This window comes from Canis lupus, chromosome 35 (genome assembly GCF_048164855.1).
Source record: "Canis lupus baileyi chromosome 35, mCanLup2.hap1, whole genome shotgun sequence".
NCBI lineage: Eukaryota > Metazoa > Chordata > Mammalia > Carnivora > Canidae > Canis > Canis lupus.
In genome coordinates this window covers 11,892,209-12,180,566 of record NC_132872.1, presented here as the reverse complement: position 1 = coordinate 12,180,566, position 288,358 = coordinate 11,892,209, and the positions used below count along the sequence as shown (strand labels likewise).

At 36.8% G+C, this 288,358-nt stretch overlaps 2 long non-coding RNA genes across 4 annotated transcripts; one reads left to right on the top strand and one right to left on the bottom strand.

Moving 5' to 3' along the window:
• The first annotated feature begins 78,245 nt into the window (after positions 1-78,245).
• On the top strand, positions 78,246-287,037 carry LOC140625168 (uncharacterized). Of its 3 annotated transcripts, none has more exons than XR_012024543.1 (4): positions 78,246-78,511; positions 78,642-78,666; positions 201,675-201,835; positions 286,917-287,037. It is a non-coding gene; the product is annotated as an uncharacterized lncRNA (long non-coding RNA). The 3 variants fall into 3 exon arrangements; XR_012024545.1 differs by lacking the exons at positions 201,675-201,835; positions 286,917-287,037 and adding exons at positions 110,180-110,314; positions 121,440-121,885; XR_012024544.1 differs by lacking the exons at positions 201,675-201,835; positions 286,917-287,037 and adding exons at positions 110,180-110,314; positions 116,215-119,610.
• LOC140624915 (uncharacterized) lies at positions 138,246-170,711 on the bottom strand. The gene is made up of 3 exons (XR_012024349.1): positions 170,462-170,711; positions 168,881-168,928; positions 138,246-138,377 (listed from the first exon to the last, which is right to left on the bottom strand). It is a non-coding gene; the product is annotated as an uncharacterized lncRNA (long non-coding RNA).
• Positions 287,038-288,358: the final 1,321 nt, after the last annotated feature.

Here is a 288,358-nt window from a genome sequence, read left to right as displayed (position 1 = left end):
TAACCCTTAGTAATACTGGCTGTCTTTTATTTGGGACACACACTTAAGTTCTGAGAATTGTAACAACAACTTTAAGATTTCTCACCATTACTTTCACCATGCAAACAATATGTGCACCTTGAAGGGATAAAAGGAAACCCTTCCCAATAATAGTTATTCTCAAGAAACAGAATGGACAAATGTCAGCAATGCCAGGGTATAATCTATTTAGCTCCTCCAGATAAGTAAAATATATATACTTCATCAAGAGTTACTCTTCTATATGAAAAAGCAAAACCGAATATACTTCTATTCCTCTTCTTCTCAATTTTAAAATTATAAATTCTCAGTTTCCAAAGTAGTACATCTATACAGTTTGCTAGTTAAATAGTACCAAAAGATTTCAAAAGAGAAATGGCAGCCCATATCCCAACTTTGAGATTTGTCAAAATATCTAGTGTTTAGCTCTTTATTTCCAAATAATACACTTATATTCTTAATTTTTATTTATAAGCTTAGATGATCTATTTCTTTCCTATCATGAAAGAAAAGACTGGGGCCCTTGGGTGGCTCAGAAGTTGAGCATTTGCCTTTAGCTCAAGTCATGATCCCGGGTCGTGGGATTGACTCCCGCATCAGGCTCCCCACAGGAAGCCTGTTTCCCCCTCTCCCTGTTTCTGTCTCTGTCTCTCATGAATAAATAAAAACAAATCTTTAAAAAAAAGAATTAGTTCTCTTTATAACACCCACCTTCCTTTCTTTCATCCTCCCAATATTCAGCCAGCTAGCATATTTTTCATACATTTCCTTCCTTGAGTAACAATGTATCCTTCCTACTGTTAATATTGCCACTTTGACCCCATTCCAAGCCTCTACAACAAAAATGTAAAGCCTGTCTGAATATATTTCACGGTCTTAAAATGAAGCATCCTGACAATTCTAATTCTACCTTCTGATCATATCCATTTCTGGAGTTATTCATCTTCCTGGCCAACTGAGGACTGGTCATTCTTAAGACCAACACACAGCTATTGTCCAGGAAATTCCCTTCACCTTTCTCACCTTGTTATCATCACCTATTTCCTGAATCCTCTGTCTTCCTCTTTCCTCCTCAGTTTCTCCTCATTTGGATATAGCACATCCTCCAAAAGATTCCTGAGAAAGCAACAATGGAAGGTAGTTTGAGGATCGGTTCTCTAAAAATGTCTTTTTCCTGCCCTCACACTGATTAATAGTTTGGCTAGGTATAGAATTACAAGTTACAAGCTATTTTCCCTCAGAATTTTAAAGCCACATCCACTAGCTTTGAATGTAGCCATTAAAAAAAAAAATGAGATACTAGTCTCATTTTTAAGCAAACGTGTAAGGTCTATATTTTCTAACTACAAGCTTCTATTATGTATATATTGCTGGTAGTCTAAAATTTTCCAGTTATGGACCTCGGTATAGATCTGCTTTACATTTCTTATGGGCGCTCAGTTGACTCTCTCAAACTAGAAACTAATGTCCTTCAATTCTGAAAATTTTTATAATATAATTTTATGACCATTCTTTCCCTATCTTTTTCTGCACTCTCCTCTGTTTTCTGAAACTATAAATTAGATGTGTGGTTATGTTATTTGCCTGATTTTATCTTTTCTCCCTATTTTCCATTTATCTCACTTTTTGCTCTATTTTCAGGAAAATTTCATGGAAGTACTATCTTTCCTGTCTCTTTGAGTACATTAAATTATAATTTATTTTTACCTCAGCTATTGCCTTCCAATTTTTGTCAGTTCTGGAGCATGAACTGGCTTATTTTCTCCTTGGCCTCACACTCTTCAGGCACCTGTATTTAGCCTTCTCAGTTCTACTAATTCCTCTATCCTCTATTCCTTTACATCTTCTAAAAACTGTATCTCTTTCATAAGTTGCCTTCTCTTCCTTATGCTGGTCAATTCATTACTATTAGTCTTTTATTTTTTAGTCTATTATTTATGATTTTAGTTCCCTAGTAGGAGGGAACTAGGAAAAACAGGTTCAATCACTAGGCTTCACTAGAAGTCAGTTGTTAAGGTTTCCAAAGATGGTAATTCTATAGGTGTAGTCATTCATAGGGTCATAAAATCATATGATTTTTACTGTTAAAAAAGCTTTTCTGAGATCATCTGATTCAATCACCTATTAGAGGTAATAAGAAAATGGTTTTGTCTGGTCCCACAGACTCCAATTTCTTCTCTCTACCTGAAGTTTTGCTCTGTTTTGTTTTTTCTCAACAGAACTAAGCTTTCATTTCCTCACTTAAAACCCTTTAGGATACTACCTCATTTCTAGCTCCTTAGCATGGCATATATAAGATAAAGATACTTCATGGTAGTCATCTGCATATCTCTCCATCTTCATTTCCTTTGGCTCTTAATCTTGTATTTTATAGAACTAGAAACCAAGTAGAAACCAAAAGGTTTCTGCTGGGTTTTCTATTCACAGTGGATTTTCACTACTAAATGTCAATCATCCTTTCCCATCCCTTCTCCCAAATAAAGGAGGAATTAGATGAAAGGAAAGAGGGTGATATGACTAAAATCAGTATTAAATCTATAAAAAGTATTTGATAAATTTCTGTTTACCATAATATTTTATAATATTTTATGTTATCTTTCAGGGATTATAATCTGTCTAAAGGTATTGGCATTATGTTAAATTCAGTATACAGAACATTAAAGATACAAACTAAAAATCTGATCATAACAAAAGTAATTAGACCTCTTGGATGTAGAATAGTCAAGGGACCAACACATTATTATAGTAAAGGCCAATCTAAGAATGTTTTATACAAGAGCTACTAGACTACAAATTTTAGTAGGCAGGGACCATGTCTTACTCATCTTTGCCTTCCCTCCTGTGCCACATACAATCCCCAACATAATAGGTGCCCAGTGAAAAAATGAATGAATGAATGAATGATTAAATAAAATTACAGATAACATCAGGCCAACAAACTCAGGTAGCAATAACTTATCTGCTTTTTGATAAGCCAAATAATTCAATGGAACTTAAAGCTGATCAACCTAGTCAAATCTTATGAATATGCATTTTCTAAGAGTGTGCATATCTATATGAAACATCAATCTGATCTTTATTTGAACATCTGTTAAATCATTCAATAGATAACAAAACAATAAATTTCAACACAGAAAAAAAAATACTACTTGAAAACCAAGTAAAAGAGAGTCAATCTCATTGCTACTATTCTTACTTTAGATTGTCCTCCCTACATCTCTTCAATAAAGAGAAATGAGAAGTTAGCTAGAACTTTGATCAAGTTACTGCCTTTCATATCATTTGCAATGATACCCAAACTTCCTTCTAAACAAAATAGAAATAGCACCATTGCATATGTGCATAAGCCTAATTTTACATTCTTCCAGTATATCAACTTCATGTTCCACGATATTCTGACCACTATTATTCACTAAAGCCAACTTGCTTACCTACCTCAATTTTAGCATCACAGCAAATCACTGCTGATGAGGTATTAACCCATCACCTGGGGTTTAGCAAAGCATCCCAAGTCACTTACAGAAATACTTTAATCCACAGCCTAAAATTTAAACTATCAAGGGTTGGTCCCCAGGGATAGGAGTCAAGAACAGAGCACTCTGAATATATCCAAACTGAGAGTAACTCTTTTCTCTGCCTAGAAAGGTGCTTGGCAAGGGGTTCTGAATATCATGTTGACTGACAGAAACTGCGTATGATGAAAAATTCTCTTTAATTCTACCTCCTTAAAAATGTCTTGTATAACCAGAGGTCATCATGGGTAGGTCCTCACTGCACAGAACCTGAATACCTAGACTATTGTACTTTGGTATAAACACCGCCTTTTTCTGGGTTACTGCCTAGCTTTTATAAGTTCTACTACTGTCTCCATGTAAAATCACTCTATAGAAATAGTATAGCTAAGGAAAAAAGTGGGTGAAATTTAAATCAACAAACTAAGGAATAAAAGTGTTGGTTAGAAAGTGGGATACAAGTTAACAAATGATTATATACAGAAGAGCAAATATATATATGTATTATTTGACTTCATATATATATGAGTTTATATATATATATGAATACACATCTGAGGGCTAAAGGCTGAGGACAGCTGAAATTGGAAGGACATATAATGACTGAAATGAAGGCACAGGAAAGATAGAGTAGAGGAGAAATTTGAATAACATTCATGGGTAAAAAAAAAATGTATGTTGTATGAGCTGAGGTAATCCCAATGTAATGATGAGCTATGAAGTAGAAAAACAATATTTATCTTAATCAAAAAACATTATGACAGGTAAGGATGAACTACAATATGAAACACAAATAGACCTAATTCCATAATAGCTACAGAAAGTGACCAATGATGATACTTGTACTATTTTAAAAAGACAAAATGGGTACTTGATAACTTTAGATTATACCATTTAAAATTTTTTCAACTTTGGAGAATGTCTTAAATTCCACTTTGCTACCTATTTGCTTTATTTTAAGGATTATGGCAGTGCTACATAAATCATTAATAGAAGGTGAATTATATCACTTATTTCATAAGAATAATAGCAATAATAATAAATGATTGATAGTGTATTTACTCTAATGTCACTAGAATCCCTATAACATATAAACCAAGGGGGAAGTATCAGCAGCGTTGGTGTTTTCTCTGACCTTGAAGCACCGGCTTCTTTCCTATAAGGAGGACATTTGTAGGTTAAAAAAAAAAAAAAAAAAAACCAGGATATAAAATGATATGAGAATGTGTGTGTCAGCATCCAGAAAGAAAGCGAGTAAAAGCTTAATTCTCCTCTAAAAAGCAATTTTTAAATGTGGATTCAATAATGAAAACCTATAATCTATCGCTTACCAGAAGCATTTAGAAATTGTGGGCATTGAGTAGAATACAACTGTTACAGTCGGTATTTGACTACCACACAATTATTTGAGTTTGACTAACAGGTTCTTATCACTCTTTCTTTTTTCTCCTTTTCCTTTGTTTGCTATTTGCAATTGTGAGAGGACTACGATCATGAAAGTTAATGTTCATTTAAGGAAGAAATGCCTGAGCTAGATCTAGACTCCACGTGGGCAGGTACTGCATACACATCCCACACTACTCCACCAATACACGCTAAATTCTCTTTTCGATGGTCTTTAGCAGAGAGTACACCTAGGCCTTTTATTTATGTCTTATAGTTTCAGATCTTAGCATCTCCTGAGAACAGGTGTAGGCAGGCAAGCCTCCTCTTCCCATAAATCCTGAAAGTAAGGGTGTGATGGAAGCAGGAAATGAACAGTTTTGTTACTAACACAAACCAGAATTATTATGTCTTGCAACTAAAATATTCTAATGACTGGCAGGAGTGTCAGGTAAAATTATTTTTATCTTCATTTTATACAGGACACTGAGACATAGAAGCTGGTTAAAACAATTTTAATATATTTAGTTTATTTCAAAGTAAAACATAAAACTTTACACCTGTTGACCATCCTTTTGATTTAGGACCAAGAGTTGCCTGCCATTGACTCCTGGTCTGGTAAGTCACATTATTCTTCTTGCTTATACTGTACCACATCATATCATCTATTTAAAGTCAGTGAGAGTTTAAAGGTTTTGGATTACTTAAAGTCAGTGAGAGATTAAAGGGACTTGCAAAGCAAATTCAGTGCAAGATCCTTCCAGATCTTTTACATTCGGCCCCTACCTCCCAACCTGGGCTATCCTACATAGTTGTTTACACACCTATTTAGGTTGTAATCTGTTTAGTGATTCACCTTTAAAAAGTCTTTCCAAAGCATTTAACTTAAGTTTCATAAAATCAATAATGCTTTATATTTTTTTTACTTGTATTTCATCAGTTTGCATAAATTACAATTGCACATTCAACTGGCATAAACAAATTTGAAGACAAACACAAATGACTTGAAGTAAGCATACCAGCAGGTAAACAGATAAGCAAAATACACCATTTTTCAGAGTGTATCTTATTTGCCTGAAGCAGGGATTGGCCAAGAGGGCTTCTATTATATTCATATCTTCCCTAACTGCAAGAAATAATATTTAATAAGTATATGGCTATATTATGTTTCTGGCAGACTGGGTTTACAATTGAAAAGTATGATTAAATCTGATAGAGGGGTTCACAATAATACCAACATTCTATACTAGAAAGGTAACATATTCCTTTTTATCTTTCTTAATTAGAAATTCTAGGAGACTCCTTCACTGATAAAACTAGGGTGACATATTGTATCCCAAAATCAATTAAGTACAAGGAAGCCTCTTCCCAAAGCATGAAACTTATAATCAATGAAGAAATTTAGGTTTAAAAAGAAATTGTGTCCCTACTAAAGGAAAAATTCGGAGTTTAAAGTTCACATTCAGCCTGTTGCTACTTATTATATATGTGGGTTAAGTCACTTCACCTCCCCGAGCTGCAGTATCTTTATCTGAAAAAGGAGACAACAATACCGTTTTCTACACACACACATACACACACACACACACACACACACACACACACACAGACCTCCCAGAACTATGGTCAGAATTATATAAAATAAAATCTATGAAAACACTCTGCAGACTATCAATCATCATACACATATAAATTATTACTACTGGAAATCCTAGTTTGTATTTTGGACACAGAACTTCAGAGTCAGGGGAGGTCATTTCACAAATGACGAGGCTGAGAGCCAAAAGCCTAAATTACTTTCCTACTTACAGTGGCATGGATGACAGAGCAGAAATAGAGAATTCTTGATTAACCAGGAAAAGAATATCGCAGTCATGGGAGTGGGATCAATTGGAGATTCAAGGAAACCAAAGTGCCCAGAATAAACTAATGCTGCAGTGTAGACTGTGAACAGAGATAAATATTTAAAGGCTGAGTAGTTTCATACAATAAGTCCTGGCAGTGACTTTGGTGAAGATATTAGGAAAGAGGCAGAAAGGTTAACAACGACAACAAAAGTTGCACTCTACCAAAAACATTATTATTTCATCTTACATAACAAAATTTTGATGGCTTGTCAAACTAAAGAAAATAGGGAATTTAAGATAATTCTCTTATTTATGTTATTCTGTAATTAACCATAGGTTAGGAAGTTAAGACAACAATAGGATGGACGTCAGTGAAGTTCAAGTACTTTAATTGGACCGCTTTGGGTACAGTTTGTTTCCCTTTTTCTCTGGCCATTAATCCAGCAGAGGAAAGTGATCTAACACAGCACCATGGCACGAAGGGATGGACCCTAGAGCCTGTCTCTCTATGATGACTGTTCTTGTGCATCCAGACTGCCTATTGAAACTAACAATGCCTGCTGCTGCTACCGAAGAGGATCATCCAAACTCTGAAAATGAAACACATCACACAAAGGGATGAAAGAATTCTTATTCCACAGGGCTTAGCTTGCAGCTGGTCATGCATGCCAGAGGGATGTGCCATGAGGATGAGAAAGAAGCTTCCAAAGAGAATGGCTGGGGCAGCCAGTTGAACATTTTGAAATACTTAGGGAACTATTCTTTTGAAACTTAGGCAAATAACTAGACTTTTTTACAGCTGAACTTGAGAGTCAGGGTTTTTTAATCTCTGCAATTCACTTAGGTGTGAATATTCTTGCAAGTAAATGAAGCTTAGAGAATTTCTAATTGCTTATACATTCGGCGGGGGGGTCCCCACTCACAGTAAGAGATCATATTACATATTGTTTTCCCCCTTCTACGCTATAATTCCATGTTACTTTGGAGTTTAACACTGTTTGCAGGAATAGGTGTTGGGTTTTTCTGCAAGTGACGCAGGTATACTGAATAATATGCTTGTTATACAAAATAGCACAGTGGTTAAGACCACGGACTTTCAGGTCAGATCAGTGGTGAAACTGATGCAGCACTCAATATATGGCACCAGGTCCCATGGGCTCTAACAGTGTGGAATAGCTATGCCCAGTAACTTTTCCCACAAAAGGTGTTTCAAACAAAGTTAAAAGTTATAAGGCCACCATTGCTCCTGGCCTCTCAACTGGCCTCAGCAAGGCATAATGCTGTTTTTCAGGTGCCCTGGCCACTACTGCCTAACAGGGTGCCAAAAGCAGTATCTATGCTTTGGAAAGACAAGCCACCATGAGGCATAAGCTTTCTTATTCTCTAATAAACTTACAGTGTCAAAAACACAAACATTTGCCCTCTCTTCCTGGCCCTTTTCCACTCCAGTTCCAAAAAGCTGACTTCCTCTGTTTACTGGATAAAAGTGAGAAACTCCTTTCATCATACATAACAGTACACAAATCAGACTTCATGATCCATTTTTACCTGTTATACCCTTGATTCCAAAAAATTCCACTATAACTAGATGTGTAGCCTTATGAACGTAGCTTGATCTAAGTTAGCCTTTGATTCTTCATTGATAAAATGCAAATTTACGAGATTTTGTGAAGAATGAGATAATATTTACCTCGTAGTTCAGTTCTCAGCACAAAGGGTGATTCGATAAATAATAGTCATTGTCTGTGCCATTCTCTATAACAGGAGTAAGAAATAGTTCACATCAGAAATTGAAATGAGAAATGGAATAGAATATTAAAAATATTCCCCTACCTTGTCAGGTTGCTGTGGCTGATTTGAATATTGTGCCAATTTTTCTTAGGTTAGATCATCCGAAATGCAAAGAACTCATTGGAAGAAATGTTTCCTTCCACATATTCAGCCCATTAGTTCTAACTAATGTCAGTCAGACCACTGTAAACATGTTCTTGTTACAAGTATCTTAACTTTTCAAAAAGCTACTATTATATTGTATACATAAATGTTGGCACTGGAGGGTGTCTATGATTGTTTTAATGTTTTTTGTTCCCTCCACTTCTATCACTGCTTCCACTCTCTCATGAGCTCTTCAAACTTCTCTCAGAAAGAGAAGACAATTTGGATGAGAAGCAGTACTACAAAATCAAAGTTAAAGTATATTTGAGAAAAACTAACTCTCACTCTAGATCATTCTACAGGTACTATCCCACTCAAGTGAACAAAATGAACTTATAGCACTGAGTTCATTACCAACAACATATTCTGAAGACAAGACAAGCAATCTTTCAGAAGAAGAAAACTAAGATGGAAAAATAGTTCATCCCAAAGAAAAGGGATTTAAAAAAAATGTATATAAAAAGAGACAATGATATTTGTAGTATAACAGAAAATTATCACTACATAAGAAAATAAAATTCACAAACCATTTCCTGTAAGAATTATAGAATGTCTTAAATTCACACTGTATTCTAGTAAAAAAAAAAAAAAAAAAAACCTAAAATGGAATTTAGACAAACCCTTACCATTAATTACTTCTTTACATTGTGAAATTTTGTTTGCAAATTTTACACTAAAGTCCTTTAATTAAGTGCCAAGGAAGGCAAAATAACCTAACATTTCATTCTAAAGGAATTGATCCAACAGTTCATGAAAACAAGTCATCATTTTTCTCACCATTCCTTTTAGCAGCACTCCCATCCAACTAATCCCCAGATTGGGCCAATGCTCTTTCTTTTCCCACTGTTATTGCTTAAAATCCTAAATAATCTACTTACTTTCAACCTCTAACTTTTTTCATCCATCTTTGTGCTTCCAGAGTTATCTTCTTTTAAAAACAAAACAAAACAATAAACACTAATTGGTCAAGGAATTTCCGTCACTTCCTTAAAAATCCTGGGTGGTTTATTATTGAATAAAATCCAAACTCTAGTGTAGAATTCAAAGTCTTTCATGTTAGGGCACAAAACAATAAATTGTTTTTTTAACTACAAATTGAAAGTAAAAGATATCCATTAACTTCCTGCTATGTGCCAGACTCCAAAGAAGAGTGGGTTGGTAGTGGAGATAAAGATGAACCAGACATAGTGCCTGTGTTCAAAGAAGCCAGTGTAATGAGGACACAGATAAGCTAGCTAAAAATTGTAATGCAATGTAGTGAGTACACAACAAGGTAACCAACTATAATGCTAACACATTAGATGATAAGTCCCAAACTCAATGAGGAGAAAAGTGAAAGTAGTATGTTGGTCTTCAGCTTCTGAAAATGAAGTAATAGAAACATGACTTAGTCTCCTACCTCAAACTACTAAAAACTAGACAAAATAATGGTTTATTGGACAACAGGCATCACATGCCAAGGTCAGCCCTCCAACTGCTGTAGCTTACTGCCTACGGAGAGTTAAGAGACTACACCTCAAAAAGAGAGAACAAAAGCGGAGCCTGCTTTGCCCAGGGCCACTCGGTTAACAAGTGGATCTGGGGTTCAGAAATGAGTCTTTCTGATTGCAAAGTCCCAGAAGTTTTATTTTTTACCTTTCCACCACTTTTAAATCTTTGCTTAGACCATTCGCTCAACCTAGAAATCAACTCACTCCTACCCTTCCATTCTTCCTTACCCTACAGAAATCATGCTTCAAGGTTTCAGTTTAAACATTACTTCATCTAATAAAGCTCCTCTAAGTCCATTTCCCCAGCCACAGTGAAAATTACTATTATCATCTTCTACGATACTGCATTAGTTTGTTTTTATGTTTTACAGCATTAATTTTATTCTGTTCTACGTAATAATAATATTAATGTTAACCAACATTTATTGAAAGCTTATGTTATTGCTCTAAATTCTGTGCCTATACTCAATTATTGAAATCCTCAGGACAATCCTAAACAGTAGGTACTATTTTCAGCCTCATTTTGTAGGTAAAAAAAACTTGAAACACAAATAGGCTAAATAGCTCACCTAAAGTTACACAACTAGCATCAAAGCAGGGATTCAAACCAAATAATCTGGCTCCAAAATCTTTGCACATAACCTCATTGTTATCTAACAGTCTTCCAGACTTCTTGAATAGAGACAGCTCACGTAACAAACCTTGCTATTTGTATATCTCAAACTCCCCAGAACAGTGTTTTATACCGAATACATACCCTAGGTTATTTTCCACATGAATAAATGAGCAAAGGAGCTCTCTGGGGCTATGAAGGAATAATTATAATGAGTGCTAAGCCAGAACTTCAGAAAACTCTAACCTATGGACAAAATGTATCTATAATTCTTTGAAAGAAATCATTCTTCATCCTAGCAACTCCTCAGAAATTTCATCCACAAGCAATGAAAGGTTTTGTATCCTCCAATTATGGAGTTCTTACTTCTACCTTAGCTAACTTCAATATTGAAAAATTATATAAAATATATTATTTATGTTTATTCTTTAATGGCCATTATGAGACATGTTTCCTACATATATTCTAAGCATAGAACCATATTCCTAGTAAGAATAAAACTAGTTGGAAAATATGTGTGTGGGGTGAGAGTGAAGAACCAGCCACGGTAATAATAAAAGTAACCAAAAAAACCTACCATATTCAAACACTTACCATGAGCCAGGCACCTGCCTTATCATCATAAATTAACAGCATTATAATGCCAGTGCATTATCTCATTTAACACTCAAAAAACAACCATGAGGTAGGAATAAATGAGCCCTGAAATTCTGGCATTTTCACTTTTTAGCAAAAGATTCTGTCAGATGAATTAAAAGCGTATTTGCAAAGTTAATAACCACTTTATTAAATTGTAATAGATGCTGAAAAGTCATGGAACAATTATACTGAACTACACTTTTATTAATTATTGTTTTTTCATCAATTTCATGACAAGTTTTATATAATGGGCTGGAAAACACTTTTATTCTGCTTACAGCAATAATATATGTTCAATACTTACTCCACAAAAGTTCATTCACAAGTTAGTGCATTATTTACTAAGAAAATGTAGTAATGTTGCCAGATTCTTGAAGTAGAACATAAATGGTTACAGGCCTTTAGATTAGATGTTCACATCTATTTAGATAGTCAGTAAGTGCTAGAATCAATGTACTCCATAAATTGGTTTGAATAATCACTCTAGATGATCAAGAAGTTCCCTCCACTTACTCTCCAGAGCTAAGGAGTCTTGCATGCAATAATCATAATTAGAGTAGAAGTAATGGAAATATACATGTCCAGCTGCAAAATATCCTAACTTCGGAATTAGTCTTTGGTCCCTAAGTGTCTTAAATCACCAAGGTTTATCAGAAAGTTAAAGTGTTTTTTTCATTTCTTTAATTCACCCCATTTTTGTAGTAAAAATTGATATGATAAACCCTTAATAATCCAATAACATATTAACCATACTTGAATAATAATAATGATAATATGTTATATTACATTATGACATATCACATTATATTATGTTATTAATGGATATCAGCAATTGAATAACTACTACATGCTGGGCAAAATATTAGGTGCTTTACTCTATGATCTCGTTTAGTCTCCAGCAGTCTGGGGGTACGGGGTTTTCTTATCTGTGCTGTGTAGATGAGTAAAATGGCTCAGAATAACTTGTCCATAGTCTCACAGACACTGCTGTAGAAGCAGGGCTCAAACCCACCTCAGGCTACTATAAACAATAAGAGAATTTTGCAAAGTGGTAATCTGCAAAATTAACATACAAAGATCAATAACCTTCTTTTACAGAAACAAAAAGTCATTTAGAAAATATTATGGAAGAGAAGACTTTAGGATAGCAAGTTTGTAAAAACAAAACAAAACAAAAACAAAAACAAAGTAATAATGAGTTATATAAAGAAATTAATAGAACACCAAGGAGCAAACTTAGTAACAAATGTTTAAGACCTCTATAAGGAGAAAAAGTAAACTACTTTTGGAAGACAAAAGTTATTGAACAAATGGAAAGAAGCAGGTTCTTGAATAACTTCATAAAGATATTAATTGTCCCTATGTTAATTCATGAATTTATCATAATTATAATAAAAAATACCACCAAGATTTTTTTCACCTCAAGGCCTGCTACTTTTATCTGGAATAACAAGAAAGCAAGAAAAGACAAGAAAGCCTTGAAAAAGAAGCGTGCTGGTGGGGGTGAGGAAGGAGAATAACACTTCAGATACTAAAGCATAATCTAAAACCTCTATAATTAAAATAATGTAATCATGGCACATGACTAGACAGACCAATGGCACGGAATAGAAAATCTAAAAGTATATATGACTGCATAGGAAAATTTCCAATAGGAAGCCATGCAAGTACCAGAACAAAAGCATCAATCAATTCCTTTACAAACTGCAAGTGGGCAAAATTTATAGTAAAATTATGTCCCAATGACTTAAGTCCCAACAAAATCAACTAAATATTATAAATGGCAAATGCCTCTCTTGGTCAGACAATCATCATGCTTGTGGACAGGAAATGGAAAGCTGAATCTACCACACCTCTAAGAATCACAAAAATTGCAGGATGGTTCAGTACAATAAACCCTAATACCTTGTCTTTCTTCATCATCATTTTTAAACTCCAGCAGAAACATTGTATTAACATAACCAAAACCTGGGAGAAAGAACTTAAACCACATCTGTTGGATTTAGTTGGAAATAAAGTGTGCTACCTCACATTCCAATTCAGATCCAAGACTTTCTGGATTTCAGCACTATACTTACTTTTAAAGAGGATTACATCCTGACTATCTTAACCCACTATTTATATGAACAAATGTGCTACAGGGTAAGGGCCCTTAACAGATATCTAGATTTATCCTATAATTAAAAATAATAATAACGCAAATGTATGTCAAAGCTCTGTAAACAATAACTTCAAAAAATTTGTTGTGGAGAAGGACCCCTGGTGTCCAGCTGGATTCAAGCCAGTCTATAGTGTGGCATAGCATTTGAGTCCATAATGAGACAGCATCTTTGCTTACTTTTAGATATTTTGCCTCACTATCAAAGATGTCAAGCCTCTAAAATTTTAAGGATGATGTTTAGGAAGAAATACCTTGGTTGTTTTACATTTTTTCTCAATAAACACTTCAAGAAGCGTAACATAGATTCTTTGGACACCAAATACACCATGACTGACTGGTAGGAATGTGTCCTGACACAGTAGTTACAGTGTCTGATTGGTATCTGATAACACCTACATTAATAAAAGTGAGTTCTATCTCCACAAGTGGCTTCTGAAAAAGCTTTTTAAAAAACAACATAAAAAATGGTACATCGGCAAAAGACACGATCACAGCCCTTGCTGTACACTAACATTGCCTTGCAAATGAAAACCTGCAGTATTCCTTATGATCAGGGTTTCACCCATTTATTTGGTTAATCATTCAAATGGCTAAACAGACCTCTAATTTGAAAATAAAAACCAATTGATGCAATCACAAACAAGTTCTAAAATTGCGGTTTATAAAAATTGAAATCTTGTTCTAAGCCAAAACACACACACAGTTACCTTTTCCTAATCAGAGCATTCATTTCTCCTCATTATGATCTCACAAGCACATTAAAATCTTATTAACATTAATTACTTCTGAGCGCCTATGCATGAGCAGTGACAGTCGTGAGCGTGCGCGTGTCTGGATCATATCTACATTTATATACCTTGCTGCACTTTGCTTATAAAACATGTGAAAATATTTCTGCTAACACCAATTAGCTAATTTCACACACACACACAGATAGTAAACTGCTGTCTCACTGCAGAGCTTACCAGAGACCCATAAACATATGGACAAACGGACAGGAAAGAAACCAGAAACACCTCTTGAATGTGAGAAATAAAACATCCTGTACTTAAGCCTTAATTCTTGAGGTACATATAATCAAATAAATAAGTTGAAAGAACAAAAATAACAAGAAATTAAAAATCATTAAAAATTTAAAAACAAAGCATCCTATTTTCTACTCAGATGGATTCAATGATAAAAATGATAGACACAAAGAAAAACTGGCAAGCAAAAAGCAGCTGACACAGGAGAGACAGAGTCAGATAAACAAAGAGACGGAAGTGAAAGTGTCCTTTACATGTGTACACATGCGTGCACACACACACACACGTTGACACATCTGCTCCACATAATTATACTTAATTTGAACAAAAACAATATAAACTTTACACTGACCATAAGGTAAGAATACTAGCACACCAGACCTCAAAATCAAACAGTTCTATCTACACAAGCAAATAAAATTCCTGCTCAACCCAAATGATTTATGAATTCTTACACCAAGAACGTTATATATAGGAACCACTTGTCCCTACAACAGAAACCCAAAGTGTAGAAAAGTAGGCAATTATAGCCACAAAACTACATATAATCCTTATCTCTTTTTTCCACACTCTTCTCTCAACATGCAACTGTTTAACCATTCACACATACATTCCTCCAAATTGTCCTTCTTCCCTCCATCATCTGTCATTTAGTAGGAATTTTCATCATAGAGAATTAGCCATTGATCATTACAGCCACATTTTCTTGTGGACCCATGTATCTATCTTCCCTTCACAGCCTATAGTTTATATAAATCCAAAGACCTATGAAATACCACTGTATTGCTATCCACACATTCTATCTAGAGTTTTTCTGCCATCTTTAATTACTCTGTTACCATTGACCATTATACCAACACTATATCACTTTCCCAAAGAAAATATTTCAAAATTCCTATGGAAAACAGCAGGCATTGGCGAAAACAAAAGTTCATCTGTAGCACCATAATGACTTTTTCAGTGAGAAAAACACTTAACTTCATTGAGTCACAATACCTTTTTGGAGGAAAAGAGTAATAATATACTTTGATCCTATTAGTATTTTAACAATTGATTATACTCATTAAATAATTTTTAGAATGTTTCGCTAAGAATGAAATATAGAGAGGATATGAGATGTTCAACCATCCAGCACAATTAATGCTCAAGTCAATTTAAGCAGGTATAACTCATTCTAAAATTCCAATGTTCTACCTATTGTCTAGCAGCCTCATTGGTCTATTATAGGGGCCAATGACATATACCAATACAAGTGTGCACTCTACAGGTATGCTATGTAACAAAGGTCTAAGTGCATATTAGAGAAGAAATTTATAGAGTAGATTTTTGAATCTATAAAATAGTTTTTAAAATATATCACATTGGTATGAATATAAAATTTAAATGGTAGCAAAGAATACTAAATTTTAATTTCATGTTTTATTTAATTTATTTTAATTTAATGTTATTCAGCATGCTCATAACTCAGAACAAAATTTAGTGGACATTCTCTGGGAAACTTAAAACATGCTAATATAAACATCATTAGCAAATGAAATGTTAAAAGTTTTTTTTTTAATAAACTAGAGGATAACAAAATAAGGCTGAGTACAGTAAAATATATTTAATGATGAAAAGTTATTTAAAATAATTACCAACTTTCCATAACAATTAAAAATAAAATGAAATTATCATCCCTATAAAGTTTACATAGACTTTATATATGTCAATAACCATTGTTATAGTACTATTTATGACTTGCAAATATCCTAACTTAGCAGATTTATCAAACAGAATCAAGTGTGCTCTTTATAAGAAAATCTAGAGCACTGAGAAAACAAAAATCTGAAACCTGAAAAACTAGTGGCCATCAATCATAACACAAGAGAACTCTATGCTTTTAAAAATATATTCATTTTTAATTAGTAAACACTTAAATATTTGTTTATAGGTCATTGATAGCTTAACAGAATCTAGGAATAAAAAATTAAAGTGTTAGCAATCACTGCCAAATGAAGATCACTTTGATTTCATTTTTAAATCTCTAAATTTACAGATCACTAGAGAAATATGAGATACATCAAAAAATCAATTTACATTGACATTACCAAAAAATATTGTGTTAAGATAGAGCTCTAATGATCAGAAAAGTATGGGAAAAGAAGAGGCAGCAAAGAAATAATTTTGGGTAGACACCAAAAAACCCCACAATGTTATATTAACCGTTTGTATGTTGCAGATAGCCTTCAATGATCAATATGACCATGACAAAATTAGCAAAAAATGCAAAAATAGGTTGAGACTTAGAACCACCTTCCCTCTCATAAATAACACATCACAAACTGCAAAGATTAGGTGGCCAAATTTCAATATCAAAGGTATACTTGGCATTTGAACCAGATCTAAGAATTATGGTCTTTGTTTTCCAGTAAAAGCTAGTAAGCTGATATTTACTTAACTCTTTCCTGTTGTTGTGTTGTTGGTTTTTTTTTTTTTTTGAGCTTCTCAAGGATTATCGAAATTGAAGACTACATATGAAAAAGATAGTTCATCATTTCCAAAAAGATATTCATCCAGATTGCCCTCCAATCCGTGAAATCTGAGATGCCTAAGGAGTCTTCTTTGTGAAAGCCTTACAAATATATCCAAAGATGGTGAGTCCCATATGGCTCTGATAAATGAAACCCGTTATTGTGAATTTCAAGCTCTTCTTTAAAACAAAACACTACTGGGTGAATTTGGTGCTCATGAAATAAAGCACTAATTGCGTGGCCTAACAACACTCTGAATCCTCTCCCTAGCAGACATTTTAAGTTGTGCCAAATTGGTTTTGGGATGTGAACAAATATCCTGGAGCCAGACTCTCACATGCACGCACTACTCCCTGGAAGTAAGTTGGACACTCTTGGAAATTGCATTAACTCTTTCAGGCCACCAGGGAACCTAACTCTTACTAAAAGAAAGGCCTCTTTTAAGAGGAAAACAAGTCATTCGGTCTAAAGTTTAAACCCAAGTAAACGGTGAAATATCAAAAACTGATTTGGGGCCATTTCGACACTAAGGTATCCATAGATATTAGATAGCCCCTACACCCCAATGGATGCTTATTCAAATGTATCCAGAAAATCTTATTCCTCTTTTCCTATGTGTGCATAATTTCCAAGACATTAATAAGAGTTGTGTGCATTCAGGAGAGGAGAATTCATTTTAAGCTTAATATGCCACATTTGCCTCAGGCACAGTGATAAGAAACTTTTGTTTCTTTGGTAACCACTTTCACCTTATTAGAACAGAAAACTTCTTGACTTTGTGTCTCACCACATGAAATATAATTTCCACACTATAATTTTTTCTATGGTCTTTCCATCCTGGTTCAGAAGGATGACTACAAATCTGGAACTGCATATTTAAATGGCAATTAATCTATCCCCATCTCCCTCTCACTCGAATTCAGGAATTAATAAAAATAATTTTTTTAAAAATTAAAAGCACCTACATGTAAAAAAAACTATTTATGAGTACCAGCTTATTTCTTTTCTTCCTTTTTCTCCTACTTTTAATTTCTTCAGAAGCAAAGTAATTTCTTAGTAACAAGTTATTATATTTTTACGGGATTTTAATTAAGCATTTTATTTGCAGTATGCTGAAAACAGCATTTCCCCTTTTTAGCTCACTGATAAATATCCTAAGCTATCTGGGTCCTAAAGATTATCCAAACTCCACTAACTATAATTTTATACTTTTAGGTCACTGTCATTCTGTGGCTGCCACTCTCCTCAAAGGCTAAGTAAAGACAGAGATAAAAGAAAAATTACTTTTGGGGGGTAGAAAATAACTAAATTCCTATGAAGAAGGTTTTTTTAACCACTTCTAGTTTAAGCCTTCTGTGATATATTTCCAAGAGAACCATATTTAATTTCCTGACAATTGGTTAAATTTAAGAATATTACCAAAAGCCTATGTTCCATTTCTAACAAAGCTTTATTTTCTAACAATTAGCCTGTGTATGCCACTGCCAATGACTCAATTACTAAGATATAAAACAACAACAACCTTATCAGACCCTAAAAGGAAATAAGCTGCTATTTACAATTACATAGGACACATGTGGTGAATCAAATGTGTAGCTGCTTCTGATATAGATTACTTCAAACTGCAATTCCTAGAATAGAATCCAAGTCTGTAGGTGTGTCAACATAAGGACATATATCTGACTTACACTGGGGTATTGGTACTCTGAATAACTCTTGATTATTTCCGATTAAAAATTTATAGGATCTTGGGCAGCCCAGGTGGCTCAGCGGTTTAGCGCTGCCTTCAGCCCAGGGCGTGATCCTGGAGACCCAACATCAAGTCCCACATCGGGCTCCCTGCAAGGAGCCTGCTTCTCCCTCTGCCTGTGTCTCTGCCTCTCTCTCTCTCTCTCTCTCTCTGTCTCTGTCTCTCATGAATAAATAATTAAAATCTTTAAAAAAAATTTATAGGATCTGTTAGTACACTGTGGCCCTTTTGTAGCATGTCAGATATCATGACATTACATCTATGCTCTATTGCATATTCGGTTAGTTGCTGAGAACCAAATACAACTAATATTCCAATTGAGTTTGTTTGAAATCTAGAACCAAATTAATGGCATTAAAAGGTAATTGGTAATATTCAATAGGCGCCTCAACATCAACAATGTTTTATCCATTTTCAAAGCAAATATTTATTATATCAGTGAGAAATTGACTCAGTACATACCCACCATGTCACCAAAGTGATACTAGGGCCAAGAAGCAATTTTCTCATGGGGTCCAAACAAAGGGGATACTTGGGGCAGTTATAAACTCTTTATGGAAGACTAAAGTTCTGATTTGTATTTCTACCAAGGTCCCCTTTTTCAGCCTAAATTCATATACTCACATCAATTTAGGAGAAAAGGTATTAAAATGTAGCATATATTCATCTCAAAATTCCGTGATAAACTGTAATTAGGACTTATAAAGAATCATGTCCTTTCTTTAGTAGTATGTGTCTATTTCTTTTTTTATTAAGTATTTTTAAAATTTTAATTCTAGTACAGTTAACATATATTTATAATACACATAGTGTTATATTAGTTTCAGGTGTACACTATAGTGATTCAACAATTCTATACATTAATTACTCAGTCTCATCATGATAAGTGTACTCGTATGCTTATATTTCTTTGTCTTTTGTGTATTTACTATAGGTAAATGTATACCTCATGGTAGTTCACAAAAGGTAAGGAGAAAGGAATATAAGTATACAACTAAAATCAAGGCACAAAAGAACAGAGGAAGAGAAAAAGAAAGAGATACAGAAGAACTACAAAAATACTCAGAAATAATTAACAAAATGGCAATAAGTACATATTTACCAATAATTATTTTAAATGTAAATGGACTAAATTTTTCAATCGAAGGTACAGAGTAGCTGAACGGATTTTAAAAAAACAAGACCCACCTGTCTACAAGAAACTCAGTTTGGGGCAGCCCGGGTAGCTCAGTGGCTTAGCACCACCTTTGCCCCAGGGCATGATCCTGGAGTCTCAGGATAAAGTCCCATGTCAGGCTCCCTAAAGGGAGCCTGCTTCTCCCTCTGCCTGTGTCTCTGCCTCTCTCTCTTTCCCAATCTCTCTCTCTCTCTCTCTCCCTCTCTCTCTTTCTCTCTCTCATAAATAAATAAATAAAATCTTTAAAAAAAAAAAAAGAAACTCACTTTGGATGTAAGGACACATAGAGATGGAAAGTGAAAGGATGGAAAAAGATATTTCATGCAAATAGAAACTAAAAGAAAGCTGGAGTAGCTATACCGATATCAGACAAAATAGACTTTAAAACAAAGACTGTAATAAGAGATAAAGAGAGGAATTACATAATGGGTCACATAATTACATAATGGGAATTACAAAAGGGTCACTCCACCAAGAAAATATAACATTTGTAAATATTTATGTACCCAACATAGCAACACCTACATAAATAAAGCAAATATTAACAGACCTAAAGAGAGAAAGACACAAGACAATAAGAGTAGGGGACTTTAATATCCCACTTAGATTAATGGATATATCATCCAGATAGAAAATTAATAAGGAAACATCAGCCATAAATGACATGTTAGACTTGATGAAGTTAATGGATATTTATTGAACATCCCATCCAGAAGCAACAGAATACACATTCTTCTCCAGTACACATGAAACATTTTCTAAGATCATATGTTAGGACATAAAACAAGTCTTAATAAAATTAAGAGGACTGAAATCCTATTAAGCAACTTTTCTGACCACAAAGGTATGAAACTAGAAAGTAATTACACAAAGAAAACTAGAAATTTCACAAATATCTACGGATTAAACAACATGCTATTGAATACTCAATGGGTCAAAAAAGCAACCAAAAGAGAAATCAAAAAATACCATGAGACAACTGAAAGTAGAAATGTAACATATCAAAATTTATGGGATGCAGTAAGAACAGTTCTAAGAAAGAAGTCATAGAGATAAATGCAGACCTTAAGAAACAAGAAGAGTCTCAAACAACTTAACTTTATACTTCGAGTAATTAGGAAAAGAATAAACAAAATTAGAAGGAAAGAAGTAACAAAGGTCATAGCAGAAATAAATGAAATAGACCCTAAAAAGACAATAAAGGAGATCAATGGAACTCTAAATTGGTTCTTTGAAAAGATAAACAAAATTGACAAATCTTTAGCTACACTCACCAAGAAAGAGAAGATTCAAATAAAATCAGAAATGAAAGCGGAAATGTTACAACTGATCCCACAGAAATACAAAAGATCATAAGAAACTACTGAATAGTTATATGCTAAAATCTACACAACCTATAAGAAATGGATAAATTCCTAAAAATATATAATCTAACGACACTGAATCATGATGAAATACAAAATCTGAACAGAATCATTATTAGCAAGAGGTCAAATCAGTAATCAAAATCTCCCCAGAAACAAAGTCCAAGACCAGAAAGCTTCACTGGTGGATTCTATAAAACACTCAAAGATGAATTAATTCCAATCCTCCTCAAACTCTTGTGGAAATAGAAGAGGAGAGAACTCTTTCAAACTCATATTATAAGGCTAGTATTACCTTGATACGAAAACCAGACAGGAATGGCAAAGAAAATTGTGGGCCAATATCCCTGATTAACATAGTTGCAAAATTCCTCAACAAAATATTAGCAAACAAAATTCAATAATACATTAAAAGGATCATACACCATGGTCATGGGGGATTTAGTCAAGGGATATAAGAATGTTTCAACATCTGCCAATCAGTCGATGTGATATGCAACTGTAACAAAAGATAAAAATCATATGATCATCTCAATAGACACAGAAAGAACATTTGACAAAATTCAGTATTTATGAATGATAAAAACTCTCAACAAAGTGGTTATACAGGGAACATACCTCAACATAGCATATAATATGACAAGCCCACAGCTAACATCATAAAGCATTTCCAGTTAGATCACAAACAAAAGAGAGATGCCTACTCTCACCACTTTTATTCAATATAGTATTGGAAGTCCTAGACAGAGCAACGAGGCAATAAAAAAAATAAAAGGCATCCAATTGGAAAGGAAAATGTAAAACTGTCACTATGTGCAGAATACATAATAGAAAAGTCCTAAAGAAAGCCCTAAAGACTCCATCAAAAAGTTGTCAGAATTAGGGCATCTGGTGGTACAGTTAAGTGGCCAACTCTTGATTTCAGATCAGGTTGCGATCTCAGGGTAATGAGACTGAGCCCCATATCAGGCTCCATGCTCAGTTGAAGTCTGCTTAAGACTTTCTCCCTCTCCCTCTGCCCTTCCATCCTGCACTCACTCACTCTTTCTCTCTCAACTAAATAAATCTTTTTTAAAAATTGTCAGACTTTTGGGGCACCTGGGTGGCTCTGCCTTTGGCTCAGGTTGTGAGCCCAGGGTCCTGAGATGGAGTCTCATACCAGGCTCCCCACGGGAAGCCTGCTTCTCCCTCTGCCTATGTCTCTGTCTCTCTCTATGTGTCTCTCATGAATAAATAAATAAATAAAATATTTTTTAAAAACCCAAACTGTCAGAATTTAGACAAGTTCATTAAAGTTGCAGACAAATTAACACACAAAAATCTGTTGTGTTTCTATACATTAATAATGAACTATCAGAATGGGATATTAAGAAAACAATCTCATTCAAAATTGTACAAAAAGATGGAAATAAATTTTACCAATGAGGTGAAAGACCTATAAATTGAAAACTACAAAACATTAATGAAAGAAACTTACAAAGACACAAATAAATTTCATTTCATGCTTTCTTTCATTTCATGCTTATGGATTGGAAGAATTAGTATTGTTAAAATGCCCATACCATTCAAAGGAATATACAGATTCAGTGTAATCCCTATCAAAATTCCAATGGCGTGTTCCACAGATATAGAACAAATACCTAAAATTTGAATGGAATCATAAAAGACCCTGAAGAGTCTAAGCAATTTTTAGAAAGAGGAACAAAGCTGGAGACATTACCCTTCCTGATTTCAAACTACATAAGAAAGCTATAGTAATTAAAATTATTGTATTGGCATAAAAATCAACACATAGATCAACAGAACAGAACAGGGAGCCCAGAAATAAACCTATATATATGTGATCAATTAATTTATGACAAAGGAGCCAAGAATATAATGGGGAAAGGACAGTCTCTTCAATAAATAGTGCTAGGAAAATTGGACATATGCAAAAGGAGGAAACTGGACCATTATCATACACCATACATAAAAATTAACTCAAAGTGGAATAAGGACTTGAACATAAGATCTGAAGCCATAAAACTCCTAGCAGAAAACATAAGCAGTAAACTTACTGACATTGGTCTTGGTGATGATTTTTTGAATGTGACACCAAAAGCAAAACCAACAAAAGCAAAAATAAAGAAGTGGGACTACGTCAAATTAAAGAATTTCTGCACAGGAAAGGAAACCATCAACAAAATTAAAAGGCAACTTACTGAATGCGAGAAAATATTTGCAAATCATATATCTGATAAGGGGTTAATACCCAAAATATAAAGAACTCAATAGCAAAAAATCTTCAAATAATCCATAAAAAATGGGCAGAAGATCTAAATAGAAGACACACAGATGTCCAGGAGGTACACAAAAAGATGATTTATGTCATTAATCATCAGGAAAATACAAATCAAAACGACAATGAGATATCATCTCACATCTGTTAGAATGGCTATTATCAAAAAGACTAGAAGTAACAATTATGACAAGATGTGGAGAAAAGATGGGATGCCTGGGTGGCTCAGTGGTTGAGCGTTTGCATTTGGCCCAGGGCATGATCCCTGAGCCCCAGGATCGAGTCCCACGTCAGGCTCCCTGCATGGAGCCTGCTTCTCCCTCTGCCTTTGTCTCTGCCTCTCTGTCTCTCTCTGTGTGTCTTTCACAAATAAATAAATAAAATCTTTAAAAAAAAAAAAAAGATGCTGAGAAAGAACCCTGGTGCACTGTTGGTGGGAACATAAATTGGTACATCCATTATGAAAAACGGTATGGTGATTCCTCAAGGAAATGAAAATAGAACTATAATAATATGATCCAGTAATTTCACTTCTGGTATTCTTTCAAAGAAAATAAAAACACTTAATTTGAAAAGATCTATGAACCCCCATGTTCACTACAACGTTATTTATAGTGACTAAGATATGGAAACAGCTTAAGGATCCATCAATGAAAATGAATAAAGAGGATGCAGTATACATATATAATGGAATATTATTTGGACATAAAAAATAATGAAATTGTGCCATTTGAGATAACATGAATGGACCTCCAGGGAATTATACTAAGTGAAATAAGACAAAGACAAATACCATATGATCTTTCTTATATGTGGAATCTAAAACATTTTTTTAATTAAAAAAAGAAACTAAGCTTATATATAAAACAGATTGATGGTTGCCAGAGGTTAGGGGCTGAGGGAGAAATGGTTAAATTGTTTTTGTTTTGTTGTTTTTGTTATTTAAATAAATTGAATAACAATTTTTAAAAATCTATGGATATCTGAATAAACTATGGATATTAGTTAATAATAACATATCAATATCAGTTCATTAATTTTAACAAATGGATTGTATTAATGTAAAATGTTCCTAAAGGTGAATCCACGGTGAGGAGGGGCAGTAATACGCAGACTCAGTGCTATGTGCAAAACTTTTTTTTTTTTTTGGTAAATCTAAAAACAAAAAAACCCAATAGCTTATCTTTTATTAGGTGCCCACCACATTTGTACATGTTTAAAAGTGTGCCATGAGCTCAGAAGCTATTTTTTTTCTATTCCACGTTCACTACCCACATATACCAATAAAATAGAGGCAGAAAGCTTGACATGATACACAGGGCCCTTACAAGTCAGCTAGTTCTCAATGGTCTTAATAGTCAAAATACACTTGTGCAACCAGCTTCTAAACCTGAAATTATAAGCAGAATGATTTTTTAGCTGTTAAAAGATAGTAGCAGCAGAAAAAAAAAAAGGAGGAAAGTAAAAGAGAATAAGAATAATAGACGTTTTGATCTACAGAGAAAGTAGATTGACCAATTATCTTATTGAAGCAATGAGTAACCTAGTTCCCAGGACCAGCTCTGATGCTGGAAACTACCATGTAACTTTAGCCAACTTATTTAACCTCTACTGGCATCTATTTCCTAATCTGCAAAACAGAGGTAAATTTCAGACACCAACTGCTTTCTGTAGCCCTACACTGGCTAGGATCTTTTAAAATTTATTCCCTGAGCCAAAACCTCACCCACATGCCATCCGTTATTTTCCCTCCTTTTTCCTGTCTCCTTTGCCTCTGCAAAGAAATAAAATTAGCAGTCAAAATTAAACAAGCCCAGTGAGCAAGGTTTAAGGAAAGGGATGGAGTAAGTTGTGCAAAATTGCTTATTTGGCCCCAAAAGGTTCATTGTTGGGATATTGCCTCCCACAACTAGCTCTACTGGAATTTTTCTCAGGAAAATGGAGAACTGTTTTAAGATAGACATGCCCTTTAAGCTGGTCTCAAATCAAAATAAATTTAGGATATTCAAAAACACCCTACAGGATTTTCCCTGTGGAGTCTAAATAAATCACTGACCAAATTTTCCAATTTATGCTCTGCTGCTAAATGGGACTTTCTAAAAAATCATGTTTTAATTTCTATATATGAAAATAGAGTACAGGTAAACTTCTTCACTATATATTTTCACTCTTTCTTCATGGTAGCATTCATTTGCTTGATAGAGTTTAAAAGAATGCCATCTGGGAAAAGACCACCCTTAGAGAAGAAAGTTAAAATAGAACCCAAATCTCCAATAAACTCGAAAGTCAGCTAAAGACAACACTATATCCACTGGTTAGTGAGTCTTTTAAAAATAATGTATCTTTTGGGGCACCTGGATGGCTCAGTCAGTTAAGCATCTGTCTTTGGCTCAGGTCATGAGCCCGAGCCCGGCACTGGGCTCCCTGCTCAGTGGGAAGTCTGCTTCTCTCTCTCTGCCTCTGCTTCTACACCCTGCTTGTGCTCACTCTCTCTCTCTCTCTCAATAAATAAAATCATTAAAAAAATGTATCTTCTAAAATATAATTATAGAGTCATTAAGAATATCTCCCAAACATATGCATGTTAAACTTTATAAAATCACGATTAGTTTTACACATAAAAAATGGATTTCAGAGTTCCTTCTAATTTTTAATATATTTAAAATATTATTAAATCTATAAAAAGGTATACATAGCATTTTTAGCAATTCATTTACTTGGTAAATGAGAAATTCTATTTGTACTATGTACAACATAGTTGTACTATGTACTATGCTGTGTACATAGGCTGTCATTTTATACTATGAGGTGCTTTTTTTTTTAAAAATGAGAATATAAAAAGTGCTCAGGAATCAGTTTTCATGCTGGCAAATCGAATTTCAATAAAAAAAAAAAGGAATCAGTTTTCAGATTCTAGGAAGCACTATGACATTGACACTATTAATACTTGCATGGGATCTTAAATATAAATAAATAATTTTAAGACCAACAACAGTGGCTATGCTATCAAATTATTGTTTCATGGCATGTCATTATAGATATAAAATTTTCATTCAAATAATCTGTTCCATCAAAGAGTTGGAATTCTCAAATAAAAATATAAACAAAAAAAGATTATTCAGTGGGTTTTCCCTAAAGTATTATGCATTATTAACACCAAACTTTACAAGACTTAAAAAAAAAAATTACTAGACTGATTAAGTGTGGCAAAATGGTTTGTTCCCTACAAAGGAAATGAATTTTAGTCCCACAAAGTTTAATTAGTATTTAGTGGCTTGTACTTGCCAGAGGAACAGCCTGACTCTGAAGTCAACTGTACAGTCAGAAATGACATACACCGGTGGTTAAGAGCACCAACTGCTCTCGAATTTAGACCTATATAGAGTCCAGTCCTGGTTCTGCCACTTTAGACTACAATCATCAGTAAGTCACTTAACCAATCCAAATCAGGCTTTCCTCATCTGTATACTGGGTTAAGAAACTACTCATAGCAAAGGCATGGGGATTAAAGATCCCATAGACAATGTTCTTTAACAGTTCAATAATTATGATTATTATTACTACTTAGACCCCTTCTGACCATTCAGAATACTTGAATTCTACCTCTGGCTAAAAGTCACTTCTCAATGGCAGAATTAGAAAAAAATATATCGATTTATTTTACACGTGTAAGTAATAATTATTATACCATATCGGTAATACACTTTGTGGCCCTCAAGACTAGACATTATCATTTAACATAATAGGAACCTGGTAAAGAGTTATTGGTTAGGGGTAAAAAATAATATGATATAGTAGAAAGAGCGTAGGCTCTGAATTCAGCTTCGATGTTTAACATCTGTGTGACATTGGCTATCTACTCTATGAGCTTCGTTGGTTTTTTGTTTGTTTGGTTTTGGTTTTGGGGGAGGTTTTTCTCTGTAACAGAGGCAGACAACCAGGGTATACAGCAGAGTTGTTGTAAAAACTAAATGAAGCAATTTATATGAAAGGTTCTCAGTAACTTCTCTTTTCCTTAATTCTAGGGTTATAGGGCAAGAGTGGTAATTGTTTGTCAAGACTGAATTTTTCTTACACAGCTGTATCAACTTTGTCCTTCTTTTTAAAATGAGGTATTTCATTAGGAAATAATGTGAATTATGAGAATGGATTCAGGCGCAACAGTAAATATAGTTTATCAATATACCATAAAAACAAGAGCAAGGATTCCCAAACCTTGTAATTTTATTAGAACCTATGAAGTAGTCTTTGTAAAATATTGATGCCCAAATCTAGATCTAAAGATTCTGATTTAGGATATCTAGGAGTAGAACCTAGAAATCTATTCATTTAAAAAGCCCCCAGCTGATTATGATGTACAACAGCCAAGGAAAGTAGTGTTTTCTAACCTGCGTGAACCAGGTGGAACCTGGGATGCCTGAGTTCCATCCCAGACTTATTAGAGAAGGAGTTCAGAAATCTGAATTGTAACAAATACCCTAGGTAATTTTAGAGTACATTAAAGTTAAATAACCACTAGACTGGAGTCCAATACTACAATATCAAAAACGTATATAAAATTTTTCATCTTATTTGGTTATTTTAAATTTTTTCTTTCTATATTAATAAATTTACTACCATCAAAAATGAACTTATGAATGATAGGTAATAAATTTATCCAAAGAAAACATGAATTTTAGATTCATAAACATTATCAATATTATTATTACATGTTTTTATTTTAAAGATTTTATTCATTTATGAGAGGCACAGAGAGAGGCAGAGACAGAGGCAGAGGGAGAAGCAGGCTCCCTGCGAGGAGCCCGATGCAGGACTAGATTCCAGGACCCCAGGATCACACCCTGAGCCAAAGGCAGACGCTCAAACGCTGAGCCACCCAGGCATGCCTCATTACAGGTTTTTAAACCAAAACATAAGTAATAGGGTGAACACAACACAACTTTTATCTCCAGAGCCTACAACCACCGAGAAACACTCCAACTAAGAGATGCCGTCAGTTTCAGTGTTTTTAAAATTCGTCTGTTTTTGCTTTGACTGAGGTTTCTATTATCCATTCTTCCTTTAATTAGAGCAGTAATAATGGTAAATATTATTAATATTGGCACAGGGCTTTACTATTTATGAAGAATTTCCATATACATGAACCCCTTTAATCGTCACAATTACCTTGTAAGGTGGATAGGAAGTGTAACATTTATTACTAACTTTCTGCAAATAAGCAAAAAAGCTAAAGCAATTTGCCCAAAGTCATAATGGTGTTTGCTGGTGTTTCTGGTAATATGTGGACTGAAATCTCAGATGTAAATTCCAGGCAAAAATTCTGAAATTTAAAAGTTAGCACTCATTTGTAGGGGTTACTAAAAAAAAAATTCAAAATAGCATGAAAGAGGGCAATTGAGTGGCTCAGTGGTTTAGCGCTGCCTTTGGCCCAGGGCATGATCCTGGAGACCCAAGATCAAGTCCCACATTGGGCTCCCTGCATGGAGCCTGCTTCTCCCTCTGCCTGTGTCTCTGCCTCTCTCTCTCTCTCTCTCTTTCCCATGAATAAATAAATCTAATCTTTTTTTAAAAAATAGCATGAAAGAGTCTTTAAATTGCAAATAGTCTGCAGTCCCATACCGAAGCATGGGTTCATCTTATTATTTAAAGTTATTGTAATTTATTTTATGGTTAAGGATAGAAGGAGAGTGGAGCTCAATTAACCAAAATCAAAGAAACAGAAAAGTTAAACAAAAAATTGGAATGCCCACCAATTATAATACAATTTGCCCAATTTGTAGTTTAACCCTCTATAAGAAAATCTTCTGTGCCTCAATTTCCTCTACTAAAACTGGAATATCAAATAGCACTTTCAAAGGCTAGCAATTTAATTTTAAGCTATTGTGGTACTTTAAAATTGTTAAACCAAATGTACAACTAGAGTAATACTAACATGTATCCAACCTGTACGAAAGCCCTGAGTACCTTAGGATCAACTAGTCCAGTCTGCTCATTTTATGCACAGGAAATAGACCTAGAAAGGTTAAGCATCTTACCCAAGATAACATAGCAAATTTGTTATAAAGCTGAAACAAGAAATTCAGTATCTTTACCACAGTCAACTACAATAGAAACTTGCAAATAGGCAATGCAATTCCATAATCAAAAACAGAAAGTCATTTTAATATGAAAGAAAGTAAATTTATAAAGGGAAAGTTGGAAAGGAGGTGGTATCAGAAGTATTTTTCCAAAGAGAAAAGGCCCTAAAATTATTTAAAACCAAAAAAATAAAAATAAAAATAAATAAGAAGTTATAAACCAGCCAGACATAATCATTCATTCAGATCTTAAATGTCTGAGTGCCTCTGGGCTGAATGCCATAGAAAGTTCTGGAGGCAGAAGGATGAATAAGACACAGACTCTATCCTTGAGGAGCTCATGGTTTAGTTGGAAGATATGCTTACAAACAACACAAAACAATACAAAAATGCATTATAAACAATACAATGTGAAAGTGATATTACCAGAGCATATAAAAGTTGCTCTGAGAATGGGCAGGAAGGAACACCTCACTGTCTGGAATGATTGACCAAAAGCCTTCCAAGTGGTAAGATTAGGCAAATGAATATCTCTAACAATCTCTGCCTTCTTCATCCCCAAATCTAAATTGAACACATCTCTGTGCCTATAATTTTTGAAGTATTTTTAATACACAGTGGGATAAAGGAAGGGCTAAAGTACACACATCCTAATTTCTCTTTTTGGTAACAAGAATTGCTAAACACACTAAAACAGATTTTTGTGTAGCTACTGCAAAATCAGAGCTTGAAACAATTTGCCAAATGTCTGTAAATGTCCTATACTTTCCTTTTCACTGGCTCATGCGTCAGAGACACAAGGTGGCACTGTCGTGCTGACATTCATTCAGGGTCCTTTCTAAATGGACAATTTGGAAAGAGGCAAAGGCCCTACTGTGACAACTAAAACCAGAGTGATATTACTGTACTGGCCTTCTCCTAGGTCTACCAGCAATAATGGTGGCTGAGGAAGGAGTAAATCATTTTGCATTTCGTGAATATCACATGATGCCTCTATAGAAGAGAACATATTCTATGATGGTTTCTGCAAAATGTCATGTTGTGTGCTCATGGAAATGTCCAAAGGAATATAGTGCCCCTCTGCCAGTGGAAAGTCAGAAGTGAACTGTTTACCATGGGCTGTGGACATGGACCGCCTCTCCATCTAGTGGCCAGTGGGGAGGAGTGGAACCATAGTGTTTCACTCAGTTAAAAACAGCCCCTTATCAAACCAACAGTAGGCAATTATGTCACTTCATCTGACAAATGGCAATTTTGGGTTTATTGCATTCACTGAATCATTAAGTAGACCCAATAATACATTGTGACATCCACTTATGCTAGCGATAACAATGACCAAAAAAATAAAGTATGTGTGCTCTTTCAGACCAACTAAAATCCCTTTATTCGCCCGTCATTGCCAACCTAAACTTCTCTCCAGATGTTTATGATTTACAGGTAGAAATTACAAGCAGAACCACCTACATATATAGCTGTATAAAATAAAATAATACATTTTTTAAGATAAAAGAAAATCTAAAGGGGAGCTTTTCCCTTCATTTTTATAAACACAAAATCTTATGAACAGAGAGATTATGATTTATTCAAAGTCATTATAGTCAGGACTAGAAACCAGGCCTCCAGATTTAACCACTTTAAATCCTTTTTGGCATTAATTAATGCCTCCTGTTCTCCAAAGCAGTGCTTTTTTTTTTTTTTTTAACCACACCATAGTGTTTCTCTCAACATGCTAGGAAAATAATTAGTTTCTAAAACTTTTATTCACATATTTTCATGCTAAGTTGATAGGATTGAAGATATTGTATGTAAGTCCTAACACATCTTCATGGGTATATTCTGAGCCTTATTATAAGAACATGCTTTTTTCTTTTTTTTTTTTTTTTTTAACTAACAAATTATTTACATTCATTCAACATTTAGAAAGCAAAGTAGCAAGTGGGCAGGGAATAGAGTAGAATGTGCTGGTCAAACCCACTATACAGAAATGGTTTCAGAAAGCCATTTTGTAAAAAGAAATCTAAATCCATTCAGGCTGACAGGAAGTTTGGAGTTGTTTTTTGTTTTGTTTTATATAAAAAGTATTTGACTTCATTTTATTTTAAGAGAGGAAACACACACACAAACTTACACAGTCGATCACTTCATCCATTTTAATTAAACTCATGATGCTGTTTTGCCGCATGCCTTGGGAATGCTTTGTTGGGAAGGCTTCTTATCAAAACAAATGAAATCTGTCCACCAACTACAAAAATCTGCTCACAAATCCAAACCTAAGGCTTCAAAGGCAAAAGGTATGAAGAAATCCTGGCAGTGAATACATTAGAAACGTGAGATGTTATGACTTCCTCTTCTATGATCTTTTGGTGGCACCTTTGGAATCTATCTTGGAGTGGAGGGGGAATGTAACCAACCTACTGTCAATAGGTATAGTGAGAAGGCAGTGAGTGCTTTGTTGGATAGGTCAGATGGCTTCTACTCAGGGTTGGGAAGAAAGTATTCTTCTTTCATTATAAATTTAGAAGCTTCAAAAGCACCTACCCTTCCACCCACAGCTTTACTTTTATTCTTGTTTCCATTTGCTTTTTAATCATGTTTATTCTTCTCCCCTCTCCAGATGAGGTGAGGCCACTGTTGATTTGAGGAACTAGATAAAGTGAGAACTATTCTAGCTCTTTCGACCCAACCTAAAGTGCCGGTAATAGGCGCATTTGGCCAAGAAGACGGAGACATTAGTAAATATGTGCAGACCCAAAGTACTGGGCCAAAAGGAATTGTAGTAAGTTCAGTATTTAAAAACAAAACAAAACAAAAATCCAATGTATAAAGTCACCTTTGCAACTAGATGTCCCTAATTCCTATTTAAACATAAAAGAAAGAATAAACATTTTCACTGTTTAAATGTTTTGGTGTCTAAATAAGGTGTTTTTGTTTGTTTACAATAGTAGCCATACAGTTTTCATATACATACATATCTACCCAAAAATTTACACAGCCTAGAACATTCATAGTTTTCTGCTAGTAAGTTTTTTACTAAGTTTTAATTTGGTACCCGAGCAAACTGACAACATTACTTTAATTTTCTCCCAGTTGCATTTCATTTACTGGAAAGAAGCTCATACTATAAAAGGAATTTGCTAACAACAAATCACAATTTGATTACAACAGTAATTCAGAGAACATTTCTGAAAGGAAAGGTAAAAATAGCAAATTTCCAAGCTCATTTAGTAAAAAACTAAAGGCTTCTAACCATTAGATGGAATCAAAATTTAAATAATTTAAATTCAAATCTTGTTTTTAAAAAGTTCAGATTAAGAATTTTGGTGAGCAAAACAATACTATTATGCATAAAATTCATCATTATTACCATTTTTGTTTCAATTTATTGGAAATCTAATTTCCAAAAACTCCAAATTCCATTAAGTAGTTTCATATGAATTAAATGCAAGTCTTTACATTAGTCTTTTTAATATTGAAAGTTTTCAAAAACTTATTAACATTTTAAATGTATAACATATGATCTGTGCATTAAATTTATCATACCTTGAGATTCAGGGTATTCAGTGCTAAAATATTTCTAATATGAAGAAGGTAAACACATTATGCTAGAATGACCACCCTTTTCATCAGTTTCAAAAATAGGACTGAATATCCAGAAATTAATAATAATATCCTTAGTTTCCATCTAATAACTGGATGGGTCAATGAATTCAGCCTTTGTTCCTTGTCTCAATATTATTACTTGGAAGTCAGTAGTTAACTTTCCCTATGAAAGTTAAAACAATTATGAAAGTGTTGCATTGGTTAACTAAACTACAAAACATGCCAGGCTGGAGTTTCACTGGAGTATCAAAAGACTTCATAAAGGCAAGCACCATGTCCTCAAGTTGATTACTTTCAAGTAAACTGTAGAATCACCCAAGGCTTGACCCTAGAGTAGAGGAGAGGTTACAAAGCCAAAGTTGAGCATAAGTTGCACACTACTTAATTATTATTACAGTTGAGCAACTACAGTGGCATAAAAGCCCTTTTTTCTTATGGGCTCTTGAATGCTGTTCCCAACATCTGTTATAGTGGTTACTACATACATGACAGTAATGATAGATGGCATTACTTCTTCCCACAGCCTCAAAAGCTTGCCTATGTTGAAATCAGAAGTAAAAGAGTTCAAAGAATATATTTTTGATACATTCAGTATAATTGGCAACAATGTACATTTGATGATTAAATGTATAATAACTATGTTACAGGAATATATACAAATTCAGGCATTTTCTAGAATTTCGAGATATAGATATTGCCCTTGGGTTTTTGGTAAAGAATTAAAAGTATTTTAGTAGCTATTTGACATTGGCTATAATCCCTGAGGATTCTGCAAAATGCTAGAAATTACTTAAGCATTGGAAATGCACAAAACAAGTTTGAGAGAAAATTTAAGTTTCAAGTTTGCCAAATATCTAGGAATTCTATACAGAATTTGAAAATTTGGAGCAAAAAATCAAATGGCCAATGATGATTCTAGTATCATTGTAAATAATATCTAATTATTGTATGAGGTAACCAAAACGGCTCATATAATATGAAAAAAAATCATTTAAAATAGTTGATTTCCAATTAATGATAACTCTTATATGTATGCATTTTTTCAACTGCTAGTGTTTATTGTCCTTGATGTAGGTGAACTATTCCTATGTAAATGATATTTGATTCCTGTAATTTGCTTGCAATAGTTACACAGCCATACAAACAAAAATACTTAGATTTTCTTTTCAGCTCTACACAACTTTTCCTGCTAATAAGATTCTCACTGGTTAAAGAACTTGGGATGAATATACTATTTTACTTCTGTCATAGAAGTCCAGTATATTTTTCACTGAAAAATGTAGTTTGTTAAAATAGTTCTAAAGTGGCCTCCAAGGCAAGTCAGCTTTAATATCCTTTATCAACTTTTAGACCTAAAAAGGCCACCCTTAGGACTGAAGAAGACTGGAACTAGCAGCACTCAAAGAATGTCAACATCAGTCCTTCCTTTGCCAGAAAGGATCACTCGTTAGCAATATCAGCAATATGCTACTTCCATACACCTTGCCAGGCCCTGGGACAACACATTTGCTCAGGGTCTGAACATGGTTTCCTGTGTGGCAGCATGGCCAGCCACTATTCAGCCTTGGGCAAGTCCATGAACACATCCACTGATAATTTCTATATTTATAGGAAGCCAGGACATGTGTAGATAATCACACAATTGGATATTTATGAAGTGCCAGATTTTATGAATACAGGAATTTGTTAATTAGCACAAGGACTAATCATTAAAATTCAAAAATAGATAAATAAACAGGAATGCCATTTATTTGTTCACATTTCGGGGAAAGTATGCAGCTGTGATCCTTTTGATGAATGTGGGCTTCTGAAGAAAAATGTGAAGAAGAAAAGTATCTGCAAGTTTTGAAATCTTAATGAGTAAAATCCAGGAAATTACTATATAGTCTTTATATTAAAAACAATCGTGATAATTCGTCCCTTAACTTAAAAAAAAAAAGTTTAAACCAGTGTATGCTTAGCATTTGAATTATGCTGTCTTGCTATTCCAGTTTTGGTCCTTTTCAAGGAGCCAAAGCTGATTTTTTACCGGATAGAAGTTAAAAAGCACACACACGTCACTCAGTACCAAATTGTTTTAGCTACAGGGCATGGCAAAGCATGAAATAACTGCTTTAGAGCACTTCCTCATGTGGGTGTGTTAGATAACTGTCCGTTCCAATATTAAAATGAAACCCACTCTGACCTGACCAAGATTTCGGGCCTCTCAATAGATTTCATGTGCTGATAGGAAAGGCCCACCATAACCTGTAAGGCTAGTTAATGACTTTTTGGCATCCTATAGCCCTCCTGTGACACAAGCCTTTCAGCTTTCCAAAGTCTTATATATCAGAGTACACTGGTTTTAAGTTTACTTATTCACATTTTACAGTGTCCTGTAGTATTTAGATTATGACAATCCCTCCCAAAAGAGGCCAAGATTATTTTTCATACTAAAAATATTTTAAATCTACTGAAGGCTAAGAATTATAATTCTTACAATGTGTATAATTCTACACATTCTAAAAATCAAGCCAACCATAAATATGACTAAATTTTTACTTTCTTTTATTCTTTCTAGAAGGTTAAAAGAAATCTTTACCTTCTCCTAAAACCTCTCCATTTTTGTTTCTCATTAACATAAATATGCTTAACATGAAATTTTTAAAATGTCATATCTGCAAAGAATCTGTGATTTCTTTACCCGTACACATGTGTGAGAACATATAGATACATTCATATATATGCACATAGATATCCCCACATGTACATGTATACAGAAAAAGAGAATTCTTGATCAAGAGATACATGAAAGATTTCTTTTGAAAACAAGGGTAGAATTTCAGATAGTCCTCACAACGTTAACATAGAAAATGACAGGTGCATGAGACATGCACAGTTTTGAGATGTTAGTTTTAAAACAAATTTTTGGGTCAAGAGTTTAAGATGGAGAAAATCACATTTGAAATACCATATACTGCATACCTGCATTAATATACACTTTCAATAGACTCCCCCAAAAGTTTCCCTTTAGATCTTTGGGGGGGAAAAAAATCTCTGACAGGACCTGAGTGTACTTAGTATTTGTTCTGTTCTTGGTCAAAGCTGTCCTTTCCAGCTTAAAAGACACTTTAGGCAATAGAAGCAAATTAAAAGTCTCCAAATAAATTTTTAAAAAGAAAGGGGAAAAAAAGACTTTTAGCAGCAAAAGTTCACCACCCTTTTGGAATAATGGATTTTTAATAAACATTTTACTAGGTCTGAACCTTGAGAATATGTTTGGGAATCTGCTCTAACGTCCCAGGTGGCTTAAGAATATTGCTTTATGGACTTCTTTGTGTTGTCAGAGAGGCCTAATGGAATTAAAAAAAAAAAAAAAAAAGTCTGCCACTTCTATTAAATAAATAATTTATTATGAAAAAGGTGATTGTATTATCAAAGATCTCTATAGATCAGCATCCATTTTTTATCATTCCTCCTGTATATGTTCAAAACATCTGTGTATCTTACTATCTGACTTAATTTTTATCAAATGAATGGCAGTTTTACTTTCAGACAAATCCGAATAAAACTCCATTAAGAGTCCATTTCAAATAGACCTATTTAACTACTCCTTTGAATTTCGAAGAACACTGTTCTGGGAAAACTGTTCAACAATGTCCACTAGTTGTGAAATGCAACTTTTCCCACCATAAAAAAGAAAAAAAAATAAAGGAAAAACAAAGCACCTCAGAACTATGTTTGAAATAACAAATACATTATTTATAGTCCCCGAAATGTTAAATGAATACTTGCAGTTGTTGCATAAGATGGCCTGATACACTTCATAGCTTCCACTTCATAAAAAGATGGCCAGCCCCCACCCCACCCTCCCCAAGCATAAATAAACAGTAACATACTAAAAAGAAACTGTCCTAGGATAAAAACTGTTTGTTAAGAAAGTTTGCATCCTTACTAATCCCAGTGATATCCCTATAAATCCAAAAGTCCCTCTGCAAAATAAAAGTTACAAAACAGAGTACCTTGTTCCTTTCAAAATACACCCCCCACATGTAATATAGAAGAGGGTGTGATAAAAAATAATCACTAGATTCTTACCCAGCCTCAGTGACTACCCCTCACCTTACAGCCAATGCCATCAAATAAATATGCTGGCAAAAAGTATTCAACCTGCTTAAAGGATTTAAACTGTAAATATGGACTTTAAACTTCAATGTAAAACAAAGAACAAGAGTCTCACTTTAGTAATACCCGCACTGGCACTGCAGCTAAAACTCATTGGCACATAACTAACACAACCCAGTTAGCAATAAATAAGGACAACATGATATATAGACAGACAGATGGAATTGCATAAACAGACAAGAAAAGCAAAGAGACTAACAAACATACGGAGGGGTCTGTTATAAAAGAGTGAAAGATACTGATTTATTTGGTACTTTAGTGAGAAAAATAGGTTTGTTTGCAATTATTTTTAAAGTAATTAAACTGAATCACAAGGGCACACCCTTTAAATAAGTAGGAAGAAAAGGAGTAGAGGGTAGGCCTCCTATAAATGTTCCAAATTTTAAGCTAGCAGCAGCTCTGTCAAACTTAAATCTGGAAATTAAAATTCAAGGAAGAAAGAATAAAAGCATTGGGGGCTAAAGGAGATGATAGGTGGGGGGGGGGGGGGGTTGAAGAAGCAGGATTTTTTTTTTATGAAAGTTGTCTGCCCTACCTTCTTCCCCAGCGCTGAGTTTCTCTTCTCATAATCGGTGTCTCCCTGGAAGTACAGTGTGAGTGGTAATGACTGCCTGCCTCCCTAATGAGTCCATTTTCCTGCTCTTGATGTTGTGTATATACACACACTGCAACCTACCTTACAAACCACAGAGACGGGAAGAGAGAGAGAGAGCAAGAGAGAGGGAGGGAGGGGGGGCAAAGAGGGAGAGAGAGACAGAGACAGAGCAAGCGAGTGAGAGAGAGAGAGAGAGAGAGAGAGAAGAGGAGGAGAGAGAAAGAAAAACAGAAAGAAACAGAGAGAGAAAGGCACAGACAAAGCCCTCCTACCAGACAGCAGACAGCCCTCCTTCCCCTATCCAGCAAAATGCAACTCGTCTAATGCAGCAACAGGTTCAGTATTGCCAGACTAACAGAGTGAAAAAGGTATATTCTCTATATCATTACTGCTTGCAAATAAACAGTTTAAGAGCAGCTGGCTCCACCTTCTTTATTTATGCTCCATTATGAGGAATGTATTGTTTCAGTTCTGGCACACAGTACATGTAATTATCATAAATACATTTTTGCATATTAGCAGGAAATAGTGAAATGCATAGCTTATTTGTGCAATCTTTTAAATTTTTTTTTAATGTGAGAAGAGTGTCAACAAATCTGCTCTGACAAAAGCCTAGTAATGATTTTAAAGTCAGAGGCAGTCTTAAAGGAGGCTCTGAAAGAAAGACTCCATACAATAGGAAAACTGATCTCAGACAAAACTGATAACTGCAAAGAAGAAATCATTGCTCAGTAAATAAATCAAGACCATACGCAAAATTGCAGACAAAAACATAATTAAGTTTAATTAAGTAACTAATAGACTAGTACTCCAGAAGAGGCAGATTGGTTTCTTATTTGAAGCATCTATCTGTACAAATATCACAATGCAATGTACTCTGTGTGAACAGGTGCAATGCATATAGTAGATAATGTTACAACAACAGAAATAAATCCCATAAGGAGCTTCCATCATAAGCAGGACAAGATTTCAGAGAATATGGGTCTGAAGCCATAGCAGAAACCCCTTGTTCTTTTATTAGGAGGGAAAAATAAAATTAATCAATGCCTCTAAACAAACCTTTCTTAAAAAGGAAAAAAAAAAAACATGTTTTTCTTTGTCTGATACCTCTAACCATTTTTTTAATATGCTAGAACCAAAATAATGCTGGTATTACACTCCCCACACATCACGTGATCCCCACCCTTTTTTCCCACTCCCTGGTGCCTTTTTCTCCCATAGGTGATATACTTGCAGCTATGGAATTACAAACATCAGAAAACAGAACAAGTTTCAAGCTCCTGTTGTCCCCCAATTTTTTAAAGCTAGACTCTGCTTGTCTACCTAGACAACCACCTTCCTTAAAATATTTCTGTACAATTTGGCTGTGTGTCATTTAGATGGGACTTAGGAACATCATAATAAAGGTTAAATATTCTAAAGAAAATTTACATAAAAATGAAAAATGTGAATTCATCTGACCCATTCAAATCCTGAATCTGGGCACCAGTAATTAATTGTGTATTAAGTATATTAATTTAAAAATCATCCTTTCTGTGTGGCTTAGTGTTTTTATTTTACCATTCTGCAAATATTAGAATGTTCTTTTGCATAAACATAACTACTGTATTATATAAGCATCAATTCCTTCCCTTAAAAGCCAATTTTCAGTTGATAAAATAAATAACTTAATTACTTCAATATATAACTTACAGATCAACTGTATCTTCATCTGATGCTCAAAAATCTTTTAGCATATCAGGTGAATCTTGGATCATGCTCAGAACAGAGATCAGTATTGTTTTAGCTATTTTAAGAGCAGATAACCTATAACACAGAAATTAGAAGACGATGTCTAGCTACACATTGTGCAAACTGTCCTGGGAAAATTCTACTAGAAAATCAAGAGTCCAGCCCTCTACTCTTAGTGTCAACCACTAATTCCAATTCTCAGGTGGTGTAATAGTGCTTTACCTCTCTCAAGGCTGGTTGCTTAATAAAGAGGGGACAGATACACAGGCAAGGGGATGTAATAAAATAAAAGGAATATGCTTTTGGTCACATGTCTTAAGAAAAACCTTTCTAAAATACACTTAGTGTGCCTGAGGTACCAGCATGCATCTCGCCCCTTACTGCTCAGCCTGGCAGTTCTGTTTTTCTACTATTGCCCTATTGTTTCTCTAAAGCTTTATTCAAATGTTTGAAGAAAAATACCACTTAAAAAAGCACACAAGCCTCACAGTTTGACAGACTCATTCAAATTAGATATTACTATGTCCTGATTTTTAAGACAAGGTTCTAGGTATTTTTGTTTTCTTTCGTTTTGTTTTAACCCAAAGAGAATAAGAAGACATTATTTGAGTTCCACCAGCAGGAGTCAAAAGGAATGTAAAGGACCGTGAAAGCTATTCACCTTTTCTAAAGAACAGCTAGCTAGTTGAATTTAAAAAAGAAAAACAAATATTTTGGCTTGGTGAAAAATGCACAACACCTCAATGCTTTCCTCTATATCTGCACACTTTACTAGATTCCAAGCACAGTAAGTGGCACATTCTTAGTATTTTCTGGAGTTCAAGTCACACTCTTCTTGCTGGGATGGGAGACCCAAGTATTGAATTAACCATAGCACCATGTGAAACAATACTCCTAACTGACTATCAGACTCTGGAAGTTATAGTTATTAAATTAAGTGGTTTTGTATGTTGATAAGCCATGTGACAATTTCATCTGGTAGAAAGATCCTAGAGTGGGAGTTAAAAACTGGTTTTGGTTTCAGCACTGCCACAAGTAGTTTGTATACCCTACACAAGCCATCTAACCATCCTCAGTTTCCATTTCTTCATATGAAAAAATAATTAAATTTAAAAGGAAAGAACTGAAGTGGACAACATAATAATGATTATGATAATAGCTAATGCTTAGGTGCTTATACTATTTGCCAGGCCCTCTTCAAAATACTTTTCTCTTATTAACTCATTAAATCCTAGTGACCATATGAGGTAGAGATTATTTTTAGTGGCACTTTCAGGTAAAAAAAACAGAAAGGTTAAGTGATTTGCCTGAGATCACACAGCATAGCAGTAATAGGATTTGAACCCAGACTGTCTGGCTTAGAGCTCATGTGCTTAGTCCCTGTACCCTACTCTGTCCTGGTATCTAATGACAGCTAAGGCTTCATCTATCCATAAGATTCTGTGCTTATAAGTCAAACCCAGCACATCCTGATGATTTCTCATACCTCGCTTACTAATATAGTGTAAATTTGCTCTTCTAATTTACACAGTTCTTAATACATTTGGTTTGAGAGTCTAACGACTCTAAAAGTTTACATACTCCACTCAATCACCTTTATTCCCGAATGTCCGTAAATATGTTTCCATTTGCTTAAACTGAAAAAAAACCTATAGTCAATAAATAAACAATGTATAAAGACTAATTGCATTACATATAGTTTCCTAGATTATCCATTTAAATGCCCTGTGTTTAAAAAAACAAACAAAAAAATTTTTTAAAAAAGCCTACATAATCCTTAAAGGTTCCTTAGCTCAAGTATCGAATATCTACTACTGATGCAAATAATTGCTTAAATAACTAAATAAATAATAAATAAAATACAACAAAACAAATATCCCGTTTCCCAATAGCCTGAGAAAAGCATGGAAAAGCAAGGATTCAATTATAAATGATTTGAAAGAGATGCTGGGTAATACCATCATTTGATTTTATACACTTGGTTTTAACTTTGAATTATTTAAAGATATATTCTGAACACTTTGATACTAATGACTCATTCCGCAAGAAAGAATTTGCCCCTTCTCTGATCTCTGTGCATTAACTAAACATGGATTGTGTGCCCATTATGCGCCATTCATGATACTTGGGGGTGAAAAGTGAAGTTAAAATGTGTGATTTAGTTTCTGCTTTTGAATACTCCACAGGCTGGTGGGAGACGGCATGTAAACAGCATTAGCGTAAGCAAATAATCTTGCCACTCCATAATGTGATATGCCATGTAATGCAGTGCCTTAAACTTTGTGCTTCTCCCTCAGAAAGCTAAAAATGAAATCCAACAAGATAAATATAAATACCTAAATTTAGTATGTGGCTTATGAAAGATGTGTATGTGTATGCGCACATGGAACAGGGGGATGTCCTGAGGTTAGACTGGAGACAAATAATTTATTCTCCAGCAGCGTGGTTTATAGACCCATTGAGTATACTTTATCCATTGCCCCCAAGCTGCCTAGTAAAGTGTCTTCTACAAATGCACAGTACATGAAATTCTTAAGCGTTTGAAGAAATCAGTGGTAACTATTAACCTAGAACATAAAATTTCATTAATTTTAGAGTTATGGAGTCCTTTGATAAATGAATACTTTCAAAACTATGTAGAGGGTGAATTTTCTTTTAATTTGGAAAGAAAAAAAATCAACCAATTTCAAAAGCATTTACCATTATCTCAAATATATTTTTGCAAAGTCCTTTTTCAGGCATCATTAGTGTTTTTATATCATGTGAGGCTAAACAGAAAAAAAGGTTGAAATACTTTAAGACTGTTCATAAGAACATTCCTAAAAACAAAAGGGGGAGTTGGAAAGAATGAAAGAAAGAAAGAAAGAAAGAAAGAAAGAAAGAAAGAAAGAAAGAAAGAAAGAAAGAAAGAAGAGTTCATGCTACAATGAAGGAAAGAATAAGAGTTTTAGTCCTAGTACATGGAGGAAAAGGAAAGACGGGTTAATGGGTCAAAATGAGTAAGCGCTATGACTATACTGTCATTGAGGCCACCATCATAAAGTTAATTCTATGCAGCATAATTAGATAATCCTTAATTTGGGTCATCTGTTTTAAAATTGTATCCCATTAGTCCCAAGAAAAACTAGAAGAGATTGTAGATAAATCGTAGTTTACCAACACTACGTCAGTAGTTTGAACCTTATATGGGAAGAGATGTATTTCAATTCTAGTCAACAAATATTTAAGTTTTAAACAAACAAACAAAAATTACATGAAAACTACATTACTTGGAGTACCTTTACTATGCCCTTTGCAGTGCTATCCATAATCATCTGTCCTTTAATATACCTCCATTGCCACTAGACTGAGGGGCCCACCGGAATAGGGGCTCCACTTATTAAGCATTGACAGCCTACTATCTGGAAGAACACTTGGAATATAGTTAAAGCTCAACAGAGTTTTCTTAAATGAATGAATAAAGGAATGAATCAACAAATGAAAAAAACAAAGCAATAACACATGGAATTTATAAACCTTGGTTAATTAAAAACTTTAATAAATTTGAATTCAAAGGATGATATAAACTTCTAAATAGCATTTAATTTTTTTAATTACATATAAAATATATTATTAAGATCTTGAGAAAACAAAATGGTTTTAATAGAACAAAAAGTAATACTCCTCAACTTTTCTCTATGTATGAAAAATTTCATGGGGCATCTGGGTGGCTCAATGGTTGAGCATCTGCCTTTGGCTCAGGTCATGATCCCAGTGTCCTGGGATCAAGTTCCGCATCAGGCTCTCTGTAGGGGAGCCTCCTTCTCCCTCTGCTTATGTCTTGCCTCATTCTCTGAGTCTCTCATGAATAAATAAAGTCTTTAAATTTTAATTTTCATAAGAAAATGTTGGGAAAAAAGTGTTGCCCCATAGCTAGCACAATTTTAATTCACATCATCTCTGAGAAGAAAATTCAGTTTGCCTTCACATTTCATGTAGTCATTATGTCTTCTATTACACAAGTGTTCAAGTATAAATCAGAAGTTGGCCTTAAAATTCCTTATGGGAGAAGGACTGTCCCCTTTGAAGAAAAATACCTTGGGATAAGCTGGTTAGGGTCAGAAAGTGGGACATGAATAATTCTTCTTGTGGGGTGAAAGTGTGCTGCATAAGATATTAGTAACGATTTGAAAGTAGGGGAACATAAAGAGAAAGGAGGAGGAGGAGAGGAGAATGACAAAAAAGAAAGATGGGCAGTGAGAAATTCCCAATGTGGTGGCCAAAAAATTTAAGAGAGTGATGCTTAATATTAACTTCTAAGACATTTACATTTTTGAGATGCAAATCTTCTCTTCAAACCTTCTGAGAAGCTTGATATATTGTACAGCTTTGTTTAGTAGCGTAACAAGGAGTACAAGGATGGAAAATGAAGGTATGCCATGAATTCACCCATACACTGTAGCCCTTGTAGAGAGAGAAGCTTCTTAATGAGAGAGACAGGAGTTCCAAGGACTGACCAGTGGCACCGTGAATACCAGCCAACAAATAGTGAATGATGAATAGCAAAAAGTCAACAGTATCTTTAACACAGAATGATTCAAATATGGATTTGAGTCAATCACCTCTTTCCACAAAGATACAGGAGAAATATGGTCATATGGAGAAGAAGCATATAGATTAATGTCTGAATTACTGTTTTGTTGTAATTTCATTGTTGTTACTACCTCCATAAACTGATCTTAAATGATATGAATATCTTCAGAAACATAGGGGAAGAGAGTACTTTCATGACATGATAAATTTTGAATCAAAGAATTAAAAAACATAAAAATGTCATTCATAATATCTCCCTGGCTCTAGAAAAATGTATTAGACATGTATACTACATGAACTTTTCTTGCTCCCTGCTCAATCCTCTCTCCTAAACAATCTAGGACAGTGCTGGCAACTGCTTTAAAGTTTCAACACTTACATAATAATTTATTCATATGTGCAGGCTATATTCAATACACAAGGAAAAAGAAACAAACTATGGAGTATATTCTATAGGAAAAATAAAAGTCATATAGAAGATATATAAAAGAGGCACCTTAATTACTATGATGTTACTTGTCCAGCAGATCGGTGAGATCCCCACCGTCCTGTTTAGTGATTCTACATGTAAAACTCAGCCTCCTCATTCTTCCTATCTACAAAAGCTGCTACTATTAGTAAAGATTCGTTCTTAAAAGTTACCACTACTACATGTGTCAAGAACTGTGCCTAGTGCTACTACATATACTACATCATTTAGTTCTTCTGACAGCCTTGTAAGAAAGGTAATATTAATGTTTTCATTTATAGATGAGGATACTGAGGCACACCGTCATGTACGTAATAGGGGGTACAAGTCAGACCTAAAATCAATCCAAATAGAATTTGTGAGAGATAGAGGGAGGGGCTTGACAAAAATACTCCAACAATTTTAGAATAATAACTGATGAGATTAGAAATTTTGAAAAAAGACTAATGATGGGAAACAGGTTTGAGAGCATATGGATTCCCCAGATAATTTCAATACATATTTCACATATATTTGAGAAAAATCATATTAACTGTCTCAAAGTAAAATGTAAAGAAAGGATAATGGAGAAAAGCAGCATATAAACAACTTTCAAAAGTGATGAAAGAAAAAAAAAAACAAAAAAAAAAAAACAAAACAAAAAAAAAAAAGTGATGAAAGAAACATACCATGAACCAGTGTGATTAAAGGGTTGGAAATATTAATAACAATCTGTCCAGTAATATTGAAGCCAGTTATTAATAATAGAGTCAGCATGATAACAGCCTGCTAACTTCTCTGAGGCAACAGGCCATAGGGATGATTCCAAATGGGTAGAAACAGTATCTCTGATTTTAATCTAAGAAAGCTCTTTTAACCCCAATAATTTATAGGTTTACAACCATAACCTTTTAAACATATCACACTTTTGGAAAAGAATCTACATGAAATCTCAATCTTTTTCATTTGTATTAAGAATACAGAAATATCTCATTTTTCATTTGTATTAAGAATACAGAAATATCTCATTAATCAATATACATACAAAAACAATGTGCAATGTTTTATAGGATTCTTATGAAGAAATTTTGAAATGAATTATATTAAATGAATTAAATTAAAATTTAATAACATTAGGTATTTTAAAATTATCAAAAATATTCAATTTCATGTTGAAAATCCATAAACTTAGACTTATCATGAAATTAAATAAGATGTCCTACTTTATTTCAAACTGATGACATTATGCTACTTAAAACGTAATAGTGGGGCTTTTTGCAACACAAATAGTCCCAACATCTGTTAAACCTATGTAGAATATGAACATAAAAGAAGTATCTCACCAGTTGAGGAAATAGTTTTATTAGTAATCAATAAGAGAAGAACCCTGCCCATAATTAAATCTGTATTAATTATGAAAGAAATGAATCATCATTATGGAGCTCATTTTAGAAATTTAATGGTCTGGGACTCCAATACACACTCTTTATGATGTCATATCTAGCAGTCTGCAATTGAAATAAACTGAAAACCACTCTAAGCTAATATTTTAATAAAATTCATGTGGTTGTTGCCTAAAATAAACTTCTCCTAAACTCTGTCCACCAATAAATGCATTAATTCAGTGTGCCATTAAATAATTAATGTGTGCTTTAGCAGTTTCGTCAGATATTAAAACATATTTTACAAAAAATAATAGATATTATGAAATATAATATTAGGTATTATAAATGAGGCAAATTCTGAAGTCGTCCAGGTGCTACATTTTCACTGTTACTATTGTCTTAAAAGTTAAATTAATAAATATATAGAAATAATAAATCAGAGCAGATTTTACGAAATTGTGGGTGATATACAAAATATTTATAGCTGATAAGGCATGGGCAGAGACCAATAGGAAATGTCATTGCAACTAATCAAAACAGATACTGGTTGTAAATAAATGATACAGTGCCAGTGTTTACTTCCTGAATAACAACCCTAGCTTTAGATAACAAACCGGAATCCATCTTCTAAAACAAGTTAATAAAACTTGAAGATGTAGTTTTACTACTGCTATAGTCTAGAGCAATGGATTCTCCAATTTTTAAAAATTATATATTCCATCATTAAAAATATTTTGAAGTCTACAAGGATCACTTATCTATATGTCGGTTCTGAACTCCATTCCCACTCCATCCATACTCCTCTGTGGTGGAACCTGAAAACCACATTTCCCACATTGCTTTGCCAGAATGAGAAGCACTGGCAAAAGGTCAAAGAGAACATTTTTTTTTCTCCTTCTGCTTTTGGCACTAGCAATCTCAGCAATAGTGGTGCTTCAGCAGCCTCTGCAGCTCAGAGCTCTTGGGATCTGACTCCTAGGACTGCTGATGGCAGCAATGGTAGTGTGGTTTCAGAACAGCAGCAGAAGCTCTAAGAGCCCTGGCAAGTACAACAGCATTGGTGGAAATGTGGGCTGCTTGGCTCCTGCCATGGCTGTAGGAGTGTGGGTGCCTGGCTTCCTGCAAAGCGGTGGCAATGGCAATTCCAACAGCTACAGCAGCAGCAGTGCTCCAGCTGCCTCAGCTGCACAGGGCTTGCCAGCTCTGGGAACAAAACTTGCTCTTGCTTTCCGCAGATACTCGTCACTAAGTATTACTGCCACCTTCTTTCCCTCCACCAGATTTCCCAACACATTTGTAACCAATTCTTTGAGTTAAAGTTCCTCTGTCTGGGGACGCCTGGGTGGCTCAATGGTTGGCTCAGGGCATGATATGGGGGTTCTGGGATTGCATCCAACATGGGACTCCCCGCAGGGAGCCTGCTTCTACCTCTGCCTATCTCTACCTCTCTCTGTGTGTCTCTCACGAATAAATAAATAAAATCTTAAAAATAAATAAATAGGGATCCCTGGGTGGCGCAGCGGTTTAGCGCCTGCCTTTGGCCCAGGGCGTGATCCTGGAGACCCGGGATCGAGTCCCACGTCGGGCTCCCGGTGCATGGAGCCTGCTTCTCCCTCTGCCTATGTCTCTGCTTCTCTCTCTCTGTGTGACTATCATAAATAAATAAAAATTTAAAAAAATAAATAAATAAAGTTCTGTTTGGAGTCACTTCTGTTTTTCTGACTGGGCACTGGTTAGTATAAGCTCACACTTCAATATATAATTATTTATAAGTTCTAGACTTATACTACCATGTTACACACATTACAGAACATTATGAATAGCCACTTTAAAGGGTGAGAAAACAAGAAATAAATGATATTTTTAAATAAGTTTTAATTTTGTTGTATTTAGTAGCAATTTTGAAGACATTTTTACCCTCACTAAAAAATAAAATTTTAGGCAGGGTAATTGGGTTAACATTTAGAATTCTTTATATCTTTGCTTGGTTTTACACCTTGTGAAACAGCCATTTGAAAATCTGGTACTACATTCAGGTTACTGTGATACCTGCTGTAATGGCCGTCAGAGTGGGAGAAAAGCCTCACAAAATAGTGGATCCAAGTGGAAGAAGAGCATCATTGGCTGTGCTTATTAAATCACAATTCTCAATTTGCAATCCCAACCACCAATTATGTAAAAGATTTTCTTGAACTTTGTCTTGTAAATTTTCATCTTTCTGTATGTCAATCAGTTCTTATTAAAATAAAGGTATATGTGGTATTTAAAAAAAAATTTTAACAAAATAATTTTAAAGCCTATTTTAGAGATTTCATTTGGAAGATTCTGAAACAAGTTATAAAATTTCTATTCCAAGTTTTCAAAAGTTTTCAGATACTGTTATACAGTTTTCAACTACGCAGAAACTAGAGTTTTATTATCATATTGGTTTGGCAACAAAAAACACATTGTAATGCAAATAAATACAAATATTCAATACGAAAATGTTCTCTCCATGCCCTGAACCTTTCAAAACGCAGTTACCTTCTCACTCATTGTTAGTATCACTACTTTAGATAAAGTGATCAAGTATGTTTCTTTTTTTCCAAAAATTTATGTTAGAGAGCACAGTATTGTCAGCCACATGTCTGACATAAAAGGTCAGCAAAATTAGAACTCTTGTCATTCTGTAAAAGAAAAATGCGTAACTACCATAGATTTCATATTGCTTTTCAATACTCTGCCACTGAATAACCAGTGAAACTCCATTCATGGACACTCTCTGTCTTATTACAAGGTTTGTAAAACTTCTACTAAAATTTTAAGAATCTACCATATTTGATTCTGTGTTTTCTATTAGATCATAAAACATTTGTTTAAAAGAATTTAACTACATCAGTGACATCCTACAGCACTTGTGTATACTTCTGACTTCAACTAATTTGCTAAAATAGCTTTATAAATGATGAGCAAATGAATTTCATGTGTAGAAGAACATCTCTAATCTCACCCAAGAATCTTTTCCATTCTACTCAAGCCAACCACTCCAATGTTCCAAAACTACGTTAACATAGTTTTTTTCAGAATGCATTATTTTACTTAAAAAGTATTTTGATGCTTAGCAGGTATCTCCCCCAGTAACGCTTTGAGTGATTCATAAAAAAGCAATTCTTTGTCTTAGTGAAATAGAGCCTAACAAATGCCATTGGTTGAAATATTAGAAATATCAAATAATTTCATTTAAGTGTATAGTAAGTCACATTGTACCATTTGTTCAAAGATTTCCTTTCTAAAATCTTCAGCAGTGTTTTCTATGTATCTTCTAACAGCATTTGCTGACCAATGTGATATAGTTTGTTGCTACTTATTTCTCATGCATTACTTTAGCCATTTTGGCTCAAAGCACATCATACACTAAGGGTGAGGTTTTTCCTTAATGAGAGTGAATATAAATCCACATTTCAGATAGACTTCTTGATTATTATTTTTGGCTCACATTGTCAAATATGATTAAGTCATCATTGTCTTTACTTTGTAATATAGCCAACATGTTAATAATATGTATTACAGATATTCTTGTTCAGATGTGCTTGAGTATTATTCCATCCTTATTTTGCTATTTTTTGCAGTCAGTTGTTTGTTTTGTAAGAATTAGTTTACTTAAAACTGGATAGTGTAATCTGTGACTCCTCATAACAAGGCAAGAATAAAAGTCAGTACCCTCAAATCTTAGAGCAAATCAACTCCTACTCTCCCTTTCAGGATACTTTGTATAACATACAATGCATGTGAATGATACTTTATATTGCCAACCACAACTTACATACTAAAAATTAGTAAACTAACTTTAGTTTTGTTAAATAAAAAATTACATAAAGGTTTGATATCTTCTCAAACCCTAATATGTCCTCTTGCATATTTCCTAGGGTACATGCCCACAATTTTTGAAAATACTGCTGTACAATATGGGCCTTGGACTCAGTACTGAACAATACTTAGTGGCTATATATTGTTAAATTGCTTATCCATGTCTGTATGGTTCATCTGTAAAATAAAAATAACTACCTCATAGAATTGTTTTGATGATTACATTAGTTTGATTAAGAATAACAGGATTTGTTGACCACCTACAAAGTAGAAGGCATTATTCAAAGCACATGAAATGCATTAATTCCTGAGTAGAGTACCTACACATAATGAACACTTGATAAAAAATTAGTTTCCTTCCCCAGGAAAGAGAAAGATTAATTGTACAAAATCAAGAGTATTTATTACGGCAAGTAGAGTTAGTTGTTTATATGCTTATCTCTTTTATAAAATTTCAAGTTTCCTGGAGGCAAAGTTATGTTGTAGTCATCTTTATATCATAATAGGTACAAAATACAATGCTTTGAATGTATTAAGTGCTCAATAATTAAATAAATGTTGTTGAATAAATGTACAAAGAATGCCCCCATAACTTGCTGTTTATCGTTTGTAAAAACTTGGGCAACTCCATTACTGACAGGAATGATCAATTAACTGCACTTCCATTGCAAAACATGCTATTGTTTTTATACATACCGCATTATACCTTTGCAGTAAGGATAACACTCTGCAGAGCTTTTGAAAATACAATAACCCTTGATGATTTGTATAAACAGATGTAAGGTATTGATAATCCAAAAGTAATTTCTATTTGGATTTTGAAATGTGTTTCTATATTTATATTAGACTATGAATATGCCTAATGTTCTATACAAGAGAATGCACTTGCAACAAAATAAGCTACACTATGAAAAGCTGACTTAGAAAGAAGTTGAATGCAATTCAGTTTCTGTCATCTTACCCCTTCATTTAACTCTTCTGTGTAAGCTACCCCACTTTGATTACTCAACCTACATAGAACTTTCCATTTCTCAAGCCCTCCCTGGAAGATAAGAAATGTTTAAATGCTGATTATCATGGGGATATTTTCTGCATAAAGCAGGCAATTCTCACCAGTGAATTTGAAATCGTGACTGGCTAGGTATTATAAAAAATCAATTAAAAGACATGAAATATACCTTTTGCTTTACTAAAGTTAAGAATTTTCATTTTCTGTAAAATATTTTATTCATTTGTAAAATGCATGATAAACCATTAATGTTCTTCATGACTCTATTTTTTTAGATAAGTGACCTGAGGTAGAGAAAAAACAGCTGTGATACATTTAATCACATATGAAATCTCACAAAGTTTTCTATCCAACTCGTAGTACTGTTGTAAAGAAAAAATAAGCAAATCATTTTGAAATATTTAGAGAAAGTAAAGGAAGGAATAATAAATGTAAGGCATCACTGTATCTTAATGAGAACCTGAAAGATTAGCTTTTCATCTTTCTCTTAATTATTCATGAATGGTACACTCCATCTCTAAGTGTACAGAGGCAGAATGTTTGGGTAGAAAGAACATGAGCTTTAAAGTCAAACAAGCCTGGGTTTGAATCAAGCTTCCACACTCATTCGTTTGACCTGAAATAAGTTACTCATTTTCCTTGAATTTCAGTTTCCTCAGGAAAAACTGAGCAAAAATATTCAATGAAAACAGATAAAAAAAAAGAAAACAGATTAAAAGTGTTTGATCTGTAGTGAAAATTCATTAAATGATAATCCATTCCCTCCTTTTATTCCTAAACCAGAGGTTCTCAATTCTTTTTTTTTTTTTTTTGTACTATGGATCTCTTCTAACTAGCAATGACTCACATCAACAATTTATATTTGTCTTTCACATAACAGCTTAAAACATTTCTCCATATCAACCATTGAGTTTAATTTTCATTGCTACCCTATGAAGTAATTTGACATTATCCTAATTTTTTACAGTAAGAAGTTGAGCTTCAAAGACAGTAAATAACTCCTATAAGACCTTGTACATGGTAAGTTACAAACTGAACCTTCACCTACCATTCCATCAAGCCTGGTTACCCAATTACTGAAAAAAAAAAAAAAAAAAAACAGTCCTAGCCAGATCTAACAGAAAGAATGTTTTATACTATGAAAGTTAAATCTAAGGATAATACATATTATTAAACTATTTACACAGCCCCAAAGTACAGTAGGGATATAATCACATTATTATCACTAGTGGCTCTAGTGGTGCAGCCGAATATTTTTGTAACACTTTTATAACACCTTCCTAAAAATAGCTTTTTATGAAAAAAACAGTGAATTAATGAATACACACCTATATGAAAATTTATAATAGCTAGTCTGGCTGTTAATGGTGGAGAATGACTTTCAAATAAAATTTAGGGTGTAATTTTATATTTTTCAGTAATACACTAAATTTCCTCAATAATCAATGTATTTCTTCCCAAATGATATTGTAAAATGAATATGTTCTGGGGATGGAATGTACAGAATAGTGATTAGCGTTAATAACACTGTATTGTATATTTGTAATTCACTAAGAAAGTAAATCTTAAGTGTTCTCACCACAAAGGAAAAAAAAAGGTAACTATGTGAGGTGATAGACGTATTAATTACCTGGATTGTGGTTATCATTTCACAATGTATACATATATTAAATCATCATATTGTACCTCTTTAAAAACCCATGTGGTACAACCTAAATATACACAATTTTTATCGTCAATCATACCTCATTAAAGCTGAGAAAAAAAATCAAATGTAAAAAGTACAGATTATCTTTTTTAAAAAGCCACTGTCTCTGAGTACTGAAATCATACACCTTTTTCTATATACTTTTCTATATTTTCAACACTTTCTATGTAGTACATGTATCATTTTATAATTCTAAAATATCTTAATAATTACCTAATCATCAAAAACACTCACAAAATAATATTGGAAAAATAGCTATGTGTAAAATGGGTGGGCCATTAAAACCAGATCACCATTTCATCTAACCAACTCTGAAAGAACAGCTGATTAATCACTTGGATGACTTCAGACTCACAAAACTACACTTAAAGACTTAATTCTTTGGGCCCTTACATTCCCTTTTGTTTCTTACTTATTAGGAGGAAATAGAGCATAAAAATTAAAGGTATGTGGGTTCTGGATTCTGACTGCTTAAGTTCAAATCTTGGCCCTAGCACTTTAGCCAAATCCCTTAATTTCATTAAGCCTTTTGTCCTCTTCTTTAAATTGGGGGAAATAAAAGTACCTACAGCACAAGGTTTTTGTGATTATTAAATGAAATCACCCAAATATTGGTAATAAGTAACATTTACCAAGCATTTTACCATATAGTGAGTGCTATGTTAAACATTATATATATCACCACATTTAATAATCACGAAACCCTATAAAGTAAGTACCATTATTATCCCTCTTATAGGTGAAAAAAGTGAGTCTAAGATCCTACAACTAATACACTAACCCAGGATTTAAATCCAGCAGACTAATTTTAAGTACAAACCTTGGAGGCTAAATTCAATAAGCTCAATGTCAGGCACATTGTAAGCATTTAATAAACCTTGGCTTGTGTTTTGTGTTTATTTCTACTTTACCCAAGTGTCGATTTCTTATTTAACAGTTCTAAATTGAATGAAGTAGCTCTCAAATAGTGCAATTTCAGGATTCCTTGCTCTTACCCTACTAAACACCATCATTTTAAAAAAGGATTTTTAGGGCAGTGAAAATACTTTGCATGATATTATGATGAAGAATATATGACACTGTACATTTGTCCAAACTCATAGAACAACACCAAGAGTGAGCCCTAAAGTAAAAAATGGACTTTGCATAATTATGATGATGTGTCACTGTAGGTTCATGCTAGTTAAAAAAAAAAAAAGTGCTATTCTGGTGAGTGATGATAATGGGGGAGGCCATGCCTATGTGGGAGAGGGGTATATGGGAAATCTCTGTACTTTTCTCTCAATTTTATTGTAAACTAAAAATGGTTTTAAATATATATAGTCTTGGGCAGCCCTGGTGGCGCAGCGGTTTGGCGCTGCCTGCAGCCTTGGGTGTGATCCTGGAGACTCGGGATCGAGTCCCACATCGGGCTCCCTGCATGGAGCCTGCTTCCCCCTTTTCCCTGTATCTCTGCCTCTCTGTGTGTGTGTCTATGAATAAATAAATAAAATTTAAAAAAAAAATATATATATATATAGTCTTTAAATGTAATGTGTTATCCTGGATGGGATCCTAGACAAGAAAAAGACATTAAGTAAAAAATAAGGAAATATGAAAAAACCATGGGCTTTAGCTCATAATAATATTAACACTGACTCATTCGTTGCGGCAAATATACCATACAAATACAAAATATTAATAAACTGGATATGGGATATATGAGAACTCTGTACTATGTTCTCATTTTTTCTGTAAATCTAAAACTATTCTAAAAAAAAATATCTATTTGAAAAAATTCAACCAAAAAAGTCAATAGAAGTTGTTTTGGGAACGTAAACATATAAAGTGCAGACTTGAGATGATGTGACTACCAGGATGCATTTAAGTCAGAGGAGGAAATGACAGAGTGTCAGTGCCTTAATCTAGGAAAGGCATTTTTTAAGAAGTAGTTTTGAATGGTTAAAAGTCCCCAAATGACAAATTAAAGAGAATTTCAGATTAGAAGGCTTTAAAGAGTAAAATAATTACCCAGAGTTATCAAGCTTAGTTTCTAGAAAGCTGGGACTGAAAACTCTGGACTCCAGGGACTCCTGGTTGGCTCAGTCAGTTAAGCATCGGCCTCAGCTCAGGGTGTGGTCCCAGGGTCTTGGGATGGACCCTCCTGTCAGCCTCCTGCTGAGCAGAGAACCTACTTCTCCCACTCCCTGTGCCCCTCCACCTCCTACTGCTTGTGCTCTCTCTCTCAAATAAATATAATCTTGAAAAAATAATAATAAATAAAAACTGGACTCCCAATCCAGTGCTTTTTCTATTGTAACAGATTGGCACATTAGAACATGTTTGACTCAAGGAAGTAATTAAACAAACTTAAGGGGGAAAAAGTGGCAAAATGGAAAACCTTTGAATCAGACTCAAGCATTCTTGTTAGTATGGCAAGGAACAGCTACAAATGGCTTTAACAAGAAGAGAAACAAAATAGACTAGACATTTGACAAGGGATGACACATCAGAATTAATGGGAAGTGATGACAGGCTCTCTGGTTGGTGGTTTCAGATCAGAGCTATTGCCTCTTAGGTAATAATTCAAAGTGCTTGAAAGCTTGGGCTGATCATACTAAATAAAATAAACTATAACCTGTTGCAATAAGGTCAACTTTATAGTCTGTACCCTGAAATTCCTGAATTCATATCTAGTTCTAACTGGGCAACAAACCCATTGTTGGTTGGGTTGATTTATTTGATTTTTCTGACTGAATTTTTTAAAAAAATTATTATGAAAATTTTCAAGCATACAAAAATAGCACACAAAGAAATTCTCTTGCACTTATTATCCAGTTTCATTAATTCACAACATTTTACCTTTCACGTTTTGCCTATTTGCCACCACCACCTATTCTCCCCCTTTAAGTGACTGAACAAACTTAAGATGAAGAACAGAACCATCTTTGGGAAAAGAAAAAGAAAGGATGGAAGCAGTATTTTCACTGTGTTACCCACTGAGACTTAAACCTGAAAGGTTCCAGATTGTGAGGAACATAAATACAAGCCAGGGATAATAAAGTGAAAGTCTGATAGTAGAATAGTCTAAATATGTTAGTTGACAATCAATGAAGCTATTGTCTATGTGGAAGGAGAGTATTTTAAAGAATTATTTTCCAACTTTTTTTTTTTTTAGTTTGACACAAAGAAGTGGGGTAAGAATGATTATGAAGCTTCATTGAGATTATAGTTTCTAAAAATGAGTTTAGCTTTGAGGAACACAAAGTTTGATTTCATCATGTTTACATTCATACAACCGCAAACATTCCATATTCCAATAAGCACCTATACAAAGAATGGTTGGCACTACTGACAAAATTTCAATATCACCAGAACTCAGTTAATTGTGAAAGTTCAATTTATTTTTATAGTAAAATATTTTTATTTCCCATGAATTTTCTTTGTGTGTTTGAAAGTTTTCCCATTTTTAGATATTTTTTTAAATTAGAATATAAAGTGACTTTGTCAAGTTCAGTGGGGTTTTTTTTGTAACCTTAATGAAACTATATATTTTTAGGCCCTGGAGGACTCTTCCACACATTTAGAATTTCACTTCAGTTTCTTGTCTAAATGTTGAAGGCAGGGACTATTACCAGCTAGCTCTGCGGCAAATACAAGTACATCTACAACATCTTCACTGAAAAGAAAAGATGAACATTATGCTGAACTGTTTCAATTTTCATCATGAAACAAAAGGCAAAAATTAGCACATATATATGAGAAATGATGAGGAAAAGGAAGTTAAAATGAAATTACTAGCGAGACTCAACTGAAGTTTTAAGGGATTTATCTAAATACCAAGATACAGGTGGGTGTTTTGGCAGGAAGTGTGGGGCAGGCTGGACCATGAAAGTGTCCACTATCTGAACCAATAAAGCTGCACTAGTTTTGAAAAATAAATAAATACATACACAGTAAATATCAAGATATGCATTCTCCTTCTAAAATTTAAACCCTCCCAAATGACTTCAGATTACAAATGCAATGAACAAAAACTAATTCTTTTCTCCATCTTCATTAGCAAAATGTTAGCATATAGTTGTCTCTTGCTTTCCATTCTCCTTTCAACTATAAAAAGGTCCTGAATCAAAAAATTCCATCCTATATTTCATATAAATTAAACTTTATCTCTGTACAGTCCTACATCTCTGAGGATATTCTTAGTTCTCCATAGATTTTACTTCATTCAAAAGTTTCACAACCTCATAATGCTTTTATTTGCCCTGTTTCTCCATAAAGTCTAAGCTCAGGCTTTTCCAAAGAACGTTTATAAAGACCAACCACACATTCTTTCTGACCTATTCTTCATTCTTTCTGACCACACATCCTACGATTACTATACATCCTAATTTATTTCTATCCCTCATTGGTTAATATCCCATTTCAAGCATCTCAAGTGTCCATCCCCTGCTAACAATTACCTTTCCACTCACATAGCCAGATCACCTTCCAACTACTGCTTACCCCTTTACATTCTGCTTTCTACACACTAATTTCTAATACCAAATATCCACTCCTAAGGCAAAAATATATCAGTTAAAGGTCAAGTCCTAATTATTTATCTCAACATTCCAATCACCATGAAAAACATGTATGATTTTTTCCATAAAGTTCTAACTCTCGCTTTTTGCTAAATGATCTATCATAGGCTACCTCTGTGTGCTGTGCTATCCTACATTTCTCCCTGTTGTCTTCACTGAGCCGGTGCTTTCCTCTGCTTTTTAAAATCTACATCCCCAAAGATATCTGGCCAGCACACAGTAAAAATATTAAAACTCTCATATTTTGGCTCTTTGTCACCATCTCTTAATATTTTTGTGAGCACCTATTTTCATTCCATCCTACAGGGAACATTTGCCTTTCACATAATTTTATAAATACCTTGAAAAGATTAATAGTTGAATAGGTTTTCATATGAGTTATTAATTAAACATGACTGTTTACCTATCTGATTGTATATTTTTATTTTAAAAATCCAACTAGAGACAGAGAATAGGAAACAAAAGAAATACACATTCTAGAAACACAAAGGATTAAGAATGGAGACAGATTAAATTGTCAAAGAAGTGTGTCTTTACTAGAAACATTAAGCAGAATACTTGTCAATCCTCTGACAAATGTACCACTGTACAAGCTCTGGACATCTGAGAAGGGAAAAAGGCAAATGAATAAGAGAGGCTCCATCAGCTGAAGCAAATTATTATTTTCATTATTTTTATAGTTAATGCTTTTTTATATCTCTAATGTGGCTTACTCTGGAGTTGATTTTTATACCTCATGTAGAGATTAAAGTGTAAGTTGTCTTCTAAAGGGATAAAAATTTATATTTTCTATTCATTAAAATATCCTGAGAAATGAAAAAACAAGCTGTGAATCAGGAGAAGAAAATAGTATCTAGAATATATAAAGAATTCATGCAAATCAATAAAAAGGCCCAAAAGAAAATTAAATAAAGAAAATGGGCAAAAGACATGAACAATTATTTTACAGAAGAGAAAACACATATATATGTTCACAGCTTCATGGTAAACTAGAAAATGCAAATCAAGACCATAGTGAGATTTTTTTTTATCCATTCAGGTAGCAAGAATTAATAAATCTGACAAAATAACTATGTGAAAAAGAGAATATGGATCAACAGAGATATCTTATACATCACTAGTGACAGTATAAATGGGGAATACAATTTTGGAAAAATAATTTGACAGTCTCTTACAAAGTTGAGCAATTATATAATCCATGATCCAGCAATTCCAATCTCAGTATATACTCAAGAGAATGTCTTCTTGGAAACATCACCAAGAAATATACACAAGAATATTTATACCAGCACTCTTCATAGTAGCAAAAAAAAGAAAAACAACTCAAAGGCCCATTAATTGGAGAAAGGATAAATATACTTTGCCATTGTCATAAATATCACATAAAAGTGAAAACCATATGAATTACAGTTACTTATAAAAACATGCATGTGTAATTTTAATAACTTAATGTTGAGAGACAAATACAGGATGTTAATATATTATTTAGTTGCAGCTTTATAAGTGGTATGGCTGTATATATTATTGTTTGAAAAAACAATGGAAAATAAACACAAAATTCAGTCAGAATGGTGGTTACTTCTGGGTGGGGAGTATTGATGAGAATAGGGGATGAGTATAAAGATTGATGTAAATTGTCAACGTTCTAATTCTTTGGTTGGATATTGGGTTCATAGGCATTTATTGTGATTAAAAATAAGGAATGGATGAATGTAACAAAAGAGGATAAGTGGAACAATGAGTTTGAATCATAATTAACCAATTCTGTGCACCTTAAGTCCAATTGAAAAATGACAACAGTTTAGCAATACTTTTCAAACTTTGATGTACATATGAATAGCTTAAGATCTTATTAAAAATGAAGATGATAATTAATTTTGACTGGGATGGGATTTGAGATTCTGCATTCTAAGCTCCCACATGTGGATGCTGCTGGTTTAACAGACCATAATCTATACTATCTATTGATTTCCAAATATGAAGTACAATGGAAGCTAAAAAGATTGATACACTCAAGGCAACAATAAATGTAAAGCCTGTCATATAATGGTTTAAACAAGTATTTTTATTTGATCAGTTTAAAACTCATTTTAATAATAAAGAAGTAAAAAAGAAAAAACATGCATAACCTTGGTTTTAAGATTGAGCATCAGTGACTCAAATTCAGAGACTGGAAAGGATAAACTAAATAAACTGATCTGACCACTGAATGGAATGATAGGTGTCATATTTTGGGAAGTTGATTATGCCATTAAGAAATAATGATTTAGTTTCACTGCATTCCAAAGTGAAGCAGAAGATCTTAATAAAAGATACTGGGATTCAGAATTCACTTTGACAAGAAAGGAACTTCTTTCCTGAGTTATAAAAAACTGAAAGAATATTAAGAATTAAGCAAAGATCACTTTGGTTTCTTTAGGATGAGAACAAAAGATTACCTAAAGGTTCCCTCACTGTTCTCTATCAAACTACAGCCCACATTGAGGGAGTAATCACTGGTGATTAGAAATTTTCTTGAAAGGAGGTAGAAAAACAATTAAAAGAGGACTTCAATGGCATATACATCCAAGAATGCATACAGCACATTCTAAAAAGTCTTTCTACTGCTCCAGCAACACTAGTATTGCTAAACAAGAGTAGAGAGATATATTCAAATATATCACATTGCTGATAATTTCATATTTAATAAAGTTAATCAACACAGATATAAAATGCAAATATGCCTGATTAGAATGATATCATTAAATGACATACACTGCATCAAAAAGAATCAATTCAGGTATTTTTTACTAGTAGTGTCACAGAAGGTCTATTCAAAGAAATCCAAGTTCGTTCTCTGTTAAGATTTATCTTCTCAGCTTTCTTATAACACTGTTTCCACTATTGGAAGAATAGTAGAGAAACTGAAGGAAATTAGACCAGTGAAATAGCAAGAATATTTACAGAGAAAGTAAAAGCCAAATTTTTGGGACAAGAAGATTTTAAAATAAGGATGTATTCTTGGAAAGAGTCAGGTATAATATATTTCGACCTAGAAAAACACATTCATACATTCCATTTTCTCCAAACCAGAATTTAGATGCCTTTAATAGTATTCTACAGTATAGACTCTAGAAAATTAAGATTTTACTTATGTTTCTATAATAAAAGAATGTGTGTTTTTTGTAGTGTTGTTTCCAACTAATAAATTATAATGTAGGTATTTCCTGATAGTTGCATACCCTCAAAAATTAGCCAATGGCAAATTTTTGTCTGGTGACTAAAAGATAATAAAGATTTTACTATTTAAAGTATTCATGCTATAGTCACTAGTAATTGCCGCTATAAATTACAAGGAGGGAATCTGCAATAAAATATAACAACAGATTACACAGCTGTGCTTAGCTGTTGAAGGCCATTTATTAAGTCAAAACACAATGCAACATTATCATTATGTCCAGATGTGATGAAGGCCCAGACATTCTACAAAACATTAATATTTCTATATTAGAACAATAGGTCATCAGGAGATATACCTGAATAAACAACTTCCCACAATCACTAGGAAAATAAACAAAGAAATTCTGGAGATTCATCTTGGCCTTTAAGCAATTAAATGTATTCACACGTTCCATGGATCCCACGGTTTTGTCTCTTTGAGGGTTTGATAGCTTTATCAGTAATATCTTCTGTTATTGAAATGTTAAAAGTCTTAACATCAAACATGAAACTTGAAATATATGTATATACATATATAAAATACATCTCTTAAATATAAAATATGACTGCCCTCAGATTTTCATTATCATCTTCCTTTTGTACAGTGCATTATGTTTTTCACTTAAACATTTATTACTTCACTTCACCTAAAGACTGTGAAATAAGTGAGGAAAATATACTATTTTAAATATTAAGATTCTGAGATACAGAGGTCATTTGCCTAAAACTCATATATATGCCAACTTATAGTTTTATTTTTAAATATCCTTAAATGCTTTTATTCTCACATTTGTTACCTTGTTAAAATCATTACTGTACCTAAAATATTATGTCAAGTCAGCAGGCATTTAATAAGCAACTTCTATGCAAAAGTCTTCCAATCTTGCATAATTGTTGTTATAATTAATTTGTAACATTGACAGGGGTAATATTAAAAATACTTAAGAACTAACCACAAAAGGTACCAACCAAAGAAAATTAATATTTGAACAAATTGAAACATATCACCTAAGTTTCACCAAAGGATATTGGCGGCATGTCAGCCTTGACATGGATAGGACTCAGACTTTATTTGATCTCAAACTACCAATAATTTGCAGACAAGTTTATTTGGCCTGAAATGCTCGATTATCTAAAGATTTCTTAGAATATGTTGAAAATTCTGGAAGTATGTGGTACAGAATTAAAGAAATTGAAAATGTAAAGAGAAAAAAACACTTCTCAGGTCCAATATCCAGAAATATGAAGTCAATACCACCAAAAGTCGTCACAGTATTTATAAATCTTTTAATTAAATTTATGCATACACACATATTCAAATTTAATTAATTTTATTAAGAAGTATAAGCGGGATTGTGAACATGCTTTTAGTGCAATTTTTCTTTTCTTGTCATTGCTGTACTCTGCTATTCTCCCTCTGCATTTCCTCCCATTCAAAGTAATCCATTTTAACAAGTTAGTATGCACCCTTCCATATTCTTCTCCCTTTGCAAATAACTTTGCTGTAAAGCAGATATATACATATACAAATCTTACATATAAAACACATATTCAGGACTTTTTGTCATTGTACAAATATTTAATATTCTATGCACTTTTCTATACCTTGCTTGCTCATCAATGACTCCTGCAAATTATTCCAGGTCACCTGAGATAACTGTAATTCATATCTTTTAGCAACTGCATTATAATTTCCATTATTTTTTGGCATTACCTTATTAATGGAATTCCTTTTTCTTCCACTCCACTACAAACAAGGTGTAACAACTTTGAAACCAAAAAATATGTATGTCCTTAAATATTGATATCTCTATTTGTATTGGACATATTCCCAAGGATGAGATTGTTAAATCAAAGAATATTATGAAGTGAAATTTTTTTTAAAGATTTTTTTATTTACTCGTGAGAGACACCGAGAGAAAGGCAAAGACACAGGCAGAGGGAGAAGAAGGCTCCATGCAGGGAGCCCGATGTGGGACTCGATCCCAGGACTCCAGGATAACGCCCTGAGCCAAATGCCGATGCTCAACCGCTGAGCCACCCAGGCGTCTCTGAAGTGAAATTTTTAACAGGTGTTACCAGACTGCATTTCAAAACAGTTAACACACACCACATTTCCACCAGTAACAATAAGAGTTCCCTTCCCCACATCTCTACTGGCATTAAATGTTACACCCATCAGACTAACACAAATTTTAAATGCTAAGACACATTACCTGTTACTTAAGTTTGAATTTCTCCAATTCCTTTTTTTTTTTTTTTAAGATTTTATTTTTTCATGAGAGACACACACACACAGAGACAGAGAGAGGTAGAGACACAGGGAGAGGGAGAAGCAGGCTCCATGCCCACCCAACATGGCACTCCATCCCAGGTCCCCAGGATCCCAGGTCCCCAGGATCACCCCCTGGGCTGAAGGCGGCGCTAAACTGCTGAACCACCCGAGATGCCCCAAATTTCTCCAATTCCTAGTGAAATTGAGCATCATCTCAAATGTTAACCAACAGAATTTGCTTTTCTGTGAATTGTCTTTTCTTATTTTTTTTGTCTTTTCTTTTTAAATTGGATTGTTTCATAACTTTTTTCTCAGCAATATCAAAGAGATCTTGGATTTTAACCCTTCATGTTAACATGCATTACAAATACTTTTCCAAATCTCTATTTTCCTAATGATTTCTATTATTTTCATATAAAAGGGTTTTTTTTTTTTTTTATGTAGTTAACTTGTTAACTCTTAAACTTTCTTAGTTTTCACTCTTGTTAAGATTTTAGGGGTGCTCAGTTGGTTAAGCATCTGGCTCTTGATCTCAACTCAAGTCTTGATCTCAGAGTCCTAAGTTCAAGCAATGAAAATGTTCATAACAGCATTATTTACAAAAAAAAAAAAAAAAAAAACCAGCATTATTTACAGTAGTACATGCTGGGTATGAAGCCTACTTAAAAAAAAAAAAAATTATATAGTTTCCAAGATTTTTTGGCAAGTTTTTGTTTCATCTTATTTTAGTTTAATGTGCAAAATGGAAATATACTTCCACTCTTTTCCATAAAGATAACCTGTTATGCCAATCCCATTAATTAAATGATTATCTTCCAACTAAACTGTCATCTGTTTTAGTATTCTCTAATCTGTTCAATGGATCTATTTGTTTATTCCTATGCTGTTTCCATGTTGTTTTGGTTAGCTGGCTTTGTAATATATTCTAGCATGTTCTAGCATCCCATCTTTCTTTTTCAAATTTTCTTGCTTTTTGCCAGCACTTCTCCCTCTGTTCCTCACCCCATTTGTGCTCTCTCTTTCATATAAAATCTTTAAAACACACACACACGCACACACAACTTAACTATAATTTATTTCTGTATAATACTTATCAGTTAGGTTTTAAATAAAATTAGGAGAGGTTTCAGTATTTTTCAATGACCTAGAATAATTTAAATTACATCAAAATTATTTATTCCTTTAAGTGACTATATTTGGTCAACTTTCCAATCTCTTCTGTGCTAATAGGTATGTTTTCTACTTCTTCTTAGGTCAATTCTATAATTTGCATCTGAATAAAATATGTTCCATTTTCTCATAAGTTTCAAATTTATTGCCAGACAGTTGTATTTAGATTTCTTTTAAAATACTTTTCAGATTTTAAGTTAAAAAAAAGTCTTTTCATCTCCTAGTTTTATCTACTTTCTCATTTCTGATTGTGTCTATTTTAGATCATTCTCTTTTCCAGAAACTTTTATTATATTGAGATAAAATTTACATAACACAAACTTCACTATTTTAACTATGTAAACGTTTTGGCTGCTTTCAGTACATTCACAAGGTTGTATAAACATCACCAACTATCTGATTCCAGAACATTTCACCACCACAAAAGGAAATTCAATATCCATTAAGCAGTCATTCCCCAAACTGCCTTACCCCCAGCCCTGGCAACCACTAATCTACTTTCTATTGCTATGGATTTGCCTATTTTGGACATTTCGTGTAAGTGGAATCATGCAATATGTGGCCTTTTGTCTCTGGATTCTTCTACTTAGCATAAAGTTTTCAAAGTTCATTCATGTTGCAGCACGTATCAATACTTCATTCCTTTTTATGGCTAAATCTTACTGTATGGACACATCACATTTTTATTTATCCATACATACATCAATTGATGGACATTTGAGTTGCTTCTACTTTTTGGCTACTGTAAATAATGCTGTTATGAACATTTGCTTTATATGAACACAAGTTTTATGTGAACATATGCTTTCAATTATCTCCCACTTCACAGAATTGCTGGGTCTGTTTTATTTTTTGCTTTTCCATCTTCTTGTATTGGTCTTTCCAAAGAGCCAGCTTTTAGATTTTATTATATTTTGTTTTCCATTTCATTAATTTCATCTTTAAAAATTAATTCCCACTTCCTCTTTTTCTTCTGACTTCTTCTATCTTAAATTTTTTATTCTAATATCTTAAAGTTAGTAGATTGCTCTTTATTTTCTATCATTCTTAATAATGAAGTTATATAAGGCTCTCATCTTTCCTGACAACCCCTTTACTATTCTCCATAGGTTTTTACATAAAAATTCTCCTTTTCATTGTTTTTCAAGTGCTTTCTCTTTATCCAAGGGTTATGTAGGACTATCTTCTTTAATTTCCAAGTAATCATTTTTTTTACCTTTTAAATTAAATTCTACTCACACAAGCTGATAATCAGAACATGTGCTTGTAAAATCTTTCTAAAATTTATGAAGTTTTCTTTATACTTAAACACAGACATGTTCAAAAAAGAACATCAGATTTGACATATATATTATTTTTATGAATTATATTCCATTTCTCTCAGTCATTATTTGTATGTGTTTAACAGCACTGTCTGGAACTTTCCAGTAGTTTTTGCTTTATGTACTTATTTACTATAAACTTCCTGTATAGAGATTTATGTGGTTATTTTCTTCATAAATGTGCCTTTTATCAGTATAGTATCCCTTTTGATATCAATGCTGCCATTCTTTTTTTTTTTTCTATTTTCCTTTTGTTTGCATTGGCCTCCTGTCTTTTATGTCCCCCATTTTACAAACCTTTCTCTTTAACGTTGTCATAGGTGTTATTCCTGTAATTTAATTGGAGTAGTTTATGTTTTTAAACTCAATCTGACATCTGTCTTTTAATGAGAGTATTTTGAGGGCACCTGGGTGGCTCAGTGATTGGGCTTCTGCCTTTGGCTTAAGACATGATCCTGAGGTCATGGGATTAAGTCCCACATTGCACTCCCTGCAAGGAGCCTGCTTCTTCCTCTGCCTAGGTCTCTGCCTCTCTCTGTGTGTCTCTCATGAATAAATAAAAATTTTTTTAAATGGGAGTATTTTGTCCATCTACAATAAACATAGTAATTGATGTGACTATTTTTATCTCTTCTACTTACTTGTATTTTCTTATTTTACATTATTGTTTCCTTGTTACCTTTTTCATTTTTTACATGATCAAGTGGCTCTGCATTCTATTTTCTCCTTGCTAATATTGAAGTTCTACATAGTGCACTACTGTATTCCCTTTTTTCCTCTCTTTTCTGCTCTAACAGAACAGAAACTTTTCCCCCATCATGAGATTCTGTCCTTTTCCTTTCCTCCTAAATAGATATTTAGGATACATTCACTTTCCTCCCTTTTCTCATCCTTCTGTCTCTCATCTACACTACTCAGTTTCCTCTTTTACTTTCTTTTGCCCATCCCCTCCATCAACTAAATTCTCTTTAAGGGTTTTATTTATTAATTTGAGAAAGAGAGACCAGGAGCAGGAGGAGAGACAGTGGAAGACGGAGATACAGGCTCCCCACTGAGCATGGACCCTGGATCATGACCTCATCCAAAGGAAAATGCTTTACTACAAACTGAGCCATCCAGGTGCCCCCAGCTAAGTTTCCTTGAGACAGTGTAGTACTTTAAAAAGTTCCTCTACAGAAATATGATCTTATTTCAAAAATCTGAAATTATATTTTATTACATAATTACTAGTCATATAGCTTTATCTCTTTTTTAATAGTTTTATTTTTAATTTTAGTTAAGTAATCTCTATGCCCAACATGGGGCTTGGACTCAGGACACCAAGATCAAGAGTCACATGTACTATCAACTGACCCAGTAAGGTACCCTATCTTTATGCCTTAAATGAAATTATACACACACACATGCAATAACATTAAAATGCTTATTATTCACCACTATATTCCTTTCTTCTTCATCTTCTTCATCTTTTTCATCTTGAAGTCTTTGTTCTGGTTCATTTGTTGTTTGTTTATAATCTATTCTCAGGCATTTTCTCTGATGGGGTATAGTAATTATATGTTCTGAGTTCTTGATTATCCCTAAATGTATTTCTTTCATGTTCATAGCAAATGATAATTTTCAGAGTGTTGATTCTTACATTGTAGTCATTTTTCTTTTGTAGTCTGTAGATGTCACTTCACTATCTTCTAACTTGCTATGTTGCAGATAAGAAGTTCTATGGTACTTTGATATTTTTCCCTTTTATTTTTTTTTTTATAGGTATTTTTTATTTATTTATTTATTTATGATAGTCACAGAGAGAGAGAGAGAGAGGCAGAGACACAGGCAGAGGGAGAAGCAGGCTCCATGCACCGGGAGCCCGACGTGGGATTCGATCCCGGGTCTCCAGGATCACGCCCTGGGCCAAAGGCAGGCGCTAAACCGCTGCGCCACCCAGGGATCCCATATTTTTCCCTTTTATAGAAAGTTGTTCTTTCTATTGGGGGCTTATAAGATAGTTCAACTTATTATTAGAGTTCAAAACTTTTATCAGGATATGCCTATGTGTGTCTTTTCTTTCAATCAAGACTGTAAAACAGTAAACCCTTTCAATCCATACACTCTGATCTTTCTTAATCTCAGAGAAATTATCTTCTATTATTTACCTCTCCTCCATCTATTCTTACCTCTCCCTCCATAATTCCTATTATTCACGTTTTGATTCTGATCTGACCTCAAAGACTCATCTTTTTATTCAATATTTTCATCATGCTTTACCTTTGTTCTATGCTTTGACATATTTCTTGGACTTGGTCTTTCAGTTCACTGATTCATGTTTCAACAGTGAGCATGTTCTTCAATCTTTCTACTGAATTGTTCAATTGAGATATGTTTTTTTATTGGTATCTGAAATTTTTTTGTTCTGAATTTGAATTTCATTAAATGATCTTTTTTCCTACCTTAAATTCAGGTTGCACTTATTTTTGGCAAAAGCACTAATTGCATGGAGTATGCACTCTGATTTTCCTACCTGATCTTCCTATGGATTGTTATTTTTCACGGATAGCTCACTGAAGCTCTGTTCTGGTTGTTGTAGTATCCTTAATGGCAAAAATATCACTCTTGCAATGCAAAGGTAGAGGGTCATCCATTCCCTGCCAAGGCATGAGGAGGAAGATCTTTGTTGTCCTATTTTTTTCAACCTTAGGGACAGAGAAAACTCAACCAGCACATTTAGGAACTTTGGCTTATTAGTCAGTGGGGGGAGACTTGGATACTTAAATGAAAAATACCCTTATTTTCCCCCCAGTAATTCACACATCTCTGAAGCCCAACCCCTCTTCTCAATGTGTACTGTTTTCTGATCTTTGACTCTCAACTCCAGGACTGTTCTCTAGTTGTTTGCCCAAATGAAAGCAGTTTCAAAGCAGTGTCCCTGCCCGAGATGTCATGGCAATTGTACTGAGAAAGGCAGTGAGGAATTGGAAGTGAAGGGGAAGATAGCCTTACACAGGTCACTTTGTTTTTAGAATCCTTAATTTGAAAAATATTATAGGAAGAGAGGTATGTGGGTAGAGGGTGTGTTTGGAACTACTTTATAATGATTCTTGAGAATCAATACTTTCTTCAAAAAGCATATTCCTAAATACATAAAAATGACAATGTGTTCTCTTTATGCTTTTAGATACAGATCCCAAAATATACTATAGCTATTAATCACTTGAAGTAAGCTTTAATGTAATCCCAGTTTTAATTATTTCAGGACATAATTATCTTTTGTTTTAGAAACATCTTCAAATCCATGTGTTGCAGTTTTCAGTAGTAGAGAGACAAATTATGACTTTGCCCAATCATGTAAGTTTCGCAAAATCCAACTAGCAAGTCTTATAAAAAATCATGTCAGTGTTATATTGGAAAAAAACATGCAACCTGCATGGTGGTTTACATGACATTACACTCCTTATTGTTCACAGCCCAATAACACTTTTTGCTTTCTAGAAGAGCTAAAAGAGCTAACATTAAAGTGTTCCCTGGACTAGACTTCTAAATAACTTAAGATAATAAGGTAAAATAAGCTAACATCCTGCTTTTTAATTGTATGAACTTTTATGAACATTTTTTAAGAATTAAGAAGCTCATATAAAATGTTCAAAATCTCAACTGCAATCTATTAAGTGCAAAAAAATGCTGTGGGTTATTTGTCCTACTACCCAGATAGGAATCATATAGGATATGAAATTTGGGTTTCATCCTTGAATCACTAGGTAATGTAATTCTGTGTACTCTATTCAACACAATATCCTGAATTGATTGTAGTAGATTTGCTTTACCATTGATGGGTGATATCTGATATATTTCTTTTCTGAATCACAGTAAATATAATTTTATATTGAAACTTGTGCCATGACAGAATTTCATTAAGTATCTAAAAGAATGAAAAAACATGAGCGTGTATAAAATGTTTGGGTCTTAGAAAAGTACAGAGAAGGCCTAAAATAGGTAATAATAATTGTAACAATGCTAAATTTAACCAGTCAACAGAAAATAAGGGTGTGGGATAGGCTGGTAAGCAAGGATCCAAGTAATCTTCCTAGGACAGCTACTAAAGAGCCCGATCAACATTGAATCCCTCCAGTGTACCAGGTACTATATTCAGCACTAGGGCTTTAAAGATGCATAAAATATGGTACTTGCCCTTAAAGAAGCGCAGTTCAGTGTAATACAATTCTAAATGCTACCTTTCCTGAGTGATGAATATCAAAGAATTTGAGTCGAGTTAAACTGCATATAAAACAAGAAACTGAAATTTACTTTATGCTGGATGTACCCATTTTTGCATAATAAAACTCATCATTACACAAATAATAGAAACAGAGGTATTACGCATAACATGAAACCATAGAAAAGCAACAACCATTTATTTTTGGCTTTTACACACTTTGGGAATTCACTTTATGACAAATGTTGAGAATATAATGTAGAATATCTGAATCAGAAGAGACTGGAATCCTGTTCATTTTTTTCCATATTCTTTGTCAGCTCAAATCACCCATTTCAGTATAGTATTGCCTGTTCTCAATCCTTTACTAGAACAAGAAAGGTTATTGAGAACACGAGTTTTCAAAGGTAGTTCTCATATATGTATGTATATATATATATACATATATATATATATATACATACATAAAAGAAGGTCAGATGCAAACAACATAGCTGTTGAAAAGACCAAGTACCACAAGATGCCAAAAGAACAAGAACAAGAGTAGCCATAACAATGAATCTGAAGGGGAAAGGTGTCTGAATATTATCTTTCTATCTTCACAGTATATTTTGCTTAGTGATGTATCCATTTAGGACATACAAAATGATTACTGCACTATATTTCCCAGGCACTAAAGAGTCTGAAGAAAAGACCAGAGATATTGTCATACAGAACAGTAAAGACATATAAGTAGTAGTATAGCACTTTCATTATTCTTTCTCTCCGTTCAATGATCCAACTCACATAATATAGCTCAACAACGAATATTATCTCTTAAAAACTTCTGAAGTCTCTAGTAGACAAAGGATATGAGTACATACATGGCATATATAACTGTTTGTAATTGATTGGATGTCTTTAAGATTATTTGAAATAACAAAAAAATCACTTTAAAAGTTGCTATAGTTCCCTTTTCATTAAATCATGCTGACTGTCCTAAATATAATCCAAACTCATGTATGCTGACTTTACCTGAGCTGATCATTTGAGCCTATTACCCTGACATAAATGCTTTTACCCTATCAAATAAAATTAAATCTTTCTTTCAGTATAGTGACAAATTAAGGAAAAGTTACAGTTATATAAGAGAAGTCTAGACTCTCTTCCACCTTAAGCTTTGTGGAGCCTGGTTTAGAACTCCAATACTACAGAAAGGTGGAGATCAATAAATTACATAATGAAATGAAATAAAATTATGGTATGACTTATTTCATCATTCACGTTCTTAGAAAAGCTAACAGGTGTTTTCTTATATTTGAAAACTGTACAGCAAGCAGCAAATAAGTGTCCCCGGAAACAGTGACTTCAGAACTGAGTGTCACATGGTAGACCCTCAATAAATGGCAGCTAGTCTCAGGTTTACCATATAGGTCTCTGTGCTAAGCTACATTTCTTTGTAATGGACAGAAATTTACTGCCTAATTCTTATTATTGATGACCACATTTTTTTGTGTGTGCCAAAAACATAGCAATCTGTATATCCCAAACTCAGGGGCGGGGACGGGGGCGGGGGTGGGGGTGGGGGGAGGCTCTATTTAAGCCAGCTGTTGGTTTCCACAACAAACGTAAGGGACGAACAATATACATAAGGGCATTCCAAAGTCAAGTAGAATTTCACTTTTGAAGATGTTGTTTCTGTTCTTCTTCATCCCTAGCTCTCGGTTACTCAATATCTGCTTAGATTTAATTCTCCTTTTTGAGCTCTACCTTTCCAGGACTCCAGTATCTAATGCTTCCTTTGACCTGCACCTACTCAGGATTTCTTTGGCCTCCTTTAACATGTTACCCAGCTCCACTGTTGTGCACTGAAGCAAATCAAGCAGCAGCCACCCAGTCCATCCACTGTAAAACCCTTAGATAAATTCCCTTTTAGCATTAGTAATTTTAGGCTGGAGAGTTACCTTTTAAAACTAGTTTCTACTGTAGCAACCATTCCTCCTACTTGTAGCTCTTTCACCTTGCGCCCTTCTCTGAACCCTTCTCCAAATCCACTATGCTTTTCTTGAAATAAAGTCACCAGGACTGGGGCACCTGGGTGGCTCAGTCAGTTGAGCATCGGCCTTCAGCTCAGGTCAGGATCCCAGAGTCCTGGGATCGAGTCCTGCGCCAGGGCTCCTTTCTCAGTGGGGAGCCTGCTTCTCCCTCCGCCTGCCTCTCCCCCTGCTTGTGCGCACACACACTCTGTCTCTTTGAAAAATAAAATTAAAAAAAAAAATACCACTACTAATCTGGGTAAGCACTGAGTGAGAATGGTCGCAGAATAGAGAGGCATAGTGAGGTGGTATTTAAGAATTTAGGTTCTTTAGAGTTGAACTTGAGTTTGAATCCCCAGCTGTTATATACTAGCGGTGTGACTTTGAGCAAGTTACTTAATTTTTCTGAGCCTCAGCTTGCTTATCTTCAAAAATGCCATAATAAAAGTATATGTCTCATAGGATTATGGAATTAATGGGGGAAAATGCAAATATAACCAATGCCTGGTGGTACAGAGTAAGCACTCAATCAATGTTGGCTGCTGTTGTTACTGTTACTATTGTTTTAGTACAAGGACAGATAAATTTTATTTCATTTTCACTATGTTTCCCACCAATAATTTAGCTAGTCTTTTTGGCGTAGTGCCTTTAGAATAGAGTTTACATTAATTCACCAATATATGAGCTAGGTTTCAGTTAAGTAATATTGTAAAATCAGCTTCCCTTCTAAATATCCCTTAGAATTTTTTCCCCTGTTTGCATGCATTGAGGCACTCATACCACTTTTTGTGCCCTATGGTGGATCTAATAATTTTCTTGCCATTTCTCCCAACAGGCTAGATATTTGGTTGGCTAGAATAGCTTGGCATTACCTACTATATTGAGTAGTTTACATACATCCTGCCTCTGAAGAGATTTATAAAATGTTTATAATTAGTACCAGAACATCTACAGCTATGGGTGGGTATAGGGAAGAGGAAGGATCCAGGGATTGTATAACTTTCTCCAGATTGCTGTTTCCATTTATGAATAGGTAAAGTATGCGATGTTTTTGAGGCTCTCACTACCAATCATACCAACAAAAGAAATGTGAGTCAATTAAAAAGAAACTGAGAGTGAAATTTTAAATAAAAACTTTGAGGCTATCATTAAATACCTACAAGTGGTATATATGAATTGTGTATGGCTGTTTGTCTCTATATATGACCACAGAGTATTTGCAAGGTCTTCCCTAACACAGATTCTTTCTACTTTTCTTCATCAAATAAGAGTCAACTTTGTCTCCCTTATATCCTTTCTATATAAATCTATCCCTGGATAGGTATAACATATGATCAAATGTTAATGTAGGATCAAAAATTAAGTGCAGTAGTTAAAAATTATAATGGCTCCTGATTACTCAGAGTATATTTTTTGCTTAAAGAAGCATAAAAAAACAGTTTAGTTTACCTTTTTTCTTTGAAGAAATATATTTATTTCTGTATCTACATACTTCATAGAATTAGAAAATGACAGAGTTAATTCATCCTGTTGTTATCCACTTTTTCCAATTAAGCAACCTTATGTGGAATAAAATGTAAAGAATCCCGTTTATAAATTATATTAGCAACATATCTTCATGAGTGAAAATGAGTTGGTAAAAAATTTATAAAAAATAGTAAGTTTATTATAGTTACGAACTACAAAAGTACTTAATTTTTAGATATCTATACTTATAGAGGTATATTATATATATGTTTTTAAAGATTCTATTTATTTATTCATGAGAGACATAGGCAGAGGAAGAAGCAGACTCCCCACAAGGAGCCCCATGCGGGACTAGATCCCAGTCCGTGGGGATTATGCCCTGAGCCAAAGGCAGACACCCAACCACTAAGCCACACAGGTGTCCCAGATATGCTATATTTGAAAGTTTAAGTATCACTAAAATGAAACTTGTATCAAGGACTAAAAGTAAAAAAGTAACATCAAATATTTTACATATGCTCTTTCTCAGCACCTTACCTATCACTTCCAGTCATGTTCCCTAAAGCTAAAATAAGGATCCAAGTGTCAAAAGAAACATACTTGTATTATTAGAGCTGGAAAAGACCCTGAACATGAAGAAGGTAGAAATTCAGGTTATGTGACATGCCCAAAATGATACAACCAGTGGCAGCAATCCCTCCTAATTCTACATCTGAGATTTCTGACAATGTGCAATAAAAGTTAAATTTAACATATGAGGATCTGATTAAAAAATCAGATGTTGTCCTCTCAAGTTGAAAACCTTTGGATTGAATAACTTCTACTTACATGATTTTCTATTACTAGGAAAATAAGTTTTAAATAACATGAAATTGCAAAAACTGACGAGAAGTAATGAAAACTACAAAGAAAATTTATGCTTTTCCTTAAATCAGAACCATGGAAACGGATATTTTTTAATGTCTAAAAAAAGCCAGAGATTTATTGGTTGTGTGTGCATGTATGGTAGTAGTGGGTTTTGTTTTATATTGTTTTGTTTTGTAAATTTTTAGAGGTTCTTCCAATTTCCCTGTGCAATGGTAATCTGTGTTCCAAAAATGGGGATACATATAAAATGAATTTCTGATAATTAATTATAAAGTACTTAACCATGAACAAATAAGCCTCTAGAAACTTACTAATGACAGTAAGAAAATGGTACCAAGAATTTCAAAACTAAAAATCTGAATCTTTTTAATATTGTCTGAACTAGAAATAAAGAACATCTTCTAAAAAATCAAAAGTAATTGCAAAAGAGATTAAATCAGTAAACCAATTGTGTATATTTTTCCTGAAGTGCATATTCATGAGCTGACAGTAGAAACAGGCTGGCTGCTTTGTTTGACTATAGTTCTGTTTACCTCGTACTGTCAAGAATGGATTTTGACACTCGCAGTATTAATATTGCTATTTTTATTGATATAATTAGCACTGCTATAAATAATTCCTCGGTCTGCTATATCTAAGTCTATCATTACAATCAGCAATATTAGAGCTTCTTTTTCCTATAAGATGCTTTGGCAATAGACTCTGGCCCAAAGAACCACAGTGACCTCATGATGTGCAAGGTATGGGGAAAAAAACACTGCCCTGTCAATAGAGACTACTGTTTTGTGTATGACTTCACCAAACAAACTAGTTTATATTTGTTTGAAACTAAAGTTTCTCACCAATCTGCTGTTTCAATTTCACATCACACCATATTGTACCTAAAACAGGCAATCTGGATTCCTGTTGCTACTCCCCCCCCACCCCCACCCCCAAACAGCTCAGGAATGGGTTTGAAATACAAGGCTTGAATATATAAAGCAAAGGAGTTAAGACACCCAAAATTCAGAATAGGTGGGTGAAAACAAGTGTGCTTGAAGTCATTTGTATAACTGCTAGTGGGTGGCCCACTTATGAGTTTTTTGATCATCACATGAAAGCAAAATCAAAACATATTTTATCATGCCTCTGGATCACATCAGCTGCGATGATAACCTTATCTAGACCTTGAAGAGTTTGCTCATAAAACAAAGTGGGGTGACTGACCCAGTGCATATTCCACACAGAGTACGAAGGCCAAAACAAAATGACAATACAATTCAAAACAAGTTTGTAGAAATTTTAGACTAGTGTATTAAACCTTTCTTTGTCTCTATCACTTGACAGATGGTTAGCCTTCACACAGCCTAGTATCTCTGGCAAAGAAATGACTGTGTCTAGCCAATAACACCCCAAATTTTTATTTAAAATGCAGTGTACACATACTTACACTTACCTTAAAAATATGAATATTAATAGATTAGTCATTTTATTTTATTACTATAAAAATTTGACAGATATCAAGGTTTGTCTTTTGCCCTATGAATACCTCTTTTTGAAACTTTCAACTGTCTTATGTGGATCCAGGGTTCTAAGAACACTTACTTTAGATTTCATTCATTACGGGGGCTGCTTGCTAATCATGCTTCAAAAAAAAAAAAAAGAAAGAAACTTCTAGTAACTTTTAATCCAAAATTATTACAAAATTCACAAATATTTAATTAGCTTATGCTTCTGTGTTGCTTGGAGCAAAGTTTTGGTAAGTAACAATGAGTTAAGCAAAATCACCTGGAAACATGTTAAGGACCACAAGGCAGGACTGAAATTATTCATCCAATACAGGAATATGTCTTTATTCAAAAATGTTCATATAAAAATATATACTCACATACACATAAACACATATTAATCAACCATTAGAATTAGGAAAAACTCTTAGTTTTTAACATTCTATCAACCATTCTCCCACTTTGCTGTTTAAAAAAAAAAAAAGATTTCATCTAAGACAGTATATTCCATTGTTATAGTCCCTGCTTTTCCTCCTAGATCTTCCTATTTATAGCTTTCAGATGCTGGCGGGTCTGTATACAAATAGCCAGAAGCAACCTTGACTGTTCTCTGAAGTGCATTATTACGTACCCTTTGTGGAAGAGGTGATTATGCTACAAATTAGCATAAATAGAGATCTAATGTAGGTATAGAAATTCAAGCCCTTCACAGCAGGGGATGGGAGGACTGGAGGTGGGAGAATTGTGTGTCAAAAAATAAAAGTTATCCTACTTAAGAACTGAACACCGATTTGGCTAACAAAATACGACTCACTGTGACAGAGAAAAATAACGAAAATCAGAACTTGTTATTTGAGAACTATGAACTAGGTTTTGGAAAGGTGAGACACCCACTACTTAAAGCAACAAACTCAGCATTAAATCATATACTCTGTTAACCAAGCACCAAGTTTCCTTCTGTTAGAAACCTAAGATTTTTACACCTACAGACTAAATGATTAAAGTAATGCTAAAATCTTCTGTAATGTTCCTCCTGCATTACAAATGGTCTATTAAATCAGAGAAGTGCCAATCAAACGCTTTTGTAGTTTGAAAGAAAGGTTTAAATAACAAAGCATTTTTTTTTTTGCAGGCCTCTCTTTTTCTCTCTTTAATGTCACCTATAAATTAATTACAACAAATTTCCATCTTCTCTTGATAAAACCACAACCGAAAAAGATTTAGGCACTTAATTTTTCAGACATACTCCTAAAACAAATTCTTACTGAAAAATTAAGGTAGTCTAGCTTCTGTTTTGCCACAATTTGCTAACAAGACAAAAGCTCCATCGGAATTTTACAGTAAATTCCAAGACACAGATTTTTTTTTAACATAAAGTAACATTTTATTTATTTCAAAGCACGCTTAAAATTATAGGAAAAAAAAAACTTCTATCTGTTAAAAAGACCTACTGAAATATATTGAGAATGTTTCATGACAACAACAAAGGGTACAAATAAAGTTAGCTCTTCCTTTCTTATCATTGGCACTTAGTAAACACCTCCCTGCCCCTCAAACATCTGTAAATTCTTTCAAATTGTACTCTCTAAATGAAAAAAAAAAAAAAAAATGCTAGGTTTTAAAATTTCATACAAAAATCTTTTCTTCTAGCAATCTGAAGTATGCAAACTATATGTGACATTAGAATGTAAACTCCACAAAGACAGGTTATTTTATCTCTTGTTCACTGTTACATCCCAAGTGTCTAGAACAATTTCATGAATTTAAACATCCATTTCAGAAAAGCATGATTATTTCACAGAATAAAGCAGAGCCCATCAAGTTCCACTTCTGTATTGCAAATGTTTTAAAGAAGTCTCTCTTTGGCACTCAATCTAAAATATTTGAAATAATTTCTAATTCACTTAGAAATTCTAGATCCTTTACAGTAACTTAGTTGTATCTTTTATTGCTCTTCAAAATTGACCTAATTATTCAGTCAAGCCTTTCTTCTGGAAGTCCGATTGGTTAGAAAGCCCTCTTCAGATTTTCACTACTGAGATAAAAATAATTCACTTAAAATGGCTTCTTCTTTAGGTTTTTATTCCTAAAAAAGGAATAAAATTTGCCAAGTAGGCAAATTCATATTAATTTGACAGCAAGATTTGTTGGGTATCTGTGGGTCACAAAAACTTTCTGAACTAGCCATGTAGTAAACTGGCCTCACATCTAGTAGTTCTAAACACCCCCCCCAAAATTATAACTTTCACATAGAAGTTTTTCTTTCCTCTAAACTCAAACTGTCTTTCAGTAGCTACTCTGTGTGCACATAAGCTATCTATCTTCTTGCTGTAGTAGTAACCTTTAAATACTGGGATCTTAATCGAACTAGACAGATCAGCATAAAGATTTCTTCCCAAGAATGGAGAAAATTTGACAACTTTTTAATCATAAACCTTTTTCTTTAGTCTGTTAAAATTGGGACCTCACCATGAAAGGGCGTATTGCTTTGGAGGCTGGTAGACAGTTAACTTGTCACCTGATCTTCATATGCAAAAGGCCTGTATTCCACTGGTCTGTGAGATCTGAAATCACAAAACCAAAAATACCCAACTGCTGGACTCCCCGAGCAGCTACTAGATGTCTAAAAACTTACTTTTCTTCTTCCTCTCACCTGTTTACGTGAGCACCACATGTTCTTAAGCCTAAAGCCCTCCCAAACTGAGCTCCACGTAAGTCACAACCGCAATCTTAGGAATTAAAACCTTGAGCCCTGAACGGGGGGAGTAGTAAAGTCAGAGATTCCTCAAGGGCAATTCCAAAAGCTTTTTTTTTTTTTTTTTTTTTTTTGAGAGAAGACAATTCTCGAGAGGGCACAGTGGTATCAGCATGCACTGCTTGTGCATATCCACTTTGACACATTTCTGATGAAGAATGAGAAGAGCAAACAAAGATCTGAAAAGTCAGTGCAAATTGTTTCTTTCTTCTTCTTCTTTTTTTCCTAGAACTAGAGAAATACCTACGTGGAAAGCTGAAATCTGGGCCGGTCAAACTTACACGAGGGGCAGTGGAGGGCATATGTTAACTATTCCCAGGTCACTGCAGAGGGCATTCGGGATTAGGGCCGACAGGTAAGAAAGTAAAGCGTGTGCACGACCTGACTTTGCAAATGGGACTGCTTATCACTTACCCCTAATGTTTCCAGCTCTGCCGTTTATTTACAGAACCGTCCTTACCATGTATTTGTTTTTGTTTTTTTAGGACTTTCTCGACAGCAACAAGTCAGGTCAGTCCCCCTAGGCCAGAGCTCCACTTGAGAGCCTGCGGTGGGGGGTGGGGGTGGGGGGTGGGGAGGAGCGGCCCCTGCGAGCTGGAGCAGCCGGGGCTTAACCCTGGGCCAGGCAGCGAGACGGTCTCGCCTTTGGCCTCACCTGCATTATTTTCGGGGGCCGGGAGCCGTGAACACCACGCTCCCAAGTCTCCAGGGACTCAGCGCGTCGGCTCCGCTCAGGCCGGGGCTGCCCCGGAGCCTGCCCTTCGGCCGCTGGGGCGCCCCGACTGCTCCCCGCTCCCGGGGGGCGCGGACGGGGGCTCCCCGCGGCTGACCCCGTGCAGCCGGGCTCGGCGGGTGCAGCGCTAGGTGGGGGAGCTGCGCGCCATATTGTGTTGTTCGCTCGTGTTTATAGTTGATGTGTGCGCCTGGCATATGTTTGTGCAAGTGTGTTTATCAATAGAACTTTTAGAGGATCCCTGCCTCCTGCCTCTCGAGCATCCTCACAAAGGGCAGCAGCTGCGGGGAGGGAGCCACACGGCCCGGACCGCGCTCCACAAGGCGGGAGGCTGCACCTCTTTCAAACTTTCCAAAAAAAAAAAAAAACTTCCGACCGTTCAGCTATCGAAAAGCGTCAACATTTTTTTTTTTTTTCCCCATGTTTCCAGAGGGGCCCAAAGGGGCGGGGGGGGGGGGGGAGAAGGAAAGGCGAACGGTCCCTTCCCCGGCCCGCGCCTCCGGGGTCGCACAGCCAGGGCGGGCGGGGGCCGGTAGCTGCGGCGTCTGCAGGGGCGCCCCGCGGCCCCGGGGCCAGGGCACCCCCGCCCCTCCCCGCCCCTCCCCGTCCCCCCCAGTTCTCCGAAGACGCTCCAGAGACCGCGAGAGCCGCGGCCGGCGGGGCGGGGGAGGGGGAGGGGAGGGGGAGCGGTGGGGGTAGGGAGGGGCGCGGGGGAGGGCGAGGAGGGAGGGGGCGGGAGGGCAGCCGGCGCCTCTACAGCTCCGGAGCCCCGGCTAGTCCCCCTCGGCTCCTCTTCTTGGAAGCGGCAGCTCCAGGCGCGGGGAGTAGAGAGAAGAAGGCAGAAGACACGTTTCCAGCTGCGGGACGGCCCCTCCCGCGCCCCCCTTCCCCCCCCGCCCCCCGCCGGGTCGCGCGAGGCCGCAGCCGCCGCCCGGCGCGAGGACGGGCGCCCGGGAGGGGGAGGGGGCGGGGGCGGGGGCGGGGAGGGGCGGGGGCGGGGCGCGGCGCGGGGGCGCGGAGGTGCGCGCGCACTCGGCCGCCGCCGGCCCGCGGACCCGCCGCTCAGACTCGCCCCCCCCAACCCCACCCCAGTCCCCTCCTTGCCCGTCCCGTCGCCCCCCACTCCAGGGCCTCGCGGACGCCTCGGCCCCCTCGCGCGCGCACACCCCTCCCTCCCGCCCGCCCCGCAACAAATTAGAGTTTTGGGGGTTACCTCCTCGCGCTCTTTAATCTTCTTTCCTCAACTCCTAAACTTCCCCCCGCCCCTACTTCTTCGGCAGAAGGCCCACATTGGGCGCCTCACGCCGCGCACCCCCGCTCCTCTGCGCCTATTGGCTCGCTCCTACGCCACTCTTGGCTTCCGCGAGCCAATAAGAGCGGGACGCCCCTCGTGAGGGTGCCGCCCATAAACAAAATGCACTCTTCCTCCTCCTCGCCCAAGTCCCCGCCCCCGTCGGCTTCTTTCCTCATCTCTACCACCTTGGATTGGACTAGGAGAGGCCCAATCCGCTATCTCAAGCACCCATTGGGGGGCGGAAACTTCGCTCAGACGATCGTCGACAGGCGATTGGCCGGCCGTCTTCCCACTCCCCCCAACCCCGCCCGCCCCTTCGCCCACTCCGGAGAGGTCAGTCGCGTCTCGCCGTTCAGTGATCCGAGAGCTGGAAGGCGATTGGCCGAGGCCGCCCGTCAGGCCGGATTGGAGTGAGCCGTGATTGGCCAGCACCGACACGATCAGGTTAGGTTGTCTCCTCCTCCGCCCCGCCCCCCTGTTTCCTCCGCCCCCCCCGCAGCCCCCTCCCGACTGCTTTTACTTTCTACGCATTTCTATTTCCTCCTTTATTTATTTATTTGTGATAAACTTAAATGACCCGGCGACGGAGGCGGGACTGGCGGCCAGGCCGAGGATGACGAGGGCCGGCCCGGGGCCAATAGCCGAGGGGACTGCGGGGTGAGGGGCAGCTTCGGCGGCCAGTGAGAGGCAGGTGTCTGGAGCGCGCTGGGCCGGTGGAGCCGGGATGCCCCAGCGGAGGCGGCGGTTACCCGCTGTCTGGCGCGGCGAGCCGGCGGGGGGGGGGGGGGGGGGGCGCCGCGGGGGTGCAGGGGGGGCGGCGCGGAGGTGACGGGGGGTCGGCAGGGGGGCGCCGGGGGGTGCAGTGGGAGCGGGTGCAGGGGGGCGGCGAGGAGGTGACGGGGGGTCGGCAGGAGGGGCTCCGGGGGGTGCAATGGGAGCGGGTGCAGGGGGGCGGCAGGGAGGTGCAGGGGGGCGCCGGGGGGTGCAGTGGGAGCGGGTGCAGGGGGGCTCCGGGGGGTACAGTGGGAGCGGGTGCAGGGGGGCGGCGAGGAGGTGACGGGGACCGGCAGGGAGGTGCAGGGGGGGTGCAACGGGGGGATGCAGGGGAGCGGGTGCAGGGGGGTCAGGGGGGCGGCGGGGAGGTGACGGGGGGCCGGCAAGGGGGTGCAGGGGGGGCGCTGGAGGGATGCAGTGGGGGCGCCGGGGGGTGCAGGGGGAGCGGGTGCAGGCGGGGCGCCGGGGGGCTGCGGGGGGGGGTGCAGGGGGGGCGGCGGGGGGGTGTGGCCGGTGCAGACCGCTGAGGCCGCGGGACCGGAGCTGGAGCGGGGGTGGGCGAGTCGGCGGCGCGCGGGGTCAGCCCGGGGCGGGCTGCAGGTCGCGGCGCCGCGGGGTCAGCAGAGGCCGCCGCAGAGCCCGGGCTCCTCCGAGGCAAAATCGGCCCATCGAGGAGGTCTAGGAAAACACTGTGTGTGAAACGGTTCGTAGTAAGCCGCCCTTAATAAAAAACGAGGATATTATCCTAACGGGAATCCTAACGGGAAAAACAGATTATGTTTCTTATTACCCAACCCCCCGAAGTACCGACGACACCAGCGGAGCCCGGAAAATTCAATATCCCCAGGGCTTAGAAGGAACAAATAAAGCAACACGGAAAATTAAATGCGGTTCAGATGCTTCAATAAAACCTTCATCCTCATCCATTTGTCACTCAACATAGCGCTCCCCAGAGCCAGATCCTTACCAAGTGTTAGTCCAGTGCTCAGGCCTTGCGGGGGCATGAGGCTCCAGGCCAGCAAGATGCTCAGGAAGGATTCCTAAAAAGGCGTAAGATTGGGGGCGGGAGGAAAGGGGTATTCCCTTTTACTAAACAACAACAAAAAAAATTTTTTTCTGCCAAAAGAAGAAGTTGCACTTTTTAGGGAACTTCGATAACAATGATTTATCACAAATTAAGGGACTTTATGAAAAATACCATGCATACAAAGACTTGACTGTATATGCAGTTTGAAAACTCTCTTTGGTGGAACATGCATTTGATGTGTAGTTTCTAATAAGTGTTCTCTGAATTTTATCTGACTTCGTCGGGACATAGAGTATTCATTAAAGAAAAAGTTATTCATGACACTTTGATAGAGCTGGGCCAGGCCGACTTTATTCAGGACCATTGAGATACAGGTACAGATGGATAGGACCACTGTGATAGAATTTTGCAGCGGGAGCAGAAGACTGGGCCAAAATGCAACTACATCATGGACAAGTGGGAATTTTAACCAAGGAGCAAGGTGAAGGCTGGTGGATGGAGGATTACTACAAGGCAACATCAGGGAATTTTGGCTAAACCCACCTAAAAGCATTCTTGCTGAAGACAGGCCAAGGTGACAAGGCGTCACCTGGAGAATGGTGGAAGATGAGGAACCTGATCATATGTGAAGAGTGATCAGATTGGGGGTGGAGGAGTGATCCTTGCTAAACGGACTGACAAGGGTTCTTAACTGAAACAGAATCGTACAAGGAAGCACACAGATGCCTGCCTTTGATTAGGAGTCTTTGGCAGAACCTAAGCACAAGAAATCGGCCCCGGTTAAAAAAAAAAAAAGGAAAAGCCTTGACCTCATAAGTACAATTAGATCTATCTTTTGAGGAAAATATAAGGGTCTCAGAATCTGTAAAATTATTGCATCAAACGTAAAGTACAAATTGCTATTGAATCTGGAAGTTAAAATATTTTAGAATTCATGTATAAATCTTAGTTGAAAAGTGATATAGTGAGTGTAACAAGTGTCCATACAGAATACTCAGCTTTAGACGAGAAAATTCTGTAAAATGTAACAGGTGTTTAGTTAATCCCTTAGCTTTTTCAAGAGACAGTGGCCACTCCTATGTACTGCTTAAAACTCATCCTTTGCAACAAATTTTTAAAGGTATTATTCAATGTACTAGCATTGAGACTTGTTAGGATTATAATGTAAGTCATTAGGAAAGCAGTGTAAAATATTCTAATTATATTCTAACTTATAAATATTTGTAAAATATTCCAATTTATATATAGTTTTCCTGATGTGAGGATCTGGGGTTAGAATGCTCTAAAAGGTGTACTTCTAAAAGGTATAAAAAAAGGTATAGTTTTCTAAAGGTATACTAAAAGGTATACTTCAGTCTTTATATTTACATTACCTACCCACAGACCTGAACCTCCAACCCCTCCCCACCCATACACACAGATACACCAAGATCCCAAAAGATGCAGCAAGAATTCCATTACTTGTATCAAAGGGTAACAAAGATGTTTTCTTGGTTTAGCAATTAGTAGAATTGAGAAAAGGGATACAACAAGAATGATGTGGTAACAAAGAATGCAAGGGTGATGAAGGAGGCGTGATTGAGAGAAAATGAAAACAAAAGTAATGATTGCTTAGGGAAGAATTTTATAAGAAATTTCAATATCTATTACCTTCACAGATCTTAAATAGTATACAATCCCTAAAGTTTCAAAGTGCATTAAAAGAGGTCAGACTAGCAGTAAGTGAATTCTTCCTACGTTAGAAATGAGGACACTTAGACTTTGAATGCTATATCCGTGTCACAAGTGGCAGAGCTTGTTTTCAAACTTAAGCCTGTCTTCCTTTTTTTGCTATGCCATTTACTCATCCATTCATTGAAGAAATACTAAGTGCGTTTCCTCATAAAAGATATATTTATGAGCATTTAAAAATCTCCAGGAACTAAAGATACACAAGATATGGCATTTTTGTCCAAATATGTCTCCAGTATTAGGAGATAAATAGTGAATAAATTACTATGCTGTGTACATAAGCGATATATACAACATGGGAATTACAGAAGAGAAAATGTCTAACTCTTAAGAATCTGAGAATATTTGCTATACACTGAACTCACCACTATACTGAATACAAAAGTTAATCAAATTAGATCATGCTCTCAAGGGATTTAGATTCTAATAAGTTGCCAAGTAGACATTAACAGTAAAAGAACTATATTTCTAGGCAAAACAAGAAGAGTCTTAATGATGGAATAAATAGTTACGGGAGGTCAGAAAAAAAATACTGTTTACATCTTGAGGAATGGGGGTAGGAAATCAGGAAAATCTTAATGGAAAGAGTGACTTTTGAGATGGTCTTTGAAGGGTGTGTTAGAGAACTTAGCACCTTTCCTCACATAAAACCATATACAAAAATATATATATATAATATATGTAACATTTATATAATATTTTAAATATATATATTTAAATATATAACATATAATTTTATAATATATAATATATATATAATATTTACTCAAAGACAGGTACCTCTCTATATATGTGCTCACCATTAACCTGAGCAGATAGCAGTGAATAAAAATATTAAAAGAGAAATGAGTCTGTAATAGTGAAATAAAGTTGAGTTCAACATCCAAATGTTTTTTTGTTTTGTTTTGTTTTGTTTTTTAACATCCAAATGTTTTAGGACAACATGCTAATAATGACGGTTAGACAACTCCGTCTAAAGCAGCTAAAGGAAGATTTCCATAAATCCAGTTAACCCAAGTGTGATATAAGTTAATCAGACCCTAGATGCTTATTTAAGATTTGCCTTAACCCCTGCCATATGGGAAAAGCATGAAGCCCTTTATAATATTACATTGGATTTGCAGTGGGTTATGTTTTCCTAAGTTCCTGTACCCAAACACTCATTTCTTTGCATATTTCTCTTTTGCCCCAAGCCATTGACTTAAATGGGAAATTCACAACAGAGCCATGAGTTTCCTCCAAAACCTCATTCACATAATGAAAATATAATGGACTTGGCTAAAGACTGTGATATTAGGGAAAAGAAAGTAGAGGGAGTGGAGAAGAAGAAGAAATCTACTAACGGGTGTGGGGTTGGCCCAGGGTAGACAAACCAAATGGGAACAGAAGAGAATCCAGCAACAGATTCATGCTCATGCATAAATGGCCTTTTGATAATGTAATGGATCATCAACACAGATTACTGGAAAAAAAGATTATTCAATAAATGGTAGAATATAAAGGAAATTGAATCTCTCGTTTACAAAAGGTATAAAAAATCAGGGGCACTGGGGGCAACTCGGTGGCTCAGTGGTTGAGCATCTGCCTTTGGCTCAGGGCGTGATCCCGGGGTAGTGGGATCGAGTCCCACATCAGGCTCCCTCCAAAGAGCCTGTTTCTCCCTCTGCCCATGTCTCTGCCTCTCTGTGTGTTTGTCTCTCATTAATAAAGTCTTTAAAAAGAAATCAGGGGCACCAGGGTGGCTCAGTTGGTTAAGCATCTGCCTTTGGCTTAGGTCATGAATAAAATCTTAAATAAAAAAAACAGATGTAAAAATCAATTTCAGGTCCTAATAGGAACTAGATTATGTGTTCGACCTGCAAATGGGAAGTGGGCACTATAATTGATGGTTCTGTTTGAATTACATGACTTGATTCTGGGAGGAACAGTCCCACAAAGGAGCACAGGATAAACAAAAACAATAGGTGTACAGCATAGCAAAAAGCTCAGGGATCTCCTTCAGTCCCTAAACCCAGTTGTGCCTGGAACCAACTATATCCTTATCATTCTTAATTATCACAAGTCAATGATTTTCTTTTAATTGGTTAAGGTGGTTTGAATTATCACAAGTCAATGATTTTCTTTTAATTGGTTAGGATGGTTTGTGTCACTTGCAATTTGACATTTGTCTTAGTTGATGTTCATTGGTAATTTTAGTTTTATTTAAATAAATCACACAAAGTTTCATCATTACCTCTGAAAATAGCTTATATTCGTTTTCCACAACTGTACACAGGGACATTTTTTCCATTACCATTTTTATTACTTTCATATAGAAAAACTATTTGTCTTTATGTATTGACTTTATATGCAGACATCTTACTTAGCAAACACAAGATTTAACAGTTGATTCTCTTGATTTTAAGACAAAATTCATATCATCTAATAGTGATAATTTCCCTCTCTTTTCAGTATTTGTTATCCATTGTTTCTCTTTCTTATTTTATTTTGTTGACCAGACTGACAGCAAAATGTTGAATAGTAGTTATGGTATAGTGCATTTTTGTCTTAGTTCTGAATTGTTGATGCTGTGCGTTTATGTTTCTTGCTGAAAGCTCTGTTAAAGCAGTTGCTGCATATTCATAGTTTCCAAAGTATTGTATCTTAAAAATCATGAATGAGTTTTGAATTTTATCAAGTATCTTTTCTAAATGTATAAAATAATAATGATTATTTTCCCTTTATTCTATTAATGCATTGAATTATAATGATAGATTTACTGGTGTCGAACCATTCTTCCATTTCTAAATAAATTTTTAATTATATTATAGTTTAAAGAATAATGTACTTAATTTACTAATATTTTTGTTTTGGAATTTGAAAACTTCAGAGATTGATGTTCATGAGTAGGATGAACCTTGTTCAGCCCTTATCTAATTTTGAGATTTTTATCAGGCTAACCTCGTAGATTCAGTTGGGAAAATTATGTCTTTTACCATATTTATGGTTTTTATTTACTTTTTTTTTTCAAGAATAGATCTTTATCTATTATCTTAATTCTATAGTTTTTGGTCACTATATCTATCTACCTCCTCCTGAGTCATTTTGATAAGTTAAATTTTCTTAGAAAAGTATTCCTTTCTCAAATTCATTTTTTTTCAAATTTACTTTTTAATTTACATAGTATTATTTTATTTTAATCACTAGTCTATTTTTAAACTCCACTTGTTTTACTTTTTCTTTTTTTATTTATTTCAGAGAGAGAAAAATGCACAAAGCAGGGGGAGCCACAGAGGAATAGGGAGAAGCAGGCTCCCTAGCCAACACGAAGCCCGACATAGGGTTCGATCTCAGGACCCTGGGATCATGACCTGAGCCAAAGGCAGACATTTAACCAACTGAGCCACGCAGGCGCCCCTCACTCATCTTGTTTAAGTGGCCATAACTGGTGTTTTTGACAGCACCATATTTATTTCTTTGCCAGCAGATGATTTTATTTGTTTATGTATTTATTTGTTTATATAATTTTGTTTGCAAATTAATTTTTTTAGCTACAGACATCTGAATCATCTTCATTTGGAGAATTTTAGAACCTTAACTATTATTGTGTAACCATTTTAAAACTTAGTGGCTTAAACAACTACTTTTTATTTGCTCCTGATTATATGAGTTCATAATTTGGGTTAGGTTCAGCTGAATAGTCCCTCTGGACTTCCCAGCTATTGTTTAGGACTTCACTCCAGATCGCACAAATGTCAAAAGCTCCACTTGTTTCTCCTTTACATTATTAGAGTCCCTCTGTCTATGGCAGGCCTTATTCTTTGTATATGCACAGACGCAACAGATACTTCCCAGGAAAAAGTAGTTGGCAAATTCAGCTTACCCGAGAGAAGCTCTTTTCTCTCTGGCATTTTAGTTCCTCAATTCTTCTTTGTATCCACAAGTCTCTGGTGTTTTTAAAAATACAGTTCTGTAATTTATGTGATTTTTTTTTTTCTAGTTCAAGTGGGAGTTCTGGCCTGTTACTATCTCTGCATCCTGCCTGAAGGCAGAAATTTAACATTTTAGTTTTAATTCCAGATATTTTTCAGTTGTAGAATTTCCATTTGATTCCTTTTGATAGAGTCATGTCTATGCTGAAATTCTCCAGCCTGTCCTCTTATTCTAAACATATTAAACTTATTTAGTAAAACATACTTATTTAAGTAAAATTCCCACACCTATGAGTCTGTTTCTGTTGTTTTTCTCTTGGTTTGAGTCATTCATTCCTGGGGTTTTTTTTTAGTATGTCATATAATTTTTTTTTTACTGAATGCTGTTATTGTGACGAACAATTATGGAGATTAAGTTTTCTTCTGGGAGACAGAAGAGTACAGGCGGATCACCTTGATCCTGATGCAGGCTGGTGTTAGCGTTCACTCAGGAAACTCTCTTTGAGAAGATGTATTTCCATAGGCAGAGCCTTTCTGGAGGCTCAAATGGAAGCCTGGGTATTTACAGGTTCTTCTCTATTTTAGCAATCTTTGAATTCCATCCTCTGTCTCCCAACTAAGAAATTTCTGCTCAGCTCTAGCCTCCTAGCTGCTGTTTTCTGGTAGATTTCTTGAAGTTACTCTCTGCATCTATAGCTTAAAAGTTCACAGGCTTCTCAAGGTAAATTGAATGCATAGTTTTGGCCTTAGTTGGGTCATTCCATCCTCTTCAAAATTTTCCCCCTCAAGTTTCAACCACTTTGAAAGAGTCAAACCTTGTCCTCTCTCCTGTAGCTCTCTACTCAGGCTCTGTCCTCCACTTTGTGAACTAGCTAATGCCTCAGGGAAAAGGCCAGAATGACTTTAGAGCTCACCTTGTTGTGCTTCGCTTCTCTCAGGAATCACAGCCCAAAGAATATAGCATTCTCATTTTTAAAAAATCAAATTTAATAGTCTGAACATAACTTCCTAATCTTAGCAGTAGCCTTGAGTAAATCTTTTTTATATAGCAATTCCCAAACTCAAAAACTGAACCACTCAATTTCTATAGTTCAAGGATTTCTAGACTAATCTCTAAGGTGTAGACATTAGGCTGGGTAAGTTAGAGATGGCAAGTAGGATTGCTCCATTGCTAAATGTTTTGTAGAGAACAGTCCTAAAATTTGTTCTTTTAAGATCTTTCAAAACCATGCAACAGTCTGGAAATAGCTCAGTTTATCAAAGATTAACTACATCTCTCTCACAGGCCAATGGAAAATGCACTGGTGTCTGATCCAGAATCACAGGGAGGAAGCTAGAGCCAGAAGAAAGTCTGTAAACTTAACCAAGATCCTTCTTTGTCCTTCTTTGCAAATTCAGAAGTGTACTCTCAAATAGAAAGCTGTTTTATTTTTTGTCCGTCTTTAATTGGCAAAAAGAAACAAAAAGACTTTTGGCGACTTGTTTTTTCTTGAAAACTGTGACTTTATGACAGAGGTCACTATCTTTGTGAACCCTGCAGTAAGTGGATCATGCCTCTGGGTAAAGAAATACAAAAGTCACCACCTAGTAGGGAAAAGAAGAAAGGAAATTAGAGGATTTTTTTTTTCAAATTGTGCATCCCTGAACTATTTGTGCAGAAAATTAGTCTGCTCTGTATTAAATATCCAGAGAAGATTGGTTTAAAACTTTTTTTAGTAACCCCATTGTTTCTTCAACATCTTAGTTAGAATTTTCATGTTTCCAGGTTTATGAAATGTACCTAAATGAATGATATTCTAAATGCCAAGGACATTCTGAGTTTCTTTCTTTTTCTTTTTTTTTTTTTTTTTTCATGTTGAGTTTCAAAACAGGATGCCTTCCTGAGATTCAGATTTAAACAGCTATCCTCATAAAAATCTTTGGCAACTACAGAAGCCACAGGGGGAAATGACAATAAACTTTTCAGTTTGAGGGCTGGCTATTTGAAAATATGATGCCTATTTTCAGCACCTTCTACAGATATTACAGATATACAATAAACTTGGTTGTTTAAGGATATGCAAGCACATTATATTTAACTTAATTTTCTTGGCCTATTTAGAGATCACAAATCCCCTAAAAATGTAAGCTTTTTTTCCTCTACTTTTTATTTTTTTAAATGAAGAACTTGTGTTGTTTTTTTTTAAGATTTTATTTATTCATAAGAGACAGAGAGAGAGAGAGAGAGAGAGAGAGAGGCAGAGACACAGGCAGAGGGAGAAGCAGACTCCAAGCAGGAGCCTGATGTGGGACTTGATCCCGGGTCTCCAGGATCACACCCTGGGCTGAAGGCAGAATTAAATTGCTGAGCCACCCAGGCTGCCCTCCTCTACTTTTTAAATAAGTCATCATAAAAAATGTTTTCCTTGCCCTCTAATTTTACCATTTCCTTCAAGTCTTAGTAGGCTATACACTTTGCAAATAATGTTCAACGTTGTGAAACCATTGGACTATCATTCCGAATGAAAAATTTTCAGTGGATCTATACACATCTGTCATTATGGGTGGCACTTATAAGCTCACTCTGGGTGGGGGAAGGCTGGTCTCAGAGCTAAAAGATTTAAAATTGTTCAAGGATTTCATCGAAAGACTGGTACTGTTGAGAGATTTTAAGAACAAAACACTTGGAATGAAGGACTTGTGTTTTTTTTTTTTTTTAAGATTTCATTTATTTATTCATGAGAGACACAGAGAGAGAGGCAGGCAGAGACACAGACAGAGGGAGAAGCAGGCTCCATGCAGGGAGCCTGATGTGGGACTCGATCGTGGTAGCGTGGGATCACTCCCTGAGCCGAAGGCAGATGCTCAACTGCTGAGCCACCCAGGTGTCCCACGTTATTACATTGTTATATGAATTTATATGTGATGATTTAAATATGATTTGTATTTGATTTAAAATATCTATAAGGAAAGGGTTTTTTTCCATTCTCCCTCATGGCAAAACAAAGTTTAAACTCTAAGCATTCAGTTACTTATATATTGAAAATACATTTATTGATAACTTCCTAATTTTGCTAAATATTGTATGCATACATATAAATTAATCAGTCTCTACCCTCATGCAGTCTACGATAGTCTATGATAGTGTACCTGAAAGTAGTAGTCTGCTGAAAGAAGCATGTTAATTCCACTACAATCTAATAAGGATCATGGTGGAGATAGGTCTTGAACCTAAGATTTATTGAATGTTTACTGTATCCTTAAGGACTATATATATAGTTAATTTTTCCATAGGTTTATCAGTTAAGTACAATTATTATTTCCATTAAAACCGATGAAGAACTGAGGCTTAGCAAGTTTAAAAGCATAGTGAACTCTTGGGAAATGTCAGATAGTTTACTGTGACTGACATCTAGGTTACTGCTGAGATATCCTTTACTGTGGGATTGAATCGATTCATGAGATATTTTTTGATAGTCTGGTCGAAATATCATCTAATACGGCTTCTCTCTCTTCCAGTCTGTATTTTAATCATTGAGCTTATGGCCTTCTTGCCTGACTCCTCTAATGTTCTGTCCATCTGTGAGGGGGCCTACAAGTGATGGGAGTAGAAAAACTCTTGGAAAGAAGAGTCCAAAACTCCTGTGACAATAACAGATGCATGGGGGAAAAGAAAGGTCCAGAATAGGATCCCCCCATTAAATTATTTCAAAAAATAACTTCAGAGAGAAGAATGAAGTCACTGCAATGTCAAACCTCCTGTTTCACTTTGGAGGTCTTGTCCCTTAGCACTGTAGTCCAGCAGAGCTCTTGGCCTCGATTCACGCAGTCTTTCTTTATTCATGATAGTGGTAGAGAGAAAGGAAGCCTGAGCCTCCTTTGCAGCCTGGAGTATAAAATAAATAATAATCACCCAATGGGAGGGTATAGAATGAGCACCTAATGAGATACTGAGAGGGTGATATAATTTATCTAAGCTATTTTTGAACTTTTTCTGTAATTTGTAGTCATTACTATCCCTTAAAGCAACAGATTGGTGATTGCCAGAAAACAAATTAAGGTTTTCTGACCAATTATATTATAATATATATTATATATATTATATATTATATTATATTCAACTTGGTTCTGAGATCGTATTTGTTTTATCTCTGTTTTGTTTTCAAATCTGGTTCTTATGATGGCCCTTTCTATTGACTAATAATCCAGTCTTGGAGCCAATAAATTGTACAAATCAGAAACACAGCTGAATTAATCAGGAGTCCACATTTGCAAGTAGAAGAAACCCAGCTCAAATCAATTTAAATAAGAAAGGATATTATATTAATTTACATATGAAGAAGGAACCTCATTGCTGTTACCAGCACTCAGTCTGTCCTGCTCTCTTTGCTGACTCTTCTTTTCTTCACTTTGGCTTCATTCTCAGATGGGTTATCTCTGTGCAACAGCAGAGATGTTAATGAAAACTTTAGGCATACATGATCTTAAGCACAAACCGGTTTAAATAGTAAGTGTACTGGATCACATAACAGAAGTCCAGATGTAGTACAATTTTGGATGTGGTTCAATCAAACTCTCTGAGATTTTCTTAGTCCTTCTTAGGGTCCTAGGCCTCACAGATGCATAGCACACCAGTCAAGAGTAAGAAAACAAATCTTTCCCCTCAGTTATTGGATGGAAATCCTGAATTTCATTCTGTGAGGACTAGCTTAGGTCATCGCCCATCCTGGAACCAATATCTAGGGCTAGATGAATAGGAATGCTTCTGATTGGCTTATACTAATCAGGACCCATCTTTGGAGTTGGGGGTGGTAAAGGTCCCATCCAAGCCAAATGTCTGCTAGGTAACAGGTGAAAGTGAGATAGATACTGGAAAAAGTAATACCCACAACCACAGGACAGAATGCATATTTCTTTATTGTTCCAGCAAAAGTTTTGAAGGAGTTATCCCACTGGAGAGGTTCATTGGCTCAGGCTCATCTGGACCCCACTAGACTGAAAGAGGAGAGTGAGTGGGTCTTTATGGCTGAGGCAAGTTTTGAGAACAGGCCAAACAATAGCTGTGTACTATAAAATACGTCCAAATCATATCTCCAATTGCTCTATTTTAACTTCTAGATGAGGAAGTTGATCGTGTCTCCTGCCATAGACATGAAGACTAGAAAAATAACGTGTTAAACTTCTTGAGTACTAACAGCTGAATTTTTATTTAGTGTATGAAAAGATTAGGTAATATTTTCCAGTGGGAGGGGGAAATTGAGATTTATAGCCATAGCATTTCTTACACAGAAAGAAGCAATGTCTGTTTTTCGGGAAACAAGTTAGAAGAGAGTAAGACATGTTTTAGGAAAAATTGCTAGAAAATGACAGTTTCTCCCAATCCTTTCATAAAATGCAAGAATTAGCATGGCTTTCAAAGGGCAGAAATGCAATGGTGGCTGATAGAGGGACTTAATTCTAATGAAAGGACACACTGGATAGACTCTGCTTTTATGTAATGTTTCTTCTTTTTATTAATTAGAAAAAAATAGTACAGGTAATTTGATCCTGAATATATTGTGAACATACATGATTGCTTTTATTGCATCTTTATTGTGTATTTTAAAAGTTAAAGCTTTAAAAATTTGTGAAAGTTCCACATTCAAGTATAGACTTCCAGGGAAGGATCAAAGTTATGAGATGTAATTTAAGAATATTGCTAAATAAAATCTTTCCAAGGTAACCTGCCTTTGATTTATCTTTTCTATTAAAGATTAATAGTTTGAAATGTCAAAACATCACAGACTTGAGGAAAACTAAAGCCTTGCAGAGTTACTCTGTAAACTTATATATAATGAGCCTCTAGTGTGCCTGTCAGAATGCAGTACGGAGATGAAGGCTGAAAGATAATACCTCACCCCTTGCTTCTATTTCCCAAGATAGGTGTGGCTAATAGTAGGGAGTTTAAATAGCTGATGATACACGTACCTAATACTTTTCTGGCTCACTCTCATTTCTCACTCTTCCTCTCCATAGTACTTTTTTCACCTCCAGGTATGATTTTTATTGGTGCAAAGAAGCAAGGGATGAAAAGTTTTGCCAGCAGAACATTTGGTGCTGTGAATACATAGTAGTGGTTTAAGGAAGTTGTTGGCTGATTCTCTGTCTCTAGTGTAAGTAAATTAAATGCATGAGAAAATAATAGATTTGATAAACTGCTCTGTTCTTTCTGCTGTCTGGGAATAAGTCTTGTAGGACACCCCACATCTGAAAGAAGGAATTCAGCTATTGAAAATAGCATGTAACGGATATTTAGAATAATTTTTAAATTGGTTTTAGAAACAATGTTGGGATTGGATGTCACTGCAATTTAATATGTTCTTCCTGGGGGTCTTAGTGTTCTGAAGACTGGGCTAGCTCCTTTGGGAAGATACATAATATCTCTGCCTTCAAAGAGCTGATAGTCTCAGTAAATAAAAAGACAGGCTTGCAATTTGCAATAAAAGACACAGGAGAGCATATAATAAATGGCTAGTGTTTTAGTTAGTTATTTTCATTTCCAGTCATAGAGACTCACTGGGGGGTTTCATTAGAATTCATGTAAAAAGAAAGATGGGATCTCATGGAATTCCAGGATAAAGATCTATGCCATGGTGTCATAGGAGGATAAGGGCTGGAGGCTTGTCCTGGATTCAAGGCGACTGGTAGAACACTCTGACATTCATAATGATACATGACTACTCTCTGAGTCTCTTTTTCTCTTTGTCTTTCTCTCTGCCCCCCTCTATTTTAGAGTTCGAGTTCAAATTCCTGAGAGAGAATCTATTTGACTTAGCTAATTATTCAAACTTCATTTAGCTTGAGTTATTTTCACCCAACCACTGGCCAAAGGGTAGATGAGCCAGCTGTTTGTTGGAGTTGAGTGGAGGAGTGATCTACGAAGGACACCCCTCCCTTGGACTGTGTCTTCCACAGGCATTGTGAGTGTATGGCAGGGGGCCCCATGAACAACATGAAAACCGCACTATGCATATTGCTAATAAATGCGGTGCAAGATCAAATAAGGGACTGCTTAATGTGGAATTCTTAGCTTAGTGAGGCTTCATGGCAAATAGGGGTTTGAATTGTGTCCTGAATGGTGAGCAAGAATATAGTTTGTAGACAGTAGGGAGAAGGAATTCTAATATAAAAGTGCTGGGCTGCCTGAATAATAGTTACAAAACAGCCTTTATCTTTACTCATAGTAACTGGGACACATTTTTAATATGACTTTAAAAATTTTGACTGTGAGCCCAAAAACACTTACAGCATTTAATTAGTCTGATTAAGGACTAATTTTCTAGTTGTGGAGGTGAAGCCAGGAGCAGTTTTTTTCCCCCTACTAATTGAGTGGGTCTTTATGTAGAGATGTGATCTCCAAGTGGAGATAAGCATACGTTGACTACATTGCCATCCTCGCATGAACTAAAAGGGAGGGAGTAGGGGAATCCCCAGCAAAGAGAAAGAAGTAGGGAGTACAGTTTCGTACCACTCCAGGAAAAGTTACAAAGAGGTTTCATTTGCTTCCCTGTCCATTGACAGAAACTATATTTGCCAACAGATGTGTACTTGCTTACTATGGTTAGTCCAAGCATCTAGATGGGAAATATTCTATTTATATCCTTGATGCAAAATTTTCAGGACAAAAACTCATTTGCCCAACTAGGGCCAGAAGTCTACTCCAGAACAAATCAAGGGGATGGATCCCATTTTAGAAATGAGGCATCTCTCTCTCTGCAAATTTATTGTTGCAGGGATTGAGGGAGTCAATACTTAGAAAAGGCATACTGCGCACATGCAACAAAAATTGTTCATTTCAGTGATCCCTTTCACACCAAGGAGATGATCAAGCCTCCCTTCTCAGATGGGGCTTAGTTTTGACTTTCCTTCCTTCAAAATCTGAACTGCTAAATTGCTTAGCTGAAATTTCCTAGGATTGAATGCTGAAGAAGGTTTATGAGAGAACCTAGACCATAATTCTGGTTGCCCCTTCACATTAGAACAGTAGGATCCCACAGGCACCATCAAGAATATTGTATACTTGTTCTTTCAAGAAATCTTTCAGTGACCTCTGTTATATATTGTAAATTGGGCAGGATTCTGTACCATTCCTGAGCATATCTTCAATGGAGGCATGACTTCTCATATGAGTAAAAGGACCTGTTATCTATATAGATTTCCATTTTCTTCATTGGTCTTTGTAAGTTGACAGAGAGAACCATCATCTTCCTTTACAGGGGAAAGTAACTAAAACTAAACATTAAAGTCCCTTGGAAACCTTTTGTTCATCAGTTTTGGTCTACTTCCTCATACCTGTTGTGATGCTACGTAAGAGTAATTATAAAAATTGCCAACACTTATTTGGTACTTATGTGCTAGTTACCTTCTAAGTCAGTGCTGGATGAACTACTGGCCCAGTTCAAATCTGCTACCTGTTTTTGTAAATAGGGTTTTATTGGAATACAGCCACTCCTGTTTGTTTACATATTATCTATGGCTGCTTTTGCCCTACAACAACTGAGCTGAGAAGTTGCAGCAGAGATCCTACTGTCCACAAAGCCTTAAAATATTTACCATCTGGCCCTTTTCAGAAAAAGTGACTGACCCTGTTTTAAGCACATAATATTTATTTGAATTCTCACAACAATCTCATGTGGTAGACACTACTTCTTCCATTGCTATTTTACAAATGACAAAAATGAGACACAGAAAGGTTGAAAACCTTCCCGAACGTCACACAGCTAGTAACTGTCAGAGAACTGGGCTTATTCTTCTCAGAATTTTGAAACATCAATATCAGTCAGATCTAATGTACATTAAGGTCTTAATAATAATAATTACAATTACTAAAGAAAATATCTGAGGGCATATAGTTGCTGTTGGATTAGATGCTAAATCATAACACAGTGATGCAAGAGTAGTGTAATCCTGGGGTTCACAGCAAGGTAATTTGCAGGTAAGGAAAGGCTTGTGGCTGTGTGATAAATTGTATTAATGGCTCTAGTTCTTTACTTCTCCCTGTATCTGTGCTGTTTGCTCTGAGACTCCATATTTTTCCTGCTAAAAAGGTACAATATATTTTCTCATTCTTTGATATTGGATGTGGCCATGTGACTTAATTTGGCCAGAAGAATGAGGCAGAAGTAGCAGTATGCCAATGGTAATTCTAGATCAAGAGGACTTATTCTTTTTTTCTTTTTTCTTTTTTCTTTTTTTTAATCTTTGTGTATTTCTGTCATTGCCATGGAAAGAACAGACCTGGGCCAGTCTTCTGGACCCAGGAAAAGAATGGGAGACATGCAGAATATAAGTGCCCTAACTGGCTCACTCCTCTCAGCTCATTCTAGGTCAGCCAACCTCTAATCAACCCACCCACTGATACATGAGCTAAATAAATGTTTCTAAGATTTAGAAGTCCTTTGTCACACAGCAAGAGCTAACTGACACAGGCAGATTTCTTCTACATAAGTCTGTGGACATGGAAGCTTTAATCAGAATGGGGTTATGGAAATGGCCGGCACTCAAAGTGCCACCAACTTCCTTCCAGAAGTGATTCTCTTAAAGCCCAAGGCAAAGAGGTTGCAAACAACTCAGAAGACTGATTAAACAAAAAAATTCCAATAAGGAAGAATATGTCTCTTTGTTGTGAGTACATATAATATACAGAAATCCCGATCTCTGGTACTCTAGGCTTTAAGTATGACTAATAAATCCAATGTAATGGTTGCAAAACCAGGCAGTATAACCACAGGGGAAGGAGTGCCAGGTATCTATTGGAAGGGCAAATCTGTTGGTAGCCAAGACTTTCTCAAACCTTTCTATAATGTTAAGCAATACTCACGGAGAGCTATAGAAAATGCAGGACAACGTAGATATTTGATGGGATTAAGAAGTGCAAATGGAATTTTAGGTGTGACTTGGGCCAGAATCCAGGATCCAAGAACAGAGCTTCCTCTGAGGAAAGGTATTGGCTTTATAAGGCTGGCTGGGAATGTGAGTATATCTTTTAACAGTATCCTGGAGAAGGTTGAGACTACACAGAGACTTTTCCTACCTATCACTTCTCATGGTACAGGGCAAGAATGACCACCATTAGTATGTTTGGGGCATTTGTAAGCATGATAGCCACCACTGCAATTTTCCTCTCACACACTATTTAATACTTTTAGCTTGCTTTTATTTAAAAATAAAACCCTATGGTTAACATGTCTTCAAGAAAAAGAGAAGACTAAATGTAAAGCTTCCTGACATGTAGAATGAGACTTTTTCAGGCACAAAGCATGGCTCAAACCTAGAGAAGTGTGTGATGCTGAGAGCTATAAACAACAATATACATTTCTTTCTGTTTCATTTACCCTGTAGTTGAAGGGAAAAAATTCTTATATAAAAACAGTTATTAACAATGGGAAAATGTTAACTGGCTGAAGAAATTCCTATGAAAGCCTTAGTCTATAAAATATTTTAGGATAATATTTAGCATAATAGAGGTAAGGTTGTTACAACAGAACTTTTTTTTTTCCTTTAAACTTGTAAATATGTTAGAAACCATGAATTATATTATAGTCTAGGACAAACTGTACTATTAATTCCTTAAAAGCTTTTTAATTTATGAGTAGGCTATGGCAATCTGGTCAAATAAAGACTCATATAGGTATGAGTCAGACAATCAAACATTATTATTCTTAATCTATTATGCTTTTATGACCATACACATAATTTTATTTGAAAATGTTAAGCTTATAATGATACAGAAAGGATTTCATCCTTAAGAGGTTGCTTCTAAAAAATTTAGGCTGTAAGAAACAATTCTGGCATTAATGGAATGGATTAGTTTTCTTGGTTCTTTTTATATTATTAATATATGTAGTATACTACACCGCTACAGAAGTGTTCTTCAGACATATAAATAACAACAAATACTACTATAATAACCACCTTGAAGTGAATTTTTAATTGGTTTGATGACTATAGTAGCAACTCCCAAAATATGCTAGCTCTGTTTACTTTCAATTTTATTCAGCATATGGACATAGGAAAGCATTAGCATTTTCCAATTCCAAGGATGAATGTGTTTAATGTTAAAATAACTCAGAACAGTTTTATGTTTTTCATCATAAAGTTCAAGCAAGAAATACAAATACAGAAACTGGGTTCTGCTGCTGTTATTCTCTATAAATTTGGTCAGGCTGTCAAGGATGTGATCATAACGACCTTATAGATCAATTATTTGGGCTTCCCTTAACCATCAACTCAGTTGAACACACAATACAATATTGTTTCCACAGTAAGCCAGTTATTTGAAAACACTCATGCTGTGTTGATATGTTTTTACCTCAATTTTATCCACTGTCAGTTCTGAAGATCCTTTTTGTGGAGGCTAGAGCCATAGTCATTGGTGCCATACCTGACGTAGAGTATCAGAAAATGACAGAAGTTTGAGTTTGAGTCTCAGTCCACAAAGCTAGCTTGCAGGAAATATAATTTCATCTTTTATTTATCAACTGAACTTAATTTCAACTTTCAGACTCTATTCTGCTGAGTGGTGGAAACTTAGTCACTTTGGAGTTATACCTCAGTTCTCCCAGTGGTCCATGGGAAGGCAGTAGAGGAAGAATTTGACATAGTTTGTCATCTATCAGTCCTGGCATCTTCAGGAACAACTTATTTCTAATGTGATCTTCAGTTGTCTATCAGCTCAGAACCCTTCTGAGTTTTCATTTTTCCCAACAAGATGATTCTTTCGATGTTTCTCCATAAGCTCATCAAAAACAAATTTCAAAGCTGAGCCAAGCAGAAGCTTACAAAGTTCGCCAATTCTCTATTCAATCTTCAGGGATAAATTTTCTTGGGCAAGGGCTGCTATTAGCATGGGAGCATATCTGTGACTTCTTGTGGAACCTTAATCATCCTTTCCCTGTGCTGATTTGCTTCTGCCCAGCAACCATGGCTTGATTTAACCTTTGCTGTGTGCTGGCGGAAGAGACAGCCACAACGATGGAGAGCTCTGTCCCTTGACCATTCTTTGGAGAGCTACACTCTGGTCTAGCACTCTAGCATAGCTCTGCATATAAGTGGACTTTTGCTCTGCACATTTACAGAGATACATAAGAGTGTTTCTGCCAGGTAAGGCAACACCTGAGAGAATACAGGCTTAGGCACTGTTTGGGCCTGAAGCCAGATATCTTGCAATTGTATTTATGTATATATGATGCTATTAGGAGTAGCAGGAATGAGATAGGATGAAAGGAACTATGTGATAGGGTTGGAGCCAGAGATAAAAAGGATAAATAGACACTTTTATAATATGATAGGGAAAACTGAGCCCATTCCAGTCACTTTGTTTCATATTATAAACTAAGAAAACTGCCTGAAATGCCCAATGTTGGATAGGGTATAGTGAAGCTGGCTCTCTTATATAATAAGTGTGAAGTTATAGCGAAAAAATTCCAATATCCATCAAGAGTCTTAAAAATATCCAGAAATTTGAAATATATATATATCCAGAAATTCTACTTCTTTAATTGTTTTCAAAAGAAATATAAAAATGGTGATAATTCTTGCACAAAGATATTCATTACAAGATTATTCCTAAAGGGAAAGACTGAAGAGAGTACAAGAATTATGGAAGTGGTGGGACTCATTCTAAAATATGTTTATATTCATTTATAAGGAAATAGTACACATCCATTACAAATGTTTACAAATAGTTTCTTTTTTTCTTAATTTTATTTATTTATTCATGAAACAGAGAGAGAGAGAGAGAGAGAGAGAGGCAGAGACACAGGCAAAGGGAGAAGCAGACTCCATGCAGGGAGCCCAATGTGGGACTTGATCCTGGGTCCCCAGGATCACACCCTGGGGAGGAGGCACCAAATCACTGAGCCACCTGGGCTGCCCTACAAATTGTTTCTAATAGCAAGGGGAAATTATTCTGATCACTAGGCTAAAAGAGCATATTACAAAACTAATATATTTTGTAGTATATTTTTATATAAGGTCATTATAATATTATTCATAGTATAATGCTACTATAATATAGTATACATATTGTAATATGACCTTAATTGTGTAAAATATGCATTAAAAATCAGAAATTATATCAAGACGAAAGCATTTTTTTGCCTCTGAGTGGTGGGTGCTTCTTTTTGTACCTTTTTACACTGTGAGAACATTTCCAGCTTGTGACCGTATGCAAGATGTATTTTCTATAGCATCATCCTCAGTTACAAAATAACTCAGCACTATAATAGATGGTGATGGTTGAACCAGAAGTCACTATACAGTCTTATTTCCTACCCACCCCAACCTTTTTATTCCTGACAAATGATCTCTTTAGGAAATCTTATAGTGTTCATGTCAAGAAAAAGACAACTCTGTAGACACCTTTAGTTTAGTTTTATAATAGTTTAGTTTATAATAAACTAAACTATTCATAATAAACTAAACTATTAGTTTTTAAAAAAAAACTAAACTGCTGTTTAGTTTTATAATAAAAGCTGTTTGAATAATTAAAAAAAAAAGAAAAAGTCTGTTTTAGCTGTTTTAAAATGTTACAAAAATATGGCAGTAGAAATGATGAAAGAGTTCTCAGGGTAGGTGTTCCTGAGTAAAAAGCATGTGTCCGAGACCAGTGGCATCAGAATCATGGGGAAACTTGCTAGAAATACAGTTTCTTGTGCCCTCTGGGGAACAGCCTTATCAGCCTAGAAATCTGTGCTTTAGCAAGCCCCCCAGGTGATGCTGATGCATGTTCAAATGTGAGAGCCACTAGCCTGAAGCAGGGATGGACAAACTATAGCCCAAATCTGCCCATCTATTTTAGATGGAATGTTACTGGAACATAGCTTTGCTCATTGTTTATGGCTGCCTGTGGTGGGCTATAGCAGGAGACTGGAGTAGTTTTAATACCCTAAAACCCACAAAGACTAAAATATTTACTGTCTTATCCATTACAAAAAGTATGCCAACTCCTGGTCGAGAAGAAAGAAGCTTCTTAAATTTTAACTCATACTTTTTTTTTTCTCCATTGCAAGTATATTTACCCCATAACAAGTGTTCTATGACAAAGTGTAAACTTAAAACTTCAATTGAATATGTTGATGTGGATTTTATTAACGTAGAGATTTTTTTTTGGAATGTGGAATGACCATTCTTGCTCACTATCACTTACTTCCATTCTAGAAATAAATATTAAATGAAAGAAAAAATAATTCTTAAAAATGAAAAATCATGAAGACCTATATTGCTGTTAAACTGAGACAAAATAAATCTAAAGGGTTCCACCTGCTGGTGGAAATAAAAACTGACTACAACTTAAAAATTACCTGGTAAGTCAAAGTGATAGTCACAGAAGTTTAGACTGAAAGGACAATCACCAAGTTTCTTTATTGCAGAGATAGAATTGATATCGACATGAAAATTAAATTCAGATCTATTTGTAATAGATAAAACAAAGCATACAGATAATAAACAGCTTTTTAGGCTACAAGCTTTGTGAAGGTAGGAGCCATGTTGATTTTGTTCGTTAGGATATTCCCATCCCTAAGTAAGGTGCTTTGTAAATATGTATAAATAATTTTGTCATATGACTTAAGGTTCATGGAACACTAAATTGTTACAGAAAGTTTTGTATTTTTAATTTAAAGAATTATGAGACTGCAGAAAATACATTTAGTAACAATTTTACTCCTTAAATGAAAATTTTTCATGGAAGAATTTTAACATAAATATGTCATAATACATTTTATTTCTTAGAAAAATAAATGTGCCAGTCAGGATGGGTTCTGTTATGCCTAAATCTAGGTGGCTTACAGCAACAAAGATTGCTTTCTCGTTCACATCCATCATGGTTTGCTTACAGCTCTGATCCACATGTATCTTCATTTTGCAACCCAGGCTGCTGAAATACCATTTATCTGGAACATAAATGGTCATCTTGATACAGAGGAGAGAGACTTAAACCACACATAGACTTTTTACTTTTTAAAAACAGCTTTACTGAGATATAATTTCTGTAAGTGTACAATTTAATGATTTCTAGTAAATTTACAGAGCTGTACAACTGATCACTGCAATCCAGTTTTAGAACATTTCATTTTTATCGCTCCCAAGAAATCTCCGGTCCCCATTTACAGTGAACCCACATTCCTACCCCAAGCCCTCACCAACAATTAATCTGCTTTCTGTATAAAAATTTGCCTTTTAGGGACATTCTGTATTAAGGGGGCATGTAGTGTGTATCTTCCATGTCTGACTTCTTGTGCTATAGCATGTATTGATGGTTTGCTTCCTTTTATTACTAAATAATTTTCTGTTGTATGGATGTATCACATTTTTATCTATTCATCAGTTGATGGACATTTGTGTTGTTTCAGGTATTTGTTGCATGTGACGCAGCTGCATACCTAAATACACAAGATTTGTGTGGACATAATGTTTTTATCTTTCTTGGGTAGATACCTTGGAGTAGATTTGCTGGGTTGTAAGATAAATTCATGTGTAACTTTTTAAGAAACTGTCAAACTTTTACAAAGTGACTAGTCATTTTATATTCCTACCAGCAATACATGAGGGCTCCACTTTCTCCATATCTTAGCAAAAAGTTGCTATTCTTTGTCTTTTTAATTCTAGCCATTCTGGTGGATATGGAACAGTTTTTTGTTGCAGTTTTAATTTATATTTTCAAGTTCAAATGACTACTGTTATTAAGCATCTTTTCATGTGTTTATTAGCCATACCTTTGGTGAAATACTTATTCAAATTGTTTGCCAGTTTTTAAAGTTGTCTTCTAATTCTTACTGAATTTTAAGAGTGATTTATATATTCTGCATAAAATCTTTATCGGGTATATGATAGGCAGATTTTCCCAGTCTATAGCTTGTTTTTTCATTGTTTTAGTGTCTTCTTTGTAAAGACTCCATTTATTTATTCATGAGAGACACAGAGAGAGGGGCAGAGACATAGGTAGAGGGAGAAGCAGGCTCCCTGTGGGGAGCCTGATGTGGGACTCGATCCCAGGACCCCAGGAACACAACCTGAGCCAAAGGCAGATGCTCAACCACTGAGCCACCCGGGTGCCCCGTTTTAGTGTCTTTTGAAGCACAAAAAAAAAAAAAAAAAAAGTTAAGTTTTTACAAAACTTGAAGCCCACATGACTAGGAAATGAGAGTGACCTCTGGCCAACAACCAGTACAGAACTGAGAGCCTCCTACTGAGTCCAATAGCTAACAAGGAACTGGATCCTGCCAACAACCACTTAGTGAGCTTGGAAGTAGATTTGCCTTCAGCTGAATCTTGAGATGACTTCAGCTCTGTCTGACAAGTTGATTGCAGCCCAGTGTGAGACCCTGAAGCAGAAGACCCAACTAAACCATCGTATTCCTGATCCACAAACTGTGAGATAGTAAATGATTGTTGTTTTAAGCCACTAAGTTGTGGAGGTAATCTCTTTTGTAGCAATAGGTAACTAATACAGAGAAGAACTGTGAAATATTTGGTAAATAATCAATCTCCCACAATAAGCACATTAGGTGTAGAGCTGGATAGGTTTCTTTTTGTCATATACAGATCAGTGCTTCTCAATGAATCAAATTTATTCAGAGTAGCTTTCCATGGGACTTATAGCCTGGCATTTGCCATGAATTTTTATTCTTATTGTATAAAATCATAAAATACTGGAAGCACAATTTCAGTATTTTCCAGAAATCATAGAAATACTGCTAAGCCACAGCAAGTAAGTCTATTTTTGTAAAATGATATTAAAAAATTAGATTTCCTTAAGCATTGTTTATGTAAGTACTTTAATTTCTTATTGATATTTTATAATTGGTAAATGTTTTGATAATGTTTAATCTTTATAATTTAAATTAGTATGTAAGTGCTAAAATCTATAACCTTCAATTATATAAAAATATTCAGTTAAAAATGTAAGAAGAGATTCTTCCAAAGTATGGAAAAGGAGACCAAAAAAGGAAACTTGACAGTAGAGGAACCTAACACTACCTCAAGCCAGGTGACCCAAGTTAACATCAAGAGTGATAAATCATAGTGGCAGTATGTACTCGTGATGTGATGAGAATGCCACTTAAACTCTGTGGATTCCTTCCCAAAACACATTACCCTAGTCTAATCAGTGATTAGAGAAAAACGTCAGACAAATACCAACTGAGGGACATTCTCCAAAACACGTGCCCAGTATGCTCAAAACTGTCAAGGTCATCAAACCCAAGGAAAGCCTGAGAAACCATCACAGCCAAGAGGAGCTGAAGGAGACATGACTACTGATTATAACGTGGTATCCTGGAACAGAAAAAGGTTAAAGCAGAGGAAACCTGAATAAAGCATGGTTTTTAGTAAATAACATACTAGTATCAGTTTCATTAACTGTGACAAATGTACCTCACTAATATATAAGATGTTAAGAATAGAGGGAAATGGGTGTGGGGTAAGGAAAAACTCTATTATTTACATGATAAATTATTTGTGTAAAACTTCACAAAATAAAAGTCTATTATAAAATAATAGAAGAAAGATCTCATTCTTAATAACAACAAACCTATAAAATTTCTCAAAATTAAAAGTTGCAGGATCTGTATGAACAATTTTTTCAAAATAGACAAAGAGGTACAAGAAGACTTGAATGTCATGTTCCTGGGACAGTGGACAAATATCAAGTTGACTTTTCTGCCCACATGTATTTATAGTTTCAAAGTCATTCCATATACACCAATAATATTTCTTCTTGAACTGGACAAAATGTCTTATCTGTTAAAATAAATGGGCAAAGATTATTCAAATTACATTTTAAAAATTCAAAGATATTCAAATTACATTTTAAAAATAAAATAAATTTGATGATAAATTCAAACAGATATTACAGCATATTATAAAGCTATACTCATTAAAACAGTGAAGCATTGGTAAAATAATATACTCTATTTTTAAAACATACTATTGATCACTTTGGTAGGCACTAAGAATAGTGTTGAGGAGGTCAACATTATCCCTGTCCTCACAGAGTTTATAGCCTGTTGGAGAAGGTAGCTAATATTTACAATTACAACACTATTGTGCTGAGTGAGTTAGGGATGATTTACTGGAGGAAATGGCATTTCAGTGAAGACCTCAAGGATTCTTGTTAGGTGGGTATAAGAGGGAAAAGAGTTAAAAAGACCACAGTGGGCAAAGTAAACAGTCCATGTGAAGGTCATCATGGAAAGACATTAAGCCAGCTAGAAACAGAAACCAGTAGGGAGCTTGTTGGGATAGGTAGCTAGAGTTAGGCAAGTACCATACTGCATAGGGTCTCATGAAGGTTTTTAGTTTTCACCCTGAAAACAATGGGAATCATTGTGGATTTTTAAACTGGGGAAAAACCCAGTCAGATTAACATATGTAAAAAGACTTCTGTTATTTTCCTGAGAAAAATAAATTAGAATGGAGTCAGAAAGATATGCTGGGAGGTAGGAGACTATTGTAATTGATGAGATTATAAAGATTTAACTATAAAGGCAAGAATAGAAAGATGACAGAGATTTGAGTGTGATTAAGAGAAATGAACAAATAAGGTTATTTAAGAAAATTTAGCCTGCATTATAGTAGGAGAAAATCTTTCAAACCATAGTAGCAATAAAAAAAAAAAAGTAATTAGACTACATTGAAATTTATTTTTAATTTTGTACATAAAATAATTTTAGGCATATGATAAACAATTCAGAGAAAGAAATATTTGTAATAAAATCAAAGCAAGATGAATACTCGAATGAAAAATAGACAAAGAACATGTTGCATTTTGTAAAATGAGGTTTACAGCTAACTCAGCAATGGTAATTGCTATCATAATCAATAACCAAAGAAATGTAGATTTAAAAATAATAAAGTCTTAATTTTAATTTCTGGAATAGGCAAATTAAAAACAGTGAAAATTCCCGATATTGGGAAGGATGTGGAAAAAACAGTCATCTCACAATTGAAATGTGAGTTCTGTTGAAAGTTTAAGTCAGAACTCTTTACAGAAGACATTTTGACCATCTATATGCATAAAGAGCTTTTAAAAACATTCATATCTTTTAACTCAAAAATAATTCTGGATATTTAATCTAAGGAACTAATCTGTGATGTGAAGAAGTATTTATGTAAAAAATATTTTCACTACAGTGTTACTTACAACAGCAAAGCCAAATTTAACAATATAAATGCCCAAAAATAGGAAAATGTTTAATGGCAAGTGAAAATTATTTGGAGTCACTGAAAATGATATATTTGAAAAATTTAATGACATGGGAAAATATTTAGGACCTAATTTTAAAAGAATAAAGAAAGTTATTACACAGTGTTAAGCAACAATATCCTAGATATATAATGATATATATCCTAGATATATAATGACTATAGGTATATAATGCCTATATATATAATGACATAAAGAGTGCAAGAAGTTGGACAAGTGGAAATGAAATTTTTAAACACTTTTGTGTTCAAGTGAATGAAGACCTTGAACAAAAACACAGAAGTTGAAAAGTATAGAAGGCACTTTGAGTGTAGAGAGCAGTTCAGTTTGCTGGAATATGAAGACGACCAACTGAAAATTTTGTAAAATGATAGGTTAACATTAGTGAAGACCACCCCATGAGAATATACCTCTAGCTGGACTGCAAAATCCTTCTTTGGGAGAGGAAATGGTAGCATGCTAAATCCTAGAATCTGGGTTCTAACTCCTCCTGGAGTTAGAAGGAACCGATAAACCTGAAGGAATATCGGTCCATAGGGTTTTGTTTTGCCACAGGAATGTGAGGCATTGCTTAGGATGATCAATCTGATAGCAGCAAGCAAATTGAGAGATGGAAAACAGAAGAGGAAGTAGTATCGGTAAAGAAGCCAATATTAAGTTGATGATTGGTGGTTAAACTGGAATAGTGTTGGTGAGAATAAAGGGAATGTTGTGTGTTACAGATACTGAGGAGGTAAAATCAATAGAATTTAGCAATCAGATTTATAGACAGTGGAAGCTGGAGGAGTTTTTAGAAGGTAATTAGAAGGGTGATGCCTTAGTCTGTTTAGGCTGCTATGACAAAATACCATAGACTGGGTGGCTAATAACAAATTTATTTCTCATGGTTCTGCAGGCTGGAAGCCCACTATTTTTTTAAGACTTTATTTATTTATTCATGGGAGACACACAGACAGAGACAGAGGGGCAGAGACACAGGCAGAGTGAGAAGCAGGCTCCCCACAAGGAGCCCTATGTGGGACTCGATCCTGGACCCCAGGATCATGCCCTGAGCCAAAGACAGGCGCTCAACCACTGAGCCACCCAGGTGTCCCTGGAAGCCGACTATTAAGGTGTCAGCAGATTTGGTGTCTGGTGGGAGCCCTGTTCTCAGTTCATAGACTTTCATCTTCTCACCATGTCCTCACATGCAAAGGAAGCAGTGGAGTTCTCTGGGGATGCTTTTGTAAGGGCATTCTCTCATATTTGACGGCTTTGCCCTCCTGACCCTAATCATGTCTGAAAGGCCCCATCTCCAAATAGCATCACATTGGGGATCATGTTTCTATATGGATTTTGAGGAGATACATTCGGTCTATTGTTGATAATATTGCCATCCACAGAAACGGAGGAGATTTGGCTGCTTGTCAGGGGAAATTAATGAATATTTTTAGACATTTTGAGTTAGGTGTGCTAATGGAGAACATCAAAAAGAGATCTCCATCATGCAGTTGGAAATGAAGGTTTGGCTGTGAGACAAGTGGGGCCAGAAATAGAGATATTCTCCGTCTCTCCCCTACCTACCTCAAAGGGTTTGGGGTTAGCAAAGGAGTCAGCATGGAAGAACAAAGTGATACCAGAACCTACTAAACTGACTACATTTAATGGAAGGAGGCAAAAGAGAAGTAGAAGTGAAAGGAGATCAGAAACCCAAGGCCAGAGAAGAGATGGAGACAACTGTGTCTGAGCCTGGACCTCCTCTGTCTACAACATTTAGAATTGGGGCCTGGTTACATCAAGGAATTGAGGGAGAAAAATGGAAAAATAAATAGGATGTTATGTATTTTAAGACTTAATCTGATGGTGAGTATGATAAAGGATGAAAACAAAGAGTGGACAGCAGGCATTCTAAAAATTGATACTACAGAAATGCACCAATAAATAAGTTTTTATATTTTCCCACAATTCCGAGTTCCTCTCCTTTATCATACAAGTTATTTTCTCAATATTAGCCAATAGCATACAGCATAAATCTTTTTTGGGAGGCAAATGTGATATAAAGGGAGGAGGAATAGCCCTATTTACTTAGCATATTTCATCTGTAAAATGGGGATAATAATACTTGTCATCAACTGATCCCATAGAATTGTTTTGTGAGTTAATTGAAAATAACTATGCCGCATTGCATGAATGTAAAAGCTGCAATAATGTACAACAGAATTAATATTTAGGGATTTTCTTTTTGTGCTTCTGATCTTATGTTGGTAAAATTGTCATTACTTTAAATAAGCCATAAATATCTATTTTTTGCTCTATGTTCAGTAAACAAATGTTCTCATATTTCTTACACTTATAAATTTACTGTGATTTTGCCTTCTGTGAGATGTTTGCATTTATCTTATTTTTGCCCGCTTCTGCTCTGGCGAATACGTGCCAAATAAAATGTTAGTATCAGCAAACAAACATTTTTGTTGGGTGTGTCCTCACTGTCCAAATGTTTGTTTTTAGCCAGAGCTATTTGTTTCTAAAGCTTTCATGAAACATGCATTTGTTTTTGAATCATCCCAACAGCTCAGATATTCCTGACTACATTTCCTTAGGTCACCTTCTACTCAGCGCTTCTTTCTTATGAATTCTCCTGTTGGCCAGAATTTTTTTTGAGGCTTCAGTAGTTGCCTAGTAGGAATGCTTGTAAAAACATTTGTGGATAGCCCAAACATTTTCAATAACATTTGCTTGGAAAAATTTTACTGGCAGTCAGGACACATTATTTAAACATATTTCAAAATATTTATGCCTCCCTGCAATACTTTGGCGGTGTCTGTATAGCAAGGCTGAATTGATGGTTTTCTAGTTAAGTCTTTTTGTTTGTTTGTTTTTGGTCATTCATAATGGTTGATTGATGAGTGTTTGATAGAGTTTCCATGCAGTTGATTTGATTAACTCGATAGTAGGGTGGCTACAACAACCAGCAGTGTTTGAACTTTCTTCCTTCTCAGAGAAGGGAATTTCATAAACAAATTAGATTAACTTTACTGTAATCTCTTCAGATGCTTGATTCCCAGTTGTTATTTTAGCTCTTTCCTTCATCTCCTTCCCAGCAGTAATTCAGAAAATGGTAGATTTGTTAGGATCATTTTGGCATTAGGATTTAGTTAAAGAGGCAGCTTTAGTGAGACCCGTGGTTCTCAACATAGGATTTACATCTTAAAAGTTTTCATGCTTCATGACTATGTCTAAATGAAGAAATCAAAAGGAATAAATTATGTGTGTATTTATGTGGAACAGCTAAAATAAGAATTTATTTTGTGTATGTGTTATTAGTTGGGTACCTCTGTATTTTTTTCAGAATGAGAAGGGAAATCGAAGTCTGTGATTACATACAATCCTTGAGTTTAGATCATCTGATCTGCAGGAGAAAAAGCAGGACATATCAACTTTGGCTTCCAGGGATGATAAGGCCACATAAATTTAGAAGGCCTTAGTAAGTATATCTTTAAAAACCATATTATAGGGTTTTAATCCATGAAACGCATCTCTCTGAATTTCCCTATCTCCATATTGCTGAGACTACTTTCTGCATATCTTTTCTTGTATCTCTGTTCTATATTTTGTGTGCAGATTTTTTTGACACGTTTGTGCTGTATTTTTTATGTGACTTTCTATATATGCCACTGTGTATATACATTTTACTGTCATTTCCTGTGCCTATGCATGTGAGCCTGGTCTGCTTTTTCTTTGGGTGTCTCCATTACTTTTGATCTCTGTCTATGCTTTTATTGATGCATCTCTCCATGTGTCTCTGTGTCTGTGTAGTCACACATAAGGTTTGTGTCCTCTGTTTCCATGGCCATTTCAATGTACCCTCTGCTTATATGACTTGGTTCTCTCTCTCACTGTCTGTCTCTGTGTTTCATTTTTTGGCTTTTTAAACCTTTATTTGATTTCAGTTTGCTATAAATAAGTTCTGTCTTTTATTATTTATATGGTATATTTATTTATTAGAATTTAAAATTTCCTGTTCCATTCCACTAGAAAGATGAACAGGCAATTCATAAAAGAAATAACTGTGCTAATAAATTTATAAAATGGATATATTCTCATTAGTAATTAGGTACACACAAATTTAAATAATGAGATTATATTTACTGACTATTAGATTGACAAAGATATCCATTGTGGGAGAATAGTCAGTTATAAAACTTAATGGCATTGAATCAACATTTTAGGAGGAAAATATGTACTAGACTTTAAAGATATATAAACTTTGATTCAACAACTCCACTTTAGGAATTTGTCCCATCAAAAACTGGACAATTGTATGATAGTTTATTTCAGAATTCCCTTTAGCACTATAAAATTGAAAGTAAATGACCATTAGTAGGGGCTTGGTTAAGTGAATTATGATACATCAAATACAATAGAATATTAGATTTCTATTCCTACAGAAAAATTCTATGGTATATTAATAACTGGAAAATAATCAATTTCAAGAAAGTATATAAAATGTACACATTTTATGTGCCATTTATTTATTCAAACTGTATATATTTTTACATATATATATACTCTCTCTCTCTCTCACTCTACACCTATAGAGAGAGTACTTTCTATGTGCTAAGCACTGTAAAGGTACTCTAAAAATATTCATATTATCATATATGGGGCATAAGATAGTGAGAGAATTTCTACCTTCTCTTTATCGTGGATTTAACAAGCATGTATTATAAAAAATAATAAAGTTGCATCAATTTTTAGAAAAGAGTTTTCTTAAATTTTTAAACAGATAAATACTTATCTACTTTAAAATATTAAAGTAAGTTGATCTCTTCTTTTATTGTTTTTCTTTCCTTTTTTCTTCCTCCCCCACACTGTGGATCAGTGATCCTCTATAAAAAGTGATCCCCAGTCCTGGCCAGGGCAATATTCTTTGGTGTTCTGGAAATACTATGCCTTAACACATATTGTCTTAATAAGTTGCCCAAAAGGAATATTTAAAGCTTTTGGAAAAATGGGGGAAAAATTAAGCCATGTACTTGTCAAAATGTCATTCCAATGTGAAGCATGGAGAGTCTGAGAAAATATAATGGGAAACAATAAAGCTGAACTCTGCTTAGTCATTGAAAATTGACACTAATGTCAATTGAAAACCAAATTTGAAAATCTAATGTTTAATACAGTAATTTTCAAACTTTAGTGCGATAAGACTCACCTGTTTTTTAAATGCAGGTTCTTGGACCCCACCCTCAAAGATTCTGATTTGGTAGGTCTGTAGTAAGTCATAGATTCTGTAGTTTAATAAGCTTCCCAGGTGATTCTAATATAAAAAGTTTAAGGGTCACATTTCAACTAACAGTGGTAACGAATAGGTTTCAATAGCTAATCTACTTTTAAAAGTTGACATATTTTCCTTAAATCATATCTACTAGATATATTTCTAAGAGACTTTTTTGGACATGATTATTTAAGGAATCATGGAAGTTGTTTTAAAGACTGTAAGTTCATAGGTAGGTTACATTCTATTTCAAGACCCATTGGCTTTCTGGGCCACAATTCTGAGCCAAAATTTTAATGAGCTGCAAATGTTTACTTCCATCAAATAACAATTGTCATGCCTTTCTTCAAAAAAATAGCATCAATACTTATAGGTTTCCTCCCATTTCTATTATTTTATAATTGGTAGATTGTGTGAGTTTTCAAGAATAATATCATAAAAGTATGACAAAAATGTATAAATAATAGAACACTACAAATGCAGAATTCTGGTCAATGAAAGTAGCTATGTAGTAAAAATAAAAGACTACTTCAGCACATGGACACAATCAAAATATCAAATCTATGAGTCTTAGTAAGACTGCATGATATACAATTAATATATCAATCACCAGAATAGAAGTTTGCCTGAAAAGTAATTCTGAACTTCCTGGAAAAAAGGGTCATGAGATGTATAGCAAGAGGTTTATCATGTTTCTACGAGATATAACTTACCTGCCTATAATCAAGATGTACACTAAACACACAACTTAATTATTTAATTTGATCATTTAATACAAAACCATTTGTGATTCTATTTTTCTTTTTTTTAAGATAGGCTCTATGCACAGCATAGAGCCCAATGCGGGACTTGAACTCATGACCCTGAGACCAAGACCTTAGCTGAGATCAAGAGTTGAAAACTTAGCCAACTAAGCCACCCACAGACCTCTGTAATTTTTTTTTTATTTTTATTTTTATTTTTTTTGAGAGAGAGAAAGAGAGAGCACAAATAGGGCAGGGTGAGGCAGAGGGAAAGAAAGAATCTTAAGCAAGCTCCATGGAACCCAGTGTGAGGGTGGATCTCACAACCCTGAGTTCATGACCTAAGCTGAAAGCAGGAGTCAGTCAACTGACTGAGCCACCCAAGTGCCTCCACCCTAGCAATTCTATTTTAAATAGTATATGGGTAGGAATCCAGAGAACCTTCCTCATTGTAGCTGATATGTGAAACACCTAGCCAGTTCAGACAATCATTTAGTTCTTTGTTTCTCAAACTTTAATGTGCCTATGAATCACTTGGGAATCTTGTTAAAATGAAAATTCTGATTGATAGTCTGGAGTGTGTGACCGGATCCAGATTCACATTCCAAATAAGTTGTTGATGAAAGGACCACCTTTTCAATAGCAAAGATTTATTTCAACCTTTTATTTAATAGATGAAGGGATTGAATGTGGGAAGGCATGGCTTTGCAAGGCATTACTAGAACCCCGGTGGACTTAGAGTCATTGAACTGAATGATATTAATGGTATCAAACTCTTACCACTAGTGCTGCCCTTTCTGAGTTGAGATTTCAGCTTTTTCTTTCATTCTATGAGAGAACCAAAAGATTGCTTTCAACGCATTTCTTCTTTTTCTTCGCACTTCGCAGAGACAGTTTTTGATGCCTGCAATCAAAAGAATAAAACTATTACAGGCTCTGTATTGGGACTTTATTACAAAGAAATATACCATATTTACATCACAAGGAAATAAATTTTCCCCCAGAAACACTGTAATAAATATATTTCCTTAAAAGTTTATATAAGACCCCTGGTGACTCTCAAATCTCTCTCTCCAGCATGACTCTCCTCTCATCTTTCAGGCTCTATCCAACTTCCTAATTGATATCTCCATCTGAATGCCTAATAGGCATCTCAAAGTTAACATATTCAAAATCCAGAATTGAGCCACCCAAACCTGATGTTTCTGTAGCAAATGGCACATCTTCGCATGCAATTCCTCAGGTGAAAACCTAGGAATCATCCCCAGTTTCTCTTTTTTCCTTCTCATGTTCAATCCATTAACAAGTTGTATCAGTTCTGCCTTAAAAATTGAGCCAGATATCAACCACTTTTCATCTCACCCACTTTTCATCTCATTCTAGTCAACACCGATATCATCTTTACCTTGGTCAACTACGATGGTTTCCTGACCTTTCTTTTTGCTTCCACTCTAGCTTTTCCACACAGCAGCCAGAGTGATTCTTTTAAAATATAAACCAAGTTTATATTTATATAAATTTATATATTTAAAATATAAAACCAAGTTTTATGATCAGAACTGCTCAGTAGCTTTCCATCCCACAGAGAATAACATCCATACTCCTTACCATTATCTACATGGCCTTATGTGATCTGTCCTTTATTAAATAAATTTCTCTTACTTCATCTTGTTTCATCTTCCTCTGTACACACACTGCTTCAGTTATACTGCTCTCCCTAATAACTCTTCAATTAGAATGTAAATCCCAAGGATGAGAATCCTGTGTACTCATTATTATATCCTTGCACTTAAAATAATGCTTGGCATAGACTAGATTTCAATTACTAGTTCTTGAATGAATAAATGAATGAATGAATGAAGAAATATATAATCAATGAAATCAATTAGGCACAGTAAACAAGATAGACCCAATAACTAGTACTCTGGTAGGAAGTGGGGGGTTGATAATGGAAGAAAGGATCTCAGTTATTATTACTACTTTATTATTACTACTTATACTAATAACCACTTATGCCACTAATTATTTACACATGAAATTACTCCCAATTTCAAAGTTCAAGCCACTTCCCGAAGAACTTAATGCCAGACTAGCAATAAGGTAGGCTGGCTGTCTCCTGAGCCTCTCATTTTTTCCCAGCCAGAGAAATATACATTTGGTGGCTTCCAAGTGACCTAAGTAAGGTGTAGAATTGAGATGTCAAAGTAAACAGCCAGACAGATGATTATATTGTTGTTGTGGACTAAATGTTTGTGTCCTCTAAAATTTGTATTTTGAAATCCTAATCCTCAATAGGATAGTGTGAGGATATGAGGCCTTTGGAAAGTAACTAGGACTTGAGGATGGAGGCCTCTTGCATGAGATTAGTTCCCTTTTAAAAAACATTATAAGAGCTTACTCTCTGTCTCTGCTCTCCAGTATGGGAAGATACAAGAAGACAACCATCTGTAAACCAGTAAGTGGCTCTCACCAGAACTGAATATGCCTACACCTTGACCTTGGACATTCCAGCCTCCAGAGAAATCGTAAAAGATGTGGGGGTGTTCACAAGGACAAAGGAATAAACAATGAACAGAGATTTTCTTTTTAATCACTCAACATACCTCTGCATGGCAAGGTGGCATTTTAGTTTCTGTGATGTAGTATATATGAATATTACTGTTCTATAGGCATGTATCTTCTAGTCCTTTTGCCTTCATTAGCTCTGGAATATAAATTGCTTAGTTCTTGCTTTCTCAGTCTTGTTCAGATGCAAGCTCTAATGACCTTTCTCCAATAGGCCCAATCCTGCAACTACCTGAACCAGTGGAAACCAAATTTTAATTGCTCAAGTTAACAGGGTGAATAGAGTCTGGAAATAATCTGTGGTCTTTAGACTGAGTTTTAGTATCCTGGGCAAAGCTCATTGCCACCTGCTTTTGCAGTGAGGGGCAATCTGCCCAGTAATGTTCAACATATGTAACTAGTCCACATGCCAGGGTTTCTGCTTCCTTTTTGGTGTGCAATCCAGATTCCTGCTGGGATGGTAGCCTTGGCTAACCTTTATGCCATTTACCTATGTGGTGCTCTATTCCACTTTTTTTTTTTTTCTGTTAGTCTGCTTTTCATGGGGGCTGGCCCTTACTTCAGGTCCACTTTCAATCTAGACTAGCCTAACTACAACCAAAATATTTCCCCAATGATCCAAAGACTCTTCATATAGTTCCCTGTCTTCTTGGGAGTCCATTAAGCATATCTGGATAAGGTATGACTAGGTTCAAATTTATACTTCTCTTTGAGACCAGCCCTAATGCCACATTAATTCCCTTAGCCCAATTCTCTGCTCTTGCTAACTCTTTCATTGCTTTTCCCCCCTGCTATTTACAGAATTGTATGCCTGAGCACAGATTCTTTGTGGGTTGGAACACATTCCTGAAGGTCTGAGAAAGAATGAGATAATGAAGACACTTGTGAATGCTGCTATATTGTTGGATTGAACCTGCTACACAATTCTGTGTTCTGGGGAAGGAGTTAGAACACTGATGGAAATTAAAGCTTTATATGGTTCTGTGAGAACTTCTAAAAGTCCCAGGGTTTACCTGTTGGTTTACTACAAGTGAGACAGTCATTACAGAGATAGGATCTCTACTCTCAAACGTGTAAAATAATGATGCTGATTTATGGAGGGGCTAGGAATCTCTTAGCTGGGATGAAACCATTCCTTTTTCTTTCACAGTGGGACCTGAGACTTTTCCCACTTGGAGATTACAGGATTGGATCCTGTTCTAGAAAACCCAGCATCACTAGTTTATTACCAACATTTAAAAAATGAAATGATAGAGAGGGCAGGGATAGATATTTGTCATACAAGGAAAGACTACTAATTGAGTTGCTATGTAGACAATTCTAGGATGCATATGTAACCTGTGTGGATTAGGATATCAGCAAAGGGTGAACTTAACTAAACAGAATAATTAGTTGATAAGACAGTATAGTATCCCTCAGTGGATTGTTTGGCCAAAGGGCATGTACTATTCCAATTTTGACTGAACTGTGAAAGTATTCTCCATAGAGGAAAATGATATCTTAATACTGGATTTTAAGAAATTACTGTTATCAGGGAGTATCTATCATTGTTATTCAAATTAAGAACAATTTGGAAGTCGATGTCTACTTTCTGGAATAATGACAAGTGGGAGATGGATATCAGATATCAGTGTAGGGGAGAAGTTTTTCTAAAATAGTGCTTAAGGATTTCAGCAGGTGACAGTTACCACTACTCTGATAGAAGTCAAAAAAAGTGGAAAGATATATTCTGGTTACTAACAAAATGAATATGTATGTCTGGGATTTCATGTTTATATAGGGTTGTATACATATTATGGGATTTAGGCCAAAAGATATCCTGTACTGTGACTAAGGTTTTCTTCCTTTATTGTTAGAAAGTGGAATGAGCACAAAAAGAACATTATTCCATCAAGCCACATGACCCTAGTTGTTCAGAAAATGTTTTTTTAAGAAATTTGTTCATTCATTCATTTATTCATTCAACATGTATGGATAGGGTACTAGGAACTGTATGTCACTCTATACAAAGGGAAATAAAACAGTGATGGTTCTTGACAGCTCACTGATTATAATCTGGTGGGACATTTAACACACAATAAAATATTAATAATTATAATTGGGAATAGTGCTAAAAGGCCAAGACAACAGAGTCTATTAGAAGAGCAACGTGGTCTTGTAACTTTGATTTTGTGAGGTGAAGAGCAAGGAAAGCCCCTTTGAGGAAGGGACATTTAATTAAGCCAAGAGCTGAAAGATGCAGAAGTTAACCAGGCAAAGAGTGGAGGCAGGAGGGATTCAGGCAGGAAGATCAGCATGAAGGAAAGCTCTGAGGCGGGGAAAGGGCTTTAGTGTGTTTGAGGAAGTGAAGGGTCAGTGTGCTTAGGACAGAGAGTGAGGGTGATAATAGTTCCAAATATGGTTGGAGAAGCAGGCAGGGACCTAATCCTTGCAGAGCTTTGTGGCTATGATAAGAAGTTTATATTTTAAACACAATGGGAAGCTAATAAAAGGCAGACTGATTTGTGGATGGGAAATCATATAGACATTATCCCTCTACCACATGTGGTACCCACCCCACACCCCAAAAGGCAGATTAGTTTAGAATGGAATAAATTTATTGAATTCTGAACTGAAGACCTAAGCAGAGCAATGCTTTATAGTGTTTGTCCTGCTTTTTCCTGGTTTCCTTCTAGGAACCCATTATTTTTGGCATCAGACCTGCATTGTAGGTATTTCCAAATATATATCTATGTATTTGGCAATGTGTTAGCCTGGTTCCTCTAAAAGCACAGAAGATAAGAAGGGATTAATTAAATGTATTTAATTAGAGAAATTGCTGGTATAATAAAGTAAAGTGGTGGAGCTATTCTAAGAGATGCAGTCTGACTCTAAGCGAAGGACAAAAGGAAGGAAATCTGATGAAAGCATCCTAGACTTCAGAACCTAAGCAAGGCCCACTGGGGAGTTCTAGAGCTAAAGTTGGCTTTCAGATGCAGGAAAGGACCTGTTAGTATCCCCAGCAGTTCAGTCTGGTTGGAAGTAGCCCTTCCCCTTGGGAAGCGTGGCCTTACAACAGAGGTGGATCTCAGAACATTGCAGCTGGACCCTTGGTGGGTTACATACCCTATCAATGGAGGTGGAGGCCTATGAGGCACATCTGAAGGCCACCACAGACAGAGAATCGTTTAAAAAAACTACCATTTTTGCCTATGAGGCTTTTACAATTTGAGAAGATTCTCCAAGAATTTAAAGAGGATCTATAACTTTTAAATAGTAATGTGCGAGGTGGGCTAGATCTCTGAGAGAGTGATGTAGTGATAAATGTTGCAAAGTGGTCCTGCCTGGCTAAATTCGTTTTAATGAGGAGGGGGAGAAGAAAAAGATTGTAGAGTAAAACAGTTCCAAACACATGCAAAACAAATATCAATAACTGGACACACAGATCTTTGAGGAAGAAATAGTGATGTTATTAAATGAAGTAAGTAAATGTTAGGGTTTTTTTTAATTATCAAAAAAATGGAACAATTGATATTATGTAATACAAAATATATAATACAAAAATACTACACTGAGCATGTACAGAAAGTGAAAATGTTAAGAAAATCTATACATAGTCTAAAATAAAGTATAAAGACTATTACCATAAACAAACAAAAATTATATTTTAGTTTACAAAAGCAAAGTGATGCAAGGAAAAAAAATAGAACAAGAAAGAAAGAAAGAAAGAAAGAAAGAAAGAAAGAAAGAAAGAAAGAGAAAAAGAAACCAGAAGCTTTGACCTGAAGATAATTGGGAATACTGGAGGAAGAAAAATAATTCTGGCAACATGGAATTATATTATAAAATCACCAAACGCCATTTTTTAATGAAATAAAGATATCTCAGGATTTGATTTCCTATCAGAAGATATTCTCAACAAAAGAATTCCTAAACACTCAATTCTTTTATTTTTAATATTTAAAAGATGTATTTCAATCTGCTAAGGAGAGAACACTATATAGATACAAAGATTACAATGATTTTGAATCTCATTTTCAGAGTAAAGAGGGGGGAAATACATGAAACTTAATTTTCCTTAGGTGATTTTAACTGACTTTTTTTTTTCTGAAGGTAGAAAAAATTTTACGAGAGATATGAAATGATTTTTCAACAAAATCCCAGAGCCAAAAAGACCAGTTTAAGAGAAAATAGAAACTTGAGAGCAAATCAGTTATTTTTAAGGTGATTAGAATATTAACATTAATTTTTCAATTAGATGCAGTATCATGAGAACTTTAAGAAATTTTCAAAATGAGTTGCCAACTTCCAAAAAATAAGGAGAGAATGTGAAAAGAAATGATAAACTCTGTCTTTTAAGTAACTAAAAAGTTACTAAGTTCGTAAGTTTGAGTATATAAACTATTTAGTTATTACTAAATTAACCCTTGATAAAAGTTGAGAAATTAATCATTTTAAAATATAGTAAATGGTTACATAGTTCTTATTATGTGCCAAGTCTTGTTCAAAGTGCTTTACAAATGTTAACTGACTTAATCCTCAAACAGCCCCAGAAGGTAGGTTCTAATATTATCCCAGATTCTACAGGTAAGGAAAGGTTAAGCACTTTTATATCAGGCCACATAGTTAATAAGTGGCAGAGCTAGCATATGAACCAGGCAGTCTGTTTTGTTCTTTTACTCTGCTAGACTGCCTCCCAATTTGGCGATAATGTTTCTGTAGGGTTAAGCTAAATAAGTCTTAGTAAGCAACATTATTTTTTTTTTAATTAAAAAAAATCACTTGGGACACCTTTGTCTTAGTTAAGCATCCCACTCTTGGTTTCAGCTCAGGTCATGATCTTGGGGTCATGAGACTGAGCCCCACGTTTGGCTCCGTGCTTAGCATGGAATCTGCTTGAGATTTTCTCTCCCTCTGCCCTTCCCACCCTCAGGCATGTGCACACATGCTCTCTCTCTCTCTAAAATAAATTAAAAATCTTAAAAAAAAACTATATTTTTTTTAATGACCACCTTTTTTAAAGTGCTTACTATAGATGCTTTATCGTGCATCATCTCATTTAATCTTCAAGAACACCTCTCATTAAAATGCTACCATTATTATCCTATTTTGCAGTTGAGAAAACACCCAGAAATATGAATGACTTGTTTGAGATCACAAAGAAGTAACACTGGAATTGGACTCAAGCAGTGTGGTTGTAGGACTAGTTTTTAAACAATGGGCTATACTGCTTCTTTGATTGTAAAATTAAAGCAATGTTAACAGAAGTATATAATAATTGGTCTTTGCTTCTTGGAGGATATGTGACTTTCTGAAAATCTAACCTGAAGCAAACAAATAAGCAAACCTATATCTATGGAGAGTGGAAGCCCATTGTTTTCTCCAAATAATATCGGGCTCAGTTGAGAGCTCTCTGTAGGGGAAAAACCTTTTAGTCTTGTAGCCTAGGTTGACAGTCAAGTAATCCACACACTAGTTGGTGAATTTGTGTTAGATAGGTTGAATTTGAAGGCATCAGAGAGTATCTATATTGAATTGTTCTAGATTGGTCTGGGGGAAAACGTTCTCAGAATTTAAAATTGAGACTATTATTCATAAGGCTGGTACTACTCAAGGACAGAGGGAGTGTTCCCAGCCATTATCGTCCCCTGGTTCCTTAAAACATCCAGAATGCATGCTTTATTTTATACAAAACTATATTCTCAGACTTCTCTGAGAATTGCTTTGTTAGGCATTGAGGGAGTTCTCTTGAAACATTTAGGTGGGAAATAAGGAACCAAGTGGCTGCTCAGCAAAGGAGAAAAGGACTTTGTTATGGGTAAGCAAACCTCAAGTGTCTTTTTGTTAAAGGGTACCGACAGCATGCATTCAAAAGTAAGTTAGGTTATAAGGGCACATATAAATAAAAATATTGTTTCTATAAATTACTTATGGCAGTTTACTAAGGAGACTATAGATATTGAAGATCATTTTGGATGTGATTTATGTTTTTAGAACATGTGACCTGAAGGCATAATGATCATTGGTCCCCTCTGTCCTGCTCTTAGGCTCTTTCTAGGATTCCTCAGTCATAAAACTTGAAACTCTTGGAGTCCAGGCCACAGCCCCCTACTACCACCATTGTGGGACTGATTTGGGCTGGTCCAGATAGTCCACCTCCAGGAGTTCTCACCTGGGATGTGGAAGCTTGGGAAGGAGAACTGGAGATATCATCTAAACGCAAGCCCTCACTGATGTGTCTGGCATGGCTTACAGATAGAACATTCACCATTTGATGAGCATGCGGTACTATTCTCCATCTGTACATTCTCTCTCCCAGTGTATATAAAATATCTCCATAGTTGAATGTGCCTCGACATTTTGGTTTTGTCTGAGAGACAATCTCATTAGTTGTCTGCAGCAAATCTGGATGCTTGAAAAGGAGTTTGATTCTTGAAATATTTGTCATCCTCAGAAATGGTCAGGATAAAAGGGATACTTCTGCCAGTAAAAAAAAAAAAAAAAAAAAAAAATTGATTTCCTCATCAATACAAGAGGGGTCAGAGATGAAGATGCAGACCAGAGTAGGATTTTGATAGAGGTGATGATTAAAAGCACATCAATTGCTAAACTGACCCAGGAAAGAGTGATGATGATCAGTTGTTCATTTTGAGCTGCCATTAGGATCATCCGGAGAGCTTTTAGAAACTGCTGAGGCAGATCCCACTCCCAAAGAGTCTACCTTAGTTGGTTTTAGGGACTGGGCATCAGATATTTGTAATGCTCTCCAGGTGATCATTATATGCACTCAGTTGAAAACCTTAGTAGAGGTGGGGATGAATTAACAATAAGTTGCTGTAATGTACAATGTGTTAGGCAAAATTTTGGCCTCCATAGTGACCTTCACCCCCTGGGGTTACTCATGTGAGGTTTTTTTTTAACCTTAGGTAACAAAAACCAATTTTGAAGGGCTAATCAGCTGATCTTAATATAGAGAGCTTATCCTGATATTCAGGTGGTCCTAATATACACACAGGTGCCTTTAGAAAGAGAGAGCATGCCCTTTTTGGTAGAAGGGAGGGAGTTAGATGCTCTAAACCAAAGAAGGATTAGAAATGCCCGTGTGGGTATGAAGATGAAGGGGCTTGTGTGTCAAGAAAGTAGGGATCTGAGTCCCTCCAACCACAACAAACAAAATTGTCAACAACCAAAATGGGTTTGGAAATGGAATCTTCTCCAGAGACTTCAGGTAAGAGTTGAGCCTGAACCCTTGATTTCTGCCTTGTGAGGCTCTGAGCAGAGAATCCTGGTGAGCTACTCTATGTCCAGACTTTTGCCCCACTCATTGTGAGGTAATAAATGGGTGTTGTTTTAAGCGGCTAAGTGTGTGGCAGTTCATTGGGACAGCAATGGAAAACTAACACCTGAGGGAGAATTCCTAGAGTCTGGTATCACAAAAGCCAATGTGGAAAGAAAAGATGTTTTAATTGTCCATTTAGAAGTTGCTGACTTTTGGGAAACTTATAAATAAGGTGTGCTTATGACCAGGGCTAGTTCTAATAACTAATAACTACCATGGCTTTGACATACTGGATTTGAAATACCAGTAGACAGCCTGACATACGAATTATTTCTTAAACATAGCATTCTATTTTTTCTAAATGCACTTAAATCACTTCAGCTGGGTGCTGAGTATTTTCACAACTAAAGTGGTCTCAGCTGTAGCAAAATCATTTCCCACTATGGCATTTTGCTAGTCAGCTAGGGCCTGGAAGTCGGAGTGGAGACTGAATGTGGTGATAGAGGGCAAGGAAAGGAAGTAAGAACAGAAGCAAATCTTTGGGAGTAAGGTTGGGACACAAAGGAAAACTCAACCTAAAATTGTCAGGCAACGGGTAAGCAAATGCATTTATTTGGATCAAAGAATTGCGATTCTGGGTGCAGCAACCCAACTAGTGATCCTCTAGGGAACTTCTGGGAATTTTATAGGCAAAATGGGAAAGCTTGTATATGTTGTTTACAAAGAATTTTTATTGGTATTGGGGATGGAAAACTAACCCTGTCTAAACCTAATTGGTGATCAGGCTCTCACAAAAGGTCTGTTACTGTAGCAAGTTGCAGGAGTTTGTGCAGACAGGTTCCTCAGAGTGTCTTCAGTTTGGTCCAGTTTAAAACTTCATTGTTCCACCTGGTGAGGATGTGCATAAGGTACACGTCTTTATTGGCTTCTGAGCTCCATTAAAAAAAAAAAAAACCCTGACACAAGTGACTATTTAATTTCATGTTTTACTGCAGGACAATGTCAGTGGGAACAGTCTTGTGACAGAAGGGTGGGCAAAAGCCTGCATATGGTAGGAGGCAGGAACTCCTACCTTCTGCCCCGTTGAGGCGGATAGGTATGTTCTAGAGTGTGATACTGGGATTTATAATAAATATATATTTGGTCTTCATCCTGTTTCTGGCACAGAGTGGCTAAAAGCCTTGGAATTTCCTATGAGAGCTTACAAAGGTGTCTTGTTATGCTAATGAGGCCACTTTTGGGTCCCACCTAAAGTTGGGGGCTGGTTGCCAGAACTAACAACGTGAATGGACAGTTGAGACTTTCAATCCTGCTTCTTGACCTCAGGGCTAGAGGTTGAACCAATCACCAGTGGCCAATTATTTAATCAATCGTGCCTCTGTTATGAAACCTTCATATAGGGGATCCCTGGGTGGCTCAGTGGTTTAGTGCCTGCCTTTGGCCCAGGACGCGATCCTGGAGTCCTGGGATCAAGTCCCACGTCCGGCTCCTGGCATGGAGCCTGCTTCTCCCTCCTCCTGTGTCTCTGCCTCTCTCTCTCTCTCTAGGTCTATCATAAATAAATAAATCTTTTTTTTTTTAATTTTTTTTTTATTTATTTATGATAGTTACAGAGAGAGAGAGAGAGGCAGAGACACAGGCAGAGGGAGAAGCAGGCTCCATGCACCGGGAGCCCGATGTGGGATTCGATCCCGGGTCTCCAGGATCGCGCCCTGGGCCAAAGGCAGGCGCCAAACCTCTGCGCCACCCAGGGATCCCTAAATAAATCTTAAAAAAAAAAAATGAAACCTTCATATAAACCTGAAAGGACTGGGTTCTGAAAGCTTCCAGGTTGGTGAACAAGAGAGGTGCAAGGAGAGTGGTATGCCTGGAGAGGGCATGGAAGGGCATGGAAGGGCATGGAAGGGCATGTGCCCCTTACCACATACCTCCTCCTCTTCCTCTTCTTATCCATCTGGATGTTCATCTGTATCCTTTATCATTATTTTACAAGAAATCACATGTAAGTAAATTGTTTTCCTAAGTTTTGTGAGCTGCTCTAACAAGTTAATTGAACCTGAGGAAGGTTCATGGGAACCTCTGGTTCGTGCAGCCAGTTGGTCAGAAGCCCAGGTAACAACCTGGGCTTGTGACTGCCTTCTGAAGTGTGTGTGGGACGTGAGGGGATGGGGGGACACGGGCATGCACGCATGCAAGCAGCAGCAGTCTTCTAGAACGGAACCCTTAACCTCTGGAATCTGATGCAGTCTCTGGGTAGATAGTGTCAGAACTGAGTTGCATGGTAGGACACCCAGCTGGTGTTGGAGAACTGCTGTTTGTTGTGGGGACCCCTGCGCTCACATGTTGGAATTGGGTCCAGGAACCTAAAAGATGGAGTCACAGAGAAGTGGTGAATAATGTTTTAAAGGTGTTGGGAGAAGATTTGAGCCCTACGAGAGTACCTGGGATGCCAGTGGGGGCAACTACAGTGCCTGGCCTCTGTGCTTTTCTACAAGCCATTTATTTTTCTTTTCCCCATCTTGTCAGGTCCCTGTCTCTCTGCTGCAGGCACATAGTTATATGGTACCTGGTCATCCAAACAACCAGGAACAATGACTGGCTGGCTCAGTCAGTAGAGCATGCGACTCTTGATCTCAGGGTCATGAGTTTGAGCCCTGTGTTGAGGGTGGACATTACATTAAAAAAAAATTAAAAATTAAATCTTAAAATTAAAAAAAAAATCCATGTTCACTTTGATACTTAAAGTATGACCTATAGATCATTATCCAGATATGGGCATCACCCAGGAGCATCTTAGAAATGTGGAATCTCAGGCTCCAGACTTGTTAAAATGTAGATTATGATTCACCAAGATTCTCCATGTGGTTCACATTTACAATATAGTTTGAGAAACACTAGTGTAGAAGATATTTCATCTAATAATTCTTTTGCACTCAAGACACACCCGACCCCTTGCCATTGTTTCCCATAGGTACTCTAATGGAGTATACAGCTTTAGGACTTGATAAGCTTTTCCCACCCTCCAGAAAAACCTTGCCTTACACAACAAAGTCCATTATTCTGAAGAAATAGATTATTAAAGGAATTTGTGAAAGATATTTATTAGTAAATATCTATTAAAATAGATTATTAAAGGAATTTATTTGCCATTTATTAAAGGAATTTATGCACCTGAAACTAGGTAGTTTTCAAATGGTGGCTTCTCTAAAGTAAGCTTAAAGCAACTACCCTCCAACTGGGAAGTGGCCTCTCTCATCACAGTCCTGACCTTTCTCCTGGACAGTTCTGGCATTTGCGTTGGCCTCTCAGCCTTCCCCAGTGGAAATAATCTGCTTTTTTTATTTGTTATCTATTCTTTTCTACAGGGATACTTACCCTGTGTTGCTTCCGTTACTGTTATTTCCTTTGAAAGCTTACTCTAATTTCCCATTTTCTTATGTTCTTTGCAATTCTATTCATCCATCACACTGTCCTTAATATAGTCTAATCTTTTACTCATCTCAAGAATTTTAATGAGATAAATCTGAAAGACTGCCTATCTGCAATTCATAGGCCTTCATTTATTCTTTAGTTCTATACCGTATTTCCAAGGTCTTGAACAATATAAAGCATCTTTATATATCTCCTGACCCCTTTCTATCTTTTCATATCATTGCATTAGTATTAAATATTTGTGATTGGGCATCAATGTCTTTTTTGGAGTTGTGCTCCTCTACCTTGAGCAGGGTTCCTCTTTGATTTGAGGGTTTGATTATTCTCTAAAAGCAGAATTATACTCGAGGTCAAGCTGGCCTTTCTTATGCTTAAAATACTCCAGATTTTTCTTGAATAGCATCATCTCCAGGTTATTTTTTATAGCAATTAGTTTGTATTGTTTCACTTAGCTCTTGCGAATTTAATAACATCCTTCCTTTTAAGATATCCTTTCCTTGCTGTACCTTTTAACATAGGCCAAAGCATTTTTGTTTGCTCTTCCATAATTTTCCTCTAGTGTGTCAGAGGACACGTCCTGTTAGAGCTAACCAGTCAGTCACAAAGGGCTTAAAGTCTCCTTCGAGTCCTTTCCTTTAAAACTTTATGGTCCAACAACACAATGTGGTTAAGCAAGGTAAAAGGAAGGCAGGGGAGAAAACAGGAAATTATACTATCACAGGAAATTGTAGTAATAAAGTGAAAAGCCAAGAAAGCAACTGGCCAGCAAGTCATAAAATTCTGATCATACAGCAGGGATAAATTGAACCTCTGTTTACTCGCTGGCAGGGTTTTGTATTGTTCCTTTAGTTTTCATTCACATCTAAATGTTTACTTTTGTGACTTAAAGGCTATCTGGTCATTTTACAGTTGAAGTAAGTAAGAGCTATAATGGCTGATAGAACCAGGTCTAAGATTTGGGTCTTCTGACTCTGAGAGCAGGACATGTTTCCTAATGTAGGATATTTCTTAAATTTATTAAAGTCAACAAGTTGCCAGGTCGTGTCCTCTTTACATTTTAATATAGTAAATCCTTCCCATAAAGCCATGAAGTCTACTTCCCATTTCACAAATGAGAAATTTGAGGCTGTGGGAGGCAAACTTTATTGTGAAAGTGTTCTCCTTCCCCCTTGAAGATAGGCACACATGCATGAGATGACTTTCCCAAGTCAGCAATAGCATCTTAGGGACCTGTGAGGGGCAGGAAGATCAACAGACCTTTCCCAAGGATAGATGCCCTGTAATTGCTAGAACAATTTTCAGAACAATTCAGTCTTTTGCTGATGCAAAGACTTTCCTGCTAGAGATTTTTATATATGGATATTTATGTCTGGCCAGTGGCCAGAAGAGTCTGATTGGTTTTGTTAATTAGAGCAGAGGTATCCCAAATGGGAGGTCATGGACTCTAGGAAATATGTAAGTCTGTCTCCTGGAATTTGAGAAAAATATTGTTTAAAAGTCTTTTTCTTTTAAGTGAGGTGTAACACACAGATATCTTAAATATATAGCTTAATGAATTTTTACAAACCAAACATATTTGCCTAGCTAGCATCAAGATCAAGAAATAAAACCATATAGTATCCTAGGAGTCACCCCTACCCTTCCCTCTAGTCAGTACTCCCTCCTCCGCCCCCTAGGATAATCATAATCCTGACTCCTAATGCTTTGTTAGTTTTGCCTGTTCATTTTGAGTTTATATCAATGGAATCCTATAGAAATGCACTCTTTTGTGTCTATTTTATTTCACACAGTGTTATGTCTGTGTGCAGTATGACTAAGTTTTTCATCTCCATTTTTTGTGTGTATATTTGAATGTACGTAACATTTCAGTAGTAGATCTGTATAATCTATAAATAACCATAACGTTTATTAGGAATGTGTACTCAGAATTGAGTTTGTGAATTAAAGTATGTTGCTACTTATGTGAATATCCTGACTTGAACACCCAAATGGACTCCTTCTCTTAGCTCAGAGAGAACCATTCATTACTAGACTATGATCTTGACCTCAGCTAGACATTTGCTTTCAATAAACATATTTTTTGAGCACTCACCATGTACAACTCTTTGTAGGCACTCTAACCCTTAGGCAAAAAAAAAAAAAGAATGACCCAGGCTCACAAGGAGGTTATCAGCACTGGGAGAAACCCGAGTAGGAAACTCAAATGGTTATTCCAGGCAGAACTAAGTCAATAAAAAGAGGAACAACTAAAATGAGGTAGGAGACTGGGTGAAGGATGACCAATCTTCCAGGAAACTAGAAAAGTCCCATTAAGAGTCTTACTGGATGAACTTTGAGTCCCCTTTTGCTTGCCAGTTGCTAAGATATAATCAGATTTCTCACGACAGAAATAGGATCTTTATTCCCACAGTCTACTCATTGCATTATGTTTCTGCTTTAAGGCTTATGGTATATATATAGCTCTTAACAGTCAAAAGGGGGCAGCATTCACCCTTTTTCTGAAAATCAGAGAACCCGTTGGCCACGTCCCTTTCTTTCTAGGAAAAGAATACTTTGATCAGATAGCATTTTAGAACATCCATGTATTTTAAGCTCCGTGTTTTAATTGTTCATTTGCAGAGATAGCAACTGACTTGCACCTTCATGTCATTGAGACCAGTATATTACACATCTATAAATAAAGTCGAGCTGTCTCGGAGCCCAGAGTTCCCCTATTTCTGCCTTTGTCCCATGATTGGGCGTGGCAGTCTTGCTCAGACTCAGATTGCTAAAGGGCGGTGGCTGGAATGAACAAAAGGAATCAGACCTCTACTTTTACCCTGAGAAAGATTGCCAGGGGAAGCCTGGGGAGAAAGAAATGTTGTGTGCCTCCATTACTGTTTGAATTACCAAATGCTTTTTTTCACTTTTGAATTTTTACCCTTTAAAAATCTTTTTTATGAGTATAAAGACTGTATTAAAGGTAAACAAGTAAGCCGTGTGCACTGTGGGGATCTATGATTGCACTCAATCTTCAGGGCATTCTTCTCTTTATTAGCCAAGTAACCTTTAGAGTTTAAGTAATGCACAGTTGCCTGCAGTTCTTTTCTTGCTGATGCAGTAGCTGAGGGTGTAGTGGTGGAAAATGAGAGGTTTAATGCTAAAGCTGTCAGACTGAGTGTCTCTATGACCTCTAACCACCAAACTACCAGATGACTGATTCTGTTTTGTTAGTCAAAATACTGATTTTAATGACTGATTTCTATCGCCTCTATGTTCTACTTGATTGGTTTTGAGAAAATTGATGTTGACGGCCAAAATTCAAAATTAACTATCCCTTTCTAGATTTCATCATACTGTATGCAGCTCTAAACAGCACCCTGACTCTTCTTTTTTAAAGACTAGACCTTAACCAAATGTCTCTGAATGATAAAGGACACTTGCCCACCCCATAATTAGCTTTTGTAAATATCAAGCCAAAGGTCAGAGCAAAGGTCATCTGATTTCTCTTTTGTGAAAAAAACAAGGGTTTTAGTCACTATGACTGATTTCAGAATAGTAGCTTAGGATGAGGTCATTGCTTCCTTTCTGAGCAGAGACTAGGAATGAATTTGGAAGAGTCACAGAAACATGTTAATATTAAAGAACCACTGATAATTTTTGTAGCAGTTACAAATTCCTGTGACCTTTCATTTTAGATTTAGTGAAATGCTTTGCCCTGTCAGATAAATGATGCTGGGAGAGCAGCTCTTGGGAAGATTGCGGATGACATCATGTCACTGTGCTTTGCCACTTAGAGAAGATGCCATGGCGCACTGAGTCAAAACATAACGTGGTGTATCCAAGAATCTCACAAGGCAAAATAAAAACTCAACCTTTGACTCCGTTAGCACTCATTTGCCTAAATTAACAAACAATGCACAATTTAAAAAAAAGAAAAAACTAAAGCCCACATGAGGAAGAGGACAAAAATGTTGCATTTCTATTAAAATTAAACATCACAAAGTGGAGATTGTTACCACTGAAGCCAAACATAAATTTAAACATGTGTGTATCAAGTGAAGAGTTGGGACTTCCTCACAGACCAGCAGAGAAAGTTGGGCGATCACCTTTCTTAGGTTGCCAAGGATTGAGGGGTTCTCTAGGATGTGAGGCTCTCAACTCTAAAATCAGGGACCACCTCAGGCAAACTGGGAAAAGTTGGTTACCCTAGCTGGAGGACATCTTTGAAGCCACCTAGTCCCATTACCTTATTTTACAGTGGAGAATGAGACCTGTGGAATCTTTTTTTAAAATCTAAAGATCTCTGCAGAATTATTTTTCTCCACAATCCTTGTCTTATCTTTTCCCAGTTTTTCAGGTCACACATCAAATTTAGACCATAGGATCATGAAATAGGAAAAAAAAAAAAAAAGTCCCTTCTCATCAAGTGGGCCCTGGATGAGGCTGAGTTGGGGATTGAGTAGCACCAAGAGTATTCTTAGATCCGAAGGTCACTTGATTGTCTATGAGAATGCCTGGCTATTCTTCAGGGGGATGGAAAATACCCTTATCAATAGCTTGAACACTATTCTGCACTTTTCTTCTGAGTGACACAGCAAAGTACCAAAGACCAAAGTGAGACAGTCACAGGGCAGAGGAAACCAGGTCCTGAGTCTTGGGCTATATGAGGAATTTACAGTCTTTCCAAGGTAGAGGACAGTTTGCTGACACCTGTTCATTAGGGTCCTAAGGAAAGCACAAGATGCAATTAGATCATTTGGCCTGATTTAGGGGCTTCATTCACTCCTAGGAGGATTTGCCTTTTCCAAATGAGGACCGTAGAGGGTAATCATTACTTAAATGAATGAAGAGGCTGAGTGGGAGGCCTAATATAGCTGTGTGTGTTGATGAGTTAGGTGGTAGAGTGGGATAAAGACCACTTTGGGCATTTTCTTCAAGTCCTACAGAGATGAGTGCCTTTATCAGAAAGAAAAGGAGAACTAACAATATTGCATTTCCATTCATCAAGGAGGATAATTATAGAACTGAGAACAAACATTGTAAAAACATGGTATAAATAAGGTAAAACATGCTCTAAACAGAACAGATGGGGGCCTGGATAGTCAAAGCCACTCAAAATGTTGGTAAGTACAATCCTGGTTATCTTCCACTGAAATAGAGACCTGTCTCTTTCATCTCTATTTCACCTGTCAAATTCAGTACCTCATCTCATTTCACTGGACTCATGTACTCATTCTTAGTTCTCAGAATGAATATTACCCCTTAGGGAAGTGTCTGCTCACCCTCTGATTCTGTAGGTTCCCCTGTTAAATGCCATTCTAGCATTCTGTGTCTTTTTTTTTTTTTTTTTGACAGTGATCTGATATAAAAAGGAACAGCATGAAGTAAACTAAATTTATACTTACAATACTGTCTGTACCCCAGCTAGACTTAATTCTGTATGGGCATAGACTGTATCTTGGTCACTGCTGAGGGTCCTGGCATATATTAAGCACTAAGTAGTCATTTGCTTATTTAATAAACCAACCATTTGGAATGAGTCCAGGTTTTCAGGTTTTGTGTAGGCTTCCTATTGTATGTATTTGTAATATGTGGAAGAAAAACAACAAAATGTATTCTACACAAAAGCATTTACAACGCGTATAAATAGTATTGCTGTTGAGAATTGACTGCATGGAGAAACAATAGGATCCACATGTTGGCTCTTCTGCCTCTAGGAAGTTATTCTGGAAAGGCTTCATTTCCCTCATTTGCAAAATAAGGATAATTATGTCTACTTCGTAAGTTTCCTTTGAGGATTAAATGAGACAATACAGGACAAACATTAAGCAAAGTGCCTAGAACACATTTTCCATAATTATTAGGTTATTAATTTCAGTAAAAATATAGAAATAGGCAAATGATCCAAATTTTTCAAGATGATGGAAAATGGCTCTGTGACTAAAAACAAGAATTTAGTTCTCATTTTGCCATTGAGTCATCACATGACCTTAGGCAAATTACAAATACCTCTGGGCCTGAGATTCTGCAAAATGAGAGACTTAAATTGTTCTCTTAGGGTTCATGGTGAGAATATAAATGCTGTGATACCCTAAATTCCATAAAATTGAATGTTTATTATTCTAAGCAAAGTTTTATCTTTTAAGAGATCCTTAAACTGTATTACAGCTTCAGTTCCTAGAAAGCAGACTCTGAGATGGAGGTTAATGTGCAGGAAGTATACCAAGAAGTGCTCTCAGCATTTACACCTAATGGGGAAGGGAAGGACATATGGTTGGGCAGAGGGAGAACCAAGCAGTCAAAACAAAGATCTTGGCCAAACCTCCTTTGGTGGACATTTTGCTAGATTCTGTAGGATGAACATGACCAATACAACAAGCATCACAACTTCAGCATTTTTATGATTTAGAAGAGTATATGGTAGATACTTTTGAAACTATCTTCCAAGCATCCAACCCCATGAGCTGTTTCTTGTCTCATTCCAGCTATGGAATTTATAGGGTAGATGACATATTCTTACAGACTCACCTCCAGGGTTGAGTGCCTAACTTAAACCATGGATCAGTTTGAGTCAGTTTTACTTGAAAAAAGTCATTCTTTGGCAATGGGGGCCAAAATGTGAAACTCACAGTCTGGCATTGCTCATGACCTCCGAGTGGGGAAATCATGATGGACTTTAAAACCTACTCATGCATGTTACATAATAACAAAAAATGCGATCTCTAAGAAATCATAACAATCCTAAATATATATGTACCTAACACAGCTTACAATGAGGTAAAAGTTGTTAGAACTGGAAGCAAATATAGATTAAATGTACAGTTACAGCTGGAGAATCCAACACTCAGTAACTGAGAGACGACAAATCAGTAAGGATATAGAAGACATGAATACTATAAATCAACTTAATCTAGTTGACATTTATGGAACTGTCTACCCAACAACAGAAGAATTATGCATACTGTTCAAATGCATGAAACCTTCATCAAAGTAGACTATATTCTGGGCTATTAAAACAAACTTAAAAGATTGAAATTACAGAGTACACTCTCTAACCATAATGGGACTAAGTTAGAAATCCGTAATAGGAAAATATCTGGAAAATCCACACACATTTTATAAAGTAAACACCACTTCTAGATTATCCATGGGTTAAAGATAAAGTCAGAAAGGAAATGAGATGATATTTTGAATTAAATGAAAATAATGCAAAACATGAAAATTTGTGGGGTGCATCTAGAGCAATATATTATATGTGCAGTTTATAGAGTTAAATGCTTATATTACAAAAGAAAGTCTTAAATCCATGATCTAAGCTTAAGAATCTAGAAAAAGAAAAATTAAACCTCAAAGCAAGCAGAATGAAGGGAAATATAAAGAATAGAAATCAAAGAAATTAAAAATAAAAAATAGAGAATCAATGAAACAAAAAGCTGGTATTTTGAAAAGATCAATAAAATTGATAAACCCAAACTGAGCCAAGGGGAGGGGAAAAGGAAAGATGAAAAAAATGACTACACAGCAATGAAAGAGGAAATGTCACTATTTTATAGACCATAAAACGATAAGGGATTATTATAAACAGTTCTATGTCCATACAGTCAATAACTGATTGACATGGTCTTTGTCTTGTAAGTCTAGCAAAACTCCTGCAAGAATAAATAACCCAAATAATCCTGTGTCTACTAAAATGCAACTTTTAGGAAAGAAATAATATCAAATCTACACACACTCTTCCAAAAAATAGAAGAGGGAACATTTGTCAGCTCATTTTACTGTAATACCAAGCCAGACAAAATATTACAAATAAACCTAAAATTATTCCTCATGAACAGGTGCTAAAATCATCAAAATATTAGAAAATTGAATCCAACATTATATAAAAAGGATAATATGTTGTGACTAATGGGGTTTATCTTGTAAATGAAAGGCTGGATCAACATTTGAAAATGAATCCATATAACTCATCATATCAGCAAACTAATGAAAAAACTATAATTTATAAACTATAAAAAACAATACCCATTTGTGATTTATAAAACAACAAAAACTGGGAATAGAAGGACACTGGGAATAGAAGGAGACTTAATCCACCCCAAAGAAGAGCATGTACAAAAAAACGAACAGCTATGTACTTAATAGTGAATTACTGAGTGCTTTTCCTCCAAGATTGGGGGAGAAAGCAATGATGTCCACTCATATCAGTCCTGTTCAATATCATACTGAGTTTCTAGTGAATAAGGCAAGATCAAGAAACTGTCGATATGTGCAACATCATGGATAAATCTCAAAAACCATTATGCTCAGTGAGAGAAGTCAGACTCAAAAGACTTCATACTGTATGGCTTCATATGGCATTCTGGAAAAGGCAAAACTGGGGAGAGAAAGCAGATCAGTGATTGCCTGGGACTGAGGTTGCAGGGAGAGTTTGAGTATAAAGGCATGGCAGAGGATTTGGGAGGGTGATCAAACTATTCTATATTTTTCTTATAATGGTGGTCCTAGGGCTGTATGTGTTTGTCACTACTCTTAGAACTGTGTAGCAAAAACAGGTATATATTTTACTATATGTAAATTTTACCTCTATACACTCACAAAGAAAAGGAAATCCCACCCACAGAGAAAAACTGTGATGCGGGTTTGTCTTTGGAACAAAATTCTGGGTTGTGTTTTTGTCTGTAGTTGTATTTTCTTTTTTTCAGAAGTCTGGATATATCTCTGGTATTTTTGAAGTTTGATTATTAATTCTATGAATTACATGAGTGGCCCACGATATTTCTAATTCAATCTCCATATTTTTATCCACGCAAGTTCAAATCCGGTTCCTATCACCTGCAATAGCCAGTCCTGAGTAACACATGGAAATACACTTGTGCAAGTAATTGTTGTTAAATGAGGCTGTGTGAAGAGTGCTATAATAGATGTAAAAAGTATATGGGAGCAGAAGGGGGAAAGTGATTACATTTGACTGGGAATATCACAGATAGATAGTTACTGAGTTGGCCTTGACCTTTTTTGTTTTTTTTGTTTTTTTTTTTTTGCAGCTAAAGTTAGGGGAAGCCTATCTCAGAGTATATGATGTGGTTAAACACACAGATGGATGAGAATGTGTGGGGTCTTCAGATGTATGAGTTGCAGTAGATCTGAAATATAGAGCCCATGGAACCAGGCATATGGTGGAACATAAACTTGTAAAGGTAGACTCTTACAAGACAGAATTTTCTGCAGCAAGCGTTTGAACTTTATTCTACAGAGTAGGTGAGTAGCATGCTCAGAGAAGCATTTTTGAAAGGTAATTTCGATGCAGTTTGAAGAATTAGCAGAGAGGATTAGGGATAGGTCAGTGGGGAGGCACTTGCTTTATCATTAGAAACCTAAAGGTGACACGCCCTGAATGGGTAGAAAGGGTGCCATGCTATTGATGTGATTCTAGTAGTTCCCATTCCTGTATCACTTCCTATGAGCCAGGCATTATGCTGAAGAGCTTTAAATACATTATCTCATTTCATTCTGACAATCATATAAGGCAGCTCTTATTATACCAATGTAGTAACTAATGATTTTTCACTTAGGACATATGGGTGAAACCTTTCCCACTTTTCCCAGGTGGCAACGTTAGGGATGGACATGTGTCTTAGGCCATCTGACATACTATTTTCTCCCCTCACCACAGCAAATGGTGAGGGACAGGTATATAACTCACTGTATTTATTTAGATAATTCCCACCAAAGTCACAGGACTAATTAGTGAAAGATTAATTTCATCTGCTTTTGATAAAGAATACAGAGTAATCTGAAATCATTTAATTTTTTATCCCCGTGTTTACCAATGGTGGTTTTTTGGTTTTTTTTTTTTTTTTTTTTTTAAGATTTTACTTATTTATTCATGAGAGACAGAGAGAGAGGCAGAGACACAGGCAGAGGGAGAAGCAGGCTCCACACAGGGAGCCCAACGTGGGACTCGATCCTGGGACTCCAGGATTACGTCCCGGGCTGAAGGCAGGCGCTAAAGCGCTGAGCCACCCAGGGATCCCCCCCAATGGTTTTTCTTTAAACATTTGTCCTAAGAAATATTCTGTGAGTGTTCTATTTTATAAATTACCTGGGAAAATCATCATATAGAAATCCCCCTCAGAACATATTAAAGGTTCTAGGAATCCAGTAGAGACATCTATTTGACTTTGTTTAATGCAGCTTTCTCAAAGATATGCAATAAAGTGCCCTTTTCACACATTTATTGATACTATCTACCACATTTTGGGAAATACAACTGTTTGGAATTCATCTCCCAAATTGTAATTAAACCATTCCAGATTTTAATAGTGGGATAAAGGCATAGCTCACCTATCTCCCAAATCTCGAAGCAGCATTTCTCAGTCTTTTTTTTCCCTCTAACACAAAGGTGCAGATCACGATCTGAAAACAAATTGTAACATGTAAGAGCCAGGGGCATGTTTTGGTCAATTTGGACTTATACAATCTCCTATAGCACTATTCCACTGCCTTCAGGAGACTCCAGAATTCATCGCTTGACAACTGTGGAGAACACAGTGTTGAACTTTGCTCATAATCATGCCGTAGACTACCAAACATGCACCTAACCAGATTTCTTAAGAAAATGAAGGGTTATTGAATGATGTGAGGTAAAAGTAAAGTTTATGTCCTCTGTAGCACAGTTACCTGAGAGTCTCATTTTAAAATTTGGAATGTGAAAATGGGCTTAAGGAGTAATTGAGAAAATGCCCAGCATGCCTGGCATAGTGCTGGGTGTGGTAAATATGGCAATAAAAAAATCCAATATTGTTTTCATGGAACATTCTTCTTGTAGCTTCAAGTGATATCTCTGAGAAACCTTCCATAAACTTATAAGGAAGGAAATTTGAGGTAAACTATAACATTTAATGGATACATAAAATGCAATGAAAGTGAGAAAAGAGAGATTAACATCATTCTTAAAAGAGAAGCATTATACAAGATCTAAAGGGTTCATAGGGAAGGTCATCAGCAGGGCACCTGTGACTAACATAGGATCTGACATAACAGTTATAATTACAAACATTTCTTAGGCATTTCAAATGCAAAGGAACTCTTCCCTCTCAGGAATCTTCACAGTGTTTTGGTGATGACAAACTGGTGTAATAAAAATAAAGACACACTGAAATGGAATTTTTACAATTGTGATCCTTAAACACTTAGCACTGCTGGAAAAAAAAAACACAATACACTTTTACATACCCAAGCTATCTTATTTTAGCGCTGTTTTGCAAACAATTGAGAAGTCTTAACAATCAATCCATGTTAAAATTAGCTCACAACATGTGCTCTCTGAATGAATTACATTGAACATGCTCAGGGAATCCAAGATGATTTCAGTTTTCATTTAGGAAAACTCACAACTGGTGTTTCTCATCATCTTGTTTAGTAGCTTTTTTGCTTACCAGAAGGGTTGAGAATTATCAAACCTTCTAGAAGTCACCCACATGTCTTAAGAGATGATGATTTTGAAGCTGAAACAATATGGGGCGGGGGCAGAAGAGACAATGGACAGTGTTTGAAGGGCAGTATAATCTCTGTTCTGAAAGAGCTCACAATTTATTAGAGGTGAAACAATCATGTTTACAACTGAATACAATTAGGGGCATTGTGGAGTGAGAATGGAAACCATCCAGAGCTTTTTTTCTACAATAATCTGACTTTACTCTTTGCTTTCACCATCAATATTACATTATTATCCCTGTGTAATGAAGAAAGTTTTTTCTCTGTACTTTCCTAGGTTCTCCAGTTGAGGCCCTGTAAATTATTACAAAATATATTAACAAGAGAAAACAAGTTTGTTTTGTATTTGCATTTCACTTACAAATGGGAGCACTCATGAGTAACTCAAAAGGATTGGTTAGAATTTGAGGTTAGGTATTGTCTTAAAAGAACAATGAATTTTTAGAGGAGTCACAACACAAAGATATTTGAGGTTCTAGGGGAAGCAAATTGTAGGAAGGTAAAATACATGGGAAATTAATGAAAGATAAGAGCTAGTTAGTAAAGTTCTATAGATGTCCTCTGGTGCCATTTCTGTACTATGAGTCTAGAGTTGTGTCTATTGACTAATTTCTGTCCTTCCTAAAGGAGAGTGGAGAGTAATACAAATTATTAAGATAAATAGGGGCAAGAAAGGAAGCTTTTTTTTTTTTTTGTATCTGCTGCTTCTCCGTTGCATTCAGCTCAAAATAATCCTTGTGCCAAAGTGCCATGTTTTATGATAGCACATTCTGCTCTTCGCCAAGATGCTCTTGTCCTGGAAGACAAGTTACAACTTTATTGTTCATTCAGGAATTTCCTGAAAGACCCATCAACTCTTTACTAGAAAACATCAAAGACCATATACACCTCAAGACCTCAGAACTCCTCACTTCAAAATACCTGTTTTGATGTGTCTATCAGTCCTAAACCACCATATGATGATTCTTACTCAATTCTAACCAGGAGTCTTCATTGAAGGACCTACTTTAAACCAGACTAAAATCTCAATAAATATCCTAGCTTCTCTCTTTCCTCTCTGAAATGCTACTAATACTGTCAAGACAGTTTTCTCCCTTATCAAAGTGAGATTTGTTTTATTAACAGATTGTCTTGGTAATATTTTGGATATTTGGGGGAGAATGCATTAGAAAATCTTGAAGGCTTCAGGAGATCCGGTTGAAATGGGAATGCCTTAACACTCAGTTTTGACCTGAACACAGCTTTTCCCCATGGCCTTTCAAGCCTTTTCTGACCTCACCCTAAGGGTTGTCTCACAATGGATGGAACTTTAGTTTCTTTCCAGTGAACGCCCCAAATGTTCGAGTTTATTTTTAATTTTAGGAGTAAGAAACCCCTTTTAGGAATCTTTTGGATTATCTGATTATATTTGAAAAAAACTGTTGTCTGCGGTAGAAATCTGCCTTATAACCCGTAACACTATTTGTCTCCATTGGTGGTTTACATTTTGTTCTTTCCCTTCTCCTAAGATAGAGATCATTATTACCAGCTCCTTTACTACAGAAACCCAGACTGCTAGTGTTGGTGTCCACAGGGGAATATGAGGGCAAAGCAAAAGCCTGCTGGAGCAAAGAGTTGATGAAAACACATATGGAATGATGGGCCTCATCATTCACTCCTTTGCCCTGCCACTCCCTGGGGAGATTGTTTCCTTCCCATGTTATCCTATAAATGAAAAAGGTAAAAACTTGATATTCTTTCCTAAATGCATGATAGCAAATAGTGAATAAGAGTTGCTGGGTATGGTCGTGGAGAGTGGTTATGTCTTAGTCTACTCAGGCTGCTATAACAAATACAATAGATTAGGTAACTAAACAAATTTCTTACAGTTCTCATGCCTGTAAAGTCTGAGTTTAGGGTGCCAATGTGGTTGGGTTCTGGTGAGAACCCTTTTTTAGGCTTGTAGATGGCTGCCTTCTTGCTGTATCCTCAGTATGGCAGGGGTGGGGGCAGTGGGGTGGGATGGTGGCAAGCTATCTGATCTCTTATAAGGACATGAATCTCATCATGAAGACCCCACCCTCATGACTTATCTAAACCTAATTATCTCCCAAAGGCCTCATCTCTAAAAGCCATCACACTGGGAGCTAGGGTTTCAACATATGAATTGGCGGATAGTATATATAGTTCAGTCCATAGCAGGCTGTAATCAACAATAATTGTGCTCTTCTGGCTTCTCCTTCTCTAATCTATCCCTGCATCCTCCTTTATATCCCTAATGACTTCCAGCACAGTGATCTCACTGATGTAGTGATTAGGTCTCACTAGGTACTAGGTAGGTATAGCTACATAGTCTCGAACTTTGATGGCCACAAGCACTATGATGACTGGGATAGATTTTAAGAGAAGGGATGGGTCACTTAGCTAAAAGGTAAACCAAGAAGGAAAGAACTAGTTTCAGATGCTTAGAAAGGCACAGATAGTCGTCAGCTCTGAGAATGGGATGAGGAATGTTAAAGAAGATGCAGGATGTGTGATAGTTTCAGGGCGTCAGAAAGATTGAGAAATACGTCATTTTAGGTAACAGGTTTATCTGCTTAAAATTGTATAAAATTTAAGGCCTTTATTAAGGAAATGTTTCTAAAATGGATTGTACACTTTGCTGCCTTCTTAATTAAAGAAGGGTGAACATTATTTAACCTTTTCTTGATGACTCAAGGTCTTCATTGTGTGCATCAATGATTATTCTTCAGAGCAGTGATGCCCTCCAGGGCCATCAGGGTATACCAGGATCTCATTTCTACATTATTCTTTCTAGATTGCTGTGATATTTGAGTTTGTATCGACTCTTAATTGTCTTTATATTGCAGGCACTACGACATATACCTCTTCTCATCATTATCAATGTTTAGTATGTGATCAAGTAGGTCCTCTTGCTAATAAAAATGTGTTGCTTATAGTGTACTGTAGTCTTATAGACCATAAAGACAAACTTGCTTATAATTGTACACAAACTGAGAGTGATTAGGTTCTGATTGGAATGATAGAATAAAAGAGTATTCTGGCTCACGAGATTTAGTGGCAATGACTTTGATCCTTCCTATCCCCGCCCCCCATATACCAACCCCACTCCAGGTAAGGTAAAGAAAAAAAAATAACTGATGTTATGTTCATGATAGGTGAGATTCTCTTGAAATAGCATAAGCACTATTTTCAGTTTTTTAAAGATATGATGGCCATCCTGCAAGATGAACACTTGCTCTGCCACTTTGTGCTGTGCAGGGTTTTCTGCACCAGCTTGCGTAAGAGCCCAGCATTTCTTTGCTTGGACTGTTAGCCTAAGTTTCCATTTTAGTCTCTGATTTAAAAAAAAAAAAAAAAAGTAAAAATGATAGCAAATGTATTAATTTGGCACCATTATTAGCACTTCAATGACTATTCCTCCCTTTTTCGAGTCGCTTCAGTTTCCAGGGTACGTTGTATGTTTTCCTCGATTTTTGTTTTGTTTTTGGTTTTTTTGTTTTTTTGTTTTACCACCACCTTCTGTGGCAGAACTGCCCACAACCTGGCACGCACTCAGGGCCATTTATTCCCCAACAGACAGGCTGTACAGATTCTCTTAAGCTCAATGTCTCTGAGATCCTTCCTGAATGTCAATGTGGAACCATTGCAAGCAGTTGTAGCAATTGTCTCCCTCGGAAGTAACAGATATGCTCATTAAAAAATTGCTGAGGACAAGGGCACAAACCTTGAAAGCCTCCATCAAAAATAAATACATAAAATTATTGTGCATACTTGTTTAGAAACCTCTGGGGAATTCTCAACAAATGAATGACTATCTCACAGCAGCCTAGCTGCATTCTTTGTAATATCTTAAATAATCTTTAGGTCATAAAAAGCAAGGAACATTTATTTGCAAGAAGGAAAGCCATTTTTACTTTTGCTTTTTCAGTTCACCCTCTCACCCTGCGCTTCTGCAATGCAGCACATTTGTTGAGCTTATGATTGCCTTCTCTTGTGTGAAAGGCTTTTTTCCCCCCCATTTTAAATCTGTATGTGTGAACACAAGAGGAGCCCTGTATCTTGCACTAAGGCTGCTTGCTATGTTCAAAATCTTATTCATCTGCAGTAGCTTTTATACAGTCAACACATTTCCTGAGCTCCTAATGCTGGTTCAGGCACTGTTGTAGATGATGGGGCTTTAGCAGCAAACCAGAGATGAAGGCTACAGGCTGGAAAAGGCCAATAGGTTCTCCTGACCTGTACTGTATGGGTTAGTTTACAGATACCTTCAGACATGTGGTAGTAGTATTCCTAACAGATAGGAATACCAAGCATCAAAATAGATGCTTGATTTTTTTTTTTTTTCCTCCAGTTTCACATTGGTATAGGAGAACCATTGGGGGAATGGAAGAGTTTAAGATTGTACTTCCTTCAATGGGTGTCAGGACTTTTTTCTGGCTCCTTTATGGATTTGCACTAATGAGGCTTTAAATGTGCTAAGATGGTGCTGGTTGTGGTAGACAGGTCATCAGAGTCAGCAGACCAGAGTGAAGCCCCAGATTTGGAAGACTGCTTGATTTGGGGCAAAGATTGCAGGCTTTGGGGTCAGACATTTTATTTGCATCCAGGCTCTCTGACTTCCTAGCTGGTTGACCAGATTACTTAATCATTCTGAATTTTTTTATCCTCTTCTACAAGATGAATATTATAATATTTAGTAGATAATGAGTATTAAATGAGATTTATATAATGGATCTCATTCTAGCTAATATTTCTTGACTAGCTGGTTTGTGTGTGTGGGAGGGCAGTGTGTACTTTGAAATTCTTTTAATATCTCTGAGGATTAACATGGTGGCTAGGTATTTCTTCCAGCATTGTCAGTCTGTGACTATGGCAGCATAGTCTACGATGTATTTAGATGAGTTGCCTGTTGCATGAACTGAGTGGTTTAGGTGTGCCATCTCAGAATTGATTCGTCCCATGGAAATCCAGTAAGTTTGTACTATTTAGGTTGAGTAAAAATTGACTAAAGATTACAGGAAATGTGGTATGTACTGTTTAGTAAAATTGTTGGTTTTAGTCATGATAAAATACTGTGCTAGCATAACTCTGGTGAGTCTCTTCCTCCTTCCTACAACGCATGATCCTGTTCTGGGGAATAGTGGTCAAAATAAATCTAGTCATTTCAACTGGAATGTGAGATTACATATGGTTTATCATTGTTAAATTGAAGTCACCGGATTTAGAATTTGAAAAAGACAAGTGTAAGTAACAGCATGGATTGGATTACTTAAAAATTTTAAATGGGGGCAGCCCAGGTGGCCCAGCGGTTTAGTGCCGCCTGCGGCTCAGGGCGTGATCCTGGAGACCCAGGATCGAGTCCCACGTCAGGCTCCCTGCATGGAGCCTGCTTCTTCCTCTCCCTCTCCCTCTGCCTGTGCCTCTGCCTCTCTCTCTCTCTCTCTCTCATGAGTAAATAAATAAAATCTTAAAAAAAAAAAAAATTTTAAATGGTTACAAATAATCAGTGGATAGGTCGTACTTACGCTTAAGCCAACAGGGTGCTCATTTAGTAATTTAAGATATCAATACCCTGTTTATTGGGGGGGGGGGGACACATGTTTCTCTCATCCTCTTGCTTTAAAATACATGAAAACTTAAACTATTACTTTGTGAGGGAGGAAAACACTTATGAAATCTTGTAGTTATGTGTGTGACTATTTTGAGACCAACACAAGGTTCAAGAAGACAGGGAGCAAATTGGGATGTCATTCAAGGGGTACTCCTGAATGAAGGATTCCGAGTGACACGAAGGGAGAGTGGCAGATGGAGGAGAGTGATTCGCCTCTCCCTTTCCCTGACTGGTTATGCCTGATAGAAAAGACCTGGGTATGTTTACAGCAATGAGTAAGGAGTGAAGGAGATGAATCAGTTCAGGTTAGAGCAGTTGTTCTCAACCTTTACCATATCAGCTGGTTGAGAAAGGGGAAAATGTTGCTGAGGTGTTTTGGAGCTGGCTTATTTTAGTTCATGGGAGTAGATTGTTAAATTTTTAGGAATCTTGTGATCATCACTTCTTGTTTTTACTGCATTTTACTTTATGATGTATTTACTGTATTGGGTATGTTGGAAATGCTCTCTGAATAGTGTGTTCCTGTGCATTTTTCCCAACTCTGAATTCAATGATATCACATTGGTAACTTGGAATTGGCCATGGTAGTATTTACACTATGAAAATTGGCAAATGCTTTATAACAGGGCTTTTTTTTTTCCCCCATAAAGCTGGTTTGCAAACACTTGCTAGCATACCACTGGATAGGAGTTAGAATGAAATTAGACATGGTTGGATAGAATTTAGAAAAACACGTTGGGAAAAATTTCAAATATACACAAAAATGGAATAATATTAAGAATACTCATATACCTATTTTCTAACTTTAAATAAGTATTAATATATTGTCTGAAGTATTATAAATCAAATCCCAGGTATCTCATGGTTTTTTTTTTTTTAATCTAAAAACTGCCACATATCTCTCTAATGTGTAGGAACTTAAAGATATAATCACAATTTTATTATACTAAGTAATATTAACAATGATATCATGATATTCTTTAATACCAGTCCATATTCAAATTCTTTGACTATTTCAAAGATGTGTTTCTAGAGGTGGTTTGTTTGAATCAGGAACCAAACAACTGAACTAGTCTTTTTAATAACTGGAAGAGACCAGAAAGCTATAAAATCTGTCTGAGATGTCATTAAAGAGCAGGAAAGGAAGATTTGACAGAACGTAGTTCAAAGTAAGGATTAGAGAAAAATAAAACTGTTTCATGTTTATGCCCTGCTGAGATCAGACTCCTCAATAAACTGGTTATACAAAAAAAGCACACAATATATTCGGTGCCCTTAAAAAGCTCATGTTTTAGGGCAGTAGTGGATATTTAACTTTTTTAACCAGGTCATAGACACCTTTGAGAGCTGATGAAAGTCATTTGCATGTGCGGACCCACATTTACACACAGAATTATGCATGCTATTTGAAGGCACATGGAGCCCTCCGCCCCAAAAAAAACACATCCTGGAGCCAGTGGAACCAGAGTTAAAACCTAGGGTTGGGGAAAGCAGGTAGGAGGAAGGCATGTTAATGAATAATTACAATCGATAGCAATAATATTAGAGCCTAACATGTTCCAAGTGCTCTTGGAACATGGAGCAAAAAGAGGGGCTAATTCCTTTTAAGGCACAGGAAAATTGACATTGGAAGTCGAGTTTGACATTTTGAGTAAGAGTTTCTCAATCAGAGATGGTAATTAAGGCTGGCATGCTGAAGGTGGCGGTGACAAGAGATGATGCTGAACAGACAGCTTAGCGAGGGGTCAAGAATCACACAGAGCTGTATGAAGGAATTAGGGTTTCAGTTGGTTTGTCATTGCAGAATTTTAAACTGGGGAGCAACACGACAGATTGCATATGGGAAAGTTCAGAGCAGCAATGGTGTAGGCGGGGGATTCCAGTTGGAGACTGAAGGCAATGGCGCCTAGTAGCAACTATCATAATAGTTGGAGTTAAAGATGAGAGGGTTTGGACTATGGCACAATCAATGGGGTCAGAAAAGAAGGAAGGATTTTAGGAAGTATTTAGGAGAATCAAGTGTGTGTTGCGGGGGTGGGGGGGTGTGCATATGCATACTCACACTCTAGCAAAGATTCCTAGCTTTTAGGCTCTAGTAGAGAAGGTAATGCTATTTACTGAAATAAAGAATATGGGGTGCATAGCTGTGGTCTAGGAGAGAGAGGGGACAGAAAAAGGCCATGGGTTTGGAACATGTTGGATTTAAGATATCTATGAAATAAACAGGAAGAGCCTCCTATAAGGAACTAGAAAGCAAAGATCTCCTCTAGGACCTGGGCCAATGCTTTTAGGTCCAGAATGAGTGAACAGGCTTAGTCCAGTTTGGGTATCATATCTGGTTTGAAATTGTTTAGGGTCTGAGATAGACCCTGATTAGTTATGGGACCCAGTGAACCAATGGGCTTCTCCATGACCAAAATTTTATCCTCCATAACTTTGCCCAAGCTGCACTTGTATTAAAACAAAACAAAAACAAAACACCCCACAAAACTATTAATCACATTAATTCTCTTTTTTCTTCTTCAATCCAGTTTCATCTCCAAATAGCAGATCTTTCCAAATATAAATCTGGTCATATTCACTGCCTGCTTAAAACCTTTAAATGGTTCTTCATTGCCCAGGACAAATCTCAAACTCCTCCTTACCCTCCCCTACTTATTATGAGGATGATTACTTTTTTTTCATGTGGTTAGTAATTCTTCCAGGGAACCTTTTCTAACCCTTCAGGGCCAGGTCTTAATGGAAAGTATTGTAGATAAATTACAAGTTGATTTACATTTCCTTCTACTAAGCAACTTGTTTTCAGTGATTGCAGTCGCTGATTTAGAAGAAGGTGGTACTGTGAAGTAGAATTGAAGTCCTACTCTGTGCTGGGCAGTTTGAAAGGGGTTGAAATTACAATGGTGAGGCAACTGAAGTATAACCTCCAAACCGCATTGTATAGATTATGTATTGTGCCTTCAAGAAATTAACATACTAAACTTAGTGTTTAGGCATAGGATAATCATATTCCTGGCCATTTTTTCCTGGGTTGATCATAGAATTTTTTGTGGCTTTACAATTGGATGCTTTTTGTTGGCCAGTTTCTGCCCTCTACTGACTCCCAGCAAGATTATTCTTTAAGAAAATCAAGTTGAGGACAGGTTATTCAAGAATAAGAAATGAGACTCTAAATTAAGAGTGTAAGATGAAGGTGAGAAAGAAGGCATAGAAGCTGGGTGAGAGAGAAACACACAACGTGTAATTTTTACTTGGAAAGGCAGCAAATGAAATGAGCAAAAGAATAGGCTCTTTTGAGTCACGTTAAACTCTGTGCTGTGCTATGTAAACACATCATGAGAAAAGTGTTAATCCAATGCTAAGCACACTATGAAAATCTGTCAGTCCAAAACTATTTTCCATTTTCAAAGGACTAGAGCTTTTGCATTTCTTGGAAGCATTGATCAGTTAAGTGCAGGTCGATCAAGGCTTTTGTGTTTGCATTTAAATGTTAATCAATCACATTTTATTAAAAATTTAAGGCAAGAGTGAGAATGGAAAAATGTATGGGTCTGTGTTTATGACAAAGAAGTCAAATTGAGATCCATTCTGAAATGACTTGAGAATTTCATAATGTGTAGAATATTAGGGACCCATCTGGACAACAGATACTGGTAGAAGTAATGATGGGCAGGGGTTGGGGCTGAGACTAATGAACATTTATTGATGATCTCTACTCTGTAAGATGAGAAACAAAAAGTGCCTTCTGTGATGTCTGGACAAATGAACAGTGCATCCAAGCATCCCATTAATCATTCCATACATAGGTATAGTAATAATTATTATTTTAAGCGTTTTGAATTCACTATTTAAAAAGATATCTTTTTTATTGTGGTAACCTATATATAACATAAAATTTACCATTTTAGCCATTTTAAGTGTATGGTTCTGTGTCATTAAGCACATTCATGTTGTTCTGTGACCACCACCACCACCACCATCCATCTCTAGAATTTTTACCTTTCCAAACTGAAACCCCATATTCATTATATGATAACTCTCCATTGCTCCCTCTCCTGAACCCCTGGAAACTACCATTTTCTTTTCTATCTCTGAATTTGGCTACTCTAAGTATCTCTTATAAGTAGAATTTTACAGTATTTTTTTTGTGACTAGCTTATTTCACTTACAAGGTCATCAGGATTGATCCATGTGTAGCATGTGTCAGAATTTCCTTTTTAAGGCCAAATAATATTCCATTGTAGGTATGTACCATATTTTTGTATATTCTTTCATTTGTCAATAGATCCTTCAATTGTATTCATCTTTTGGTTATGGTGAATAATGCTATGAACATGCATATACAAAACATCCGTTCAATCCCTGCTTCTGTTTCTTTGAGCTATATACCCAGAAGTGGAATTACTGGATTGCCTGGTAATTCTGTGTTTAATTATGCGAGAAACTACCATACTGTTCTCCACAGTGGCCAAAACATTTTATATTCCAATCAGTAATGTGCAAGTGTTCCAAAATAACCATATTTTAAAAACTGAAAATTAATAGGAAAAACACTAAAAAATGTTGAAAAGGAAAGCTGGGGAACAAAAAGCCAAGTGCAAGAAGGTTAACTTATTCTCCCTTTTTAATTCTCTAAACCAGAAGAACTTCCCAACTGAGGAGCTTCAAATATACTCTGATGTGGGTCCCCTGAGCTCTTGGGAGGGGTAGGCTATGGATGATGAGGTCCTGGGACAACAAGCAAGGCTTGGAGCTAACAGCTGGGAGTCTGGAGCAGCCTCCCCTATTTACTACAATGTGCCTTATGAACCTAATTATTTTCTCTGTAGGATAGTATTTGAAAAAAGTTAGGAAACAGTGCTCTAAACTGTAGGGGTAAAACCAGGATTCAAATCAGGAAGAGATGTAGAAGCATAAAACAAAATATTCAACAACCATATTTATTGAGCACCTTCTGTGTTCCAGAGCCTAGGTTAGACTGTGGGGATACCTCGTGGATACTGTGGGGTAAATAAGGTGGAGTAATTATACTTTGACAATGACAGTAAAGAAGCAATGACCGCATAACTTCTAAAGTAATCTGCTGAGGAATGAGGGAACTACAAGTTTCTTTATATATCCCCCAACCAACAGCCCCTGTCTATTCAGGTCTTGAGATATGGAAAGAGAGTTCTCTGAAGTCTCATTTTCCCTACCATGGGAGGCCAAATATAATACCTGCTTCTCATTTTGTGGGATGGTAGCTTGGACATGTCAGGAGGCAAATGAACTGTCTGGACTGAATAGAGCTACTTGTTAAAAATCTTGGAAGTGTTTGATGGATAAGATGTCAGGTCTTAAGAAAATAATTTTCATTACAACAGAGAATTGTGAAAACTCAAGCTCTCCTTGAGGACTTCTCACATCTGGGCTCTAGACTCTGCACCCTGGGTTTAATTCTTATGAGAGCACTGATAACATAGTACTGTGGTTGTCTGGCTATTTACTGAACTCTTGCATTTGTCTCTAAGTGTCATGGAGACAGGAATCCTATCCAGAAATATCTGTTGGATGAATAAGTAAGTGATCAGAGCTACAAAGTAATTAGAACCATTGGCATGAAGTAGTCAAGATACCTACAATCACTTAAATTGGTTTTGGAAAATAGTTTCCATTGTTGGAAATTCTGAAGCTACAGAATGGTCGTATGTTGCTACCACAGTTCTTCCACTGTGGCTCAATAGTTTCCAAAATGTCCTCTTGGGTCTCTATCCTAAAGTCTTCCCCGTTCTATTCCCCAAGCAATTAATATATGATTGAATGTCTCTATAGGTTGCAATCATTTGAATTCATTGTGTTATTGCATTTTTTTTTTGCTAAATGGTTATAATACAGCATATAACACACAAAAATCATTCCATACTGTATCTCAAATAAATTTAAGAGACCATAATTACCCAATCATTTCTATTTTCTGTCCAATTTTGTTATATTATACATATCTTTGATTTGAGGCGGAAGGATAAGGCAGTTTCATTGTAGCTTTCCCCTTTTTAACCAGAAGAAAGATCCTTTCTAATTAGTCAATGAAGGGTATCCCAGAAGAATTGAGAAAATAATGGAATGAGGACTATGGTTAAAGTGCTCAGGTGGTAGGGATTTTGATCTCAAGTATTGTAAAAGTATACACATACTGATGGGAAGAGGAGAAGTAATACCCTTTAAACTCCAAACAGCAGTATTCCAATCTGGCTGAAATTCTAGGAAGTGCTGGAAATCCCCAAAGCAAAGTGCCAGATGTCATTTTTGGATCCTGACTATGTGGGCTTGGTTGCTAAGAAGATGATGCCTTCTCCCCTTTGCCACACTCATCTGACGCCCGAGCGACAGGGAGTTAATGTAAGCAGAACAGGGATCTAACAATGTCAACTGTGCTGACATCATTCTAGCTGTGTGGGGCTGATGGGAATTTAGAATATCAAACATCATATCAAGGGCAGTGACCAGGTGTGAGTCATTTCCCTGGAGAAGCAGGAGAGAGGAAGACAGGGCAGGATTATCTCATGCTGACACACACAGCCTTTCAGTCCGAGCTGTTTGACTGGCTTATTTAAAAGCAGCAAAACATTGTGTTCTCTCTCTTTTTTTTTTTTCTACCGGAAATATTTTGTATTCCAGTTCTGTGTGTGTCAGTATAGATTTGAGTGTTTCAACCTCATACTATATCAAAATGCACATTCTTTAGGATCATTAACTTCTTATTATATAAATCCAATATGAAAACAACTCAAAGAATTTTGTTTTCCTCTATTTTCCCTTCAGGTATCACCTGGTGAACTGTTTAGATATCACTGAATTGAAAAGATGCTGAACAAAAGAGAATGCTATAGGGCTGATGACATTGTTTTGCGATTGCTAAATGAGTACAGCCTTTCAGTATTCTAGGAGAGTATAGTGCTTGGTGCAGGGGGAAGAGATGCATGGTAAATAGTTGTTAGATGAACAATATAAAAATCCTGTAAGTTTGTGAGTGTGGATGTCCATATATAGGCTCTCACCTACTTTATGGCACTAATTATCAGTTGTTTTTAAGGGATAATACACAGTGAATCTGAATACAGTAGTCATTTTGGTGTTAATGAAGATACTGGTTTCGTAAAGCCTTTGTCCATTTGGAATGATTGTGCTAGGGCAATTAAGTCAGAAAGGAGTATACATCAAAGCAGCCAAAAGACCTTCTGCTTCCAAAGATTTAGTATTTAATAGTAATGCAAGAGGTTTAATGAATTGTATGGTCTCCAAAATAATTCCAATATGTCTTGTTACTCTGTGGAGTACTAATTTATCTAGGTCTTATGTCAGCCATAAAACAAGGAACTAAAGAACAATAATCGTTATCTTGTACTCCATATTTAAAAAAAGAAAATAGCATTTATTATCCCATTTGCTGGGAATATTTAGTAAAATGGCATATGCATGACAGATTGTGAAACATATTGGAATTGATGTGTATCAGTTGTGATTGATATGGATTGGACAGCACAAACAGAATAGAGTGTTTTAGATCAATCTATAGGGTAGTACTAGTATAATACAGATGGTGTTGGAGGCAGTAGGAACGAAGAATGTGAAAAGGGGAGGGGTGACTTCTTTAGAATATGTAGAATGACATGAAGAATTCCAGGTTGTTATAAGATAATAAATAAGTTGATAAGAGAGATGAAAGGACGTTAGTATGTTCCTAGAAGGCATCTTAAATGTCTGAAGCAGATGTTGAGAAATGTAGAACAAATTTACATTTCATTTCCTCTCCTTTGAAAGTTACTTGGTAAGAGATTTCTCTGTCTCCAATCACAATTTCTAATATAGGGATATTGAGATTCAGACAATGGTTGATAGTGTTTGATATTGAGTTTGTGCACCCTAAACAAGTGGTTCTCAAACTGACTCTTAGGATCCTCTTAAAAAAAAAAAAATTCCCAGGGGAATATCTTCACATGCCTGAAGAGTTGACTTCATAATATTTCCTAGATATAAGTTCTATTAAAGTCCTCTCATGTTTTCTCCTTCTACTTCTTGAAGAGCCTACTTAAAAGTTATGGGTCACTTCTAGGATGACCTGATGTGCTCTTATGAGACCCTCTAGGAAGGAAGTGGAAAGGGTAAAAAAAGATGTGAAATAATTATTGAGACAGATTATTACTTCAAGAGAGAGCATGTGGTTAACATTATTTTATAAACAATGGGGACTATAGCAAATCATCTCCTTGTGTATCCCACAGAGAGAAAATAGCAGCCCTTATCACCAATGGACAGAAAAATACTGCATCCTGTCTCCCTTCAGGGGATCAACCTTAATACTCAGCCTGAGATGTAAAGGAACAATTTAGAAGCTCCATGGGGGCAATTTTCATAACTACTCAGCAAATTCCTCTTCTCAGGTTTAGTTTGGGAGATGTGATCGGTGGTCATGCCTACATTTCTCTTAAAGAAAAGCATAGTTGTTTCTCTCTTCAGACAAGCACATAAAGAAAACTCCTATACAGTTCTGCCACAATAGGCTACTGAATTGGATCGGTTGTAAGAAAAGAGTATGGATGCTTGAAAATTTCTTGACTTTAACATGCAGAATTGAGATCATGACAATTATAAGCAATGTAGTCTGTTTCTTTTTTGACCAGAAGGTTTTAACACTATTATCAGCCTCCTTCTAGGTCCTTTATGCTAGAATTGTATAATCAAGGATTATTGTTAGAGTTGGGCTTACATACTTATCTTGGAAAAAACTACTACTTATGAGATTTGGAGGGTGAATATGAACATAAATGGGAGGGAAATTTACTATTTACAGATTAAAATTTCTGTCACAAATGGAGCTCAAAATACAAGTTTTTATTTTAAAAAATAAATTTATTTATTTATTTACTTATTTATTTATTTAATTTTATTTTTAGTTTAAGAGTTTCCCTCTTTCCTCCTCACAATCCAGAGCAGTAAAACAGTGCTGCCAATCTCAACCTCAGGCTTTCATATCTGAGTTTAAGAGAGAAGTTCCATTTCTTTCTATCTCCCAGGCAGCCAATGGGAAGCAGGAAGGAGTCAGGGGACTGCATGCCCAATTGTTTAGAAACAAGACCTGAAGGGGACAGAACACTTCTCAGACTCCATTGGTCTGAGTTAGTAACATTGGACACACTCATCTTCACCTACAATGAAGACTAAGGTCTTTAATTAGGTAATCATGTACCGAGGTAAAACTATTGCTAGAGAAGAAAGGGAGAAGCAGATATTAGGGACAACTACCAAGGCCTTATTGCCAAGCCCCTAGGAGATCTGGGTTTGGAAGATGCAGAGAGATAGCAATACACTCTACTATAGTGCCCTTCAAGGCATCTTTATAACCTGGAAGAATCACTGTAACCTAAACGAGAGTAGTAGGTTTATGCTTGTTGCAGTATCAAGGTACACCTATATAGGGAGGTGATAATATGTGATACCAGGAGGAATTGTTTTACCTGGTGACTATTGAATGATTCCAAAACATCTCCCCAAAACTCCTTCAGAAGTCTAAGAAGGTACATAAATGTTCTCAAGAGATGCTAACAAAGCCTAAGCTTTAGCCATAGAATAACTGGAATGGCCAGTAGACTTGGAAGCTGCGTAATGAGGAGAAGGGAGACTTGGGAATGTTAATATGAGTGGTTGATAGACAGAAATGTGTAATGTGGAAGTGAAAAGGCTTGGGGAATATTGATCTACACCCTGTGGAATGGGGAGCCCTCCAAAAGCAAGAAAACTAGAAGTTAGTAATATCCCAAGCTATAGGAGCAGGATGAAGAACTAACAGAGATTCTTTCCAATACAAAAATCACCATTAAAAAAAAATAATAAAAATTAAAAAAAAAAATCACCATAAAAGGAGAAAGGACCTGTCAGTCTCCCTAGGGGAAATTATAGTTGGTTTTTATAGAAACTACTTGGTGAAGGGCGGTGATGACTTCCTATCTGCAGCCTGTTGATCAGAGTTCTAGAAATACCAGACCTTCAGTAATGGAGATTTCTGGAATATAATCCGTAAAGAAGATAATCAGTAAAGAAAGTAATACCAGAAAGGGGTTTCTAATTGTATAATTCTTTAGAAAAGGCTAAGTGGAGCCATGTTATTAGCTAATATGACTCATTCCGTAGAAATCCCACAGTTGCTCAGGAAATTGTCCTACATTCTGTATAATTGAAAGAGCTTATAGGATTTGCCACAATGGTTTCAGTTAAAAACATGCTGCAGTACAACTTTATAGGGACTTCACGAACCCCAGAAAGGTCAGAAGTCCACGGGTATACGTTCTAAAGTTGATAGTGGTGGTTGGCAGAGCAAGGTATGAAATGAAAGAAAAGTTAAGGGTGACACACACAGAACCCACAGGTAAACCAGAAGATTACCCTGATTCAAGCTGTCACAAAACCCTGTAGAAATCACCTTAGGCTGAAAGAGATCACGGAGTCTCTAGAACTTGAGAGAAGTGAATTCTGACACTAACACTAAAGTAGATCCCTTGAACCTGGTCTGTTTCTTACTAAACTTTGGCATGGTTTTTGGTCTCATGGCCTTAGCCAAAACTGTGCCCCAGGCAGTCTACACTCTGCAAAGGTTTCAGAGAAGCGGTTCCTTAACCAACTAGAAACTACTTAATATGGGCCCACTAGCTTCGTTGCTAAGACAGTAGAATGCTCAGTTTACAACTTCTAGAGGATTTGTAAGTATTTACTTAAAAGTTGACAGTATGGTTTGTATTTTTTATACAAGAATCGTGTCAAAATGGCATGCAAGTTAATTATGCTTTTATGCTGCTTAAATAGTATTAGTGATGGTATTTGGCTAAGAGACTCAGAGTATCCATATCCAAATCTTTACTGGCCATTCTCACCTAGAGAGACTCCAAGAAATATTTTCACAGAGGAGGCAAATCAAGAAATAATATGCTATCAGCTGGATCTTTGGATCCAGGATCCGATGCAGAATTCTGGTGCATTTAGCTGGACTCTGCAGAAGTCCTCTCCTAGGCAATGTATGTTGAATGGCCTAAAATGAAAGAAGCTAAAAGGCTCACTTGCATCATATTCAACTTGCAGCTAAAACCCATGCTTGAATGTTATAGCTCAGGCATCACATACCCTTGAGAAGCAGAAGGGAATGCAAAGTTGAGAGATCTCAGTAAGGTGGATAAGAGTATGGGCATTCGGATTATATCTTAAATCTCCAAATTCCTGGGACAACGAACGTCCAAAAAGGAACTTGAAGGCCATTCCTAATTGATTTTGGAATTTTCAACGTTTGGAAGGCCCTGTGTGTGTCTTCTCATTTGAACAATTTACGTTAGCCCATCTTCCATTTGAGGGTATGGACGAGGAAGGGAAGAAAGAGGATATAGACAGAAGGACTATCCACATATTTTCATCAACCAAGAAACTTTTTGAAGAGGCCAATAGTTAACTACTTCTTCCCAGACTTTGTGTTCTTGCGTGTGTGTTTGGATTCGGTTTTGTTTGTTTGTTTGGATTTTTTTTTTTTTTTTGGCAAAATACAAACTTGAGATACAGGCTGTATTTGTTAGACATTCCCTATTAAGATCTCTATTAAATGTTTATGTTTTTGGCTTTACCTGGGCTCATTATAGCATAGCTTTAGTGGACGAATACTGAGGAGGGGTAATGGAAAATACTTGGGATCCCACGAACAGACAGTGTCTGTCTCAGATCCTCACAGCAATCTCAATGGCATAATGTGAAATAGAACCCAGGGCTTTCACCATTAGAGTCAGTGCCCTGACCAGATCAAGCTTTTCCCCTTCCTTTGAAGAAATGCTGCCTGTGGTGAGTTCTGCACATATGTTTTAAATAGCTCATTATTTTTTCACAGGATCCTTTGCTAATGTTATTTAGATATTATTCCCCTGATATATATTTCAATCTTTTCTTTTCTTACTTTACAATATTAATTTTGTTTTAAATCCCATATCTCCTAAAGCGCACCCTTTTCTTGCCTGGGGACATAGTTTTCATTTTGGCACTTCCATTTTGATTGAGGGATCGAACAATAAAGGCTCATCTTTGTACCAAAGACAATTTATTATTTATGCAGGTCCAACAAATGTGTAGTTTTTTGCAGTATGGGGGAAATGAAGGGAGTGAATATCCAACCCATCTGATTGATATTTATATTAAAGGTTGTAGTCAGTTAAATAAGTCCCTTTGGATTGATATGATAAGAGCCTTCTGTTTTCCTTGAAATATTATTTCAGTAAATATTTGGTATTTATACTTTATTGCTTGTCCTGCTATATTTTTCATTAGTGTACACCAAAGGATCACAGTAGGAATATTGTTATAAGATATTTAGTTTTTGAATCTGTTTTGGAAAATATTTAACAAAACTGTATTTTAAAAAATATGTTCTTCCTAAAACTAATATTGATGTTTAAGGTCCTAGGTTATTGCATTGATCTTTCTCCAGCGACAATGGAAAAATCCCTTCGGGCAATATTATTTAACATAATTGGTTTCTTGGCATACTGAGAGATAAGGAACAATATAGTGTTCCAACTTGGAATTAGAATAAACATACAGACCAAGGCCAAGCTAGGATTTTTCTCTACTGCAGGGATTAGTACATTTTTCTAGGTTGAAGTATTCTTCTTCTTTTTTTCTTATGAATCCAAATCCATTGTTGGTTATTAGAAAGATATTCTTTAAAAGGAAAGAAAACTATTCAAACACACTGTGAAGACAGAGGCTGATAATTTTTTTAAATGTCACCAGGTTGTTTTTAACTTTTCATTTGGTTAGCAGGATTTTAGAAGTTGAAAAGAATCAGTTTGAGTAATATTCTGAAGTAGTAACACTGTTTCACTCTATGAATTGGCTATAGTGTCTTGACTAAATATTAAAATTAATCCTTCTAATTCACTATCAACATTTATACCCTTCTAGAATTCCTGAGTCCTCAAACCATACTGAAATAATAATTGTCTTTACAATATTAAAACTACTTTGTAACCTACTCTTTTTTGGAAGTTAAATGGCCCATTGAAGATATCTTTTAAAATGATTATGTGATGGGGGTGGTTTTCACATTGTGCAGTGCTATCCAAATACAAGTGCTGAGGACTTCACCATACAAGCTGCTACTAATTGGCTTTTGGGTATCTAGGTATACACCATTTCAGGGGCTTACAGGTGTTCTGAAAGTTCAAATGGAATTCAGTGAAGTCTCAGGTTATGGTTGAATATGAGCACAATTCAAGATGTCATGCAGGATCTCACTTATAGCAGAGAGTAGAATATCCAACTTGGACCTCAACTTTTACATTGTGCTCAGCTGAATGGCTACACATAGTCTGTAATTGTAGGTTTGACTTCTGTGTAGATCCCCCTTAAGGGGGATTCCAGATCTTTCTCCCAACACCACATTAACTAAATTATTGAATTAGAAAATCTAGTGCTGGCAGGGATAAAGCATAGATTGCTTTGGCACCTGGAAATGTGAAACACCATAATGTAGCTATGAAAAAAAAATTCAGAAATTTCTATTAAAATTTAAAAAGATATTCATGACCCAGTGACTTCTCCCACCCCAACAGAGCTTCATCTTACAGAAATAAAAGCAGAATGTAAGCCATATGTACAGGAATATGTAACTGTGATGCTATTTGTAGTGATAAAAATATCTAGAGAAGAGTTGAATGGCCATCAACAAAAGAATAGCAGAATAAACTAATGTATAGTTTTGGACTGTTACATAGCTTTGATCAGGAATGAGTTAACTCTTTTATCCATTAACCTCATGGAATGTCTATAATATAAGGAACAATGTTCACTGAAAGGTTAGAGTTTTTGAGATTCCCATTTTTATAAAACAATGACAGCATAACACACTCTGTTTATGTGTATTCTGCTTGAAGATCTTTGGGTGTGGGGCAAGGTATGGCAAGAGAAAAACTAGTTGGCTTATGAGAATGGAAATAGAGGAAGGGTGAGGGAAGAGACTTTTTTTGTATATCTTTGTTCATTCTCTCTCTCTCTCTCTCTCTCTCTCTCTCTCCCTCCCTGGGTGGCGTGGGGGGCAGGTGGGCAGAGGGAGAGGGAGAGCAATCTTAACCAGGCCCCCTGCCCAGTATAGAACCCAATGTCGGGCTTGATCTTACAACCCTGATCTTACAATCATGACCTGAGCTGAGAGTCAGAAGGAGTTCAGAATCAAGAATCAGAAGCTGAACTGACTGAGCCACTCAGATACCCCTTTTAAACTACTTCTAATAAGCATACATTTATCATATATGTAATATTTTAAAATAATGCATTTTGAAAATACTGCCTTTGTTGGATAAGTTTGTATTGAGAATATCGCAAAGGGATCTATTTTGACTTTCTACTCCATGATCCATTCTGTGAAAGATTTTGTTGGATGTTTGAAATATTAAAAAAAAAAATTGTAAGAACCCAATAGACAATTTTATCTTTATTGATAATGAAAAGCTATTATAATTAATTCATAACTCTTAGAGTATAAACTCCTTGAGGGAAGGGTCTTACAGATTTTCCTGTAAGAAAATCTGTTTCTTGGGGTTTTGAACAGCATTTGTTGAAAATAGGCTGAGTGAAAATATCTCCCAAATTGTGCTTTATCATTTACCAGGTTCCTTCTAAACTTCAACAAAAGAATAATATGGATTGACTTGTATTTAGAAAATCAACAATTGCAGTCTAGATTCAAACATCACTGTTTGATGCACCCAACTTGAATCAAAGGATGCTTCAAATCCCACTAGGCTGGAGATAAATACACTCAAGGCTTTGAGAGGAGTCTCTTAAGGGAGTTCAGAATGAGACAGCCTCTCAGCTTTACTTCACGATTTTAACTATCAAAAGAAGTAAAGTAAAACTTTGTAACCAATTGAAGATGCCGGAGCCAATCTAGGAGTTAATTTTCACCACCAATTTTAAATAAACTCAATTTTAATACTTTAAATGATTTCTGTAAAATGCATATATTGTTGTCTTAAGTATGATGTTTCATACAGCATGGTGGTTCAGTGTGTGGGGTATAAATCTAGGCTATCTAGAGGCAGAATCACCTCTGCCACCTACTAGATCTGAAACTTTGAGCAAGTTAATGTGTGCCTCAGTGGCCTCTTCTGTAAAATTGGGATAATTAGAGTACCTATATTCTTGGGTTGTTGGGAAAAATCTTAGAACAGTTTCTGGCACATAGAAATAATAAATAAATGTCAGTTCCCAATATTTATTATATGCTTGATAATAGTATTACAAATTACCTAGAGAAATGGCTCACACTCAGAAACATGTACAGAGATCTGGATACTGGAAACAATCTTTCATTTATGGTCTCCAGCAATAGAGCAATCTTACATGCACAACTCAGATATTCAAATATTTCAGATGGTTCTCAGATATTTCTCCTCAAACCCAGTGAAAGTTCTTTGGACTTTCTTATTCTTATCACTACCATGATGGGCTATTGTATTAGTTATACATTGCTTTGTAACAAATTATAGTGAAATTTAGGTGCTTAAGATTATACACCTATTAGTTTCTGTGGGTCAGGAATTCTGGAGCAGCTTAGCTGGATGATTCTGTCTCAGAAGAGTATAGTCAAGATGTTGGCTAGCACTATAGTCCTCTGAAGACTTGATTGGGGGTTGGAAGATCCACTCTCAAGGTGGATCATTAATGTACTAGAGAAGTTGATGCTGGCTGTTGACAGGAAGGTTCAGATCCCCACCATACGACCAATCCATAGGACTGCCTGAGTGTCCTTATGACATGGTTCCTCTCTCCAAGAGCAGAGATGAAAGAGAACAGTGTCTTTTTAAAAAATACTTAATTTAGAAAACATTTATTGGAGTTCAATTTGCCAACATACAGCATAACACCCAGTGCTCATCCTGTCAAGTGCCCCCCTCAGTGCCTATCACCCAGTCACCCCAACCCCCCGCCCACCTCCCCTTCCACCACCCCTTGTTTCCCAGAGTTAAGTGTCTCTCATGGTTTGTCACCCTCACTGATATTTCCCACTCATTTTCTCTCTCTTCCCCTTTATTCCCTTTCATTATTTTTTATATTCCCCAAATGAATGAGACCATATAATGTTTGTCCTTCTCCAATTGACTTACTTCACTCAGCATAATACCCTCCAGTCCTATCCATGTTGAAGCAAATGGTAAGACTTAATTTTTTTAAAGCAATTTTAGTTTCATGGCAAAATTAAGGGAAAAAGAGATTTTTTCCATATATACCCTGCCTTCGTACATGCATAGCCTGCCCCATTATCAGCACACCCCACTAGAGTGGTACATTTGTTACAATTGATGAGCCTACCTTGACACATCATAATCACCCAAAGTCCATAATCACCCAATGACCATATTATGGTCACTGTTGATGTTCACAATATCTTTTTTGACTACCTCTTAAGTCACATTCTATCATTTCTATAACATCTTATTGGTTATTCATTGTGGTAGAGGATTACATGAGGGCAGGAATACAAGGAGGCAGGACTCTTTAAGGACCATCTCAGATGTTGACGACCCTAGCATTTTACTCCTTTCATGCATTTCATTTATGCAGTTAGTATAGAGGATCTCTGATAGCCAAAGCATAGGCCAGGTGCTGTTTTAGTGCATAGACGTGTGGGAGTTTTCAGTTCTGCTCTTAAAAGTATAATACTTGGTGGAGAGGATGAAGTCCCCCCAACCCCCACCCCAGCCTGTTTGTAGTAGTACAGGGCAATATGAAATAAATATCAAGAAGTAGCGATATCCATCAGTAGTGATGGATATCATCCATCCCTGGATGTTCAGAGGAAGAAAAGTAACTTTTGTTTGGCATTTCTGAAAAAATGGAATGTATTCCCAGTCATTGAGGATGAAATAGAATCCTTGTGGGTGGAGACAAGGGAGAGTGTATTTTATGCAGAGTGAACCATGTAAACAAGATCACAGAGTTAAGAAAGCAAGCTGAATGTTAGAGGCCAGCAATCAGAATAAAAGCTTATGTAGGGAGGAGGAGGTAAAGGAAGGGAGAAGTCGGCTGGGGCCAATTTATGGATGTCCTCAGGAACTATGTTAAAACTTCTAAAAAAAAAAAAAAAATTCAGTAAACAATGGAAGAAGATGAAGTTTTGCCTGTTTTGTTTTAAGCTGTCAGGTAATGTGCTAAAAAGGATCTTTTAGGTTACCCTCCAGGAGGAGTTGAGAAGGGAAAGATCAGAAACAAACTGGATGGGAAGAACTTGTAATAGTCCTAAGGAGAACAGGTAGGACAACAAATGTTACATGTAATAGGATTAGAAAGTAACAGGAGTAATTTTGAAGGGGGAATTTGCCGAATTTAGCACTTGGTTAAATGATCCTTTATTTGAGGAAGCTGTCCCAGTAACTTAAGCTTTGGTGAATTAGAGAAGGAATTGATTTAAAGAGGAAGATGGTGAGTTTGTAATAAGACAGTGGATTACAAAGGACTAGAAGATCCCTTGTATGCTCTTTCCCCCCTCCCCCTCCCCTGCCCACTGAGGCTGAGTTTCCCTGAGTAGTTGCTCTCTGACATAGATTAAATCCTCAAAGTTTGAGGATTCGGGAAATCCTATCATTGAGGTAAAGAAGTTCAGTGTGGGGCAGAGCAGGGCTAAAATCTCAAGAAATTGAACTGAATTAGTTGGCTCAAGATTCTGTTGAGCTCAATTGGTAACCATGATGGTGAGCAAAAGATGAAAAGGTGAAACTATTATAGACTGAGAATAATATAGTTGAGGCTCTAGGTTTGAGATCATATGGACATGGTTTCACATCCAGCTCTCCATTTCTAACTGACTTTTGGTTAAGATATTTAATTTTTAGTGACCTCAGTTTTCTGATTTTTCATAGGATTCATAATAGAGACTTGTGAAGTTTTAGTGAACTGTTTGGCTTGTAAAAGCTCTTGGCATCTTGGCTGGAAGATAGTAAGCATTCTGTAATAAATTAAAGAGGTTTATAGAGATGGTGAGCTTTATGTTACTGCAATAGGAAAATTGATATTGTCTCAGAATCTTTTAGACCAAGTTAGAAGAATTGTCAGTCTCTTGGAATTCAATAGTTCCTTACTGCACGTAGTTGGAGGTAAGGAATACCATATGTGCTTATATTAGGAGATATGGTAAATGGCGTTGACAAAACCATTGGCAAGTGTGCCTATTAATAAAAACACTAATATTCATTCTACATACCCATGAACTTACATTCTTGTTCAGTGGTTTCAAGTTAAGTCTTCCCTTTACCCCAAATTAACAATAAGAGTTGGTCTTTACTTGTGAGTTCCTTCTTGATGGGAAGTTATATTAAGATAAATTACATGCTTAGACAGCTATATATAAAAATCACAAATATGATTTCCTAATATCTTTTCTATCAATTAACTAAGAATAATGGAAGGAAAGTTGATATTCTTTGGGATAATTTATCCAATATAGGAATAACTTTGTCAGTTTCTTTGAATTCAAGCTGGGTTAGGAGGAAAACATTTTTTTTAAAAAGTTTATTTTCAGTAATCCCTGTATATAATATAGAGCTTGAACTCATGACCCTGAGATCAAGAGTCACATACTCTTCTGAGCCAGCCAAGTGCACCCCCCAAAATTCAAGTAATTGGGAATCCAAGGGGAGTGGCTTTTGGAAATGGTGGTTCTGAGGCTTCAAACAGTGGCTTTAGGAATTTTTTTTTTTTTTTTTTTTTGGTGCTTGTCTCTGGATTAGGTCTTTCCTCAGGCAACTTCTTTTAATGCTTGCCAGAAGCTTCAGACCCTTACTCTGTTTAAGAAACTTCCACAAAGAGAGGGTGTTTCCTGGTGGCTCAGGAAAATAGTCTCAGGATTAGCTCAGATTCCTCTGATATCATCACGTGCCCTCTCCTGAACCAGTCACTGTAGCTAGGGGAATATCATGCTCCAATCACCTTAGTTCACATCACATTTCTTCTCCTGTTACTGGTGATGGAATCAATTGTAACAAATGTCATGGATTGAAAGTAGGAGGGGGCTTTTCCCAAGGAAAATCATTATCCTATTACTAGGAGTAGGGCAAATGAATACTCTGAAGGCAAAACTTCCCACAGAAATTTCTTGTAATTCATGAGTTGTCAGTCAAGATTCAGGTATAAAAGTGCACCAAGGGCAATAGGTGGGAGAGCCTTGATCACTCTCCTCTCTGTAGGTTTTTTGCTTTTTAGCCTGCTCTAACCCTGTGATAGCACATTGCAGGCAGTCCATCAATACTTGTAGGAATGAGTTGAACCTGATTCAGACTCACGCATTCTCTTAGGCTTGAATGCTTCAGGTTTTCTCCCACAGTCATTCTATTTAGTTTTTATAGATATATTTTTACAGATATATAATACAGAGCAGGAAACCGGGGGTTCTAAAGAAACAAAATGAATCCTCATTTTTTTTTTTTTTTTCAGATTGACCCCTCCTCTCTTCTAGCTCTTCGGGCCTCTCAAAACTTTTTCGGAAAAGGAAAAGTGGATGTTTTTGAATGACCAATCATTTTTAAGAGGAAGCTCTGGTGGAAAGTTAGAAAAACTATACCAGATGTAGAAAATTAATAGATGGAAAAACTTAAGCTGCTCTGGATGACAGGGAAGAAGGTATCTCTTTCCAAGTGCTTTGGAGGGGCAGCTCAAAGCACTTTAATCTTTGATGAATGTGATTGAACTCTTTCCGCTACTCAAGGAAAGACAGAAGTGCTCACAAGGGCTCATCCTGTGCTGGCTCCCTGCCACCAACAACCCTGCCTTCTGCATAATTATCAGGCCTTTAACTTTTCTGTTCCTAGCATTTTAAAATTCCTCTTTCAGACAAGAAAATCTAATAGATGAGATACATATAGCAAATGAAAGCCAGTAAGAGCATTGGAATGAGAACAAGGAATTTAGAGTGGGTGCTGCATTAGTGGACTTTATGTAGCTGTATGTTTTTAGTGTCTATTCTCTTCCATCTACCATGGCCTCCCCTCCAAGTCCCTCTTAGCAACATTGTCTAGGTATCATGGGAAAATGTTCATGGACAGAGATGCTGTGGTATCACAAATCCAGGCATGTTAGGATGAAACCAATGAGTAAAACATGTCCTCTGAGTCAGAAGTCTGAGACTTTTGCTAGTTAACTAATATTCTTCACTTGATGGTAAAATACTTTTGAGGACATGGAAAAGGTGAAAACATAGCTCAACCATACACTAAAGACTGACAAACACCTTGAAGCTTATATCTTGGAATATTCTCTGCTGCCTGTGCCACAGATAGAATTGGATTGAGATAAACACACAAACACATAATTCCACAAACCAACAAAACAATGACAGATCCAGACAATAGAAGACCTAAAGATACCCACCAATCACCAGGATCTGTGCCTACCACAAATCCAACGTATTCTGTCCCTGTAGAATGATGCTTTTTATATTGTCCTTATTTTGACACCATGATTTCCTAGCAGTCCATCTAGAAGCATTCAGAGAGAGCTTCCAGAAATAATTGAACATCAGAATGGGAAGTTTTTGCATATGTATGTATAGACGAACATGGCACATTCCATTTGGAAGATCCACTTAAAAGAATGTAGGAAGGACCTGGGCAGTAGTATATGTTCAGAATTTCCATGTCCCATGGATTTTCTGGATTCAGAGAATCAGAAAGCACAGATTCTGCTGCTTTAGTGGAGAGAAGTTGCCCTAGGTGAGTGCACAGAAATGAGGAAGGAGATCTTTTAGCCCTGATTGAAATCTGTGCGTCTGAGAAAAGAATCTGTCCATGTTTGCATTTTATTTTTCCAAATTTTCCGAAGCCAAGAAAATGTGGAGAATCAACTCCCGTTGGTTTTGCACTTTGCAATTTATAAAGCATATTTTATATTCCTCTCTCATGATTCCTGAAATAATCCTATGAGTTGGCCATGTTAGGTGTTATTCTACAAATGGAGATGCCTAGGCCCACAGAGGCTTAATGTCTTGCTTAACTTGTAAAAAATGGAATGGATATCAAAATGTTCTTACTCAAGCTCAGTTATCTTTCTTACAGAGTTTCAGACAAACCAACAACAAAGACAAAGGGTTAAATTGAGATGCACCAGAAATATCTGGAGCCCAAAACAGGGTGAATGGTGGCAAATGGCTAGCTTGTGATTATAGTCTATATGTGCTGGTAAGACAATCTTGGGCAAAGAAGGAACTTGGGGGGTAGAAGCAAGGATGAAATGAAAAAGATGGAAGAGAGAGTGTTGTGGAGTAGTTTTTGTTGTTACCAGCAATGCCACTCTGTTTTTAACTTTCCAAACTGCATGTACGTCAGAATACTAATTCTTGAATTTGACACTTTTAAAAAATATTTGAGAGTGAGCATGTGCATGCAAGGGTGGGGGGCAGGGAGGAGCAGAGAGAGAAAAGCAGACTCCCCGCTGAGGACTTTGCCTGACCAGGGAACAGGGCTGGATCTCACAACACTAACCTGAGCCATAATCCAGGGTTAGATTCTTAACCAACTGTGCCACCCAGGCACCCCAATTTATGACACCCTTTTAATACAATTGTTTGTCTCTTTTCTCCTGTGGCTTAAAAAAATAACAATTACATTAAGTTTTCTTTACTGCCAAGTCCCGTCTGCAACCATAATCCAAAACTACCAAACTTCCCCGTTGGTTTTGTGGAAACACCTGTAATTATCTCCTAGCAATATCTGCCTAATTCATGTACCCGTGGGGCAAGCACTGGGAATAATTACCTCTCTGTAACCTGCCTTGAACAGACTTGCAAAATACCAAGCCTTGCTTTGCCCCCTTTGTCCTTCCTGACATTATACCCGGGCCCCTGGTCATTATATAACACTGCAGCTCACTGGGAAAGTAGAGCTACAGCCAAACAGGTGAGCATGGAGCTTTATTTATGAAGGACATGTAGGTTTAGTCTCCGCTTCAACTCCTTAGTCTTATTTCTTTATTCCTCACAACTCTCCAAACCTATGTCTGAATGTATGCTTGCCTGAAACCAGAAGCAGATGAAATTCATTAGGTTACACTACAGTGCTGTTACTGATCTTCACCCCAAACCTCAGGAAACAAAGGCAGGCATATCCTCAGCTTTCAGCTTTTATCTTCTTCTTTTTTTTTTTCCTAGGCCTGGAAAGTTGCAGATAGGATGCATCTAAAATCAGTTTGGAAGGAAGACTTTTTCAAAAGGTTTTTATTGGGCAGGAAATGCCACATCTTAAAGCATAGCAGTGTGTTCCTATGGCTGGTACAGACATCTGAAGTCCTTGAAAACCAGCAGGGAAGATAACCAAACTTTTGGCCTATAAATGCATAGAATAGAAGAAAGAGTTGGCAATTATTTGGATTGTGTATTCACCATGAAGAACCAATTAAAACATAATTCAGGATCTTTTGGATTTAGTTTGTTGGCTAGTCATGGGCATAAGTGAACCGTAAAAATCATTTCTATTACTTTAAATGTGTTAACTGTGAAACTATCACTTCTGAAACATTGGATGAAAAAATGAGGACCTAAAGTTTGGTCAGTATAGGGAAAGCCTTTGCAGTTGGCACCCCTGTGGTTCCAGCTTCTTTTCCTGGCACAGCACTAAAATGGCACATGCAACTTTCATCAGCACTAGCGTGTTGCTCATTTAGCATTTAGGAAACACAGTGAATAGCAATTATCAGCCAAATAGCTGGGAAGTGAAAATGACCTAGTAATCAGAGTAAATATACATTATGCTGTCATATTCTAATGTGTAAATATTGGAGAGAAATTGCAGAACATGGACATGCAGAATCTTTCTTTTGAGGCCTTGTATGAATGCAAGTCCTGTCTTAGCTCTCTGGCATGTTTTCTGGACGACTGCTACTAAACATGCCAATTTGGTGAATAGTAGGTCATCCTCATGATTTGCTTGCTTACAGGTATCTTGACCAGAAAAGGCATTGCCCTGATTTTTTGTAAATTCTAAACTTGGCTCCCAGTGACCAGGAGACATATGGAGAGATGATAGCAGCTTGGTGGGAGTTTAGACATCATAAACCTTGCACAGCTAGTTGCTTTAGTTGCTTATTCCAATCCAGCTGCATGTTAATATTATAGAATCCTTCTTCCTTTGTTGAGCTTGGAAAATATTAAAAAGCTGCCACTGTCATTTTGCTTATCATCCTCTTCTAAGCAAGGCAGGTGGGGATAGTATCGATGCTGCAAAATGTTTCTAAATTGAGCACCTGGATTCCATGCTGTGAAACAGAGGGGCACAAGAAGAATAGGCTGGATCTTCATTTCAGAAGCTTGTGTGAATGTAGTACCAGGAAAATTAGACTAGCTGATGACTCAAGTTCATTATCAGCAAGGTTCTAGACAGCAGGCATACAGAATTGCCCCATGTCTTCTATTAAGGGCTAACAGTAGATCCAATCCTACCGCTACAGTAGAAGAGAAAGTAGGGTGCTGGTTGTAGTAGATGTTTGTTGGTTTGGAGGCACACAATATCCCTTTTCCCATTGCTTAAATCTTCTTGATATTTCAAGGGATAGAAGGGGGCAAATTCTCTCCCTACTTGTCTTTCCAGGATAGCCAAACAGTGAGCATGTGCCCTAATCTTAGCTAATCACTCTCTTGGCCAAAACAAAACCCCAAAACCCGCTCATTTGAAGCATCTTCTGAGATAATGCTGAGACCTTTGAGATCTACTTGTTCACAATTGTTCTAAGTTGGGCTCTTCAGCCTTCTGTTTTGATTATCTGTGTATTTCCTGGTCACTTTCCTACAGTATAGTTCTTGCACAAATTCACTAGAGCTATTTCTGTTGCTAGAAACCAAAGAAGCTTAAGACTTTTTTTAAACTGAAGTGTTGCAGATGACTGCTTACAGGGGGTCAAAGGGAACATCAAGTATGCGGTGGATCCCTGGTAGTAACAGTCTGAATATGGTACTATAGCATTGGGAATGTCTAAATCATAGGGGCGATCTTAATACTTCAGAATGGTAGTGCTTGCCCATGTTTCTGATCTTTCTCTACTTCATCTAGTCATAGCTTGGTTAATTAAGATGGTGCCCTGGTCTTAATAAGATCCACGTACATAAAGCAAAATTACTAGAGAGCTCTTGATTCAATATATGTACACCTCAAACAGTATCTATTTTCAGTAGGCGAGGTTGCAAAGGAAACTGCAAGCCCTGTCCCCAGATGGAATCGTTTCCCTTGTCCATGTATCAGCAGCAGTCAGCAAGTATTTTAATTTTTGTCTCTACAGAACTCTAAAATCAAAACATTAATTAACAAGGGCGTACGAGTTATTTGTCTTAGCTGCTATAAGGAAAACAAACATAAGGTAGAGTTTTTACCCACAGAGAACATGTAACCTTTTTGGAGAGTTTGCCAAGTAAACAGATTTGAAGCTTTTATAAGAAAGAATCTCCAAGCTGGAGAGACCACGAAAGACTGTGGAGAAAAGCAGAATTCTTTCATTGTGAATTTACTGCTGATTTTCAGCTCACTTCACAGGACTTCCCAGTCCAGAGTAGACCTGAACAGTGTCATTGCCTTGTCAGGCCAGTGGTGCAGCTGATTTTCCCCAGGATGGCCTCTACCCAAAGGGACTTGAGATGGTGATAACTAAATGATTTGGCCTTAGGGGTGTGTGTCTGTGTATGTGTGTCGTGTGTGTGTGTGTGTGTGTGTAAGTCAGTGTGTCAAAGATAAATCTTCTGTTTGCTGCCTTCTGTGAGCTTCCTTGAAAGAAGAAATGGAAGGTAGAGTACATCTCAAAGCAATTTACTTCCTAATGTTGCGAATTGCTGTGAGAAGGAAATTTGTGAAAAATCTACAGCAATGTACAAGTAACAAAATGTTTGAACTGGAACTCGGGATGAGCACCACCGTCTCTACCTACTTGCTTTTTCATTCTGGCCGAACATGTCTGAATTCTTTAAGAAAATTCTGTCTCTGAACTTGATAGATCTATTTGCAGGTGGCTAAGTTGGGCTGGATTGATTATTCACTTGCTCTTATTTTGTAGAATAAGAAAACAGTTGAACCAGTATATCCCAGTTTCCATTCTGAGACAGCATGTGAAAGGATTAGGATTCCTTATATTTAACATTTTTACTCACCTTCATTATAATAACACATGGGGGGGGGGCAGAAACTATTCTCCACTTTTTTCAAATGGGGAAAAAACTGAGGAACTTTCCAAATATAACTCAGTGGCAAAGTAGGAATGAAAATTCTCATTTTCTGACTTCAAAACAGCTTGATTCACTAGGGCACATTGCTTCCCTTTGAGCATAAAATAAAAATAGCCCAACTTAATCAAACTATGTTTGCCAAGTTCTAGTCTATAGGGAACTTTTATTTTTATAGCCAAGAGTAACACACACTTTATGCTAGGGAATTTTAATGGCAGTATTGGGACAACCTATACTATAGCTTCACAAATGGAGTACAAAAGCCCGTGGGTATTTTTACCTATTAAAAGTTGTGTTAGAGAAGGAGAGCAGTCCACAAAGATTAATGCAGGACTACTTCACCCAGTTGGGAAAAATCACTTTAGTTCCAAAACTGAAATCTCATTTGCAATGCTTTCCTTCTCCTACTACTCTTCAACATTAGTGACTGTACCTATAAGGCCAGACCTGCATCTTGTCTCCACCTCTCAGAGATAAATGCCTGTTGAATGAAGAGATAAAGGAATACAGTTAATGAACAATTTTTAAAGCAAAAAAAAAATTATATCTGTACGACTAGGAAGCAATGAATATATAGACAAACTGAATCCAACTATAATATGATAGTATGTATTGAGGGCCAGTAGTGTTTATTGAGCGTCACTCAGAGGTGAGTTCATTATAAAATACAACCTTTTTTTTCTCCTCTAGGTGTTTTATGCATGTATCAATTCATTTAGTCATTGGAACAGTTCTGTGAACTATTATTAGCTCTATCTCAAAGATGAGGAAAAAATATGGTCAGTATGATCTAGTCACTTTAGAGCTAGGAAAGAAAGGAACATGGGATTTGAATCCAAAGCTGGTTCTTATAGTGTTTACTTACACTTTGGTACACAAATAACCATGGCAAACTGCCAATCAGAGTAGGGGTCTCCCAGATGAAGTCCTTTACATTGACTACTATGTAGCTAAACCTTTAATTTGACTGCTTACACCCTGTAACAAAATCCACAGTTTTCTAGAGGGGTTTGGCTTGGTTTCATTAAGAACATGGGAAAAATTCATTTAAAAATTCAGTAGTATGTAGACAAATTATAGAATATCAGAGGAAACTATAAATGTAAATATTCTAGTATCATTTACATTTTCTGGAGAAGGTTCAATTTGTATTTGCTTGGGTATCCAGAGTCAGGGGAGCCATGTGACAGCCTCATTCAGGGGTGAGTTCATTACAAAACGCAACATTTTTTTTCTTTCTGAATGACTTTTTACCCTGGGCGACAGGGTGGCCCTCAGCTTTCAGCCTCATGTTACCCTCACCTCAGAGTCCTTCTAGCTTGTCAACAACAGGATGGTGAGTCTTAACTCAAAGATTTCCTAATCACGGTGGTTTACTGAGATACTTCAATTTTGCCTGCCCCTCCCCTCCTCCAGCTTATATTCCAAACAATCTTACGCATGAGGAGTCAGTAACCTAGGATTCAGAGTGAAAAGAAGAGTTCCCTCCTCCCCATCCTTGCATCCCTGGTACAGTGGTGGTTTCTGCATTAAAATTGCCTTGTTCTGCAGTCTGCCTTCATTCTCTAGGGTGTGAAAGCTCTGACAGAAGAAAGGGCATATCAGAACATGGAATCTTTGTTTTCGTTAGACAAGATACTTAAAAACAATTTGGGATTTGATGTAATTTGGCTTTTGGTTTTGGAAAACATTTTTGCACATTTTTTTTGGTCCATCCAGATATACACCTTTTCTGAGAGCTCCCTGCTCAAACTTATCTGGCCTTAGCAGCTCTGATCCAGGTCGTAAATTCCAAGAAAATGTCCTTGTGTGATATGACATGGCATGAGGAGGGCAGTGGGATCAGGAGGTGAAGAGGTGTTCTGGGACACCTAGGGAAGCAAGGGTGACAGGAATGGAAAGATGATCCAGTAGTTCTCAGACTGCTGGAAGCTTTGACGTGTTATTCTGTTCTAGTGTTTAACCACTTGTGGAGGCCAAGCTCTAGATGAAAATCTGAACACTACCATCTTACCATCTTGTGTATAAAGAAGGAAAACAAGGTGGGCCCACAGCTCCACTATGACCACTTTTTCTGATGGAGTACCACACACTCCATTATTGGTGCAATTTCAGAAATATGCGTGATCCTTTCTGCTGTTTCTAACTTGACAAGTGTGATCCATAAATCTCTAAAGAATTTTGCTCTGCTAAATATTCAAGAGGGTGTCTGACAGAGTGAAGGAAGGGAAATTAGCAGAGACAAAAAGAGCTGGGCAAGAGAAATAAAACAGTTACGAGAATGTAAAAAAAAAAAAAAAAGGAATTTTTTACATACCAAAGATTCTATGGAATCCTAGTGGGAAAAATGAATCTACCATATAAACGTATTAACTATTTCCATTACACTGTAATATTTCAGAAAAGAGGATAATCAGCTTATGACAGCATGGTTCCCTTATAATTCCTTTTATTTAAAACATTTTTTCGATAAGTTATTTGAAGAAAGTATCTTGTTTCCTAGTGAGGAAAACTCCACCCCTTTTTACATGGTGTGATGATTCTAGTCCAAACGCAATGAGTTTCTGGAAATGGCAAGTGAGACACTTGTTGCCATGGTGATTGTTAATAGTTCTGACTCAGATGTAGTGTTGCTATAGCAACTGCATGGAAGCCCTTGGGAGGTGGTGCAGCCTTTTTTTTTTTTTTTTTTTTAATCAGCAAAAAGAGACTAGGAAGAACCATTTTAGTCGCTTCTTGCTGCACTGCAGTGACGAAGCTTTCAAGGCTATTTCATCCAGATGAAAGATCGTCCTGTTCCTGCACTGATGGAGGAGATATGTTACACTGCAGGATAAATATAGTCCCATATATCATAGTAGCAAGCACATTATCTGCCTGCTAATGAATTCTAATTTTCTGACTAATGGTTTCTCATAACACAGGCAATATCTTGAAAAATCCTTTATGTCACTGGCAATAAAAGAAAGCCAAAGGTCAAAGACTGAGCAGGTCCAAATCAGTGAGATGTAGACTGTTTCAGCCTGGATGCATCCCTATGAGGGTGACACACATGGCTAATAAAAGCATTTGGAAGGACTGTTTTGTATGGTTTGGTTCGGTTCTCTAGACTGTATGCTTGTGTAGCATCTTACATATCCCCAGTGATTGGCATGTAGAAGGTCCTCAAGAAATAGTGAGGTGAGTGAATGAATCAACTTGTCAGGCAGTGGGTAGTAGGGTTTACTTTCCCTAAGACTACTGACATAATTCTGCATCATTGCAAGGCCATTGCCACGTTCTGTGGTACGTAGAATTGAGTGCATTAAGCAGGTCTGTGTTTTTATAAAACTGATATGGGGGTGCAATTCTTTATGTCGGGACTTATTCCTGATTTTCAATTGTTAATTATCTGGGATCAGACCTTCCTAGGGCCCTCTCACTTCAACAGACAGACATATGGGGCAGATGGAATGGAATTGAAAGCAACTCCTTTGTATAGCCTCTTCTCCAGTCAGTAGATCAAAGCAAGGTCCCAAGAGTCTCCTCACTGCTGAAACAGGATTTGAAAGAGTTGAGGTAACAGCCCTGGAACTACCCTGAGACCACCTTCTACCAATTCAATCCACTGTCAACTGCCAACTTCTGTTGTTTTCTCCCATTGACTCTTGGGCTAAGCTGAGTTTTCCCTTCTCCAATATAAAGTTCCTTTGAGGACTAGAATAGTGCCTTGTTCATCTGTGCATATTTCACAGCACCTACATGATGGTTTCATATGGTAGGATCCAGTAAAACCAGCTTAAATAAAAATGTCTCCTCCTGTGATTTGCCTTTTGATTGGATTCCTTCTTGCCTCTGAAGGTAGCAGCTAGTGAATAGGAGAAAAGCATAGGTAGTAACTGGTAGGTTTGGTATTAATGGGAGCATTGCCTTTTGGGTGGAAAGTTAAGAAAGGTGACTTCTTATTAATAAGCAGTGAAATTCCTTTTTACCACACACCATGGAAGTAGCTGCTTGATCTGCTTATTTAAGAAGTAAACTTGATTTTGTGTATATATAGTAAATATTTGTGGAATGAGTGATTATCTTTTTCTAGAATCCATAAGCTTTATACACGGATTGATGATTCCAGAGAGTAGTGGACTTAGTTTATTCTCTTCGCCGAGTTCCCTGCACAGCTGGAAACTATAACAGAATGTTAGCTACATGCTAATGAACAATCTACCCCTCATTAGGCCAGTATTGAAGACAGTTATTCCCTTAAGCTGGTTGCAAAAGAATTTTATTTACTAGGATGGCTCTTTGTAATGTCTTCTTCTTGTCCCTTGTTATTAGACTGTGTTTTAAATGTTTGCAAATGCCTGGAACATCTCATTTTGATAGTTCGTAGCTTCTACCCCCTTTCAAATCAGTTTCTAAATTTTTCAGGGATTTTGTAGCGGGCTGCTTTTTTTTTTTTCTTAGTTGAAAACTTTTAAACACGAATGAAAAGTTGATTTGAGAGTTGTTTAATGAGCTTTTAAAAGGGGCTTCTGTAAAACAGCAACTTGATAGTGGCTCAACTAATAAAGTCTCTTCCTTGCAGATGTACCTAGAAAGGTGAGAAAAGGTAAAAATTTGCAGTGACACCGACAGTCCACTTATTTGCTGGAATCTGAGGGGATTTCCATTAGCTACAATGTCTTTGATTCTATATTGAAAGACTCAATTAGTGGCTTACTTTTGTTATGCTCAACTCAAAGTACTTAGGAAGACTTTCTTCACCTCCATGGTCTGTCTCTCCTTTCACAAAAGCTGGTTTTGTTTCAAATAAAAATTTGGGCAGCTACCCCTCTGCCACTTATCTGCTGCTTTTTAGGGTAACCTTAACATTGCCTTCTCTTTTTCCTTTTCCTCAAACCCGACCAAGAGTTCACCATCTTTATGTTTTCTTGAATTGTGGTAAAATAAAAAACGCATAATATTTATCATATTAACTGGTTTTTTGGTGTATAGTTCAGTTGTGTTAAGCATATTCACACTGTTTCTGAAAACCTCTCTTTTATATCCAGTTAGATCCCATTACCAGAAAGAAGGGGGAAGTAATGTGGAGGTTGGGGAGGTAAAGCATTGTATCATGAGAAGCAGAGGTAAAATATACTCCACAGGTAAAATATACTCCACAGGTAAAATATACTAGGTGAGGAAAAGACTCGAGAGTGATGGCTAGTATATAGGTTTCCCCCACTATCCAGAAGTAGAGCATCCCCATGAAATCTTTTGTAAATAGAAATGGCGTAAAGTAAAGCAATTACCATAGTTTATATTTTTAAAAAAAAATTAGAGCCTTCTCAGACCCCAAAAACAACCTCTCTTAGGCTTTTCTGGTACCTCAGGACATATCTTGCTATAGGGTGCACAAAATAAAGCAGAGATGCTCAATCCAAAGAGACACAATCCAAAGCTATGGCAGCCTGAGGCTGAGTTGCTGAGTAGTTCGTGGGAAAGAAGCGTGGCAGTGCCACTCTTGCTGCTCTGGGTACACTCTGCCTTTATATGGGCTTGCTGCAAACAAATGCTGAATGCCATTTTTACTTTCCACTGTTTTCATAAAAAACAAAAATCCCCTTTGAATTTTGTTGTTGTTGTTAATGAAAACAGGTACTTGTATAGGTCTTTCGTAAAATTAGCATGATACAAACTATCAAAAAGCAGGAAAGAACCTATTTAGAGTGTCAGAAAGCCAGGAAGTGAGCTATTTCAGCCCAGTATAAGTTTATAGAGAAGTAAGTTAAGACATGAACCCAGACTAGTTGTAGATCTGAGGATTCATCCAGTGCTTAACTGTGCAGAGAGGTAGTAGGAGCCAATGTGGCGAGTACAGAGAATACTACAGAAAAAGGGGAATATAATTATGAATATATAGAAGAAAAAGCATACTTTGGAAAGGATTTTTTTTTAATTTTATAAATTTATTTTTATTGGTGTTCAATTTGCCAACATATAGAATAACACCCAGTGCTCATTCCATCAAGTGCCCCCCCCCCTCAATGCCCATCACCCAGTCACCCCCACCCCCTGCCCACCTCCCCTTCCACCACCCCTAGTTCATTTCCCAGAGTTAGGTGTCTCTCATGTTCTGTCTCCCTTTCTGCTATTTCCCACTCATTTTTTCTCCTTTCCCCTTTATTCCCTTTCACTATTTTTTATATTCCCCAAATGAATGAGACCATATAATGTTTGTCCTTCTCTGATTGACTCATTTCACTCAGCATAGTATCCTCCAGTTCCATCCACGTCGAAGCAAATGGTGGGTATTTGTCGTTTCTAATGACTGAGGAATATTCCATTGTATACATAGACCACAGCTTCTTTATCCATTCGTCTCTCAGTGGACACCGAGGCTCCTTCCACAGTTTGGCTATTGTGGACATTGCTGCTATAAACATCAGGGTGCAGGTGTCCCGGCGTTTCATTGCATCTGTATCTTTGGGGTAAATCCCCAGCAGTGCACCCAAAATCTAGAAGAAAATTTTAGAAAATTGGCTTTTCCTGGGCAATACAACATAAAATCTAGGAAAGAAAAGCAGAAATATGAAAACATCATAGGATAGGATGCAAAAACAGATGGATGGCATAACCTTTAATATATGCAACACTTCATAGCCCTATGGACTGCTATAAATCATCTGAACCTAAGATATGCTTGAATATTAACATGAAGGAATGCCTAGAAATCAAGACAATATGCAATAACCTATTAATTAAGGCCCCAAGTAAATGATCTAGACCTTCTGTGTACGGAGATGTCAGGAAGAGGCAAGTTCAATGTTGGCTGGTATTATCAGCCATAAAATTTGGCTCAGCAGGAGGGAAGTGAGAATAAAATTCCAGAAAGGGGCAGTGGCATGATCAGAAGCTTTTGTTTTGGGCAAATGCCATCTTCCTCAAACTGTCCTCAGATACCTTAATTTCAGTCTTTTTCATTCATTTGTTTAACATTTCAAAAATTGACACCACTTTCTGGTCAATATTCTCTTACCTGGATTTCTTCTGAATCTTTGCATAAGGTTTAGTTTACCTATCTTGAGTTCATGGACTTCTCTCAGGCAAGAGTGTAAAGTGTCTAATATCTCAATAATATTATAATTTTTCTAACTAGTGCTAATTTTCAGTCTGATCAGGCATTTTTCAGGCAATTCCACAATAACTTTGTGTGGTAGGGTTGATGATCGAGTCCCATTGTACAGGTGAGAATATTTTAAAAAGCTAAAGGCTTTTCCTAGGCTTTTCTTCTGTAGAGCAAAAAAAATGATTAGTACTTGAATCCAGGGTTTTGATCCCAGCCTCATTCTCTTTGTGACAAGAGTAGCAAGTGAATTATAAGAGTAAAGGAAGAGAAAGGTCGTAGAAATGAGCAAATGAAGATGTTTTACTTGTCTTAGAAGTAAGGCTATGGATGCTTGAAGACACTGGGAAGGAACCTGACTTCCCTCTCCAACAACAGACAGTTATTTACTCAGCTATGGGGTAAAGGATATTAGGATTAGAGTACTCTCTCTGAGAAATAAAGGTTAGGGAACTTAAGGTATGGACCTAATGAAAAAGGAGAGTTAGTCTGGACAGGTACTAGGACCATGGACCACATTTTGGAGAAGCAGGAGTATAGGTGATAAAATTCACCTGATTTAGCAAGTGAATGGAACTAAGTAGAAGGGAAACAAAAGCAAAGAACAAAAAGTAATGATCAAAGGAAGAAAACCGAAGAGGGATAATGATCCAGAGAAGAGCATAATGTCTGTAGGGCACATTCCAGAATAGAAATCTTGCATAACCAGAACTATGATGCAAGTTTGGTAACAACCATTTGACAACTGACAGTCAAGAAAATCCTATATTCATTTTCAAGGCAGGTTGCTTTTCATAGTGCTACTGACTGTGGTCTACATAAGGGAATAGTAGTCATGCCTTGTTGACAGTACAGAACTGTTACAGGAAAGCAAGATTCTGGGATGACTGGAGGGATGGTTGGTGGTAGGACGTTTTCATGTAATGTAACTAATATAGTAGCTCAGTATTAACACACTAGTCTTATAATCTGATGTGAAATTTGCCAAATTATTTTATGCACTGGTATGTGATTATCCTTGTACTTTCTTAATGCATATACTTTTAATGGTTGAATACATTTTTCACTGCTCAAACTGAGTCTCTCTCTCCTGTTTTTAATGTTTTCTAGTTCTAGGAATCCTTATATTCTTGGCCTCGTGTACTTTTGCACACATTGGATTTTTTAATGTAATCAACAATTTTGATAATGCCAGTAGTATTCCCTTCTCCCTGAAAGGTGCATGAGGATTCATATGTAGGGATATAATGGCCAGAAGTCTATAAGCGAGAGCAAACAATGCAACTCTTTATTCATTACCAGTGCAAACTTAGAGAGCTGAATTTAGTCACATTTTCAAAGAGAATAGTTAAAAGTTAACATGCATTTTAATTTTGTTCTGTTTTACCCAGAAAATTACCATTCAAGCTGCAGGCACTCTCTTTCTCAACAGTATTTTAGACCTGGAGAGAACCAGACTGCTGGACAAGCCTGGCATATCAGGCTTATCATGTACTCCACCTTGCCTCACCTGTTTGCTGCCAGGAATATAATTCTGAACCCTAGAAGCACTTGGTAACCCTCTCATTATTTTAAGGCATTTCGGGTACACATAATGTCTGATTTTCCTCTTTTCTCATTGAATTCACACTAACTGGCAATCTCTGTCCAGCTGTCGGTTCCTTGTCTCCTAATTCTCACCAATTTCTAGATCCACAGCAGAGAGATCCATCTTTTCTGACAAGTAGACATGCACACAACTTCTTGAGGCCTATTGTCATTGCCTTGGAAGTATATTAGTTTGGTAGGGCTGATGTAATAAAGTACCACAACCTGGGTGGTTTCAACAGCAGAAATTGTTTCACAGTTCTGGAGGCTGAGTCCAAAATGGATATGTCAGCAGGGTTGGTTCCATCTAAGAGTTGTGAAGAAGAGATCTGTTTCATGCCTCTCTCCTAGTTTCTGGTGGTTTCCTGGCAACCTTTAGTGTTCCTTGGCCAGTAGAAATGTTGCTCTGATTCCTGCCTGTATCTTCACGTGGTATTGTACTTGTGTGCTTGTTTATTTCCAATTTCCCCTTTTTATAAAGACGCCAATCCTATTGAATTAGAGACCACCCTAACAATATCACTTTAACATGATTACCTCTATGAAGACCCTACCTCCAAATAAAGTTACATTGTAAAGTACTAAGAGTTAGGATGTCAACATATTAGTTTGGGAGTGGGGGCAGAGCTCAACTCATAACAGTATAAAACTTTCTACATTAGAAAACACAACAAAGGGGCACCTGGGTGGCTCAGTGGTTGAGCGACTGCCTTTGGCTCACATGGTGATCCCGAGGTCCTGGAACTGAGTCCCACATCAGGCTCCCTGCGGGGAGTTGCCTTTCTCTCTGCCTAGTCTCTGCCTTTCTCTGTGTGTCTCTCATGAATAAATTAAAAAAAATTCTTGAAAAAAAAAAAAAACACAACAGAATATTTTTAAAGACTTACTTTGGAATTAGTTTCTTACTGATTTGACTTCTTCATGTGGTCTTTATCTTTCTCCATTTCCCTCCTTTAATCCTTTCTTTTGTAGGACCCTCCCTTAGAAATCTGTTTCCTTTCAGTTCTAATTATCTCTTTCAAAGTTTGTTTTCTCTTACATTGGTTTTTCCTTGCTAATTTCCACTTTCTTTTCTTTATAGATACATGCTTCTCCTCCTTTTATCCAAAAAAAGGGTTAACTATCTCTGAACCAGTAATTATCAACCATGGAAGTGAAATCACCTAGTGAGTCCCAGGATTGTGAAATATGTTCAGATAATTTATTCCTTATAATTGGTAAAATACCCAGTTCTACCAAATGATTTGCCTTTTCAAAATATGTATTTCAGAATAAACCCTTAATATTCATTCATCTGTATTCTGATACGCTCTCTTATGCAGGAAGAAAGGGAAGTAACATCCAGTGTGTAAGAATTTGTATGTAATGGATAGACCACCATATCTGTGCGCACAGAGTGTGTCACACATGTGGCTCAACCATCATGTGGTCGAGGCAGAAAACTCTCTCCTCTAGACCCAAAGAGTCCCTGTGGAACAGGGATCTCCCTTGGGGAGGTAAAGAATAATTTGTTTTCAGTCTAAACCTGTCCTTTTAAAGTTTAAATCAAATGTATACATTTTCTGAGATAACACAGAGCTAACTTCATTATACACGACAAACTTAATTGACTCTCTTTTTTGACATTCAGGAAATATTTGCATGTTAAGTTTATATTTTCTCATCCGATTTAAAACATCAGTGATCAGTATTTCACATGAGCAGTACTGACACTGGGCAGGGAGTTGGTGAAATTCGAGTTTGAGTCAAGCGCAGACATTTACAATTTACTGTCACTTCAGCAAGCCGCTTAGATTCAGTAGACTATAACTTCTTTGTGAATTATATTTATATCAGTAGCTGCCAATGGTTTGTAAGTTTCAAAAGATAATTTTTTTAAATGTATCTTCTGAATCTCGAATCCCATACTAATATAAAATGAGCACATGCCAAAGACTTTTATTTAACTCAATTAATGAGGGAGCCAATAAGATGGGACAATTGGTTCCCAAAATAATTCAAAGACACATATACTGTATAGGTAATAAGTTTACAAACAGATGCAAAGCTGGTCCGTATTCACAAGGCAATATTTTACCTGAGAAATAATTTGCCTTCCTACGGACAAGAATCATTTGCATTACTATAAGTATTTTATAGAGTTATAAAATACCACAAAGACAATAGGAGGTACAGACTCTTGCAAGTAAAATAACCTGAAAGGACTTAACAGGACTCTCAGTAATCTATTTCAGTCTATTTAGAGATCCTTTACAATTTTCCCGCGATAAATAATGGAGTCCTTTGTTTTGGATGTTCCATGGAACCATTCTCTATAACATATGTGGAAAGTAGAATCACTGTGGTTGAAATGAGTACAGGGGCTTCTAGGTGAACTTTCTTTTTATTCCTTCTCTTAGATCGTTCACTGAAATTCCAACTCAGTTTTCAGATCTGTGTAAATCAGTTTGAAAAACATCAGATGATTTCTGTAATTGCTGAAATCATGTCCATTGCTTTATATTCAATCCCTTAACTTTTAGTAGTGCCCATACCTCTACGTGCCTCTTACTAAACACAGAAACATATATGTACTGCTCTATCAGGCAATAAAGATATTCCTTTCAGGGTCCTTACACATCCTTACAAATCCAAATTTCTAAAACTGTCCATGACTATAGAATTTTTCATCTCTGAATTTCATAAAATAATTGCAAGTTACTTGAAAGAAAACTTCTCCCTTGACTAAATACCCTGTACCCTAAGAGCCTTAGACTATACTTGAAAATGATTTATAAATGTATCCATTGGGTTTTACTGTGATACCATCTTTATCATTAACGTATTCACTTTATTTTCTTAATTTTGAAAAACAAGGCCATATTTTTTAAATGCCTCTGGGCACATGTATAAAAATATCTCTGTAAATCCTGCAATCATGCTTTCCTGTTCTTTATTTCTATTTTAAGTCATGTGGATTGTGAAAGTCTGTTGTCATGGGAAAACAGCAAAGGACTTCTTTACAAATGGGACGAGGTTTCCTTACTATCCATTCTGGCCTAAATGTTTTCCCCCTTTAACTTGTCTGTAGACTTTACCATAGTCTACCTCAGTGTTCATTTGGCCATGACATGTGTGAAATTCTTACATTAGTGGCTATAGTGCATCCAGGTTCACTGTTAGTAATTCTCATCATGTGACCCAGTGTCCTATTGAACCAGAACCTCATAGTGAGACTCAGATGGTCAATTTTCTGATTCTTGCCACTTGTTCTTGCAACTGTACCCTCCATTCCCTTGATCTATACCAACTGTCTGTTCAGCTGATCTCTAAACTTGACCGTTTGCCTGCCTGAATCTAAGAAGCCTTTCCATTTCCTTTTTCCTGCCTTATCTAAGAATCCCTCTAGACCCTCAACTCTTGTGTCATTTTGGGTAGTCTTTCCTGGCCCTCTCTGTCCCCTCAGCTGCCCAAATCTTGAACTGATCTTCTTTCCACTGTATCATCCAGAGTTGAAGATACTAAAGTAAGCTTCAATATTACCTAGCAAAAAAAACCAAAAGCTTTTCTTATACTAAAACTATCACTTAAAAAAAAAAAAAAAAAAGAGGGTGGGGCAGGAGGAGCCTGGGTGGCTCAGTTGGTTAAGCATCCTACTTTTGATTTCAACTCAGGTCATGATCTCAGGATCACTAGATAGAGCCCTGTGTCAACTCTGCACTCAGTAAGGAGTCTGCTTGAGCTTTCTCTCTTTCCCTCTGCCCCTCCCGTCCATGTGTGTTCTCTCTCTCTCTCTCTAAAATAAACAGATAAATAAATCTCAAACAAAAAACAAAAAACAAAACAAAACAAAAAACAACTATCACTTACCCTCCCTATTCCAACATCTATTATAGCAATATAGAGACCACTAGTTTCTTAAAGCAGAATTAAATGAGATCACTCTTTTTGTTCTACTAAGGTCCCTGGAAAATTCTTTGCTTTCCTCTTCTTTCTAAACCTTATATTCTTGATTAGGACAGAAGTATAGACCAAAGAGAAAAGGATAGCTAATTTTGTCTAGTAGGGACTACATACTAGGGTATTATGCTAAATGTTTAAAAATCTTATTTATTCTGCATGGTATCCCTCTGAAGGAGATACTATTATTATCTTCCCTTTTATAGGTTAGAAAAGGTTGAATAAGTTACAAAGGTCACCTAGCTAATAACTTTTATAACCAGGGCTGAAATTCAAGCTCACTAAATTCTACATTTTCCCAGGATGACAGACTAACATTGAAATTTATTACTAAATAGGTGGCAACCTTGACTGATTTACATTTCAAAACATTTACATTCATTTGTGGTAGAAATGTTCAGAGCAAATCATTAACCTGAAGGAAATCTCAGAAAAAAAGAAGCATCAGAAAATAGAGGTGAAGGCGCAGGTCAATAGATAAGGAGACCCAGGTTCTAGTCTGAGCTTGTGGGCAAGAAGCTCCCAGGGTTTCTGTTCTCTCACATGTGAAGTTAGACTTTCACACTAAATTGTCTCTAAGGTTTCTTCCAAAAATGTAGCTGCTTCTTGAGGGGCCTAAAAAAAAAAAAAAAAAAAAAAAAAAAAAAAATCACACGTAGTATAATCATTTTCTGCAGTTGAAAGAAAGCTTAGGTGCACGTGCATGGGTTAGGCTTGTGTGGGGAGATTAATTATGAAAGTCAGTCCAACTCACCTGTTGGCCTTGTCCTCTCTTGCTCTGTATGAAGGCAACTGCTGAGTGAATCCACTGAGAACCAGGTGATTTGTATAGCAGTGTTACTTCTTAGGATAGCTGTCACCAAAATGGCAGGTCACATCACCAATTGGAAGGGGTGGAATGCATTCTGCCCTAAAGCTGGTCTCTCAGCACGGAGGAGGTACTCCAACCCACAGACACTGGTTTGGGCTTATGTGGAAAAAGGAGGAAGGTTAAGAGACGCATCCATAACAGATGATGTATTGCAAGTGAGAGCCTAAAACTACAAGATGGAAATCACTAAAACATGCTGTAGAGATTCCTTGGAACACAGCTTGCAGGAGGGAGGCCTGTGTATTGTTTAACAACAAGAGCAGCAGACAGATCACTTATATGCGGCAATCAAGAATGAGGGTGTTAGAACATCTGTTATTTTGTCTGCCAGCCTTCCCTTCCTTTGGAAAGTGCTCCTCCGCCACACCAAGCAATTCTGATGTGCCCATCTCTCCTGCTGCTCAAGGTGACCAATCAGAGTATCTTATTTCCCAGGGCCCAAAAAGTCATTGCCTAGAGATGGGTGTGAGATCTATGTGGGGCCAATCACTGTCTTGCTGGGGGAATAGCTATTGTTATAGGAAGAGAGAGAAGATCTTGTTCTGAGTTTATGAGCTATAAAGATGGTAGTGAGATAGGAGTGACAGGTGGGCCACTTGGAAAGAGTAAGTTGACATGACGGAAGGAAGAGCAAGAGACATATGGCTGAGGACCTTGCTTAAGTACTCAGCCCCAAATACCTCTGAAACTAGAAAACACCCAGACTTCTGAACTATATGAGCCAATAAATACTTCTTCCCTGTTAGGACATATTTATTTGAGTGTAATTTATATATATGCATTAAAACTCACCCTGTCATTCCATGAATTTTGATTGATGTGTAAAGACTATACAATCACTACCACGATCAAAATACAGAATATTTCTATCACCTCAGGAAGTTCTATCATGCTTCTGTGTATTGTGTTTCCTTTCACCCTTCCCCCTCACAACTACTGACTTATTATCCTGTCCCTACAGTTTTGTCTTTTCCATAATGACAAGTAGATGGAATCCTTAAGTATGTAGCCTTTGAGTATTTCTTCTTTCACTTGATTGAATGCATTTGAGATTCATCTTCATTGTTGCAAGTATTAATAGTTTTTTCCTTTTTATTGCTAAGTAGTACTCCATTGTATTGATATATTACGGTTTGTTTACACATTTACTAGTTTATAAGCATATAGACTATTTTTAGCTTTTGGTAATTATGCCAAAAGCCACAATAAATAATTCCATATGTTTTGCAAATATTTACTTCCATACTGTGACTTGTCTTTTTATTTTCTTAGAGGTGTTTTTCAAGGAACAGAAGCTTTAAATTTTGAACATGTTCAATTTATCAATTGCTTTATTTTACGCTTTATGCTTTTCGTGTCCTCTCTAATAGTTTGCTAAACCCAAGGCCATGGAAAATTTTCCTTTTTTTTTTTTTTTTCCTAGACACTTTATAGTTTTAGAGCTTATGTACAGAACTACGATCAATTTGGAGTTAATTCTGGCATATAGTGTTCCCCCTTTTAAATATGATTTGAGTTTCTGTTTCTAGCAACAAAAAATCTTGACTAATATAGATGATATTGTTCACAAATGTTAAATGAGAAACATTTTAAGAAAGGACTTTTCTAGTGGAGATATATTTCAAAGCAACATGTTAGTTCTTTCCAAAATCAATTTGAATGAAAATCCTATTGAGATTTATTTATTTGAGCTTGACAAAATGAATCTTTAATGTGGAAGAATAAATGGATGAGAATAGCAATGAAAAATTTAAAAATGAAGTAGACTTTAGCTATAAGGTATTAAAACATACAATAAACCACAATAATCAAATCAATGTGGTGCTGGTGTGGGAATCAATGGGCAAAGCAGTGGAACAGAATAGAAGGCCTAGATACAGGCCTAGCATGTATGTTTTATGTCAGAATAAAAAATAATTCTCCAAATCGTGGTGCTGGTAAAATAGTTTTAAAAAATATATCATTAACAATCATCAAAGTTCAAAGTGCATTGGAATAAAATATGAAAAATTAAAACATTTAGAGAAAGTCTTAAATTGCAATCCTGAGCTGGCACTCCTTGGTCTTTTCCCAAATCAGATTTTCTCTTTTTATGTGATTTAAGTGGATTGCAGAATTGCCCATATAGTCTGCATTCCATTACACTGCACTCAGGTCATGCAGGAATGTAGGTTATATTGGTCTTCTTTGTTGAAAGGAAAAGTACTGTTTTGATGCATGAATGTATTTTAGTCTCTCGTCAAAAGCATTTGTATTCAGGTAAGATTTGTGAAAATATTTTCCTCACCAAATTAAATGTGGCTTCTAATATATTTCCAGAGGGAGCATTTTATATATATTCTTGAGAATGGGGGGTCTAGGAAACAAAGTAAAGGGCCTGGATTGACTGTAGTGTTTCCTGAGAGGTGAAGCCACATTTTTCTTCTCTTCATAGATGCTCCAGCCTGGGGGATTAATGTTTACCTTGATTTAATGTCTCATCAGAGGCATGACATCCACAGCAGTCTGGCTGCAGTAGGATTAAATGAAGCATGGCCATTTCTTCAAGAGAGACTTAAACCTCAAGCCTTCGGCCCTAGAGGGGCGGGCCAGGAGACGGAGAGAACAAAAATCTATTGAACTCCCAATGATAGAGGGAGAAGGAAAAATTTAACCCCCTTCAACACAAGCACAATTTAGGGGCTGAGATGAATTTTTTTTTTTTTTTTGAATTTTATATTTTAAAAATCTAGGAGTTAAACCCAAGTTAGAGGGTTTGGACTTTATAGGGACACTGTTCTAAAGTCTAGGAAGGAGCTCGCTGCCCCTGGACCACTCCTACACCACACCACACCATATCAAACAAGTGACCTTGAGACAAGGAGACAAACTCTGTCTTTAAGGGAGAAAGGGAGATTATTTTCAGTGTTTGGAAATTGAATCCAAAGCCTTGTCAGGACAAATTTTGCCAGGGCAGCATATTCTCCCTTCCAGAAGCAGGTAAATGAATATTGGAAATGCTAAACTAGGGCAGAGTAAGTTCCATCCTGCCCAGACTTCTGCCTCTGGTTGAGGACCAGGGGAGGGCTGTGGGAACTGGGCGGCACTGCGGATTTCTCTTTCCAATCCCAAATTTTCTAGGTTCCTTCAGCAAATCATTAAGGATCTGATAGTCATGAAATTTTCTTATAACTCTTGCATTTTTAGCCAATATTTCAATGGGATAATGAATTCTTTAGTTCACTCAATAAAGCAGTACTTCTTATTTGTCCTAGAATCAACTACTACATGTTTCAGAGGTAGATCTAAATTCTTACATATCATAGTTTTTGGACTGTTGTATTCATTACTCCATCTGTTGTGTGAGTTCATAGGTTTCTATCCAGCCTCTCCTGCTATGGCCACTCTTCCCTCTTCCCATAGAGTTGATTAGTTTAGTTATCTCTTCCCCACTTTTCTTTCCTTTCTGGCACATTCTCTTCCTCTGCATCTTTGCTTTTCCCTCTCTTCCTTATTAGCTGTAACAAAGAATTATACATGGTAGGCCTTGGGGCCATGCCCATTCTTCAGTCACATTGTACTCCTTTTTCGCTTAGCCTTGTAAGGGCAGTGAGCCAGCAGAAGGAACATTGAGCTAAGGAGTCAGACAGACCAGGGTTAAAATCTTTCTGTACCTTTTAAGACCTGTATGACCTTGAGTAATTCAGCTTTGAGGTATGTTTTTTCTTCTTTCAAATGAGAATAATGCATCTTAATGAGTCATTGTGAGGACTGAATGATTTGAAAAACCTTAGGTAGGTAGTTCAATATTCTGATAAAGCTAATCTATTTTTTAAACAAATCAATGAAAGTCTCTAGACAGGGTCTGATTTGTTATTTATCAATTCACTCCTGTGCTATGAGTAGCAAAGTTGTAAAGTCTAGTGGGGCCAGGTAAGTAGTGAGAACTGCTTTGTTTGCTTAACTGGCGAGAACATGACAGTCAGGGGCCAGTAAGTAGAGACTTATCTCATCACTTCCTCATCATACCTTGTAGCACCAGTCTCAAGGGAACATGATAGGAATCCTCATCAGAGTGACCCTGGCCATGTAGGGGCTAATGTTTGCCATTAGTCTACAACCTCAAAGAAACTCTCCCTAATACAACCATTCTCACAAACTTATTTAAAAGCCCTGGGAAAACCCAGTGGGAAGCTCTTGAGCAAGAATTGCCTATCAGCATTTTGCTTTTTGGACTGAATTTGCTGGGATTCTGTATTTCCATCCCATTCAGCCATTGAACATGGGCAGCCCTACAAAAGGCATGACCTTGGGAGAGACACTTCTCAGCAGTTGAAATAAACCCTGAAGGAGCTGACATTTGGAGGCTGTCTGCTAACTGCATACCCTACCCCTGGACAACAAGTCCTTCCTTGAAGGGAGATCTAGATAGCATATAGTTTTGTCTACTACAATAAGTTATTGTTTTTAAAATATATTCTAGTACTTCCTATATTTTTATTCCTATTTCTTTAATATAAAATGGTAATGTATGTTACTTATTGCTACATAACAAAACACTCCAAATTTTTAGTGGCTTAAAATAACAACGATTTAGTACTTCTCCAAATTGTTAGCTGGGATCACCTGGGTGATTTTTCTGCTGGTCTTCTCTGAGGTCACTCATGCAGCTGCAGTCATATTCTTTCAATTACAGACAGAAGTCTAAAATTGTCTTATTCACGTGGACAAGGTAGGTCTTTTCCTCCATCTAATCTCTCATCTGGTAGCTTATTCTATGTCTTTACATGGAAGTAGAGTGTTCCGAAGGCAAATATGAAAGCTGCAGCCCAGTTGCTAGAATTGGTTAAATTCTATTGATCAAAGTAAATCATAAGATTACCCAGTATAAGGAGTTGAAGATAGACTGTAATTGATGGTAAGAGCTGTAACATATTGTGACTCAATTTTTCAGCCTGCCATTGCCTATTCACTGGCATCCACATACAAAATATCCTCACTCTCCCCTTAAAGTTATTCCCATCTCCCCTCAAAGCTATTCCCATCAAGGCATCATTATCAATCTTGAAGTCCATAGTCTCAATGTAACTTGGAACAAAACTTGATCATTTTCAGAGCTGTAGATTTAGTTGTGCTAAAGATATCTGCCTTCTAAGAATTGCCATTCCTGAAAGAAAAGCTCTTGATATCCTCAGTGACATAGATTACTGCCTAATCTCTGCATTACTTATGGGAAGGTTTTTAGATCTGTCATAAAGGTTGTAGACTAACTCACATCCTACATTATTAAACACTAGGGCTTCTCATTGTAGAAAAATCAGCCTTGTTAATGTCAAATAAAATTCTGAACTTGATCAGTCTGTGTGGTAAATAGGTCTTTTAGATGGTTCATTCCATTAGTAAATCTTATTTAAGCCAAAAAGTGGAAAAGGATTATTTCTCAAATATCCTTGAAAACTGTTGCTCTTCAAGAAGAAGTTCAGGATGAGGGTTCATTTTTTCTCTCTCATAGCATACTGGGCCATCCAAAACTTAGCCACATCTATTATAGAAAAGCATGCTTGTGAGAAAAGTATCTTGAGGTTTCTCTTGGTTCCATCTAGCCTTTGGGAGTCATGAACTCATTAAAAATCTAATGATAACCATGAGAAATGATCATATGCTCAGGATTTGGGGTTGATGGATCCCTTCATATCTTTCATGATAATCTTATAGCTCTTAAAACTTAAGATGTCTATGAATCCACTCAGGTGAATGTCAACCAAGTGTCCCAGGCTCCAGCATTTGTAATTGGAGAAGCCGGGACAGGACCAGGAAAGCCCTTTTTCTTAAAAATAAAGACAAAACAAAACAAAAATACCAAATGAGTCTGATGTCTGATGCAGGTTAATTTTGGCTGCATTTGAGAAATGTAGGAGTTCATGAACCCCCCAATTAAAATCTTTGATCTTTCTAGATACACATATGTGTATGCATATACACATACATATAAAATATTAGAAACAGCAGATGAATTATTTTTTTCCTTTCCTCTGGTCCAGTTACTTCACAAGAATTTCAGTGATTCAGCTCTTACATCTGGGTCAACCTAATGATTACAACTGGAGTGGAGTTCAACTATATACATTTGTCTCATTGTATACATAGGATATGAACTTCTTGGTTACTTACAGTTTTAAAATCTTGATTTCTTGAAACTGCTATTAAGACTAAACACCAACTATTTACATTCTCCAAATGTTCCAATTGCTGTTAATTTATATATTCATTTCACATAGTTGGAATCAGTGTGGTGATCTGCTGCCTATAACATTTTCCATATGCAATGCTGTAGTTATTTCCATGTGTCAACATCATCCACATACTTGTTATTTTATAAAACCATAATATTCCACTGGCAAATGTGCCAGAATTTATTTTTCATTGCTAGGCTTTGTAGGATGTCTGTGAATGAGTGTGCGCCTGTGCACATGCAGATTCTTTTGAACATCAGCTGTATGCAGTGGTACTTCTTTTCAAAAATGATTATTTTGACAAGGGATTATGAAGCAAAAGCACAGAAATATCCTAAAAGATACTTGGGCCTTAAACTGGTAATTAGGATCCAAGATGGGTAATAAATTGGACCCAATCTGTTGTCAAGGAAGTAAACACAATTTTAGACAGGACCGTAACAACTAGAAATAGAAGCTCCTCCCATGAAAAGTACTAACTGTATGCAAATTCATGAACTTTAGTTCATAAGCAGAGCAAAGGGTAGTTGGATGACACAGAAAGAGAACTAAATTGAAATGATAATGCGGGGTGTTTCACAGACTTCTTCAACAGACAGAATAAGCTTCTTAATGTCAGATTCTAAAGATATTGGTGTTTCAGGAGACTTCAGCTCTTTCAAAATCTGTTAGAAGTCTTATTTGGCCAAAAAGTAAGCCATCTGATAAATTTTTTACTATGAGATGATTTATTACTAAGAAAGTAAAAGATTTAATATAGTCTAATACCATCCTGGTCTTGAAGGAAACTAAGAAGGAAAAACTGATAATTAATGTAACAGTAAATGCCTAATACCAAAGAAAAGGAACACTGGGGTTAATTATCCATGTGCCTAGACTTTAAAAGTCAATTGTTGAAATGCTTCCTTGAGACTCTGAAAGGGAAAATAGATGATGAAGGGTGGAAAGCTCTCTACATGTAATTTGGGCTGTACAAAAGTTTTGCAAAGTTCAAAGAGAAAGGCAAAAGAAAAGACATTTAAGGAAAATAATGTAGTTGCATAGGTATTCCATTCTACAGGCATATAAAAGAGTTTTACAAAAGACATATACATATAATAAAAGAATGACAGGAATATAAGAAAAGCACTGAGGAGCTTAAAGCACAGGTGAAGTGAATGGGGTTCAGCTTTAGAGAGAGAGAAAAAAATGACCAAATGATTATTCTAACTCTGTAGAATAAGTTGTTATAGGTCCATGACACCAATGAGGGGTACAAGAAACCTGAGATTTGCATATGCTATTTCACTTCTTAAAGGAAGACCTGTTAATGCCAGAGAGTATTAACTAAACAACTAGATTTTAATTTTTATCAGCATTTGGGATTAAATTTTAAGTAGAAGGCTTGTGCTTGTGAACTTTTAGAGAAGAATGTGATGATCACTAGGAACCAATATGCTTTCACCAAGTATGAGTGAAGCATGTTGATTTCATATCATTTTAAAGTAGTGGTTTTGGCTACTAATTCAGGGAAATATCATTGGTTTAGTATCTGTTGATTTAAGTGTAGAATTTGGTCATTTTTTCTTTGTGTTATTTAGAATGAGATGAGATGGTTAAAACACTTCATGGGCTATTAGATGAATTCATAATTTGTCTAATAGTTATTGTTAAATATTTAAGGAGTGGCATCTTCATTTGACTGGAACATAGTTCTGTCCTTGGCAGTTCAAAATTTATGTCAGTGACTTGCATGAAGGAATCTATTTACACATGAAGTGTAGATCAAAAGAAATCTCAGTAAAATAATTTTATGTGGGACGTTGCTTACCAGATTTGACTATTGGACAACCACAAGTATATCTGAGTCAGGTGGAGCCACAGTGGGCTATAAAGATAACAAGAAGGATCTGTTGACTCTTCCTAACTAACCCTCAGTCTGTGAAAAGAACTGAGAGTTCACTGTGGTAGACTGAATAATGGCCCTCAAAGATATCAAAGTCTTAATCTTTGGAGCCTGTGAATATGTTACCTTATGTAGTAAAAAGCACTTTGCACATGTGGCTAAGGATTTTGAAATTGGGAGGTTATCCTACTTTGTCTAAGTGAGCCCAAAGTGATTATAAGTGTTATTACAAGAGGGAATAGGATGGTCAGAATCAGCCAGGAAGATGTGAAGATAGAAGCAGAGGCTGGAGTATGCAGGCAGCTTCTAGAAGCTGAAAAAGGCAAGGAAATTGTCTCTGCTAGAGTTTCCAGAAAGAATGCAGCCCCAGATTTCTGACTTTCAGAACTGTTAACTAATAAGTTTATGGTGTTTTAAGCCACCGAGTTTGTGGTAATGTGTTACAACAATGAAAACTAACATGAGAAAATGGAGAAATCTGATGTAAATTTCTAGTTTTTCCCAGGGAGAAACAGATGGTAACCATTCACTAGTGGGACTGAAAGAATCATCCTGCTCTAGTTTAAACCCACTTCTATATATCCTACATTGCTCTTGTTCTATGGTATAACCAGTGTCTTTGTTACTTTACACCTTGTGGAATTTTAGCTGGTGTAAACTTAGCCCTTTTTTTCCCCTTATAGACTACAATTCCAGCCTTTCTTAATAATTTTATCTAAGGGATATTTCAAATATTTTGTGAAAAATTTCAAGACCTACCTTTGGAAACTGTTAAGAAGTTAACTGATTATTTATATTCTCTTCCCCCAGCTTTATTGAGATATAATTGATAATATTTTTTAGGTTACAATGTCATGATTTAATACAGATGTGTAGTATGAAATATTTACCACAGTAGGATTGGCTAACACATCCTTTGCCTTATATAATTACCATTTGTTGTTGTTATGGCGAGAATATTAAAGCTCTATTCACAGAATCTTTTAAGTATATAATATATTAACTATAGAAAGCATACTATATATTAGATCCCTGGAACTTATTCATCTTATAACTCTTTACCAAAAGCATATCTTTTTGTAAAGTATATTCATCTTATAACTACTTTACAAAAAGTCTGTACTCTCTGATCAGTATCTCACCCATTTAAGCCAAACTTCAGCCCAGGCAACCACCATTCTGTTTCTATATATTTAACTCCTTTTTTTTTTTATAAACAATTCCACATATAAATGACAGCATGCAGTATTTGTCTCTTTCTATCTGGCTTATTTTACCTAGGACAGTGCCCTCAAGGTCTATCCATCTTGCCCAAGTGGCAAGACATTCTTCTTTTTTATGGCTGAATAGTATTCCTATGTATGTGTGTGTCACATTTTCTTTACCCATCGACACTTAGGTTGTTTCCATATCTTGACTATTGTGAATAATGCTGCAGTGAAGATGGGAGCATGGATTTCTCTTAAAGGTAGTAATTTTATCTTCTTTGGATTTATACACAGAGATGGGGTTGCTGAAACATATGGTAGTTCTATTTTCAATTTTTGAGGAACCTCCATACTGTTTGCTATAGTGGTTGTGCCAATTTGCATTCCCAACAATAATGTACCAAGGTTGCCTTTTCTCCACATCTTCACCAGCATCTATCTATTATCTTTTGATAACAGTCATTCTAGCAAGTATGAAGTAATATTTCATTATGGTTTCGATTTGCATTTCTCTGACAATTAATGATGCTGAGCACCTTTTCATGTACTTGTTGGTTATTTATATATCTTCTTTGGAAAAATGGTCAAGTCCTCCACCCATTTTTTAAGCCAATTTTTTTCTGTGCTATTGAGTTTTATGAGTTCCTTACATAAGTTGGATATTAACCTTTTATCAGATATATGGTTTGGAAATATTTTCACCCATTCTTTAGGTTGCCTTCTAATTTTGTTGATTGTTTCTTTTGTTATGCAGAAGCTTTTAATATTGTCCCACTTATTTATTTTTGTTTCCATTGCTTCTGCTTTAAGTGACACATCCAAAAGATTATTGCCAAGATATTAAGGAGCTTTTGCTGTGTTTTCTTCTAGGATTCTTAGTTTCATGACTTTTACGTTTTTGCTAGTTTTATGTTCTTAATCCATTTTAATTTTTTTCAGTGGTGTAAGGTAGGGTACAGTTTCATTCTTTTGCATGTGTTTAATCTAGTTTTCTCAACACCATTTGTTGAAGAGACTATTGTTCCTCCATTTAGTATTCTAGGCTCCCTTGTCAAATGTTAGTTGATAGTACATGCATGCATTTGTTTCAGAGATCTTGATTCTGTTCCTCTGGTCTGAGTGTCTTTTTTATTGAAATATAGTTGACATACAATATTCTATTCATTTTAGGTGTACATCATAGGGATTTGATATTTTCATACATTATGAAATGATCCCCATAAGTCTAGTTAACATCTATCATCACACAATTATTGCAATATTATTTACTATGTGTATTACTTCCCCACAACTTTACCTTAGAAATTTGTACCTCTCAATCCCCTTCACCTATTTCATCCTACTCCTCCCAATTCCTGCCCCCTCTGATAAGGTTGTTTCCTATATCTGAGTCTGTTTGGTTTTGTGTTCATTTGTTTTGTTTTCTAGATTCCACATATAAGCACAATTATATGGTTCACATTCTGATTTCAAACTATATATCTGTTTTTATGTCAGTGCCGTATTATTTTATTATAGCTTTGTGATATAGTTTGAAATCAGGAAGTATGATGCTTTTGGGTTAAGATTGTTTTGGTTATTCAGGATCTTTTGTGGTTCCATATAAATTTTCAAATTGTTTTTTTTTATTTCTATGAAAAATGCATTGGAATTTTGATAGAGAGTTGCATTGAATCCATAGATAGCTTTGGATAGTACGGACGTTGTAACAGTATTAACTCTTTCAATTCATGAACATGGGTATTTTTCCATTTATATTTGTGTTGTCTGCAATTTGTTTCATGAGTGTCTTATTTTTATTTTTTATTTTTTTGGTATATGGATCTTTCCATCTCTTGGTGAAATATATTCCTAGTCATTTTATTGTTTTTAATGCTATTATAAATGGTATTATTATCTCTATTTCTGATAATTCATTGCTGGTGTATAGAAATGCAACCAATTTTTGTCTGTTGCTTTTTTTTTATTCTGAAACTACTGAATTCATTGATTAGTTTTATCAAGGTTTTTGGGGAATCTTTATAATTTTCTCTATATAAGATCATGTCATAAGCAGAGACAATTTTGCTTCTTTACAATTTAGATGACTTTTCTTTTTCTTTGCCTGATTACTAAGCTTATCAGTACTATGTTGAATATTCATGGTAGGAATGGGCACCTGTTTCTCGTTTCTGATTTTATAGGGATAATTTTCAACCTTTCCCCATTGAGTATAATGTTAGCTATGGGTTTGCCATATTTTGACTTTATTATGTTGAGGTATCGTTCTTCCATACCAAGTTTGTTGAGAGTTTTTTTTTTTTAAGGTTTTACTTATTTATTCATGAGAAACACACACAGAGAGGCAGAGACACAGGCAGAGGGAGAAGCAGGCCCTCTGCAGGAGCCTGATGTGGGACTCAATCCTGGACCCCAGGATCATGATCTGAGCCAAAGGCAAATGCTCAACCTGCTGAGCCACCCAGGCATCCCTGTTGAGAGTTTTTATCATAAATGGATGTTGAATTTTATCAAATGCTTTTTCTGCATCTATGACATGATTATATGATTTTTGTCTTTCCTTCTATTAGTACATCATACTAATTGGTTTTTATATGTTGAACCAATCTGTGGCTGCATAGTCTATAGAGTATGCATTGCAGTGGATGCCAGTGATGAGAGTTGGGCCAGAGCATGCAGTTGGACAACTGTACGGTGGTTTTGCTAGTTGCAAGTGAGCCCAGTGGTGCAGGCCAGTGATTGGAGACAACTGAATCCAGGCCCAAAAGAGGCTGTGGGGGCCTTGGCAATCAGCATATTTCTGTGGCTACAGAATCTTGCTCTGTGTGGGCACATGGCAATGAGGGTCAGCTGCCTGACTGTAGGCTGTCATCTTGTACTCAGGCAGCTGCAGAAGTCTGGACTGGCTGCTTGTGTGGGTCCTAGTCTCCAGTGGTGGAAGTAGGAGGAATGAAAGAGGGACTCAAGTATCTTGCATCGGTAAATATAAATGTCTTTGAAACAAAAACAAACAAACAAACAAACAAACAAACCCAGTGAAATCTGCAGAGGGGTCCACAGCAGCTTTTCTGGCTGTGGGTTTCTTCAGTGGTAAAAGCTACTGGGATTGTCTGCAGAGCTGGTCACTGGGAAATGTAGTCACTTTTGCCATGTGGATGATATTGGTAGCTCCTACTTTTCTCCTTTGTTCCCAGTTATCCATTCATCTCAGCTTTGCTTGTCTGTGGGTGAAAATGAGGGGGTTCTTTGTGCAATATCTGAAAAGATTGAGGAACCTGATCACGCGTGTCACTCTTCCTTTCCCCATGAGGGGAACTGTTTCCATTAGGAAGTTCTCTTTTTTTGTTGTTGAGCAATGACTGCTTGGGGAATACGATGATACAAGCAAAATGGAACTGTTATTTTCTTTGTCATGAGGTATTCTCAACTTTTTCCCCACTGTGTGTCTAAAGTTTAAATGGATTCCAAAACTCTCCCAATGGTGTTTTGGTTCTGGATAACTGTCTAATTGATCTTTGTAGGGCGACAGATGCTAGAATCTCCTATTCTGCCATCTTGGTGACATCACTATATATAAGAACATAGCCTTGCAATGATGGCTCTTCATTAGATGATTTTCACTAAAGGTTTTGTTTCCTCCAAATGCTGGCATTGTCTGTAGAGTATTGTTGCTCTCTGTCCAATCAAAATGTCCTGCATTGGTGATGTTTTTTGTTGTGATTAGTGCTCTCTCTTCTCTGGTTCCATAGTTTTTGGTGCACTGTGCCAATAAGAGGGGAGTTTTAAATCCCAGAAAGTACTCAGTTGAAAAAGGAACCTAATTATACTGATTCAGAGGATGTCTGGATGGAACAAATTATATCAGTAAAATGTGGAGGTGTCAGATCAATTGATTAAAAAAGAGAGGTACTGGAAAGAGCAGAAAGAACCAGTTCTTATGATAAATCAAACAACCAAGACCATTCTGAACACTTCAAATGAAGGAATGACAGTCATCTCCACAGAAAGGTAACGGGGAAGAGGATGTTTCCTGTCTTAAAACCATCCTCCTTATTGAATACTTTATGGGGTTAGTGATTTCAAGACTCAGTGCCAAGCTTAACTAGCTTAATCTGGCCCTTCAAATTTGAATCAAAGGATGACACTTTTATACAAAAGCCAGAGTCATAATAAAGGCATGTTTTACATTCAGTCAGCAAACCAATGGGTAATTACTACCTTTGTTCCCATAAAAAAAAAAAAAAAAAAAAAAGAGTTAACTCTGTCTTTTTGAAGAAGGGAATAATGCTGTCAGATTTCTACCAATACCATACTCTTGATAATCCTTAGTACAGCATAAACAGGCCATGAAAAGGGCATTAGAAGCACACTAGAATCCAGATATAATGCAAGATAAACTTTGGTCATACAGAAGGTCACTCTATAGTTTTATAGTATCTAGCTTTGGCAACATGAAAGACCTTGTGTAGTCTAAGGTGAAGAATCCTAAGATGAGTAACAAGTATACAAAAATATGATTGGGGCAATTATACAAAAATAATATTTTGCCCAAATAAATATGTAGCCCAACTAATGGTAGAACCAAGGATATAAGGTTAATCAGCAGCCTTCCAAATAATAATAGTGTGAATTAACTAAATTGGAAATGAAAAATACCTGATGAGTGAGTGACATTAGAATTGCTCTAGTCACTACCACTGCCAAAACCTACAGCTGAATCTATATGCTCTTCTTTAGCATTCTTAGCTCTGCTCCAGTTCAGTTTCTATTAGTCAAGGGAATTATAAGAAACTATAGGTCAGTCACTTAGACGTGTGTATCAAGACAAACATCAAAGACAGTTCTGTTGTGAAAAACCTGCCTGGTCTTACCACGCAAAGATAGTGTCAAAAAGGCCTTTGTGACCTGACCAACTGAGAATATTCTGACTCCCCATTCAGTCCTTCAATTAGAACATAAAGAGGGCATTCCCTTAGTATGTTAACTCACAAGGTACTAAATACTGATAAAAATAATTTTAAACTCAGACTGCTAAGTAATTTATTATTAGAGAGGATAGAAAGGAAAATCCCTCCCAAAATTTGTAGGGGATGTTATTTGAATGTCCTGTTATTGCATAGTCCCATGCCACAGGGTTCTCAGCTGCAACCACTCAAATGACCCCATGAACTACTTATCCTAACAGTTATCTGCCACAATCCTTGACTGATCTCTCCCTCACCAATCCTGTTAGTCCTTCAAGACACAGCCTTAGGTATTGTCACCTCTGAGAAGTCAAGACATCCTGGGCTGGATCCTCCCTCTTAGAAGCTCCTATAGGATGCTGCTCTCTTTCTTTTTCTCCTAGTAGCATTGCCAGATTATTATTTCAGCTAGGTTGCCATTTAAGAGAAGGGACCATTATTTTTATGAATGCATCCATAGCAAATTCCAACACATTGTTGATGCCCAATAATCTGCTGAGTGAATGAAAAATGAATATATGTGTGATTCTCTATAAACCAGAATAGAACCAACTTCTAAAAGAGCTATTTCTTAGCAAAAATCTCTAAAGCGTTGGTTGGGGTTTTAAAGTCTAATGGTCTCTATTAGAATGTAAGTGCCATGGAAGCAATGACTTAGTTGACTTTATTTACTGTTGTATCTCTAGCATGAAGAACAATATCTAATACACAATGGGTATTCAGTAAGTGTTAAATGAATAAGTGCAAATTAATGAATAGAGGATCATTGGAAATAAAACCTTGTTTCAAAGACATCTATAGGAAGGGTCTCAAAGGTAACCACAATTATAACTTGAATGGCATTTTATAGTTCATAAAATATACTTACTTAATTCTCTTATGGGACGCCTGGGTGGGTCAGTGGTTGAGTGTCTGCCTTTGGCTCAGGGTGTGATCTCGGAGTCCCGGCATTGAGTCCCACATCGGGCTTCCTACATGGAGCCTGCTTCTCCCTCTGCCTGTGTCTCTGCCTCTCTCTGTGTGTGTCTCTCATGAATCAAATAAGTAAAATCTTTAAAAAATAATAATTCTCTTAGCAACATTGCTTTATAGATTTTATTAAGACCACCTCCATTAGGCAGATGAGGAAACCAGACCTGGTAAAATAAATAGCAGGTAGAACTGAAACCCTGGTGGTATGACCACAGACTCAGAGATCTTTGCATTACACTGAACTTTTTCAATCCATGACATTAAACTTAATGGTTAGTTGGGGAGAAAAAGGAGCCCCTTTGCAGGGGTAGCATAACTTTATTTCAAAAATAGATATTTGAAAGATCTGATCATAAAGTGCCTAGAAATTTAAAAAAAAAAATCACTGGTTTTCTGAATAACATGGAAGAAGGGTGATATAAGATACCGTGTCTAGGGTGTAATTCTCCTTTTTTAAAAATAAAATTGACAAAAAAATTGACAAGAGAGATTCTTTATGAGATATTCTGTTGATAAAGAAGATGGATTTGATTTTTAAGTCACTGAATGGAACTGTCAATATGCATGCCTTCTGTGACAAGCAGCTGACAAATCTTGGAATAATCCAGAAAGAATAAATTATCTGTAGTAATTAATATAAACACTGATTACTTGTAATTGTATTATAGGCAATAATAGGGATGATAGGTTTGGATAGAGATTGGAATTGGGTTTGGCATCCAGCCTAGGTCTCTTCATCCAATCAGTGATATGTTTAAAGTCATTGCTTGAAATATTTACATGAATGTGATAGGCTGAAGAATGCCCTCTCCCAAGAGATATCCATATCCTGATCCCTAGGACAGGGGAATTTTACCTTCTACAGTGAAAAAAGCAGGGGTGGGGAGACAGTTGCAGATGTGATTAAATAAAGAATTTCAAGATGGGGGAATTTTTTGGATTATCCAGGTAGGACCTAAATGCAATCACATGTATCCTTATAAAAGGTCATAGAGAAACACTCTTATCTAAAGGGAAATTTAACATAGTCAGAAGAAGAGAGGGCAGAAAGGCAGAGATTGGAGTTGACACATCCACAAACTAAAGAATGCTGGCAGTCGTCAGAGGCTGAAGAGGCAGGGAATGGATTCTTCCCTAGAGCATCTAAAGGGAGGATGCCCCTGCTGACACCTTGGGTTTGACCTAGTAAAACTGATTTTAGATTTCCGGCCTGTAGAATATGAAAGAATAAATTTCTGTTTTTTAAGTCACCAAGATTGGGGTAATTTGTTAGAACTATCATAGTAAACAAATACACCCACTACACATATAGCACTAGCAGGTAATTTTGGCAAGTGCTGCCTTGATTTAGCTGAGGGGGCTTGATAGAATCAATGGGAGATAGAATCAATTACTCTTTGAATTTGGCTATGGTCCAGAAAATGAGAAATCATCTGCTTGATACTAGAAGAGGACATTGCTGTTTCTCTCACTAAAGAATTCAGATTGGATTTGAACTTTTTTGATTGTGGGGGGAGGTTAACACATGGAAGCAGCGAAGTAGAAAACATGAAGGAAAGAATAGTCTTATGTTGAATGATCTCCACTGGAAGGTTGAGGAATGACTCAGTTTTTTAGCTTGGGCAAGTAGGAGCCATTGAAAGAAAATTGGAAGAGCCCATTGGGCTAGTGTGAGCAGAGATGGAAATTGGGAATTTCATTTTAGATATGCTAAATATAGGATCCCTCTTAAGTACCTCAGTACACAGGTCAAGTAGGCAAATGAACATATGGATTTGAAGCTCAGGAGAGAAAGAAGACAAACTTTGAAAAAGTTAAAGAGAAAGTAAATGTTAGAAATCTTATACTTTTCCCTGTTGAATATCTAATATACTGATGCTTATTTTATTAATCAGACACTTATTTTTAAATAGTATTTCTATTCCTTTCCATTGTTGCAACCTTCTTTGTTAATTAAGGTTAGATAAAATATCATTGAATCCCTCATTCCATTTATTCTTTAAAAACCTTAATACTCAGTGAAGCCATTTCTCTATACATAAGGTAGCTAGCTTCCTCTCCTTGGAAATGAGAGGTATCTGAACACTGTTTTTAACAGCTTTATTTTTTTTTTTTAATCAGAAGTGAGTACCGACCCCTTCTAATCACAGAAATCAGAAAAAAAATTATACACATCATAGTACTGCATGGAGTTATATATTTCTTATTTTAGAAGGTTAAACATTTTTCAGGGCTAACTCTTGTAAGGATAAGTTCTCTAGTATGAACTACTAGGGATGTTACAGAATTTTTGGTGTAAATTGCATTTTTTTAAAATTCCATGTAAATACTATAAAACTTTTTATAATCTCACTAAAATGCTCAAATCTGTAGGTAATATGAAGTGTACTATATTTGTAGGGCACAAGGATAGTCATACAATTTTATATTTTTAATTAACCTCTTGAGCCTCCATCTTTGCATTTAGCAGGAAACCAAGATCTTTTGAAGTGCCCCCAAATCAGTAGGATTTACTATTACAATTGTGCAATCACAAAGAGGAGCTGGACTACTACTTTAATGAAAGAGAACTGGGATCTGATTAGTCCACTGTCAGTGTTACTTCTTACCACCAAATGATTCCAAAGGTGAAGACTAGTCTGACCCAACCTATTTGACTATATTTATCCAATGCTTATAGTAGGGTTCCCCATGCTTCGGGTTCTCAAACTTCAGCCTTAGCACTTTATGTCACCTTGCAGGGGTTAGCTTGTGCTGAGATTCCCTTTCTGGTACTTATCTTTTGTATCAGGCCCCTTCTCCAAACACAGTCAGATTGAGAGTTAGGGGTTCGGCATGAATCCAAGTGGCAGGTGGGTGGTGGAGTGGGAACACAGTTCAGTTCATTATACCATTTTAAAATCAAGTTATAAGTCTTTTTATTCTTTATTTTTTATTTTATTTTTTTAGGTTATAAGTCTCAATTTTTGAGTTGTAGGAGTTCCTTATCTGTTCTGAATGCAAGTCTCATCAGATATATGGATTTATGAATATTTTCCTCCCTTTCTTGGGTTATTTTTTCACTTTCTTGATGGTAGCCTTTGAAACAAAAAGATTTTCAATTTCAGTGAAGTCCAATTAACCTATTTTTGTCTTCTGACATTTTTACTTTAGATGCCATATCTAAAAAATTCTTGCCTCATCCAAGGTCATAAAAATTTATTCCTATGTTTTCTTCTAAGTGTTTTTATAGTTTTAGATTTTATACGAGGTATTTTCTATTTTGAGTTAATTTTTGTATATGGAATGAGGTAAGATTTTAGCACCACTCTTTTTCATGTAGATATTTAGCTCTCCTAGTACCATTTATTGAAAGATATTTTTCTATTGAATTATCCTGGCACCCTTGTTGAAGATCAGTTGACCATAATGTAAGGATTTATGTTTGGGATCTGAGTTATATTCCATTGATTTATATAGCTTACCTTACACCAGCATCACTTTGTCTTGATTACAATAGCTTTATAGAAAGTTTTGAAATTAGAACATTTAAGTCCTCTGATTTTGTTCCTTAACTTTCCATTTAAACTTTTGTTTAAAAGTTTAAAAATCTTGTCAGTCTCTACATGAAAGCTGAATTTTGGTAAATATTTTGCTGAATTTATCTATCACCTTGAGATATATTGCTATCATAACAGATTTACATCTTGCAATTCAGAAACTTGGGATACTTATACATTTATTTAGTTTTTCTTCAATTTCTTTTAATAATTGTTTGTAGCATTCAAGACTTTGCACTTCTATGTTAAATTTATTTCCAGGTATTTTATTCTTTTGGATATCATTGTAAAAAATGGCTTTCTTTGAGATTGATCATTGTATATAAAAATACAGTTGATTTTTAGATTTTTGTAGTGTACAAAATCATCTATATTCCATTAAATATTATTTTAACATTGCTGAAATACTTTAATAATTTTTTGGTGGATTTTTTACGTTAGATCTTGTAACCTGCAAATAGAAACCATTTTATTTCTTTTCCAATCTAGATGCCTCTTATTTCCTTTTCTTGCCCAGTTTTTCGTCTAAAACTTCCAGTACAATTTTGACAGGAATGCAAAAATGTATAACTTTCTCCTTTCTTCTATTAGGCTGGAAACATTGAATCTTTCACCATTAAGTACAATATTAATCATGGGTTTTTAATAAAAGTCTTCTATCAGAGTGAGGAAGTTCCCTTATATTCCTAGTTTGTTTTTAATCATGAAAGATTGTTGGATTTGTCAAATGACTTTTTGTGCGTCTACTAAGGTAATCATATGGTTTTTGTCCATTGTTAATGTGTGTGTCGATTTATTTTCATATGTTGTAACAACCTTGCTTTTCTGTGATGATATACCTTGTTCATGGTGTATAATCCTATTTATATGTTATTGGATTCAGTTGGCTAGTGTTTTGTTTAAGGATTTCTACATCTATATTTATATGGGATATTGATTTGTATTTTTCTTTTCTTGTGATAGCTTTGGTTTTAGTGTCACGGTAATACTGCCCTCATAGAAGATGTTGAAGAATTTTAAGAGAATGGTGCTGAAGCTTAACTTGGTCACAAATAGAAGAATTTTTCAGAGTGATCACTACACAGCATGGTGTGAATGGATTAGAAGATTGGAGCATGGGAAAGGTGAGATCTTGGAGTCTGGGTGAGCAGTGAGGAGGTAATGAAATGATGCAAATTGGAAACATTCTGAATAGAAATTGTGGTCATGAGGATCAAAAGAAAGTGATAAATACAAAACATATTGAGGAGGTATATGAGAAATCACATTTATATATTCTCTAAGCTGTCTTTCTTGGTGTTTAAAGGACAGATATTCAGGCCCTTGAGGTTCTTTTATTTCTGCTGAAACTGCTGCTCTTTCTTTATGATACAAGCATTGGCAAAACCATTCTCTGCCTTTATAACAGCTGAGATCAGATGAATTTTAGAAACATAACTTTGTTGAAGGATCCAGGGAAAAATAAAAGAGAAACAAAGTATGCAAACACACACAAATGTGCCTCAAAACACTACCAGACAGACATTGTATAGATTTCTGATCTTCCAGTAGATAATTCTTAGCAGGTAAGCAAGCCCAGTTCTAATCTGTACCGTGTATGCGGACCAAGCCTAAAGAATCCTCTTTTCTTTTCCACCCATGACCCCTCTACAGGAGCCCATGTTCAAACAAAGCAGATTATCTTTAAAAAATCAATGGGTAATATAAATGCTTAAGTCATCCTTGGTAAAATAATCACACTTTCCTTAAGAGTCCATCATCAGAGAAAGAAATTGTCAAGGGGGAGAGATTCACTTTTTGCCTCCTTCAAAAGGTAAGGTCACTGAGGAAGTATTTTCCTACCTAGACATTCAGCACCTTGGTAGAGATATCAGCGTTCTCTTGTGTCTCCCAAAGGGCATAGAAGGGCATTTACTCATCAATTCATTAAACTAACTTTTTCTTACAGCTCACTATGCATTTGTCAGTAACTTGCCAGGTCCTGGGTTTATAGTAATAAAAGGCCCATCCGTTTCCCCTCCCCCAAGAGGCAGGAGTTGAGGGGAGCAGGGGAAACACCTAAAGTCATTGTGGAGCAGTGTGATGAGACCACTGATGGAAGTAAGGCACAAAGAAGCAACATCTCAGTTGAACATGTTATAAGGAAAGGGTATCTGGGAGGGCTCATTTTGGAATGATTCATTAATTTGTGCTTGAACAATGAGTAGTGGTTAGCCAGAGGAAGAAAATGAGGGAAGTCGGTGTCAAAGAAAAGCATTAAATTAAGAAATCAAAAACTACCTGGATTTTTGCATGTATTTGCTTTCATGATACATTAAAATTCTTCCAGAAGTTCCCAAAATAGTAAACCAACTAGTCATCTTCTAGGATACTGGAATGAAGCTCACAGATTGCTTGTAGAATAAACTCTTGCACAGTTGATTTATCTCTCTATACCTTAATTATTTTAACCTTTAAAGGGAAGGAGCTGGGCTGTATGAACTTTCTGTCTTTACATTGTATGTTCTTCCTGAGAGGAAAATTTTTTCCCTCTGTAAGGATAGTCAATGATATCCAGAAGGCATGTTTTGGAGTATAAGCCAATTCCTGGGGTGGTTGGAGAGGCTTTTGGTGCAGGGGAATTGAGTGGACTGGAATAATAGGTAGATTGGAAACAGTGCTGTGGCTTCAGCATTACCTCATTTGAGAGTGGTTCAAAGAAGGGAAAGGAAGTGGAGATGGTTGTAATGCACTGGGGTTCTAGGAGATTCAGAAATGAATTTGAAAATCTGTTATAAAAGATGCTTATTACTCACTGGATACCCTTCTATTTGCTATACACACAGGTTTTCTCATGCCATTCTGGAATTTTAAAACTGGTTCTTATATAGCAGCAGTGTGGTATGTTTATCTACTTGAAGGGTTTATGGCCCAGACATTTTTCTTTTATTCATTCGTTCATGTGTTTTTTCATTTGTTCATTTTCATTCCATTCATGAGGAATTCTCTTTTTTTTAAGTTTCTTTTTTAAAAAAGATTTTATTTATTTATTCATGAGAGGCACAGAGAGAGAGGCAGAGACAAAGGCAGAGGGAGAAGCAGCTCCTTGAGGGGAGCCCAAAATGAGACTCAATCCTAGTACTCCAAGACCATGCCCTAAGCCAAAGGCAGATATTCAACCACTGACCCACCCAGGCATCCCTCATGAGGAATTCTTAATCTCACCTTTCCTAATAGTTTTCCAGAAAGAAAATGCAGAAAGTGCTAATTGCAGAGCTGTCATTATTGAGGAGATCCCTTTCTGAAAGTGTTTCTAATATCAGAAACACAAACTATTCTCAAAAAAAAAAAAAAAAAAGAAAGAATAGAAAAAGAAAAAGAAAAAGAAACACAAACTAGTGTCCTATGGGCTGAATGCTGCATATGTTTGGTTCATAATATGTGTAAAGATTATGAGCCATAGCTTAAAACCAAGATTTCACATACAAATTTGAATTCTTACCTTATAAAAGCAGATTTGACAGTACTGGATCACGGACCTTAATGTCAACAATTAGTTAGATTTGAGTACTATGTGCCTTGTAACTCAAATGCTTTGTGTTTCAGTTTTCCTATCTTTAAATTGGCAGCTAATAACTGACAGATAATAACCCCCCTCATAGGAGGGTATTGAGATTTAAATAAATTAATACATGGAAAGCCCTTCATCCTGTGCCTGGTACAAAGTAAGTGCTATATCCATGTTTGCTATGATGATGATTATTATTACTTCTTCCCAATTAAACATAACCTTTACTACTTGCTGTTGTTTTACCTCCATCTTGAGTTGCTCATTTATGTTTCCTGGCTGGCTCCTATAAACACTTGTGTTTTGATCCCTGCTGTAGGCTTTTAGATTTGTGGATTTGACATTTGTGATTTTACCAAATCTAAAACCACCCAAATATCCATGACTCATTCAGATTGTGATTTTGTTGAAGCAAAAATTAGAATCACTCATCTTGAAAGGCTGGTCAGCAGAAGCAAACCACTCAGCCGGTGAGTGGGCCCCGCTCAGCTCCACTTCTCATGTGGTGCTGTTGTTCTGTGCTATGCAGTAACTGTCTCCAGGTCTGCCTAGAAGAACATCTATTGTAGTATTCATTTGGCCATCACCTCATGCCCTCTATGTACCTCAGGACCTGTGGTCTTTTTCAATATGAAACAATGTTATTCTTGCTTCTATAGTAAACACTCTAACAAAATATTATTTTTTGGCTCAAAGGATTGGAACTCTTGAAAAAGAAAATTCTAAATACAATTGTAAATAATTTCTATGAGAAGGAAAAGAGGGGATCTAGTTAGAAAGTAAAATGGCTTTACAGATTATATGCAAACTCAGCTTGTTTAATGGACCTACAGTCAGTATGGCAAAGAAGAGCATCAAAAATGAATACAAAAAAGAGGATCACATACCTGGAGAAATAGTTGAGGGAAGCAAAAATCCAATGGGAGCTCACTTTTGGGGGGAGAAAAAAAAGAACTATGAATAGGGCTTGAATTGAAAAAAGAAAAGAAGTCAGGCAAGTCCTGCTGCTACAAAAAGATAAATGTGATGATCAGGGATATTAGGGAGAAGCAGAACTTTCTGGCTCAGATCTTATGATCATCTTTTCTGGTAACCAGAAGTGTCTAGCAATGGAATAGGTAGACTGGTAGATCAAGTCATAATTTTAGACCTTAAAAAGTGTTCAGGCAATGGTCACTTAGTGCCACCTGGCCCTTGCTCCTAGCTATCTCTCTGCTCAGGTGGATTAGAGGCCTAAGTCCTAAGTCCCTGGATCCCTTTCCTGTCCAACCTCTAGGAATGACCCCATTCTCTTGGATCTGTTGTTTCCTATCTTATGTCTGCTTCTCTTCCCAGCTCCTTTGAATTGAGTTTTTATTTGATTGGTTCTTAGACTTGATTTCACCATGGGATGTGATATTTCAAAAATCTCTCAGGCATATTTTTACCCACCTAGAGTCCAGCCTCATCTCCTACCCTTTTCCTGAAGCGTGGAACTGTTAGCCTGGGAGAATAATTCAGCAATATGTTACCATAAATCTAGTGACCAAATGAAGGAATTCACTTTTTTATTCATTTTTATGGCCTATTTTTCTTTTCTGTTTGATGATATTCTACTGTAAGTAGGATATGGGATAAATTGCCTTTGCAGATAGATTCATGTCATTGGAAGATTGTATGATTTTACAGTGTTTGGAAAAGTTCCAGGGAGAGAAGATGACTACAGAAGCTGCAAAGAGAAGGAAAAGTTATTTTTCTGTTGTTCCTGTCTCCTCCTACTGGAGTTAAATTTCTTCCTGCAGCTCTGTCTCCACTCTCCTATGAGGTCTTCAAAGGCCAGAAAGAACTCACAACTGATCACAGTATTATGCTGTGGCTGCATTCAGGAGTTCTGATCGTGCTGCTGTTACATTCTTCTTTGGCATCTTGGGTTGAACTAGGGTGCAAAGTGGAAATTTGCTCTTCGCTAAATATAGCTGCAGCTACTGCTTGCCCAGTTCTTGGCTATCCTAATAGTGATTGTTACTTGATCACAAGAGTATAATTAATGTGCCTCTCTTCTCAGGTGACAGAGTTACCTTAAAGAATTGGCTAAACATTTCCCTTCTGCAAGTTCCAATTCCCCCATCAGAAAGTCCTAAAATTCATTAAAATTATTGGAACGGTCATAATGGGTTACTTGTTCTATGTATGCTTTCAAGATCAGAGAAATATTGCTGAAATCTCACGATGGAGAGGAGGAATGATAGCATAGATGGAGGGGGAGAACAAAGAAAGAAAAGCTCTTGTCCTGAAAAAGGTGGAAAATCTTTCTAGGGCATGGTGTTCCATAGAACATGCTGAATGCACAGTGTTGTGAAATGCAGAGTTCAACAGTGGAGTTGTGCCCCACTGCACTGACATTGTGGATGATTTTTTTTCTGTCTCTCTGTTTTTGAGCCTCTGCTACCACGACTCTTGGACTCTGCTTGCTTCTCTCTCTCTTCCTTCTGTATCTTCTAACTTAACATCTGTACATTCGTGCTTCAGTTCATCTCTCTTCCATTCATTTCTATTTTGGGCCTTTTGCCTCTGTCTTCTCTTTGTGTACGGCCACCCCCAACCTGTCCTCAGGCATTGACTCATGGTGTTGACATCCTCTCCCACACACCTCTGCCCACACACTTCCTGCATTTTATGGCTTCCATTGTGCCTTTGTTAGTGTCCTCCTTTGCCAGCACTGACTCAATGGGGCTTCCTCTCCAATTCTGTGTTGGTGTCTGTTTGGATCACTGTCATACTAGTCTGACATGCAAAAAAAAAAAAAAAACCCACAAAACACAAAAACCACCACTCAGAGTTGTTTGTGCAAAGCAGAAAGCATGGAAAATGACCTGGGGAAAGAGAGGCAATGCCTTCCAACTCTAAATGCAGTAATAGGACTCTTGTCCCTCACTGTTCTTTTTTTAAAGATTTCATTCATTCATTCATTTAGAGTGTGAACAAGGGTAAGGACTATAGGGGCTCAGGGCCAGAGGGAGAGGGAAAGTGAACCTGAAGCTGACTTCACACTGAGCCTGGAGCCTGATGTGGGGCTTAACCTCACGACCTTGAGATCATGATCTAAGCCGAAATCAAGGGTCAGTCCCTTAACTAACTGAGTCACCCAAATGCCCCCACCCTCACTGTTCTTAACAAATCCTTGGCACTTGCAATCTTTTTTTTTTTTTTTTTAATAAATTCTGGGTTTTCCTCTGTGTTAAATGTTTCAGTTCAGAAATGTGTAATTTTGGGGTTTTGTTTGGTATTATTTGTAAAAATATCCAAATTCTTGATATTTAATATTAATTATTCATTTGCTTTGCTTTTTGAAAAAGACTTTAAAAAGCAATTTTAGGTTTGTAGCAAAATTGAGGAAAGTCCAGAGATTTCCCATATATTTCATGTCCCCACAAATGCATAGCTTCCTCTATTATCAATATCCCCCATCAAATATCTAACTTTTTAAATTTGTATTTGTATGATTTTTCCAACTTATTCTACCATTTATCTCCTAACCTAAAACCTTCCCTGGCAGTTGGGAGGTGGAGGTTAGTTCCCTTTGTTCTACTACAGCAATTTGTTCATCTGTTGTGTCACTTCTCATGTTGTATTCTATGTTTACATGCACCACTTCTTGAGGACAAACTGACCTCCCTAAATGTATGGCACAATATAGTCATACCTGTTGTCAGAAAGCCCCTAAATGGACAGAAATAGAAAATTCTTATGTCGTGCAATTTAGAGTCAGATAAAGAGTTGCCTAATCTGAGGCAGAGGTTCAGAAATAGAGGGATCTACATAAACAAGAATTTCAGTACTCAGAATGCTTATAACGAATTTGTATAATGCTGCTTGTGAGGAGCATAATTTCCCCTATCTGGGAGCTTAGGTTGTTTCTGGGCACTTTCCTGGCCATTCCCACAGGGAGTAGAGAAGATCTTGGGAGACTCTTTTTCAGATACTCTGATCTGGCTTGTTCCTTTCCTCATGCTGACTGCCAACATCACCACTGTAGATACCTCACCCCCAAGACACAGGAGAGGTCCCCAGGGAAATATGTTCACCCTGATGTTACCCTTTGTCTCTGTGTTATTCCTATCATTTCGGTGTTTGATCAAGTTTGGGCATAGAACTAGTCAGTGTCCATGAGTTTTATTTCCTTAAATCTAGTCCTTATCTTTTTAGACCTGGATCTAAAATAGAATTTAATGAATAGATGTGCCACAAAATCATAATTGGATGTTTTAATTCCCATTATATTCACAGGTCTTGTCCACACCAAGAAGATTATATAGTTAAGTGTACACCAGTGGGTGGAAATCCTTCCTCATAATTTTCTTTTTTAGTTTTTTCTCTGAGACTAATGTCGGTGATAACATTATGTATTGCCCATCAACCATTAAAGGCCAATCTATATTCAAGGTTATAGTGATGTACAAAATATGATTCTTTCCCTTAAGGAATTAGTTATAACCATGTTAGGAAAAGAGAAAAGTCGATGAGGGGAGGGAATTAAGGTAATCTATGTGAGCTGTATGATATATACAAGTACTGTGAAACATAATGTGTGAGAAGAGTCAGTGCAGACTGGACTAGTATAGAAAATGTCCTGGGAAAAACAGGTATAAATGATGAACAAAGGCAAATGATGACCTATTAGTGATCTTATTCCTCCATCGGTTTTCTAATTGTAGGTTGTTGGGACAGATAGCATGAAACAGAAGGAATGACAGCACATCATAATTCATATGCTTGAGGGAACTGTAACTAGTCAAGATGGAGAGCACGGGTGTGGAGAAAGGGATTGGCTGGCAGCAAGTGGGCTGCTCTCCAAGGTTCTGAACCACAGTTTCTTTGTCCTAACCCTAGCTGATTGGCCCAACCTCTCAGGAATGCTGAACCCAGTATGGACAGGAGTGTTGATGGGAGAGGTGAGAGAAGGGGAAAGAAGAGAGGGAGTATGAAGTAAGAGATTATCTCAGTGGTATAGCCACTGAGAGTTATGATAATTTTCAAATAATTGCAGATATAGCAAAAGAAACCTCAAGTAATCACAGACAAAATAATGAATAACTGTATTGGTTTTCTATTGCTGTATAACAAACTCTCACAAAGTTAGTGGTTTACAAGCAAAATAAATTTATTATCTCAGAGTTTTTGTGGGTTAAGATTCTGGGCCTTGGTTAGCTAGGTCTTTTTCCAAAGTCGCATGAGGCAAAAAATCAAGGTGTTGACTGGGTTATATTCCTTCCTAGAGCTTGGAGTCATCATGCTCATTTGTTTTTTTTTTGTTTGTTTGTTTGTTTTGTTTTTTTTTTTTTGGCAGAATTCAATCTTGTGGTTCCTTGTGATTATTGGACTGAGGCCCCCATAATCCTGCTGGCTCTTCGCCAAACGCTACTCTCAAATTCTAGAAGCCACTCACACTTCATTGCCACATGGCCTTCTCCCCAGGCCCTTCAAATCTCTATAACTTCAGAAAAGACCCAGTGTCCTTTAAAAGCTTACCTGATTGGATCAGTCACACCAAGATAATCTCCTTTTTTTATTAATTTAAAGTCACTGATTACTGCCCTAATCATAGGAATGATATTCCATCATATTCACAGGTTCTACCTTCACTTGGGGGAGAGAATTATACAGGGAGTACATACCAGGGTGTGGGAATATTGAGTGGTCATTTTAGAATTATACCAGTAACAATAGGTAAAGGAAAAATAAACTTGCATAGCAATTTCTATATTAGAGTTTTTTTTTTTATTGCAAATAGCTATGTTAACTTTAAAAGACTTAAGCTGAAAAGGAATTCATTATACATATACTGGACTATTTTACATATTTCAAACAAGAATTGAATAAGCAGCTATTGGGAAGATTAGGTTCTAAGGAGGCCCTAGATACCTTAGTTAATGGACAGCTTCTCCAAAGCACCAATACTTGGTCCAAAGTAATTTTGCCCCTTTAATCCAAAAGTACAAATTCTTGGGAGAGAATTTAGGGATAGATACCCACTAGATTAATCAAATATAACTGGAAATAGGTTCTCATAGTATAGACATAGTTTATAGAACCTATTTTTGTATGTTGGGTAGAGTTATGGGAAAAATAGTAATCAGTGTGAACCACGAAGCTACCCCAAGGGAATGTTTGATACAGTGAGCCTAAATGACAAATATTGACAATTATGTGTAGATGGTACCAAAAAAATGTCATCCAGGTAGAAATGGTGTGATTAAAGTGTTATTATTGGCTAACTTATATTACAACAAAAATTTTCAGTGTTATACATTTTTCTACTTTGATTAAACCATTGCTAATGATGCAGTTTAAATAGCGTTTAGCTAAAGACTATATAGTTTTACTTATTTTCAAAAATTTAAACATGTTTCTAATAATTAGAATTCCTACCTTAGAAATTTGGAAGTGGGTGAGAAATATTCCTTGTTCCTCAGGGTGCTCTCACATCATGTCATACTTGTGAGATAGACTGGAAGGGTTAGACTGGTGGAAGTAATTTGAGGGAAGTTTTGGCATTGTGTGCTAATTACACTTATCTTTGGAAACACCTCCTCTGCCACCATACTTCAGCTTTTGTCATGAGTGGGTTTGATGTTGCATTTTCTGATGTTCATAAGTAATACTTGAGAATGACATATATTGGGATCCCTGGGTGGCGCAGTGGTTTGGCGCCTGCCTTTGGCCCAGGGCACAATCCTGGAGACCCGGGATCGAATCCCACGTCGGGCTCCCGGTGCATGGAGCCTGCTTCTCCCTCTGCCTGTGTCTCTGCCTCTCTCTCTCTCTGTGACTATCATAAATAAATAAAAAAAAAATTAAAAAAAAAAAGAATGACATATATTGTACTTTTGCTGAGCTATGAATTGGAAATGTGTACTGGGAGATTGAGGTGGAGTAGTGAGATATTTTGCTAGTGAGTGGGCTTAGCTGACTACACAGATCCTGAAAGTCTTATCTAAACATTTGTTTTGTCTCTACTGCTGTTGTACATTTTTTAAGGTGGGGGGAATTATTTACAGTAGTAGTACTATTCATCTTGGTTTCATTAAAGTTCCAGGGTTTGTTTGTTTTTTTAATATAATGTTTTTATGTGCAGTTTAATATTTCTGTAATACCTAACAGATTATAAAGCATTTTTCTATATAGGCTCTCTCTTGATTCTCACCATAACCCTTTGAGGCAGGCAGGTAAACCCTATTCAGAGGGAAGAATTCAGAAGGGGTTCAAATAGAATATATCAGATTCTGGAGCAGAATCCCTGTTTTTTTTTTTTTTTGTTTGTTTGTTTTTTTACTTCTACCTCAATAAAAAGGTACCTTTGTTTCTGTCTGAAGTTGTGACTGCCAAAAATAAAAGCCCAGCATGGGATCCCTGGGTGGGGCAGCGGTTTAGCGCCTGCCTTTGGCCCAGGGCGCGATCCTGGAGACCCGGGATCGAGTCCCACGTCGGGCTCCCGGTGCATGGAGCCTGCTTCTCCCTCTGCCTGTGTCTCTGCCTCTCTCTCTCTCTCTCTCTCTCTCTATGTGTGTGTGTGTGTGTTTGTGACTATCAAAAAGCCCAGCATTAGTAAACCTGTAAGCTCTCAATAAATATTCACTGTGATGTTTAGACCATTTTTCTCAATTGGGAGTCCACAGATCTTAGTTAAATGTAGAATTATCCTAGTCATGTTCTTCCTCTATGGGCTTTATTTCCAGAAACTCTTTGAAGCACAAACAAAATAGACTCATCCATTATAATTATTTTTTAATTTCTTTCCAATATGGGCATCAGGGAGAAAAGACACTGAGCAGTGGAAAAGAAGTGATACAGAGCTAGTGACAGGTTGGGCCTTGGGGAATCCCTAGAAGTCCAACAATGCAAGACACCAGTCTTAATTAACGGAGAAATGAATCGTACACAGACATATACATAGTTTAGTTATGTCTTCTATTCCTTTGTTAAATTAAAAAAATACTGAATATGTATGTGTGTGGAGGAGTGATACTGATGACAAGTTGGGCTAGAAGGGGAAATGATAGATGATAGTTCCTTTGCTTTTTTTTTTTTTTTTTTTTTTTTTAACCTCAGCAGTCTTCTGGGCTTGTAGTTAGTCTTTTGACTCACAGTTGTGTTGTTCTACTAGTTGGTTGATGTGCCAGGTATCTTTTTTTTTAAGTGAAAAACAATGAAATATCAATGCAGCATCTCCATTTTGTACTGTTTAAAGATACGGTGGTGACTATTTAAGTATAATTTTCCCTAGGGCTCTGAGTGGTCCTGAAAGTCTGCTGTGTTCAAGATGTGTGTATAAATCCTGGAGGTGATATTGTACAATCTGAGAAGAGATTTTTGCCCAGGCATTAAGCATATGCCTTAGTGTCCTTTGCATTGTCAAATCCTTTGTATTGATGCCCTTTCCCTTATCTCCTCTCTTTATCAGATATGATGTAGATTTTAAAGAAGAGACCTCTCCTTTTGAGGTGATTTTTGTGATTTAGGGAAACTGTATCTTTTTATTATTTATTTATTTATTTATTTATTTATTTATTTATTTATTTGGGGGGGGAGGGACTGTATCTTTGATACTTTTTCACCTCTCTTTTTATTCTTTTAATTTTTTTTTTAAATTTTTATTTTTATTTATGATAGTCACACAGAGAGAGAGAGAGAGGCAGACACACAGGCAGAGGGAGAAGCAGGCTCCATGCACCAGGAGCCCGACGTGGGATTCGATCCCGGGCCTCCAGGATCGTGCCCTGGGCCAAAGGCAGGCGCCAAACCGCTGCACCACCCAGGGATCCCTATTCTTCCAATTTTTGAGTCTTCCTTTTTCTACCAAAACAGCTGTTTCCCCAAGATCAATTGAAGAGAAAAATTATCTTGTAAACTAAGTCACAGTAAAGTGGTAGTAATTTGAGATAAATTTGCATTTAAAGAGGGGAAATTTAAACAACTTTTGTTGATCACTAGGTTATCCTTTCACAGTTGACAAAATGGTCTCAGAAGAGGTCAGGAACTTACACAGTTGGTAGAGTTGGTAAAAAGTTAGAGATTGGTCTTCCTTCAAAATCTGATCTTATTTCATTGCCTAGAAATGCATGCCACAAAGGAAAGAATTTCTTATAGAGGGAATTATAGAATTCTAACACATAGGGATATGAAATCTTGTGAAGAACTCTCGGGCCTCATTGTATCTACTTACTCTGCCCAAGGAAAACCCTACTCTCCAGAACAAACTTTGATTATAAAAGCAACTCCTACTTCCCTCTCTTCATTAGAAAGAGCTCATTGAGGGGGAAAAGGTGATAATGAGCAGAGGGCAGAGCAGCATCTGTTCTGTGCTGTCCTAAGGTCCTCAGTTTTCTCCCTGCACACATATTTTCTAGTCCTAAGTTGATTGCAGCCTGGACTGAGTGCCTGGCCATGCTCAGCACAGAGGAGTATGAAATAATCGACCAGTTATCTTTCTGAGGGAAGTAGGATTGCTCTTTACCTGCACATGAGTAAGGTTAGGGCTCACTAGGGAGGAATGGTGGGGATGAAGCTATGTGCACAGTGCTTAACAGTGTGGAGTCTCTGATGAGCCAGACCCAGGTTTAAGCCCTGACTTTGCCATTTATTAGCTATGGGACTCCAGGCAAATTAATTACTGTCTTTACTTATAAGATGAGATAATATCAGAGCCTACCTCATGGGCTTGTTGGGTGGATTAAATGAGATAATGAATATAGTGTGCCTGACACAGAGGAAGTGTTTAATAAATGTTGGCAAATTTAAAGATACCAATTTAAATAACTTCTGTGTGAGCTCCATGTAATTGTTCCTTTCAGCCATAGCACTAATGGTGTGGCCTGCTTCTAAATGGTATGCCCTGATTGGAGATAGAGAAACAAAAAAGGGATGTCTGTGGATGGGAGAGGGGTATATCTGACTAGATAGCACACAGATGCTAGCATAACTACAGGCCTCAGAAGAGCCTGGATATCCTTCTCTTGAACAAAAACTATTAAAGAAATTCTGCTCAGCTATGCTCTGGGAAGGTGAATGTGCTATTTCCTGCAGCCCTGGCTGTGTGCTTCGTGTTGCAGGGTTAGCTCAGCCCCCACTTTGCCTGTCTCTGCAGGGCTGTCATTGTGTGATTCATAACTCAATATTAACCGCAGACGAGGGAGGAGTGGATAGGGGAATTTTCTTTCATGTGACATAAAGTAACTGGGATCAGGGCTTTTCTATAGAAGCATTAATTACCCTTGTCATTCTAACCAAGAACAAATTTTACTTCAACCAAGGATCATGGTATTTCATTGGCATCCAGTGAATGTGCGATGAAGGTTTTTGCCATTTATCCATGAATATAATAAATGTAGAGTCTCTTGTGATTTATGTTTTCCCCCTTTCTGTTTAAACTAGTATGGTATCTATTAATAATAAGTACACAATTCTGGAATGTGAGACAGGAAGGTTATTACTGACAAGACTAGATCACCAGTATGTAAGGGTTTTTTCTGAGACTTCTCAGTTCATTGCTTCTCTTACTCTTTTTTCTTCTCTTTCCTTTTCCTTTTATTGATTTTGGAAACTAATTGAATATTAGAAGTGAAAAGAGCCTGAGAGATTAACCTATTATAAGAGAAAATTGTGAAAGACTAAAATTTGGTGGGTACCCTCATTAGTTCTTATCTTTAGCAAGGTATTTTACAACTCTGATAAGATAAAGGTTAACTTATAAAAGACCGATAGTAAAGCAAATAATTCCTGTCTATAGAAATACATCTCATGGAGAGCAATTGATTACCACCCTATGGCTATAGATCAGTTATACTCGTTTTGCATTTTAAATTCAGCATTCCTTATCTAACTATGGCTGTGTGGCACTTTGAGTTCTCTTTTGAACTAGTTGTAGTATCTTACTGGTTCCTTCATTAAAATCTGGGACACGGGCTCATTTAGTATTTGTATGAGTAATATGATTTTACCTACTAAAAAATAATCTATCACTATAGATGATAAAACAAACAAAACATGAATTATATAAATATTTTATCATATTTGGTCCTCAAATCCATGTCTCCTGACTCCAAGAATTTACTCCATGTATTCTTCTCTAGTCTGTTTGCTTACATTCTACATTTCCTCAATTTCAATGTACTTTGCAAAGTCATATTTTTCTACAAGTTCTCAAGGGCTATAATTTTTAGACCTTTCTTTTATCCCATTCAGCATTAACACTGTCTTATATTCATCTGTTTAACTTTGGTACCCGGTTCTCACCTATAAGCTTTTGTGATTGGTCTAGCTATAATATAGTACCATTTCCCTAGATCCCAAGTTTCTATTAGTCATTGAAACAGGTATCTATCATGTTATTTAAATTCAGCTGTAATCACCTATAGTCATACATAGGCAAATATTGATGAAATTTCACATATTATGGTATTGTACAATATGCTTTGGAGGTATTTAATTTTTTCATACTCTGGCCTTCTGAATATACTTATATTCTAGTAAATACCTACCTTTCTGTTTCCCAGGGGCATCCTTAAATTTCTTAACTGACTTCCTTCAATCTCTTCCTCTCTTCCTTTCTTTTTGTTTACCTTTTTTCTTCCCTCACTCCCTCCTTCCTTTCTTCCCTTATTGAGTGTTTACTAATTCCTAATGTGAAGCATTTCGCTAGGCACCATTGAATATAAATATTTTTATGTCAGAGATTTAGAGATTACAGATACTTGATATGTACACAATGCCTAGTTTTGCCTGGAGATGGTTTTTGTTTGTTTTTTTTTTGTAGGGAAATATGAAGAACATTGTTTGAAATGCCTGCCATTTAGAAAATTTAGACAGAAATGCCATCTTACGTTGGATCATGACAAAATGTAACCTTTGAATATGGTTAATGACCACTAGTTTTGGTATGTTTTTAAAAAATACTGATGGCTATGATATGATAATTATATACATTTGGAGAAAGAACCTCTGATGTTGTTAAGATGTTCTCCAGAGCAGTACTCAAATTGGCCAAATATCAGCTATATTGAACTCTTCATTATTTTGAAGAAATTCACCAGCACTACAAGTTAACCTTTGGAAAATCTTCTTTGCATTTCATGTTTTTGTGTGAAATTCCCCTTTATTAAACTGTATTCATGTGATAAGATATAAGAATGGGTCCTGCTGGATGTGGAGAAGTTGGAACCTCATACATTGCTGGTGAGGATGTAAAATAATATTTCTGGTGAGGATGTAAGATAATACATTTGGAAAACCATTTTGGCAGTTCCTGAAAATGTTAAACATAGATTTACCATATGACTCAACAATTTCTCTCCTAGGTCCATACCCAAGAAAAATGAAAACATATGTTCACACAAAACTTGTACACAAATGTTCATAGAATTATTTATAGTAGCCAAAAAGTGGATATCCATCAAATAATGAATGGACAAATAAAATGGGGTATGCCCATACAATGGACTATTGTTTAAAAATTTAAAAAATGAATTATTAATACATGCTACATCATGAATAAACCTTGAAAATATTATGCCCAGTGAAAGAAGCCAGTTACAAATGACTGCATATTGTATGATTCCATTTATATAAAATGTCCAGAATAAGCAAACTCATAGAAAGCAGGAATAGATTAGTGGTTGTGTGTGGTTCTGGGTGGGAGGAAATGAAGTGACTGCTAATGGATACGTTTATTTTGGGGGTGATGAAAATGTTCTGGAATTAGATTGTGATGATGGTTGTGCAATTCTGTGAATATACTAAAAAACCACAAAATTGTGTACTTTAACTGATGGATTTTCTGGTATGTGAATTATATCTCAACAATGATGTTTAAAAAAAAAAAAAAAAAGCTTTCAGACTTCCAGGGAAGATGGTGGAGTAGGTGAGTGCTTAGCTGACCTCTTCACATGGATTCAACCAGATAATAACCACATCAGTGTAAATAACCCAGAAAATCACACAAAGACTGGAAGAACAGACTCTCTACCACTAAATGTATACAAGAGGCTACATCAAAGAAGGTAGGAAAGGCAGAGATGTGGTCTGGAGCTACATGGACCCATGGGACTATCCACAGGAGGGAAGGATGCTGTGAGTATGAAGAGTAGAAAGAAACAGACACCCCAGAAACTTCAAGCAGAGGGAAGATGAACCCACCCCCAACATTTAGCTTTGAAAATCAGAGGGGACAAATTTTGTGAGTTCTTACATTCATCAGGCTTACCACCTAGAACTTTAAAAATCAATGGGCTCAGTTCTCAGAGAACTGAGAGGGTGGAGTCCCAGCCCTTAATGAGACATCACAACAAAAAGCCCACTGAGATACAGTATAGAAGCAGGAGTTTGAAAAAACACCTCAGATATACAGGAGGGAGATGTATTTACTAATCTCAGAGCATGTGCTGAAGGGACATGAATCATTGGGAGACTTCTCCAGGAACAGAAGAACTGACATATGCCATATCCCTCCTCTACCCCCAGCCTACATACATGGACACCTGCAGGAACCAGCACAGTAACAACACTTTCCACCTAACTTTCTAACAGTGTGCTCCCCACCCTCTTGTTCTTCTACAAACCTGCCCCCTCTGATGTACACTTGGCTGGAGCCCATCTTAAAGCAATACCAGAAGCCTGGCAGTGTGCAAGCAGCCCCAGTAGGGGCTAGCAGGACTCCAGCTGAGAGGGGGAAACAACCACTCACACCAATCCAGTTGAGCACCACCAGTGGGCAGGTTCTGAAACCCAACAAAAACTTCTCAGGGCACCATACAGGGAAAGAACCCTGCACTTTGGTGCTATTGCATCTATGGCAAACTCCTAGTCTGACTCAACTCAAACCAAGGTGGCCCCAGACATGCCCACTAACAATACAGGGACTAAATCCTGCCCACAACAGACAATAAGAGTCCTTGAAGATGACTACACTGAAGATAAAAGTGGCTCAGTCACAATAGAAGGGCACACATAACATACATAGGAGACACCCTTGAAGTTCTAGGGTCTGGTGAATGGGACATTGTGCTGCAGGGCACAACAGGACCTCTTCTTCCAAGAGCAGGACCTCTTCCTTTCAAGAGCAGGAAACATAGCTGACTTCCCTAACACAGAGAAACAAACAGATAAATGAAGAGACTATATCCCAAATGAAAGAATAGGACAAAAATCACATCAGGGAGCAAATTAAACAGATAATAATATGCCTGATAGAGAATTTAAAGTAGTAGTCATAAAGATACTCATTGAACTTGAGAAAAGAGTGGAGGATCTCAACCCTTAACAAAGAGAAAACATTAAAAAAATAACCAATCAGAATGATGAACTCAACAACTGAAATTAAAAAGATGGTAGATGGAATAAATAGACTAGAGGAAGAAGAACAACAGATCAGTCATCTGGAGGACAGAGTAATGGAAAACAACCAAGTCAGCAGGATAAAAAAATTAATAAAAAATGAAAAGAGCCTTAGGGAACTTAGTGACACCAAGTGTAGTAACATTCACATTATAGGGCTTCTAGGAGGATAAGAGAAAAAAGGGAGCAAAAACTTATTTGAAGAAATAATAACTGAAAATCTGAATCTGGAAGAGGAAACCAAAATCTAGATCCATGCAAGCACAGAGAGCCCTCAACAAAATTTACACAAGGAGATCCATACCAAGACATATAGAAATTAAAATGGCAAAATCTGGTGACAATGTGATTTCAAGAGCAGCAAGAGGAAAGAAAACAGTTACATACAAGGTAAATCCCATAAGACTATCAGCTGATTTTTCAGCAGAAACTTTGTAGACTGAAGAGAATGGCATGATAAATTCAAAGTGCTGAAAGGAAAAACAACAACAACAACAAAAAAACACCTGAAGCCAAGAATACCCTATCCAGAAAGGCTACCATTAAGAGTAGAAGAGAGGAAAAGTTTCTCAAACAAAAGTTAAAGGAATTCATGACCACTAAACCAGTCCTATAAGAAATGTTAAGGGGGACTCTTTGAATAGAAAGGAGAGATCATAAAGAGGAGTAAGAAAAGTAGGAAACACACAAGCAGTAAAATTAAGTACATCTGTAAAAACAGAAAGAATTCACAAAGTAAAGGATGTAAAGTATGACACCATATGCATAAAATGTGGAGGGGTAAGGAGTAAGAACTTAAGTGATCATCAACTTAATATAGACTGCTATATTCATAAGATGCTATATACAGATATAATGATAACCACAAATCAAAAATAAGTAATAGATATATGAAAAATAAAGAGAAGAAAATCTAAGTATATCATTAAAGAACGCAAGCTGTGAGAGAAGAGAGCAAGAGAAGAAAGTAACAGAGAAGAGCCACAAAAACAACCATAAAACAAGTAACAACATAGCAATAAGTACATACCTATCAATAATTACTTTGAACATAAATGGACTAAATGCTCAATCAAAAGGCATTGGGTAACAGAATGAATAAAAAAGGAAGGCCTATCTGTATGCTGACTGCTAAAAACACATTTCAGATCTAAAGACACATGCAAATTAAAAGTGAAGGGATAGAAGATCATTTATCATGAAAATTAAATGAAAAGAAATCCAGGTAGCAATACTTATATAAGATAAGGTAGACTTTAAAACAAAGACTGTAACAAGAGACAAAGAAGTACCCTATCTGGTCATAAAGGGAACAATCCAACAGGAAGATAAAACAATTGTAAATATTTATACACCCAACATGGGACCACCTAAATGCATAAAGCAGCTAGTAACAAACATGAAGGAAGTAATCAAAGTAATACAGTAATAGTGTGGGTCTTTAACACCCCACTTACATCAATGGATAGATAATCCAAACAGAAAAATCAACAAGGAAACAGTAGGTCTGAATGACACTTTGGACCAGATGGATCTAACAGATATATTTAGAACATTCCATTCTAAAACAACAGAATACACATTCTTTTCTAGTGTACATGGAACCTTCTCTATAATAGATCATATATTAGGCCACAAAACAAATCTTAAAAAATTTAAGAAGTTTGAAATCATACCACGTCTTTTCTGACCACAGTGCTATAAAACTAGAAATCAACCTCAAGAAAAAAATCTAGAAAGAGCTCAAATACATGGAGATTAAATAATGTGCTACTAAACAATAAATGGGTTGATCAAGAAATCAAAGAGGAAATAACAAAATGCATGAAGACAAATGGAAATGAAAGGGCAATGGTCCAAAATTTTGAGGATTCAGCAAAAGCTGTTCTAAGAGAAAAGTTTGTAATAATACAGGCCTACCTCAAGAAGCAAGAAAAATATCAAACACCTAACATTACACCTCAAGGAGTTAGAAAAAGAAGAACAAACAAAATCTAAAATCAGTTCCTCCTTGAGAGAAGGAAATATAAAGATTAGACTAGCAAAAATAAATGATATAGAAACAACAACAAAAACAATAGAACAGACAGATGAAACCAGGATCTGATTCTTTGCAACAATAAACAAAATTGATAAATCTAGAGCTAGACTCATCAAAAAAAAAAAAACAGAAATAAAAGAGAAATAACCAACAACACAGAGATACAAAAGATTATAAGAGAATATTATGAAAAATTATATGCCAACAAATTGGACAACCTAGAAAAATGGATAAATTCTTAGAAACATAAACCTCCCAAAACTGAATCAGGAAAAAATAGAAAATTTGGACAGACCTATTACCAGCAATGAAATTGAATCAGTAATCAAAAAACTCTCAACAAACAAAAGCTCAGGACCACATGGGTTTACAGGTGAATTCTACAAAACTTTTAAATAAGAGTTAATACCTATTCTTCTTAAACTATTCCAAAAATTGAAGAGGAAGAAAAGCTTCCAATTTTTTTTTCTGAGGCCAGAATTACCCTAATACCAAAACTAGATAAGGACACTACAAAAAAAAGAGAACTACAGGTCAGTATCTTTGATAAGCATAGAATTCCTCAACAAAATATTAGGGAACTAAATCCAACAATACATTACAAAAGTCATTTACCACAATCAGGTGGGATTTATTCCTGGGATGCAGGAGTGGTTCAGCATTCACAAATCAATGAATGTAATACATCACATCAACAAAAGCAATGAAAAAATCCTATGATTGTTTCAATAGATGCAGAAAAAGCATTAGACAAAGTTTGACATCTATTCATTATTTAAAAAAAAAAGCCTCAACAGAGTTGGTTTAGAGAGAATATACTTCAACATAATAAAGGCCATATATGAAAAATCCACAGCTGACCTCATACTCAAGGATGAAAATTTTAAGAGCTTTCCCCTATGATCAGGAATAAGACAAGAATGTCTACACCCTCCACTTGTATTCAACATTGTACTAGAAGTCATAGCTACAGCAATCAGACAAGAAAAAGAAAAGGCATCCAAATTGGTAAGAAAGAAGTAAAACTTTCAATATTTACAGATGACATGATACTCTATAAAGAAAACTTTAGTGAGACCATCAAAACTACTAGGACTGATAAATGCATTCAGTAAGGTCACAGGATACAAAATCAACATGCAAAAAACTATTACATTTTTATACACTAGTATTGAAGCAGCAGAAAGTGAAATTAAGAAAATAATCCCATTTATAATTGCATCAAAGATAAAAAATACCTAAGAATAAACTTAACCAAGGAGAAGACCTATACTTTGAGAGCTATAAAACATTGATGAAAGAAATTAAAGATGACAGAAACAAATGAAAAAAATATTCCATGTTCATGGGTTGAAAGAACAAATATTTTTAAAATGTCCACTCTACTCAAAGCAATTTACAAATTTAATGGAATTCCTATCACAATGCGAAGAGCATTTTTCACAGAGCTAAAACAAACAATCCTAAAATTTACATGGAACCATAAAAGCCCCCAAATACCCAAAGAATTCTTTAAAAAGAAGAACAAAAGTGGTGGTATCACAATCCCAGATTTCAAGATATACTGCAAAGCTGTAGTAATCAAAACAGCGTGGCACTGACACAAAAATAGACACATGGATCAATAGGACAGAGTAAAGAGCCCAGAAATAAATCTGCAATCATATTGTCAATCTTTGACAAAGGAGGCACAAATATAAAATAGAAAAAAGATGGTCTCTTCAAATGGTATTGAGAAAACTGGATTGCTTTCTTACACCATACACAAAAATAAACTCAAAGTGGATTAAGGACCTAAATGTGAGATCTGAAACCATAAAACTTCTAGAAGAGAGCACAAGCAGTAATTTCTCTGCCATCAGCTGTAGCAGCATTTTTCTAGATATGTCTCCTCAGGCAAGGGAAACCAAAGCAAAGATAACTATTGAGATTCCATCAAAATAAAAAGTTTCTGCACAGCAAAGGAAACAACAAAACTAACAGATAACCTACTGAATGGGAGCAGATATTTGCAGATGTATCCAATAAAGGGTTAGTATCCAAAATATGTAAATAACTTCTACAACTCAACACCAAACAAACCCCAAATAATACAGTTAAAAAAATGGGCAGAAGACACGAAAATTTTTCAGAGAAGGTATGGTAAACATTGAATAATGTATAGAATTATTGAATCATTGTATTGTATCACCTGAAACTAGTACAACACTGTATGTTAACTACCCTGGAATTCAAATTTTTAAAAATGGCTAAGATGGTAATAAACAAAAAAGAAAAAACTTTAAGGAATGTAAATGTAAAGGAAAACCTGTAATATATGGATTTCTTTATGTACTAAAACCAAGAATAGTGGTGCGCGCGCGCACACACACACACACACACACACACACATATATAGTATATGTATGTGTGTGTATACTCCCCAAACCAAATAAATGTTGGTCTGGATGGCTGGAAATTTGAATTTGAGGTCCTAAGGAATCCTCGGTGGTTATTTTGAAAAGGATTTGGAAGATTCAGTAAAAGTTGTGTAGTTAACATTGGGAGTTTACTTTTCCTGCTATCAGTTACTGGCTGTGACTGACTCCAGGCTTTTGTTTTCATTTTTTGAGAAATGACTGTAATGATGTCTCACAGTGGATATGTGTGTATGTGTTTTTATACGAAAGAGAGGGAAAAATTCTGATATATAGCAGGTATATTATTATTTTATTACTAACGTCATTTCCTTTCTCTAGGAGAGCACAGTGTTATTGCCAGATGTAACATTTCAGACTTGTGTTTAGGGTAGAGAATACATTTAAAAAGCTATAAAGACACTTGGCCTTCAGCTCTGGTGTGTTTAAAAAAATTCTTTGTCTAGGCAAATTATTTCTTTCATGAAGTTAATATTTTTCTTTCTGTATTTGCAAAGTATACATTTTTTACACTGCCATACTTTGCTATGAAAGGACTCTTTAGGAATGCTTTTTAAAAAAACATTGAGGGCTACTGAGATGAAGTACAAAATTAACTGAGAGCTATGTGAATTAAAAAGCAAATTTAGTTATTTTTGAGAGAATTATCAAATGTAGTTATTTTTGAGAGAATTACCAGCTTAAATACAAAGAACAAAGTTCTAATTAAATAATAATCAATAATAAAAATATCCCTCAGAGATGGAATTTAGAGACTTGGTGAAGGAGAAAGTTGTAAAAAAAAAAAAAAAAAAAAAAAAAAAAAAAGGCAAGAAGGAGAGTTTCTAATGGATAGGGAGGAAGGAGGAGAACAACACTAATGCTTCCAAAGATTCTGATCGTTAAAAACCTAGGACATTTAATAGAATTACTAATTAGTTTAAAGCTTAAGAAGCACAAGCTTTTGAAGCATTCATGATTTTGAAACTTCACTGTTTTTTAAATGTGAATAACAGCTCTATTCAAGAATGTACTAGCTGTTTCAATTCCTCTTTAAACAAAACATTGGACACAAGTGGAGTTGCCATATTTTCTACATTAGAAGCCTGAATAATTTTCTATTTTAAAATCCAGAGTTATAGTATTTTCATATTATGATATGTCTGAAATGTTTAAAAGTCATTAAAACATTTGAGACCTCTCTCTCTCTCTCTCTCTCTCTTTTTTTTTTTTCCCTGAAAAGTGGCTATCAAATCAAGGATGCTATTCGATGGCATTAGAGGATTAAGGAAATTGGTAAATGTACTGTTAAATTCTGACCACAGAATGAAAGTTTTCTGTAATAGAGGTAAACTTCTATCTATTCCTAGTCTATTTCTGTTTTGTTAGACAAAGAAAGGTACTTGGAAATATGGACCATCACTAGTCAGGCAGCTAAAATTATGTATTACTTGTGGCAACACACTGGGATGTATTCACTGCTCCTCACATTCTGAACCTTATAGAACTGTGTGAGCTAATATGGTATGTGGCTATTTAAATGAATTGCAATTAAATAAAATTAAATATTTAGTTCCTCAATCACACCAGCCACATGTGACTAGTGGCTACTATATTCGACAGTATAGACATAGGACATTTATATTATCTCAGAAGGCAGTTGTTGGGCTGTACGTATAAACAAAGCAACCAAAAAATACTTGTTTTTGCTGATGGACTGATTTAATATGTAGGTTGACTGGTTGAAATTGACTAGTTGAAGTCTAAAGGCAGACTTTTGACATTAACCTAGGGCATTATTTCACATAGAGATGTCGTTAAGCTTAGCTAGAAACATCACGAATGTATTAATAGACTTGGGCTGGATGCAAAAGTATAAAAGCATCATTTATTCATTCATTCAGCAAATACTCATTGAGTACGTACTATGTTTGGGCGCTGTATTCACCCATGCTAGGTCCACATAGTAGAAAACCCTGTCCTTTACCTGAAGAAACCTTATTAGAACAGATAGACTAAGGAAGGCTATTATGGGGCTAGTAATAGAGGTAGGTTCTGTGGGAACAGTGTGAAAGGAGTGGTTTATTATGGAATAGGGTAGAAGGGAATAATTGAGGATCCTACTTTCTTTCAATTGTTCTGTGTTTGTGACAAAAAAAAGATGGGTTCCTTGGTCATGGGGGAGAAGTTGCATGGAATACTTCTCCTTTATCTCCCACGGTATCTAGCATAATCCTAAATTCATAACAGATGGTCAGTACATCAACTGAATAATTTTGCAAGTATCAATAACTTATTTAGACTGTACTGGATCTTCATTAAAGTAGCTATGTGCTTTAAAAAAGAGATTTTTTTAAAATCCAGCAAAAGAGAAACATGTCAGGGTGATTCCAGGAAGCTCAGGATGATTGTGTGAGTGAAAATAAGGCACACATAATGTTCTTAAATTTTAATGTATGTTAAATTTACCCTTATTTTAATATAAACCACAGGACCCTTATAGGTATCACTTAGAAAGGTTCATTTTCTTTCTGCTAATTTTATGATGAACTATAGAGGACAGGGAATATAAGTCTCAGCACTACCTGCCAGGTTGGAAGCAATCCAGACTTCATAATACTGGAAGCCTGATATGGGAGAAAAAAAGTCCGGAACCAAAAAAAATACCTGGGTGTAGAGTGTATGTAGGGCTGAAATGTAGGGTGCCTGGGTGGCTATGTAGGTTAAGCATCTGCCTTTGGCTCAGGTCATGGTCTCAAGGTCCTGGGATTGAGCCCCATCCCACATCCAGCTCCCTGCTTAGCAGGAAGTCTGCTTCTCCTTTGCTCCCCTCCTCCCCCTGCCCATCTCTCTCACACTTTCTCTCTCTCAAATAAATATTTCTCTCAAATATTTTTTTTAAAAAGATGCAATGTAGATTAAGGCAGTTGTAGTGAACAGTAGGATGGGCATCAGCTCTCCTGAACACATTTATGGGTTGAACGATTCCAAAGTACCATTATTTCCTTATAGTTGCCACCAGATGGGTTGTCCAGTTCCTCCTAGTCTGTGTTAAACAACATATCTAATAAATATTCAACACTTAGCACATGCAAACTACACTTGTTGAGCCTCTGTAACAGCCACTAATGAGGACATTAGCTTTCAATTAACTATATAAAGCTTTGGGTTTGGACTAGAACATTCATTCAGCACAGGCACCAATTTGTAGATCATTATAGGACATTAGTTGGTTGCTAGACAACCACATGTCCTAGCAGATTTTAGGCTGAGCTCTAATGGTAAGCAAGGACCAAATATTTCAACTCTTAAATTAGGTCTTATCTCCTCTACCTGGACTATGCTAAGAGCTCTGCTGGTCTCCTAGGCAGATGTTTGGGGGAAGCAGGAACTAAGTTCAAATGATGAAGTAAAATATAAAGAGTTAGAATATCCGTCTTAGAGGCAGAAGTAGAAATGCTAGTGTAGCTTGAGGCTGGTGACAATCTCAGCCAAACTGCCAAGAGGACTGCCATATGAGGCAGATAAAACCTAGTTACCATAAGGTATGATTTTATAACTTCATGTTAGTGTCATCTTTGCATTTACTAGAGTTTCTTGATTAATTTTTTTAAAATAAAAATCTTATATGGAAAATGTGATTTACAAATGTTTTCTGTAGCTGTTATTTTGTTTCATTATATTTCAGTGCTTTCTATAAATATGCCTGTGATATTACAATGGAACTAATATGAAAAATAGGATATAATATAAATATTTCCCGAAGCAAATTGTTCCACCTCAATGACCTATTTAGTTAAACATTTCTACAAATAAATCTTAAAAAATCTCTCAGATTGAATAAAATGCCACAACAGAAAATTGACAAGTTGGAAAGGAGAACATAACTTGTTTTGTATTACATATATGTATATATCTGAGTTGGGTTTGAAAATTTTGTAAGGTTTTTCTGTGGAGTTGCAATCATGGTTGCGGCCCCTGGAATTGTTCTACAGCCTATTATATTCATTCCATGAAACAAACTATGAGCCCTATCTATTCTTTCCCTGTTATTAGGATTGAATCAACCCCCTCCCCCCCAAAGTTCATATATTGAAGTTTTAACCCTGAGTACCTCAAAATGTGACCCCATGGGGGAAATAAGGCTGTGCAGATGTAATTAGTTAAGATGAGATCATATGTGAGAAGGGTCTATTCCTAATACTGGTGTCCTTATTAAATGGGAAAATGTGGACACAGACATAAAAGGGGGAATACCATGTGAAAGTGAAGACAGCGATAAGGGTAATGCCTCTGTAAGCTAAGGAACACCAAAGGTTGCTAGCAAATACCAGAAGAGATTTGGAGGTATAAAACAGGTTCTTTATCATACCTCGCAGAAGGGGACAAACTCTTGGTCTTGGTTTAGACTCCAGAACTGTAAGACAATATATTTCTGTTGTTTAAGCCTCCCCATTTGTGGTACTTTTCTGTGGCAACCCTAGCAAACTAATACACCTATAGTAGTAAAGTAAGCCCTGCCGATTCATTCCTGGGCTAGCCAGTTCTCCCAAATGTCCTGCATGGAGGTAAGGCCTCAAGCTGCTGGTCATACCATATTTTTAAAATGAAGAGGAGATATAATCAATAGGCTTAAATGCCACTATGAATTCATTTGTGTCATCCATCAATAATACAGCCCTTGTGGCTGATCCATATCAAATTCATTCTAGCAAGTGATTTTCAACGATACCAAAAGAAACCACCCCTTCTATTCATTTTCAGAAGCATGTGTCAGCACTCCCTAAAACCTGTACTGATCTCATTCCAATAGCTGCCTCTTCTTTGAGGAAGCAGAAAAGGACCTGATAAAAGCCCAATTAAAGAGATTTGCCATTGACCAGGGCACTTTTCCAGATAGAACTAAAAGCACTTGATACATCTTCAGTCCATTAGGGTAAGCCACACCTGCCAGAGAATCATCAGTAATTAAAAGTTACAAGACCCTGAATGTCCCCAGTGGATCCTGTATAGGTGAGACACACATACACACACACACTGACTTGAAGAAATTCAGTGCATTATGATGCTCTTCACATTTGATTTCAGGCCCTGGTTGAGCTCCATGGTTGTTTATTGCCAGTACTCCTTCTATCCAGAACTGGTCTCCATTCATCATCTATGGTAAATGCTTAGTAACATTTGTTACTAGAACCACTGGATGGGTAGATAAAAAGAACTAAGGCCCTAGAAGTAGGTTCTGGCTTCACTCCTCAGCTTTACTTTTATCCCTTTTCAAGAGCCCTTGATTGGGCATTAGCACTGTGACACTGATCCCATTGTCTTACAAATTAAACTAGATATTCTGATGAACATACTATTTCTTCTTGCCATAGGCTTGACTTAATGCTGTACCTCGTATCTCTTACTTGGCATCAAATTGTACCTCATTCCTCAAAATGTGTCAAAATCCACTTAGCTCAGTGGTCCATTTGACAGATATTAGGGACTAGTGGTTTACTCAATTGTAAAAATAAGTTTTATACATTGCTCAAAATTTGGAGGGCACATAAACTGTAGCATAAATTGAGGACCACTAATTTGTCGGGATTCAGATTCATTTATCCCCCCCTAAAGGAGCCTTAGAGCCCTTTCAGTTCATGTTATCAATTACTCACTCTAATCATTATCATATGTGTATCCAGATATTATTAGCTTAAACACACTCAGCATCATTCTGTACACTAAAGCGGCAGCTATGGAGAGTAGAGTTCAAGATTCACAACTGTGATCCTCAAAGGGCAGCAGTGAATTAGCAGACATATAATTCTGGCAACTTTTTCTGGTTATTCTAAGACAGCTATAATTAGTCAAAATGAATCTAGCTATTTTCTCTCTTGATCTAGGGAGCTAGAACCCTTATAATTCCATCCTTTGACATGATGAATGAAAGTGCCCTTCATTTGAAGGACAAAGCGTGACTTAGATTTATGGGAAAATAGAGGTCAAGTTGTGTCAGGCTTTGAACATAACAAAGAAGACCCACCATCACCATAGATATTTACTCTTTTTTATCCAGTGGTCAGAATGGGTTTTTATTCATCTAGTTTATACATTCTCATTTCGTATCTTTTTAAATTGCACTTTGGATTTGTAAGGCTTTAGTGGAAGCTGGAGGATGGAGAGGAGAGGAGGCTATGACCTGGACTGAAGCCAATACAAGGTGTTGGCCCACCTCATGGCCTTGGCCTTATCAGCATAATACTCTCATCTGAGAAAAGTTTTCATAAAAAGTAGAAAAGCCATGGGCCTCAGAGTCATACACAGCTGGAGTGGAATTCCATTTTTGCTATTCACAAGCTATGCCTCATTGAAAAACCTATTCAAACTCTAACTCATTTTTCTTTTTAATTTAAACTGAGACAAGTAATAGTACCTCCACCCCACATATGCGTGGGTGTGTGTGTATAGATCAGAAGACAGCACATGTTAAATAAGGTAATATATTGGAAAGTATCTGCCATGATGCCTGGCACCAAACAGGGGTTCAATTGCTAATCCATTTTTCTTCTTTCTTTAGAACTAAACCAGGATACTGGAAATGTCTGTCTCATACAGTCATGCTTGCAAAACACTGCCCCTTTAAATCGGAAATACTTGAACAAATAAAAGTCCAATTTGAACAAATCCGTATGTTCTTTTTAAATCAATAAAAATAAACTTCACTTTTATGAGACCCTTAACTGCTCATCAACAAGGACTGCATTGTTTTTAGCCACTGCATAATTGTTACAGTGTGATGTGAAGGAGAGGTGGGTATTTTGCCAAAATACAAATGTTGTAAATGCTTTGAATACATGAATAATGCATATCTAGTTACTACCTGTCTGCTAGAATGATGTCATTTTAAAAGCAGGATTTGCAGAATAATCAGAAGATATAGATATTTATAGTGAATAAACCTCTCTCCAATTTGATATGTATCATGTATGTCCCCTTTTATTTGGATGTTATGCATTTTTTTTTTAACAAAATAGAGATCACTTCATAGGTCGTAAGACATTGACACAGGTGTTTGTTGAGAGGAGGGGGCTTGTTTATGTCTCTTCTATATGTAGGTAGAAGGTTCTCAAGTATCTTGTGCTGTTTTGTAATTTTTCCTTTTACTTAGCATACTACTGGCCACATAGGAAGTAAATTCCTTTGATTAGAATTGAATGAATCAGAATACAGAATTATGACCAAGAATAAAAGAGCAGAATGAATGAGAAGGCAGGGTTTGAATGGAGAAGGGAGAGGAACAGAAAGGAGGAACTAATGTGTGGAGATTAGAACTGCTCTGAAAAAAAAAAAAAAAAAGGAACTGCTCTGGAGGAGGCAACCACTTGGTGATACAGGCCTGCTAAAATCCAACAATCCCTGTCTGAAGCATCAGCCAAAAAAATTCCCTCTTATGCTGTACTATGAAAGTAAAGAGGGATCTAATTGTATTTGGATATTATTAGCCTCTTCATCTCCTCTGGTCTTGCTCAACTTATCAGTGATGTCTTCTCTGACAATTCGACTTAGAATCCATCACCACCAGCCTCCCTCATCCATGCTTGCATTCCCTATACTTTTTCATTATTTTTGTTTTTTTCTCCATAGAACTAATCCTCATCCAACTACTCCATGTATTACATACTCCCTTTATAATGTTGGCCCTGTAATTACAGGATTTTTCTGTTATTTGTCTACCACACAAATCATATGGCACCTAGTAGATGCTTAACATCTGTTGAACAGTGAAAGAATGAACTAATGAATGGGTGGATGAATTGAATGTCTGCTGTATCCCTGGTACTATGCTAAGTAGGTACTGGCAATAGACAATTAGGCAGGCTCCCTGCCCTCAAAGGGAGACAGAGAAGTAAAATAAAGACAGGTAAAATGACAGTCTCCAAAAATTATGATTGGTGTCCTAGGCATTATGGTACAGGGAAGTGAGGGTTGCTGTGGGAACATGGAGGATATGGGAGGCTCAGGGAAGTCTTCTTTAAATGAGCTTGTATAATGGGTACAAGTTAGGTACTAAAGAACGAAAAGATTCTAATTAGCAACAGATGTCTTGGGTATGAACAGCCAATTAACCTGAAGTATAAATCCCACTGTTTTACGCAAACCTCTGACTATGTGGGCTTTAACAAGCTAGGAGAGATTGGCCATTAGAGCTTTGGTAGAATGGTAGTTTCTGAAGCTAAAGTTTAAAATGAAACCCTAAATTAGGCGCTCAGAAAATCAAGTCAGATGCCCAATGGCAATGGGAAGAAATCAAAGAAGATAATAGGAATTCCATTTCCTTTTTAAAAAAAAATACATTAGGAATATTTATACTTAAATGAAGAGATTATCTAGTTTAGAGAAAGAAAACCTTACAATTTTTGATGTATAAAACTATAAAGGTACCAGCTATGTAAAAAATGTATTTTGAGCCTGTGGTATGCTGGAGTTGGCTGTTCTGACTCTCAAGAGCTAACTTTTTAATTTTCAGAAATCCTGTAAGCCAGGTCTTAAACATCAATTATTAAGTTATATAATTTTCCTCCTTTTTTTTAAGATTTTATTTATTCATGAGAGAGACAGAGAGAGAGAAAGAGGGAGGCAGAGACATAGGCAGAAGGAGAAGCAGGCTCCCTGTGGGGAACCCAAAGTGGGACTTGATCCCAGGACCCCGGGATTACAACTGAGCCAAAGGCAGAGGCTCATCCACTGAGCCACCCAGGTGCCCCAAGTTATAGAAACTTACAATTAAATAAATTATTTTAAAAACAAAAATAAGTATTCCAAGCTTATCAGTTCTTGGTTGTTTTACTGTATTTCACTATTAGCTCTGCTCTTGAGGATATTTATATCTGTTATATCTCCATGGAAATACTTGGGAATGGAGCACTGCTGCTATGCATCTCTTCCTCAGACCCTGAATTCAGTGATGGAATGTTGTAGCAGAAGTCAGCCATTTTGGGAATATTGAAAACAAGGAAATTTCCAAGTGCTAGAAAGAGGTGTCCCCTTGCCCAGAGTGCCAGCCATTAAACATTTTCTTGCACCCCACTGCTTTGAACCCAGAGACTAATAGTTGGAGAGTCTGAGAGCTGAGTTTGTCAGACTCAACTCAGAGTAGATCTGTGTCATAACTGGTTATTCAATACTTCTTAAATGCTTTTCTTACGTTTTGGTAATTTCCTATATTAGATTCCTAAATGCTTCTCCTAGTTTCCCTTGCCACTGAGTATAGGCTATGACCTAAGAAGGGGTTGCTGCTTAGAATTTCTGTTGCTGGTAGTATTGGTGGAGTGTGGTAGAGGGGCATGGAGTCAGGGGCATGGTTGAACTGATGCTACAGCAACAATCTGGGTCCCCTAGGCTCTGAGAACTGTGCTGTGTGCCTTTGCCCTGAGATGGACAGATCACACCTTCAGAAAACTGAAGGAGGCATCTGGCTCTAATTCAGGGATAATCAACCTCAGAGCTGAGCCTTAGCCTGATTTTCCTGGCTGTGAGCTTCTGGAGAGCTGTAACCTTACTCTTTCATCAGTTTATCTTTTGCTTGAAATAACTAGATGGGCTCTGAGGTTTGAAACAAAGAACCTGGATTAATACAGCAGCTCATTTCTATTTTAGCACACCATAAATGGAACTCTCATTGTTTAAATTTTGACCTTATAGAACAAAATACAATTATATTGCACAGATTAAAGTCTTTACTACCAATTTATATTTTTATAAAAAAAGTTGGAAAATATAGGTGCATTTATTACCCATGACTCATCCCTGCTAACCATATTTCTACTTTTCTCTTTTTGCATGCAGCATGTATATTAATAAGAGCAAGCTCACACTGTTTATATTGCATTGCATGTAATACATTGGTGGCATTCATCATATATATTTAATAAGTATTACCTGCATTTGTCTTTCTAAATCAAAATTGTATTCATTTCTGAGTTTAAATATAGTTTATACGAGGGCTTTCTTTTGAATCTGTTTCTTCTGAAGCGTTGTTAAGTTTTTGATTTTTGGAGAGACAGTCTGAACATGCTTGCCTAGAACAAGAATGGCCTTTGGAATTTGCTTATTTAATAAATGATTGGGTATTTGCCAGGTGCAAGACACTGTTAATTGATGGAGTGAGTACATAGACAAAAATCCTTGCCCTCAAAGGTCCACATCTTGATGGTGGAGATGGGCATTATTGCTAACAAGTAAGTAAATCATAGAGTATGTAGAAAAATAAAGTTGGGCAAGGAAGATGGGAAGCACCCAAAACCGAGTAGGTGCTCTCAGTTTTAAGTAGGGTGGTAGGTAGAACTCTCTGGTAACGCAGCAGTTAAGCCAGAACTCCAAGGCGAAGGAGCTTGCGGCGAAAGGGACTTCTGGGCAGAGAGCCAAGCTACTGGAAAGGCCTGAGGCAGGATCTTGTCTGCAGTATTGGAGGAACACTGAGGAGACTAGTGTGGCTGAAATGGAAGGAGCAAGGGGGCAAGCAATAGTAGATTGGGGAAAAGGTAGAGGGTGAGGAAAGGGGAATTGGATCATTTAGGATTGTTGGCCACTGCAAGGAGTATGGCTTTTACACTGAGTGAAGTCAGAAGCTATTGGATTACTTTGAGCAGAGAGAAACACGATTTTATTTGTTTTAAAGGTTTTACTCTAACTTCTTTCATTCAAAGTGTTGAGGAATATCAACTGGAGCATGTTATAAGTGGAGACTCACAGGCCCCACCTGAGATGTACTAAATCAATCTGCCTTTAGTGAGATCCCCAGGGGATTTAGCATGCACAATATAGTTTGAGAAATAGGAATACAGACTGAGGAGGAGGGTGAGAGAACCAGGGAACAGCTCAGAAGCCCTCGCTATGGGCAGCCCAGGTGGCTCAGTGGTTTAGCGCTGCCTTCGGCCCAGGGCATGGTCCTAGAGTCCCGGGATCAAGTCCCACCTCAGGCTCCCTGCATGGAGCCTGCTTCTCCCTTTGCCTGTGTCTCTGTCTGTCTCTCTTTCTCTCTGTTTCTCATGAATAAATAAATAAAATCTTAAAAAAAAAAAAAAAAAAAAAAAGCCCTTGCTATACTCCTGGTAGGAGAAGATAACAGTGTGGGTTCAGGTAGTACCTGTGGCGGTAGAAGGAAGAAAGAACTAGATCCAGGGTGTCAGAGAAAAGACAAACTAAGTTTGACTTCATGATTTGGGGCCCAAGCAAGTGGAAGGATGAAGTTCCTATTAACTGAGTTAGGAAAAGAAAACAGGCAGGACGGATTTGGTCAAGCTATATTTGAGATGTGTGATGATTAATTTTATGTGTCAACTTGGGCAGGGTATTGTGAGATGAGACATTTCTATCAGTGGACTTTGGTAAAGCAGATGGCCCCCCACAATGTGAATGGGTTTCATCCCATCAGTTGAAGATCTGAGTACAGGGGAAAGATCGAGAGGGAATTCTCCAACAGGCTGCCTTTAGACTTCATCTTCATCTGCACCATTGGCTTTCTTGGGTCTCTGCCTATTGACCCATACCACATATTTGGATTTCCAGTCCCCATAATCACAATAAGCCAATTCCTTATAATAAATTATTGGTTCTGTTTCTCTGGAGAAGTCAAATAGGTAAACAGTTATTTACCTAAGTCTAAAGTTAGACCCAATGTTGGACATAAAAATTTGAGAATGACCAGCACGTAATCTAAATTTAAAATCATTGTATTGAATAAAACCACTAAGGAAGTGAGGTAGAGAAGTGAGGAAGCTAAAAGAACTAAGCTCTTGGATCCTCCAATGTGAAGAAGTCAGAGACAAAAGAAACCAGCAAAGGCTAAAGAAGGGTTCAGGGATGAGGAGAAAAACCAAGTGAAAATGATACCCTGAAGCCAAGTGAAGAAATGTTTCAATAAAGAGGTTATAGTACTTTATCTAATGCTATTAATAAATTAGGTATTATGAGGATTGAGAATTAGATGTAATATGGAGGTCTGGGGTGACCATGATTAGGCCAATGTCGATGGAGAGATGGGACAATGGAAAACCTGATTGGAGTGAATTTAGAGGAGAATGCTTAGACAGCTAAACATGTGTGAATCTTTTATTGTTTTTGTTGTTTTTTAAATAACTTTAATAGCAGTTTTAGGTTTATAAAAACTTGATCAGAAAGTATAGAGAGTTCCTATGTGCTTCTTACTTCCTGCAGTTTCTCCTTTTATTAACATCTTGAAGTAATGTGGTACATTTATTAAAATTGATTAAAATATCTATACGTTATTATTAACTGAAGTCCATAGATTACATTAGGGTCCACTCTTTGTATGTTCCATGAATTTTGACAAGTCTATAATGTCATGTATCCACCACTACAGTTAAATTTTTGAGTCACAAATCAACCATTTACTTCCTGTGTGATCTTGAGCAAATTACTTCAAACTGAATTTCTACCAGTTATTATGGTTAAATAAGATATATGAAAATGCCTGGCATAATTACATGCATCTATTAAATATTCTCTTTTACTCTCTTTTGAATGGAAACCAGGAGCTATAGCCAAATACTTAGTTTTATTAAAATGCAACATTAAAATTTTGCGAGAACTTAAATGTTTCCAGCTCAATATGAACTTTTTCAGGACATAAATCTATCACAAATAACTAGTTTACTACCACAATTGTTAGTATTTGGTCCAGGTAACTGTGTTGGTTCAGGGTAATAAAGAGGCCAAGTCACCAATTAATCGCTATGTGGGTCAGCTAGTTCTCCAATAAGAAAAATGATTACATTGCCGCCGATAACACATCTCACCAACCCTGGCCATCCATCTCTCAGACTGAAAGAAGCCTCAGCCTAAGTGTACAGACATCTCAGTGCAATCTCATCACTTTTAGAAAAACAAAAAAATGTTGTCAAGCATTAAAGTTGTAGAGCATATCTTTGGGTGAAAGCCATTTCCATGTAGACTTTTTGGTAGAGGTTTAAACTTTGCATGAGAGGTTAATTAGATAACCTTATAAGGATACTTTCCACCTGACACCTTCACAAAACTTAAGAGCTAGTAAAATAAGTGTGAGATTCTAGAACCAGAGAACTATATTCTTAAGAAAAAAAAATCAACTGTTGAAAGGAATTTTATTTGAAAACTTAGAAGAGTTTTGATGGACTTCATAAAGCAGAAAAAAGGTAACTATTTCTCTAGGTTCTACTAGAAGGTAATTTTTGGTTTGGTTCTGGAAATTTTAATGATCTTTTATGTCATGGAATAAAAATCTTTTTTGATAACATAACATTTGGGGAAAATAGTTTGTGGAATGATACAGCTAATGACTAGGCTGAGCTGAACTGGATTGGTTTAATAAGATTATGAAATATAGAAATGATTTTTTCTTTGCTTTTCTGAAAAATGTGTTAAATGTAACCTGTTCTCTTAAATTTTGAGTGGAAGTTCAATAGCACTTGTTAGATCTCAGATCAACAGTAAATTCTGGCTGGCATGGAGTTGAAATTAACTAAGAGGAGTGAGCATGCTAGTACAGGTGGCCTGAGGAGCTCAGAATAGGGCACAATCCACCTACAGGGCAGAGTAAATGAAGTCAGCAGTTTTGGTAGCAGCTCAGGACTGGACAAGGGAGGATGAGCACAGGTTTCACAGCAATACAGTTTCAGATAAAGACTAGACAAGATTTTGGGTCAAATTAACGAGATCAGGGCAATGCAGTCAGGAAATGTGTGGCCAGAAAGAACTCAAAGGTGAGACAAGATCTGGCTTGAGCCAGGTTGTTTCATTTTAATTGGTTGTCCACGTTTCCAGGCTGGAGCCGTCTGCCAGGTAACTTTGTGGCCCTTACATAATAATTCATGTAACATCTTCATGAGTTTTAGTATGTTCAAGTACCATTATATGACTATCTACTTAATAAATTTCTTAAATGGATTAGCTTTTTAAGAATTTTATATAAACATGTTTTAAAGGGAAACTTTTTTATTGCTTGTTTAAGTGGAAAATATTTTACTAGAAAAATAAGGAAACTATAAACATAAAATATCATGGAAACAGCAATGCTAATTGAACTGTAACTATTTGTACCTGTAGTTTTGCCAGACTGATATTGAGATCCACTTCCTCTTTATGAAATGGGAAATTAACCTAGTGTTGGATCACTGATGAACTAGTACCAAATCAAGTCTCCCTCTCCAATCAGAGGAACTAAAGGAAAACAGAAAAAGGCAATTTTTTTTTACTCTGTGATTCAATGTTATTTTTTGCCCAATTGAGGTATAATAGGAAACCTTATATACCACCCCAAATAATCTCATTTATTAAATCATCTGGCATCTATTAAATGTTCATTCTCTTCCAATCAAAGTCATTTTAAATATCACATTTGAGAAAACATTACTCCGGAATTAAATTTCTAAAATCTGAGGGAGATTTTCCAAATCTTTGTGTGTTAGACTTCTGCTGCTCTCTGAAAGCGTTGTTGCTAGTCCATACTGAAATAAAAAATAAAGACAATATGTGAATTTTTCTTAATGTTAAGTTCATTCAACTTGCAATTGTGAGATTGTATCTTATTTTTTACTGTTAAGATGTTTCTTCATTAAATCATAATGGAGGATGAATTTTTCTGATTTTATTTAAAATCTATAAAAGCTCAAAAATATATATAAAAGCTTATCCTTCCCTATTTTGAGAATTTTTTTTAATGATTGATCAACACACAATTTTGGAATCCTCATATCTAAACATTTAATCTTGAAAGACCAGATTGTCTACTTATGCCCCTTTTGCTCTACCATCCTAGAATGGGATTTCTACCTTCTATAATCACTTAGCCATCATGTTAAAGTGCCAGGTCAGAGAAAGAAGAAAAGTATAAAAACTGGTACCTCTGCCTGCAGATTCATGTCATTTTAAGCAGCTATTCTAGTTGTCTACATCCACTTTCTTGGATCTCATTGGTTAGAATCCAATCACATGGCTAAAACCAGGTATACAGTAGGCTGGGGAATGTTGTCTCTTGATTTGGTCTCCATACAAATAGAATTAGATTTCTTTTCCTAAGTATAAAGAAGACAAGTAAGTATAAGAAGAAAATGAATATCAAGTGGCAACTGGTGTCTTTGCCACACCGTCTTTCAATTCTAGCTCAAGTTCCATGGTTCTTTTCCTGAAACACACAATCTCTTATAGATTCCATCACACCTTATTGATCTTGATCACATTCTACTTTGTATACTTTCTTGTCTTTTCTATCCAACTATACTCTGAGTGGAGGAGTTATTTTTATACCTCCTTAGGTTTACACATACTGTCTAGTACAACATCTTGCATGTTGTTAATGTTTAATAAATTTTTGTCAATTATTTAATACATCAATAATTATTAAAGAGATTTAATGTAGAAATAGGAGAATATCAAGGTAAACTTCAATTCTCCCTGCACCACCTCACCAGTCTTTTTTTCCAAAGTTTTTCTAGGGTTGACCCAATTTGTACTCCTCAAATCATCTGGTAGTCCATCTTTTCTATTTACACCATTGGTAGCTTTTGCCAGTACTATTTTCCCTCATGTGAACTTCCTTTCAAACTTTATTTTGTGTGCTTCATGACAAAGAGAAAACTTCTCAGGAGTGTAGATGGTTCTCTGTGAATCAGGAATTGGTAGCTATCCAGCTTCGCTGGGCAGGAATCCACACTACAAAGTGTGACTGTCCAAATTGGCAAGAATTCTCTGGATTCAGCAGAAAGGACACTACCTGGACAGACAACAGAATTTGAAGTCCAAATTGCTTTTCCTGGCTTGAGCAACTCCTTAAAACTTCATTGACAGTCTGGATTAGCTCTGTGTCTCCCTCTAATGCTAGATACTTAATATCCTGGGCTCTCTAGTCTAACAAGAATTAGCTGGATCCTTCTCCCAGACCTATATTTTGAAAAGACTTAATTCCAAGATTAAGAAGAGGGCTTTTCTTTCTCAATTACCTGCAAGTATATCATTATAGCCTAAGAGTAGAAGAACAGGGTTGAGATTATTTTTAATAGATGTATCATTGGTTTCTGACTGCAATTTATTTTCTTTGGAAGTTTCAGCTGTCTATTAGAAGTTCCGGAAAGGGTATTATTACTCAGTTGCCCGGATGTTTTATTCCATGACTTTATTTCTGGACCTTCACAAATCTGACAAACTCCTTTTTTCAGCTATTCCTTCCAAATAACAAAGGCTAGCCAAGTTAAAGCATCTAGAGGTAAAGACCCCCTCAAAGACAAAAATTTACTAATACTAATTTGTATAGACACATACACACACTGCTTCACTATTTAGTCTGACATTAATATGTCTAAATCTATGATGATAAGACAGGAAAGTGGCAGCTTGAAAATGTAGCCATTGGAATGGGAGCAGAGAAATAACCTGAGAGATTTTGTAAACTGTGCTGTCCTAACTGTCACTAGGGCATCTGAAATGTGAGGAGATAATTTTCACTAATCTGGACCACAGAAAGCAGGAATGAAAAGTAGCTTTCAAGTAAACATCTTCTTAAGATCTTTAGGCTTTGTTTTCTTCACCTTTAATATGAGAGAACTGGACCAGGATATATCAGAGGCTTGTTTCAGCTCCATGTTTTATGGTTCTGCATAATCATCTGGTTTGAATGAAGATGGCAGATCTACCTCATGCCAAGTTCATGAAATTTCTGACACATTTAGTAAGGTTTTCCTATATGAACCAACACAATCACATTGAACACTGATTACATTATGCTTTCTACCCCTCCCCATTTCCTCATAAATATGGGTTGTTGCAAACAGTTTTCCCAAGGTTTAGACTGTGGTTTGGTTGAATTCTTACTGACTCATTTGGATGCTGTATCATTATCTAATTTTGTTCATTGCTCACTTAATCAGGTGCTTCTATGGAATGGCAGTCACCAAAATGCAAAAAGCAAATTGTTAGGGTAAGAAGTGGAAAACAGGTGCACTGTGCTCAGCACTGCTAACTTAATATAGCAAAAAACTATAATCAGGTTTCTGGGGGGCACCCAGCCCTACCTATCATAACCAGGGTAAAGTTATTGCTTCTTCCTCATAACTTAATCACTTGCCTTCATTCTCAATATATATGAAACAATAACAACATCAATACCATCTCTCCTTCAGGCTATTACAACACCCATAGCTTGCCTTTTCTGATTGCTTCAGACTTCTGTGAAAATAGGGCACAAATTGCTTTCTTAATGCCTTTCTCTCTTTCACCTCTTTCACAAGAAAGGTGTGACTTTCTTTTTAATTAAAATAGATAAGCAGTCTTAAGTGGCTTCACTTCCTTCATCTATTTTTGGTTATTTTTCCCACTGATCTCAATCTATCCCTGAAAGAAGTATATTTCCTTTTAAACAGTAAATATACGTTTATAATGTCATCTCATAGACACCTTTCTAACTATCCAAAAATGCAATGAACAAATATTTATTAAGCACTTACCATGTGCTAAGCACCAGGGATGCTAAAACAAGGCATGTTCTCATAAAGAGTTCAATGTGTAGACATGTAAACTGAAAAATACACATGGCATGTGCTATGTCGGAGGTAAGTACAGATGTAGAGAGTAAGTAGGAGAGAAGCACCTAAGTCAGGTAGGGCAGTAGGACAGTGTCAAAGAAAATTTCTCAAAGGGCAAAACACCAGCAGTGTGTTTTGAAGGATTAGTGTGAGTTAAGCATTGAAGTGGAGGAAATGGACATTTTGGACAGAGAAAGAAACTAGAACCCATGCTAGGAGGTGAACATGGGGCAGTGGAGGAATTGCAAATGGCTGAATATCACTGGAAAATGAAGTGTGAGTAGGGGTAAGGAAGGATGGAAGTAAATGACAATGACAAGGTAGACTGGGGCCATGACACAGAGACCTGAGTAAGCTATACTATGGAGTTCAGATTAAGGTTAGTCTTAATCTTAAGACTAAGATTAAGGTCTAAGGACCTTAGAATAAAGAATTTAAAACAAAAGAATCACATGATCAAATTCACACGTTAGTAATATCACACTGCATGCAAGGTAAAGTCCAGAACCAAGAGCAGAGCTAGGCACATAGTAGGCCCCTAGGAGGTTTGTTGAATGAATAAATTGTGTCCGGATGAGAACGAATCAGGTATAGGCAAGTTGAGGCAGGGAATCCCGGTGAAAGACTATTGTAATAATGACTTAAAACAATCATGCTGAGGATGGGTAGAAGAGAATGTACTTGAAAAAAGTTAAGTATAATTGGAAAGGACCTGGTGATTTTTTTTATATAGGTGGGCAAAAGGAAAATAAGAAATGCAAGATGACTACTAACTTTATGAATTAAAGAACGGGGTAGAGGACCCTGTGACATTCACTTAGGTAGAAAACACAGAAGGAAGAACAAGTGATGGAGGCTAAGGGTGTCCATGAATCATTCAAATTTGGACAAGTTGAATTTGAGATATAGAAAGAGAAGTTGAAATACTCCATTGAGTGTTTAAATCAGGAACACAGAGATAAATATAAGTGGAAGGATATAGATTTGAGAGTTATCTGCGAATAAGTAATAATTAAAGCTCAGTCATAGGGATGCCTGAGTGGCTCAGCGGTTGAGGGTCTGCCTTTGGCTCAGGGCATGATCCTGGGATCCAAGATTGAGTCCTGCATCAGGCTCCCTGTGGGCAGCCTGCTTCTCCCTCTGCCTGTGTCTCTGCCTCTCTGTGTGTCGCTCATGAATTAAAAAAAAAAAAAAAAAAAAAAAAAAAAAAAAAAAAAATTCAGTCATAAAGCCTAAGTAGAATAACAGGAAGGCTTGAGATAAAGTTGGGCCAAAGATGGAGACCTGTGAATGCCAGCCACTTCAATGGACTTTGCTACTTTCTCAGGAGTTGTGAATTACTTGTGTTCTTCAGTTCACTGAGTTTTCTAAAAGATACTGGTAAAAATTTGGGTTTCTACATTTTCTTTAAGACATAAAATCTCAGCTCCTTTTGGACTTAATACTGGTTCTCATTTTACTGATCTGGAATCATTTTTGTCTCATCTTGAATTTGACACTTGTGGCACCAAAATTTGAATAGTTCTTCCAAATATTGGAATATTGACATTTAAAAGTGGGCATCATTAAGAGTAAAAAGGAGATGCAAATCCAATTCAATATACTGTGCTTCAAGTTTTTTTTTTTTTTTTTTTAAGATTTTACTTATTTATTCTAGAGAGAGAACGAGCTGGGAAGAGGAGGCAGAGGGAGAGGCCAACCTCCCGCTGAGCAGGGAGCCCAACACAGGGCTTGATCCCAGGATCCTGAAATGATGACTTGAGCTGAAGGCAGACACTTAAGACTGAGCCACCCAGGGGCCCCTATGCTTCAGTTCCCTAAAGCCTAGTATTTTTGTTTGCAGCATTCCATTGCTGAATCATAGTTAGCCTGTGCAGAAGATAGCATTTTAATCTACTCATTCAGGTTTGGGAAGTAAAACTTTGTTTTCCATGGCACCTAGGCCAACCTATCTGATATCAGTTTTGTGCTAAGAATTTTAAGTGTAAAGAAATTAGAAGATCAAGATAATGAAGTTTAAAGAATAAAATGATTTGACTTTTTAAAGATAAAGGCACAGAATTGGAAAATTTAAAAAAAAAAATGAGTGTGAAGGGGACAGGGCCATTTGAAGATGTTGAGGAGTTGTAGAAATAGCTTTATTCAATCCACTAGTTGAAGATATCCAGAGAGCAATTTTAATCACCTGTAGTTCACTCTCTCCTACTCTCGGTTATTCCTTATGGACCCTGTTCAAAGCTTTAATTCCTTTTCTCTTCCTTTTGCATCCCCATTCTCCTTTCCCTTTCTTTCTCCCCTCTATCTTTACCTCTCCACCTTCATCCTACTTCTTCCTTCTCTTTTTTCTCTTCTCCATTCATTACTGAGGTCTGCAGCAGGGAATTCAGAAAACAAGTGTAAGGTATAAATAAAGGGAAGAGTAAGTGTGGAATAGAATAACTGGGAAACATGCCAAATTCATTCCACCATTCAATAGTTTAAGTCACTTCAGCAATATTTTATAAAGCACCTCCTACATGCAAGGCATTGGAGTAAACACTGAGGCACAAAGGTGAAACTCAACATGTCATCGTATTAAAGGATATTCTGATGTATTCACAGATTCATTGACTACTTTTTTTGGCTGAAGAGAAATGTCATCTTTTTCATTTTTCATCTACTATTTATGGAGCAGCATTTGAAGACTAAATAAATAAGATCTGGCAAGGATGATTGTTGGTTGTTTTGTTGCCGAGGACAATACATGTTGATCAGAGGAGTTCTTTTTGTGTCTTGATATGTAAAACTCTAGAATTATATGATTATTTAATTTTATCCACCTGGAATCAAAAACAAAAAGATATAACTAAGTCTGAGACTCCCTTCTTGTCTTTATTGTAAGAAAAGTACAGCAAAGTCCCTAAACTGAAAGCCCCAGGCTGGTTTTGCTGTGCATGGATACCTTTCTACTGCACCGGGAAAGTGAGGAGATGATATTGGTGGTTTTTTCCCTCAGCCCTCCATTCTTTCCTTTCCTCTTTCCATTTTTTTCTTTTTTTTTTTTAAATAAAATAATTTTTTATTGGTGTTCAATTTACCAACATACAGAATAACGCCCAGTGCTCATCCCGTCAAGTGTCCCCCTCAGTGCCCGTCACCCACTCCATTTTTTTCTTATGCATCTTTGACTCTCTCCTACAGGCTAGGCACTATGGTATATTCTGCTCTTTCTAAGGCCATTTTGAGGACCACCAACGGCTTTCAAATGTATAAATCATGTGAATTATATAAGTTACGCTGTGTCTGTAGGCTCCCACATACAGTTTATAAATTTAATAATTCTTTAATCAAAGTTAAACATGAACTTTATTTAAGGAGTCAAAGATTATAAGACATAAAAAATTACATTGTTCTGCATCCCCATTTCCTGCTCTGCAGAGGCAAATTCTTTCAGCACTTCTAACTTTTGAAATATACCTCTGTATTTTTAATATGCCTAAATTGCTGCTGCTTTTTTTTTTTTTCCATTTTTAGGCATTATCTATTGATGGAACATTTTGTAAGATAAGTCTACAGCCCTGTATTATCACTGTTCTCCACCCTCCTTTGCAGTTCTGGGACAGGCCATGGTGTGATCCTCACTAGTAGAGACTGAGGGCAGGTCTACTGGGAGGTGTGTCCAACCTCATAGGTGGTGCCTCTCTCAGCCCACATTTTTGCCCTGGCCTGTTACAGAAGATGTGCACTCAAGGGTAGCTCATAGTGCTTTGTTTCCATGATTTTCTTGCTTTCTGCCTTGGACCATCTCTGTATCTCCCTGTGGGGCACTTTGGGAATATGCTCAGCCATATTCATGTATTCATACAACTGGAAGTCCAACAGAGTTCAACCTTTGTCTAGTGGGAGACAGGAATTGGTAGACAAGTGTTTCCTTCTTCTGTCTTAGTCTGAAAACCCTGATAGTCTACCTGGTTCTTCAGAGGACGTCAGTGGGATGGAGCCACAACTGCTTATGGTGGTAGCGGGCTGAACAACTCACCTTTACATTGACTTGCCTTCTCCCTTGTTCTCCTTATCCTAATCCCTCTCCCCAAAATAAGTACATAACTATCTCCAGTCAAGCTCTTATTCCAGACTCTGTTTTTTTTTTTTTTCTGGGAGGCTGAGGGTTGGAAAGGGGAGGAGGGGAATTCAGACTCTACAAAGGCTTTTAGGAAGGATATTTCTCCCTGATTAGAGATGGATAAAGATAAACGTCTGCCTTTTCTTTTCACTTTTGGACACTGTGTTGAGGATATAAGGCTTGCAGCTAGGAAAAGAGAGGTCAGAGAATCACAAAAGAGGGAATTCATAAAGAATCACAAAAAAGAAGGCTCAATATTGTTAAATGGCCTAATTAACGAATTCTAGAACTTCCTTCTTTTGGATTTCTTGTTATGTGAAATAATAGTGCTTTTAAAATAATGCTGTCCAGGAATTTTTTTAACTGCAGCTGAAGCTACCATGACACAAGCTGTCATGACACACACTGTGTCTTGGTTTCATGCCCTGGTGGAGACTGAAAACAACTTCCATGTCCTAAACTTTGCTCATGCTGTTCCTTCTACTTGGAATGGCTTCCTGTTTCTTTTCTTCCTATTCTCTCTCTTCTCAGCTAATTCTTACTTCAAGTTTCAACTCAAGCTCCACATTTAGTTTGGATTAAATGCTCCTCCTCCATTAGTATGCCTCCAATGCTGTCTGCATACATCCCATCAGAATACCTAAAACACTCATAATCTGCTAACTTGTCTTTCTCCTCTATAGATTATAGTATTCCTGAAGACAGGAACTCCATTTTCAGGGCTTTGCACACTGCCTAATATAGCTAAACATTATATATTTACTGAATGATTGGATGTGGTTAGTGAGGGGAAAGTTGGTGAAGTGGTGAGATGGACAAACGACATTTTGGACATTTATGCCAGCACTCCGATTTCACAGAAAAACAAAACAGGTTGCATATGGGTCGTAAATAATTCCTATTGTGTCAAAATTACTAAGGTATTCAGTAAAGCAAGTAGACAAGATTAGATAGTCTTTTATTCCTTCCAAAACAATACAAAATTTATATTACATATTTTTTCTTAAAGTTTTTATTATCACTTACTGGCAGAGCAAGTCCTAAAGTCAAGGTTTCTTCACTTTTAGTCTTTTTTTTTTTCAATTTTTTTCTTTTTTCACCTAGTTCAATAGATATATAAAAACATATCATTATTGAAGTTGGCCCAAAAGGGCAGTGAGCAGAATTATGGGCAAACAGCAGAGTATTACAAATCAAATTGTGTGCTGGATATTACGCTGTTATTTTTCAGATTCAAACATACTCTTCTAAGCTCTGCTCATTGATGCTGTGGCTGGGCCCCTGCACACCATGTTGCTGCCCTGCCAGCTGGTTCCCATAGAGGCTCTGCCAATGGAGGACACTAGAATTTGGCGAGATTGAAAAGCAAGAGGAGGGAAAGGAGAAGGTTATGCTTCTTCCTGATGGGCTTCCTGTTCATCTCACTGACACATCAGCACAGTCCTTTGCCCCAGCAACAATGGCTGGTCCCAGCAGCAGTTTGTTTCCTACCCCCAGACTCAACCTTCTTCCTCACAAATATCTACACCAGCTGAGTCCTAGCTCCACAGGGACCCCTTGGGGCACCTGAGTCATCAACACCAACAGGGCAGTGTCTCTCTCTTAGAATGCTGGTCTCAGCTCTGTGAGGCCAACCTCCAAATTTCTTTGTGTGATTACCTGTTTCCTTTTGTTACCTCAGCTCTAGGGGTGGTAGCTGCATTCTATAGTCACTGCTTCTGCGTTATCTCAGTGTTCTCTTCTGCCTTGTGCTTGCCCTCCAAAGCCTAAGTAAATCCCTATATTAAATTCTATTAAAATAACTGGTGTGGTTTCTATTTTATTAACCAGACCCATGGTATGAGACACAAATGAATTTACTATAAAACACATAAACATTTATTTGTCTAAATATACCTCTATAATAGAAAGTAAATGTCTTAATCAACACCTATAAATATTTTTTTCTTTATGTTCTGTCATTAGGACTCTCATGAGCTCCTTGAAAAGCAGTAGTGATCTTATTAATTTGTGTATTTCCTGACCTAGTGCAGTATCTGAGCCATAACCGGTTGTTGAATGACTGAATTACAGAATGAGAATCTCTGGTTAAAATGCTGCCAATACAAAAGAAAGACTAACACCTGAAGCCATGACTACCTCAACAGGAATTTAGCCTTAACTGTTACAGCAGAGGGTCATCTCTGAGAGGAAGGAACTGTGACACTGACAGAACTCTTTGAATTTTATATCAACTTGGAAAATGGGTTTAGTTATGGCCTTAAAAACCTCAATGGAGACAAATGTCTGGCCACAGCGAACTGGAATGTGCCATGATCATAAAAGTCATAAGCATTCACTCATCCTTGCTGTGTGCCTAAAGGGTGCTAACCATTTTGCATATATTATCTGTATATATTACCTCACTAAATATTATTGGTTGGTAATATACTACTCATTTATTTTATTTTAAGTTTTTTTTCCTTATTTACGTAATCTCTGCACCCTACGTAGGGCTCAAACTCAGAACCATGAGATCGAGTCACATGCTCTTCCAGATGCGCCTCTTATACTACTCATTTTATAAATTAAGAAACAGACTTTTATGGTCTAGGTAAATTCCCCAGGATTACATAGCTACTTGATAGTTAAACTATGATGTAAAACAGGTTTTTTACTCCAAAGATCATTTTCTTTTGCCTTGTCTTCCCAATACCTAAGATTTGGGCTTGTTAAATTGAAATGGAGACAGACATGCCATTTAGTGTCTTCATATCAAAGGCAATATGCTCTAATAGCTCTTGAACTTATTGTTGGCCAATATGAGAGAGAACAGTTTGACAACTTGAAGTCTGAAGTTTTTTTCCTGTGGAAATAAAAGCTTGTGGAGGAAACTAGCACTTTTCTTACACTCTGTAAGGCATAGCTTAATCCACTCCTGACCTAGTGATAGGCTTTGGACAGATTGTTCCCTTGAATCTAAATCTAATTCCCTATTGAAATTTGAGATTTAGCTTTGGTTATTTTGGTGTCAAACAGCATTGGGGCTGTTTCTTTTAGGGGCTGGTGTTTGTACCTTCTCTGTTTCTCTAAGATGACGAACTCTTTGTAGCATTAGAGAGTTACCTCTATTGGCCATTAGTCTTTTTGTTCAATCCCTAATCTTGGTTGTTTATTTCTAGTTTTCTCTCTCTTCAGTCTGAAGGACAGTTCACTTTGTGAGATGAATCAGGCACAACTACTGATTTTGTCTGGAGTAACCTCCAATCTGACCAACACTAAGGGGGTTTCCTAATATGTATTTCTGCTGAATTCATGTCTTATTCTTCTTCATATATAGCAGAGCAGAACAAGTCTTTTTTTCTACCAGAACATGTATAATTGATTCCCCCCAAAATAGAAGGCTATTAACTTACCAGATTGTTGATACCAGTAGCTGGTTTCACATTTACACTACTTCAGATCAAAGGCCCTTCATGTCTCACAGAATATTTTAAACAAGAAAATTAAACAGTTTTTGAAATAAGATTTCCACAGACAGAAGAGAAGTAATGCAGGTAGGGAAATAGATGTTGAGCATGGACCAAGAGCAAGTTTGAGTGAGTTAACATTAGAAGGATTCTAGGAAGCCAAAGGAAACTGCAACCCTTTCCCCAAGAATTCCTTGGGGATGGTATTGGAAAGGGAAATGGGGTTGGGGCTCAAGGCGAGTTTTATTTACCTCCCTATTTTTCTTAGGACTAGCCTTGTCAGTAACCTGTCTTTCCTGGAACACTGCCAAGCATAGGAATGTTTTACTGATTCTGAAAATACAGATAAAAAGCTACATGATATTCCCACATGTAGTCTTTCCTACAACTGGGGTAGGAAAAGGGGTACTATTGATTTGTAGAAAAATTTCAAAGTGAGGAAAAAGATTCAAGACAAGAATTGCTGCACAGATTAAAAGAACCCTACTTGAAAAAGATCCCATGATCTAGTAGCCAGTTATTTTGATTTGATGCATATTCACTTCTTAATTGCTATAGCTATTTTTTCAAATCAGATCACTCTTGTGGAGATGTGGGAGTATAACATCAGTTTTATAGTTTAGCTCAAAGCTAACTGTATTGTCTTAGAGACATATTTATGTATGTCTACTCAGAAACTGAAGAATACATTTAAGAAATTGTGTTGAAGGGATACAGGGAATGAGGCAGGAAAGTAACATTCACTAAGCATGTACTATGTATAAGATATTGTGCTAGTTGAAAATAAAAATGATAGGCTTGAGGTCATTGTAAATTCACATACGATTATAAGAAAAAATACAGATAGAAACTATGATCTACCCAGTTTCTTCCCCCCTCAGTGGTAACAACTTGTAAAGCTATAGAATAATAGGGAAAGCTGCTCTACTCTAGAAATCCAATTCTGACATTTGAAATGGTAAAATTTGGAGAGAGAACTTAAAATAATACTGACCTTAACCCAGAAAAATAAAGCTAAAATTGAATTAGTTTTAGATTCACATTTTCACTATTCATCCAAAAGCAAAAGTTATCTGTGGAAAAGAATGTAAAAAAAACTAACAGTAGTAAAGATGAGTGACTAGTCAGATCCTAAAGAAAGAAGAGAATTTACAAAGAGTTAAAAAATTATGTCACCAGCTAGACCCCAAGACCTTACCTTCACTGCCCACCTGCTTGTACTCACTGATATTTCTCCCACATTTTTTCTTAAGCTCTTCTTTCTAGCTTATCTCTTAATTCAGGCACATGGAAAGGGAAACTGCCACTCAAGCAATAGCAACAGCCTTGACAAGACCTCCTCCACCCAGCCCAGACCACACAGACAGTTTAAGCTTAACCCCTGACTCCTGCCTGGGTAGATGCACCATGGAGTGACCTCTAGAATTACTGACAACTACCTTGACCTCATTATCATACTAAAATCTCTCCCCAAGGAAGAACACAAGCCTTATTTACATAACGTATAGTGTGTGCGAAGACATGTTTCCTTAAAGAGCATGCCCCACCCTATGCCCACCTCCACATCCAATGACAAGGCCTGCCTATCTAAATATTCATCCTAACCCTAAATGAAAGGAATCCATTCACCGTTTCAGGGCTTTGAAAGCCATTTCCTGCAATCTCTTTATTTGCTGCAAATAAAGTTTCCTTTGTAGAACAATTCCACCTGCTGCAGTTTCTGACTCACTAAGGAACACACTCACATTGATCCAGTTACAGTTAGAGAGTTTAGTTCCTATTAGCTATTAAAAGATGATAAATCAATAATAAGAAACAGTTTTGGTATCAGTGAAGCACACCAAAATAGGCCAGTAAATTAGAATATAAAGTCCAGAAATAAAGCCAAATTAGTATATGTGGCTTTAGTTTATTATAAGAGGAGAACATAGAATTAGTGAGAAGAGATGGATATTCGGAAGTGAGGAGGATAATTTGGTGAGGGAAAAAAAAAAAGCTGAAATCCTACCTTACAGCTTATATCAAAATAAATTGCAGATGAAACCCTAACTTTAAAGGGAAAAAAGCTAAAGATATTAGATAAGGACCAATTCTGAAAATATTATTAGAGCTGAGAAGAACTTTATAATCATGAATTCAAACCCAGAAGCTATATCAGAAAAAGTAAGTTTATGTGCAAATTAAAACTATTGAACGGGGGGAAGAATGTTGTGAAAAATTTTAAAATCAAAAAACAGGGACAAATATTTGCAACATTTGTGGAAAAGAGTTCATTTCTTTTACAAAGCACTCCAACAAATCAATAAGAAAAAGATCAACAACTTGGTAGAAAAAGGGCAAAGAACACAAAGAGGAAGTTCATAGATAAATACGAATGGTGAGTTGACAATCTAAAATAATTCTGACCTAGTCATAACTAAGAAGTTGCAAATTAAAATGTTAGTGAAGTGCCGTTTTTTTCTCTTGGCACAGATTAAAGTTAGATACTGAATAGTAATAGAAGGTGGAGAAAAACAGGCACCCATTCTTGCCTGAAGATATACATTTCTTTATTTTTTGAAGATATACATTTAAAGATACTAATTGCTGCATTGTTCTTAATAACAAAGCAAAGCAACAACAGACGTAGGGTAAATATGCGCTAGAGAAGTCTCAGTTGGGTAGAAATGGCTTTTTACCATAGTCTGGCTCAGTCACTGATGAAGCCACTTTTGGTTACTGAGCTGAGGCCCACCTTAAAAGCCAGAGGCTAAAAAAAAAAAAAAAAAAAAAAAAAAAAAAAAAAAAAGCCAGAGGCTATAAACTTATCAAGTCTCACAGCTGGGCAAGTTCTTTCTTGAAGGGGGATCTGAGTGATTCTAAAGAGTAAGCAATAAGGTTCCATTTGCACAAAAGGACTATTCAAATAAATGCATTTATGTAGTAGCTCGCCCTTACCTTTGGGGGATATATTCCATGACCACCCCCAGTAGATGATTGAAATCTGCAGATAGTACCAGGTCTTATATATACTGTTTTTTTCTATGCATACACACCTATGATAAAATTTAATTTATGAATTAGGCACAGTAAGAGAGTAACAATAGTAACTAATAATAGCATAATTATAACAATATGCTGTAATAAAACTTACATGAATCTCTCTCCTTTCTCAAAATATCTTACTGTACTGATCCTTCCTGTGATGTGAGATGATAAAATGCCTACATGATGAGAAGAAGCAAGATGAATGATGTAGGCCTTATGATGTAGTATTAGGCTATTACAGACCTTTTTATGATTCATCAGAAGGAGGATCATCTGCTTCTAGACCAGGATGGACCTTGGGTAACTGAAACCTCAGAAAACAAAACCATGCTTGGTGGATGGGATGGACTACTGGATATACATAGAAAATATTTATAAAAATACACAAGAAAATGGTTAATGGTATTGCATTAAGTAGTAGGGTTTGGGGAGGATATTGCTTTTTTATATCCTATGCTATAGAGACATTTTAGCAAGTATACATATTGGTTTCATAACTATTATCAAAAATTCTTGATGAATTTAGAAATAGTGTCAAATTTTTCTGAGCCTCTCCTTAGAGGCCATGTCCAACATGCTTACAATTCTTTGACCTATCTTCTGCTCACAGGCCTTCCCAGATACTCCTGCCTATGGTACTTTCTCTTCCTTATCTCAATCTTTTTCTATATCTGGTTTTGTTTTTCTTTAGGGTTCCTGGACCCAATTCCAACATAGGGAGTGAGTTCTCCACCATTACCAATAATCAGTACTCCCAAAACCAGCTCAGTGTCTTACAATTCAACTTAATTCTGATTATCTACTTGGAGATGGTGTCCAATCCCCCAGGTAAAGGGTTCAATCCCACAAGATTGTCCCACACCCCCACTTCAGATGCCAGTTGTGAGCGCATATTGTTACCTGTGCTCCGGCCAACTGGATACAGATTGGAGGTTCCCATGACCGCCTCCTTGAGTTCCATTAATTTACTATAGCAGCAACAAAGGGTTGCAGAAGGGGAGGTGGGTGGGGGATGAGGTAACTGGGTGATGGGCATTAAGGAGGGAACTTGATGGGATGAGCACTGGGTGTTATACAACATGTTGGCAAATTGAATTTAAATTTAAAAATTAGTAAAAATAAAAATAATTTACTAGAGCAGCTCACAGAATTCAGAAAAACACTTTGCTTGCTAGATCACTGGTTTATTATAAAAAGAATAACTCAGGAATGGGGCCAGATGGAAGAGATGCATAGGGCAAGGCATGGGTAAAGGGCCCAGAGCTTCAATTCTCTGTGAGTGTACCACTTTCCCTAAATCTCCATGTGTTCACCCAAACTCTCCAAATTCTGTCCTTTGGGTTTTTATGGAAACTTCATTATATAGGCAGTATTGGTTAAATTATTTGGCCATTGGTAATTGATTAAACTTCCAACCCCTTTCCCTGCTCCCTACTCAAAGGTCAGGAAGTAGAACTCAAAGTTCCAATCCTCTAACCACATAGTTGGTGCCACTGGCAACCCCTCCACATCCTTAGGTACTTTCAGAAGCCACATCATTAACATAATGAAAGACACCTTTATCATTCAACACTTGGGAAATTCCAAGGACTTTGGGAACTGTGAGCCAGGAAACTTGGAGGAAGACAAAAATATACATGAAAACATACTTTGGTCATTTAGACCAAATACATGTTTTTCTTATATGTCACAATATCCCGATTTTATTCACAATTCTCATCTGAAATTCTTATTGTTTACATGTTTATTTCCTGTTCCCACCAATTTGTAATCAACTCTAAGAAGGCAGGATTTAGTACCTATCCTGTTTACTGTTGTAGCCTCAATTTTCTAGTAAAGTGCCTGGTACATAAGTGCTCAATAATTATTGAATGAATGAATTACAAGCAATATTAAAAAGAACTAAGTCTACACATTGATTCGTTTCACCTGAAATATATATTGGGTTTCTCCAACTTAAACACTTCATTCTCTGTTCTTCCTTTAATGCAGCATATAGTTAGTACATATGTAGAAGAGCTTTGAGCTGTCTTGAGTAACAAAATGTCTGTCTTGTCCTCATGAATCTTAAAATTTTTGGACAGAAACACAGGTCGTTTCTAGTCAGCTAATCATCTACTGAGGAGTTCCTGAACCAGGAGAAACCACACAGGAATGAGGCCAAGAGAAGTGGTTTTTGTCTCATTGGTGAGTGGTGTGCAGAGGAGTTTCTGCTCCCCTACATTGGAAGACAAGGGTTCTGGAAACCACCATCCTATCAAATCTCCTGGGATTTACCCCATGTGGAGACAATTCTGATATGCTATCCCTCTTCTGCCAGTGTTTCTCACACATATGGTTTCTATGGTTCCCCTGAATTTCTGATGCCTGGGAGGGACCCCTGCCATCTATGCCAGCTGGCTTGTGGGCCCTGTTTTCTCACCTCTTTTCTGCCAACTCTGTTTCAGATTGCTGTGCCTGGTTCCCATTTTATCCAGCCTTATCTCAGAGAGCATTTCCTGAACACAGTCATCTCAGAATGGGAAAAGAAATATAATCAGGATATAACAGCTTTCCAATACTCATTGGATTCTTTGCCTGGAAATTTCCACTTTCAGAGACTCATCTTTTAAAGTTAATACATTAGCCTCTTTTGGAATTCAGATGCCTTTGGGAATAAAGAGGAGCGTATTAAAATATTAAAACAATAAAGAGGAAGAAAACAAAACTATTAAAACCTTAGCGTGAAAATGTGAATCGGGAATTTGGCGTTTGGATTATAAGCTATCAGAAGTGAAGGGAAAATTATTATTTTTAAAATTGTAATCCATCCCTCCCGTTTTTACAGAATAAGGACACCGAGCACAAGGAAAGCATGGTGGCTTGGCTAAGGCCACAATCAAATTTCCTGGGGCTTTGCCTCCTTGGAATTTGAAGGGTAGATCCTATCACAACATGTTAGTAGAGATCATTACACAAGCAGTCAACAGGCTAGGACACGGGGCACTTAGGTTAGTATCCTAAAGAATCATGGTTTTGAAGGCCCTTTCGCTTGTGTAGCAGTTAGTGGGTTGGTTCTGGTGTTAGCAAAGTAGATTTAGCTCTTGCTTCACTATGTGAATCAGGGAAAGTAACAACATCTTTAATTTGCAGTTTATTCACCTGTAAGAGACAGATGGTGATATTATCTGCTTCATGAAGTTGTTATAAAGATTAAATGAGCTAAAGTAGATAAAACACATAGCAAAGTTCTTGGCTCACGGTATGTGCTTGATAAACACTGGCTATTAAGACCGAGTTATTAAAGAACTGACTTACTACTAGATGGTGTTGTGATGGGCTCTCCCAGTGACAGGAAGTTGCTCCCAGCCAGTCAACCTCTCATCCCCACTGTGTCTCTGCCTCTCAATTTTCACAGCTTCAGAATGGAATAGATGATTCATCCCCCAACCTTCCCCCAAAGAATATCTCATATCTTTTATAAAAAGCTAATTTTAGGTGGACAGTGTGTCCTTAGGCATCGTCCAATCATGCTATTTTGGGAGAATATGAAGGGGTTAGGGAAGGTGGGAGAAACAGTGGAAATGGTAGGTTTTGTGATACTTCAAGTTATCACTCACTCATCTGTCTCCTTCTGTTTCCATTGACCGAAATGTAGAGTTTGGAACTTAAACATTTAGAAAGTCACTGTGTTCCCTGAAAACGCTATCCTGAGATTTGTTGGGTAGGGAAAGGGACAGTGTGGTTCCAGTATGCTCCATCTAGCTGCCTAATTTGTCTCAAAGATCCAAAAGGGAAACAGAGTCTGTCTGCCTGGCTGACTCCAGCAGAGGACATGAGCTCAGAGCTTACTTACTCCAAAAGAAACCCAATTTCTAAAAATTAAAATAAAATAATAAAATAAAATAAAATAAAATAATAAAATCCATGCTCTCAGAGGAAAAGCAGCCTTAAACACTCAGGTGAAAAGACTTTGTCATGATAAAGCTTTCCCTGTCATTTATTCCCCTCATAATAGCCTATGTTTTTCTGAAAGTCCATACAGTTATCCAGGAGTTTTAAAATTCAGATTCCTGAGCTTTAACCTACAGAGAATTTTGAGTTAGCAGGGCCTCGGAATAAGAATTTTTAATGAGCACCCTTACCTAATACCTCAGGGGGTAATTTGAACCACACTTAGAATTTCATTAAGCGTAATACATACACATAATCCCTGTTTCAACACAGATCCACTCTCTTTCATATTCATAACTCCTTTTTACAGGAACCACTAATTTTACCTAGAACTGAGATAGGATTTCATTACCTGAGAAGTTGAATAGAACAGAATCAGAGGATTTAGAACCCAGCTTTAATCTCAAAATATACTGAATGAAAAAAAGCAAGGGGAAAATAGTATGCTAGCATTTTTGTAAGGAAAAAAAGAAAAGAATACACACATATATACAAATACCTTCAAAAGGAACACAAGTTAGTTAACAGACTAGAGAAATTGGTCTGCTGTTGGGGATGGGTGGAAATCAAGTGGAAGCAATAATAAAATAAATGAAATCTTTCTAAATTTATCTTTCAATCTAGTTTTGACTTTTAAACCATATTAATTCATCCAGTATATAATAAAATTCTAAAATTTAATACAAATAGGATCACATGAATTGAATTCTGTATCAAACTGACATGAACACAAAGGGATAAATTCAGAATTAATTCAGGTATATTTTGAACACTGTACTTTTACTGCATCCCACCTTCAGTGGAGTTTTTTTCTACAGAAAACTTGCTGGTAGTTTGAAACTATTTTGTATATACTGTAGAATTGAACAAATGTGCAAATGTATCATTTTGGAGGAATGGAGTTCTCATGGTAGGAGAGTGGAGAAAAAATGGAAATGGGGAAGGAGAAATCAGTTGTATTGGATTAGAATTGGAGGAATCAATATGAGCTCATGACTTTATCAAAATACATGTTCTCTTGCTGGGTTCAAAGAAAGGGCTTAGAAGTAATTATGCCACAGTACCAATGAATGTACATATCATCCTGATTTTGGTTTCTAACTACCATTTCCCATGCAAAGAAATCAAGACTCCCTGGAAAAGTGCCTGATTCTGAGACCGTGGAGTGCAAGGTTGAGCCTGTAACATTGAGATGCATCAAAAAGTAAAGAAGTGCTCAAGAACTGATAATAAAATGCCAAAAAATGTGAAAGCCAGGTTGATCAAAGTTCAGACAACTAGCATATGAAAATAATGGCAGGAATGGATTATAATAGATTTACTTGTAAAATTTCATGAGGCCATAGCGGTACCAAAAACAATAGGAATGGATGGAGAATAGAAAGAAAGGTTTATTTTTACAGAATAGCAACCATAAGTGTAGGAAGAATATAATCATTTTCTATTCAAGTAAAACTCATCAAAGCATGCTAAAACTATTACGTAAAATGTTGGTCTTCCTAATCACCCAGTTTCAGAACTGTTTATTGATTTTAGAGGGAACATAGTACATTTGCATTGGAGAAATCTGGAAGCATCATTTTAAACAAATGATCGAACTTACAATCACCAAACTTGACAAACTGACAACCTATGTCTCTTGGAAGGACACTCCTGCCAAAAAGGTTTAACCTTATTCTAATCACGAGGAAGCAATCAGAAAAAAATCTAAATTGAGAAACAGTCTGCAAAACAACTGGTCTGGACTCTTCAAAATGTCAGTGTCTTAAAAGTTAAAAGGAGGGGTGACAGGCATGGTTCTAGAATACCAATTACTAAGAAGACATGATTACTAAATGATGTTTAATTCTTATTTGTATTCTGGATTTTTTTAAAGTTATAAAAGGCATTGGGACAATTTGAAAATTTTGAGCATGGATTGTATATTATATAATCTACATCAAGACTAATTTTTTTTGAAAATGATAGTTCCATTATGGATATATAGAATGACTCTGTTCTCAGGAGATACATATTATAGCATTTAGGGGGTAAGTATTTTTTGATGCTACTTAATAATTCACCAAAAGGAGTGGAGGAAAATGAAAGAGAAAGCCAACATGAAAAAATATTAACAAATGGTGAATCTTGTAATAGTGTCAGGTGCTCATTGCTAGTGCAACTTTTCTATAGGTTTAAGATTTTTCAAAATAAAAAGTTGGAAGGAAAGAAGGAGACCAAAAGAAAAAAGGAGGCAGCATCAGTTGCAACCAGAAATGGTTGCCAGAGCTAAGTGATAGGCACCTCCACTTATCACCTACTGGGCAGGGCATGCACCTGCTAATAGCCACATTAATTAATTAACTTCCCTCTGCAGCCTGGCTTTCTCCCTTCCCCTTTCCCTCACCAGGATGTGCTTAAGTATAATAGTGAGGAAAAGAGGAGAAGTATGGAGAATGTTCTCTGTATTACCATCTCAGAGGGCTTCAGGCAATCCTGCTTCAGGCACCTCTCCAGAGGGCTAATGGCCTTCAGAACCTTATTACCATCTTGGGATAAGTTCAAAAAAAATTTTTTTTATGATAGCAATTTGTTATACCAGTTTGCCACTTGCCTGCTGCTTTCTTGGTAATCCAATAACCTATATAAGAAAAGCAATTTGACGTACCTCTATTCCATCTGCCACCCATCATCCAATCTCTATCTTAACTATCAGTGATTTATTAATGGTATCTGCATTAAGCACATCTCCACCCCATTGGCGCCCTCCTCCTCAGCATCCTTGGATACATTCTCTGGGTGTATTAGTAGACAAACTCAACGTGGAGTTTAAAAGCCACAAAGCCTTATTTCCAGGAGTGGCTTCTTTCAAACATTAGCATTTATGCACATCCACACACTAAGCAGAATGATTTCCGAGCCAGTCTTTAAAAATGTGAGAAACCAGGATGTTTCCTATCATACTTTTTACTTAGTTCCCAACCTTGATTTTCTTAGTGGTTCAAGTTAGTCATTGGAAACTGCAAATAGACAGTGGTGGCATTACCGCATGCCTCAGATGAATGTGGCATTCCTCATCCCCAACCTTCAGGATATCCATTCACTCAAATTAAGGGCATGTGTGAGCTCTGGACCCTGAACGCTTTCCTGCAAAGACCAAAGGGGCAGGTAGCTATTGGCTGGATGTACTAAAGCCACTCTGAAGAAGGGACTTTGTTCTTAAAGGTATGAGCTGAGTCTCTGTGCTTCAGGGCATCATTTGTGATTGTTGAGATTTATTTTTCTCAAGTCACTCTGGCCTACCCAGAAAAACAAAGTCTGTAGGTTGACAGTCCCAAAAGAGAGAAATAATGGAGTTGGGCCAGTAGAGAATGATGGTTCATAGCAATGTCTGCAACTCCTGTGGGCTGAACATGACTCTGTGCTGTTCTTTGCCTCTGGAAGCTTGGCATACATGGCCCAATCTATGGTAAGAGAAGACACATGGGCATAGAATGGAAATATCAGGAATCCATTGCTGCCACTATCTACTTGCAGTTTCCACAAAATAGGAGTCCCATATTGTGTAGTAGTTGGTTCATTGGCCATTAGGTGAATTCTGATTCCATAACTTCCTGTCTCTCTGCTTGTGGACCCATTCAAGTCTCCATTACTTCTATAAAATGGGACTCCCATCACTGCCTCATACTAACATGATCAACCAGTAAGTTGTTTTTATTCTCCATTTCTCATCAAATGTGATCTGATATTTAATTCTATAATTAGACTCTCAATTTTTTTGTTAACAACTTTTTTTCTCATTAGATGTCTCAGGGGTCCTAGTTATATTTGCCTTGCTTTCCTTGGTTCTTTTTGCTTCGGACTTTTACCTTGTTTGCATTTCCCAGTTTTCTTACTATCACCATTCTAGACTGTAACTTTGAACTCTGTTGGGAGAATGACCTATAGCTTGTAGTGTGAGTCAATTACCAATACATAGGAGGGTATTTTCATGAGCTGATTTGTTTTAAGCAAAGGAGAATGAAAAACAACAACAACAACAACAACCCAATCTACACTTAACATAGGGGCACCTGGTGGCTCAGTCAGTTAAGCATCTGACTCTTGATCTTAGCTGAGGTCTTGATCTCAGGGTCATGAGATCCCCACTTAAAATCAAATGGAAAAATAAAAACATTCAACATTCCTTCCAGAGTCAAGGGTAATATCTTCAATTGTTATCTTTGTAGGCTCACCTTGAAATGTGCCTTTTAAGGCAACAGTTCTGAATAGCTGGTATGTTCCATGTCACAAATGACCGAAACTCATGATTTTGCATAGTTGTTGGTTATACACATTTTATCCTGGCAATTAAATGCCAATTGCTGAAGGGTTGGAATGGCCTAATCTATTTTCTCCACGTAGAACTCAGCATGGTGAATTGTACTTAGTAGGTGCTCAATAAATACTTGAGAAACAAGTGACTATGGTTTCAATACCATGAGCATAATGCCAGTATATTTACTGTTATTTCTTTTCCTTTGAGCTATTTTCTCTCAAAACTCTGTTACTAAACTTTTTCTTCTGTTTAAGAGTTACATTTCTAAAGAGAACATCCCCCTCCATCTTTTTTTAATTAACAGCCTTTTCCAGTACATTTTTTTCTTTTTCTGTGACAGTTTCCCACTATTGTCTGTTTGCAGCTGTTACGCAGTTGAGAAACTGAGTAGACATGCTAATGAGTGCCTGGTGTGTGGGAAGAGCACCCCTAAATTCTCCTGGACTGGCCAGGCATCCTGTTCCTACTTACTCTTACTAAAATAAGCCTCTAGTTGGCAGCCAGGGGATGGGTTATTTGCAGTTTCTGTGGAGGAAGTTCTTGCTTGGACTAGCTATCTATGTTTCTATTTAAGCACAAATAAACATGTTGCTGCTCCCAAACTCCTTAGGTGTATACCACACTTCAAATTGCCTGATCCAGCCAAGCTCACAAGTTCATCCAAATGACTAAAAATCAGTTGCGGTTGATGCTTTATTTTAATTAGTTAATTTAGAAAATTATCTTGTGTGTTTTTTTCTTTTGCCCACATCCAGTCTCTTCCTACTGATTTTAGATGTATTCTCTAGAAAATCAAGAGACATTGATTGTATCACTGAATGAATTTTGGTCTTTATAAATTGTCTTTAGAACTTTTGTGGCTAAAACTGAACATCTCCATCAGGGAATTTTGAACACTTCATTGTTTATTCTTCCCAGGAGCTTTGAGAAAATGATATTGATAACTTGTTTTCCAAGAGAGGTTACACGGGTGCCTATATTTCCTAGCATCTGGGATGATGATCTGTAGTACTAATCTGAGATTCTCATTCTGAGTCATGTATTGCAGCCAGTAGCCTGGAATCAAGCTAGTTAATCCCCCTTCAGTATGTTTTACAGCTGTTAGGATTCCATGACCTTTAAGCAAAGACACAGAGAATCTCACTGATCAGAGAGCAAGCTGGGGATGGGGGTGGGGTGGGGTGGCGGGCAGGATGGAGGCCTGGAGAGATAGCAAGCTTTGAACAAGGCACGCGGTGATTGCCAACCCCCTTGTTAATGCAGGCATGGTCTCAATGATAAAGATATGTTTCGCTTTCCAAACTATCCGGAGACTATTCTTTTCCCATGGAGCTCCTAGGATGGCTTATTTGGGGGAAAAATAAAAGCCTAACGTGACGATGGCTAGAGAAGTGGCCCTCTTTAAAGACTTAAGACATCAGGTTATATTTGTGTCTGGGGGAGCTCTTTCGAGTATAACCACGTTGTCCATTATAAATCAGGAGACCACATACAAGAAGCTGGAACTGTGAGGTTTGATGGATCTTCTATCCTACTGTCCACTCTGACCATAGACAGGAACTATGGGAAAACAGAAACGCCTCATCTGTATCACCACCTTTCCCTGAAGAGGCAGAAATAAGGAATAGACAATATTAGGTTATATACTCTTGCGAAGAGGGCTTGTCCTATTCATCTTTGTATCCTACTTATTTGCCAGATCATTCTTCTCATTTCTACTCCTCCAAGACATACATAAATAGATCTAATAACATTTGATATTTTCCCAAAGTAATCCTATCTGTCTATACATAATAATAATGGGGTTCAATTTGAAATTAGTACCAATTTCATTTACATGTGCCAGGAGCTGTGGACCTCTTCAGAGCCTCAAAACATAGCACAGTAATTCATTTCCTGAATTCTACCCCATGGCTCAGTTGTACCACTATGCTACTCTAAGTAAATATTCAGGTTAAATTGCTGGTGGGTGTTTATTACTTTACTCATCATTTGTCTCAGCTTGGGGAGTTCTTTATTGAAAGTGTCAACATAAAAAGAAACTCTCACAGCTGGAGAAGTTGAAAATATGTGATGAGATAATCAGACTAATTGGCCAGGTCTGGTAATCAGTAGGTAACCCAATAATTTTGACACAGAAAACAAACAAAAGATGGAGTGGAGGAGGTTGATTCTTCCAACTAAGAAGAAAACATCCCTTTAAGATGGGGATACTATTCTGGTTAGGGATGCTAGGATATTTTAATTTCTTTGTATTACATATCGATGTTACAGACTGTGAAACTAGGTGCAGATGGTTGACTGAATAAGAATTGCTGTATGTCTAAGATTCAGGCTAATTTGGAGAAAATACAGAGAGAAAACTTGAGAATATGTATCAAACCAGCCTATAGTGGACGTTTGTGTTTAATACAATGAGAGTGTGAATATGCTGGCACTACTATTACCAACAGTAAAATGAAGACGGAAATCTCAGCAAGCTCCCTGTCCTCCCACTCTAAGACTACTAACTCAGACACTCTGGGGGTGGTGGGGTCTAGAAATCTGCTTTAGCAAGTCCATAGGTGATCCTGATGCACACTAATGTTTGGGAACCACTGGTCCACAGCCTCACTACTCAGAGTGTGATCTGCTGACCAGTAGTCTGGGAATCATTAAAAACTTGTAAGAAATGGAGAATCTGGAGCCTATCCTCACAGTTGGCATTTTTAACCAAATTCCCGGGGACTAGGATGCCTGGTAAAGTTCATAAAGCTCTGGTCATCATCCCTACTTCCTCAAGTCTGATTGACACCTTGTCTAGCTTCTACTCCTTCCACTCCCATGAAATTGCCTCCATAGGGCTCTGGATGACCTTCTAATCATGGCAATCAATGACTTTTTTTCTATTAGTCTTCACATTTTGTCTCTCCGCTGTATTGCACAGAATTTTTCATTCCGTCCTTTGGATTATGGCAGAATATTCTCCTGAAAACTTTGACTGTTGCCCCTATGGCTCCTTCATAGGCTCTTTTCCCTTTTGGAGCCTTTTAAATGTTGGCAACATCCTCCCATCCTGCCCATCAACCAGGGTTCTGTCCTCAGCTCGCAGTCCTCATTCCATACATTCTTTCTTGGTCATTTTAGCTCATAGATGGCTGACATCCAAATCTAATTCTGGGTCATTCTTCACTAATTGCTGTTAGACATTTTTACTTCTATGTCTTACAGCCACTGTAAATTCAACATTCAAAAATGAACTCATCATGGAGTTTAACTTCCTCCTCCTTTTACAGTGTCTCATTCAGTTGATGTCATCACCATCTAGTGACTACTAAACCTAGAAGCTTGGGATTTATCCATGGTTCTTTCTTTTCTTTAGTCTATTGAGTGCTAGCTGCCATCCAATATCTACTCTTTTTTTGGTGAAGAACCAAAGTGTTTACACCAGTACTTGGAATAAAGATTATGTCTCCCAGCCTATCTTGCAGCTATAACAAGCAACATGTCTGAGCTTTGGCCACTGACATGTAGGCAGAAGTCTTCTAGAAAGTCTTCTGTAAAGACAGGAAGCAGGCACTAATTTTGCCCTTCCTGTGTTCTTCTGCCTCTAACATAGAGGTGATGATTCAGGCCCCAGTTGCCATGTTTGATCATGAGGAATAAGGTCTACATCAAGGATGGCATAGTGAAGTAACGGAAGGAGCTGGGCTCCTGATATGAGTGAGCCAATCTGAGACAAAATTCTATCATATATGAGGGAAGTACACTTCCCTCTTTATAAGTACTCATTTTCTAGGTCTCTGTTCTTACGGTTGAACTTTATCTTCCGTGATACATAGCCCATATCCAGTTATCACCAAGACTTGCTAATTTACCTCAAAATATGTTCTAAATCTGGTTCACTAGACCTTGTAATCCAGCACTTACTTAGGCCTGAATCATCTCTTACCCAAACTACTAAAACACTTCTTGTGTTTAGACGTTCAGTTTTCTACCCTTCAAATTCATTCCCCGTTGATGGGAATAAACTAATTAACATAAAAATCTCATTTTACCATTCCTTTGCCTATAACTCTATTGATAATCTCCCTTTTCCAGTAGAATAGCTTTCTAGCTTATTTTCTATTCCTTGTGCTCATCATAATGCCCAGACATATGAATGTCTTACAATTCTCAGAATAGCTTTTGATTTTTCATAGATCCATGCTGTTGCTTTCATCCTGGAATGTCCTGCCTCACTTCTAATTGGAAGGCACATTTTTAGTTTTCTTTCAAGATGTAGCACAGAGTTCTAATCCCCTAGTCTATGGATGACATTTTAATTGTGCCCTCCCTCAGACAGAAATTAACATACAATTTAAATTTAGGTATGTTAATTTACATATTCAAAATGATGTACATGTGTATGTTTATATATAAACCTACATAAAAATATAAGTAAAAATAATTAGAAGTTTTTGAGTTTTATTTTCACCCCCAATGACTGGCTTGTTTCTCCTGGGGGAAGAGCACTGATTTGGGGAGATAAGTTTCTCTACTCTGCAATCTTTTCGATGAAGACCCCCACCAAAGCAGAATTGATCACATTCTCTTTCATGCATCCATAGTCTTACATTATTGGTGTGTTTCTCCTATTTCATGAAATCCTTTAAGCAGGGACTATATATTAGACATTTGTTTATAACTACCACCTATTTGGCCAGTGTTTTTATTTTTTAATTCATTATCAAATGCCAGTCAATATTTATTCAATATTGGCTGTATACTAAGCATTATTCTAGGTGCTGGAGACTCAGCAGCAAGTTAATAAAAGTTCCTGACACCATTTAGCCTATAATTCTCTGGGAGGTGGGAATGGAGGAGGAATATAGATAGTGAAAAAACAAATAAATGTAAATAAAATGCTAGTCATGATAACTTTAAAGAAATAAAATAGTAACATTACTTAGAAATCGATCTGAGCTGAGGTCCTGTTTTCTGTTAACCTAATCACCTGAGACATCAAACAGCTATGTGGTTCTCTTCATATGGTTCCTTTATATTCTGGTATGATCAAGCGCATAGAGTGGAAAGTTTGTAAAGTACCAGGTTCTCCTTCCCCTATTGCCTTGCCTCTTCTAAAAAAGTGGGGTTATTTCCACAGTTGCCTACGTTAATCACTATTTACGTGGACTCACCCGGATCTACTGCTAAGAAGTCCCTCGAGCTTACCTCCTGATCCTGCTCCTCTAATGTTTGTTTTGGATCCGCCCTGAGTGTGAATTCTCGTCCCTAATACCCGCATCCCAATTTAGTTCACCTGTGGCATCTAAAAGGCACTCTTACGTTCTATCCATCCCTCAACCAGTTCCTTTCCCTGTGTCCTTGATTGTGGATAAATTTCCTTTGTCTTCAAACCTGCGCTCAGAGATTTGGCCAACCTTTTGGCATTTTCTTTAGGGGCATCATTTTTCTCCCGATGTAGCCAGGGGCATCTCAGGACCAGGAGAAGAGGTCAGTATGTCCTTGCTTCCCCATGGCTACTTTTAGTCCACTCTTCCATGGCAACATCTTCATTAAGTTTCTTCCATTTGATTATGCTATCTACCTTCTTTCTTATTCCAGAAATATCATATTCTGGAACCTTCTATGTCCAAATTCAATATGTGAATCATAGTTATTATTTATTTTCTTACTCACATTTTTTTCAACTAGCACATTTCTTGTAATTTAGTCCTCTATAGGATTAAGCCATTGTGATTGAGGCTTCATACTAAATTACCCTGTTCCTTACTTTAATTTTTTCAGCTCTTTCTACCTCACTAAAAATGTCCCCACACTCATGATCTTAAGCTTGAAATCTCCTACTCTGATTGCAACTCTGTGTCCTTCTTTTCCTTCTGTTTCATTTCATGATCTGCAGGCCTTCAACTTCTCCTCCTCTAAGCCCTGCTCTAGCTTCTAGCTCCTTCTCCAGCCTCTAACACATGGTAGGTAGTTTCAGTTATGCAACTGCTACCATTATAGAATCTCTTGCCTCTTGCACTTTGCAAATTTTGAATTAATTTTTCTTCTGTTTTCCAATGGGTCATTTGCAGCAGATGACTTTCCCTTTAATAGTTACTTTATCATCTCCCTCTTTCAGTCCCATTTCTGAGGAGGAGGTGCTTGTCTTCCCTGTTGAAACAAGTGAGCCTAGCTTTAAGCCTCCTGCTCAGGTAATGTCATGGTGTCACAGAGAAAGCATGGCCTGGGCTCTAGCTTCACAAAGGCTAGAATTTCAGGGCTGTTGTGGACATAGATATATTCTGGGGTAACTTGTTTAACCTCTTTGCACCTTAGATTTTCATCTCATAACACTGTTTCACAGTATTAACATGAGGACTAAATGATAAAACATAAATGTATCCTACATAGTGTTGGACCAAACTGGGCATGGGATAAATGTTAGTTTATTCCTTTCCCCTGGTGCTGTGTTAAGAATTCTTACTCAGCTTTCACTTTTCATAGAAGCCCTTGTGTTCTTTTTCCTTTGTGGATACATGTGCCTATGCTTACTCTACTCCAAACATGCTTTCCTCCATCACTGAGTAGTAAATCCCATGGTTCTATGCTCCTTAATTTCAGAGTCACATCTGATACTATTGACTATGTTTTTTTTTTTTTTTCTTGAAACTGTCATTTCCCTTAATTTCTCTAATGAAGCTGTCATCCTACCTTTTACTACTCCTTATTTCTTTTCTTCTCTGGTTCCATTTCTTACTCTACCTAACAAAAAATACTTCCCTAAGATTAGCCACCTGCTTTCTACCCTTTGCCTTCTATATATTTTTTTCCTCAATATTCTGCTTGCCTCCCATGGCCACAACTCTCACCTCTGAAATGATTTTTCTACCAAATCCCCTCCAAGATCCAATCCCAGATTTTCACCTGCTCCTTTTCACCTGCATAGCCTAGAAATATCTTAATATTTATAAGACTGAGACTCTATATTTCCTCTCAGTATTTTCCCCCAAAGGGGGACATTTTTTTCTCAGTTATCTTTTTTAAAGTAAACCCAATGCCCAACATGGGGCTTGAACTAACATGATCAAGAGTCATGAACCCCAAGATCTTGAACCTCAAGATCAAGAGTCGTGTACTCTACAGGCCCAACCAGGTGCCTCTTCTCAGATATCTTCTATACTTTCTCTATCTTGCCTCGCATCTAATCAGTTGCCTAGATCCATCAATCATATAGTCAACAAGTTTGTGTTTCTCTTCAAGAAGTATTGTTCCCAGTACCATCACTCTACGTCAGACTTTCAGTACCTCTTATCTGTACCTTAGAAGTGCATTCCTCAACCAGTCTCCCATCTTATGTCTACTTCCTCCCAATCTGTACCAGATCCTCTTAGAGACATTTCCCAGTTCAAACCCTTTGGTGGCTCTCATTGCTTTTCAACATCCTAGGCTCTTCCTAATATTGTCCCAGCCCATTATCACTATTTAACCTACTTATCATGAATTCACTCCTAATGACCTTCATTTCCACCAGACTGGAATATTTGCCCTTCTTGGAACATGCTCTGCCTCGTTCTGCCTTCATTAATATATTTATGGTGCCACTTTGCTCTGAAATGCCTCCTGGTTCTCCTTTCATAGTTTGAAATTCTATCCTGCTTTCAAGGATGCAAAAGATTTTCAAATCTTTCCTCCTCCTTGAAATCATTTATGTTCCTCATCTGTACTTTTCTCAACTTTAAAAAAATTTATTTGAGAGAAACAATTCTTCCTCATGGTTTTCAGTGTACTTATCTACTATACTGCATTGTATGTTGTCTAAGAGCAAAGATAGTCTTTCCTTCATCTTTTTCTCCCATTTTGTGCTTAACACATTCTCCTGCTAATAGTATTCATGTCATAAATATTTGTTGGATTGACATAAATTAGTAGTATAAGCTAACCTATTATGTGTAAATCAAAACTCTGATTTAGAAAAAAAATGACAGAACCAATTATTGATCATTTGGGCTTTTTTTAAATATATAAACAGTATGGGCACTCACAAAAACAATCTATAAACACAAAAAGATAAGTAGCTGCCCAAGAGTGGACAATCAGGTACATACAATAGAGCAAGAAGAAGACTATTTAGAACTTGGTTTCTAAAAGATTGTCACAGAAGAAAAAAAAATCACTTGATTTGGTAAGCTGTTTCCATTTTTGTGGAGGGTTCGATTTAGTTTTTGATAAATAAGTCTCTTATTTGGCCTCTTACAGTCATTCTTAGGGTAAATGACAGTCATAAAAATAGTAACCTTTAAAGTCTGTGCTAGTAAAATACACAAAGGTTAAACAATTAAATATCATTACTGTTTGGCTCTCAATGAATTTGGTAGTATGTTACCTGTTTGGCACTCAATTCCCAATGTCATCTCCTCAGAGAGGCCCTTCTTGACCCCTCTACCTAAATAGCACATCTCTGTCCTGTGACTATCAGCCCCTTTATCTTCCTTTGTATTTCCTTCATAGTACTTACAACTGTCTCCATTGGAATGTAATCACCTTGGGGGTAGGGACTTCGTTATCTGTTCCCTGCAGTATCTCTACTCTATTCTAGAATGACCTGCTACATGGTGAGAGCTAAATTCACAAATAGTTTTCAATGAATTAAAATGCCAAAAATAATCGATTCTTTCATAACTCAGGATGTTATTTTATTTGGTACCCCTTTGGTTCTGTTCATATGGGCAGGACAATTATAAAGCTCCTTAATCCTTTCCAGAAATCCTCTTTTGTAAATTGACCAAGCTATTCTTTCCTTTCTCTTTCTATGATTTTCCCTGCTTATTCTAAGAGAGAAGCTGGCTTAAATTTTCCCAGTAAGTGAAAATGGGTTTCTAATTCAAGCTTTCACTCTTTATCCTTTCCTTTTAATTCACGGTCATTCTTGTTCCTAGCTGGTCTCTGTTGACCTACTCAGAATCATTACTGGGAACCAGAAGATGGTATGTAATTGAATTGGTATCGCTGCTGTCACCATCAATTTGTGTAGGAAAAAAGGCTGAGGAAACACAAAGGCAGAAACTATAATTGAATTTGGTTACTCCAAAGGTAAAACATAGTTGCAATTTTCAGAGAGCATGGCAGGTCAGATGGTGAATGGATAGGGCTGAGTGAGATGGATTATCCCTAGGGCATATGAAAACCAAAAAGATGGACTTCGGCCAAAAGGGATGGTCAGAAATCACTAAACCCATAGCTTTCTTGAGGTCACTTCTTTTCTAGGCATAAAGTACAATGAACACTGGATTGTGAGGTGAATGGGGGATCAGGAGAAAGGGTTCTAGTTCTAGCTTCTCCAGTAAAGGTAAAACAATCAGCATGTTATATAATTGCCCTGGGCCACCATCAGCTTGCTTATAAAATTGAGACAACAATATAATTCCTGCCTCTCATGGTTGCTAAGAGGACGAAATGACATGGTATCTTTGATTGCTTTTGAATAGTGCTTCATGCTGTTTGGAAGCTAAGTCTTATTATTATTACATGATCAATGCCTTATTTCTACAATGACTAATCATTTCAGTTAGCTTTTTATCCATTACAGAAAGTATACCACAGAGAATTGACTTGCTCAAATTATATTTATTTAACTTCCAACCTCCCATTAATATGTATTATCATGGCTGGGAATTTAACAGCCTGTAAGCCAGGACATATGAAAGTAATATCTGCATAGCTTCCTTACATTTCAGCACTTCCCTTGTCACAGTGAGGAGTGATATTTACTTTGATAATATTTTATCAATGTCATCCACTTACCCTGTTGCCTGAACGATGATTTTTGTGATTTTGTTATAAATACTACCTTTCAGGGGATCATGTGACTAGACTCATTATGGATCATCAGTTTTCTATCCCTCTTTTTTCTACCCATAATTTCCCCCCACTGCTGTTTTTACCTCTTCACACTTTATTGCATGAAGTCATAGTCTAGAACTCACTTAATATTTTACTCTAATCCAGACCTCAATGAGTTAGTTAACAGAAAGTATGAACTGCCCAAGTTTTGTTCCACTATTTCATGTCTCTTTAAGTGTTGGAAAGGTACTAACAGGCTAAAGTTTATTTCCTTTTTTGTCATCTCTTGCTCTCTGAAATATTGGCAGCTGGACATAAATGTTTTGAAATCCTAATGAATGTCTGCAAATTGATCGTCTATTAAGGACAGGGTCACCATACAACCAAGTATGCCCAGAGGGTTCTGGTTTATACTTGGTATCTAGGAATAATTACTAATAGTAGTCCCCTGTCACTCACAAACATATCTCATTTGTGATAAAATGACTGCCCTATTGAGGATGATATTTTCAAATTACCTTCCAGTTGCTAGAACCATGGGTTATTACAGCAAGAAATTTTTTAGAGTTATCTGCCATTCTTTAACCACATGGACACTAAGAAAAAGCTTCAATAGCTTAGATCAACTCAATAAGTTAGTTTAGCTGCAAATTAGCCATGTAACTTTTGACAAACTAAATTATCTCTGACTTTAGTTTTAGTTCTAAAGTGATAGCATTGGCCTAGAATCTCTATGGTCAGTCCATCTCTGTGTATGTGTGTCTGTCTCTCTTTAGTCTTTAGTGATATTTTCTGATTAATAGATAGTATTTTAAAATTGAAACATTATGAGATATGTAATAATTAGAAAGGAAAGTGCCCTCTCAACTTTATTCTCTAGATATAATCAATATTAAATATATTTAATATAGTTGTTTTCTTAAGCTTTTTTTTCCCCTTGTGCTAAAGATGTAAGGAAAGTTGTCTTACAGAAGAGTTTTAGAAATATTTCTAAGAAAAAAAAGTATTTCTAAGGGCAATAGGAATCATAGCAAAGTGTCCTGAGGCTGATGACTCTTTAATTTTGATTTTTCTAGGAATCAGTTCTCTCTGGGCCTCATGAAATACAAAGGGGGTCAGGGCAGCTTTTTACCTCCTCTTTATGCCTCCCTGGCTTTGCATCAGGACTCGTCATTCGATTTGTGCAAAAGCCCACAGTGTTGAAGCGTAGTATGCTCTATTTTGGCTGATTCAACATGATATGAATTATCTGCTGGTTATATTGTAATTCCTGGACAGGAGCTACTAATGGTCCTCTTTGGCTCCTCTGGCTCTATTTAGTTGCAGTGATTTGCCTGAATTGATCAGTGGTGACAGGGGCAGATGTCCTGAGAGTCCTCATTTCCCAGGATGAACTGTCATGGTGGACAGATTCTCCACTGTGCATAGAGCATGGTTTGGATACCAAAAGCACATGTCTAAAATTAAATTCTGGGCTTTGCGTTATAAAGAAATGAATGCCATAGAACTAATGAGCAAATCTGGGCCCTACACTTCCTTATGTAGCTTTTGCCATTAATTAATGTGAGAGTAGGGAAAGAGATAAAATGGAAAAAATGAATTTGATAATAATGTTGTACTTGTTATAGTTACTGCAAGAAGATAAGAGTGCCACAAAAGCATTTTGAAACATGTAAAGGGTTACTCAACTGTTAGGCATAATTAAGTTTATTGTACTTGATTTGTGGTCTTTAGGTGGATATTCTGGATACCTCTGTTATCCTTAAATGTAGGTACGTTTAAGGTGTACTGTATAGCTCTAAGATATCCAGGTGGTGGAATTTTAATATGGTCCCTCCAGTTTTATGATCAGACATACATTTGGTCCGGTGCAGAAAATGTTTCAGCTCTTGGGTTTAATAATCAGGTAATCAAGTTATGCCACTTAATTCTTTATCAAATGGCAATTTGGGTAAATATCCCTAAATTGTTTCTCAAATTAAATTAGTGCAAAAGAAGGCTTCTCACTGCTCAACTACTTCCTTCTCATCTTGCAGTTTCTTAATTCCTCATTTTCTACTGCAGAGGGCTCCCACTTCTCTAGGGTGCCTGACCTCTACTCTGTTGTAAGCCCACCTGGGTTCTGAGCTTTACTCTCAGGGACCTCGTGCTAATTCTTTCCTGTCACTATCTTTTGAGCTCCTCAAAGGTGTGTTATTAATACAAGCAATAAAAAAATACTTTCATGCAAAGCATATTTCTGGAACCTAGTAACACTATGAAAACAAAGCCAAAAAACAACGGACTGATAATATTTCTACGATTATCCAGTTCTACCTGGCTTGGCTTTGATAATCCCCAGTGATAACAATAGTAGAAGCTGGAGGTGTTTGAGAAAATTGTAGTGTATATAGGATTACCTCAGTTAGTCTCAGCCCAGCTCCTTCTGCTAATCAAACCAGTGATGCAATCTCCTCCATTTTCCAGGAGGCAATTCTCTCTCCAGAATGATGGAATACATTTGGTGTATCTTACCCTGCCCTAGGTCCATGGATTCCCTACCCATCTGAACAGTCACAGCTGCAAAGGAACCCAATGACCCTGTGGCATTCAGCCTCAACACAGTAGCCTATTCCATCTTTTCTTGGTTTTGTTTTTCCTCTCTTGGCTGAATTGAATTGCAAATCTAGGCATGCCTCAGTGAAAGCACTTATATTTCTGATCTGCATCCTGACTCTCCTCCTCCTCAGGGACAGCAAAAACCCTGAGGAAATGTAGTCAGCCCCAGTTAAGCCAAACCTCTGATCAGATTAGCTCCCTGTTTAATAAGACCTCAGTAGTCATCCCAGCTGCTCTCCATCCATTTCACACAAGCAGAAGGATCAATGGCGGAAGACCCTTACTCTATGAATGTAACTTTAGACTGTTTCTCTTATCATAAGGTTCAGACCACAAGGCATATCGCAGATTTCAGTGGGAAAGATTTAAAACATAAGAAGAAGGAACTGGAAATCTTTATCTAGAGAAGGTGACAAAAACATGGACTAATAAAACATAGGTTCTATTTACTCTTTTTAAGCATGTAACCCTAATAAAACTTGTTTCTTTTGATGGCATAATGTCATAATCTTTCCACTTCTTCAGCCCCCTGGCTTCTTTTCCTAATATGTAAAACAGACTGCGATAACACAAGATAATTTTCAAAGTCTCTCTCTTTTCCAAATTCTCATAAAATCCTTGGGCCCTAAAAGGCTTTTATTGGTACGATATTTTAAGGAACGAATGAGGAGACCATAACATTGTTCATTCATTCAACCACCCATGCATTTGACAGACATTCCATTCAGTGCTAATCACATGCTGGCACTCAGGTGAGTAAGCCTGGTGTTTGGCTGCAAAGAGCTCAATTTAGGGGTGGGGGGAAATAGGGCCATAAAGAATAATCATAATCCAGTGTGGTCAGTATATCATCAAGACCATACAAGATATTATGGATGTACAGAGGAGAGACTGTAATTTCTATTACAGAAAGAAAAGTTGCCATGTCCTGTTTACAAGCTTAAAAAAAAACCATAGATGTCTCTACTTTTCTTAGCTCCCTCTTGGAGCTCTCATTGTTCATTCTCCAGGTCTGCTCGGTGTCTTAACCCAGAGTCTATATTATGATCATTTTGCCTTATGTAAGGATAATAACTCACAGAAATGATTTCAGACACCTTGAAGTTTGTGTTTAACTACAGCAGGCCCTATGAGATCTCAGAACAGAGCCTGTTGAATCTGTCCTGGGTTACCTCCCAACCCAAATACCTCATCAAAAATGGAGGTTGCCCAGCCAAACTGATGTATCTGGTTACCTATCTTAAGAAATAACAGAAAACCAGCAGTATTTCAAAATGTTAATGTATCTGTTTTTGACAGCATACCAAAAACTATGGCACGAAGGTTTGTTACTGAATGCTTTTTTCTTCAATTTTGTAAGTTGATGTTGAGTGCTAAATTCTTCCTCAGGTATAGTACTAGGCGTTTTCTCTTTCAAGAACAGTGTCCTTGTGCAATAGAAAAAATACTGAATCATTAGGAGACCTGGGGTTTAGTTTTGGCTCTGCCATTAACCAGTAAGGTGACCTTAGTCAAAGTATATAAACTCAATCTTTTCTATTAAATGAAGTTGTTGGGTGAAATGACCCCAAGTTTTCTTTCAGCTTTGAAAGAATAGTCTCTTTTTACTGTGAGTCTCTGATAGTCTCTGATCCTGAGGGTGTTCAGTGACTATGTGTGGTCAACAAAATAGGCTTAAGAAATTAGCATGGGTTCTCTGGGAAAAAGGCTGTGAGATGGAGGTTATCAAGCACGTGGTTTATTAGGGAGTGCTCTTGGGATGATCCCTAGAGAAGGGAAGGAAGGGAAGCAGGACTGAGCAGAGGAACAAGTAGAGCTTTGATGCAGTCTCAATGGAAAACATGGGTGAGATGACCCTTTGGAGCCATCTTGAATTGGAGAAGAGAGCTGGGCCTTTGACACCCTTGTGTTGAGCAGTCATTAGATATAGCCTAGGGTGAAACAACTCTCTGTAGCCAAAGGAAACCCCCAAAGCAGTCTGATAATTGAGGGCTTTCTGCCAATAGTGCTTGTGGTAGCTAGAAGAATAAGTCCTTCTTTCCTGAAGGGGATGGTGTGCACCAGGATATCTGTGTGCACCTAATCTGTGAGCATCTTTTTAATATATGCAAAAATGCCTAACAGAGTATCCATGCTCAATGGATGTTCATTTGTCCACTCCTCCATCCTTTTATTTTTTTCCCAGAGGTTCCAGGAGAGAATCAGCTGGCGATTTCTCTTATTAGCAAGAAAGGGATTCCTGTTTAAGGAAGGAGATTGGATCTACTAATTTTCTTCCAATCTGAAGCTACCTCTCTCGTCTATGATTCTGGACTAATTAACAATAATAAATAATAATTAATACTGCTCTATGGCTTACAGTGTTTTGAAATATGTTGTTTCATGTGATCCTCACAATTAATTTGTGTGGCAGGCTAAACTGTTATTAATAGTCTCATTGTAGAATTGAAGAAACTGAGGATAGATCTAATAACTTGCCCAAAACCAGGATGAGATGAAAGGAGACTTTGAATCCAGGTCTGCTGATCTCTGGCCCAGGGTTGATACCGTGATGCCAGAGTCAGCAGGAGCTCACAGGCTATGAAGCAGCTGATAAGACCTGGCTTGTGCAGCCTGTCTTGCTGGCCAGTCTTCCCAGCTGAAGCTGAGTTACTGGGCAGCACTAGCTTCCAGAGTCAATGAGTCTCTGGGCCCCTTCCTAGTGTTTCAGTTCCCTACATGTCAGCCCCCCATAGGTCACTAAGTTTGTGCAGAATACTATATATATACTGCAAATAGAGCCACTAAATTTGGTAATTTTATACACAGAGCAGCAGAGATGGTTCCCTATGACTGAGTTTGGGTTTATAGTGAGGAAAAGTCCTGGAAGGTGTATGTGATGTGTCACCATCCCATAGATCAGTGCCTCTCAAGCCTTGACTTGCATTTGGATCACCTGGAGATCTTGTTGAAGTGCAGAAGCTTTGAGTTGCTCTGGGGTAGAGCCTGAAATTCCATTCTTAAGCAAATGCCCAGGCGATGCTGCTGCTGCTGGACCATAGTTTCCCCTCTCTGCCAGTGACAGAAACCTGCAATCTCTCATAGAAAGCTCAAGATTGGTCTTTGGAGCCAATGATTTGAAAGAAAGCAGGTCGTAATTTTACCATAGTTACAGTTTGTCATCTCTTTCACCTCTTTCTAATCTCTACTCTTTCTAAGGAAGGAAGGAAGGTGGCAGAGAAGGGAAGAAAATCAAATTGGCAATGTAATATGTGGTCAGCGTCAATCAAGCTGTAAATTTATGTGATGCTAGTAGCAGGTGCCACGACACTGGATTGGAGACTTCTTATTTAGCAGAGTCAACATTATCCATTTTGTGAAAGAGAAATGGAAACCATATGGATGAAATCTGCAGACACCAAAGAGAAAGATGCTGGGGACAGCCACTCGGGAGTAAAGGGAGCCCTTGGGGTTAGAAGCCCAGAGGAAAGCCCTGTGATTTGGTTAAACCAGCTCCATTTAATGGGCTGTGGCTTGGTGTTTATGCAACAGAATGGCCCTCGCTGCAGTCCCTGGGGTGTTGATTTACTCTTTGATGGTGTCTGTACTGTAGAATCTGCCTTCATTTCCTGGCTTCTCAGGCTGCTGGAGGGGGTGGGTGGAAGCACATGCTTTTGAAGTGATTTCCTTGCTAAAACATTCAAATTGCTTTTTCCTAAGGGGATGAAATATTTTCTGAATTTTCACTGTATAGTTTCTCCAAGCAATAGAAGGAGGGGGCAGGGAATGCAGGATAGAAACAGCCTTAGTCAGGAATGTTCTCAGGGGTAATACCAGGCAGGGAGGGGGGAAGGGAGCTTTTTCCTACAAGGAGAGCTCTAAAAGCAAGGAGAAGAAATATGAAAACCAGGGCTTGCTCACCAGGGAAAAACTGTCACTGCAGTGGTGGAGTATACATGTGAACAGAATATTTAAAACAGGCCTGGCCAAAGCCCCAAGAGCTACCCTGTGCAGAGCGGCGCCCTCCAGTCACCACCTACTGTCTTCCCGACTCTCCACCCTGGTCTCAGGGTGCTGCTCCTGGGTGGGGTTGGCCGGATGCCGCCAGCCATTGTCTGTGTTGGGGGGCAGGGTGCAGGCTGCAGGCGCGTGTGTGCGCATGTATGGTGGGGGAAGGGCGGTGGCTGAGGCTCTCCAGGAGCTTGTGTCTCCTGAGCTTTGTGGGGGGAGCTGAGTTCAGGCCCTGGCGCCAGCCTTCCAGAGGGAAATCAGAAGCATGGTGCATAATTAGGCATCTCCCCCCCGCAGGCGAATGGGGAAGGAGTTTGCTCTCCCTGAGCATCAGTCTGCAGAGATGAAAACCAGGAGCAGACAGCAGGATTCCCTGCCACCTGGCTCAGGATTCCTGAGGCCCCTGCGAAGGATAAGGTGCTGCCCTGAGCTGCTGTCACAGATGCCACGAGCTGTCTATCTGATCACCCTGCTCCCTTTTTTCATGGAACTTTTTTTACCCACTTGTTTGAATGATTTAGCACAAAGAAATCACATTCCATCCTTGAACATTGAAAACCGTGGCTTTCTGAGAAAATGGCTTAATGAGAGGCGGGGATCTAGACAGAACAGGGATGTATGACTTAAAGGAAAGCTCCATGGAACTGGAAATACTTAAAATAGCCAATTTGGGGAGAGAGCACTTGCAGGGTTTTAGGTGATTTGCATGTGTTATTCTTTTGAGTTCCACAGCGGGCCTGAGGCAGGCAGGGTGATAGTCGTTCCACAGAGGAGGAGACTCCACTCTGAGAGGCTGTGACCCATCCGAAGTCACACAATTAGTAGGTGGCAGATTTGGGGCTCAATAAGCGATGTTCTGTACTGGGACAGGGCTCCAGTTATTCCATACCTTCTCCATATGGCAACCCTACCTGTCTTGGAGTCTATTTTATTATTGCCTGCAGAAAATAGACGGACCTCCACCCACTTTGTGATCCTGGGCCATATTCTCGTTTGTTATCATCTCATTAGATTTATTAAGAAAAACAAAATTTCCCCTAGTGGAATATGTGGGGTGGTTGCCTTGCCTGTCCCTCTACCCTCTATGACTTCAAGGAAACCACAGGGTGTCTGCAGTGTACCAGTGTTATAAAGGTGAAATCAGACTCTGACTTTCACCTATTCTGGTATAAAGCAAGTGAGAGGCAGTAGGGTAAATACCAGCATGGGCTTTGGAGTCAGACTTCCTTGAATATTCCAGCCCAATCACTGATTAACCTTTCTAGGCCTCAGTTTTCTCCTCTGTAAAACAGGAATAATAATAATAATACCTCTCTCAGAGGGTCGCTGTAGGGCCTAGAGAATGCATATGAAGCAATCAGGGGAGTGCAGTCTTAGAATGTTAGTGACTGCTATTTTTAGGTTCATAGGCTTTGCAGTGGGACCTTAGAAAAGAAGGTTTGACTTTGAGAGACTTGCAAGATTTCAAAGTGATTTAAATGCTGTTTGAATGAAAAGCCTATACTTTCAGCTCTGTGATTCTAAGGGTCTAGGAAATACCACAGAGCTCAGCCTGTGTTTCATGCATCTTTGTATTTCTCACAGTTACCAAACCCAAGGCCTTCAGTGGAAAATGTGCTCAGTGGATCCCAGTTCACTGGTGTAGGATGGGGGAAAAGGAGCGTGTATGTTGGGAAGTGGGTAGTGGGCTGGATGCAGAGTTATGGCAAGTAAGGGGATGTGGGGATGCGCCCTTTGACCAGCAACCCAATGTCTTTGGACTCTTCCTTTTTAGCTTTGCCTTCAGGACATACATAATATTCTTCTTTCTCATACTTTTTCCAGTACAATGTCAGTAGAGATGCTCTCACAATTATTGTCTTAGATATAATAAACTCTGCTTTACTAGGGATGTGAGAATCTTTGTTCATAATAAAAGAGAAAAGCAGTTACCTAAATAGAACTTCCAACTTTTCTCAGCTTTGGAGATTACTTGAAGACTAATCATTTCTGAATTACCTGCCCTGCTATTCTTGGCTCACGTCATTCTGTTCTTGAGGATTCACCAAGTCTGCCTTCTTACAAGGTCTCATCCTATTTCTCTTCACAGACGGGGCTCTACTTTCCTGGGTTCCCTGGATATTGCCATGGTCACAGAGACTGCTGTACCGTTAGCTCAACAGGCTTGATCCTCAGCATTAATGGAATTCTGTTTTTCAGTTGACTTCTCGATCCTTTTTGAACTGTCCTGTGAAATCCTCATTTCTAAACTGGAGAAAGCAGAGAAACCCTATATTCAAGACCTATAGGGATTTGAGCTCAAGAGAGCGCTTAAGTCTGTTTACCTTGGAACTGATGACGAGTAAAATGTTTAGTTTAGATCAAGACTGTCTTCATGGGAAGAGTTGCCTATACCAGGATGGAGAAAGGAAGCTACGATGAGGTGTGATATAAAAGTCATCAGCAGGGGATCCCTGGGTGGCTCAGCGGTTTAGCACTTGCCTTTGGCCCAGGGTGTGATCCTGGAGTCCCAGGATCGAGTCCCACATTGTGCTTCTCCCTCTGCCTGTGTCTCTGCTTCTTTCTCTCTCTCTGTGTTTCTCATGAATAAATCAATAAAATCTTTAAAATAAAAAAAAATTAATAAGAGTCATCAAGAATGCAGTTTACCCTCAAGTTACTTTACTATTATGGCATTGAAAGGGCTTTGTGATTATTGTTTATGTCCTCAAGTCCTACATTAGAGATGCTTGATCAAATCAAACCAGATAGACACAGAATCATTTTCTAGCTCTGTCCTTTACTGGATCTGTGACCTCAGGCAAATTGCTTCAGTTTCCTCATTCTGAAATGGCAAATAAATTCCCTGTGTGATTGTGGCACAGAATAGAAATAATGGATGTAAAGTGGTTCTTTCTGCCTGATATGTATTAGATGCACAATAAATGAGAGCTGTTTATTATTTTAGTATTTATAGGCTACTCATCTATAAGCCACTCACTAAAATATGAATATGCCTCCTAGAAGGAATAACACACTCCATTTATTAATTGAACTGGCTTTCACCTAGGAAAACAAATAGGTTCTAAGGTAAGAGACAAAGAGAGAGGGTGTTGGGGGAAGTGGCTTAGGGAAATGGGCAGAGATGGCAGGAAAATAGAATCCAGATGGACAGCTGCAGTTGAGATTCTTGGGTAGCCAGGAGATAACAGAAGAGCTCTGGAAGCCTGGGAAGGGGTGGTGATCAAATTGAGTGTCACCCACAGACTATACTGGAAATAGTCACCTATCACGAAGAGGGAACTAATGGTATCCAAGTTGATGGTGGTGGGGACAGAAGCAGATCAGGCCACAGAATTCCTGGTCTTGGGAAAGGTCCTTCATTACTGTTGTAGCTCATGAAAGCTTCCCCCCGAACCCCACTATTCTCCGATGCCTCCAGCTGCAGCAGAAGGGGGCTCGGAAACAAATTAGACATTTCTTAAAACACTGTATGAAGACCAAATAAAAAACAGATAGCGCATATATTCTTTTAGCTGGTCGTTTGACCAATTGCTTGCTCATGGGAGACTGACTTTTGGAAAATTGAGTGAAAGGCAGAACTTAAAGGACTCTTTCCCATTCCATCTATATCAACTCTCCTTTTTTGTGTTTTATTTATAGAGTAAATTCTGTGAGACTAATATATATATATATATATATATATATATATATATTGGTCTCAGTCTCCAGCTTCAAGCACAAAGCTAAAAACCTTGTAATTTTGTAAGTGATAAGAGTAATAGAAACATTTGTTCTAACATTTGGTCTTTGACACCAGGTCCTGATACAGAGTTCCTAAATTCCTTGGAATTTAGGAATGTCATTTGCTCTAATGAGGTAATTCTTGGTGGGCTTCTAAATAGCTTCAGGATGGGGGTTGGTCTCCAGAATGACCAAGCCGTGATTAGAAGATTGGGACTTTCAGGTCTACCCCTCATCCAGTAGGAAGAAGAGAGAAGCTGGAGATTAAGATAATGATGTAAATGCCTACACAATGAAGCCTCCATAAAAATTCCCCAAATTACCAGGTTTGGAGAGCTTTTCTCGGTTGGTAAACAACTTTATATGCCAGTAGGGTGGCACAACTCAACATCACAGGAACAAAAACTCCTGAGCTCAGGGCTTTTCTAGATCTCACTTTATAGATCTCTTCATTTGGCTATTTATTCATATTCTTTATTGTAACCTTGATAATAAACCAGTAAATGTAACTAGGTGTTTCACTGAGTTCTATAAGCCATTCTAGCAAATTACCAAACCCGGGGAGAGGTCATGGGAGTCTCTATTTAAAGCCAATTGAACAAAAGTACAAGTGACAACCTACAACTTGCAATTGGTGTCTGAAGTTGAGGCGATCTTTTGAGTTTGAGCCCTTCACCTGTGGGATACACACTAATTCCAGGTAAATAGTGTCAGAATTTAATTGAATTGTAGGATACCTAGCTCATGTCAGAGAATTGTTTGATGTATGGAAAGCACACACATCTGGTGTCAGAAGTATTGTGTGGTAGTTGTGTGATCATAAAGGGGAAACACAAGAGTGTTTTTCTTGGATTCCCTTTTCCCTGTACCTGGGACACTATATTAGGGAATGTTGTATGTGGTGCTTCAACTTTGGGGTTTTATTTTTTTTAAGTAATCTCTATACCCAACATGAGGCTTGAACTCACAATCCCAAAATCAAGAATTCACATGCTCTACCAACTGAGCCAGCCAGGCACCCCTGTGTGGTGCTTCAAATTTGAAGAAAATTATTTCTTTTTATCATAGTGAGGTACAAAAAAAGGCATTTCACTAGAAGAGTTGACCACCATTGATATGTGATTATTTTTTATGAGCTATACTCTGAGTCAAGCCTGCTGGAAGTCTTCCATCCCTCCCTCCCTCACCTTTCCAAAACCCTGAATTTTCCATCTAGTAGCCCATCAGAAATCCTCTGGAATTGGCCTAGAATAAAGAAGTGGATGATTTACTGGTTATACAGAACATTCATCCTGGAGAGTGGGGGTGGTAGCACCTTGCTGCCTTCCTATGTCAAAGCAAAAATATCTAGAGGATTGAGAGTTTGCTGGACCTAGTGAGCAACTTACTGGTGAATTATCTGTGTTCTCACTCTAGTTTCTTCCTGAGTTGGATCCACAAACAGATTTATTTGCTTCCTATGCATTTTTTAACTGAGTGATAAATTTAAAGAGCATTTTAAAGAACACCTGCCATGTTTTATCAAGGGGCTTTGATGCCTCTTAAGAACAAACTCAATCCCAGAAAAACCTCACAAGCAAAGGAACAGCCAAGGGAATGCAGCAGCCATCTGGAATGCCTGACCAAAGCAGGAGATATGCCCAGTTGTAGTACAGTAAGTGTGAAGTCTTTTTTTTTTTTTTTTTAACTTGGCCTAGAATGTTGATTTAATTACATTTAAAATAAGAGAAAGAAAAATAGTTTAAGATGTAATGTTCTCCTCTTGTAATTGAGGGAAACAGGCCATTTTAAGGAAGCATCTTACCAAGACCATTCAGAGAATTAAGTTGGTTGACCAGAAGAATACAAACAGAATTACCTAGAATATAACTCGATGCATTAGGATTCTACTACTAATTATTATTTATAGCAGTTCTGGGCATTGTTATACTTACTCCTCATCACAAATGTGCCAAATGGGCATTGAAATTCCTATTATTTAGATGAAAAAAATAAAATATATCAAGTATTGACCTAAGTTTTTAAAACCAATGAATGGAAGAACTTGAATTTGAACCTAAATTTTTTTCTTCTCTCATAATATCACACTGCCTTCTTACTTGCTTATTCTTTATTTCACACAAAGTAATTGTTGTTTTGTTATTAACCATGTATCTAATTATTCAACATTCACTTAGCCAACATTTGTTGGAAACTTCCTGTTTTCCAGGGATTATAGGGGATACAACAATTCATAAGGCAAAGCCCCTTATTTTAGAGTTTATAGTCTGGAAGGGAAATAATTGCAACACGAGGCAGAATGTAAAATCTGCCAAAAGAAAAGTATGTGTCTCTGCTTCTCTATTCCTCCTTCCCACAGATAATCAATAATTAATCCCACTTTGTATTTTGCTCATACCTGCCTTCCAAGCAGACCAAATGCTTTGCATATATTATCTTGTCAACACTCCCAATAGTAGAACAGCTTCATAGTTCAATTCCAAACAGCCATCGCTTTGTAAAACTGTGAGCAGCTAATCTCATCCTTTCTCCTGTCAGAGCAGTGACACGGTGTCTCACAATAGCATCAGTACTCTCAAGTACATTGCACCAGCACTGGGCATCACACACCTCAGTTTTACTTAGATCTGCATGGGCACACAGTCCAATTTTCCTTTTGTAGATTATGGACTGACAACCCAGTCAGTAGGGCAGTAGTAGGGGAGAAAAAAGAAAGAATGAAGACATTTAATACCATTTGGCCAGCAGCAGAAAGCAAACCCCAGAGGGAAGTTAAGGGTCGAGGCTAACATCTGAATGCTGAGTTATAATGAAAGTGACCATTTATGATGCCATATGCCTTACTTTTCATTATCTCACTTCACCCCTGCATTTCCCCCACTCAGAAGGGTTATACTTCCTGTGGCCAAGCGCTCTTATTGTTTCCATTTCCTTACAGGTGAAGGAAATGGAACTCAGATAGGTAAAGTAACTTGACTTAGGCCAGGTAGTTAGTCTAAAATGAGCCAGGAGTTCAGTCACAAATCTGTTTCTTTAAAGCTCAGGTCCCAACAACTATGTTATGCCCCTTCCCGGCATTGGGTGAATCAAGGAAAGCTGCGTATGTAGAGCTTGGATGCCTGGAAGGGCTGTGTCAAGACCAGGAGGACAGGAATTGAGAAACACACAGGTTTAAGGTGAAGTCATGAATAGCGTAACAGTGAGAACTCGAATGAAATGATGAAAGCCCTACTCGAGCTATCTTAAACCATAGAGGAACTTTTTGGCTCAGGGAACCAAGCTATGGCAATAATGGGAGAAAGGTCCTATGGTCTTTATCTAGAGAAGTGAAGGCCTCAGGGCTCTGTCTCCTCATACTTTAGTTCTGCTTCTCTCTTTTCACTCATTAGCACAAGCTCTCCCCATGAGGCTGCAACCACGTCTATATGCTGTCTCAGGATTTTCTCTTTATAGCTCTATGACTTGTGAGAAAAGAGCTGTTCCCATTAATTTTAGTTAGGAAAATTTATGATTGGTTTTGCCTAGATTCACCTCCCAGTGGCTAGGGTTACCATATAGGGTGACACTCTGATTGGAATCTTACCCTAACCAACCAGACGGTGGGAATTTTCTCTCTTAGAAAAAGAAGAAAAAGAGATCTTTGACTGACAGTAACATATGCCCCCTACAAGGAAAAACCAGATAAGCCATCAGAATAACAGACATAAGAAACTAGCCGTGGATAGAAAATACACCTTAAAATCAAGATTTTTTCCTGCCTAATAAAGCTTCCTGCTGCCAGAAGAGGTTCCATGCCAACCCAGGATCTACATCATAGAATCACAGAATCCTTCCTTCTCCTGTCTCTCCCCATGGCACACTAGGATCCATCCACATTGTTCTTTTTTTAGACACTTTTTGTAAGTATGAAGCTCATTTCTTCTTAGGCTATACTATCTGTTCCTTTGTTTGCAACAATTTTGCCCAGTTTTTGAGTTCTCAACTCACATGTCACCTCCTGATACAGGACATCCCAAACTACCTTTTTGTTATAAGGCCAGTTTTATCTTGTTATAGGACATAACACCACTGACATTCTTATTCCCCTCTTTTCTCCTCTCCTCTCTTTTAGTTTTCCTAAAACATGAGTTCTCTGGCAGCAAAGACCTTTTCTGTCATCCTGCCCATTGTAATGCCAGCACCTACAGTAGTGTCTCACATACTGTGTAGATCCTTAATACATATTTGTTGAATAATTGATGAATCCTAGACTTAGAAGGCACTACAGCATTTAACTTGGTGATTTGTACATAAGTGGTGCTTCAAACATGGTTCTGGTTTGGTTCTGGTTCTGAATAAATGAAAAATAGGAGAATCCAGGAAACCTATATTTTTCAAACTGTGATGGGAATTTGCTGAATTTGAATAGCATAAGCAGGACTTCAGATCTTCTCACCAGGGTTGAATGGCAAACATCCACAGGTGTCTGAGCTACATGAATGATGCTTTGCAAATGACTGGCTTCTTATGTGGCTATTCATTTATTGAGCAATGTCATATGGTAGACATCATGCCAACTGCTTTACTTAGTATAGCTCCAATTCTGAGAGTCAAAGTAGTAGGTAACTGGCCGAGAGCCCAAAGGTTTATAAAAGGCAGAACTGATGGGCACCAGGGTGGCTCAGTGGTTGAGCATCTGCCTTTGGCTCAGGTGGTGATCCCAGAGTTCTGGGATTGAGTCCTGCATTAGGCTCCCCCAGGAAACCTGCTTCTTCTGCCTATGTCTCTGCCTCTCTCTCTGCGTCTCTCATGAATAAATGAATAAAATCTTTTAAATAATTAAAAATCAAAAAATAAAAGGCAGAAATGGAAGTGTTTCACATGTGATCTAGCAGATCAAGAAGATTGTTTGATCAGGTCTTATAGTTGAGACATACCTACACAAACCCATCTCATTTTTTCTATGCTTGGCATGTGGATGAACAGATGAACCTCTATTCATGCTTGTCCCACAGGTTTTTGTCTCTTAGGACGTGGTTTAAAAATAGGGTCCTCAGAAGCACATCATTCTGTCCTGAGGACATATTAGAAATGCAAACTCTCAGGCTTCATTCTTGATCTACTGAATCAGAAACGCTGGGGGTGGGCCCAGCAATCTGTCTTAACAAGCCCTCCAGGAGATTCTGGTTCATTGCTTTGGGGCATCATTTGAGAGGTCAGGTAATTTCATCTGAGAGTACCTAAGTGTCAGTGGAGAATTCTACAGCTCAGTACTGGGAATAAAAAATGCGGGTAGAATGATGAACTGTCCTGGTTTGTCCAGAACTCAAGGGGTTCCCAGGATGCGGGATTTTCAGTTTCAAAATTAGGACATTCCTGGGCAAACTGGGATGAGTTGCTTACTGTGTTAGATTTTTTTTATTGCTACCATAACAAATTTACCACAAACTTATAGCTTAAAACAATGCATTTTTTATCTTGCAGTTCTATAGAACAGAATTCCCATGTGGGTCTCACTGGGCTGAAATCAAAGTATAGCAGGACTGTGTTTCCTCCTGGAGGTGTGACCTGGATTCACACCTGGTGGAGGTGTGAGAATCCATTTCATTGCTTCCTGCAGTTTCTAGAGACCCTCCCTGTTCCTCTGTCTTCAAAGCCAGCAATGTTGCATTTCTGTGACCATTGTGTAGCCACATGTCTCTGGCTGTAGCCAGAAGTTCTCTGATTTTAAGGACCCATGTGATTAGGGAGGGCCCACCTCAAGATCCTCACATTTGCAAAGCCCCTTTGCTGTGCAAGGTAACATATTCACAGGTATTCCAGAGAACAGGATTTAGATATTTTGGGGAGGCCATTACTTTGTCTATCACAGTTACCATACCTGGAAGCCAATTTTCAGCAGTAAATACAGAATTTTCAGTACTAAAACCAGTAGAGTCCTAGGTAGAGCTAGTATAAGTTGGTCCCTTCACTGGGGTGAGAGACCAGAGAAGAGCCATCTTGCTGTGGTGGTGGCCGCAAGGTGCAGTGAAGGAAGAGGCTCTGAGCTAGGCAGAAATCAAAAGCTAGGCACATCTGTTTTTTCGAGTTGCCTGTTCTCCAGTTTTGTGTAACCCGATTCCTACTTTTGCTTTTTCATGCTTGTGACATGATCTCCCATCTGTAGATATCTTTCTGTGTGTCGAGTATAACCATACTAATTTATTATTAGTCACTAACCATGGGTAATTCACTGTTGCTTATAAAATGCTACATTAACTACTGCTACCATTTAGTTATCAAGTTTTGATGGTAGCGAAAACAAATCACGACTTTAATTGTCTGAATCTGGCTCTGTGTGTGTGATCAGCATGTGATCAAGGCCTTGCTGAGTCCTACCGAGAACCGGTGAAAGACATTCCCGGGGATGCGGGCTGTAGTAGTAGCTCTTGCAGGGAAGTAATGTTCCATGAGTATTTTATTGTGTATGGCATATAGTAAGGGTTTCTTTATCCCATGTAAGTATCTGACTGTCTCTAGGTCTGCCCTCTCTTTAGATGAAATGCCACCAAACAAAATGCCTTCTAAAATAGCGAGAAATAGATGCATATATAGAGCATTGGTTATGCTGCTCAAGTTTTGTGAATTGAATATAAGCATGGATATATGAAACCAACAAGTGTCCCTCTTCTTAATGGTGATCAGGGGATCCCTGGGTGGCTCAGCAGTTTAGCGCCTGCCTTCAGCCCAAGGCATGATCTTGGAGACCTGGGATCGAGTCCGGCAATGGGCTCCCTGAGTGGAGCCTGCTTCTCCCTCTGCTTGTGTCTCTGCCTCTCTCTGTGTGTGTCTCTCATGAATAAATAAATAAAATCTTTAAAAAAATTTTTTTAAAAATGGTGATCAGAAGACTGGGAATGGAAGGGGAGTGAGGGCTTTGCCCACGTGATGTCAAGGGGTATGGTTTTAACTTTACATTATGATGGAGATGCTTGTCTATAAAGGAGAGGCCATGGTCCTGGGAATGAAGATAGACATGCCGGAATTCAAATCCCAAGTCCATTTCCTATTAGCTGTGTGACCTAAGGGACATTTCTTATCTTTGTAAGTTTTTTTTTTCTCAGCTTTAAAAAAAAGGATAATGATACCTTATATTTGTTGTGAAGATTAAATAATAACATTATGCGTTAAGTGTCTGGTACAGAGTTGGCACAAGTAAATGGCAATTATTAACATTATTGGTTCACTCTTCAAAGATATCTCCAATAATAGTTGAGGGTTTGTAAAGGTGTTTTAGTGCAGTAGAAGCTATTTTCACTCCTTGAAAGGCCACTCATTCAATATGCTTTCTATTCTGTGTCAGAATAGAAACAGATGGTATACAAATTAATAAACTAATAATCTGTGTCTTCCAGCAACCATAATCTTCCTGGAGAGATGACACTTGCTTTAACTGGAGGAATCAATTAGTGACATTTGGAGGAGAGAGCATGCTATACTTTAAGAACAGCATGAGCTGAACCAAAGCACAGAGGTAAGATGCAACCCTGGTCTGTGTTGGGAATTACATGTAGTTTGGTATTGCTGCAATGTGAGCGTATTAGGAAGGAAGTGGTCAGAGTTGTGGCTGAAGATTCCAGCTGAAGCATGAAAGAGCTCCATGATGTCAGGGAGCTTGGCCATTATCTGTGCATAGTGGGGATCCATTGATGGTTTTAAGTGGGGAATGATGTGATCTAATTAAGATTTTTAAAATATAACTCCAGCCAGCCTATGGGGGAGGGATTAAAGGAGAGGAAGGGTGAAAGAGAAATCGGAGCTATCAGTTAAGAGGCTCTAACAGTGTTGGTATCTGCAACTAAGTTATCTCATGAGACTTCAACTAGAGAACTGAAAGACAGTGTGAGCAGAGTTAAGGGAACTACCAAGACTGTGAGAGAATGCCAGAGCTAGCAACAGTGGGAACCATTACCAGCCCCTGGCATGAAGGGTCAAGGGAAGGGAATGGTGAGAAGCTATGGAGAAAAAGCACCGTGATAGGAGTTGTAGGAGTTGGGTTCCCCAGAAGTTGACCCTAGAGGAGGGTTCCAGGAAGAACTAGTCAAGAAGCAGGAGGAAGAAGCCATGTTTAGGTACTATTTCATCAGCATCTGATGGAAGAAAAATGCTATCCCATGAGTTAGGAGTTAGAAGGTCTGGTGCCAGGTCTTTTGCCACTTATACCACTCAAAGTCCCCGGCTTTTAGTTTGATCATCTATAAAATAGGGAAAGTTCATTCTTACATAGCCAATGTGGGAATGAAATAAGGAAGTATGAGGGTTTTGTAAGGGAGTAGGCCAATATAAAGTACTAGGACATAGAAAAATCGGAGATAATTTATTTAACCTGACTGATCTGGGGAATGTGAGTTCAGACCTGGAGCCATACATAGGGGCTGGTCTTAGGTTTTTTGGACCTGATGTAAGCAGTCTTTGAATTAGTTCCTGGACACTAATGGCTATCTTTTTAGGATGAATAGAAAAGATCCTGCCAAATGAATTTTTAACTTTTTTTAATGGTGGTTAATTTGGATAAATTTATTTAAAACTTAAAATTTAAATATTTTTTTAAAAAATTTAAAAATTTAAAAGATGGCATATAGGTGCAAATTACTGTGACTATTATATTTTTAAAAGGCAAATGTATCTGATATTGAGTCATTGTCACCATATGGGGGCTGTTGGTCAACAATGGGGCTGTTGGTCTGTTATTTTGCTGTTGGAATTCTGGCAATATATCTCAAATGAATAGAATTGCTACCATCTAAAATGATTTCAAAATCTAATCATTATCATTATCACTATTTTATATTTCCCT